Source organism: Mauremys reevesii, linkage group 7, assembly GCF_016161935.1.
Source record: "Mauremys reevesii isolate NIE-2019 linkage group 7, ASM1616193v1, whole genome shotgun sequence".
Lineage (NCBI taxonomy): Eukaryota > Metazoa > Chordata > Testudines > Geoemydidae > Mauremys > Mauremys reevesii.
Window position 1 is genome coordinate 38,043,095 of NC_052629.1, and position 288,358 is coordinate 38,331,452.

A 288,358-nucleotide genomic window follows, 5' to 3' on the forward strand; every position below is an offset into this window, starting at 1 on the left:
CTTAAAAATCACTTTTGTTTATTAATGAACCCAGAGTAAGTGATTAATACTTGGGGGAGCAAACAGCTCTGTATATCTCTCTATCAGTGTTATAGAGAGTGGACAATTTATGACTTTACCCTGTATAAGCTTTATACAGAGTAAAATGGATTTATTTGGGGTTTGGATCCCATTGGGAGCTGGGTGCTGGGGAGGTAACCTGCTGAGCTGTTTTTGGTTAAAGTCTGCAGCTTTGGGGGCATGGCCCAGACCCTGAGTCTTTGTTGCAGCAAGCTAATGTGTCTGGCTCAACAAGGCAGGGTTCTGGAGTCCCAAGCTGGCAGGGCTCAGAGGTAATTGGAGCACATCAAGTGACAGTCCCATTGGGGTCTCTGTGACCGAACCCATCCCAGGGGTTTCTCAGCAATCTCTCTCTCACCTTCCCTGCAATTGTCCAGAGAATTTCACCTCTCATTCTCACTTTGCAAATGTAACCTGTCCAGTAGATCATATCTCCTGCAATCTTTGAGTGGGAGCTCTATGCATGGGAGCAGTGATCCCAATTGCCTACTTATGCCTGACTCAGGAACAGCTAGTCTAGCTGTGAATCACTGTTGCATGTACAAGAAAAAACTGATTAATGACTCACTTATTTAGGCCTGGTTTATAGCAGATATAATTAGGTCTGAACCTGAACCAGAAGATCAGGGTCTATGCATTCTATGAACGGACCAAGACTCATTGGGCCAGTTAGAAGCTGAGTCTTGCTTTTTGTAACCTCTAAGTTTGGGGGGCAAAAGCATTTCCAAACAATAGGCCATTCTTGGTCTATCTTTATCAGAAGTTTAAAAAAGTCACCACACTTCAGGGCTGAGTTTTCTTGCATGTGTTTAAAATTCCCTCCCTCCCCGAAGAACACTTAACACTGAGGATATGTTAGAATTCAAACAGTTAAAATGGATGACATTATGTTAAATCAGTCATTTTACTTTGTTGATTTTCAGGAGAAGATTTCTTTCAAAGCATTAGGAGTTATGGTTTTCTAAATACATTTGCCATGCTCATGTAACCCAATGGTGATTGTGCATTACATGTTCTTCTCTGTGATGATCCACAGAGGATATGAATTATTTTTAGCTAGAGCTGGGAGAAACTTTTCAACTGATTATTGTTGTGGGTGAGTTTTTTGTTTTGTTTTTTGTGTTTGTTGTTTCTTTCCCCCCTTCAGATTTGTGTCAACCAAAACACTTCATGAATTTGTGTGGCTTTTGCAGTTATTTCAGTCATTAAAAAAACCTGGAAAAAGATTTCCAAGAGAACCTAAAAGTTTCATTTTTTATTCTAAATGATTTGTTTAAAAATTTACTTTATATTTTATTAAAAACTTAAAGCTTGAAATCTGAACATCTTTTGTTCAACTCAAAATGAATTTTTTTAAACTTTTCCATTAGCCACAAATTTAAAAAAAAAAATTGTTACAGATTGATCCAAAATGCTGACTCTGTTGAAATCAATGAGAGTTTTGCCATTGACTTCAATAGGACCAGGAGTTCACAGTCAGTGTTGGCCTAACTCCATTCTCATTGATGTCATTGAATGAGTTTGAAAATCCCATCAAAAAATGTCATCACCATTTTAAAAGTAAAGTCACTAAGTAGCTAGGACCCCGTTCTACCACACTTACACATACTGAGTGGTACCTTGCTCTGTAATTAGGGACAATGAAGAAAATGTGAGTACTTGTAGAGCATCTTTTAATCATCTACTTTTTCCACTGAATAATAAAATCCACTAGTCTTTTATATCTGTAAACCTGAAACAGGTCAATTAAAATGTACATATTGGGTATGCCATAGGGATCATATCACAAAACCACTATCATATTCGGCAATGCCTGATTGGAACGAGGGGACTGTCAGCCTGATAGACATTTGTTGGATTAGAATTGCAAGTATGTTACAGGTCAGGTCACTACCAGCCTGAATTAGATAAGGCTTTAGCAAATTCAATCAGTCTCCCACTTCTAAAAGAAATCTTATCTAGTTCTCTATGGAAGGCTGATAGGAAAAGATGGGCTAGTGTTTGAAAATGTTTTCTAAGATTATGGTATGGTAACAACAATTGTAGTTAGAAAAATATTTAAAATAAGCATGACTGACTATGTGACATAGATCGAGAAATTAGATGAATTGGACTCAGATGTTCATCCTCATTATTACTCTTCAGAGCCAACGCTTTAGGAACTCAAGGGGGGGGAAAAAGGCATTGCTTTACTGAGGCTCCACCCACGCTAGTGTTTTAATTTAAGTAAATTAATTATACATTTCTTTTTGAATATCTCACTGCACAAATGTTAAATAATTTAGATATTTGTTTTTAGTATTTGGTTCCAGGAAATGAACATCTCTTATGTGTTTGTTACAGGGATTTTTTCCCTTGTCTCTCATGTAAGCATACATAATATCTTATTCATGTCATGAGATTATATTCAGTTGATAATGGTTTATACTGTCACACACACATAACCCTTGTGAATCTTTACTGGGATTCTGAAATAGCATTAAGCAGAAATATTCTGTTCCTTAAGTTTTCTATTGAGGAAAATGTTGAGATACATACAATCAAATAATAGCTAGGTTATAGGATCTCCGGTTATTAAAGACCAAAAGGTACCAAGTTACTTCTAAATGAGCTTTAAAAATATTATGCATAATGCCAATATCCACTTGCTTGCAGGTCTGAATTCAGAATTATATCAAATAAAAATATCAAAGATATTAAAAACCAAGATTAGACAAAATAATACCGGGGGCTTGTATTAATGTTATTTTTCTAGGAAATGTAACTATTTGAATTGTTCATGTCCTGAAAATGTCTTAAAGAATTCTAAAGGTGACCTGCAAAAGAAAAGCAATTGAGCTTGTGTCCTGCGTTGCTACTTTATGATGTTCCCCCAGCCCATCAGCTTGTATTTTACATTAGAAATTCATGTCTTGCCTACTATAGAAAACACGAGGATTATGATATCACAGCCACCAATTAAATGAAACCTAACTAACTGAGAGGAGAAGTGATTTTTCATTCAGACTGTTTAGAACTCTCTTCTTTGTTGTTAACATTTATTTTATTTTTAAACTTTTAATTAAATAGAAAGCATTTTTCTTTGCTGTGAATTTAGTTAAACCCCTGTCTAGACCAGGGTTTCTTTCACCATGCTACACTGGTATAAATCCCCAGTGAAGATTTGTTGCACTGACATAAAGAATGGAAGATGGGGAGGATCAGCAAGGAAGGCTACCTCTTGGAGGTCAGAAAGCGTAGGGATAAAGTGAGAACTGCTAAAGGAAATTAAAACCAATAGTAAAAGGTTCTATAGACATATACATAAAAAGAAAACAAGGAAAGAACAAGTGGGACTGCTAAGCACTGAAGATAGGGTGGAGACTGAAGATAATCTAGTCATGGTCCAATACCTAAATAAATAGTTTACGTCATTTTTCAATAAGGGTAATGAAGAGTTTAGGGGTAGTGGCTGTGGCTAATGGAAACAAGGATATGAAAGTAGAATTGACCATGTCCGAGGTAGAAGTCAAACTCAAACATCTTAATGGGACTAAATATTAAAGGAACTGGCATATGAAATTGCAAGCCCAATAGTAAGGATTTTTAATGAATCTGTAAATTTGGGGGTCATACCCTCTGACTGGAGAATTGCTAATTAGTACCTATTTTTAAGAAAGGGAAAAAAGGTCATCTGGGACCTACCTGTTAGTTTGACTTTAATTGTATGTAAGGTCTTGGAACAAATTTTGAAAGAGAAAGTAATTAAGGACATAGAGGTAAACGATAATTGGGATAAAATGCAACATGGTTTTACAAAAGGCAGATCATGCCAGACCAACCTGATCTCCTTCTTTGAGAAGATGTCTAAAAAAATAAGTTAAAGGAAATGCAGAAGATCTAATTTACCTGGATTTCATTTTTAAATGTTTTTCTATCACCTTAAAATATCAGAACTAGGATGAGTAATGTTTTTACTGCTTTCATCTTTGGGTAGCTAGTTTTGTTCATGGCAATATTTAAAATGATGCAATTAGCGGCAGTTGTCCAATCTCAGATGTTCAGGTTTACAGTAACAAATTTAGGAAACCAAGATTGTTCTGAATATTTTTTCCACCTACTCTTTACTTCTATATTTATACATCATTTCTGTCTCATTGGTTGTGCATTGCTCCTCTGCTAGATATTTTGTAAGCAGGTAGTACATCTGCTTTATCATTTCATTTCATCTGGTCACTTAGCTTTGCACCATTTGATAACCTAGATGCCGTTGCACTGAGGTCCTTTATCATGTGCTAGGTATTCTTTGCTTGTCTTATATCCTTTTATTTATTTTGGTTTTATTAAATGTCATCTATTGCAATTGCGTCATTTACCCTTAGGTTTTTCAATTATTTATGAACATGAAAGATTTGCTGTGTTTCACAGTAGATGGTTTCCATTCACCATCTAAACAACTTTGTATTTGAACAGACTCATCCTGTTTAATTTTAATAGCACTTTCCTAGATCTCTCTTTTTACAGTGTATGATTTCTGCCTGTTTTCTTTTATTAATCACTTCATTGGAGTTTTTTTGTCTTTTATTAAGACAATTGTATTGAACAAAGTGTTATGGATTTGTAATGACCTCATCAATGTTTGAACTGCTAATTAAAATCTCATAAGAAATGTTAGATACTGAAATAGAGATGCTCTCCAATAGCTTCTAAATAGTATGAATTGTCTTCTAGACCAGTGGTTCCCAACCAGGTATCCGGTGCCCCCTGTGGGGCCCTGAGGAGGTTTCAGGGGGTACGCCATAATAATTCAGAGAGCAGGGCTGGTGTTAAACTTGTTTGGACCCAGGGCAGAAAGCTGAAGCCTGAGCTCTGACACCCAGGACTGAAGCCCAAGCCAAAGCGCTGCTGCCCAGGGTTGAAGCGGAAGCCTGAGCAACTTAGCTTCGCAGGGCTGCCTGTTGTGTCGGGCCCCAGGCTATTCTGCTTGCTACCCCTAATGCTGGCCCTGGCTTTTAACATACTGGATATGCACACTGGTGAGCTGGAGCCAGTTCGCACTGGTTCACACAAACCAGTTGTTAAATTTTGAAGCAGTTTTAGAACTGGTTGTTAAAAATTGTTACGAAAACAAATGTTATAAAATGATCTTAAAACCAAATAATCTTAATCTCATAAAATGGTGTAGAAAATAATATGGTGTACAAAATAAACTTCAAATGCAAAGGGACGTGAAATTCTAGCAGTTAAAGAGCCATTTCTACAACAGATAGGTCAAGATTTATGTTGCTATGTGCATGTGTGTCTAATGTCGTCGCAGACTGCGACTTGGTCGCATCCAAGTTCATCCTGACATGAGACAATCATCTAGTTTATTATTTTATTAACAGGGGTCACACTTGCCTCGTTCGTGCACTTGCTCAACTGTTTTCTATACAATTCAACACGACCAGTGAGTCATAGTCAGTCTGTTTCCAGTAAATTGTGTGTGATATTTCGGTGTGTAATACTAACTGGACTGTTATTCAAAGATTAAAGTTTTCTATTCAATATTATTTACCCTTCATAATGAAATGCCAGAAAAGCATTAGTGATTGGTTTTCCAATAAAATGACAAAATCATTAGTCAGTAGTTCTAGTAGTGAAAATAGTTATTTAAATATTGAAAATGCCGATGACAATAATTTTGGTGATGAAAATATCTTAAATGTTGAATCATCTGAAAACGTGTCTGCAATGGAAGAGGATTTACATGATTGTGAAAATTTAGTTGCCGATTGTTGGACTTCCGAGCAGGCACAATGTTTTTTAAAGAAATATAATGGCTTGATAATTGAAGGCAAAAAACTTGGCTGTTCCCACTGTGCAAATACGGCACATTAGGGGGTCCTTGGAGGAAAATCTTTACATATTTCTTCAGAATGGCAAAAGTGTACTATTAAAGTATCTGGAACTGATAACAAAATTCAGGAAGCTTCATTAAGAAAAAAATGAAGTAACATTTCGAATCAAGCTCTCATTTGAGAATTATTAATATTTTAAATGAATCTAAAAAAGAACCTCTCACTACAGTGATTGATGAACTTACTGAAAAAAAAATCGCAATAACCTATCAACATAGTTTACAGCTTAGTAAAAAAGAAACTGACCAATGTCAAATATGGAGGATGACATAGAGCTACAAATTAAAAATGAAATCAATTTAGGGAACTGCCTACATTCTTGATTTTCGGCCATCAGAATCATAGAGCATATTGCTGAATTAATAAGAAAACAAATTTTTAGTAAAATCATCTAAAACAATTCAAAGATTTGTATTATTATTGATGAAGCTTCTACAATTTCAAGTAAAACTGTGCTTGTAATTCTTATAAAATGTGAATTACAAGTTTCTTCAACAATTTTTCTCGATTTAGTGGAATTAGAATCAACAAAAGCAGAAAATATTTATAATGCTTTGAGAAATACGTTAACTGATACAGGATTTGACACAGAATATTTAAGGAAAAATTTAATCGGATTCTGTTCTGATGGCGCGAGCACAATACTTGGACATAAATCTGGAATTGCTACAAGACTGATTCAAGATTTTCCAAACATTATAATTTGGCATTGGTTGAATCATCGGCTACAACTGGCTTTAGATGATGCTATAAAATATATCAATGAAATAAGCCATTTTAAGATTTTTTTGGACAAGATTTATGCAATTTTTCATCAGTCAAATAAAAGTTAGTTTGAACTTAAACAAGTTACTGAAGAACTATATATTGAAACCATCAAAATAGGCCATGTTTTTGGTCCATGGTGGGCTTCTTATAGCCTTAGAGCTGTCAAAGAGGTCTGGAGAGCTTATCCAGCTCTTTATATTTATTTTTCCAAAATTAAGAAATTTTCTGGCATGGAAAAAAGATTGAAAAACAAAGAATTTTTAAAAGACTTGGCATTAATGATTGACATTTTGGATGAACTTGCATTATTATCAAATGCACTGCAAGCAAGACAATTGAGTTTAACAAAGGCAGATAAGCTAGTCAAACGAACGATTGATTTTTATATACAATTAAAAGGTAATTTTGGTATACACAAAAATAAAATAAATGAAATGATAGAAAGTGATGCTTTTAAATGCAAAGAGTTTGAAGATAATGTAAGGTTTAAATCACTGCCATGAGACAAAGTAATAGAGTGTATTATTGGAAAAATGAAGGCAAGATCATTAAACGAAAATCACATTAACTATAAAGAAGATAATTTAGGTCATTCTAGTAATACACGTAAAATAGTTGAATTATTCAATGTTACGGATCCCACTTTATGGAATATTGAATTAGTCAGGTTACCTTGGAAATCAGGAGAAGAAAAAGTGCATGAATTAAATAAATTCATAAAATGTGTAGTTGATTTAAATGATTTTTGTGACTATGTAGAGAATAACATTCAGTCAAAAAATCTTCCTGATCTGGAAACAATAAGGAAAGCAAAGCTAATTATGAACACAATTGCAATTAGTTCTGCGGAAGCAGAAAGAGCTTTTTCGTTGATTAATATTATTTGTAGTGATAAAAGGGCGAATTTAACAATTAAACATATCTCAAGCTTTATGACCATCAATTTGTTGGGAAAACCACTAAGTTCCTGGAACCCAATACCATATGTTAAATCATGGATGAGAAGTCGTCAATCCGCATTAGATACCAGAATTCGTGTATCTAACACCAAAGATTATGGAGAAGATCAAGAAGCCATTTAGAAATTACTACCTAATTAATAATAAATAATGTACTTAAATATTCTTTAAAATATTGTTTGTTGCATTGTATACTTCAACATGAATATATTACACTTTTTATTTTTAAAAACTTAAGTAGTTCACATGTAATATTTTAAAATACAAAAATACACATTTCATTTTTAAATATTATCATTTGCTTACTCATACATCTCTTCTTTATATTTTGTTCTTTTCAAATGTATTTTAAATTCATTTAATAAAGCAATACTTTGCTTCTATTGTAATAAACAGGTAAAAATGTTTTGCGTTTTTTTACTGTTAAGTATGACTCCCAATGACTCAATGCATTGCCACTTCTAATGGAGAAAGGTACAAAAAATACATACTGTGGGATATCCCTTAAATCAGAAATTTTTATAGGGAACCGGTTGTTAAGATTTTGGCAGCTCATCACTGGATATGCAGAAAAACAATTGTTGTCGCAAAGGTGGGCTATGGAATTTTTTAAGGCATGTTGGGAGGGCCTCAGAAAGAAAAAGGGTGAGAACCCCTGTTCTAGACCAAACCATCTGCTTGTAGATTTCTTGGTGATATTGTGGTAGATTTCAATTGTCACTCTCATATAAAGCTGTGAAATCATTCATTTAAGGCCAGGTTATGAACCTCTTACTTTCATTGGCATGCAACTGCTTACACAAGTATTCAAGGTGATTTCAATGGGACAATTCATAAAAGAGTGATTGCTCACAAATTTGAGAAAAGAACTCATAATCTGACCCTAAAAACCTGTCAACCACTGATTTGCTTTTACCAAAATTTCACTTAGCATGAAAGATGATATTCAATTACAGCTTTAAACCTCTTTCTCAAAATATATAAGTCAAATGGTCCTTTACATGTTGTAGGTACATTGTTCTGATTTAACTGCATCAAAACTAGAAAACACTACTTTTTCTACAGTTTCTGAGCCACAATGGTTGCATGCTGACTGTGCTGTTATATCAGGAAGAGTTCAAATCATATCCCCTTTTACCAGTGAGTAGTATCCCTTTTATTCTCCTCTTCCACAGGTCACACTCTAGGCTTTTGTTTATCTCTGATGTTTACAGTTTTACTAGCAGTAATTCCTAAAACATTCATTAGCAATAGTAAGTATTCTGTCTTCTTCAGGTTACAGTCGTTAAAGATATCATCGATCACACACACTCTATATTCCATCCAATAGAGGGCAGTAGTACAAACATGCATTGCCAGAGAAGAGGCAAACATGGCTTGTTATTACATAGATGCTTAGCCAAAGAATTGAACAATTCAGCAATCCTGACATTGCCTGTAACTCAGCCAAACATGCACCCAAACAAATCTTTCAGTATTAGAGCTGTGTGAATTATTTATTTATTTTTCAGAACTGCTAGGGGAAAAAATCAATAAACTGAAACAATTATTTTTCAGTCAATCCAAAACTGAAATATTTTGAAATGTTCAGTAAATCAAAAAATTCTGTTTCAGTTTAAACAAAATGTTTTTTTCAACCCAAACCATCTTGTTTCATTTCTGGGAACAAACGGCTATATTCATAAAACCCCAGAGGTAGAAGGAAATATTTAAATAGTCACTGGGTCAAAAAGTAAGTGACTGTATAGCCGGGTATTTAGGGCACTCATCTGGGAAAGGGAGACTAGGGTTCAAGTCCCAGCACCAGTGAATATTTAAGTGTTTCATATAAAGGTGGAATAGCTTTAACAGGAGAGACTGAAAGAGTCCATCTAGAATCCCTACTAGCCCAGTGGTTAGGGCACTCTCCTGTGAGGTGGGAGACCAAAGTCCCTCTTCTACATCAGGCACAGTGTGGACTTTTAACCATGCCTCCAGTACTGTAACTGAGTGCTCTAATCGCTGGTCTATTAGAACAGGAGTACTTGTGGTACCTTAGAGACTAACACATTTATTTGAACATAAGCTTTTGTGGGCCTCAGCCCACTTCATCGGATGCATAGAATGGAACATATAGTGAGGAGATATATATGCACATACACAGAACATAAAAAGGTGGGAGTTGCCCTACCAACTCTAAGAGGCTAATTAATTAAGATGAGCAATTATCAGCAGGAGAAAAAAACTTTTGTAGTGATAATCAAGTCTATTAGAGTGGCAGACCAACACCTTATGAATGACACTTATGTTCCTGTGTGAATACAAGCCAAAAAAAAAATCAACACTTCATTGCAGACACATCTAAATGATCCATTTTGACCTTTCCATTTTTTCCCTGAAACAATTTGCTGAAATGCACCTGAACTCAGAAATTATTTCAGTCAACCTGAATCTGCATTCATTATCTAGTCAGCACCTTAGGCTAGCCTAGCTGGGCTAAATCACCTAGAGCCTGATCCAGTTCTCTCTGAAGCCACTGGGAGCTTTCCAATTACTTTTATGGGAGTAGGATTGGACTCCTAGTATTTACTAGCTGGAATTGTTTAGGACTGTTTGATTACTATTAGATGAGGTGGGTTTACTGCAAGAGAGAGCAAAACAAAACGGTAAGTCACTTTAAATCTTTCCATCCCCTAACAATATTGCCGCAGAGTTTAGTTCTTTTAAAAACATAAACACATGTAGATATCCAACTCCATGTGTAGCAACCAGGTTTGACTCAGTGAAAAAACACACTGAGTGTTGTTTAACAATTCCCAATTTATCAGTCATTTCTTCTGAATTCCCTGCCTGTTTCTATAAATCATCCCAAAAGACAAACTGTACTGATGGTCTCATGTTTTAAACCTTCTCCTACTTACTCTCTAAATTTGAATTTCACTTCCTATTAGGAAAAAATAATTATTGGTGGCACTGCGGTACACATGAGCAGTTGTGATAAGATAGACTTAATAGTCTAGTTTATTCTGGTTACCATATATCCCCTAGAGACAGTTGCAGATTAGAATGACAAAAAAATACTACACACATGAACTGCTGGTATGGATGAATAAAAAGGTGGTTTGGGGATTATCTTTTCAACATGGTAAACACTTTAAATATTTGATAAATGATAGTAATATCCATATTCTCTGACTCTGAAGTGTTCCCTGAAAGAGTACTCTTTTTGAAAGGACCAAAATGAAAGGGAGTCTTCATTAGAGTTGGTCAAAACTCAGAATTTGCAGTTCGCAAGAAAATTTTGACATTTCAAAATTTGGTTTAATTCAGATTCAGACTCTTGAGTGGTAACCGTTAATTAGACCCCATTATTCTGTATGTATAGCTGGTATTATGTTTTCCAAAGTGCATTACTTTGCACTTATCAACATAGAATTTCATCTGCCATTTTGTTGTCCAGTCACAGAGTTTTGTGATATCGCTTTGTAACTCTTCAGTCAGTTTTGAAGATAGTCATTGTGAATTATTGTGCATCATCTGAAAATTTTGCCACCTCACTGTTCACCCCCTTTTCCAGATCATTTAGGCATATGTTAAATAGCATAGGTCTCAGCACAGAACCTTGGGAGCCTTTTAAAAAAAAAATTGATGTTACATTAGTTAGCCTCCAATCATCTGCTACAGAGGCTGATTTAAGCAATACATATGAAACTGCAGAACTATTTACTGTGGTTTGTAACCTGAGTTCCTTCAGAACTCTTGGGTGAATACCATCAGGTCCTGGTGACTTATTCCTGTTTAATTTAGCAATTTGTTCCAAAACCTCCTCGATTGACACCTAATTCTGGCACAGTTCCTCAGATTTATCACCTAAAAAGGATAGCTCAAGTGTGGGGACCTCCCCAATATCCTCTGCGGTGAAGACCTACTCAAAGAATTCATTTAGTTTCACCACAACTGCCTCATCTTTCTTGACTGTTCTTTTAGTACCTCCATCATCCAGTGACCCACTGACTGTTTGGCAGGGTTCCTGCTTCTGATGTACTTAAATATGGGGTGTTTTTTTCTTGTTTCTTTTTGTGTGCTTAGCTAGTTACTCTTCAAATTCTTTCTTGGACTGTCTTATACTTTCACACTCACCTTGCCAGAGTTTAAGCACCTTTCTATTTTCCTTAGTGTGATCTGACTTTCAATTTTTAAAGGATGCTTTTTTACCTCAAACCATATCTTTTACTCTACTGTTTAGGCATCTTTTTGGGTCCTCTAACTGGTTTTGTTTATTTTCTGTATACATTAATTTGAGCCTCTGTTGTGGTGTTTTTAAATAGACATCATGCATTTGACCCCTGAGACTGTTCCTTTTAATTTCCATTTAACTTGGTTCCTCATTTTTGTGTAGAACCCTTTTAGACATTAAATGCTACTGAGGTGGGTTTCTTTGGCATTTTCCCCCATACAAGAATATTACATTTAATAATATTATGGTTGCTATTACTGAACAGTTCAGCTATATTTACCTCTTAGACTAGACCCTGTGCTCCATTTAGGAATAAATCAAAAAACGCCTCTCCTATCGTCGGTTCCAAGTTAAGCTGCTTCAAGAAGCAGTCATTTATGGTGCCTAAAATTTTTTATCTCTGCATCTCTTCCTGAGGTACTTTGTACCCAGTCAGTGTGAACATAGTTGAAATCCCCCATTATTATTGTGTTTTCTGCTTTTGTAGTCTCTCTAATCTTCCTGACCATTTCACAGTCATCATCATCATCATCCTGGTTTGGTGGTCAGTAGCAGGGCTGCCCAGAGGATTCCAGGGGCCCGGGGTCTTCGGCGGCGGGGGGCCCTTCTGTTCTGGGACCCGCTGCCGAAGTGCCCCGAAGACCCGCGGCGGGGGCCCCCCCGCCACCGAAGCGCAGCCCGGTCTTCAGCGGTAATTCAGCGGCGGGGGGGCCCCCCACCGTGGGTCTTCGGGGCACTTCGGCGGCGGGTCCTAATAAACCTAATAATAAGGTTCCTAATAAACATAAAACCATCTTCCCTACACCATTGTCTTAGCCACACACTGAGACTCTGCAGTTCTGCATGTCTTTCTGGCCCTGCATTTAGAACTGGAACCTTTTCAGAGAGTGCTACCATGGAGGTCCTGGACTTTAATTTCTTACCTAGCTGCCTTAATTTTGCCTCCAGTACCTCTCTCCTACCTTTGCCTATATCATTGGTACCTACATGTACAATAAGCAGCAGCTCCTCCCCAGCAATGCACATAAGTCTGACCTATATGTCTAGTGAGATCTGCAGCCTTCACACCCAGCAGGCAATTTACCAGGTGGTTCTCCCAGTCATCACAAAGCAACTAGTTATATTTCTAATAATCAAATCATCCATTACTAGTACCTTACTCTTCCTCTTGGGTTCCCTCCCCAAGAAGGGTATCTTCAGTGCAAGAGGATACCATAGCATCATCTGGAAGGAAAGTCCCAACTATGGGACTGTTTCCCTCCACACCAGCTTGATGTTCTCCTTCCCTGAGACTTTTGTCCTTCTTAACAGCACAGAGGCTGTCAGACTGGGGGTGGGACCACTCTTCTGCATCCTTGAAAGTCTCCTCTATGGACTTCTTTTGTCTAAATAATAAGATGGGTGAACTAGAGTGCCTTGTGATAAAGGAGGATATTGATATAATAGGCATCACAGAAACCTGGTGGACTGAGAGCAATCAATGGGACACAATCATTCTGGGGTACAAAATATATCGGAAGGACAGAACAGGTCGTGCAGGGGGGGAGTGACACTATATGTGAAAGAAAATGTAGATTCAAATGAAGTAAAAATCTTAAGCGAATCCACATGTTCCACAGAATCTCTATGGATAGAAATTTCATGCTCTAATAAAAATATAACATTAGGGATCTATTATCGATTATTGACCACATGACAAAGACAGTAATAGTGATGATGAAATGCTAAGGAAAATTAGAGAGGCTATCAAAATTAAGAACCCAGTCATAATAGGGGATTTCAATTATCCCCATATTGACTGGGAACATTTCACTTCAGGACGAAATGCAGAGATAAAATTTCTCGATACTTTAAATGACTGCTTCATGGAGCAGCTGGTACGGGAACCCACAAGGGGAGAGGCAACTCTAGATTTAATCCTGAGTGGAGCACAGGAGCTGGTCCAAGAGGTAACTAGCAGGACCGCTTGGAAATAGTGACCGTAATACAATAGCATTCAACATCCCTGTGGTGGGAAGAACACCTCAACAGCCCAACACTGTGACATTTAATTTCAAAAGGGGGAACTATACAAAAATGAGGGGGTTAGTTAAACAGAAGTTAAAAGGTACAGTGACTAAAGTGAAATCCCTGCAAGGTGCATGGGTGCTTTTTAAAGACACCATAAAAGAGGCCCAACTTCAATGTATACCCCAAATTATAAATTATAACAACCATGTAAAAGAAGCAGTGAGAGATAAAAAGACTTCCTTTAAAAAGTGGAAGTCAAATCCTAGTGAGGCAAATAGAAAGGAGCATAAATACTGCCAAATTAAGTGCAAGAGTATAATAAGAAAAGCCAAAGAGGAGTTTGAAGAATGGCTAGCCAAAAACTCCAAAGGTAATAACAAAATGTTTTTTAAGTACATCAGAAGCAGGAAGCCTGCTAAACAACCAGTGGGGCCCCTTGATGATCGAGATACAAAAGGAGCGCTTAACGATGATAAAGTAATTGCAGAGAAACTAAATGGATTCTTTGCTTCAGTCTTCACGGCTGAGGATGTTAGGGAGATTCCCAAACCTGAGCTGACTTTTGTAGGTGACAAATCTGAGGAACTGTCACAGATTGAATTGTCATTAGAGGTGGTTTTGGAATTAATTGATAAACTCAACATTAACAAGTCACCAGGACCAGATGGCATTCACCCAAGAGTTCTGAAAGAACTCAAATGTGAAGTTGCAGAACTATTAACTAAGATTTGTAACCTGTCCTTTAAATCGGCTTCGGTACCCAATGACTGGAAGTTAGCTAATGTAACGCCAATATTTAAAAAGGGCTCTAGGGGTGATTCTGGCAATTACAGACCGGTAAGTCTAATGTCAGTACCGGGCAAATTAGTCGAAACAATAGTTAAGAATAAAATTGTCAGACACATAGAAAAACAAACTGTTGAGCAATAGTCAACATGGTTTCTGTAAAGGGAAATCGTGTCTTACTAATCTATTAGAGTTCTTTGAAGGGGTCAACAAACATGTGGACAAGGGGGATCCAGTGGACATAGTATACTTAGATTTCCAGAAAGCCTTTGACAAGGTCCGTCACCAAAGTCTGTTACGTAAATTAAGCTGTCATCAGATAAAAGGGAAGGTCCTTTCATGGATTGAGAACTGGTTAAAGGACAGGGAACAAAGGGTAGGAATTAATGGTAAATTCTCAGAATGGAGAGGGGTAACTAGTGGTGTTCCCCAAGGGTCAGTCCTAGGACCAATCCTATTCAATTTATTCATAAATGATCTGGAGAAAAGGGTAAACAGTGAGGTGGCAAAGTTTGCAGATGATACTAAACTGCTCAAGATAGTTAAGACCAAAGCAGACTGTGAAGAACTTCAAAAAGATCTCACAAAACTAAGTGATTGGGCAACAAAATGGCAAATGAAATTTAATGTGGATAAATGTAAAGTAATGCACATTGGAAAAAATAACCCCAACTATACATACAATATGATGGGGGCTAATTTAGCTACAACAAGTCAGGACAAAGATCTTGGAGTCATCGTGGACAGTTCTCTGAAGATATCCACGCAGTGTGCAGAGGCAGACAAAAAAGCAAACAGGATGTTAGGAATCATTAAAAAGGGTATAGAGAATAAGACTGAGAATATATTATTGCCCTTATATAAATCCATGGTACGCCCACATCTCAAATACTGTGTACAGATGTGGTCTCCTCACCTCAAAAAAGATATACTGGCACTAGAAAAGGTTCAGAAAAGGGCAACTAAAATGATTAGAGGTTTGGAGAGGGTCCTATATGAGAAAAGATTAAAGAGGCTAGGACTCTTCAGCTTGGAAAAGAGGAGACTAAGGGGGGATATGATAGAGGTATATAAAATCATGAGTGATGTGGAAAAAGTGGATAAGGAAAATTTATTTACTTATTCCCATCATACAAGAACTAGGGGTCATCAAATGAAATTAATAGGCAGCAGGTTTAAAACAAATAAAAGGAAGTTCTTCTTCATGCAGCGCACAGTCAACTTGTGGAACTCCTTACTTGAGGAGGTAGTGAAGGCTGGACTATAACAGTGTTTAAAAGAGAACTGGATAAATTCATGGTGGTTAAGTCCATAAATGGCTATTAGCCAGGATGGGTAAGGAATGGTGTCCCTAGCCTCTGTTTGTCAGAGGATGGAGATGGATGGCAGGAGAGTGATCACTTGATCATTGCCTGTTAGGTTCACTCCCTCTGGGGAACCTGGCATTGGCCACTGTTGGTAGACAGATACTGGGCTAGATCGACCTTTGGTCTGACCCGGTACGGCCGTTCTTATGTTTTTATGCTCTTAGTTCTTCCAGTTCAGACACTGTAGCCTCAAGAGCCTGTACTCTCTTTCTCTAAGGGCATCTTGCATGCCACATCTTGCCCAGGATCAGGGATCTAGACTCTTGTATAGAATTGGGAATATTAAAGCAGGTAAATACCATTTTTTTCTACAAAGCTATGAATGGAGACACGGTAACATGGAGATGTAGCTCAGTCTGTAAAATAATCAGAATTAAAAGGTGATTTGACAACAGATTTCACTAGGACTAATCATAGTAATAACTTTCAGCACACGTGTGTTTGCAGAATCAGGGCTTTAGTTAGCTAATTGAGTAATCCCAGGGTATTACTTCTGTTCCCTAATTGTATGATTTATGCCACTAAACAATCACAGCATGAATTTCAAATTGTATGTTTAAGTGTAGAATATGCTATGTGCATTGGGTAAATATGGTACGTATTAGCTATGCAGTTCATAAAATAACATAAACTCTGTTAAAACACGTGCCACTATTCTTTTGAATATTTTACAAACGTATGTATGTTTGTTTTTAACAGAGTTCAGACTCCACTGTGTAGTAACTGCTGAGACGTGATGACCTTTTTTTCATTATGAGCACTGTGATACATGTTACAAAATAAACGTTCTATGTATGTATTAATAGTTTGCACATATCATTTTTAAAAAAAATCAATTATAGAGATTAAACATACTCAAATGTATCTGAGGCTTTGTGCCATCTAGATAAAAAATCTAGAATACTGCAATTTTCTTGGGTATGTACCTCAATCAATTTTTTGCAATGGAATTTTAAATGGATAAGGAAGGGGAGGAACTATGAAATATCAGGCATTCATGTCTGCAGAGGACTGGAGGAGATGGTTAAAGCCGACTGGGGGGAAATAAATAACAAGATTAATTCTATTAGAAGCTATTGAATCTGCCTGATCTGGGAAAAGGGACTATAATAAAGATGAAATCCACTACAGAATTTTATTGCATTTTATAACTGCAACCTTTGGTTAGAAACAGTTTAGCAAAACTGGATATATTTTATCTTTCCTTGGAGTGGGAACAAAATACACCCATTGACGACAATATTATGCTTCTGAAGGAAGTGAGGTTTAAAACATCCCAATTTTATCAACTTTTACTGACATTGGCCCCATGGTTGGAAATAAAGAAAACTTATCCCAACACAGTTCTCAGTGGAGACTTTCTGCTTAAGTCTACACAGAGCATTGTGGCAGGATAGGCTAGACTTCCAGGAAAAACATTGTTTCCCTTTAGTCCACTTGACTCTTGGGGCAAAGGCTCATGGGGGAAACTCTCATGGTTTTAGGTCCCTTCTTTGTTTTAGGGCTTGTCTTCTTACCTTCCTTATCTATCAAGCTTCTGTTGGTTATGGAGATCATTAGCCAGTTTTCAATCTCTCAACTTTAATATAAGCATCCTGTGACCGAAAGCATCTCTGTACTTACATTCTACACATTATTGTAATCCTTTTACAAAATAAGCCTTGTGAGTTATTTGAAAACTAATAACTCACTGGTCAACAATATCATGGTGACGTGTATGTAACATATTATGTGTAAAATTATGAAATCCTCCTGTATGATGTTAGCACATGTTAAAAGCACACAGCCCTACCCAGGCAGAAGCATCCTGTCTCATACCTCAATTTACATATAAGTAGTAAACAGGGTCCTCAAGACAGCAGGGAGAAGAAATGGCAGATGGAGCAAATTTGCATTTCAGCAAACTCAGGTGAGAAGAGAGAATGGAGTCTCCTTCACCACCACATTCCATGTCACTTCCTTTACTGTTTGAACACACAGTAACCCTCAGAAGAATCCACTTCAAAGGTTAACTAGACTATAAAAGAAAGAGGCAGAAAACCTCAAGCTCTCTCTCTCTCCTCTACATCAGAAGACAAAGGAGCCAGCCTTTGACTTTGCGAGGAGGTCCTGACTTGAGAATTTGGTCAACCATGTTGCTGGGAACATCTGGCATGAGTTTTACCTTGAACCAAGTCTAGCTTGTTTATCTTCTAAAAAGCTTTTTCTTTCTCTTGTAACCATTTCTGACTGTAATACCTGATACCTGAATTCATTTAAAAGCCTCTCTTATTTTGTTAATAAACTTGTTTTACTTTTTAATCTAAACCAATTCAGTACTGTGGTTAAACTGAACTCCAGTTAAAGTAGCAAACTGTTGAATATTGACCTTTACAGGGGCAATGGACCTTTAATGTCTGAACTGTCCAGGAAAGGGCTGGATGGTGCAGAACACGCATTTTGGGGAAAATTTAGGACTGGAGGTGTGTTGGGGCCACCCTGCAAGGAACCAAGGCTGGTGAAAGCCAGAGTATGACTGGAGTGTTGCTGACAGGCTACTGGGGTCAGAGCTTCTGGACCAGGGCCGTAGCTATACACAGACACTGAAGGTGTGACCTGCATGCTTGTAAGCTATTTGAGAGTGGCCCAGGTCGAGAGCTACAGCAGCAAAGCATTATAAGGGACCCTGGGTTACGGGGCAGGCAGTGACAACCACTCACTGATTGGGATTGCACCCCAGAATATGACACATCCATTTAAAATGTAGTTTAAAAAACACAAATAGTAAGGATGCTGCTCCCACATCATTGAAGTAAATGGAAGTTGTTCTAAAATTCAGTAAAAGGGGTTGTGGGAAGGAGACGACTCTAAGTATTTCACCTATAGGTTACATAATTCCTTTAATCTGTGCACAGAAATGCCATTGTTTAAAACAGTAGTAGATACAGAACAAGTATAATACCAAAAATGACCCAGTGATATTTAGCTTCCTCACACTGCTGCTAGACCGTCATTTTTAGCAAGATAGTGGACTCGAGCAAGTGACTCAAATTCTATATTAAATTAAATTCTTATGTTTAAATAAATATTCACAATTTAAACGAGGTACAAAATTGTTCAACTGTCTGAGCTACATTCTCAGGATTATTTGCATAGCAAAGTGGCTTTTCAGAAACCAAAGTGTTTGAGGGTTATAAAAATGGCTTTAATATTACACTTAAAATCATGTTGAACTAAACTAGCAGTAGACTTTCTTGTCCTGGTACATCACCAGACTGCGTCCCCTGCATCCTCAAGGCAGGGCGAATTTGGTTAGACTGGTTGGAAAATAGGGCAGTGACTTTTTTACAGTCCCACCCACTTTGGGAATTGGGGAAGGAGTGGGCAAGATGGGTGATTCAGGTAAGTCATTGGTCCCTGCACACCTAAAAGAGAGTATGTACACCCTGCTTCTCCAACTTGTACTCATTCCATAGGGTGTCCAGTTCCCTGATAAACCAGAATTGGGAAGTGGATTTAAGAGAAGGCATCTTGTAAAATAAGCCCCTGAAAAATGGGGTTGGAGTGCTTATTGTCTGGCACAGTGAAGAGATAATGCCTTTTCCCTAACCTCTTAACTCTCAGACAAGGGAAAGGTGGTGGAGTCGAGCAATGGGTTAGGACCAGGTGTGGAGGACTGCCATCCAGGAAATGATTAAGAATGGAACCATGATCCACACTATAAAAATAATTTCTGGTTAATTTCCAGGAGCATTAAGTAATAAAATTGAGGCCTAATTAAACCACATCCCTTCCATCTTGTTTTCCTTTCCACATATTCAGGCAAAGATAAAAATCACCAGTTTACTAGCTGTAAATACCTTCCATAAGAGTTTCACACACCGATGATTTTGCTATTTCGATACCATTTCTAACACACATATGATCTGATGATCAACAGGACAACTGAAGAACAGATTATTGTTTGTACATACAATGACTAAGGCTGCAAATTTGTCACAGAGGTCACAGAAGTCACAGATTTCGTGACGTTCTGTGACCTTCATGACTTCTGCAGTGACTGGTGCACCTGGTCCAGGGCAGCTCCTGCACCAGTTGCATCAGCCACTGCTGGGGCAATCTCAGGCCTCCGTGCCCCATTCCCCCAGCAGCAGGAGTTGGGGGAGGCAGGAGGTTGGGGCACAGGACAGGGTGAGGTGGGCTCTGGGCAGCGCTTACCTCAGGGGGCTCCCGGGAAGTGGCGACATCCCCCTCGCTCAGCTCCTAGGCGGAGGCCTGGCCAGGCAGCTCTGCACACAGCCTCCACCTGCAGGCTCCCATTGGCCATGGTTCCTGGCCAATGGGAACTGCAAAGCCAGCACTCCGGGCAGAGGCAGCGTGCAGAGCTGCCTGGCCAAGCCTCCACCTAGGAGCTGAGCGAGGGGGATGCCCCCACTTTCAGGGAGGTGTGGAGACAGGTAGGGAGCCTGCTGGCCATGCCAACCCCCTCCCCCTGCACCAGCAGACATCCTGGCTGGACCGTGCGCCACCTCCTGCCCCCCTCACCAGCACCAGCGGGGGTCCCGGCCAGGCTGTGCACAGCCCCCCCACACACACGTTTCCCAGCTCCAGCGGGAATCCCGGGCCTCCCCCCTCCCCAAGATTAAGTCGGGGTATATAATAGAAGTCATGGATAGGACATAGGCTGTGAATTTTTGTTTACTGCCCATGAGCTGTCCATGACTTTTACTAAAAATACCCATGACTAAAATATAGCCTTAACAATGACTAACCAAGGCCTAATGTACAGAGCACAAAAAATTTCATTTAACAATACTATATTTGGTCAGGAATAACGATCTTTATGGAATGCAAATAGTGCCTACAGCTTTTTGTAATCCTATAAATTCAATATAGACTTTGCTCAGAAATTAAGTATTACAGTGGGGGACTAAAGGATTTCTCATTCTCCAGTGTTTCAAATTTTATTAATTTTACCAAGGTTCCCAGCAGTTCAGCTTCTTATCAAGCAACTGCAGAAATATGTGGCTTCACAGTTGTCTAATGCCTCCAAGTTTCATGCTGCATTCAAAGGTAAGTGTTTATTGCAACAAGGACCAGTATTCTAAATGTATTTTGAAAGCCAAGAATCGCATACTGAGGAGTTTTAAATAATTATCTCTTAAGCAAACAAGGAATTTCTCTGTGGGTTTGGAAGTTGAACATTTTGTTTTATATCAAAAGGTGAAGTAGTTTTAAAACTGTTCATACACGCACTTCCAGACATTTAAAATGAATTTGACTATACCTTGCAACTTAAAATAGTATTATTCAGAGGTCTTCTGCCTTCCTATACTATAGATGATAGTAAAAGCAATTAAAGAGTAAATTTGCTGTGAGATTTTAGCAATTAACTCAAGTTTATACATTTAGATGAAACGTTCACACCTCTTGAGCAAGTGTAAGCTTCCAAAAGACTGCAGAATATTGATTGAGCTCAAAAAACCTGGAATAGAAAAGCTTATTTTTCTCAATTCTCCTATTATGTCCCGATCCTGCAAAGATTTAGGCACACTTATAACTTCACACACTATAAACAATACTATTGATATTAATAAGGCTACTCACAGCGCAAAGTTACTCATGTGTAAGTGCTTCCAGGTTCAGGGCCTTAAAATGCTTTTCCCAGTGCATAAACCTCTCCCTACACAACTAATAAGTTGTCTTACGATGTAGCTAAGGAAGTTATATTAAACCAAAGGAATGGGCAAAAGATAGATTACATTGAGGGGGTCACAGGCAAATATTCATGAGGATGCAAACAACAGATGAAGGCATGGAACCTTTTAATAAAGCCTTTTCTCATATCTTTTAGAGGTAAAATTATGTTTCACAGAAAAAAAACCCTTAAAATCAGAAGTTTACGTATAACAGGAACATTTGTTTAGGCGGAGTAATTCTGGAACAAAATTTGTATCCAAACATTTGCTACAGGGGTTTTTAGATAACATTAGCTGGAAAAAAAAATTAGAGTAATCTTAAATGAGATTTACAGACATTTTCTTCCTCAGTTTTCTAATTTTCATTTGTCAGAGTCCCTCGGGAAAATGACGTTAAAAATTCTAATGTTAATTTCCCCCACTAACAGCAATTAAGGAGAAATATCAGGCTATAAAGCCAATATTTAGCTTTGAAAGCTATTCTTTCCTGAAATGAGATTCGTTCAGTTATTCAGGAGCCAGCTTTTGATATTTGCAACAGCTATGATGTGAATTATTCAGGTCTAGTGGAGATTATTTTCAAAAATAGTTCTTCCACTCTAAAATTTACATTGCACATCACAGGGTAATTCTTCCCTAGATTTACTAGTCACAGGTGTCTGGGTTTTGACCTGCTATCTAATTCCCTATTAGGATGGCATCCCTAAAACAATTTGCAGAGTTCAATTTCTGTGCAATTTTGATATGACCATCACAAGTAAATTGTATAGAAAGGGAAAATTTCCCTGAAAGTAAGTTCGTGTGAAAACCTGTAACTTTCTAATCTTGCTGCTAGTCTCTAGCATCTCCTTTTTATCATTTTCTCCTCTTTTTTAATATTTTAAGATTATTTATGTTTAAAACATATCATACATCCCTCTTTTTCTTAGAACTGTGATATCTCTTGCATCATTCAATAACTTATTTCTCAATCACTTGGAAGTAGCTGTGCTTAACATCATTTTTCACTAAATACTATTGGCTCGTTTTCATTTTGCTTGGAACTAGTCATCACAGCACTGAATATTTCTTTTTCTTGGAAAAAAAACCTCCATGTTTTTCTGTTTAATGCACTTTATTTAGACTTTGAGATAAAGACGTAATATGGTAGGTAATGCTGAAAAGCATTTGACTTGCCAACAGCCCATCAGTTGAGAACCCTCTGTATCTGAAAATGTTCTTAAGTCTAATTTCCTCCACTTAGGGGAGGACAGTCAACATTGCAAGAGCAACTCAGAAGAGCAACATGTTCTGAAATACTTATCTCTGATGCAGAGCTCATTCTTTCAAAATGGTTTCTTGAAAATCTAGGTTTTAAAATTAAAAAGATAAAGAATGACTAGTGACAGAATGCCTCCATTTTGTAGTATTCAGCTGCAAAACTTTAAAGGAATTTGATTGGTCAACAAATGGGAGCTCAGCATTTTCTGAAAAACAGGCCGCTTTGGCAAGTCTTGAGTTAAGCCCTCCTAACTGGAGGCATCCAGAATCCCTAGTTACTTATGGAAATCCTGGTCTAAGTGAATCTATCTATCCACTGAGCCAATATCACTACAAACTTCCTAATTATTAAAATAGCACCTGGCTTTTGTACTGCACTTTTCATGAGCAGATCTCAAACCACTTTATAAAACCAATGAATATCATGATCCCCGTTACCCAAGGTCACCCATGATGATGATTTTAGTGATCGGGATACCTATCCAGAAAGCGTCCACACTCACATTGGACAGGCTACCCAATAGCCATGAAATGGTAATGACTTTTGGTCACTCTTGCCCTCACTTTTTCACATCTTCCCGTTTCTTTTCTTTACGTATAATTTTAAAAATTAAGCAGTGGAAATCAATTTTCATTCTGAGATTAGTATCTTAAACTTACAAGAGGTCAAGTGGGTTTTGAGTTATAGTAGAAGAAAAGTTTAGCAAATACTCAAATCACTCTTCATTTCCTTGGTTTGTCAAAGAAATACCCGAACAAATTTCATTTTCCTGGGAAAATAAGAAATATTGAAAGAATACTTCCTATCAAAAACATTTACAACAGTTATGAGTTTTCTTTCAAATTCTGCTAGTTTAGGATGTAGCATATACTCAAAAACTAAGCTATGAAAGTTGGTTAAATAGAAAATTACAATAATGATTAAGAAATTGCTTAGAGCCATATCAGGCCTTCAATCTACTCAGGCCACTCCCACTGCTGTGTGTCATGTGCCAACCATAAGCCCGGAATTCAAAGAGGGATCAGGTAGGCACAAAGATTTGGGAGGAAGGAGACTGAAGAGGAAATGACACTAAGGTTTTGGGAGAATCTGTATGTTATGGAAGGCATCAGAGTTCCAGCACAGCTATAGTTAGGGCCCTATCAAATTCACGGCCATGAAAAACGTGTCACGGACCGTGAATTCTGGTTCCCCTCCATGAAATCTGGTCTTCTGTGTGCTTTTACCCTATACTGTACAGATTTCCTTGGGGAGACCAGTGTTTCTCAAATTGGGGGTCCTGATCCAAAAGGGAATTGCAGGGGGATCACAAGGTTATTTTAGGGTGATTTCAGTATTGCCACCCTTCGGCACTGCCTTCAGAGCTGGGTGGCCAGAAAGTGTCAGCTGCTGACTGAGGGCCCAGCTCTGAAGGCAGCAGCCCAGAAGTAAGGGTGGCAGTACCATACCAGGCCATCTTTACTTCTGCACTGCTGCTGGCAGTGGCGCTGCCTTGAGAGCTGGGATCCCGGATAGCAGCCGCCGCTCTCTAGCTGCTCAGCTCTGAAGGCAGTACCACCAGCAGCAGCAGTGCAGAAGCCAGGGTAGCAGTACCGCAACCTCTCCTACAATAAACTTGTGGAATCTCCCCTCCCCCCAACTCCTTTTTGGGTCAGGATCCCTACAATTACAACACTGTGAAATTTCAGATTTAAATAGCTGAAATCATGAAATGTATTATTTTTAATATCCTATGACCGTGAAATTGAGCAAAACGGACTGTGAATATGGCAGTGCCCTAGCTATAGTTATGTATAAAAAATAATTAAAGTTTAAACAGGGGGAATAGTGAAATCAAAGGGATTTATTTCAACAGAAAATATGTCACTGTTGTGGACAGATTTTTAATGGAGACAAAGTGAATTACAGTACCTTGGGATCAAATAGCAGCCCTTACTACTTAGATGGCTCTCATCAGCATAGTATAGGAGCTTATCAAGACAACAAGGCTTCCAGCAGAGGACAACTGCCTATTGGATTTTTCATTTTACTTTCACCAAGTTTTCCTTGCCTCTCTTATCTTAAAACTGGTACTTGATCAAAATAATTGTGCCTGTAGGAAGGAGAATTGTGCTGAATACATTTCAGGCAGGAGTCCATTACCATAGGTTACTCAGTAGGGACTGCTCTCAATAACTGTGTCAGACACAAAATCGTAATGGGATACTAAGCTTAATTAAGACTCTTCTGTATGTTTCTTCTCCGTATTGAATATCTGTATGGAGTACCTGTATGTTTGCACAGAGCCAAGTGCACAGGGAGCTGATCTGCCTTGTGTAGCATAGAGATGGACTGTTGCATATGTGCTGAACCTCCATTAAAGTCAAATACATACTTGAATGTTTTTCAGAATTGGGGCTACAAGTGTTGTCATGCACACAAATGAGTTTAAAATAGGAGAAGACAGAAGGTTAAAGGAGTAAATTCTGCTTGTAAAAATTGACCAATTACACATATCAACCTTCACTTTTTTGTTTTTCTAAAAAAATACTTGTATACATTGTTACCAGATTTGCCTGTTACTTTGGAGTATGCTCACTTATTAGGGTTACTCTTCTGGGAGCGGGGTTCTGTAATTTTATCAATGTACTGCTTGTGTCACTTGTGTTTTCATATGGAGCTCTACTTCTCCATTCTGCAAGTTCCCTCCCAATGGAGCTATCCTGCAGGACCTAGCTTCCCTAGGGCTGGGTTCCTCCAACCCCAGAATCAGATGAACACACACAAACAGAGCGCATCTGAGCGGACTGGGTCAATCAGCATTCCCAAGCTGACCACTTATATGACCCTGGACTCAGCAGACAGGGTCGAGCAGCACTTCCAAGCTTCCACCCTCTTATGCCACAGGTTCAGCACGTCCCTATCCCCACTTTCACATTACAATTGTTCTGGTAGTAACCCACTTGATGAGCAAACCCCACAGGACTTTTGGGTGCTACAGGGACCTTTAGGTTATATAAGAGGATCGTTGCTGCAGAGCAAATGGGGAAGCCAAAAACACAAGAGATTGAGAGAGAGCGAGAGAGAGAGAGAGAGGGGCAACCAGTTTAATCATAAAAGTTATTTATTGCCAGGTAATAACCATACAAGGAAAGCCAAACAAACAATATTAAATCTAGCTTAAATTTGATTACAAATGTCAGGTTTAGAAAACTATACCTGATCACACAAGTCAGGGTTAGAAAGCTATACCTAGAGCTGAAAGAGAGAGAGAGAGAGAGAGAGAGAGAGAGGGTGGGAGAGTTCGATTCTCACCACTCCGTGAAGCTTGAACCAGTCGGGGTTGCCAGGTGGTGGTGGTAGCTGAGGGTCCAGAGTTCTGGAGACAGACAGAGCCCCCAGCACAATCAGTCAGGAGAAGATGAAGTCCCAATGGAACTGATGCAGATTTTGGATCCAGGCATCAGAACACTTACTTGAACATAGGTAGGGCTTTTTGTAGGGAAACAACAATGCTTCAAGGGAGAACACTAGATTTGTTTATGGGTAAACTGATGGCTCAAGGGAGTATACCAAAGTTGTTTTGTTCAGGTTAGACAATAGGAACTGATCATTCCTGGCTCTGGGTGGTGTTCCTTTGAGGGAGCTCACAATGCATTTAGGCAGCTTCAATATTTTGGATACCAATAAAGGATTTATTACTAGAATTGGTCTGATAACTACTGAGCTGGGTGTGTGCAGGCGCGGGTTCATTAACATCTGAAACAGAGATTCCCCCATCATGCAGTGCTTCCCTGCTTCCCAGAGATCAGTGTGGTTCTTGCCTTGGAATCTCAGTTCTCCGTTCAGTATCCTAATGGAGATGCCTCCCTGTCCCATCATCAATGCAAATGAGGCTGGGAGACTTGCCGTAATCCTGTCACCCTTGTCTGGAGGGGTTTAATTGTGTGTCTCACTGTCTTTTCACTGTTTTTTGTATATTTTTATTCTGATCAGTTTTGGTTCAAGCAGAGGCTGGGGCGGGGGTCTCCTTTTTGAGTCAGACAGGCTGGATACTGTATCCTGGTTTCCCAAGAACACATAGCTGACAGGTAACAACATTTCATTCTCTTTTTGATTGGGGAAAATATTGAATGAGCATTTCCTAACAAATCATTTCTAAAGCTTCTTGTCATGTCTGAGATTGTGGATTTCATTACAGTATCAACCTACTAGATTAAAAGGTAAAACATCCCAATTAATATGACTAATTTAATAAATAGTTCTCTCTTATCATTAACATCCCCCATAAGACCTCCAGGGGAAAAAAAATCAGATCTGAAATGGTTAAATTTGGCATCTTTGTTCTCTGTCCAGAAACATTTTTTGGAAAATTTGGTTGGATCATTTTGGCTCATCTTCAAGAACAGAGGGTTGGTTGGGGGCTTAAATTGCAACTTTATATATGCAGTGTTGCTGTATCCATGTTGGTCCCAGGATAGTAGAGAGACATGGTGGGTGAGAGATCTTTTTATTGGACCAAACTTCTGATGGTGAAAGAGTCAAGCTTTGGAGCTTGCACAGAGCTGTTCTTCAGATCTGGCAAATGTACTCAGGCTGTCACAGCTAAATACAAGGTGAATGGTCCCTGGAGATGTGTTAACCACTTATGCGAAACAATCTGTTCCATCTTGTAAACAAATGATATTCTGAGTACATTTCCCAGACCTGAAAAAGAGTTCTGTGTAAGCTCCAAAGCTTGTCTTTCTCACCAACAGATATCTCACAACTTTATTATGAACAGCTGTAGCATGCCATTAGTAAAAAGTGATTGGGTATAGAGAGGAGCACAAACATAGCTTTCAATAGTTTGGTAGAATTTGGCTGCCATTTGTCAAATTTATAAAGTATTATTTTTAATATACTGTGTGCATGTCAACTAGGTTTTGTGAAGTAATCTAATATTTGCCATTTTCTATGTATTTTGCTTGTGTCTGCAACTCAGGTGGTCATTAACAGTGCTGTATTTTTTTTAAATTAATATCTATGTCAGGGATGAAGTAGTTCTTTAAGGGGATCCTCCTTCAGCCTACAATCTTCCTCCAATCCCCTTCTGCTTGATTTCCTGCTTCTGTGAAACAATATATATTCTCATACCTACATCATTTCTTGTACATATTATGTAGTACAGATTGTTCTGCTGCAGTCCAGCACACAATTAAAGATGAAACAATTACTTTGTTTATTCATTTGTCTCAATACAAAATGAAATCTCATACAACATTTTTTGAAAGAACATTAAGGTTGCTAAGTGAATCACTCCAAAGGCAAGAAATGACTTCAGCAGCCTCCTTTCTAAGGGTGAGGTTTTAGCCTAGAAGTCAGACCTGTAACTTCTTTAGAGATTAAAACTGTTGCCTTACAAGTGAATCAGAATTAACATTGTCAAAGATGAGTGGCAATGCAAAAATAAAAACAAACTAATTTTCTGGTCATACTACTTCTTTACGATGTTTAAAAGTTTGTTTGTTTGTTTGTTTTAATTCTGCTTGATTTGTTTTACATTAGTAATAGCAAGTCTTCACTTTACTGCAGGACACTGGAAACTATGGGGAACCTGAAGGCACATCACCCAAGGCTAAAACTGTTTAGAAATCAGAACCTTCTCCCTATGCAGCTGTGAAAGGAAGAGGTGCTGTTCAGGTTATATTACTATTCAAGTCCTCCAAATATGTTGTTGAGGTTCTACAGAAAAGAGTAAAGTGAGGACTTAATATTTCAAAAGTAAAACAATCAGGAAAACAAAACTGCTCAAATATTTAGGTTGTCTTTATACATCACAAAGGAGATGCATTTTTTGGTTCCAACATTGACCTTTAAAATAGCATCCCTTAGCAAAGTCTCGGGTTCAAATGGTTTCTTAGTTTTTTTTTTCTCCCTCAACTTTTCATTTTACTTGATGGCACATGTATTGAATTCAGTCAATATGCTAATGCAGCACATTCAGTTATGCACCAGAAATAGAAACTTCCTGAGAGCTAATATGGGCATAGGTTTTCAAATCTGCAAATTTTACTGACCTATTTTGTTCATAAATGTTGACATCAAAACTTTGGTATGCATGTTAAAGTGTCACTAAAAGATGTATTAATCTGCCTCAGAGTGTATATTACCGCAGCATTCTCTTTGTAACCTCATTAACTTGATTCAGTTAAGACTATAGCAAAAGCATCCCTCCTTCATCTCTAGTGATGCTGAGAATTCCATTTTACTGTATGAAAAGCTATTTCAATTTCTTATGTTAAAAGTTCTGAGGTTTGGCAATGTGCTTCAGAACTGCTTTATGTTTCCTTCCTGTGATCTAATGCACTCTCTATACTGCCTAAAGATCTATCCGACAGGGTGTCACAAGTGGAATAAGGACCTTTTTTTTAAATTTACTCTGACAGGCAAACTCCTGGAACAATGGCAAGTGGAAGCCATTACAAGATCATTTGTATATATTTTACACCTTCAAGTTCTCTGTACTTCCTACTACTCTACATTGAATCACTTGGATTATGATTTGGTGAGCTAGTGTATTTGGGAAAGTTGCTAGTCTATGGGATTCATTACACATTGGAGTACGCACCTACGTGTAAAACAGACAGCTCAGAACCTCCTATCATTTGCAGAAGTTGCACTTTATCATTTAATTCCACCAAGAGAACCTGATCTGCAAGCTATCAGGCAAAGACAATAACTGCAGCTAGTAACCCGATGCTGAGTCATAAAAAGTTTTCACAGAAATGTATCAGTTTTGATGAAAAAAACTTTCATCGGGAAGGTTTCACAGGTCCAGAATAGCCAATATTAGGTGGTTAGGTCACTCACAGGAAGAGCAGGAGCTGCAAGTTCAAGTCCCTGCAACACACAAAACAAGAAAAGACCAAAATCCAGACAATGATCTGGAACGAAGCATTTATTGACCGTACTTCTGACCTCATCTGCCTTTTTCCTTCGGGAGATTGGAGGTGCCAAACTGAACCTAAAGTTCTTTCTGATAAATTCAAGTCTGGCTGTAAATAACACTAGCACAACCTATGACCCAGTCACTGACAAGGCATTATACACATAACAAGTCACAGAGAGCTATACAAATGTTTAGTTAAGGTAAATAAATATCCCAGTTAAATGGTACTCTGTGGCGCTTAATCCTACTAGTTCAGGGATTGGCAACCTTTGGCACACAGCCCACCAGGGTAAGCACCCTGGCAGGCCGGGCCAGTTTATTTACCTGCCACGTCCACAGGTTTGGCCAATCTTGGCTCCCACTGGCCGCAGTTCACCGCTCCAGGCCAATGGGGGCAGCGGATAGCGGCGGCCAGCACATCCGTTGGCCTGCGCCGCTTCCCACAGCCCCCATTGGCCTGAAGTGGTGAACTGCGGCCAGTGGGAGCTGTGATTGGCCGAACCTGCGGATCTGGCAAGTAAACAAACCAGCCCGGCCCGCCAGGGTGCTTATGCTGGTGGGTAACGTGCCAAAGGTTGCCTATCCCTGTACTAGTGCAACAGAGTGATGCCCAACAAACAAAACAATATAAACACACCTCAGATAGGTATATCCCCAAGAAGTAAGGCATATGTCAAACAATCCATGCATGTATGTATTAAATATATATATACTTACACAGACAAGTGTGTTTGTGTTAGTCACAATTGTGACGCAAGGCCAGAAAGGGTTAAGCAGCTTGCAGGCTTATTGACCCAGATTCAACCTTTAGGGACATATTGGTAGATAATGTTTGTGGTTTTGTGTGTTTACATATATATGGTTAGAGGTTAACAATGTAATGGAGCAGTCCCTGTCTATGCTGTATTCTGTTAATTCAGAGATCAAAAGGAAATATTAACATTTAAATGAACTGTAAACATAGTGATATTGCTGTATTCATCTCTCTTTGAAATGTATAGCACAACACCTGTGAATGGTGGAAAACAGGCAATTGCCTTATGTTAATCCCTGTAGCTAATTACCAGTGATGCTTAGGAAATAGGTCTACTTTAAAACTCCATGATTGCCTATTGTTTGCCTAAGGACTCCAACCTGTCAGGAGAAGGCCTTGAACTGTATAAAAACCCCTTGGGTCCTGATTTTGTTTTTTAAATCGCAGATCTGCTTGATGCTTCATGCAGGGGAAGCTAAGTCGAAAGATTGACATCTCCGGTCCTATCCGGATCACCCTGAATATGAACCTATGGACTAATTCCGAAAGAACTCTTTGCAACTACAAAGTTCACCATCTCTACTATGAATCTAATCTCAGAACTGTACTCATGTCTGTGTGTGTACTGATCTTTTAACCAATACGCTCTCTTTTTTCTTTTTTAATAAATTTTAGTTTAGTTAAGAATTGGCTGTAAGTATGTATTTGGGTAACATCTGAAATATTCATTAACATGGGAGGTAATGTGTCCGATTCTTTGGGATTCGTAGAATTTTCTTACATGATGAATAAGATTTTCAGTAATGCTCATCATATTTGACTTGGGTGTCTGGGTGGAGGCCTAAGGCTGGGTTGCTCTATGGCAACTGAGTTGTTGGCTTTGGGGTAACCAGTGAGGTATTATAGAAGCTGGTTTGTGATGGCTTGGTAAATCTAAGTATTGGAACATCTACCAGCTTTGGGGATTGTCTGCCCCATTCTTTGCCGTTCACCCTTATTGAGTAACCTGAGCGTGGCTCCCTGGGATCCCGGTCACAACTATCTCAACATATATTCTCTATATTAATGATAACCAGTCCTAGATAAGACTGTCTGTGCAAAAATACTCCATCTGCAGGGGTATTTCTGAAGATTTTTTGTCAAGGGCTCACTTGAGCCCCCTCCTGTCCCAAAGAGCAGGCTCACCACGGGTTTACAGAAAACTCAAAATAGTTACCTGGGTGTTAAAATCCCTAACATAAACACTAGTCCTTCACAGAGATCAAAGTACTGGCATGGTTAGGCCCCCAAACTGCACCAGGGTTACTTGGCTTAGGGCAGGCAGAGCCTCCTCGCTTCACCCAGAACTGGCCAGCCGTTTTTATCTGGCCTGCTGGACACTGATCGGCCTCTGACTCCTCCTGGCCCTGCTAAATGATGGAGGACCAACTCCCATTTGAGCTGCCTGCAGCTGATCAGGGGAGACCCCACAGTTACTCTGTGGTAGTCTGAACTTGCTGCTCTTCCCTTCCAGCAGCAAGACACCTTCTTAGGGCAGGATACACAAAGGTGACAGGAAAAAGAACGAGAGTCACTAAGGTGCCACAAGTACTCAACAAATGTATTTCAGCATAAGCTTTCGTGGGCTAAAACCCACTTCATCGGATGTATGCAGTGGAAAATACAGTAGGAAGATATATATACACACAGAGAACATGAAAAAATGGGTGTTGCCATACTAACTATAACGAGAGTGATCAATTCAGGTGGGCTATTATCAGCAGGAGAAAAAATACTTTTGTAGTGATAATCAGGATGGCCCATTTCCAACAGTTGACAAGAAGGTGTGAACAACAGTAGGGGAAAAAATTAGCATGGGGAAATAGTTTTTAGTTTGCATAATGACCCATCTACTCTCAGTCTTATTCAAGCCTAATTTAATGGTGTCCAGTTTGCAAATTAATTCCAATTCTACAGTTTCTCATTGAAGTCTGTTTTTGAAGTTTTTTTGTAGGAGTATTGTGACTTTGAGGTCTGTAATTGAGTGACCAGGGAGGTTGAAGAGTTCTCTGACTGGTTTTTGAATGTTATAATTCTTGACGTCTGATTTGTGTCCATTTATTCTTTTGCGTAGAGACTGTCCAGTTTGGCCAATGTAAATGGCAGAGGGGCACTGTAGATGGCATTGGTAGATGTGCAGGTGAATGAGCCTCTGATAGTGTGGCTGATGTGATTAGGTCCTATGATGGTGTCTCCTGAATAGATATGTGGACAGAGCTGGCAGTGGGCTTTGTTGCAAGGATAGGTCCCTGGGTTAGTGTTTTTCTTGTGTTTTTGCTGGTGAGTATTTGCTTCAGGTTGGGGGACTGTCTGAAAGCGAGGACTGGCCTGTCTCTCAAAATCTGTGAGAGTGAGGGATCGTCGCTCAGGATAGGTTGTAGATCCTTGATGATGTGCTGGAGAGGATTTAGTTGGGGGCTGAAGGTGACAGCTATGGCATTCTGTTACTTTCTTTGTTGGGTCTGTCCTGTAGTAGGTGACTTCTGGGTACTCTTCTGGCTCTGTCAATCTGTTTCTTCACTTCAATAGGTGAGCATTGTAATTGTAAGAATGCTTGATAGAGATCTTGTAGGTGTTTGTCTAGGGGTTGGAGCAAATGCGGTTGTATCTTAGAGCTTGGCTGTAGACAATGGATCATGTGATGTGGTCTGGATGAAAGCTGGAGGCGTGTAGGTAAGTATAGCGGTCAGTAGGTTTCCAGTATAGGGTGGTGTTTATGTGACCATTGCTTATTAGCACTGTAGTGTCCAGGAAGTGGATCTCTTGTGTGGACTGGTCCAGGCTGAGGTTGATGGTGGGATGGAAATTGTTGAAATCATGGTGGAATTCCTCAAGGGCTTCTTTTCCATGGGTCCAGATGATGATGTCATCAATGTAGCGCAAGTAGAGTAGGGGCGTTAGGGGACGAGAGCTGAGGAAGCATTGTTCTAAGTCAGCCATAAAAACGTTGGCACACTGTGGGACCATAAGGGTACCCATAGCAATGACAGGAACTCTGACAGGGGGCAGCAAACACCTGGTAGACCCCATCACAATTTTGTTTTATCCCTCATAATTTTTACTTTTGTTTTAATTAAACTTAATTAAACTTTTAGTCTCCATTCAATTTCCTAAATATTCACACGCAGTCACTCTGCTAGATCATTCTTGTACAAAATTGTCTGTAGCCAAACAGCAGGAGTAAATACATCATTTCTACCTTCCTGTTTATCTTACTGAAGTTTTAACTTCAAAGTCTAGTTGGGGCAATTTAAATGCTAATATTTATCCAGTAAGTCAAACAAATTTAGGAGTAGGATAACCACCCATAACCATACGTCTCCTGACTGTTTCCAGTGTTTGGATATTCTCTGGTGCACCTTTGTTTTCTTTGTTGCTAACAGCTGTTGTAATTGAAGCACTCGTCTCTGAGCATTCACACATACCTTCACAATAGGCAATAACCAGCAGGAGAAATGAAGAGTGAAAGGAATAATATTGACTGTTTCTGCTTCTCCTGAAGAAGAGAACTCATAGTGAGTTGTAGATCTCTAAAATGGTTGCATGGAAATGTATAGTGTGCTTTCAACATGAGGAAGAATTGCTTGGTGAAAAGGCATCAACCATTGCAATGATGGCTTGTAATCAAAGTTTACCATCAGAACAGAGCTAAAATTAATTTCCTAGTCCATCATGAATACTACTGGATTTTGTGTGTGTATTTTAAGTTTAATTATCTTTGTATATTGATATTACACAAATAAAAGTTTAAAAGACAATCTAATACAACTATCTACACACCATGTGTGTCCACAGAAACCACTAAAAATATTAGTTGCATTACCACACCACTGTAAGCAGCAGCAAAAAAACAAAATAAAAACAAAGAACCCACGTGACGTAGTCTATTTGCTATTTTGTCTTGAATCCAAAAAAGTCTATGAAATTAGACAGTACAATAAATTAACAAAATAGATCACTGAATCTTATAAAACTGTAAGGTCAATTAAAATAATGCTCCCACTGAAGACGACTGACTTAAATAATTATGAGCAGCAGCATGTCAAATATACATTGAATAGAGTAATTATAGTCAAGACCCTGTTTAAATCTGTTTTCAATGGCTCACCAATTCTGAATTCTATAGCAAACTGGAAGTTCTGTGGCAGCTTAGAGAATAATTTAGGGAGAGAGGGGGAAGAGGCCAAGATTTGCAGAACTGGGTGCTTAAAGTCAGGCTCCTAAATATCTATCTATATATAAATGCTCTATTTTTCAAAAGTGTAGAGGACCCTGCATTTCTGGGCCTTCAAGTATGATGTACATGTCCTGGTCAGAAATTTGGCTGTCTAGGAAGCCTCTTACTGTTATCCACACAACAAATGCACCAAACTTTGGAATATGCCTGCTGAAAGTGGCTAGACCATCTGATTGTGGGGGTAAACATAAGCCAACAGAAGGGACAAAATGGCAGCTGATTAATCAAAATTAGTAAAATAGATTGTCTAGGAAGATTTGTAACAGCTGACTGAACTTGCAAATTCTGAGGCTGATTCTGTGATTACAAGACCCTGATTATAGCACAGAAGTATTTCCCTGCTGGTTTGAAAAGAGACTCCCTATGGGATATGAAAAGCTAACACATCCTTATTTTTCCCTGAGTTTGGCTTTTTAAACTGTTGGGGCAAGAGAGATATTTCACTCTCTAAAAATTCTAGCAAAAATAATATAAAAAGAGGAGAAATATATATCTTCCCTTCCCTGCTTGCCTAAACCCATCTTCTATCATTTCTACATTTTATTTGTGTTTAATAAATATAAAATAAATAATCTTTACAACTCTTCATCCCTCATTTCCTACTTCCCTAGCAGTATAGGCAGTTGCTGGGCTGCAGTATGGGACTTCTGTGTTTGGAGCCCCAGATATGTCCCAGGATTCTGCCCTTGGATGACACAATGAATCTAGAGCCAGTTACTGATGCCACCTGCTGACACAATTCATTTGGGAAAAACCAACATGCTTGTAAGGACGAATGATTCTTCTTTGGAAGATTTTTCTTTTCCTGACCGGCCCCAGACATCAATGAGAGACAGCTCCTAATTCCCTCAACATCCTCTCTGCTGCTGCATGCCAAAGTATCTGTTTGCAATTAATGTATTAATGGCAGAAGAACCAGAACGTCTAGTACAGGGGTCGGCAACCTTTCAGAAGTGGTGTGCTGAGTCTTCATTTATTCTCTCTAATTTAAGGTTTTGTGTGCCGGTAATACATTTTAACATTTTAGAAGGTCTCTTTCTAGAAGTCTATAATATATAACTAAACTATTGTTGTTTGTAAAATAAATAAGGTTTTAAAAATGTTTAAGAAGCTTCATTTAAAATTAAATTAAAATGCAGAGCCCTCCGGACCGGTGGCCAGGACCCTGGCAGTGTGAGCGCCACTGAAAATCAGCTCGTGTGCCGCGTTCAGCACGCATGCCATAGGTTGCCTTCTCCTTGTCTAGTACCAAGTAAAAGCCTTCTCCTTAAATGAGACAGTAGGAAGGAAGCATTGATCCATCATTCCCTCAAAGCTCTTTGCAGCAGGAGATTCTACACTCTCAGATGGGACCAAGGTGGATCCGTTAGACCAGAACAGTTCCAATTGTCATGATTTTTTGCACAGTCTATGGAGAAGAAAGATTTCTTAGCAAACTCTCATTGCTGTGATACAGGATTTTGAGAACCCAGCACTAGTCACTTAACATATGGGTGGGTCTCCTGGGCTATCTAACTGGCAAAACTACACTACTAAAAATAGAAAAATAAGAATAGTTGTAATATATAGTTTTTGTTTTCTAGGGTTCTAACAGGTCAGTGAGGTTTACAAGGATTGCAGTATAAATATCATACTGATGACTCACTATTAGCAAATCAGAACAGAAGAGTTCATGACATTGTATAATTATTTAGTAATATGTTAAACCATTTTTCATTCTTTTGCATGTATTGTGTTATCAGGATTTCTTCTGAGGAATGTAATTGGGTTTCCCATTACAGATAATTGGAATATGTTTTATCTCATTGCAAAGTCCAGTCAGATGAAACATGGAATGACATTAAAAAAAACAAAAACCAAAGCACCTAATAGTTTTTTCTATCAATGCTGGGGGACAATCTGCATTAACTTTTTTCTATTTTATCCAACCCTCTTTCCTTTTATATATACAATTTGAAAGAACTCAGGCAATCCTTATTTTTAGTTTTCACTAGCTACAGCATATCCCAGAGTGGCAGGACTTACAATAAAAATCAATCCTTGAATTAGACAGCAATTTCTTTAGAAAGTTGAGTGGCACATTTAATATTTCCCAAAACCACAATATGCTTTTTACCAGAGACATATTTTAGAAAGAATAAAATGATTACTGTCTGAAAACTGGAAATATTAATGCACTACTATTAGGGTTTCAGACTGGCAATTTTGGTACAAAAAAATCAACTGAATCCTAACAAAAACAAAAAATGCATTCTCTTATTCTTCATACTAAATATATTCCAATTATCCATTTTTACAGGAGCATGTCAGTGAGATAATCATAGACTCGTAGAATCATAGAAATCTAGGGCTGGAAGAGACTCAAAGAGGTCATCTAGTCCAGCCCCCTCCACTCAGGGTAGACCAAGTATATACTTAAACCATCCCTGACAGGTGTTGGTCTAACCTGTTCTTAAAAACCTCCTGTGAGAGATTCCACGGCCTACCTTGGAAGTCTATTACAGTACTTAACTATCCCTTTAGTTAGAGAGTTTTTGCTAATATCTAACCTAAGTCTCCTACCTTCAGTGTTCACAGAGAACAATTGATAACTGTCCTCTTTATAACAGCTCTTAGTATATTTGAAGACCATAATGAGGTCCCCCTTCAGTCTTCTTTTCTCACGACTAACATAACCACATTTTTTCACCTTTCTTCATAAGTCAGGTTCTCTAGATCTTTGATCATTTTTGTTCCTTTCTTCTGGACTCTCTCCAATTTGTCCCCATCTTCCTTAAAGAGTGGTGCCCTGAAATTGACACATTACCCCAGCTGAGGCCTTACTAGTGTCAAGTAGGAGGAGGACAATTACCTCCCATGTCTTACATACAACAATTCCATTAATGTAGCCCAGAATATTACCTCTTTTTCACAACTGAATCATATTGTTGACTCATATTCAATCTGTGATCCACTATAAGCCTCAGATTCTTTTCAGCATTATTACTGCCTCACCAGTAAGGCCCCATTTTGCGGCTACGCTTCTGATTTTTCCTTCCTAAGTGAAGTACTTTGCATTTGTCTTTACCAAATTTTATTTTGTTGATTTCAGACTAATTCTCCAATTTGTCAGGGTTGTTTGAATTCTAATCCTGTCCTCCAAAGTTTCACCTCTCCCCCCCCCCCGAGGTTGGTGTCATCTGCAAATTTATAAGCTTATTCTCCACTCCATTATCCAAGTCATTATCTCACTATAGTTCTGACCCTGCAAATACTTCAACACGTGAGTACCTTTCTCTACATGAGTAAAATTACACCAGTGCTGGAGCATTTGGAGCATCAGAGCCTATCTCAAACAGTTGTCTTTTGTCAACATGTGACTATAAAATTTTAGAACCAAAGATTCAGAAGCATTATTTTAGGCTATGGACCAGATCCTGAGCTGATGTAAACCAATGTAGCTCTACTATCTTTACAAAATTAAAAAGTTGAAAATAAATACCATGTACTTCCCAGATTTTAGTTGTCCCAAACCATAAAATGACACATTTCTCATAGTAAATGAAGTATTGGGATTACTATGAGAACTAAAGACTCCAGCAATAAGTGCTACATTTTACATTGTACAGTTTTGAAAAAGGATGACTGGCTAAATGACAGTTTTCCCTGGAGAGAAAGGGATAAAAGGTAAGATCTCTGTCTCTCTTCTTATACAGACTAGAGAGGAAAGAGCGGTATGTTATGTTCTCCCATCACCACTGCATAGCCACCTCTCCCAACTCAGTGGCTGTTATATTGGAGCTCAGCTCCATGCACACATGGGTAAATGTGGCCAGGAGAGGGGAAACAACTGTTTTAAGCAGAGTATTTTCCTTGAACTCCTTTGGAAACTTCACAGCATTAAACATTGTAAATAAGTCTCCCCCCACTGCTTGTAGAACAATTATGTTTTCTCACTGCATTAATCAAACACGTAACAAATACTGACCTCACTCCTGCATGTGAGTTCTGTACAATATATCCTGGTTCTATTGAGCTTATGATCCTAGTGCCAAATTGTCAGTGGACCTTCAATTTGGCAATCCACAAATGTAAAAAATCTGTGTGCATGTAAAAACATATAAGCTGTATATGCAAATTCATAGTTTTGTGCATGCAGTTTGGCACTCATTTGCATGTGAAAATGCAATATTTGGCCCAGTCCTGTAATGATATCCAAATGTTAATGAGGTACATTGTACTGTTAACTTTGTGTCTGAAAGATCCCTTTTCCTGTCATACCCTATGCAAACAGTTGTCAAATGTTGCTCACAGACATCTGACTTCTCTGGCATAAAGTTTTCCCTCCCACCATGACTTTATTTTCTGTCCAGCCCCAGCTGCCAGCAGATCTGTGAAGTAGACTGCACAGAGTGATACACAACTATATAGGATGATCATACAGAGAAATATAAAGAAAGAGGAGAGGCAGAAATCCCACTAATTTATAGTCTTCCTCAGTCACAGTACCTCAGCCACAGTACCCGTGCTTCTCATTTTCTATCCCATCACTCACCAGTCTTTGAATTGCTTTTAGATTTTCTACCTTCCTCCACAAGCAGGCATGAGCAGGTGGTGCCATAATACTGAATGCTTTTATACATACCACCTGCTGCAAGTTCTTTGGTTCTTGTTATTTCCACAGAAACCTTGTACTTTGAACAGTATATTTTCAGGTCAGAGAAGTGAAAAAAAGAGAGAGTGGTGCCTTGATGTTGTTGAATAGCATTTCTGTCTTCCCCACGCAGGGAACCAGCTGGACATGGTAGAGCTGGCACTGCTTGTAGATGGTGCCTGAGTTATTTCTATAGTTCACAATTTCTTGCAAAGTCACAACACTTTTGGACTATGGGGCATTTTGTAATCAAGTTTATCTCAAGCATACATTGTGCTGAGAATGCAACAGGGCATTGTAGCTTCATTGCTCTCTCTCTCAGACCCCTTCTGCATGAAGATGAGCATTCTTTTTACACACCATTTTCTTAATTCTTATTTAGTTTCTCACAAGATGAAATGACTGATTTACATTGGGGGGCTTCTCTTTATACATTTTTGAGTCACTAAACAGTGAAAATTCATTCTTATGCTCCCATTAATATTTTTTTTTACAATTAACTTATTAAAATTTTGTCAACTGATAGTGAAAAAAAATAGATTAATATTCACTATTTACTACTAGAAGATTGTCTAAATGTAAACATATATTTTTTAATTCAGCATGGATCCTCTGGCATTTCCCATAACAGGGCATTTATGTAAACAGTATAGACCAATATGTGGACTAATGCAATGTTATGAAATTAATGTGTGTCCTATCCTATACTAGGTTTTAATGCTCATTCTGACTTTGGATGCTCTCTGAGTTTTATACGATCCTCTTGGGTCTGCAAAACTGAAGTGGAAATGTCACAAGAACAGAAACTCATGAATTTTCTGTTACTGGTGCCTATGAAGCTGGAAACCCACTATGGAATCCAGAAGTACAAATGTTAAAAATAATATAGAAAATGGGTTTCTGAACTTATACTTAAAAATTAATCCAAAAGATCTGGATTTGAGAGGGAGGTTTGGGTTCTTCTTTGCCAGTGACCTCCACAGGTTAAATATCTATTGTATAAAAAGAGTACTTTTTATACAATAGATGGACTGGACAAACTCATTTGGTCTGTCCTGCAGACAGGGGCTGAAGCCAGCCCTGGCCTGCAACACTTACCAACAATGCCAAGCATGGAGAGAGGACCCTCCAGTTGCAGTGAATGAGAGGGAGAAGACCTTGGGGTACAGTATAGCAACAATGGCTGTGGCTGGCACCAAGCCTGTAAAAAATGCTGGGATAGGAGTATGTTGTGTTATTGTTCATTTGCATGTTAATAAATTCAAACCCTAGGAAGGGGGTGAGGTTTAACCCTTCATATGGTGTGTGATCTGTCTCTTAGTGCAGGCGGAAAAGTCACCTGCTTCATATTCTTTAACCAGTTTTTAATTTGTTGCTTTTTAATTTATTTGAGTTTCCCCCAATTCTTTTATTATCATCAGTAGCAAGATGTACAGTGATTGCTACTCTATAAATGTCTTAGACATATCATTATAATGGTATTTGGCTCTCAATTATCTTTGTGTGCTGAAAGACAGTCTAGAACAGCGTTTCTCAAACTGAGATTCAGAAAGGTACTCCAGGGGTCTGATCAACTCCTCTCCCTCCCTAACAGCTGTTCAGCGGCATGCAGGAGGCATTGGGAGGGACGGAGAAGAGTGGGGATGGGAGTGCGCTTGGGGGAGGGGGCGGAAAGAGGCAGGGAAGAGGCAGGGCAGGGGTGGGGCAGGGGTGGGATGGGGCCTTGGGGTAAAGGGTGGAGTGGGGGCGAGGCCTGGGCCTGAGCAGGGGCTTGCAGGTCCGCAAAAAAAATTAAATTAAAATGGGGGTCCTCAGGTTGCTAAAGGTATAATTCTTAGGGCCAACGTTAATATGCTGAAGGACATGGTGATGAGAGCCTGATTTTGGAGGGATTTTTTGTTTATTTTTAAGATTATATGAACTGTTTATTGAGTACCATTACCCAGACGTCTTGAAATTTGTATATGTCAGATCAAAAATAACTTTCTAAAGCAATGGAATATGAGGAGGCAGCATGTTAAAGAAAACACTTAGTATTTCTACTCGGTAGTGTCTTCCATCTGAGAATCTCAAAGAGCTCTGAAGACACTAATGAATTAAGCCTGTGAAGTATGTTAGTAAAATTTATCTACATTCTGCATGCTTATGCCTTGATCCTGTAATAGGGTGACCAAACAGCAAGTGTGAAAAATCGGGACGGGGGGGAGGGAGGAGTAATAGGTGCCTATATAAGAAAAAGCCCCAAAAATCAGGACAGTTCCTATAAAATCGGGACATCTGGTGACCCTATTCTGTAAACATATACACAAGTTTAACTTTACTACTGTGAGTAGTCCCAATGAAACTAGTCAGGCTACTCACAGTAAAAGTTAAGCATCAGCAGAAGCATTTGCAGAAACAGCAAATCAGGTAGGGATCCCTATTCAGGAAGGGTACTTAAGCACATGCTCTTCATGAACTGGGCTTTCAGAAAAGTTAAGGTAACTCAGTGAGTGAATGTTGGAGCTCAACTAGAACCCAAGTCTCCTAACTTCCCCTTTTAGGTGCTAACCAGTAGGCCAGTCTGCCTGCCTATCTAAAATTAAAAGTAATTTTATATCTGTCTTGATAATAAAACTTTGCTATTGCGTAGAGTCTGTCATTATGTTTAGTAACATCCAATAAACACCCTTGAACCAGGCTTAATTCAGTAAGTACCAGCAGAGCCAACTTTCAGAAATGCACAATGCTACCAATTTAATTCTTGTTATGAATCAGCTTTCTGAGTTATTATTAGCATAGGTATTATCTTCAACACTTTGAGTCAAAGAAAGACAAAATCAGGTTTCATTTATCTGCATGTTGCTGGAATGGGTCTATATATTATGGGTTGTTTTTTCTACAGGAACATTGCAATACAAATACTTATTACATTAAAAGCTCACCAGCTGCAAAACAGCATTAGAAATAGAATGTAATTTAGTGAGCAACACAATGGATATTTGGTTGTCAAGGAAGCTGGAAGTATTATTTTCTTCCAAATAATGATTTATAGAGCTCTAACGTTAGCATCTACAAGACTTCACTTGGTTGCTTGTAACCTTTCTGTTTCAGTCCAGAAATGATGCCCTCAGAACTCTGCAAGCTGTGACACATACAGATAAACCTTATCTGATTTCTACTAAACAAATACCTTAATATACAACAGGATTTGGTTGGAGAGGCATATAACTGCAGTATTACCAAGATCAGAAAATGGATTGACAATCACAACACATCACTATTTGCTCCCTAAAATATTTTCCAGCTTGTGATATTTCCCTTTCTTTGTAAATTATCAGTGTGTCAGTGTGATGGACACTGAATGCTGAAACTGTTGCCCCACAAATAGATGGAAAATTGGTTTAAAGGTGAATGATAAGAGGAAGGCATCCAGCATTGAAACACTAGAAATATTTCAAGTGGTAACTACAAGATCAGTATTGGGAGGTAATGTCCAGCATCATTCTTATTAGACTGACTAATGCCAAGCATGATCCTCCATATGTATCAAGTTTATCGTTTCATAGAATCTTAGTACTGAACTTGTTTGCTATTGGTCTGTCCTAAAATCTCTCTCAAACACATTTTGTTCATCTGTCTCTCCCATATGAGTGCATGTGCTCAGTTTTCTAGACCAAAATATGCCCTTGTAGTAGGGTTATTAAAGTATGGCTTCTGCTCCATCTAAATGCTTCATTTGAGGTTGCATCAAAGCTTTCTTAAGAATATTCATTCACCCTTCCTCCAACAAGATCTGAAATCACATAAGCAGCAGAAGGGGGATAAGAACATAGTAGATTATATTCCAACTCCATGTTTCTTAGAAAGGTGAGGTCCCTTAACCAACCAAGTCAGAATCTTACATTAGGTTTAGCTGAAATTTAATTATAGGGATCAGCGAAGATTAGCGACAGAGTGGTTTAATTTTTCTGAGCTGGTTTATGTTGGTCTACCTCGATCAAATGAAATATTCTGTTTAATATCAAGACGACAAGAAGAGGAATGGCTGGCTCAAGCCCATTCAGAAGGTTAAACATCATACCAAACAGAAGATTCCCTCTCTGCTTGAAAGAGAGACTTACAGATTCGTATGGTTTATCATCCACAACACAAGGAACATGGACAATTACCAAGAAGCCTATTAAAAGAGCCAACAGAGTAGAATAGAACATATATTCTCAGTGTGCAGGGAAACCTAGAGATTACTAAGAGAATAAAAACATTACAGTACAACAAAGCCATGGCATCACTCTTACAAGTAGAAAAATATTAACATTTGTAACTTATAATTCTTTAGCATCTTCCATATCAAAGTACTTTACAAACTATATACTGTAGCCTAATCACTTCACTCACAGCTAAAGGGCAGAAGCTTTTCTCTCCACCATACACAGTCACTACACAGCTTTGGAACAGGAAGTGAAAAAGAACCCTATCAACTTAAAATAAGAAGGTACGTTACTCCACCAAATGGGAGCCCTGACATTACTGACTTACCAAAGCACTTCAGGAGCTGAGAAGTGGGGAAACTGAGGCAAGCATGATCTGACATCAGAAGAGGTAAGCTAGTGTTACTGACATACTCAATAGCTGAGCGGGAGTGCTTCAAAGTACAGTTGATACTATAAGGAAATGGTGATTTAATAGGTGGCACTCTCAGAGACAGAAAAGAACCAATTGCCATGCAGTGACAGCATGTAGCTAGACATGCCAAACATTTTTTTTAAGAAAAAGGCCACCCTAAAAACCTCTGATGGCCCATTTTGCCAGAATAGGAATGATAATCCCAATATCCTGTATAATTCCATCTCTTAGTAAATTATTGCTTCTGAGGGATTAGAAAGTCCTCCCTGAGAAAACAAGAGTCCAACTAAACAAAATGGTCTCCTCAGCCAGGTCTTGCCTCACCGTCTTCTGAGAAAAAGGCCTCTCATATCTTGATTCCTCTCTCATCATGCAGTGCAGCCCAGCCCACAATTCCCAAGCATTCCTCCCAATATCCTTGGCCTTAAAGAAGTCAAGCTTAGGAACAGTGCTGGCTAGATCAAGGCTTGCCATTAAAGGGACCTACTGCCCTGTTACAAGACCCAAATAACATACATTGGTGTGGCTGTAGGCATGAGGTCAGTAGTCACTCTTGGGTTTAGAGATATTCAGAAAATTCTTTGCCTGGGTAACCATTATATTTATAATGAAAGCTCTGATTTTTTTTCCAAATAATTGGCTACAAGCAAAAGAATATAGTATTCTACCATTAAAAAAACACTTGCGTTTCTGGATTTTCAGAGTTACTCAGAGGAAAATCTTGGAAGCTAAACAGGAATATTTAAATTAAGTAGAGTAAATGTATCTGATTGAGCAAGTCACTCTGAATGTTCAGAGGTAAGTATCCAGGCAAGCTAGCCAGAATAAGGTACATCTACACAGGGTAGCTTTAATTTACACTTTTTGCCATTGACTTAATTTTGAAACTTCCTCTCATAAAGCCTGAGTCAAAGGGTCTGAGATCTCATTGTGGCCAGGACAATCTTTTAATTATGTCTATGTACGGTGCCTAGCACAACGAGACCTGAATCTCGATTGGTGGCCTTTAAGCAATACATAAATAATAATATCCATTCAGACCCATATTTGGAAATCACTGGGGTGTAAGATATACCCAAGAGAAGAATTTGTATTTCACTGAAAAGACTGGGGAGATTTCTACCACACCAGTTGCTTCACAAGTTTTGTTTTGCAGTCCTAAACACTGGGAACAACTGTGAACCAAACTTACATTTCTGCAGTGCTTACCAAAATATCACTTCACTTGGCTTATATTTTGGTTAACAAATGGAAACAGATTGATAAAAGATATACAAACACTAAAACATTCACTTGCTAATTCTAGTTAATATTTATATTTTGTACCAATTATTGGTGCCTTTGGGAAAGTAAATGTTAAGCAAGATGGCCTTGAAATTGAAACTGTGTCTCTCAGTAAAGACAACTCTCAAATGAAACACATGAAATTTTAAAAGAGAGGGCAAAATGATCAGCACATTCTTCATGAAATCCAGGAAATGTCCATGAATTAAAAGGGAAAACCGTCTTTAAAGAATCTTTTCACGCCCCTTAGCCTCTGTAGTCTTTTTTTTTAAAATGTGATATAGCCATTTAGTTCATTTTTATCATCCATTTATCATTGTGTTATATGGTGTTATGGTCAGTTCATATGCTATTTCATATATACGTATGCAAAATAGATTTAAGTTGTAGGATATAGAAGTATAAGAGAGACAAATATGTAGGAGTGATGAGTGTGTATTAGATATACAAGTAAAGCATGGCTGGAATGCAAGGCCTACAGGCTGACACCTGTAAGATTTTAGTTTAGCCAGACTAGGCCATAGGCTTAAGAACACCTGACATGAGTGGCTGACCTAGTTATAACCTTATATCAGTAAGGTCACAAGATTACTGTAAAAGATGTGCCAATAGGAAACATTACAGAAAACTAGATTGCAATAAACTGCCACATACTGTCCAAGCGCCCCAGACACCTGATTGCAACATCATGGACTGTCCTGTCTTGACCATATTGATGCTAATGAAAATAAGAGGAACTAAGAAACAACGTATGAAACCCCTCCCCTCGCAATATTCATGGGGTGTGGAAGTACAGATAAGGAAAAGAGGGTTGAAACCCTCTTGCATATGCATACAGTGTCAAAACAACAATATAAAAGAGGTTCTCTGGGTCAAAGTAGGAAGATCCCACAGGACAATCCCATCCTTCAATCAATGATCATCTGTTAAGAGATCCATCAGACCCACAGTAGTATAATACTAAATTATTAAATTCATTTTTAAATTAAACAAAGGCTACAGTGATATTTTTGCTCATGTTGAATAACACTAAATTTAATCACAGTATATCAAGCTACATCAGGTTGTATGCTTGAACAACAGCCTCTCAAACATTAGTGATGGAGGTCATATAAGTAGCTAAAGCAATAGATCAGATAGGTACAAATGACTTAAAATGATGTTGCATCTCACACACACACACACACACACCCCTACCTTCCCTTCCCCCCACCAAAGAAACACATACAGCAAATTCCCACAACTCTTCAATCGGTAAATCAATTAATGCTGCTATTCTGTATTATAAAACAAGTTCAGTAGTACAGTATATTATCCACTGAGTGATTAAAATTTTGACTAAAAAAAATGAAAAATCCAACTTCCTAACAGACAGACTTAAATAGGTGAAAATTAGCAGGCTTCTTCTAAGTCATTAACAATTACAGAGAAATAGGTGTTTCTGATTTTCTGTAGTAGAGCTCACCCAATTTTTTCAAGGAAATAATTATATAAGATTTTTCAAATTCAAGAACTTTGAAAGGGAAGAGATTCCTGGTGGGGGGGGATTTTCTTCCAGGATATAGTGATTTATTTTTGTCTTCTATTCTGAGCATTCATCACATTTTTATACAAATAATCCATGAAGCCCCAGGACAACATAACCCTGTTCAGAATTCAGAAAATGTATGTACTGCAAAAGTTTTGACAGACTTGGTGAGCTAAATATAGTACTTTCAGTCAATTTTTAAAAATTATTTCATAACTTCTAAAGAAAAATGACACTGAATCGGAGTGCAGTGCACAAGATATCACAGGTTGTGGTGATGGATGGATATTTTCTATTATCCATTATGTGTATACTGAATACATTCAACTAATTATTCCAGTGACATTATTTATTTACAAATGAAAAAAATATGAGAGCATGTAGGCAGATAATTTTTAGAACAGATGCTGTGCTGCTTGTTTTCTTGTCTAAAACATGTGATGCCAAACCAAGGATGAAAACGGGAGTTCATACTTTTCTATTGCAGCTAAAAAGAAAGAATAAACTTTATTTTAGAGATTTGAGACATTAAACCATAAGTAGTCCAGGAATTGTATTATATCGATCTATTACAGAGGCAGAAATTGCTACATTTTACTAGCACATATTTTGGTTAACTTTTTTTAAAACACTAAAACATACTGCTGTCAAAGAGCTTAACTATGGACATTCAAACCAGTGACTGACTTTTTAAAGTCATTTCTTGGAATAACCCGTCTGAAAGGCAGTAATCCTGGAAATGATGTTAGTGTTTTCAGATCAGCACTGTACATCACAGCATGTAATAATAAATACCATCAGACTTTTCATCCCAAATAGCTTTACAAAGAATTTATTCACCCAACACTGCAATGCATGGATCTTTGGAATGGAATACAACACAACACTGATAACAGATTACAGCAGCACCTTAGAAAGATTTAAGGCAAAAAAATGAAGAGTACAATATCAAATTGAAACTTTAAATGTATATTCAGGAAGGCATAATGTCTTGCATAAACTGTTGAATTAACCAGGATGCTAGGGCTACTAGCCCTTGTGACAGGGTGCTGGGCAAAGGATTGCTGATTCATCCCTCTGTCACACCAGCTTTCATGTAGGGGACTAAATTAGAGCTGGTTGGAGATAACCGGAACCTAATTGGGGAAGCAGAGACAGCCGCTACCTAATTAGCCTGGGGCTGTATAAAAGCCTCAGGGGAAGGAAGCAAGGGGGGAGCAGAAAGAAAGGGAAAAGGTAGGGAGTGGAAGTGGAAGCAGGGAGGTAGCGCTCCCCTCCTTCCTGTCCGCAGATGGTGAAGGGCCAACTGTACATGGTGAAACAGTGGTGGGAACGAGCCTATGAATAAACTGCACCAGTGGTTACTAACCCTGGAATCTCAGAATGACATTGTGGAGCTTGCAGGGGCAAGAGCCAAGGGGGCCCCGTCATGCTCTGCTACAGCCCTATTCTTGCAAACAGTATATATTGGATCTTTAATAACCACAAATGGTCAGTTCATCCTAAAACAACATATTCAGCAGCTTAGCTCTGTTCATGCATTGGTTCATTACTGACATCAAGGGATGAGAACCACCATATGAATCACCAGTCTTGTGCTACTTGCTGTTTCTTGTAGCACCCTGAATTTTATTCTTGGAAGTTCAGATTTGATTCCTGGATCTGACTGTTGTTTGTGAGATATCAAAAGATAGAACAGTGGAATGAAAGCTTGCAAGAAATGTTTTTCTAGAATAACAGTTACAAAGATGGAGGTACTCACTAGTTGGGTATTTGCTTAGATGTACAAAATATCCATTTACATTCATATTCTGCAGCTGTCCTGTTATTCAGTGATATAGTACTAGGGTAAAAACTTAGTTCCAAGGAAGTCAATAGCAAAGCTTCCATTGAACTTCAGTAGAGCCAGGACTTCACCCCTAAGCATGGAATAATGGTGAGGAAAGTAATGGCTGAAAAGATGAGGCAGCAACACCAAAGCAAGCTGTACTGTTCCTGACCATTATTTTAAAATACTGTAGTGTGAGATTAGCCTGTGCATATCATCTTTTTTGTTTCTCTGATTGATGTTTCCAAATGGTTTGTTTTTGCTGTTTACTTATATTTATGTTGATGTGATGAAAGACATTTTCATTCCGTGAGTGAAGCACTTTTGAAAGCGTTGCCACCCTCTTTTACAGTCAGCACAACATATAATTAAAATGTAATCTACTTATTTTCAATCTCAAAGGACATCCAGACACATCATTTTAATAATCCTTCTATGGAATCTCATTTTATTTGAGTCATAGAATCATAGGACTGGAAGGGACCTCAAGAGGTCATCTAGTCTAGTCCTCTGCACTCATGGCAGGACTCAGTATTATCTAGACCATTCCTGAGAGGTAGTTGTCTAACCTGCTCTTAAAACTCTCCAATGATGGAGATTCCACAACTTCCCTAGGCAATTTAACCACCCTGACAGTTAAGAAGTTTTCCTAATGTCCAGCCTAAACAGCCCTTGCTGTACTTTAAACCCATTGCTTCTTATCCTATCCTCAGAGGTTAAGGAGAATATTTTTTCACCCTCTCCCTTGTAACAACCTTTTATGTACTTAAACTGCTATGTTCCCTCTAGGTCCTCTCTTCTCCAGATTAAACAAACCCATTTTTTTTCCAATCTACTCTCACAGGTCATGTTTTTTAGACCTTTTATCAGTTTTGTTGCTCTTCTCTAGACTTTCTCCAATTTGTCCACATATTTCCTGAAATGTGGCACCCAGAACAGGACACAATATTCCAGTTAACAAGTGACCTTTATCCAATCTATTTTTTAAAATGTCATTGAGAGAAAGTTGTGGCAAGCAGTTAGTGCACATGCTGATTCTTTTAGCTATCTCAGCACTTGTTTATGCAACTGGTCACAAGCTATGTTGACTCATTTGTGGAACCTAACATGGGGCTCCCAACTGGCTTTGAGAGAAACCAGTAGCTTCGTGCAGTTGAGGCTTAATCAGTGTGGAGTAGAGTGGAAGAATTACTTCTCACATCTTACTTACAACTTTCCTGCTAATACATGTCCTTTTTTTGGCAACAGTGTTACACCATTGACTCATATTTAGCTTGTGATCCACTATGACTCCAAGATCCTTTTCTGCAGTACTCCTTCTTAGGCAGTCATTTCCCATTTTGTATGTGTGCAACTGATTGTTCCTTCCTAAGTGGAGTACTTTGCATTTGTCCTTATTGAATTTCATCCTATTTACTTCAGACCATTTCTCCAGTTTGTCCAGATCATTTTGATTTTTAATCTATCCTCCAAAGTACTTTCAACCCTTCCCAGCTTATCATCTGCAAACTTTATAAGTGTACTCTCTATGCCATTATCTAAATCATTGATGAAGATATTGAACAGAACTGGACCCAGAACTGATCCCTGCAGGACGCCACTCAATATGCCCTTCCAGCTTGACTGTGAACCACTGATAACTACATTCTTGGAATGATTTTCCAATCAGTTATGCACCCAATTTATAGCAGGTCCACCTAGGTTGCATTTCCCTAGGTTTATGAGAAGGTCATGCGAGACAGTTACAAAAGCCTTACTAAAGTCAAGATATACCACGTCTACTGCTTCCCCCTCAATCCATAAGGCTTGTTCACCTGTCAAAGAAAACTATTAGGTTGGTTTGACATGATTTATTCTTGACAAATCCATGCTGACTGTTACTTATCACCATATTATCCTTTAGGTGTTTGCAAACTGATTACTTAATTATTTGCTACATTATTTTTGCAGATACTGAAGTTAAAATGACTGATCTGTAATTCCCCAGATTGTTTTTATTTCCCTTTTTATAGATTGGCACTATATTTGCCCTTTTCCAGTCCTCTGGAATCTCTCCCATATTCCATGACTTTTTGAAGACAATCACTAATGGCTCAGATACCTCCTCAGTCTGCTCCTTAACTATTCTAGTTTGTATTTCATCTGGCCTTGGTGACTTGAAGACATCTAACTTGTCTAAGTAATTTTAACTTGTTCTTTCCCTATTTTAGCCTCTGCTCCTACCTCATTTTCACTGGCATTCACTATGCTACTAACCTTTTTGGTGAAAACAAACAAAAATTTCATTCAACACTTCTGCCATTTCCACAATTTTCTGTTATTGTTTTTCCTCCCTCATGAGTAACAGGCCTACCCCGTCCTTCCTCTTTCTTCTAATGTATTTATAGAATGTTTTCTTGTTACCCTTTAACTCTCTAGCTAGTTTAATCTCATTTTGTGCCTTGGCCTTTCTAATTTTGTCCTTACATGTTTGTGTTATTTGTTTATATTCACCCTTTGTAATTTGACCTAGTTTCCACTTTTTATAGGACTCCTTTTAAAGTTTCAGATCACTGAAGAACTTCTTAAACCAGGATCATCTCTTAAGCCAGGCCTTTCCCCAGTAGCTTTCCCACCTTCTGAACTAAATAATTGTCACCCATACATTCCAAGAACTTTTTGGATAATCTGCCTGCTGTATGTTTTAGATGATTTTGTTAGTCCTTTATGAAAAGCCTCATCCACCTCTTTGTCCTGGTTAGGTGGTCTGTAGTAGACCCCCTACCATGACATCACCCTTGTTTTTTGTCCCTTTTATCCTTACTCAGAGACTTTCAACAAGTCAGTCTCCTGTTTCCATCTTAATTTCAGTCCAAGTGTATAACATTTTTAATATGTAAGGCAACACCTCCTCACTTTTCTCCCTGGTCTGTCCTTCCTAAGCAAGCTGTACCCTTCTGTACCAGTATTCCAGTCATGCATATTATCCCACCAAGTCTCTGTGATTCCAACTATATCATAGTTGTGTTTATTAACTAGTATTTCAAGTTCTTCCTGCTTATTCCCCATACTTCTTGCATTAATATACAGACATCTATGATACTGATTTAATTTCTCCCCTACGTTCTCTCCTCTCTCCCTTATCCCTGCTATAATGGCCCATGCTCCCCCACACAGATTCTGACATTTCTCCCAGATCTCCATGTTTTGGGTTTACCTGTGGGCTTTTGTCACCTGCCCCCTGTCAAACCCAGTTTAAAGTCCTCCTCATTAGGTTAGCTAGTCTGTATCCAAATATGCTCTTCCACTTCCTCAATAGGTGGACTCCATCTCTGTTCAGCAGTTCTTCTTCCCAGAAAAGCATCCCATAATCAAGGAAGCTGCAGCCCTCCTGGTGACACCATCCTCGCAGCCAAGCATTCATCTCCAGGATGCATCTGTCTTTGCATGGGCCCCTTCCCTTGATCAGAAGGATCGAAGAGAACACCTCCTGTGTCCCCAACTCCATCCGTATTCCTAGAGCCCTGTAGTCACTTCTGATCTGCTCAGGGTCATAACATTAGTGCCCACATGGATGAGTAGCATGGGGTAGTAGTCAGAGGCTGGGTGATCCTCAACAATCCCTCCGTAATTTCTCAGATACAGGCCCCTGGTAGGCAGCATACCTCCCAAGATGCCGTGTCAGGCTAAAAGATGGGTGCCTTCATCCCCCTCAGAAGAGAGTCGCCAATCACCACTACCCTATGTTTCCTCCCAGGAGTGGTGGCTGTGATTTTCCCAGCCTTGGGGTACCTAGCTTCTCCTCCACCACCTTTGGGAGTGATTCCTCATTGCCAGGACAGCATAACGGTTCTTCTTCACTGTGGTGGGTGGGTTGGGAGCAGGAGTGGAACACTGCCTGCTTCCCGAAGTACCCAGCAGCCAGTGTCCTTCCTGTGAGCAAGCCATATATTCCTCCCCCAGTGGCATGACAGCAGTCCACTCTAGCTGGATAGCTTCCTCAGCCTTGGACTTCGCCATATGAATTCCCTCAATGAATTAACAGACACCTTTCATACTGGACGGTCCCCCAGCCTGGCTTTCTGAGGGTGGGAAATGCAGGCCACAGTCTCTGCAAACCCACACCAAGATCTGGGTAGAGGCATCCATTGTCAAGTTCTCTGTCTGAATACAGGCGCAGGTGGAGGAGACAGGAGCAGTGTTCCCACTGGCGATGTGGCCCTTCTTCTCCATAGTAATTATATTGCCACTCCCTCATACAAACTCCCATGTATCCTCTTGCTTTTAAAGCCTTCTCTCCTAGGTCAGTCCTACCCTTTTGTTAATCACACAGGAGACAGGTGATCACAAAGCTGACTGAGGCTGATCAAAGACGATCAAGGATGATCCAGGGAACAAAGGCTCAAACAGTTCCCAAACACACAATCCCAACTGACCCTGTAACTTTAAATAACCTGTAAGAGAAAGAAAAAAACACACATGGCCAAACAAACTCACTGACCCCAAGATTAGTACTTGTACCTTGTTCTTTCAGCAGGGAGATCTCCCCTCCCTCTCAAACTCTCCTGTATCCCTCCATAATGGTCTACTGTTACTGTTACTGTATAGCTATTTAAGTTTCTACCACAGCTATCTAAAAAATCATATGAAACAAAAGCATCCATAACATTCTAGTCTTGGCAACTGATTTATTTTAAAGTAAAGGTTTACAAAAAAGAAAGAAAGAAAAAGAAAAAAGAAAGAATGGTCTTGGTCCAAGATATTTTTTACAAGATATTTTTTTCAAATTATGAACTGTTTTATTAAGAGTCTAACTAGCTTCAACACTTTACCTCCAGTCTACATTATTTTGATGATCTTTCACACCAATTTAGGCTGACTACATTTTAAATGTAAAGTTAATCACCTTCCTGAATTCATGGTCTTTATTGTAATCCAAACTTGCCACATACAATACAAATTTTGTTTAGGTACATAGGTCTCGAACATGGGCTGATCCCATGACTAAACTCTTTGGCCAGAAATGGAAAGAATGTGCTTGCAACAAAATAGAATGGTGTGGCGTCGACTTGCATTCGTGGAGGGATGGATGAGGACAAGCCGGACAAAGGTGTGACATAAATCTTTCCTGGCCCAATTCTGCCCCTTTACAAACCTTTTGTAATATTTACTAATGAAGATTGTCCCACTGACTAACCTTCCCAGAAGCCTTATATACACATTGAACATGAGAGATAGCAATATTGGCCACTATGGAACCCTGTTGAAGAGAATCTTTGAGGCAGAGAAAAAACTGCACGAAGCTACTGGTTTCTCTCAAAGCCAGTTGGGAGCCCCATGTTAGGTTCCACAAATGAGTCAACATAGCTTGTGACCAGTTGCATAAACAAGTGCTGAGATAGCTAAAAGAATCAGCATGTGCACTAACTGCAATATTGCAAGAAGGCGATCATCAACTAACACTACTAGTGCAGTTTTCTTTTTACAATGAAGCCTATAGCCCGATAGAAGAGGGTCAAAACAGTCTGCACATGTAAAAACCTGTCAGTTACCTTGCCACAACTTTCTCTCAATGACATTTTAAAAAATAGATTGGATAAAGGTCACTTGTTAACTGGACTGTCAGCATTGAACTGGTACCTTGATTATTGTCTTCACAATAGTTTCTTTAAGAACCGCTACGTTTACCAAAAAAATATTTATATGGACTGCACTTTAGTATTGGGATGTCTGCAATGCATAAAGTTATTGGATATTGTCAAAAACAATTAGATCCCTTCTTTGTGATATATAGTAGAGGTTCTGATTCTGCACCTATCACTCCCCTAGAGTAGTACTTCCGCTCTCAAGTAGGCAGAATTTCTATTATCATTTCAAAGATGATGATTTCCTATGATACCCAAATTATTCATGTTTTGCTTACATTTTCTTGCTGTTACTAGTATTTGTCAATATAATTTGACACTTTATTTGAAATTAGAAGACTTATTTTACCTCTCTAAGGGTATGGCTACACTTACAAATCTGCAGCGCTGGTAGTTGCAGCGCTGGTCGTCCAGCTGTGCAGGGCCAGCGCTGGTGTATGGCCACACTCACAGCTACCAGCGGTGGTGTGTGGCCACATTTGCAGCATTTGCAGTGCTGTTGGGAGTGATGCATTATGGGCAGCCATCCCAGCGTTCAAGTGGCAGCAACGTACTTTTCAAAAGAGGGGGGTGGGGTGCGGCGTAGTGTGACAGGGAGCGGGCGAGAGAGAGAGAGTGGATTTTTGGAGCCAACACTGTGTGTTACCTTCCTGCCTTGAAAAATCAGAACATGTTCCCGATCCCTTACCCTTAACTCTTAACTGCAAACAGCCTGCAGCCAACGGACTCCCTCTCTCCCCTCTGCCCCGTTTCTGTCAAGCAAACACTCACTCCCTGCCTGCCTCATTATCTCATTTGAGTGTTCACAGATTGATCACAGCAAACAGGAGCTGTGTTTGTAGATAAGCAGCTCCGGGATCAACGTTGCTACGGAGCTCGAGTTCACAACAAAACAAAGAGAGGCTGCATAACAAAACAAAGAGAATAATTTATAAAAGCATTCTGGGATATCTGCTAATACCCTGGAGGCCAATAACAGCGCTGGTCTGTGGCCACACTTGATGACCAGCGCTGCAGCACCAGTGCTGCAATCTTTATTCCCCAGGCTGAGCCAGGTGTACGGCCAGCGTTGCAGCCAGGGAGTTGCAGCGCTGGATGTGCCCTGCAGGTGTGGACACTTACTAATTGCAGCGCTGGAAAGCCTCCACCAGCGCTGCAACTCGCAAGTGTAGCCATACCCTAATTAATGCAGTCTGTAATGCACAGATGTTAATAAACCAATTAATAAACCAATTAATAAACCAAAAAGCTAATTGTAAAGAGAAAATTTAAATTTTACTTTTCCCCATTTAGTAAATCTTTAGTACTTCACAGCAGAGTTGTACATTAGTTGATCATAACCTGATTCCTAGAAAAATTGCCTCACAGTTTCAAAGATCCAAGTTCTCAGCTATGGAGAGGGTCAATGATATTGGGTGATATGTACAGTATTTCCAGCTATTCTACATTTGCTGTCATTCCATCTAGCAAAACTGTCCATGAGAGAATTGCAGAATGGGACACTGGCAGGCAGACTTGCTTAGTTCTTCTGTCTAAAGTAATAGATAAGATGCAATGTTATTGCAATCACTGATGAGTCAAGGACATATATCCAACCCACATATCCCCTAAATGCCATTCTTTGCTTCAGCTGCCCAACACTGATAGAAGCTACCAATCATTCCAGAGAATACAACATTATTGAATATGCTGCACTCTGAATAGAAAGGAGGAATACGTAGGCAAAAAATCTCTTTCCCTAGTAAAAAGAACTTTATTGCCATAAGTCACAGTAACATCGCCTGTTGTTCCTTTAACATCTTTGGGCAGGCTTTCCTTTCTGAAGGACCTTGATTTGCCCACAACTCCTTTTGGATAGTGCTCCTATGCCTATGCTATAGTAATGTTTACCCAATAGTCAGTTATGTTGAAGTATCCTATTATTTCTCAAAATTTTCACTTGCCTCTGCATTTCCCTCCACTTTTCTTCATAGGCCAACTTTCCTGTCCCCATCCACTCACTTCTCACCCTTGATTTGTCAGATGAGAATCTGAATTCTGGACAGGCACTGATTTCAAAACACAGGTTTCTGAAGGTGATTGTTTCAGAAGCTTTATCTTTCTGAGGTGATACCAAGGTGCAGTCCTTTTTGAGGTTGCTGGCTCAGCTTGTTGTTCCAATACAAAGTACATATCTCCCACATTACAAATAAAACCAGGTTTAACTCAAACATACCAGGGTTTTAAAGACTAGAGAGCTGTGAAATATGTATGGTTGGTCAGTGGTTTACCAGTGAGACTTTTCTAACTTTCTAAGAAATCAAAATCAAGTGTCACTGACCTGCTCTCCTTTGTTGCCAATACCTTCAAGTTAGAAGTTATTTCTTACATCCTAGAAAAGCGATGGTTTCTGGATGAATGGGCAACCAAAAAATACATATCCATTTTTACCATCAATTTTCCTGACAAGAAAAAGTCCATGTATGTTATGGTGGAAAGATGATTGGAGTAGACTAATTGCTCAAGAGGAAAGGGGACCAGCAACATTGATTTGTGATACAATAAAAAAAAACTTAAAGATAATAGATTTTAGGAAAAATATTATTTTATGCACAACTAATGAATATTGGTGTGCGATTCATAAACAATTATAAAATGATAGATATTTAGTACCAAATGATCCTTTAAGTAATCCTCAGGGTTTCCTAGCAGAAATGGTTTTACTCAAATAAATGAAGAATTAATATCTGATCTATTAATAGCAATTAGGCTTTTTCATGGAACAAGGAAACAAAATTCCCCAAAACCAAAAGAATGATTTCATAAGGCATGGAAGATCACTGCTAAAGAATAGTTAGTACATCAAATATGTACATAGCAAAATAGACAGAAAACAAATAGATACTTAAATATTTGTGTCCTATTTTTCCAGTACTCAAAGTACATTTATCTGCAAGGAAATTATTGCATTTAACTGATTTTTTTTTACTATTAATAACTATAATAGACTTGCAGTGGCATGGCAATCAATAAAGACAGAATTGTTAAGTTGGAAAGGCAAGTCCCTGGCTGGTGTTAGAAGGTTCATCTTCTTACATGGCAGTACCTTGCCCAAAAAGAAAAACTTGATTATACCAGTGCATAATGTTTCTCAAATGAAAAAGTGCTGAGTCCATTTTTGTATTTGTTAATATTGCATTTTTGGTACTTCATGATAATGATTTTTAAAAATGATTTTTATGCTTCCTAAATAAACAATTATAAAACACAAATAAAGCATGTGCCTCAGAGATAACTGATTCATCAGCTCAGGCATGCTGGGAGGTGCATCATTCAGCAGCATTTGCTTTCTGGTCTTGTGTCAAGAGACTGGCTCACTTGGACAGGCCCCTTTAAAATCACTGACTCATCATGTTTAGCTGCCACAGTGATGTTAAGTCGCCTTTGTAAGCTCACTGGTTGAAAACCTTTAGCTTGCTTGCTTACTGTCAAGGACAGGCCTCTGTAAAGTCTGCCTTGCTGGGCTGGTTCTAGGCATCATGACTGTTTCAACACCTGTAGTTTGCTAAGACAGATGTGATAGCGAAGGCCTTTTTGAGGTTACTGGACCATCATATTAGCTTGCTGAGCTTATTTCAAGGCCTAGGCCTCTGTGAGTTCAGCTCTGCAATCTAGACATGCTGAACCAGTGGAGCCAAAGTTACTGACTCGGCAGAGACAACTAGGTAAAAAAGAAAAATGCATCATCACCCGAGCCAGATTTGTGTCATCAGGGATCTTATCCCTTATCATATCATGAATTACATGAAATGAAGAAATGGAACATTGTTCACCAACACTTTGTATTCCTAAGAATCACTACGGAATCAAGAGTAGATATCTCGTCCTCTGTTAATGCCTATTCCATCATTTAATGTGTGATATATTTTCCTTGACTCATCTCTTCCTACCCTCCCACATAAAAGGGACAATGCCCTCAAAATCACCAGCTTTCTTAATTCTCCATATTATCAGCAGCATCATTCTACCAGATGCTACACTGATATGGTATTTTGATTCGTATCTGCATTTTATATATATTTTAGACTATATATTTTCCATCTCGGCATTTTTTTCTTTCCCACCAGTAACATACTTACTAACAAACATTTCCAGTTTTATAACCCTCCAGAATCTCAGAGTCTTAAACTGTCATGAAAACAGTCTTTCAAACTTCACAAGCTCTAGTGCTGTTAATGATGTAAATGTATTCCTACCTTTAATCTGTAGCTCCATTGTTCTGTTAATGAACCTTCACAGCTTTTCTGACTTTACTTTCCATACAAAACATGCATCCCCAAATTTCAGTCTTATTTGTTGACAATACAAGCCTTTTCAAATGATGTAGAAATGTCTATTGTGTCTCTTCACTTTGTGCTGCTTTGATAGCGGAAAATGTGCAGTTCAAGGGGATGCACACTTTTTTCTCTTAAGGAAAGATAAGTGCTTTTCAGAAGAGATTTTTTTCATTTCCATTATCCTAACTTCTCTGCTGTCTGTCCTTTGATTAGTTATAATTTGACCAGTGCATCTGGAAAAACTAATTGTGCATGTAATACATAGAGCATAGTTTTGGTTTCTCAATTAACAATAAAGGTTCTGTAACACAAAATAAAACTTCAAATCTCCTTTCTCCCATCAGCTAGATTGTTCAATGTGTTTTATGCACAGAGTAACCAGCTGCCAGGAATAAATCAGTTTTGCAATAATCTTTTTGCTTATCATCTCACAAAGTAAATATATTCCAAAATATATACATTAATAAGCAAATAAACTATCACTGGCAATATGAGCATAACAGAAACGCTGTTTTTTTTAATTGGGCATAAAATAGGATGAGATGAAGGTCAAAAAGAGGATATACAAGAAAGCTGCAAGTGAAAGGCTGGACACCTTAAAATTAGAGTTGTATGTGATGTATAATATTCAATGTGACATTTCAAATGTTGAAAGGAATATAATTATTTTTAGATTTGATGGTCACCATCAATTTAAATAACTATTTGATCTGGAATTTACAACAGGATGAAACAAAGTGGATTTTTCTGCCACATCTTCTTGACATTCTTTTATGAGTGTTTTCCTTTGAGTCTTGATGATGCAGCTTCCCTACAAGAAGAGATACAGTAACAGCCTAAAGAATGGTATAGAATTGGGCTTTCTGTCTTTAATACCCAAGGTATCCCAAAGCACTTTACAAGATAATGAGTTAGTTGTCAGTAGTGTAGTGACCGTAGGTAAGCAAAAAAGCCATTTTATGCTTAGTAATAACTCACATATAGTAGAACAGAATCAACTAATAGAACAAAACTTATTTTCTATTTTAGGCACTTGAACTAGGTGACATATAGTCTCTATCACATGTTTGGAAGATTACTCTTCCACTAGATGCTTTGTATCATTACTTCACCGTTCAGTTGTATCTTTATATTTGCATTGTCCAGTAATTTGTATGCACTTATTTTGATTATCGATTCTAAGTCATGTTGGAGATTCTTCATTATTGTGCCCCAAAGACACAGATCATCTTTATTACTCATTCAGTTTTCATCAGATGTCGTCTACTGCATCTGAATATTTTAGCTTTTGGTGCATTGCTATGAGCATCACAGGAGTTGGCTTCCATGTGCCATCTAAATGGCTGTGTCTTTTTGGAAGCACTTTTGCTAATCTAGTGTTAATTTTATCTGTTTGCTCCTACTTGACCAGTAAATTCTAGAAGGGGTGCTGGACATCTTTTCATTTCAACCCTGTTCATCAACATTAAGGCTAGTAAGCCCCACTCTCCTGTAGAAGCATTTCTAATATATTCCAAGATACTGCTCTTTGGACCATTTCTTTTTTCTCCTGGGCCTTTGTATACTATATACTTTCTTCTATGCCAAAAACTTTGTTGATGAATTTCTTCATGACAGAATAGTATGTTCAAATCTTCACTCTTGTGCAAGCCTATGAGGTTCCTTACTGACAAATTGTAGCCTATTGCTGATAAAACTCTTTACGTGTACTGTACCCTCACTAATGTGTATTTTATAAGACTAATCACAAGGTTGTCCCCAGTATCCCAAAGCTGTGCAACTATATGTTAAACCTCTTCAATAGCAGTCTTCTATTAGCAAATACACATTTCAAGTCTACATGAACATGTTTGTTCTCTGTGTTTGCCTGGACAAGCTAATATTTCATGAATGAAGGATGTCTGGGGTTTGGCCTGCTCAAGAGTCAATTGGAGTCAACAGAAGTTTTGTTGTTGACTTCACTGGAAGCAGGACTGATCCTTAATTAAGACTTTTGATGCTAGGAATACATGTATTCCTCACACACAATTTCTCCTACAAAAATACTCTTGAAAAAGAACCTGACCATACCCTCACATGGATCCTCACTAATACAATAGGACACTGTGGGAGTAAAGGTCACTATGTGCTGAATTGTTTTTCAGGATCAATCCCCAAAACTTTACTTTTTGTTTCTTCCATTGAGGTGCACAAAATATACAGACTTAGGCCCTATGTCTTAGTTCCCAAATGTCCAGAATAAATTACATTTACCATTTCTTTTGTCAATGATTTAGGAATTATAATTTTACTTTTCAACATTTACTCAGTCTTCTGTTGTTTCTTGTGGAGCTTCAACTATTCTCCTATAAATGGAATATCACTTTTGTCAACCATTTTACATCAATTCATTTAATGTTGTCGGTCTCTTATGTTTGTTTTCGTCCACATCTCATTTCAGTTAGAGTAGTTTTTGTTTACTCACTGGCAGGTTGTTACTTAGCACATGTTTTGTTTTGTTTTCATTTTCTGTAACACTTAGCACACGGTTGACTAGTTTCAGATTTGTAGTTTTTCAGGCTTAGTATTTCTTCTGAATTTACCTGACATATAATACACATCACTGTGTTGGTTTGGATTCTGAATATAATGCTCTCTTGTTGGTTAGAAGAAGCCATACCATAACACCCCAACAAAAACCCCACTGAGAGTGACCAATGGCATTTATAGTCAAATTGTCAGTGTCTGGCAAACCAGGGTGTAAAGCTATAGCACACTGTCCACGTGGACCCTGCTACCATTCACTAATAGTTCACCAGTGTGCTTTGATCTATTCTTCTTTGCAACAGTAATAGAGACCTCCCCACACTCAAAGAAAACTAAAAACTACCATTTCACTTTTAACTCACCTTCTTCTGTCTAGTTACTGTTACTCGCTTTTAAGTCAGCCCTGGACACCATTTTAGTATTTTCAGATGTGCTCCATCTGTGTGCACAAGTCCCTGTGATGGTATCGCAGCTGGGGAAAAAACAGAGGACTCTTGTGTCATGTGAATTATCTTGGGAGTTAACCAGATAATACTTGAGTATTTAGTGTCATCTACTGTGCTAAAGAATTAACTGTTTTGCTTTAATGATGTGACATAGTAATTTCTGTTGCTGAATAGAAGTTCATAGTCTAAAGAAATTCAATTGTGTGGTGCATTTGTTTCGTTTTAATTATACTATTCTCAGGAGAAAACAAAAGATGGTCTCTTGAAAGAATATTAATTAGGAGTTTCTGCCCCTAACTTCAGAAGTTTGAGATTTGTCTTTGCTCTTTAAAATCTTTAGCTGCTGGTGACAGTTCCATTACAATGTTTGACTGTAGCTTAGCAAACGATATCAACCATTTCTGTGAAATGTAATGAGGAAAAAAATGTTTCTCTACACTTATTCCCCACCCTCCTGATAAACCTCCAGATCCATGCTTGTCCAGTTTATTACAAGCATCTTTAATCAACACTATTTCTGCAGTTTGACAAGTTGAAATCTCCAGTTAGTATTTTTACTATTTTGGATGAAACCTGGGTGGATGCTGACTAGAGATTTTATTTCACATTGGAAACGGTTCCTATTTGGGAAACTATCACAGTGATAAGTATGGTCTTAATGCCTAGAATAGAAAGGAAAAGAAATGGTTCTCTCCAGTAAGCAACAGTCCCCTTAATATGCAACAGAGCTTAGTGGTCACACAGCAGAAGGGAGGAACAACCAGCTGTGCTGAGAGGAAGGGGGATTTAGCTATTGTATAATGTACATGCCAATTTGCAGCATTTCATTTCTACAGAATTCTGACAGTCTATTATATTAATTGATTAACAAGGTTAATATTTCCAAAGACCAGAACTTTAACTTTTCTGTTTATCTTTTTACTTATTCACTGACACCTGTCCTTAACTGTAAAACTCTATGTTATCTTAATACATAGGGCTACACTCACAGGTTAGCTGGATTGAGCCTCGGATGTTGGAATAAATAATAAGCACTTCAATTTCTTAAAACTACCCTTTAAAAAACTCAAATGTCACATTGTTTAGAGGCACACCAGTGAAGGACTCAGTCTTTTCTCCAATGCCATAGAATCCTTCCTAATTCATACACAAGCTGCCCCACTTACATAGCCCACTCACATTTAACTTCGCCCTCTAACATTTGCAAAAATATAGGTAAAGGTCAAACAAAACTGGCAGAATATTAGAAATAAATCCCTTGGATACTTGCGTAGTAAAAAGCCTGCAAAATTTTCCAAACACAGGGTTTTCACCTGTTTCCCCTTCCCATTCCTGCTTCTCTTTCCTCTGCACTGGGTGTCAGCTTTTCTCAGAATCTGTCAGCCTGGAGCAAAAATAAAAGTGCAAGTGCAAACACATGGACATCATAGCAAGTGGACTGAAGGTAAAAAATCCATTGCAACTGACATACTACACTGACTATGGTGAGAGATTGTGCCACGCACTCTCAAATAAACTGAGGAACCACCTGATCAGGATCCTGTACAGGAAACAGGAGAAGATCAAGAATGAGCTCTCAAAACTGGAGACTCTCATACAAATCCAACTTTCCACACAAACTAGGGTGACCAGACAGCAAGTGTGAAAAATCGGGACAGGGGGTGCGGGGTAATAAGAGCCTATATAAGAAAAAGACCCAAAAATCGGGACATCTGGTCACCCTAACACAAACTTCCATGTGACTGGACTTTACAAAAATAAGACAAGCCATTTAGAATGCACACTTTACTTTTCTACAGAGGAAAAAGGACAGTAAACTATCTAAACTCCTACATGCCACAGGAGGCTACAACAGTGGTACCCTCAACTCACCTAACAATATTGTTAATCTATCCAACCACACACTTAGCCCAACAGAAGAGTCTGTCTTATCTCAGGGACTCTCTGCCCCACCGCCCCCACGCACATGATACAGTTCTGCAGTGATCTGGAAACTTACTTTCGCCATCTCCGACTCAAGGAATATTTTCAAACACACCACTGAACAGAGCACTGACCTACAGGAACCCTCCTACCAACACTACAAAAAGAAGAATTCTGCGTAGACCCCTCCTAATGGTTGAAATGACAGACTGGGCTTCTACATAGGGTGCTTCCGCAGATGTGCACAAGCTGAAACTGTGAACAAACGGCATCACTTGCCCCATAACCTCAGCTGTACAGAACGCAACACCATCCACAGGCTCAGAAAGAACTCTGACTTATAATCAAAGAGGCTCACAAAGGAGGTGCTGTAGTCATCATGAACCGGAGGCTGCCAGGCAACTCTCCAACACCATATTCTACGGGCTACTATCCTCCAATCCCACTGAAGAGTACCAAAAATACCTACACCATCTGCTCAAGAAACTCCCTGCTATAGCACAGGAAGAAATCTACACAGATGCACCCCTAGAGCCCCGACCAGGGGTATTCTATCTGCTACCCAAGATCCATAAACCTGGAAATCCTGGAGGCCCCATCATCTCAGGCATTGGCTCTCTTACAGCAGGATTATCTGGCTATTTGGACTCTCTCCTCAGACCATATGCTACCAGCACTCCTAGCTATCTTCAAGACACCACTGACTTCCTGATGAAACTACAATGCATTGGTGATCTTCCTGAAAACTACATCCTGGCCACTATGGATGTAGAAGCTCTTTACACCAATATTCCACATAAGAATGGACTACAAGCTGTCAGGAACAGTATCACTGATGAGGCTATGGCACATTTTGTGGCTGAGCTTTGTGTCTTTGTCCTCACCCACAACCATTTCAGATTTGGGGACAACTTATACCTTCAAGTCAGCGGCACTGCTATGGATACCCACATGGCCCCACAGTATGCCAACATTTTTATGGCTGACTTAGAACAATGCTTCCTCAGCTTTTGTCCTCTAGTGCTCCTCCTCCACTTGTGCTACATTGATTACATCTTCATCATATGGACTCACAGGAAGGAGGCCCTTGAAGAAATCCACCTGGATTTCAACAATTTCCACCCCACCATCAACCTCAGCCTGGACCAGTCCACACAAGAGATCCACTTCTTGGACACTACAGTGCAAATAAGCGATAGTCACAAATACCACCCTATGCTGGAAACCTACTGACTGCTATACTTACCTACATGCCTCCAGCTTCCATCCAGGACACATCACACAATCCATTGTCTACAGACAAGCCTTAAGATGCAACCAAATTTTCTCCAATCTCTCAGACAGAGACAAACACCTACAAGATCTTTATCAAGCATTCTTAAAACTACAATACCCACCTGGGTAAGTGAGGAAACAGACTGACGGAGCGAGACAGAAGTCATCTACTACAGGACAACCGCAACAAGGAAAACAACAGAACACCACTGGCCATCACAGCCCCAGCTAAAACTTCTCCAGCACATCATCAACAATCTACAACCTATCCTGGAAAACGATCCCTCACTCTCACAGACCTTGGGAGGCAGGCCAGTCCTTTCTTACACACAGCCCCCCAACCTGAAGCAAATACTCACCAGCAACTACACACAACACCACAGAAACACTTAACCCAGGAACCACTCTCTGTAACAAACCCTGTTGTCTACTCTGTCCCCATATCTACCCTAGCGACACCATCAGAGGACCCAACAACATCAGCCACACCATCAGGGGTTCATTCATCTGCACATCTACTAATGTGATATATGTCATCATATGCCAACAATGCCCCTCTGCCATATACACTGGCCAAACTGGACAGTCTCTATGTAAAAGAATAAATGGACACAAATCAGACATCAGGAATGGTAACATACAAAAGCCAGTAGGAGAACACTTCAATCTCCCTGGACGTTCAATAATAAAAGTAGCCATCCTAAAACAAAAACAAACAAACAAACAAACAGACTTCAAAGAGAAACTGCAGAGCTACAATTCATTTGCAAATTTAACACCATTAATTTGTGCCTTGAATAGGGACTGGCTCACTACAAAAGCAACTTTCCCTCTCTTGATATTGACACCTCCTCAATTATTGGGAGTGGACCACATCCACCCTGACTGAATTGGCCTTGTCAACACTGGTTCTCCACTTGTAAGGTAACTCCCTTCTCTTCATGTGCCAGTATATTTATGCTTTTGTCTGTAATTTTCACTCCATGCATCTGAAGAAGTGGAGTTTTTTTACCCACAAAAGCTTATGCCCAAATAAGTCTGTTACTCTTTAAGGTGCAACTGGACTCCTCATTGTTTTTGTGGATACAGACTAACGCGGTGTCATAAATATAAAGGGAAGGGTAACCACCTTGCTATATACAGTATATAAAATCCCTCCTGGCCAGAGGCACAAAATCCTCTTACCTGTAAAGGGTTAAGAAGATCAAGTAACCTGGCTGGCACCTGACCAAAAGGACCAATAAGGGGACAAGATGCTTTCAAATCTGGGGGGAGGGGGCTTTGTTCTGTCTGTTCCGTGTGGCTTTTGCCGGAGAAGATCAAAGAAGCAAGCAATCCAACTCCTATAGAGTTAGTAGGTATTTAGCAAGGAAATGCATTAGATTATCTTTTGTTTTGGCTTGTTAATTTCTCTGTGCTGGGGGGAATGTGTATCCCTGTTTTTTTCTTTTTGTAACTTTAAAGGTTTTGCCTAGAGGGAAACCCTCTGTGTTTTGAATCTGATTGCCTGTGAGATTATCTTCCATTCTAATCTTACAGAGTTAGTCCTTTCACCATTTTTCTTTCTAATAAAGTTCTGTTTTGTTAAGAATCTGATTGGGTTTTTTAGTATCCTAAAAACCCAAGGCTGGTCTGTGCTCATCTTGTTTATTCTCAAGCCTCCCCAGGAAAGGGGGTGTAGGGCTTGGGGGGATATTTTGGGGAAATAGGACTCAAAGTGGTCCTTTCCCTGATTCTTTGTTTGAATCACTTGGTGGTGGCAGCATTTACCTAATCCAAGGTACATGGGAGAATTTGTGCCTTGGGGAAGTTTTAACCTAAACTGACAGAAATAAACTTAGGGGTCTTTCATGTGGGTCCCCACATCTGTACCCTAAAGTTCAGAGTGGGGGAGGGAACCCTGACACACGGCTATCCCTCTGATACTAAGAATATTTCTGTGGGCCTAGTTGGCTTCCAGAAGCACAACCAAAATTTATCCTTTCATGTCATTCATGGGCTGGGAGATCAGTATTTTCCATTTTTTTTTCTTGTAACATTCCAGATTTTGAGATCACTATAGATGAAAATGAAGAATTTCAATCTCCATAAATTTTTAAGTGAAGTCTCTTATGAGAATCCAGAAATGATCAATTATTTGACATTCTTTATAAAATATGTATTTAAGTCTACATGCTCTTGACATTGCAATAAAATGCCATTAAATTAATGAGTAGTCAAGGTGTACAGGTGGATTCAAGAGGACAAAAATTGTGCTGTAGTAATACTGACAGACCCTGGTTGTTTGCCAGTGGGATCAAACCTGGGGCATATGGAGCTTAGTGCGTGAGCCTCTACTACATGAGCTAAAAGCCACATGACCCTTAGCTAAGGCTGTAGCAAACTCATTAATCTCTAAGTGGTCTTGGTGCCACTAGATGGGACAGAACACCACACCCAGAAGGTGTGTGGGTTACATACTTCTCTTAACTGAGGAAGCAAGTCCTGAGCTTCAGAGACTTCCCAGTTGAAATCCCAGATAAGCCCCCACTTGTCACGCTGACAGACCCCAGATGTTGGCAGGCGGGATTGAAACTGGGACCTCCGGAGCTTAGTGCATGAGCCTCTACTGCATGAGCTAAAAGCCACACGGCCCTTAACTAAGGCTGTAGCAGTCTCATTAATCTCTAAGTGGGCTTGGTGCCACTAGATGGGACACAGCACCACACCCAGAAGGAATGTGGGTTACACTATAACCATTCAACAGCTCTAATGAGAGGAAAATTGTCCAGTATATCTCTTGCATGCAGATAAAATATGGTTGCAATGTCACCCCCAAAACTAGATGATGTACACAAGGTAACTAGATAATTTACATGAGATTGGAATGACCTAGCATGCCTCCCTGATTGCCCACAAAAGTATCCGATATGCTTGGATCAAAGGAGATTCCCCACAGCACACTGCTGCATGGTGGGCAAGAAGTCTGTAACTACTGCATGGACTTCTGGAATCCTGACCTCCCCCCCCCACATACGCCCCCGCCCCCACAGAGAAACTCCACTGGTTCCACTGCCTGCAGGCCTCAAAGTGGGGCAGACACTATTTTTTTGTAATGGAACACTGACTTTCACCTGTTGAATTTCAAAACATTGTGCACTTGCAAATGAATAATCTTGTATGTGATTCTTCTCTTCAGGGTTTAAAGCCAAAAGAAGATTGTACAAGTTCTTTTATGTTATGACACGCAGACATTGCTGCTTTGATTTTCAAAGGCTTCCTTTCTTTTGTTTCATTTATGATCTTGTAATGTGCAACTTTTATGTTTTGTGATAATGAATTTCTTTTAAGGGCATCTGTTGCATCGTTCTTTGATCCCCAATGGAGAACTGTAGCTCATCCATGCTGAAAAATGTATGCTACCTGTGATTTGTATGGGATGGAGGTGTTAACATAAACACAGATAGAAGAACCACCTCACTTGTATTTTTTATAAACTATGCCTTCTCTGTCTGTTTTGAAGGAAACTGAGGGACTCAGAAGGAGTCAAATTTTCTTCCTCTCATGTCTACAGAGATTAAGTCTCTAATGCACCTGCTTAGATCTTGAAAGGAGCATCTAGGGTGGGAGGACACAGAGGTGATGAAAACAGATCACCAGCATCCTCTACCCTTCATCCAATTCCATAAAAGGGACCCATCGCCCCCTCCCCCTTTATGAGTTAAGGACACTGTGGAGGTGTCGTACAACAATTAGTAGAGGATTGGACCATGAGCAGCCTTCTGTGGCCTCAAGCCAATGGGTATAAAGAACAGCAATGAGACACTGTCAGCATTTCCTTATGCTGCTTTCATCTCGGTATAGTGAATATTCCCTTCTTATTTTGAGAGGAGATTTGGGACAGCAGTCACAAGAAAGCCATTTCAGTACAATTTGTGTGGGGAACATGTGAACATTGAGGAAGTGATATATTCAGGAGTCATGACAAGCAATTAGCCTAGACAGGTGTCAGTACATCTGTAGGTTTGGCTGGCCAAACCCTGCTCACTCTGAGAGGGGGACAACACCCTCTCTTGACTGGGCAACTGAAAGGAGACTCAATGAACTGAAATGTGCTGAGTTCAGATGATGACCCATTCAGGGGATGATATGTCTCAATATCATCATCGTGGATATGATATGGGATTATTTTCTCATCCCAGGCATCACAATGAAGTAAAACTCCTCCAACTCCTTCAGAATATTGTCTGTAATATAAGTTAGGCATGGCAGTATTCAATTTGTTTTATTATTATTTTGAAGGTAAGATCAATGTTTATTTTTAAGTCATTTATTGATTTACATTTTCATATTTATGGGGTTTAAGCTTTTTTCTATTTTATCTACTGAAATTTTCACAATTGTGGGAAATTATGGGGGAAATCAGACAGTTATTTAACAACAATAGAGGTTAAGATTCAAAACCTTTATCACCATTAACACACAAATTAACATCACAGGTTAAAAAAATTTACAAAGTAAGTATCCTTCAATCAAACTGAAAAAATTATCAAAGCAGCAAATTTCTTACTTTACCTAGCAACAAATTGTGTCCATTGTCAATTTTTCCCATCAGTTTGTGTGTATGGGGTGAAATCAATGTTTGCCTACCTTTTCTGATAAACATCTAACCCTTCCAAGCCTAATTACAATATTGTTCATGTTCATATTTTGGTCAATCTATAATTTATGTTCAATAAATGATGTGTATTATACACAGCATGAAACCCACAGATACAGAAAATTGATTTTAAAAAAACAAAAAACATAATATACAGTACTATAAATGTAAAAATAGAGAAAAACAGCTGCCTGTGACTACAAAAAAAAAAAAACACCACACAACCAGGGAAGCCTAAAAGCAAATAAAGCTACGACCAAATGCAGCATTGGCCAACACTATCACATTAGATACATTTTATACACATTACTTCACCTCCCCTTCACTTTCTAAAAATCTACAACACAATCTTTACAGTCCTATATAACCTAAAACTGCCACAATAGCGCTTGGAGTGGTGAGGGAGGATTGTCTGCTTGAAAAGATTATTGTGCAGTTCCCAAACAGACTGTTGTGGGTTGACTTAAAGTGGGGTGTAACCACCTCTTCATTTATTGTAGTTGTAAGTAACTAGTAAGTTCCCTTATGGAAGCAGGTAGCTGAAATGATAGCATCTTCCAGTCAAAACCCAAGCACATGGTACCACCCAAAACAAAGGCACAGGTGAGACCAGTCAGGAAATTCAAAAATGTATGTTGAGGGGCTCATTTTTGTTTTAGTAGAGGAGCATCAGAGAGAGAAGAAGAGGAGAGAAACAAACACAGGGAAAGAGCAGAAACTTTGGACTACGCGCTGACTGGAAAAGAGGCTTGGAATTAGGACCAATGACACACTCGCTCTCTCTCATTTGATTACTGCTTTGTTCAGGGAATCAGTAGTTTGTACATTCTTTGATACAATCCTGTTTTATTTACAAAGATATCTCCATTCATCAGTTTCTCCTTTTAATAGAAACAGCCTGCAGGGCACTACATTTTCAGCTAACTGTTCAGCTCAAAATGGGTAGCTAGCTACACTATATTTTATCCAAATTAATGTATACAACTGCTAGAGTTCACTAGAATTAGGTCCCCATATGTAATGCATATAAATTGCTGCCTAATTGCTGATTATTTCTAGTGTGACACAAAATTTCATTCAAGACTCTAACCTTTCATATTTAAATTTATTTTTAATTAAAGGCAGTTTAAACCAATGACAGCTGGGGATTCCCTTAACCTAGTGGAACCTGCAGGTGTAGGAAAGATGATATACCAGCTCCCTGGCACTAACTTTGTTTCTAGCCTTGGTGGTGTGTCAAAGTAGGCCAGGAGTGAAAGGGAGCATAGTAGGTCAGACCACCTCAGGCAATCCATAGCCAATAGAATTGTTTGCAGTAGACCACTCCAGCCAGGATAGCTTTTTGGACTATACTGGCACCCAATACATGTATTAATGTAAAGACAGCAGAGGCCACTTCTTTGAGCTGTTTCAACCTCCCCACATTGGCAATTTTTCTGCCTCACCATATTTTGTTTTGATTAAAGCTGAGGTAAACCCTGGTAGAGTTTGGCTCACTATCTGTTTGGTTGTGCTGTATATTAAGTTATGAAAACACTCATTTGCATCTTTTCTTTACTGTAGCTTAAAAAATATGGGCTCTTTTTGTCCTCTAACATCTAAGCAGCATTCAAAATCTCAAAGAGCTTGGCTTCTTTCTCTTCTCCTGTTGTAGAATATAATTTCAGTAGGCAGCACTTCTTCGGTATGCTGGACATGACTAACACGCGGCTTCTCTATACACATAGCAGAGATTTACACAATAGAGTGCAAGGATATTTAGTTTGCTAAGGTCACATATGGAGCCAATATTTTTCCCTCCTTTACCATGCACACAGACAATAAGATGAGGAAAGGAATGAATTTGCAGCATGAATGCACATATACATGATAGATTGGAATTTGATAGTGTCAAAGGTCATGATGAAAGTCTCCGAGTATATGAAGAAATTAAAAACTAAGGAGGAAGACGGGTTTAGGGTTGTTGCTTCTCCGGTGATTATTAGTGTAGGTCCATGTTTCTCACTGCTATGACTCTCTGATATTCCAAAATCAACTCATGTGCTAATATTTAACAGTGTATAGGAGGAAAAAAATCAAAGATTGGTAGATCTTAAGGCCAGAAGGGATCATCTAGTCTGACCTCTTGCATAAAACAGGCCACAGAATTTCATTCAGTAATTTCTGCATCAAGCAAAGTAGTTGAAGTAGGGTATATCTTTTAGAAAGACATCCAATCTTTATTTACATGGTTCAAGTGATACAGAGTCCACTACATCCATTGGTAGCTGTTACAATTGTTAATTATACTGTTAAAACTATGCACCTTATTTCCAATTTCAATTTGTCTAGCCTCAGTTTCTAGCCAGTGGATCTTGTTAATCCTTTGTTGGCTAAGGGCTAAAGCGCCACTTAACTTTAGTAACTTTTATACCTTTAAACATTTTTAATTACTCCTCCCTCCCTCCTAGGCAGAGAGTTATAGTATCGTATCGGGGCTATATTCGGTATAGTCAGATCGGATTAGCTGATATTGGATTGGTATCGGGATCACTGGTACCCACCACATCCCCAGCCTGGACAGTGACCGCTCTGGCTCTCCAATCTCAGCTACAGTGCAAGTCAAACGCGAAAAAATTAGGATATTTTTGGCATTGGTCAGGTTGCCCTCCGCGAAGCAATGCGTCAATGGCAGTCAAAAAAAAAAAAAAAAAATCAAAAAAATGCGGATGCATGCGATGGGCGGATGTGATAAAATCTCATCCCAGGCGTCAGCGCTCCTTCTATTCTATCAGAAAAAATCTCAATCTTTTCGCAAAAGCTCAGACAGGGACTCAGCAGCAAGCGACTGCAGGCGAACAAGCAAGAAGGGAAAGCCAAAGAAATCAATGCATGGCGCATGGGACTGAAGCTATCAAGCAGTTCCTGCAGCCTATTTCCTAAATTTATATTCATTCAATGCTTCTAGGCTTCTTCTATGCTCCCAGGGTCAACACAGTGCAGGCAAGGCAGCCCAGCACTACTCACCCCCCCACACCCACCCACCCCCACAAAACCTGACTAAAACCATCCTCTGACCTCTTTACTGAATCGCCTAGATCTGCAGTAATGTGCAGCCTATCTTTACTGAATGCAGCATCCACCACACCCCGTCATCGTCATCCCCCATGGTAATCAAAAGATGAAATCCATCCTCATCATCCTCATAAGCTGATCAAAATCAATGATGAATCAGCAAAAAAATGATGGAATCAGTCTCCAAAAGGACAAAGGATCTCCAACTGGGTCCCTAATTCAGCCTATTGTTTTTGCTTATTGGATGGGTGGATATGGCTGATTATGGCTGGTAACCATCACTTAACCTCCATCAGCTAAGCTCCATCAGCCCCACCCTTCATGTGTTCAGAAAGAAAGATTCAGTTGCCCTGTACTAGCAGGATGCTGCTGGTCTTCCCTGGATGCTCCTGTCTGTCCTGTCTGGTGCTCATAGGGCTCCTGTGCCTTCTATCACTCATTTCACACTCATTTCACCATCTTGTCTTATTCATGCATTCTTTTATTTCATTACACAAGTGTCACAAGATGGGCTGGGGGCCAAAGAAATCACAGGGAAAGACAAGGTCAACAGGGGGGAGTTGCAGGAGCACCCTGAAACATACAGATACAGATAATGGACTGATGACACACAGCAGCTCTGACACAGAGCAGGTGGTTCTTATATTAGGCAGCACATTCTCTATTTTAGATCAAAAGAGGAGATGATGAGGGAGGGATTGACTGGATTTTTCATTTTTGCTTTTGCATCGGCTCCTGGGCTCTCGGGACAGGCAAAACAGGTACAGCAGTACAAAACGATGGATGGTACAAGGTACTAGTAACCACTTTTCTTTTGCTGGCTGATTGACCAGGGGCAGCAAAGCAAACAAAAAAAAAATGGTAGGGCCATCATGATCATCCATCATCAGTTGGAAGGTTTGGATATGGTGCATATGGTGCTAGTATATAACCTGCTGTCATGCAAAAAAGCAAAAGCATGCTGCTGCTGAGCGCTGCTGAATCGCCTCTGGCGGGCATCTAGCACACAGGTGAGAGAGCAAAGCGGCAAAAAAAGCTCCATGATTGCCATGCATTGGCATCTGCCAGCGCAATCCAGAAAAAGGAAAAAAAAAAATTGTCGAAATGCTTGTCTGCAGACGGAGGATTGACGAAGATGTATTACCCACCACCCCCGAACCAATGATGATTTTTGCCCCATGCCAGGCTCGGGATCAACACGAAGTTCCAAGGGGCGGGGAGGGGGGGAACTATGGGACTAGGGAATAGCTACCCACAGTGCAACAACACTCAGAAATCGACGCTAGCTCGACCATGGACCGACACACCGATTTTTAATGTGTTTGTTAGTGTGTACACACTGATTTTTTATAAAATCTGTTTTACAAAACCGGTTTATGCAAATTCGGAATAGTCCCGTAGTGTAGACGTACCCTAAGTTAAGAAACCCTATACTGTTAGCTATCTTCTCCCCTTGTAGGCACTTACAGATCACGATCAGGTCACTTCTTAAACTTCTCTTTGAAAAGTTAAATAGATATCCTGCCACAAAGCATGTTTTCCAGTCCTGGAATCATTGTGGCTGTTCTCTGAATCCTCAAAAATTTTTCAGTGTCCTTTTTAAGGAATGGATAACCGAACTGAACACAGTATTACGGCTTGTCTACATGGGGGCATGCAGTAGGCATGTGAAGTTAAATTTCATTAAACACCTATTTGAACACTCTCATCAGGCACATTCAATCACCAACGAACTGCAAAGAAAAAATAGAAACATCACTTCAGTCCATCATTGCAAATTGATTGTATTATAGATCAAGGATCATAAAAAGAAAGTAGTGGGAAAGTCCACAATATTTTTGTGAAAGTCCAAAATAATTTAAATTCATTTTTATAAATGAACAGCCTACAAAGCAATAATGTATGCAAAATTATAATGCATCTAGAAAAAAAAATCTATAACTAAAGTTCATATATAGTATTTCTCGCTATCTTATTTTTCTTATTTTTTGCTGGGCAACTTAAAGGAGGAAGATAAGCACTCCGTTGATCATCATAGGAGAAAGGAAAATGGCCCTAATGACAAAGACATAGAAAGCACAATTATATTCCATAACATATGTGAGTATCATATGATATTATATAAATCCTTTCTATATTATGCTATAAATCGGAAATTAAACAAAAACATAAATCTCCTGTTCACTTTCATAAATACATTTCTTGTCACAAGTTTTATGTTAAGAAGAACTGTTGACAAGGTGACAAAGTAGAACTTTCTTGAGTAATTAGGCAAGGGAACTTTTTTTTTTTTTTAGAACCCAGCTGAACAATGATCGTATTCTCCTCCTTACCATTGAACTGAGCTAAAAAGATGCTCATTACTCCAATACATGCACTTTTCAGGAACAAATATCAGTGCAGCAGAAATCCTCTTAATTTGAAACCTTGCAATGTTCATTATCTTCCAAATCTGTTTGTGTAAATAAGTACAGAATTGTAGGATACAGCTTCTTCTACAAGAAGCTCTTCCCATTTAAAAAACTTATGGATAGAATGTAAAATCAATGCGAGTGAAATGGGCATCTGCAGGCCAACAAACATTTGTGGAGCATGGAGCATTTGTAAGTCATCTATACTGTCACTATCTCTTCGCCATAGCTGCTTGCACTAGTATCCTACAGTGCGCCATATCATTGTTCCCAGCCAGTACAGTGTCTCACATGACTTCTCAGGTCACTCATTCTACTATCTACTTCAGCACGGATATTCTCACTTTTTATGGCTATCATCCTTTTTGGCCTTATGTCAAGTAGTACACTGCTAGATTGAATTAAGAGGCTCTAATAGCATATAGAGAATATGTTTATCAAACTCTTATGCAGGTATAAAATACATGAAAAGCAGGAAAGAACAAGCCAAAGGGAGGATCAGCAAAAAGGACTTTTCATCTCATGTGCCACAGAGCAGAGCTCAACAACAATATACAGGCCAGGTTTGGAGAAAAGATGAGGATTGAAAGAGCAATGGCAGGGATATGGCCAGAGACACTGACCACAATTAATGTATTTTGTAAATCACGCTGCTCAGAGTAGGGGATAGGGGTAGTAGAAGTAAAAGCTATTAACAGCTCATGTGCTTTAGTAACAGCTGTAGGGCAGATGTGACTATTTCATGCATGGCTGCCTTGAGTCTTTCCCATCAAGTGCCCACGGAAGTTTTGGGCAGAGAACCTGTTTCTTTGGGCTTTGACACAGGGGATCAGGATTTGGGAAACCATTGCTGATTCAGACAGTTCAAATCAAACTTGATTTTAAGTACTCTGTAGACTGAATCAAATAGTTTGCACAGCTCCAGTGGTGAGAATAGATCCTTTTCATTCTTTTGGAACAAGCAAAATATGGGAATGTTCTCTCCTTTTATTGATTCAATGAGACTAAAAGGTATTATTTTGGTAGCACTTCTATCTAACACCTCCAAAATAGTGAGGGACAAGCAGCACAGTTTGTAAGTAACCATCAAGGAGATAAAGAGCCAAAATACATCACAGAGAGAGAAAACCCAAATGATCAGTTGTTAATTTTTACTAATATTGACAAGCAAACTTTGCTTGGTTTAAGCATAATCTCTGCACAGCTACCTATGGATCCAAAAGGCATACAGGCACAGATCACTTGAAAACTTTTTTACCTTCTTGAAAAGCCTCAAGCCTTTGTCACATCTTCTTGGTATTTCAATCAAGTTTTGCTGATTATTTATAACCTAGCCTCTGTACCTGCAGCAATGAACAAATTGCAACACTGATGTTAATATTATTTCACTTTGAAAACTATTCAAACCAGTTGCTGTTTGTGTCATCTTCATTCTCTTTGCCACATTAAAAAATGGCTTATTGCTTTTGTTCTTGTCTCTTCATTTTATTTATACACAAATACTTGCAAAGGACAAATTTGCAGCTAACATAGCAGTGAATCAATTGGCAGAAATCTGACAGGACAACAGTGTAAGATGTTTCATTGTATCCTGCTACTAACAGACATGGCAGAAGGCATCTTTGATCTTGTTTTCCACTTCCATGTATCTATGAAGATGTGTGATTCATATCAACTTCTGAAGCCTCTTTAATGAAAAAATGAACTCTGTGAACAATAAAGAAGTGCCTGTGGAATACAGCTGAGACTTCAATGAGAAGAGAAAACAATGTCAGAGAACACCAGCTGTTTCTTGACTTCGAAATATTTTCATCAGAAAGGCTGAGGTTTGCTGGTCAAGAATTTGAGACAGTCAGTTTCAAGTCTGAAGTTTCTGAAGAAATGTTCCATCTTGGAAGATGGTTTGTCAATATATTACGTACACGACAACATGCCAAGGAGGTTGAGCACCAAAGAAGAGTTATGGGTTTATGCCATAGCTGCATTTTATAAGTTTAACAAGGTTTCCATGGGGCACCAATTCCCAAGTTTCCATGCTGTATTTACTTGACTGAAGTCATTACTGAAATGCAGTCAATTTCACTGCACAGTAGTTTTGGTTTAGCAGAACTTACAAAGATTCAATAACAACTTAAGCAACTGGAAAAGCATAAATCAATCAAACCAAGTTCACAGTCTTCAGAGAAAGGATATCATCAATCACTCCACTATTTTTTTTTTTTTGGAAAGACAATGTTGTATTTGTTGTAAAGATTCTAAAACATGTCAAACTTTGTTTATTTTCTTAGAAAATGATTAAAAGGAAAGTTTAATTAGTGAAGAGAATTTAGATGACCAAAACAATAAACCATATAAAAACCACATGCTGAAGAAATCAGTTATATTCTTTATGATTTATCTGGTATTTATACAAATATGTAAAACATTGTGTAGTTAGCATCTCTGCAGTGTTGTGTCAGAAACATATTTCTCATGACAGTAGAAGCATTCTGAGCTATCTTATAAGTCTATGAGTAATCTTGGCTGCACTGAAGCCTGTGGCCAAACTTCCAGGGACTTTAGTGTGTCCAGGATGTCAATCATATATGTATTTTCTGTCATAGAGATTCATGGAACTCAGCTACCTTGTTTTCAACACTTTAGAAAATAGTTGTTGCATAGGGTGATCACATGTGGACTTTCAACCCTTCATGAGACTCTGAACAAAATATATGCTGAATATGGTCTTAAGGGAGTTGTGAGCAGTTTTTATATAGATATAGATAGATTGATTTCATTTTAGGTGACTAATTATACTACCATTTACCATGTATTCATAATGATTCTTGTTTACTTATATACTGTAACATACAGATATTCACAGTAACGTGAACAGAGTTTTGAACCTTACTGAAATGGTGTAACAAGCATGTTTAACTAAATAAATCTCTTGCTTTTTAAAAGATACTTATCAGCAACATTGTAATAGGAACATTAACATGTATGGTCCTGAGCCCACCTGTTCTCCCACAGGTTACATTCAGTGAGAAAAACCGTATAAGTATGTTGTAGTCATGTTTCAGTGTGTTTCATTCAGAAGCATGTTACAGTACAAACTTATCTTTCATATTACTTCAGAAAAAGAATATTTCCATGTCTGAGCACAACTCAAACATCTAGGTTAGGAGGCTAGGAGGCCACTTATTAGATACCCTCAGTTCACTGAGAAAATTTGGAGAGAAAAAGAGGCTGAAGAAACTAATCTGCACTGTTGTAATATCAGATCAAAGGGGGGAAAGACCTGTAAACTGACTCAAGTTCTCAGGGAAGAGGTTATTCTTGGTATTTAATAGCTTAATGTAGCAGACAAAGAAACTTGGTGGAAGGCATATTGCCCACACTTATATTTTAACACCAACTGCTTGAAGGGCGAGATACTTAGCTCCCTGGTGCATTAATGATGATGTAGTGTGGGTGAAAAGGCCTCCCTGTATTATCAATCATAATATTAAATGTCTCATATGCAAACCCACAGGGCATGCAATTCAGCATTTTAAATTAAAGTTCTGCCTTGAAGATTCAGGGAATCACAGCCGGCTCTTCCTCACAGCTTTTGATGTTTTTCCACAGTTGATGAGGGCTGTGGGTTATAAAGTCCAAAAAATCAACTGTGACTGACTCTCAGAGTCAGTCTAGGGAGATAGTGCTTTATGTTCTTGTCTTGTTATAGTTATGTTAATGCCTTTCTCATCTTTTTAATGCTGTTCATTCCATGCTGACTTTTTTCATCATTCTCTTAGTGTACATTGGTTTCATTAGGGGTTGAAAGGGGAGGGAAGGGAAGGGCTTGTTTTTTCAACTCTCTTTTTAAGTTGAAATGGGGTGGCAAACAATCAAATGGAATTGAATCAAATTGAGAAAAATAATTTTGAATTGACTCAGAGAAAATTTCAAACAAAATTATAATTCTAACAAATATAAGATATGACCAGCTCTAATAAAAACCTAGAGTGAGAGAGAGGGTCATTGTGGATACTGTGTGCCTGTGTAAACCTTTAGAGGGCGTGATCCTGAAATACCACACTGAGCCTCCAGGGGACTCGTTCCTGAACTACAGCAGTAATGGCTGCAAAGGCTCAGGACTCCCTTTCCCAGATTGCCTAGGGTTCAGGGCAGCGATGAAACTGGCTTGCAACATCGCCAGAACTCAGACCAAGGGTTTGGTTTTGGCTTTGGTTGGAGTGTAGCAGGGAAAGAAGCATCAGAACCAGGGAGGATCCTTCTACCCTCCACATTCCTACCCAAGAGGAAGACTTTGAGCCCTTCTGGGATTTCTGTGAAACTGGACAGTGTCATGTCAGCAGAGAGCAGAAAACCAAGAGGCCGAGGAAATGTGTCACGCTCAGGCTATCTGCACATTGAATCCAGACTCAATAGAGCACCAAAGATGAGCTCCTTGATGTGGATACTTGGTAAGAATATCCCTGTTTATTTATTTTGATACTGTGTATTAAGCCAGCCACCGATTTCAGCACTGCACCACCCATCTATATGCCTACACAGCTGCTTGGAGGAAGCAGGGTGGTTTGTACTGGATGTACATATTGGGAGGGATAAAGTTTATGTATTGTTGTTTTTGTCTTTTAGTATCCTGATCCCTCTTTCCATTGTCCCTTATCCTAAGATTCCCATACTTAATAGAGCACTTGTTGCTGTTTTATTACTCCAGGAATAGGGATAGCTATTTTAATTTTGTGTGTTCTGAGTGACACTCTTCGATATGAGATTGGATGTTGAACATTTTCCCAAGGGACAGGCCGTCTGTTTTCTCTGCATAAAGAAGAGGTTTCTTTGGCTGGATGCACCAGGTGAGCCCCGAAATGCACACCACTGAGGAGAAAAGAGAAAAGGGTGCAGCCGTTCATCAGGGCTGGGTTATACCTGTAATTTAGGTCACTTGAATGACAAAGTCTTCAATTTGTAGATGCATTCCAGGGGCTCTGACTTCTACATGATGTAAACTGCAGGTTCCGTTTGCCTGCAGTTTGCACCTGCAAAAATGAAGGTTCGCTTAAAATGAGATTAAAAAGTTGGACCTTTGACTGAACAAATCTTCTCATTTTACCAATTCTTCCTCCTGCTTAATCTAAAATCACATTTCCTACTTTGTCTCTTAATTTCTCTCTTTCTGCTGTTATGCATTATTCATCTCTGTAACTATATTATTTAGTTCTGTGTTCTATTATTAATCCTGTAAAGTACCTAGAGTTACATTTCTATGAAAGACCCTATATAAAATAAAGTTGTAACATTATATTAATCCTGCAATGAATTCATAGGTATAGTTGGATTACAGAAACTATGTTGTGGCAGGGGCAGTGCAGAGCTGCCTAACTGTGGGTTAAATGAAAGGAATGGGCTCAGCTTGCCAGAGGTGTTATTACTACCCTGTAACTGTACAATATGATTTGGGATTTGTGAGCATAGAGACCTGAGCTTGCTTAGTCACTATGGCAAACAGTAAAAAATTCTTGCTGAGTATAAAAGATTATTAAAAATAAAAGATATGAGATAGTGCAGGGTATTGGGAGGACAGGACTGAAGGAAGATAGTGGAGGATGTAAAACTTTGAGGGAAGGGCAACAAAGCAGGGCTCCTAAATCTTGTATTGCATTGATCTGGGATCCTTATTTTCCAGAAGTGATTGTGCAATGGCCTTAAAAGTGGGCTGAGGCATGAATGTCTCAAAGTATCAAGGTTCATAAACAAAAGCTATTGTGCCTCTGGGAAGAAGTAGCCCTCCAAGAATCTGCACTTGGCCCCACACACTCCCACAGCACCACCACCCTTCTCCGCAAATCCTCAATTTTTAAACGCCCCAAAAGACAGGGTGGACACCATACACCATCCACTGTTGTCATTTTAACCAGTAAAGCATCATTCCCAACATGCCCATTTAGGCCATTTTTTTCCTGGTTCCTGAATTCTCTTTCCATGCAAGTTACAACTTAAGCATAGACGTTAAGTCATATCAGTAGCCCCTATTGTTTATACTTAGTCTTCATGTCTTTCTTTCATGCTTTTTCTATCAACCTATGTCGTTGTAAGTTACTATGTCATTTATGGTAGCACCTTTCACTGACTAACTGAGCAAGGCTTAAGAAATCAGGTTAGGCCTCCTGCACCCCAATTGTCACAACATGCTGCAACAGGAGCCCTCAAAGGCATTTTCCCTTTTGACTTTGTCCAGTGGCACAGCAGAATCAGAGAGCTGGTGCTAATCTGACTGTCAAGAATGTGTGAAGCTACTGGGGCTAGTCAGCCCTAATGAAGAAAGTAAGTGAGAGGCAAGGCCATAGTCCTGTCCCCATCTCCACGCTGGTCAATGCTGTTGACTGGCATGCTGCACACTCCAAAAGTGTATGTACCTCCTGAATGCTGAGGAGCTCCCAGAGGCATTCTGTTCCCCATGGGAGAATGCCTACCAGAACTCTGCTTGAGATGAGTAAGGCACAGTCTAGTCCTGAATTCTTAATATCCTCTTCCTATGAAAACAGATTAACAGCAAAGACACAGAATTATGAGCAGGGAAAACAGTTCACCAAAAACAACAACCTAAGCAAACCAACATCTGTCCCCTGAACAGAATCAGGCTGATCCTGAACCTGAGCTCTGTTCAGATAGTGATCCCCAGTGCCTCCGCTGGACTCCCAACACAGCCATGGCTTCCTCCCTATTTCGTACCTTCATATTAGACCCCTGGTCCCACTTTCCTGCCCAAGACTCTACAAGAGTCCCCAGCTTCATCTAGAATACAGAGAACTTGAATTCAGTGTGGCTTGGTTCTAACACAGGATCTTAGAGAATGTGGAAGGGTCTATCAAAAGAACCTATTAGAGAGTTTGAAGTGGCATCCGTGAAACAAAGGATGAGAGACAGCATCAAAACTTATCTATAGCCAGTCCTTCAGACAAAAACCTATGAAATAAGTTAATGTTGGAAGGAACCATTATGAGACTCTAATGTAGTACTCCCCTAAAGTGTGGCTTAAGCCTCCCTTTTCTCTCCTAGCCGACTGATATCACCAGTATTTGGAGTGTCTTATCTCTCCTCATGCAGGTCAGGCACTGGTTTCTTTTTGTTCTTTTGGGTGATGGTGCCTGATGCCTCCACATAAAGTGACTCCTCTCTGTGCCAGATAGGTAGGGTTGCGCTGCCCCTAGAAAATCAGTGACACTACTACTAGGTAGCCAAGAGTGTAAAGCCAACTACACAGTGGACAATAAAGGGAAGAGGAGGGAAGAGCTTGTTTTTCAACCAAAGAACTACATGTCACTTTGTTACACTTCAGACGTATCCCCCTGTTGCAGAACCAACAAAAATATTAGGATTATGTGGGAGCAATAACTAGGCCTGAGTCAGCTAAATGTTAAAATGTGACTTAAGGTTTGCTAAGCTTGCTAAATATGTTTCAGGATGGGAAGTTTCTAAATTTCTGGTAGAGCAGTAAAATATATCCAAACTAAAAGTTTTGTAAGTTGCTTGCTAAATAACTAACTGATGGCAGTGTGAGTAAGAGAGAAAACCATCCAGGTCAGAAACCACAAAAAAATTGAGGAAGTTAAATAAACAGGAAAGCACCATTAAGTAGGCAAACAGGAAAGCATAATAGAGAAAAACAATCACAGTCTGGGTGGCCAGTACATGGCGTGATTGCCGTATGTGGGTTAAGTATGATTAATAATAATTAACTAATGAAATGGCTAATAGTGTATGTGTTTTTTATATTAATTGGAAAATGTGTAATACAGTGTGCTGATTGAAAGACAGTTAATGAATATGTAACAAGAATATGTATGAATATGCTAGGAAGTAAGGGGTTAATTTGAGCATTGTAGACGCAATGCATCATGACCCACTTATGCTCCAGGAGAAGGTAACTGATCATTGTCCCTCTCTGTCTATCTGTCATTACTGACTGCTTTAATGGTATTTGTTAATTGCAAGGTTTTGGTTCAAATACAGTTTAAATAAATAAACCGGAGTATCTCATCCCAAGTATGTTAAACCTCACTCACCAGTTCAGCGATGAAAAGTTCAGATAAGGGTCTAATTTAACTGAAATCTGTTTGTACTGTGTTTGTGTCTTTGGATGATACCAGAATACAAATAATCAAGTAATTGTGCTACAAAAGTGGTGGTTGGACAGTTGTCCATAATAAATCCTTATTCTCCTCATTGCATAGTTCCATTACAACTGAAATAAAGATCCGCTGGACATTCATTTCAACAGTATACATCATCAGCCAGCATACATTATCAGTTTCAGTGCTTGATAGAGTACTGTACACAGTCAGCATTTTGACTGGTAGCTTTTCTGCATTTTTAATAGTGCTGTTATATGAACAGCACATATAATAGCTTGATTTTATATGAGGCATCCATCTTCCCTTGTTAGAAGATACAGCTGCTTGTGTATTATGGCATCATTCCTTAACTCAAAAATAAAACTAATCAGTTACATACCCTGCATTTACACCATAACAACAACAACAGATAAAAAGCAGCAATATGTTATATTTTCCTCAAACTGTAGTGACAGCATCCAAACAGCAGAGTTCCAACTCTGAAGTCCACACACAGTTTTTATCCGGGCAATTCCCACGGACTTCTATGGGGATTTTCTTCAAGTAAAGACTGTGTGGAAAATGGAGCAAGAATCATCCTTTCCATTCATGAATCTCTCATTTCCAGCATAGAAGGAGTGGGATCAGCCAGTTCCATTACACAGAGTCGCTTCTGTCCCCCATGACCTTCTCAAGGCCCTCCACTTATGAAAGAATCCTCCTGGGGATAGGAGAGTTAGAAGTGTTCCAGTTGCACATGACGCATTAAACAATGCATCAGCAGAATATTTTTGGCATTTGAGCACAATGGCCTTGATTCAGCCAGGTACTTAAGCACATGCCTAACTATGCTGTTTTCTTGCTGGTGCAACTTCTATAATGAAGATGCAGTAGTAAAAACAAAACATTCCATTCATTTCTCAGTGACCAGGATTTTCTAGGATTAGTGGAAATATATAAATAAGTCAGTCTTACTCACTGTAGTTCATCTATCCCATTAGGCTCAGAGTAAAAGTAGGCACTGTGAGTTGCTGAGAACTATTATCTAAATTCCGAAGGTTGGACAGTAAACTGGAGAAAGTAGTAGTAGTAAAAGAGCGATTCTCTTTTGGGAGAGACAAAGTAGTAGAACAATCAAACAAATCATTGGGTGCTAACCTTGACCTGAGTGAGACTGCTCACCTAAGCAGTGACGTTAAATGGAGACAGAAGATGGAGGTTTAATAACAGGTGAGCAATATTGCTACATTACAAACATCTGTGAATTTTAAAACATACAAGCCATTGCATCTACAATCATATAAGACAACACTGCCCCTTGCCAAAGGGGAACCTATCAAGGTGCTACAGGGTGCTGAGGGAGAATTCCTCCAGTGCAGATGCAGCATAGGGAGGCTGTAATCAGAGCTATTCTGTCCCCCTCACAAGCCCTGACATAGGTATATGCTGAGGACAAGGTTGGGGCGGATTGGAGATGTGTTTCTGAGTTGCACCAGAGCTCACAGGCAGCCTGGGACAGGTGACCACATATTAGAACAGGTGGATGCTGCTGTAATTTATGGCTGGTTTTGGTTCCCAGGGCCACCCATAAACTGGAAAGTATAATGGTGACATATGCCCCTGTATTGGGCCTCCTGGAGACACACCGGACAGAACTGGATCCAGAAAACACAGCTCAGATATATATCATGTAATGTGATTGATTAAAAACAATGCACTGCAGGTATCTTAGATATATAACTGATGAAAGATTTCATGACACAATGACATTTAGATAGGGTTTGAAGGATGAGAGGGATAATGCAGGCTATTTCATTGTATGAAAAGTTAAAATGTCATCAAAACAAAAGCAATACTTATGGCATTGTTTTTAGTAAAAAGTCCTCATCCTGCAATTCCTCCTCATGCAAAACTCCCATTGACATAAAACTTTGCATATGAACTTCAGTGAGAATTTAAAAACTCAACTTCTGAAAAACACACAAAAGAACTTAGCCAAAGCTCCAGACCAGGAAAAACAGCTGTGTCTTAGTTTTTATTTAAGGTAAGTTTTTGTGTTTGAAGACCATATTAAAGTAAACAATGGGTGGGAAGGGGAATTGGGAGAAAGAGCCCAAAACACACATAAGAACGGCCATACTGGATCAGACCAAAGGTCCGTCTAGCCCAGTAGCCTGTCTTCTGACAGTGGCCAGAGGGAATGAACAGAACAGGTACAGAACACCTTTTAAATTAGATATTACAATATATATGGAATGTATGTGATATTTTGATATTACTGTAAGGAGAAGACCAGTCAAGGAGTCAAACTTAGTTTGTAATAAATTTAAAATTAATATATGTTGGAGCCTTTTTAAAAAAAAAAAAATTTCCGCTACCTGAAATTTTAGTTTGGTTGTCTTTTATTAGTAAATTCCTTGATTCACTCAATCCTATTGGCAATCTTACCTGGTACGCACAGTAACCTTCTGAAATATTTATGTCAAAGGAAAGCTCTATAAATAATCTGACAGTTATGTTTTCTATATTTACTTGTTAATTTTTAGTGGTTTGGTAATATAAGTACTGTTAACAACCCACTTTCAATTTCTGGCTTTTTGTCTCCATTGATTCATTATGTGATTTTATGGTTTCCATTAATGAATGAAAATGAAATGTAAGCATTACTATAAATGTTGCAAACCACCATCTGCTTTGCCTTAATTACCCCAAAAAAGTGCACACACCTCTTTCTGAATACCAATATTCACATTTCTTTGTACAGACAAGCTGCTGTGATACAACAGCTCAGAGTATGGAAACTCTATCCAGCACTGAGGGGTATGCCTGATTTTGCAACCTTGTTTTTATGCAGTAGTCCCAATGAATCTAATGGGACAACACATACAAACATAGGTGACAGGTAGACTTGATGGCCCCAATCCTGCAAATGCTTACACATATTCAGAACTTGACACACTTTTCCAGTCTCATTGATCTCACTGGGACTACTGAATGATGTAACATTATCCATGTCTCTTTGCAGGAAGAGGGCCTAGTTTGTAAGGTGGCCCAAAGAATGTGCACACATTTTATTGTTTGCTACAGAGATCTACGTGCAGAACTCTGGCACACTGTTTTGACAGTTTTCTCCTTAATAGGTGTGTATTACCTCATAAAGAGTAAAAAATGTTGTCAAGTTGCTATAAGCTCATTTTTCTAATGACTAACTGAGCCAAAAAAGTAGTTAAGAGAACAGCTATTAAAATATTCAATCTTTTAAAAAGCAATGAATTAAAATAAAAAAATGTCATGTGCTAGTTTTTGGTAAAACTAGTGGTGTTGGAAAAACAAAGAAAAAACGTCTACTGGAGCATTATAAATAGACAAGGAAAAATCGTGATTACTATGTGTTGCTAATCCCACTTCACACTTTCAGAAGTTATTCCCAGACATTTCAGAACAGATATCTGTAATGGGGTCTACAAACCCCATATTGAGCAGAGACAGACTGGGGATGGGAGTCTACTCTCAGATGCAACCAATAAGGGAAACAAGGCCTGCTATAAAAAGAGAGAGCTTGAGAAAGAGGGAAGGCAAAAAGACCTGAGACAGCAGAGAGGCACCATCCTTGCATCAAGCTGCTTCTAGAAACAAGGCCCAAAAGACCAAAGCATACCCCTGAGCTTAATTAGAGGCCAGGAGCCAAAAAATGCCCTCATCAGGGGCTAACCAAAGAAAACCAGATAGGAAGCAGTAGGTACTCCCTGCAAGGCTACATCAGGGACCGCTGACAAGTATACATATTCAGATAACATACATTGCAGAGGACAGAGCAATTTAATGCATTTCAGGTTAATGTTCGTCACCCTTCCAGCATAGTCAGCTAATGGGCTGCATATCTCCAATCAGTCTTCTCCAGGTGAACTGATTGGTGCCTAAGTGATCAGAGTGCTGGCTCACCTGTTAGCTTCCAGCACTCTGTCACAGCATTATAAGTGGGGAGGCAATCTGAACTTCGCATGCAATAAAAACCAAGACCATGGATTAGATGTGATAGTAAACAGCGACCAGTAGAAGGTTTTCAAAAACAGAGTGATGGGCTCTTAGAAGCTAATCACTCTCGAAGGAGATGCTCCCACATGGTATACAAGTTGGTAATTATGTGGCTTGAATATCTGTCCAAGGAAAATAAAATAGTAGCCTAGTCTTTCAGATTTCAACATGTAGATCATAATAGTTGGGTCCCAGGCTGATGATGATGGTGCAGTCCAGGGATTAAAAGAGTTTTCCTCTTTTTTATAGCTACCTGATCATTAAATAGCAATGATGTACATAATAGGACCCAACAACTTAACTCTATCTTGGTGATCAGAGGACCGATACCCTTAAAGGATGGAAAGATCAGTGTTCTGTCCCAAGATGCCTCAAAGTCTTTCCTCTTCCTTTGAGCATCACTTCTATTTTATCTGTCATTCAAGTAATTACCTCTTGGTAATATTATGACTCCTTAAGCTATCTCACAGCATCATTTCAACAAACTACTAATATTTTAAAGGGTACTATACAGAGGAGAAAACTGTTTGAGAGATTACATACAGTTACACTCACTACATACTGTATTTTTAAAGAATTAGGAATATTCTCTGTTTATTTCCACGATCTACAGAGCCCAAACAATTGTTGCTCAAACCATGAGTCCTGAACTAGAAGTTTTATGCTTTACCAACTGAGCTAGATGACATGCCAAACAATGCACTAGCCCGCCTCGTATATTGTAGCCAGAGCTCCTCTCTTTTATTTGAAGATTGTTAGTTCAAGTTCCAGCAGAAACAGATGGTTACCCTGATGCCCAGTTTGTGATGTGAACCCTACTACTGAGAGTGGTTTTACGGGTCTCAGTAGATAGCCAAAGGAATGTTATGTAATGGTTGCCTAGAATATTCTGTCTCAGAAGGAATAAGTATTTGAATTAAACAAAAGTCTAATGTAGGAACAAGTATTTGATGATCCAATGCTTTAGCACCTAGATGCTTTCGATGCTAGATGCTTCGTACTAAGAAAACATTTTCAGAGTTCACAAACTTAAAATAAAACAAATCTATTGATGGTGGTGTTGGGTTTTATTTAACTACACTTCCTAGCAACCAAATAAATTTGTCCTCAAGGACTCACTTTTCCCTTCCAAAATTCTTCTTTCTAAGCCTACAGTGAATTCATATTGGTGAATTTGCAATAATATATCAATAGCATCTATGACAGCTGTTTGGGATGTTAAAACAGGCATGTGACATCATGACAGAATCAATCATAAGGTGAAGTTGGGAGGAATCAGTGCTTATGCAGGTATAAATATGTAGAAAAATAAAAGGAAATGTAATATGATAAATCTGAACAATTAAATTGTTTTTTAAATAAATGTTCTCTTCATTCAGGGTTCGGGAATTACAAAGCTTTGGATAGATAAAATAATGTAGATACCTCAGTGAGACAGATGACTGAGTAACATACATTAGATAAGCAAGATGAGATAAGACCGACAAACTTAGTGACAAAACATTTGAGGATTCCCACATCACAACCAAAATACATGTATGGGCTTTCCAATTACAATTTTAAAGCAAGATATTGGAAAATGAGATCTTTTGCACTTCCACCAAAAATCACAATCTCAATTCTCAAGGCCTATTGGATAAGTGAATAAGGAAATGACTTTCAGTTATTGGGTTTTATAATGAAAGCCTATTTAACATTTTCTTTGTCTCTTTGCTCTGAGTTTGCCCCATGCCTATTGAAATCAATTCAGGTAACTTAATGCATTATGAATCTTAAGTGGGAATTATGTTGGATTTTCATATATATATATATATATATATATATATATATATATATATATATAACCGTATATGAATATATATATATTCATATATATATATATGAAAATCCAACATAATTCCCACTTAAGATTCATAATGCATTAAGTATACATATATATATATGTATATATGTACACACACACACACCCTATTAAGGTAAGCATTAAATGAGAGACTACTGTAGTTAAAGTATATTATCACACAGAGAGCTACAATAGCAAGAAAATACATAAAAATACTACGACAACTGACAATCATATGTTTTGAATATGGAACCAGTTCAATATTCTTTACCTTAGTAGCATATATTGTATGAAACTCTTGACCTGCAAGTTCATTTATATCTCCATGTGGGCAAAGAAATAAATTGATCTGAAGATGTACTGAGTGGGATTTTCAAAGCTGCTTATTGGATTTAGATGCCTAATTCCCATTAGAAAACACTGATAATTGGTGAAGATCCTTTAGGAAGTTTTGAAAATCTCACCCATTATTTCCATTCCTCTCAAGAGATTCTTGTGCTCTTCTTCTTAAGATGATATTGGCTTTTTTGCCTTTCCTGGGTCTTTCCCCCTCTTTCCTATTCCCAGTGCAGCCATAGATCAGCAATACCTGTGTCATAGGTTTATTCCCCACTTTGAACTTTAGCGTTCACAAGATGGGGACCTGCATGGACTCCTCTAAACTAAAATCCTCGTTTAGATCTGGTTCTCGCTGCCACCAGTCAAGTTTTAAGTGTCTGACACTTTTCCTGGGGAACACAGATCCAAACACCTTGAATCTCAGCACAAAGGGAAATAATCCATTTCCTCCACCTTCTCCCCCCTCCCCTTGTCCTTGGGAGAGATACCTTGATTCAAACTCCTTGAATCAAACAAAGAGGGATTCACTTTTCCCCCCTCCCCTTCCCCTGAAAACCCAAACAAGGGAAGAAATCAAGCAAGTTCTAAAAAAGAAAAGATTTTATTAAAGAAAGAAAGAAAGAAAGAAAGAAAGAAAGAAAGAAAGAACACTATCTCTGCAATACCAGGATGGAAAATATCACAGGGTCTGACTTATAAACCTGGAGAGACTTCCCCCTCCCTCCTCCTCAGAATAATCAAAGTAACAGCAAACAGGAATAAAGAATTTATCCAGCAAACACACAATTGCAAATACAGAAAGTAACTCAAAAGACTAATCCGCCTTTTTAACTAATACTCACTATATTGAATAGAAGAGGCTATTTCAGGAAACTTGGAGAACTTGAAGGATATGACTGGCCTCTCTTAAATCCAAAAAGAGACTAACTCCAAACAAAGAAACACAGACAAAGACTTCCCTCCACAGAGATTTGAAATTATCTTGTTCCTTGATTGGTCCTCTGGTCAGGTGTTCATCAGGTTACTGAGCTTGTTAACCCTTTACAGGTAAAAGAGACTTTAACCCTTAACTATCTGTTCATGACAACCTGCCTGGAAGGAGGGAACCTCCTGCAAGTTACATACAGACTTGGAAACACAAGAGAGAACCCTGAGCAGCATGCAATTAGCAGAGAAACTGGGAGAAAGAGCCTTAAACAAGAAGCATGCAGGGAGAAAAGAGCTCAAAGCAACCTAAATAGGACTGAAGACATAAACAAAACCGCAATAATACCAGATAATCTGCCGGTAAATTAACACTAATCCCATTTCTAGTTAAGTTAAGGATCTATAGAAAGTGTCTGACCAACTGCACCTGTATTCCCCTGGCACGGTCCTTCAAGAGCACCCATTCTAGGCTCCTGACTCCCAGCTGTTGCCTCTCTTGCCTTCCTCCTGACCAGGAACTTCCAAGCTGCACAGTCCCCTGCCTACACTGAGTTTCCCAGAAGCTAGACTGCCTGAACAGGCCTGTGCATGAATTTTGCTTTCTCCTCAGAGGCTATGAACAGTTGCAATTGCCTACAGTTGTAAGTTACCACACCGACATCCCTAAGCAAGCACATTTATACTTAAGGTGAAAGCATTACACAGAAAATATTAAAAACGATAAAAGAACCTACACACATGCTAATAAGCTTACCAGAGATCATCCCAAGAACAAGAACACCATGACTTGTTCATTATTTCCTTTATACCATTTGGGGTTTTTCATCTGTTCTCATGTAACAGGTGATCAACAGTCAAAGGTCCTTTCCTCAGGGTGTAGGTCAAAGGCAGAGTTTTTGCATACCCATAGAGGAGTACATTTGCATTCAGATACCCCTAGCAATTTCCTGAGACATGCACTTAATTTGTTCGTCCCTGCAGCAGGGGCTGACCACTAATCACCAACCCTGTCTGCTGCTCTGGGCCTTCTGCTCTTGCAGCAGCAGCCCCTGCTCCTGGTCTGGCAGCCCCAGGCCATGGCTCCAGCAGTGGGGGCTGACTGCCAGCTGCTGCACCGGCCTGGAGCTGCTACCCCTGCACCACTGCTGCTCTTGGGTGCTGACAGCTGCTCCAGCCCCACACTGTGACAGGCTGAAGCAGTAGTAGTCACAGAGATCCACTGAAGTCATGGAATCTATGACCTCCATGACAGAATCAGATTCTTAATAATAATTAGGGCCCTACCAAATTCACAGTACATTTTGGTCAATTTCACAGTCATAGGATATTAAAAATAATACATTTCATGATTTCAGCTATTTAAATCTGAAATTTCACAGTGTTGTAATTGTAGGGGTCCTGACTCAAAAAGGAGTTGGTGTGTGTGTGTGTGTGTGGGAGGGGGGTCACAAGGTTATTGTAGGAGGGGGTTGTGGTACTGCTATCCTTACTTCTGTGCTGCTGCTGGCGGCAGTGCTGCCTTCAGAGCTGAGCAGCTGGAAAGCGGTGGCTGCTGGCCAGGAGCCCAGCTCTGAAGGCAGAGCCATCACCAGCAGTAGAGCAGAAGTAAGGGTGGCCTGGTATGGTATTGCCACCCTTACTTCTGCAATGCTGCTGGCAGGGCACTGCCTTCAGAGTTGGGCACCCAACCAACAGCCTCCACTTTCCAACTGCCCAGCTCTGAAGACAGTGCAGAAATAAGGGTGTCAATATCACGACCCCTCTAAAATAACCATGCGACCCCCTCCCCACACACACACACACCCCACAGTGTTTCGGTCAGGATCCCCAGTTTGAGAAACTCTGGTCTCCCCCGTGAAATCTGTATAGTATAGGGTAAAAACACACAAAAGACCAGATTTCACGGTCCATTATGCATTTTTCATGGCTGTGAATTTGGTAGGGTCCTAACAATAATACATAAATGTTGCATTTTTGATGCACTGGACATTGAAGCTACTTAAAACTTAATTCAGTAAGGTTTTTCAAGGCGGTTTCAGGAAATTGCCATATCTGTCTCAGAAAGTACTCTAAAAATCTATAAAATTTAATATAATTGTAGTAGTAAATTTTTAGGATTGAGGTAGCATCCAAAGGCCTTAGTCAGGATTGGAGTCCCATTGTGCTGGGTGCTATACAAACACGTTAAAGAGACAGATTATAAAACCTTCAGAGTAGAAATTAACAGAAGAAAAGGGGAGGGGTTGAGGATACAACAATCAGGCAAATAAATATGGTAAAGAACTAGCACTGATTTGTTAGATATATGTATTGTATTTTTTTAAAAACTGAAGAAGAAAGTAGGAAAAGTCATGGCTGGCTGCTTGGGCATCATGGCAGAAGTGAATCTTAAAGTGGGGTAAAATGAGGATTAGGTAATGGCGCTTCAGATTTTATCTGGGAATTTTTCCTATGCAGGAGAGGCAGCATAGGAAAAAGTACAGAGGTGTGTAAGGGAGAAAGATGACTGATGGGCAGTGAGGGCTGGGGTCAATGTCATGAAGGGCATTAAGGTAGAGATCAGAGACTTGTATTCAAGGTGGAAGTGAAGGGGAACTAGTGAAAGGACTCAAAGAGGAAAATGATGTGGTCAAAGCAATGAGCCAAGATAAGTTTAGCAGCAGCATTCTGAATACACTGAAGGAGATCATGGGTCGAGCAGTCAAGACTAGACAAGAGAAGGGTAGCCGTGTAAGTCTGTAACCACAAAAACAATGCGGAGTCTGGGGGTGCCTTAAAGACTAACAGATTTATTTGGATAAAAATAAATCTGTTAGTCTTCAAGGTGCCACCAGACTCCTCATTGCTTTTTTTAGGCAAGAGAAGATTGCAGTAATCAAAATGTGACATAAGGGGAGCTTGGATGAAAGTTTTGGCTGCATGGACAAAGAGAAAAGGCTGATTTTAAGATGTGTAAGAAAAAGCAGCAAAATATAGAAGTGCCCTGAATGTGAGATTCCAGTGATATATATGAGTCAAGATGGTTGTAAAAGTCCGAGTGATCTGGAGGATAGTGTTGTCCGTGGTGACCAAGAATGTAGAAAGAGGGAAGGTTTGTGGGGAAAGTTTTCACCACAATGAATTTAAGATGATGACTGGACATCCACGATGACATGTAAAAAAGACAGGCCAAGATATTAGATTGGCTGGAGATAGCTCATCAGTAGAGAGGTAGATTTGTGAATCAGCAGGGGGTATGAGCACCTAGAGATATGATGTAGATGTAGAAGAAGAGAGAGCCAACACCACAGTCATCAAGAACATCCATAGAAAAGGAGAGAGTGGAATTACATCCTTTAAAAAAAAAATTCATCCTCTAGCATGATATAATTCTCAATGACATTTTAGAGGTTGAGTTAAAAAAAAAAGCTATAGGAAGGTTGTTTCCCATAGAACCTTTCTATAAGGGAAAGTGTGTAGTATCAAACACTAAAATGTATCCTTTCCTAAAATATGGTAAACCCACAAACTCCAAACACTATGACATAATGAGGTTTTACTCTAATATACTGGTTAGCCAACTAGCATGTAATATTAGCAATATATGCATTCACATTTACAGGAGATTTTCAGAACACAATCATTGTACATACTGGGCTTTCCTTTTCATCACATCAGCCTTCTGCGGTGTCTTTTTAACCTTTAACTTAAATATTTATTTTATTTAGCTTTTTCCCCCCTGCATATCACCACTAATCTTGAAGGGCAAGAAAGCCTATTTAAATGCATTGAAGTGCATTACCATGAAAAAATAATGAGCCCTTCCAGCATTCTAATTTAGGTAGGTGCATTTAAATTAGTTATAGCATCTGCTGTCAAAAAGTTCTGCCCAGACAGGATTCTGTTCAGACAAGGATCTGATTTCTACATTTCTAGCCATACTGCCCCAATGGGCCTCTCCTGGCTTTAGTGCTATGGGGCCTAAGTAGGAATCAGAAGCCAAAAAAATTCTGTGCCTTGCTCCTGTGGAGCTCATTGTGCTTGCTGTGCTTTCCTCCCTTCCATCCCTTCTGACTAACAAGGAGTTATTCTTTTCTCTCAGGCCCTCACATAAATATCGGCTCACTGATGTTGCAAAAACCATCCAGCAGACTACAGTCAGAAAAACAGATGTTGGTGACGCACAGGGACAGCTCTCAGAGGAACATTCACTGAACAGCTCTCTAGCCAGTTAAGCATATGGGACACATGTTAAATATTTGGTATGCTTTAGGCCTTTTTTAAACAGTTACATTAAATCAGCTGAAATGCTGATTGATTTAATAGTGAAAACTCGTCACCTCACACAATTAGGCCCTGCCTACATGGGAAAGGGATTTTTGGAATATGTCCACTATTTTTATATATTCCAGTGCCAGAAGGGAATGCCATTGTAATCATCTAGTCCTCAAAATAATTCCTATAGCAGATCTTTTAGAAAAACATCCAATCTTGATTTTAAAATGTTCAGTGATGGAGAATCCACCACCTTTGTAAATTGTTCCAAGGGCTAATTACTCTGACTTAAAAATGTAAGACTTTTTTCCAGTCTATATTTGTCTAGCTTCAACTTCCAGCCATTGGATTGTGTTAAGATCTTTCTTTGCTAGATTGAAGAGCCCATTATTAAAGATTTGCAAAGAAGTTACCCCTTACCCTTCTCTTCGTTAAATTAAATAGATTGAGCTCCTTGAGTCTCCACTATAAGGCATGTTTTCTAATCCTTTGATCATTCTGTAACTAATGCAGAATAACTATAGCGAAAGAGTGCATCTACCTTCTTTGCTTATGCCAGCTTACACTACTTTCCTTGTGAGTCAGTGCATTCTCACAGCTCTTTTGTTATGTTTTTTAAATAACCACACAGCATTCTAGGAAGCTGTTCCATGGTTCAGTGTACTGCCACTAGGCTCTATGAACTGGGATCTGTCTCATGGCATTGTAGGATGCCTACTAGAACCTACTGAAATTCTGGGAATTGGGGTTTAACTAAAGAACTCCCATGATTCTTTTCTTGACTTTCCATAATTTATCTCTTTTTGGTTTGGATTTTTTGTTTTGTAAACCAGCAACATTTTTTCAGCATGGAGGAAACATTGCTGAGTTATTTCATAAAACCTTTCCTGGATAGACAATGCCTTACTGCACCAGAGAATAGGGAGAGAAGGCAGTGGTAGGAGAAGGAGTGGTTAAGCTTCACACTGAAGTAAACCAGAGATAAGCAGAATAGATAAGGCTGTGTTGGGAGAAGACATAACCCAGCAGGGAGCTGAGAGCGAAGGTAGGAAAGGTGAGGGAGAGTTATTAAAATCATTGCTGCTATTCCTAAAAGAAGAGAAAAACAGAAACAAAGATAAAAACTAAGAAAACAATGATAGGAACGAGACAGGCACAGGGGACCCACAGCTTCCAGAGTTATAGACTAATAGTGTGACCAGAGCCTAGCCATAAAAGCATCATTGATACAAGTAAGACCACACTAAAGAGATTAGTTTTTATTTATTCTGCACTCTGCTTAATACCCTTTAGAAGTTTAGCAAATAAAATCCCTTGGTTCTTTTTCTGTGTTGTGCTTACTTTGCTGGATTTCTGGCTGTGCAGCAACAGAACACAAAATATTACCCACTCAGTTCAATGCTGTTTATGGGATTTTGCCACATGATAAGCATTTTCTTTCTAGTATATACTGTATAAATCCTCATGTGTACAAGCTGTGTTGTATTTAAGCAGCATTCCCCTGTGGGAGGAGCAAAGGTGGAGTTCATTGTTGCTACTTGCACTGAGTTAATGCTGTTATTTGGATCACCACAGGAAAAGATGTCTGACGCAATCTTTCTTGTACAAAAACAAAACTATCACAAAACTGCTAAAGTCATTTTAATATTTGACCTAGAGTCTCTCACACTTCCTTTTAGTGTCAGTGGAAACCTAACAGCTAAAATTATGCTCCATATGTTGAGCAATATCTATAAACAGCAGGTCCCAAATAAACAGTGTTCTCTATCGGTAAACATCTATGACAGAACCACAACTCTTTTCTCACAGTCCTGCATATGAAAGTCAGCAAGTATCTCATCATGAACATTTATCTACCTCACTATGAGATTGCATATGCACCATCCTGCTGAGGCATGACAAATGTGTCTGCCCTCAGCCATCACCCTCCTTCCCATATCTGATGGGCAGTCACTCCATTGTTACCTTAATCTCCTTTTCCTTGAGAAGAGCTAGACGTTGTACTACTTACAATTTCTTGAAGTTCTTTTTCCTTTTTAAATTCTACACAGTGATAGACTCAGAGGAAAATTGCATATTAAATCACAGAGGAAGAACCCAATAATAAACTGAAGCTACACTTCCTCCTTGCCAAAAGGATTATTTTGCCGGTGCAGTATCATTTATTTGGCCTTTCTGGGAAAGTTGTTTTTAGCTAAGCCTTTTATTGTTAGTGCTTTGCTGCTTGTCATTATTCTAATATTGATTTTCAGTTTCCATTTCTTTCACCTCACACTGAAGGATATTTACTGTAGAGTTGGGGGGGGGGTCTTTTTAGCATGTTCAGTACTTACGTGATATACTCCAGCAGCTTCCAGAGCACTTTATTAATAGAAGCTCACATCAGCTTTGAGTGCAGCACCTGCACTAAGAGACTTGGTTGAGTTCTCCGGGACCAGGTGTCTGGCTTGGCTCAAGTTGTTCTTGGTTGCCTTCCAGAACCATTCCATAAATCCTTAATTATAAATTATCTGGGGGTATGGACTATCTTATTAATTGCTTGAACAGTGCCTAAAACAGTGGCACCTAGATCTGTTATTGGGGTTCCCTTGTGCTGCCATGATATAAATAAGTCCAACTTGATGGTGTTAGGAAGTTTATTATTGTTGTAAGAATTTATAGAAGCTGCTCTGAATATCTTGGAAACTTGTTTGTAAAGAAGAGTCTGTGTAATTTACCACGTGTGTCAGGAACAAAAAGGGCTAAGCAATGGCTCTTCTATAAGTCTCTCTCTTGATTCACAGCCAACAAGTTATATATAGTATTCCAAGGTAGATACATCATCATATGGCTAAGAGGGATTCCTAAATTAGATTTTGTTTTTAAACATTTTAAAAGGCTTGGATTTTTGTTTGGTTTATTATTTATTTATTTGTTTGTTTGTTTGGGGTTTTTTTTATTTTGCTTTAGAAAAATATTTAGAATCTATAATTGCAGCAGAACCTTTAGGGCCAGCAATTTTTATCACTGCATCCCCAGGCCCTCCCAAATGAAACAGCTATGAGTTCTTTTTCAATCAGATGTTATTTCTTTAGAATACAGCAAATAAAGCAGATTGGATCATTGAATTATACAAAAGGATGAATAGTCGTGGAAAGGAAATAAACTAAGGAAACTAGAGGACTTGAGCTGCTAAATCTCTCAGGAATCATTTATACCAGATGGTAAATTACACAGACTCTTCTTTACAAACAAGTTTCCAAGACATTCAGAGCAGCTTCTATAAATTCTTACAACAATAATAAACTACAGGCTATTTCTGCAGTGAGCACAAAGTACTTGATCCACACAATGTACTTTCTTAAATTTAAAACTTTGTTCTGCTTACCCAATCTATCTATCCTACAGCAAACTACAGTTTAGCACATCTAAGTACCGGTACATTCATTAGAAGGCTATGGAATAAAGCCAACCTGTGAAATTTTATGTGCTTCATAATTAATTCATTTCTCTTTTGCCTGCAGGCACACAACCTCAAATTGTGATCTCCTCACATCTCAGAAGATAAAGCTGCATTAGGTCATGGCTTTGATTAGAGACCTGTATGTAAAATTTAAGTGCTATAAAAAGTGGAACTGATAATTCTGTAAGTGGTACTATCTCTCTTATTTCTGAATCAGGGGTAAGTTACTGCCCCCAGCATATTGTCAGCATTGTACCAGGGGGCATCTCCAGAGGAAAATTTGAACCCCATACCCTGATCGCTTGTAGTTACTAGAGATCTTATAGCACGTGTCAAACCTCAACCTCATCGTCCTATCCAAATGCCATCTAAAGCGATTACATTCTGACCCTGGAAATTTCAGTTGACTATGTGTTATACTTCATTTCCTCCTCTATTGAACTACACACAAGACTGGAAGCCAGGAGACCTGGATTCAAATCCTGGTTCTGACACTTATTTACTTTGCAATGTTGTTGTAGCCATGCTGGTCTCAGAATATTAGAGAGACAATGTGGGTGAGGTAATATCTTTTAGTGGACCAACATCTGCTGGTGAGAGAGAGAAGCTTTCAAGTTACACAGAACTCTTCTTCAGATGATTATTGACAAGTGGCTTAATCACTTTGTAAATTGGGGGAAAATATACTTAGTTCAAATGAGACAGAAGAGTTTACAATTACTTTTTGCACAATGCTTTCAAATTCTAAAGTGCTATATCATCATTATGAGGAGCTCTTTAAGTTTGAAGTAGAGGCTAATGCTGCACTGGGAAAAACAGTCATAGCTCCACTCATGACAACTCTTGTCCTCCATGATGGGTCTGAGATTCTCATGATACATATATTAAGCAGGAATGAGATGTGTGACTTGGCAGAAGCATTTTCTGCAGAGAGAAAAGATAAATAAAGTAGCAGTGGAGCTTTTAGGGTCAATTGGAGAGGATGTTTTAATTGTCTAAAGAATAAGGTTTCAAATATATATTCTCCCTAGAGCTGTAAATTCAAATTGAAGGCAGAGATGACTCAACTTTTCTCCAAAAGGCAGAGAAACTGAATTTCATGCAGTTTACCATGTGGAGTTTTCAGACAAGATGATAAAAACTGTTCTGCTCTCTGCAGACATTAAAGAGATTCAGTGTCATTCCTATTAGAACATGTCCTCATCTCATTTAGCACCTCTGTTGAGAAAAGTCTAAGTAGAAATACAAAGAATTGCACGGACAAGGAAAGTGAATGAGGGAGTACATGGAACAATGAGACAACATTGATCAGTATGACTGGAAATGTATCTGTACACAAGCAGCCTATCAGTTAATTTTTTGTAAGCATCACAGCAAAGGAGAGTTTTGAGGAAGTTTCTGTAGGAGGAGTTAGTTAATTTTGCAGATGTTTATGGAGATCTTGTTAGAAAATGTGAAGTGAGCGCAAAATATATTTTGGTGTTAATTCCTGTGTTCTAAATCTATCATGGATTTTTTCCCAGCATGCTGTCAGATTCCAATATTAATCAGACTTAGAAGGCATTGATAGACAAAAGAATATTGCTTTAATTGACAAACAGAAATCAAGTAGCTCTTAAAAAACATTGTTTGGTTCCTTTGGAATTCTGCTAGTAATGGAAATAATTTCACTGTACTTCAGGCAGATGCATTTCAGATTTACCTGGGTGGCAACATTAAGAGAGCCATATAAGAGTCTTGGTGTAGAAAATTTAAAACTTTTTTTTAAACCATATCATATATACCATGAGATGACGTAAACTATCTTTTGAAAGTGTGAACCTACTCTAATCAACAGTCAGACAAAACAAATTACATGGTTCATATGGACGAGATAAATGGTCCAGTGACAAACTAGCATGTTTAGTCTAATTCCCTGTTCTTGAAGCTAAATCAATTGAATTAGTGGAAATGGCAGAATAAAATACAAAACATCTGACAACTTCTCCTCCAACAAACCAAACCATGAAGTGTACTAAAAGCAGAACGTCTCTCACAAAAATCACAGATGTTTTTTGACCTTAAGCATTTCTAACTCTTTGTCTTGCTATATTCGCACACAGAAACCAGTGCTAAATTGTAACTATGGTTGCTACTTGCAATTCCAAACTAGTCATACTATTCTATTCACCACTAAAAGCAAACATTGAAGTTATGGAAATCCTCAGTGAAGACTGAGTATATACCCAGACTAGTAGTCTCTTGCTCTCTCTGCAATATTTAAACAAGCCTAATTCCGCCATGAGAAACTCCATACAAACTTAGCCATCCATAAGAATCAGTGGAGGTTTCGGGGGAGCTTTTGGAAGTTGGCAAGAAGCAGGAGGGTTTTGAGGCATCATGGACAAGATTAGCAGGATGTGTCAGAGGTGTCAAGGATAGGAAGACACAGGGAGAGTGTCAACATCTCTATTTCAGGCCTCAGGGAGGGGAACAGAGTAAGGATCATTCCTTCAAGCCAGTTGGGAAGCTGGAAACTTGATCACTCACCATGCCAGCCAAGGGAAGCATGGCACCTCAGGTACAATGAGGAGTGGGAGATCTGATCTGGGTGCTTTTTGCTCTGAGACTGGAGCAAGTAAGAGCCTAGATAAGAGCTCCTGCTGCTCTGCAACTGCACCAGCCTTGTAGTCCCTGCTGAGTGGCATTTGATGAGTACAGTGCCGTCTCAAAATGTCCAGACTCCTTGTCTCTCCATAAGGGACTCTGACAAAGGAATACACATAGATTCAAAAGTTACTAATTTCAGAAATAAATGTCATGCATGTTAGATCAGACTACTGCTTAGAAGAGCCAATATAAAAGTCTCCTAATATTTCAGTTAGGAGACAGTGATACCGTTCCATTAGGTGGCTACAGGGAGATAAAGAAATACTAGATAACTAAAAACATTCTAAATCAAGCCATTGTTCTCAATTCTCCAGATACTGTCAGAATTCATAGCACATGATCCTTTCTGTAAGCCCTTAAAATAAAGAGGCAAGGTCATGGCCTCAATCTCAGTGGACCTGCTAGCAACTGGCTCGGAAAAAGAAAGCAGACACAGCAAGAGGAAATGGCAGAATAAATAATACCATTGAATGATGTCTGCTCTCTGCAAGCACATTAGCAATACATGTATTCAGTGGGAGACTGATACATTTGGTCAAGAAAAGTAAGCAATTCAGAACCTCACTGAAACCTGACATGCAAAATGACAGATGGATGGTGAAAGGGGAGAGAGAAAGAGAAACCGTCAGGCAGAGCCATTCTTTGCAGACATTCAAAACCCAGGGCTAAGCCCCCCTTTCCCCATTCCCACATACACCCCTAAATTGGGAAACCTAGAAATGTGAAGGAAATTTCCCAGTGTTTGATTTAAAAATTAAATTGTGGTCCCTTTCCTTTGTGAAGATAGCTTTGAAAATGTAACCAATGTAAACAGATCACAAAATGCATTGAAAGCTTGTCACTGATACCTTCTGAAAGATCATTCCCATTCGCGTTCCAGACATGCAGAGCTGGCCTTTGGGGTCTGGAGAAATTGTAGCTATAGGCCCCAATTAAGAGCTCAGCTACAGGGAGCAGTTCCACCTAGACAAGGGTCTCTGCATGTTCTTTATTAGCCAGCTGCCTACAGACGAGCCAGCTCCTTTGGGCCCTGATTCATTAAGGCAACCCCTTCCAGAAAAGAACTTTAACTTTAACCACATGCTTAATTGCTTTCCTGAGCTGGAGCCTTAAAGAGTAGCTAGCAAGTCCTATGGCCACAAGGAGGGACCGCTCAATAGCATCAGAAGCAGCACAATCTAGTGGGCTAAGCAAGGAACTAACCCCATCTCTGATACTGACTCCCTCTGTCGTCGTGGGTCAAATCACATAGGCAATGTTTTTAAACTTAGGTGCCTAATTTTAGGCATCTAAATCCAGAGCAGGTGAGCACCAGAGCAGCTGCCATTCACTTTTGTTTTTGACAAACAATTTTTCTTCCCTCAGACAAGATTTTGAACTAGCTGCATTATTTGAAAAATTTCAGAGAATATATTTAATACAGTAAAGCAATAGAAATGACTATTTAAACAATGAGTTTGGTTATGATTACATTAAGAAAGTCAATAAAAACACAACACTGAAAAAAAATTCAAAAAAGTCATGAGTTAAAGATACAACACGAACCCTAGCTTTTATAAAATCAATAAGCTATTTGGAGGTAAACAGAGAAGGAAGTATGGAAACGTGAGACAAAAACAATATCAATAACAAAAGATGTTACAGAGAAACATACTCTTTTAGAATGAAAAGCCTCAGTAATCTTAAAAACAAAGTAACAAATAAAGTTCTGAATCTGGCCATTATTTTGATTCTCTTATTCATAAGAGATTCAAATTTGAGTTTTCAATTAAATGACATTTAACAAAACTGTCTCTCTATGCAGTCTTCCAGTTCTCTGTACTGAAACTTTTTAATATTTGTTAATCACATACGCCATATTTAACCATGCTGAAAATGAGGTTTATAAGACCTTTCAAATTCATAATAGATTAATCACCAGTATTAATCAAAGCCATCTATTACGCATTCCACCACCCAGACAAATACATAACAAGGGAAGAAATATGAATAATGAGTTCATAAGCATTTGGATTAACTTTTTCTACTTGTGCTCAGAAAAGAATAATCACTGGACATTGGAACTTCAGTAGTTCCATTACCTCCAGTGAGCCTATGCATGTGCTTAGATTAGGGGATGTGCTTAAATACATTGCTGAATAAAATTGCATTGCCATCCCCCAAGTGTTCAAAAGTCATGAGGCAGGCCCAGAAAATCATGAGATGCTTACAATCAGTAAATATTGGGTTATTTTTATTTGCCTTCTGGTGCCAAGCCCTTCAGAATATTACTCAGGTCACATTTTCTAACTTTCCCCCACAACCATGAGAGCTAAAAAATTACTTTAAAAAAAGAAAGCTATATTTCTCATGTATTCACTGGACTCTATAGGCTGTGTATTTAAGAAAAATATCAAATATTGCAAGACTTCTAAAAAAAAATAATAATAATCACACAAAGCTTTAGCACTGGAGTTAGAAAAGGGAAAAACTAGTGGGAGGAAGAACAGCTGAAGGAAGAGGAAGAGTCCATTTATTCTAGCCTGGTAGATGCCTGCACATACACTGAATTTTCTAGGTAGCCTAATTACACCTAAATTTTTCTTTGAAATTCCACACAGTAGGTTGCAATAAAATGTATTATTTTCTAAATGTTGATTTCATTGACATCCCTTCTACCCCCAAAAAAACATGAAACAAATCAACCTAAAAATACAATACACACCTTAAAACCAATAAAATATAATTGTTATTCAGTTTTCCCAGTTATGGAAACTAAAACCTTGGCAACACCATTTTCTAGAAAATAAAATTGGTTATACAACTTTCATTATAGGCTTTGCAAAAGCCATGAAAAATGGCATTAATACTTATCTTTAGGCAAAAATCTTTTCTATATGTATCTGTATAATGGTTAGTATAGTGAGATAAACTCTTCTTTGGTCAGGCCATGTGAGCAGCACAATGCACATGTTGCACAGGACCAACTGCTACCGGTATTCTTGAAGGCTTGGTTCTAAGGAGCTTGAGCCTCTCAGGGGACCTCTTACTCTGCTCTGGTTAGGTAGCCACTCTCTCCTAGGGCCCAGAGTCCCTTCATACTTATCCAACTGATTTTTTTAGTCTTCATGAGAGGCCAGTGCCTACCTCCTCCTTCCTGGTATTCAGGGATGTTTCTGAGCAACATTGAAGCTATTGCACATGAAAGAATTGCCATGAAATCTGTGATAATACATGAGACCCTAAATCCCTGTGCAAGGATACAGGCTCAAGAGCAGGTGTCTTAGAACCAGATATCTCAGCTTTATGCCACACTCAGATTCCCCTATGAAAGGGGAATCCCTAGCTGGCTGTTTAAGCTAACTCTCCATTACGTTGATGCTACTACAGCAGCACAAATGGAACACTGTAGCAACCATGATCTGGCCTAGGATGTGGACACAGTTTCTCCAGAGGAAGGCTACACACATTCTAAAATCATGCAATAATCTCATCCTCCAAAATGCTGCTGAGGTAAAACTTTCTTAAAACAAAACCAACATGGTTTCCTATTTTAATGGAAAAAGTAAATTTATTCCTGTTGCTTGGATTTGCAACTGGAAAGTCTGCACCACATACTCAGCTTAAGTTCTAAGAACATTAAAATGAATCGACTTGTTTGAGTGAAGCATATATTTTCTGTCTGCACTGGGGAAAAGATGAACATAAATATGCTGTTGTCAAACTACTGAATGAAAAGAGCTATACAAAGTAGTTAATCATAGTTACTGCCGTTGGTAGAGAGACTTGGTCAATTAAGTCTCTTGTAGTAGTCACAATGATGGGTCTGTAGTTCAAAAGTAAGTATAAACCTGCAGAGTTAATTATGGAATGTTAAAAACCTCTGTATATCTCCCAAATGGCACTTAACTATGCAAAACTGCAATAATTCAAGGCAGGTAATAGGTATGACTATCTCATTCATATTCTTTTCTGACCTATCCAATATTCCCAAACTGGGGTCCACCTAGGGAGATACCATTCATGTGTTTGTGTAGTTCCCTTGGCTTCAGTGGATTACATCCCAGGTAACAGAACACTTATTACATAATTTAATGCAACTTACGGTGGGCAAATTACAGCCCGCAGGCCACATCCGGCCCACAGGACTGTCCTGCCCGGTGCCTGAGCTCCTGGCCGGGGAAGCTAGCCCCCGGCCCCTCCCCTGCTGTCCCCCATCCCCCGCAGCCTCAGCGCGCCGCCAGCACTCTGGTCCGCTGCTCCTGCCAGGCAGCGCGGGCAATGTGGCTGGCTCCAGCTGGGCAGCAGGGCTGCGAGCTCCTGCAGCATGGTAAGGGGGCGAGGAGCAGGGGGCGGCAATCAGAGGACAGGGAGCAGGGGGCAGTTGGATAGGTGTGGGAGTCCCAGGAGGCCTATCGGGGGCGGGGGTATGGATAGGGGTCAGGGCAGTCAGGAAGGGGGAATGGGGGTTAGATGGGGGGGATCCTGAGAGTGGGGGTCCCTGGGGGTGTGATCAGGGGACAAGGAGTGGGGATGGTTGGATGGGTTGGGGGTTCTGAGGGGGGCAGTTAGGGGGCAGGAATTGGGAGGGGGTGGATAGGGGGCGGGGGCCAGGCTGTTTGGGGAGGCACAGCCTTCCCTACCTGGCCCTCCATATAGTTTTGCAACCCTGATGTGGCCCTTAGGCCAAAAAGTTTGCCCACCCCTGCAATAGGATATGCTATACAAAAGTGGTGAATGGTTCGGAGTTCAACAAGTTATTTTTTCATATTCTTAATCTGTTATTGTGATAAAGGATACTCTGCTGAAAAATCAAATTGTTGATTATGTAGATATTACAGTTGCTTCTTAAACATGATTCCTCAAGCTTTCACATGTTTGAGGTGAGAGAAAAAGGGGCCTGTGTCTGCTATCATTATACACCAGAATGAATTGGAAAAAAAATATAGACATTATTGTGTACCATGTGTTGCGATGAATGGGTAACAGTTAATAACTGAAGTATATTTTATATCTGCAAGGCGGGGGGGAGACAAGATCTGAAGTATCTTTACAAGTATCTTGTTCAATGTCATTACAAAGTTAAATATCTTAGTTTTATATACAGCATTTATATGGCCCTTTTCATTCGGTAACAAAGTGCTTTGCAAAGAACTATAAATATCATTTCAGAGATACAGAAACTGATGCACAGAGGGGTTAAAAATCAATGAGGATATTTACATGAGTAAGGATTCTGGGGGTGGGCCTGTAAGAATGGATGATCTGGAATACATACATACTTTCAAAAACAATGAGGAGTCGTTGTGGCACCTTAGAGACTAACAAATTTATTTGGGCATAAGCTTTCGTGGGCTAAAACCCACTTCATCAGATGCATGGAGTGAAAAATACAGGAGCTGACATCAGGAATCATAGCATTCAAAAACCAGTAGGAGAACACTTCAGTCTCTCTGGTCACTCAATAACAGACCTAAAAGTGGCAATTCTTCAACCAAAAAAACCTTCAAAAAGAGACTCCAACATGAAGCTGCAGAACTGAAATTAATTTGCAAACTTGATACCATCAGATTAGGCCTGAATAAAGACTGGGAGTGGTTGGGTCATTACAAAACCTAAACTTAATTTTCCCAATACTAATTTATCCCTGCTGTTACTCACACCTTCTTGTCAACTGTCTGTAATGGGCCACGCTCTTACCACTTATTTTTCCTCCCTTGGTATCCTGATGTTAATTGATTTATCTCGTTAGACTGACCTCAGACTTGATAAAGCAACCCCCATCCTTTCATGTATTTATACCTGCTCCTATATTTTTCACTCCATGCATCTGATGAAGTGGGTTCTAGTCCACGAAAGCTTATGCCCAAATAAATTTGTTAGTCTCTAAAGTGCCACAATGACTCCTTGTTGTTTTTGCTGATACAGACTAACACAGCTACCTCTCTGAAACCTGTCTACGTACTTTCAGTGAGTGTTGGTGACATAGGCCATTTGATATGGGCACTGTCTCAAGATCTTAGGTTATTTATTTAGCCGGGTTAGCAGCATATTAAAAGTTTGCTTTAGAAACAGGTTGTAGCTGGATATTTTTGTTTAACAATATTTCCAATAAATGAGAATAAAACATCCAAGAGTTTTAAAAAATAAAATAGCTATGAATAGTTTTGTTGGATTTAAAATTAATTGTTCCAGAATGTATATTGTAACTAGGTTATATTGTCAAGATAAAGTTAAAATCAATGATTAATTTGACCTGCAATTTCTCCAATTCATAAAGCACCTCATATGTGATTGTATATGAAGGTGCTTTTTTTAGAACTCAGTTATTTGTATATGATCTGTGTAGTCACATTATTACACTTTAGCTTATCACAGTGCAGCTACATATAATGAGCCTTTGTTCCATGTATATTATTTACTAAAGGAAGATTTTTCTTTCTTGTAGAATAGTTTTCACTGAGGAGACGGACTTGGCAAGAGCAGAGCTATCCATTCAATAATGAATATTTGTTATGATTTTGTCAGTTCTGTAGATGACTCCTACGAACTGACATTATGGACCAATTCAGTATCCTGCATTAGAAGACAGCATAAAAAAATCAACAAGAAATTACTACTTAGCTTCCCCATCAACATGTTTAAAAAAATAAATATTCTTCCACAATCTACCATGCTTTCCACCAATTTTTTCCCCCAAAGAGAATAACTCCATGTATCTTTTAGGGGTTAGCAATGTAATATAGGCCTCCACTTCAAAAAACACCTAAATCAATGGGGTTACTCACATGCTTAAAATTAGGCATATATTTAGATTCCCTGCTGAAGTAGGGACTTTACTAGTAATTTAAGGAAAGAATGATCTCATAAATTTGACAAATTCAGCTCTAAACTATAGTGTTTAGCTGTTTAACCTACATCTACATGAACCATTACATTTCTGTTCATTTCTATATTTTATTAAAAAATAATCAGTTACTGAAATATTTATCTACATATCAAAGGAAAGCTTGCAAGTCAAATTGATTTGTCTTGCTTGCAAAGTACCTGAGACGATAACATGCCATATTTTCAAAACAGGGAGGCTTTTCATGATCTTATCTGGAGGTTTAAATCTTTGAACTGTTTAATAATGTAATTATGATTTTTGAACTTGCTAAGCTACTACAATATTTTAAAATTTAGCAAACATAGGTTTTCAGTTCTACAGACACATGTGAAAACATTTGCTATCCCCAAGACAGAGAAATTGAAGAAACAGTTGAATCCTGCAAATAGAGAGACTATTTTTTTTTAATTTATGCCATCCATGTACAATTTATGGTAAAATTCTTTTTTTCACTAATATTCTTTAATGAGGACATTGAATAAGACTGATGCAGCTGGTGGTCAGATGCATGTACCAGAAATATAGTTAGAGTCTTTCTAGAAGGTACCTCTTTGCCTTTGATAAATTAGGCATAAATGTCTGGTGCTCTTCAAAGATCCCCAACATTCAATTAACTATCTGTATTCTAAAAGAGCTGTATGCCTATTTAACCCCTTCCAGACTAATGTTTTTCCCATTAGAAAATTCTGAAGACCACTTATATCAGTGCATTCATCCAACCACTTATATTATATGTTTGGTGGGGTTGCGGGGGAGAGTAAGGGGGTTCAAAAGGTATGTATTCTCACTTTTGAACCTATCATTCCACAAAAAGTCCCTGTTGCATACTTCCTGTTTCTGCCACCTATAATTTATTTTCATTTGAATTCATTTGAACTATAAATGAAAGCTTTGGGGACACTTTCAAAACAAGGAAATGATAATAGTATGGGGGAAAGAATGCTGCTGAAGTATCTTTGGCATATCAACAGCATTATTGCCTCCTATGCTATTATCCTTTCCTTGTTTTGAAAGTTTTACTATTAAAAAGCTTTACTATTAAATTACATTTAATTACTAATGTATGCTCCCAGGCTGACACCACTAACCAGTCAGTATTTTTCATCATATTAGCAAAAATATATTGATCTCTTCCTTTCTGCCAACTGCCTATCTCATCTTTATGCTGAACAAATTTTCTTGCCTTAACAGCAGAATTTATTTACAAGCCTTTCATCAAGCAGCTCAGTGGAGGAGAAACTCTGACTTTAAGGGACAAGGCTCAACATTACTATCATTTGGAAAACAGGACATTTCCCAATGTTATTGAACATGAAACATGTGTGGTCCATTTATTTTCACAAAACTAAAGGGAAAAACAGTCTTGCTGGCAAACTTCCCATCTACTTAAAAGAGAAACAAGACCAAATCCAAAGAGAAGGATGACAAATATAATCATATTAAAATACGTACAACACAATCATCAATAGTAATAATGATGTAGGGTACATAATGCCCCTCTTATTTATGTATTCGAAGCAGAACTCCCCATTGATTTCAGGAAAATCAGGTAATGCATATCATCCTTCCTATTATCCTGATCTGAAACCAAGTGAAGTCAACAGGAGTGGTCCTAATAGAATATCATTGGCTATGTTACAGTACATGTGAAAGCATGTTTGCATTATATATAGAATCAATTAATATAACCTAATTGTGGCATATTCATTGATCTGAGTTTGCTTTCACATGTATTTGCACTGCAGTGTTTCTATAGGTATGGGAGGATCATCCTACTCTCAAGACAAATAAAAGGCAACATTAAAAAAAAGACAAAATATGTAAACAAGAACAAAAAAGAATTTCAAACCTAATAATGCTATTAGTCCCCGGAAGTTTTCATAATTTCATCAGTTATTTCTGCCTTCCCTGCAAAAAAATTCACAATTCTAGATATTTTAAAGATCTTGAGCTTGTATATTGGTTGTATTTCTGAGATGTTGAGGTTGTGTCTGGGGCCAAATCTGGTTAAGGGATTATGTACCAGATGGAGTCAGGAGACTGGGGTTCTATTGTTGACTCTGCCATAGATTTATTGACGTACTTTGCTCCCATCTTCTGTTTCTGAGAGCCCTGTGACTTCACTGAAAACACTGGAGACATTACTGCTTATTAACATGGTCAGTCCTGGGCCAAAAAGTAGTATATTGACTCTCATATATAATGGTCGTAGTGTTGGGGTAACTACATCTTTGACCCTCTTCATGGTCTGCTCAAGGAATGCCCTTTCAGGTCTCAGGCCTCTAGCCATCGCCTGTTTCTAGGCAGGGATCTGAACCTTTCTCCTTCCTGACCAGGGGTTTAAATTTACAACCCTATTTTACTTCACTGAATTTATCCCAGCAGGTCTAGCCAAGACTCCAGCCCATGCTATGCATTCTCTCCAAGAGGTATGACCAATGTATGCCAGTGGTTACCAGTAAACCAAACACTCACTCTTCCAGAGCAGAGCACATGTATTTAATGACTAAAGCATATAGAGAAAACATAAAACAAAAAGCTGTAAATTCATATTTAAGCTTATCAAAGGTCCCCCCCGAACTGTTCTCCTGGGAGTCCCTAATAGGTTCCAGCGTCTTCTAAGCCAGTCTCTAAGGGCTTCCCTCTCTTGGTTAGCAGGTCATGTTAATCTGTAGCCCACAAAGCCCTTTCTGTCAGTTCAAACTCAGCCATTGTACCCCAAAATCCAGGCTTTGTTCCCAGGCCTCCTGAAACTGATAAAGCCAGTTGCTGCTGTGATGGGTTGGATCAACTGATGGGAACTGCCAACTGATGTGCCAAGACTACTACTTCCCCTGCTTTCCCTGCCAGCTTGGGACTCCAGCGCCCTGTCTTGTTGAGTCAGACATGCCAGTCTGCTCCAACACAGACCCAGGGTCTGAACCACATGCCCCAAAGTTGCAGACTTAACTGAAAGCAACTTACAGAAGTGTTCCTGTCTTTAATACTCAGATGCTCAACTCTCAGTGGGGTCCAAACCCCTAAATAAATCCGTTTTACCTTGTATAAAGCTTACACAGGGTAAACTCAAATTTTTCACCCCCTATAACACTGATAGAGAGATATGCACAGCTGTTCTCCCCCCCCCCCAGGCATTAATACATACTCTGGGTTAATTAATAAGTAAAAGTGATTTTATTAAATACAGAAAGTAGAATTTAAGTGGTTCCAAATAGTAACAGACAGAACAAAGTGAATTACCAAGTAAAATAAAATAAAACATGCAAATCTAAGTCTAATACAGTAATAAAACTGAATACAGATAAAATCTCACCCTCAGAGATATTTCAATAAGTTTCTTTCACAGACTGGACGCCTTCCTAGTCTGGGCACAATCCTTTCCCCTGGTACAGCCCTTGTTCCAGCTCAGGTGGTTGCTACGGGATTTCTCCCGCATAAGGCGGGAATCCTTTGTCCCTCTGGGTTCCCTCCTTTCCCTCTTCTGAGTGGAAAAGCACCAGGTTAAAGATGGATTCCAGTTCAGGTGACATGATCACATGTCATTGTAAGACTTCATTACCCACTTGCCAACACACACATATACAGGAAGACTCATAAGTAAAACAGAGCCATCTACAGACAATTGTCCTGGTTAATGGGAGCCATCAAGATTCCAAACCATCATTAATGGCCCACACTTTGCATAATTACAATAGGCCCTCAGATATTTTATATTTCTAGTTTCAGATGTAAGAGTGATACATTTATACAAATAGGATGACCACACTCAGTAGAATATAAGCTTGTAATGATACCTTACAAGAGACCTTTTGCATGAAGCATATTCCAGTTACATTATATTTATACTCATCAGCAAACTTTAATAAAAGAATATAGAGTGCAATGTCACAGCTGCCCCAGGGAGTAAGGCTTCACTTGCTAGGCAACTACAAAACCACTCTGCAAACATGAGGGATAGAAACAAACTTTTTCCCCACTATTTAAATGAAAGCTGAGTTTTTTACATAACTCAAACGCTCTCAAGAGGCAGCCGTACATGAAAAACACCAAATAAGAGATAAAATTGTGAGATTTGACCACACACATTGCAAAGCTGAGTGTCTGGAAGCAAATGGGAGAGACAGATATATTCACAGTGGAGAAATGATGAGAACGTTTTGGCAGGACAGCAGCAGGAGCTAGAGAAAGGTAAGGGGGAGATTTTCAAGGTAACCTAATTTAATTTTAAGAAGCTAAATTATTCATCGTAGGGATGATATGAGCATCAAAGAGGAGGAGAGGCCTTTGAAAGGAGAGGAAATACTAGGCTTCACAGGGCAGGAAGGGAAGGAATGGTCACTTGAGGAGACCATGCTGGTTATAGGCATATGAAAGGTGATTTTGTAGGGTAACACCAAATCAGAGCATGGGTATTTGTTGACTGACCACACGGGTACTGATAAACAGCCAGACAGTCTGTATACAAATCTTTGTGTGATGGCTAAAGGTCATTAGTGAACAGACTAATCATATAATATGGAAAATCCCTACACCAAATACCCACACAGTAGTGGATCAGTAACTACAGCATTCCTGTGCTCTAGCTGGCTGAGCACACTACATTTCAATATAATATTATTTGTATCTGTAGCTAAAGAATAGTTAGGATTGTAGACCTTCAACATTCACTTCTGTAATCTGGTCAGAATGTTGTTATAGTTCTAGTGAATATAGCAATCAGTCAAATAAAACTAAAGTCTACTCTTTGATATTTTAGTCATCCTGGCATGTCTTCATTTTCTTTCTGCAAGGCTGCAAAGGGCATTGCCTTTTCTTCAAATACATAATAGCACTTGGTTGATGGACATTCGGTGCATCAACCATTTAAGTGCTTACATGATTGATGGGAATCTCTTTATTTGTCCATAACCACCTACGGCTGAATACTTTATGTAAAAAATACTTTACACACCAAAGGTTGTCATTCTAGGAATTTTGAACACGTCAAGAGATCATGACCACCCTTCCCTTCTCAATTTGTTGAATGGGAGAGACATCCCAGAAAGTCCTGGTATGGAAAAGACTGTGAACCACTGCTTTACACAGCACTTTCTGAAACTGAAATAATATCCACCAGTTTATAAGACCCCACTCCCAAATATTGTCATAGTATAGAGCTTCACATTAAGATTGTATGAATACATGATAACCTTCTGTGCAATCAAGCTTAACCAGGGTTTGTTGGAGCAGGGCAGTGGGTGAGGTGTTGATAAATTCATCAAGCTTGAGTTTAGTTGGGCTTTCATAAAATGTTTATGCTGGTGGAGAGTACAAGGTTAAAGAAGCCTGGAACAGTCATGAGAAAAATAGGACAGCTAAAGATAGATCAAAATTACTATGGAAAAGATCAAAATAGCTTAACATATATTAGTAATGGTCCTGTATAGCTGACAGCAGCAGGAGATGGAGGGTCAACAGAGGTATATGGAGAGGGAATAATAAAGTGAGATGAGAAGGAAAAATGCATAGGGGAGAGTACAGAACTAAGGGGAATTAAAATTAAAAAAGTTTAGAAAGGTCCAGGGAGGGAAGGAGATGAAAAAGTTGTCAGAATGTCTGTCAGAAAATTAATGAAACCAAGGTAGAAGTAAAAGAAGTTCAACAGTGGACTTGGAGAGGTCATTTATGCCCTAGTTTATTCAGTCCAAAAGGTGAGCATGCTTTGAGGGACTTCATTATTCCAGCTTCTCAAAGGGGCTCATGGTTTGCTGAATACAGCTGCAGAACTGTACATACAGACCCATGAACCTAATAAAATCATTTGTGGTGCTTATAAAGCTTTTGCTTCACATTCTGTGCTACTCACTAGAATAAACACACATTAAATCTTAATCTCCAAAAGGCAGTGTTACGGGAAAAAGTCACTGAATATTGCAGAGTGGTATGAAGGGAAAGTACTCTCCAATAAACATGTGTGCATGAGTTTGGTGCAAAGTCCTGTAGTGCATAAACATGATGTCACAAAGACCTTCAGTACTATATAGAGAGACTGAGGTTTTCCATTGAGAAATATCTTTAACAAAATACTTCTTTAGGAAGGCTGCCTGGTGTGGAGAAATCATGTGTGGGCCTAATTCATTGGAGAGATTGCTTAGAAGTAATTCAACCTTGCCACTATATTGCCCCTCAGTGTAGATAAGGTCAGCAAGAGCCCAAGTAATCCACCAGAAAAGAACAGATGAGCCTTTGTAAACCTGGCAGCAGCTTGATTTTGTTCTTCTCTTGAGAGTGTGAGAGATGTGTTAGGATTTAACATGCAGCCTGTTTTATTAGTTCCTGGAAGGAACGCCAACAGTGCTTTAACTCCCTTGTAAAAATGTTTTAAATGCTTAGTGATTCTGAATTACTTTGTTAGTCACTTTATCCCTGAGGTAACAGGGGAATAGCCCTCCTGTTTACAGAAAGATAGTAGAATAGCATTTGTTTTTCAACTACTCAAGGTTACAACCTCTCCGTAACCTAATGAACATTTTTGTCATTTGAATTTCTCTTTTAACTTCCAATACATTAACCTTTGCCATTAAGTATTGCTGTATGCCATTCCTTTAGCAAATTTTCTCCAAGAAAAAGCTTACGAAATGTGAAATGTGGTTAAGTCAGCAGAAGTCTGAACAAAACATAATAGTCCCAACAGAAGATATGTAGGGCAGGCCCTGAGTAGCTGCGCACACCCAATGCTATTCATGCACATATACACAGCCTTAAACAGGAACACTGAGTTCAGGAACCAAAAACAGAAGCTGGAAAAAGGAAGGCAGCACAAGCACATGCACATGTCCCCTTTACAATTTCCTTCCCTTCTCCCCACAAGTTCATTGGTACCTGGCCAGTGACACCAGGTGATCTCAAGGAACTCAAGAGATGGATGCTCTTGCTGTGGATCAACTTTCCCAGTTGGCCACATATCATCATATGCAGAAAGAGTGCTCTCTTCCCTATCTGTTCCCCTTTCAGTAGGCAGTATATCTTGCTGATTAACAATACATTCTCCTTGTGGTAAATGCACCCACTATGCTCCATATCCTGCAGCCCACAAGAGCACACCACAAGCTTTGAAAAGGCCTCCAGACCCTCAGCTAATGTATACTGTTTGTCCAGGATTGAACATTTGGAATCTTGCATGGATACTCTGGTTGAAACTCATGTATTTATAGACACATCAGTCAGCTTCAAGAACACCAAAAAGGAGTTGGATGAAGTTTTTCTCATCAGCTTAGTCCTCACAGGTCAACTGAAGAGCTGATAGAATGAGGTTTCTCCAATACTTTCATGTGTACTCCAAATATCATATAAAGCAGGGGTCGGCAACCTACGGCACGCATGCCAAAGGTGGCATGCGAGCCAATTTTTTATGGCATGCAGCGGCAGGCTGAGCGGCTCAGCCCACCGCTGCTCTGGGAACCCCAGACTGGCAGTGGGCTGAGCAGGCTGGCAGCCGAGACCCTGGCTGGCAGGAGCCGGCAGCCAGAACTCCAGAGTGGCAGCGGGCTGAGCTGCTCAGACCGCTGCCAGCCTGGGGTTCCATTCACTCAGCTGGCAGCTGGCTGAACGGGGCAGGCAGTGGGCCGAGTCGCTCAGTCCACTGCCAGTCTGGGGTGCCGACAGCACTCAGCAGGGTGCCGGCCCCTCTCAGCCTCCTGCCAGCCTTGGTGAGCAGAACCCCAGGCTGGTAGCGGGCTGAGGGGGACCGGCGGCCGGGATCCCAGCTGGCAGGAGCTGGCGGACAGAACCGCAGACCGGCAGCGGGCTGAGCGGCTCAACACACTGCCAGTTTGGGGTTCCAGCCACCAGCCCTGCTCAGCCCACTGCCGATCTGGGGTCCAGCTGCTGGCCCTGCTCAGCCCGCTGCCGGTCTGGGGTTCCATTCACTGAGCTGGCAGCGGGCTGAGCGGGGCCGATGGCCGGGGCCTCAGACCAGCAGCGGGCTGAGTGCCGCAGTCTGCTGCTGGTCTGGGGTCCCGGACGCTGGCACCACTCAGCCCGCTGCCAGCCTGAGGTTCTATTCACCCAGACTGGCAGCAGGCTGAGCAGGGCAGGTGGCTGGAACCCCAGGCAAGGATCCCAGGCAAGGATCACACTAAATTGATAAGATCTGCATTTTAATTTTATTTTAAATGAAGCTTCTTAAATGTTTTAAAAACCTTATTTATTTTAAATACAATGATAGTTTATTTATATAACAGGGGTCGGCAACCTTTCAGAAGTGGTGTGCCGAGTCTTCATTTATTCACTCTAATTTAAGGTTTTGCCAAAAATACATGTTAATGTTTTACAAGGTCTCTTTCTATACGTCTATAATATATAACTAAACTATTGTTGTATGTAAAATAAATACGTTTTTTAAAATGTTTAAGAAGCTTCATTTAAAATTAAATTAAAATGCAGAGCCCGCCAGACCGGTGCCACTGAAAATTCAGCACACGTGCCATAAGTTGCCTACCCCTTTTATATAATATAGATGTAGAGAGAGACCTTCTACAAACATTAAAATGTATTACTGGCACACAAAACCTTCAATTACAGTGAAATTGGCACACCACTTCTGAAAGGTTGCCGACCCTGATATAAAGCATGACAATGCAGTATGGAAGAGTATATCTTGATGTTCCTCCAGTGTGCAAGCTACAAGCTTCTTCAGAGTCCCATAAAGTTTCTTCATGATCCCATTTCCTTGGGGATGGTACACAGCATCAATACTCATCAGAAAGCCTTCAAACATTCTTAATACAAAAGATGTCCCATTATCTGAAACAAGGATCTCTGGTAGGCCACACAACAAATAAAGGAGTTAGACAATAATGAGCTCCTTTGAGGTGCCGTGTGAAATTATGAATGCAAAAGTGTAAGTGTCTAATAATCAATGGTGTGTAGCCACATAGTGCAATTGAGGGGCCACTAATATCCACTACAATTTTCTGCCATGGTACGTCTATGACTACTGATTTCAAAAGGAACTAAATGAACAGTAGTTCTATGCATTGTGCAGACTGAGCAAGCCTTCAGGCAATGTTCAGTGTCAGAGTGCAGCCTTGGCCACCAACTGCAACTATGCAGAAGTTTCTTCATCTTCACTACTCCCAAATGTCCTTCATGAGCCACATCCAGGACTGCTTGTGACAGTGCTATTGGAATGATCAGAAAGGCTCTGCTGCATAAGATATGTCAAATAGTACATCTTCACCATGAGCTCAGAATGATTTTTGTAGAATGTAGACAGTTTTCTAAATGACTAGGTACATCCAACCCACTGGGATAGCACATATCCCGATGCACACTTCAGCATTTTAAAGAGTGTCAGCAGTGGTGTCAGGAGCTGGGAGATCACCCTCTGAAATACCTCAGGAGCACAAACTAAGCCAAAAGGGAGTTGCTGGTAGCAGTTCCTACAAAGTGGCAGGCAGAAAGTCAGCAACAGCTGTGAATTTTCAGTCACAGGTATTTGCCAATAACTGGATTGGTTGTCCAACACAGAGAAAATCCACGATCCGCTTACCCAGCAAGTCATCCACGATCCGCTTACCCAGCAAGTCATCCACGATCAGCAAGTCATCTCATATATATATATATATATATATATATATATATATATATATATATATATATATATATATATATATATATATATATATATATATATATATACACACACACACACACACACACACACACACACACAAATTGATCTTCACAGGTAACAGGAGAATATCCCTCCTGTTTACAGAAAGACCGCAGAATACTATGTCTTTTTCAGCTAGTCAAGGTAACAACCTCTGTATAACCCAATGAAGTACATTTTTGTCAATTATCATTTGAATTTTTCTCTTACATACATATTTAACCTTTGCCATTAAATATCGATGTAATAAAAGGTTCTATATGTGTTCCTTTACCAATTTCTCTCCAAGAAGAAGAAAACTTACATAATATGAAAGCACAGATGGGGTGGGGGGAGAGATATTTGTTTTAGGTTTTAGCCCAATTCTCACTTTAAGTTCCACAAGGAATATTTTGCAGATGTTACAGTATATGTAAGTGCACATATTTATAAAGGTACATCTGTGTGTGTATATATATATATATATATATATATATTTTAATTATAAACATTTATCCCTCTTTGAAGAAGTAATACATGAAATAAAATGAGATTATTCAACACAAAGAAGTGCCAAGAAATACTACACATTAGAAATGAGATTAAATTTCTAAATAGAAAATTGCAAATAAAGACACTTCATTTACTCTTACAATACCACTTTTGGTAAAATAAAACATGTTTTGGCTATGAAGAGAACCAATTTGAATATTCCATAAAAGACAAGGGGCATATTTTCAGTTTACTGCATAGAGGATTACATGCACCGATTCTATTAATGTTAATGGGAGTTTCATGGCAAGTCCTCTACTACCAGGTTGAAAATTTGTTCCTAATTACAGAATAAGAATACTAGACAATTTTGCAAGCTTCTTCAGAGGTGCAAAATTATCTTGGCCTGAAACAATTAAGAAGTTCTGCAAATTAGATAAGAGTGTTTAAATATATACTTAATATACAATGTTCTAAATGTCTTGGGGGCTTTCCAGTTGTGGAATGTTCTCTTATAATTCCTCAACAGTTCTATCAAAAGGTATTTTTCTGTAATAATCGGAGCCTGACTTATTACTTATGACCTTTTTAAACAAAATTCTCAATGACATGTTTTTAAACAGTGCTAGGGGAATGCTTTGTAAATTCATTTTAGTACATGCATAAAAAATGAAACATCTAAATGCAGCATAATGTATTTCAGCAAGTTTGAGAGTATTAGATGCACACAATTCAAATATGCTAAATAGTCTTTTCACCTATGAAAAGGATTTGGAAGCTACTGTAAGGTTTTCAATGTAGGGGGAGAATTGATCAAATACAACCATTAAACAATGTGATTAAACAAATTTTGGACCAACAGATGTCTGTGGGATTAAGGAATGTAGTTATTATACAGAAAAATATTATTGTAAACCAAATGGATATTTTGGGATTGAAAGAAAAGCAAGTACAAGGCGCTAAATCATGTTCTGGCACCAAACCAACAGAGCCAGGATGAGTACCGACACCAGCAAGAGAGTTCTCTCTACAAATGATTTGCTGGCAAAGGGTGCAATTCTACACAGCAGGTCATTGTGAAAATCTCAGAGATGAATTTTTCTTCTCCTTTGCACAGAAGTATACAGTGACCAGCTGCTGACAGCACACCCTAGTCAGCTGGTAGGGGGCTAATCTACCTTGAAGACTATAGAGATGATGCTTGCTTATGTTTATATAGAAATTTGTTGAAATGTAAGTAGGCCCGAAAATCTATTTTCTAAAAGTAAGCTTGACAATAGTCAAGCGAGGCCTAGTAAAATATGAGTAAAGTGAGACAATTCAGAGGTAAGTTAGAGATAAATAAAGCATAACCCCAAGTCATGTTGTAAACATGTTTGGTCCTTACTGTTTTTTACAAAGTGTTTTAGATAAAGTGTTAATGTTTTGGAAAATGCTATCTATACTGATATTTATTGGTATGGCATTTACACAGATAAGACAATGTTTACTATTAACTAGCCAACGAGAAAGTACAATCTAGTTATGGTAGAGCAAATATAGATATGGTAAAAGATGGATTTAAATATGAATTAAGGGGATTATAATTAGATTAGACAAAGGGTAGCATGCTAATTTTGGATTAGGTGCCCATCCACCATAAAGATACCATTAGTAAAAGGATTATACCCATTCTCCTGATTTAGGGACTGATCACCCATAAATGGATCATTTCATCTTAGAATGTGAGCATCAGTGCAATGTATGGTTATATTGTAATGCCGGTTTGCTTAACTATTTTATACCAAATAAAGGCTAATTTTCATAATTCATTGAGTCATCTAGTCCTCCACTAAATTAAATTATCTGCAACAGCTCTGCAGCGTTGAAGCTTAAAAAATTCAGTTTGGTTTATTCTTTTATTTTTAAAATTACTAATTAGGAACACAAACAAAATGTTACAACCTCCTCTCAGAGAGGCCCATGTCCCCTCACTTATTTACATCTGTATTAGTGCCATAAATTGCTTTTAGGAAAACCTCTCTATTCACCTGTACATAGCAGTCCAATGTTGAAATGCCAGTAAAAACCACATCCTATGCTATTTTATCCTTTTGACACTCATGACCCTAATTCATTTCTGATACAATGCCACTGACTTCAGTGGAGTTATAACAGAGATGAATTTGATCCAGTTGCTTTATCCCACTCTCCACATTAGAAAACACTAGTCATGCTACTCTGTATATCTCTTGTTATCTGGATGCCCTACAGCTTGAGAAGGCAGATAATAAGGCACTGCTAACATTAATGTTGGTGTATAATTCTAACTCAAGAGGGTACAGCAAAACAAGCGTTGGGCACTGCTCCTGGATAAAAATTATAGCTGCTCATCTTGCTATATAGTCATAGCATAAGGGCGGGAACTACTGCAAATTCTGCTGATGCAATTGTTTGAGAGAGACTTATTTTCAGCCAGGCACTTGTCTCTGCCAACTGATTTTTTTCTTCTAGAAGAGTCCTTATTAAAGTGCAGGCCCTGAGATTGGAATCATGCAAGACCCCACTCTCATTTGATTTCTTTAGACAACATTGTTGTAAACAATCCTTTACACTCATTTGTGCCTCAAACAGAAAGGATGCTGCTGCAAGTTGCAGGCTCTTTCTGTTGCAGTGACTTTTGCTTAATTTTGTGTCTCCACTTCTCTATTAGTCAGAGAAATTGGGGCATGAATTGTACCTTTCCCCTTTTCTTTGAGTTGTCTTAAATGAATTATTTTCCCCATTGCATCATGTGGTGGTTGAGGGGTGTCTGGCAAAGTGCTGAAAGTCAGATAATTTTTAAATGGGGGGGGAAAAAATCAAAACTATGTTCATGATGCTTGACAGTCTACCTCAGTGGATTAATAATAACCTTTTGATGTTTTTAGTGTTCTAAATATTTGATTGAATACTATTGTGGATTTTCACTGTTTGTTCAAGCTTATACACATTGCCATTATTCTACTCCTTTAAACAAAGTTAATATAAATTTATCTTTAATTTTTATCTTGTATTCTAGACTATCATACTTGATTAAGATGTTGCTTTAAAAAACATTTTAATTTTTAAATTGCCAGGCTGCTTGCACTTTGAAAGACACCCTTTCCCCCTCCACAATCACCTCCTGTAAGTAAATGGGGTTCCCATGCTGCATCACACAGACTCTACACACATTAGGCCATCATGCTATGACAGAATGAATGATCACAAGGATCATGGTAGTCACTAGTAACACATCCCCTCTCTGTACAGTCAGTGTGGTACAGACATTTGAAAGAGCCCACATCTTCACACATATTCCCTACAAGAAAAGGTTAGATTTATTTTTCAAGACACATCCTAAAAGATGTGTGCACCCTAAACTCCTACTTCAGACCACTGAAAGTTGAGAATGCAGCAGAATTGAGGAGAGTACATAAAAAGAGATGTCTGCTTACTGTAATGGGATGTTTTTCAACACTTAAACATTAAAGGCTCAATTGGGTATACGATGCCATAGGCCAGCAAGCCACAGTGGCTCAGTGATAGCTCAGGTAAACTTTCTGCCTGACTCTGCTACAAAGCCTCATGGAGCCTCAGGGATTGCTGGGAGAAATCAGGCTGCGGAACATTCCTTTCCAAGAGTGCAGCGTTTGCTACCTTTGAACTGGTGACACCCTGGGTTGCAGAGTGGGATATGCAGGCCTGTGGCCATGTTCCAATCCCTGCCTCTTCAGAAGCCAGATCCAAGGTCACTCTGAGCCCACCCCATACCACGCATAAAGACTGAGAGTATCCAGCTCCTGTACAGAATAACAAAGGGAAAACGAGACAAGGGTCATCAGCTTTCTTCCACTCCCTTGCTTAAAATCTTTATTGGCCTTACCTTGCAATTTAGGTGAAATGTGTACATTTAACTACTGCATGTGCCAGGAGTATTGGATCACAGAGAGTGGACTGGGCAATCAACTGCAAAATCATATGGAAAACTATATGAAATGGGGTAAATGGAGATGTTGCAAATCCCTTTCAATAGACACCCTTCAACTTTGCAATCAATTTTGTGTTTAAACATCTCTCTCAAAAATTTTAAGTATAGCAAAGTAGCTCCCCTGAGGTAATAGAGAAACATATATAGCATATAAGGTTTATTGAAAATCAATGCACTCTTTGTGCAGCATTTATAATGCTCTTCAGATATATAGGAGGTGGACAAAATGGCTTAACAATCAGTGACAACTCCAAATAGAGTTCATTTGTTGCTCATTGCATTAATATATACTAGCAATTTTTTATTAAAAATGTAAATCCACCAGTGGAGATAAGCCCAGGTAGAGGCATGAGAGTATTTTGCTATTATTTGACCCTTCCTAACAAATTAAAACAACAATATTTTAAGAAGCAGGGCTCAAGGGAAATGGTTCCTCCAGAAATAATGTTGCAAAAATCAGAAAGCAGTGATTGGCACCCTATGACCTTTTGCAGTTGCGTCACCCCTGCTCTGCAACCTTGGGTGCCTTACAATGCCTTGTAGTTTCCATCTGGGCTGCTCACAAGCAGCCTTTTTGAGCATGCAAGTCACACCCTGAATGTCTGTGTATAGCTGAAGCTCGCCAGCACATACGGCTTCCACTAACCTTGGTTACCACATGTAGGGCAACACCCCCTGCCCCTGGCAAAACACACTCCAATTTCCAGATTTATCCTCCAAAAATGTGTATTCTGTACTGCACTGGCCAGCCTTCTCCTGAACAGTTCAGATAACAAATGTCTATTGCCCCAGAAGGGAACAATATACAACAACTTGCCACCTTAAATGGAGTTACCTGCACAGTTTGCAACACTGAATTAATTTTGATTAAAGAACAGAAAAAGTTTATTCAATTCCAAGGATTAATGCATTAAAGTCAGAAATGGTTACAAAAAAAGCAAAGATAAAACACTTCTTAATATTAAAACTTTACCAACTAGGCTTGGTTTAAAGTAAAATTCTTACCACATTCTTCCAACTGCAATACTGACTAATCTTCAGGTCAGTAATCCTCCCAAAGTCAAAGAGCTTGATTTCTTTGCCTTCTTAGGTTGAAGAGAGAGATGGACAGGAAGAGATAATTTGGGGTGTTTTGCCCCTCACTTTTATACTTCAGTCACCTTTAGTAATGCATTTCCCTGAGAGTGACCCATTCAGACTTGGTAATACTGAGAACTTTTTTGTATCCTATCATTGAATCAGACTCTGCTGCAGTTATCTAAGAAGCTATGGAGCTCTAACAACAGATGCTTATTTCAAAGTGAACATTCTCAGAAAAGAGGAAGCATCTTTCTGTAGAATGATTTTACATTATGGCAGGTTGACATAAGCAAAGATACCGCAATCTTTTTGTTTGTTTTTGTTTTGTTGGAGGGGACCATCTTATTGCCTTTCCAAAAACAATAGACTGTTTACAAAAGATACAATTCTTAAATTCAGCAAAAACACAATTGTATTTCTGCCAGATAAGTAGCTCCAAGCTACTTATGCCCCTCTCTGAGCATGAATGCTTCTGTGACTATCTGAGGAATTTGTCTGTGTACAGCTTGCAAATTCTGGTTGTTATGAATTGATGTATCATGGACTATACCTCCATGAAACTGCAGGGCTGTTAGCATGTCCCTCCTAGACCAGGTACAATAGTGGGTCGTTAGACCCTAATGGCCACCTATTCAGATGGATAAACTTTGGGATAATGGGTTGGCTGAGGATAGACTATCCGGTTTTCTCTGAGCTTTACAGAGGAGAGAGGAAAACAGGGGTATGCTTTCATAGCATGTTTAACTGTGGGACCGGCCAAAGTAGGGTTACCATATTTCAGGTTCTTAAAAAACAAACAAACAAACAAACAAACAAATAAAAAAAACAAGACTACCAGGCAGGAGGGGGACTGGAAGAGAAGGGAAGGAAAGGAGATACAGTTGGGGGAGGCAGAGAGGGTGCGTGCAGCAGGGGTACTCACTGGGGGAGGAGGGGCACTGTCACTCCCTGTCACGGTGACAAAGCAGCTGACGCAAGCCCAGGATGAGACAGCCATCAGTCAGCACCTCCCTGCAGGGCTCCCTCCCCAGAACTGGGAGGGGGGCCTGAGTGGGCAGGATCCCGCAGCTGCGGCTGCAGGGGAATGGACCAATCAGCTATGGATGCAGGGGAGGGACCAATCAGGGCTCTTTCTGAGCTGCAATATCTGCTTGGTAAAACTCCCAGACATTTCCTGTTATTTGAAAAAAATCCGGTCGGACAGAGGAGGGAGCCTCAAAAAAGCAGCAATGTCTGGGAAAACCCGGATGTATGGTAACCCTAAGCCAAAGGAAGTAAGCTTATTTGGAGCAAAGGTGTGTGTGTCTGTCGAGAGACTCCATAATTCAGAAGAAAAGCCAGGTGCAGAAAAGGGGAAACTTGGTTTCCTCAGAGGACTCTACCCTAAGCCCAAAGAACTCTCCGGTGTGGCAAGGAAATTGAGGTGGCATGGCAGGGCCAAACACAGCTACCTGGTTTGTCTCCATCAGATGGAGCTTTACCAGGGCTCCATGTGAGACAGTTTTTAAGGCTCCCTACCATCACAATGGTTAATTTTCAGTCTGACTGGTCATTCATTGGGTACGTGCACTCTAGGTTACTAATATATCTCTGCTCCTGATCTGGCCAATCTAAGTGGCTCCGGGCTTGAGGAACTCAATAACTGTAGTTCTAGGTTTTAAAAGTTTTTGGTTTTTATTATTATTGAAAGAGGATTGATTAAGTCAAGTTTACCTCATAAAAGACAAACAGCTGCTCTGCTATCTCTGCAAGCATTTATTCTAAAGTATGTTGGATGTTACAGAGTTCATAAATACATCAGAAGAATACAGTCTAACGTAATTAGATTGCATTTTCCTAAAACAGTTCTATTAAGTTTCACAGCTATGAGCATAAAGAACTTAACTTGGAAATGGGGCAGCAAACTCAGTAGCCATAAAATACCAAGAAATAAATCATTAGCATAATGGAATTTACAGCTCATTTTTTTTTCTATTGCTAAGGTTAAAATTATTTTTGATAGACCATATTGTGCTTATTCAGTTATGAACACATTATAATGATGAACTGGAAAAAAGTAAAAGCTACATCTGATCATATTGGTCCAGCATCCTCTTCGTATTATGAATCACTGGAGCTAAAAAATTCTACCCGAGTTGTATCTTTGTTCATCAATGCTGGGATTTTCAAAGGAATTTAAAGGACTCTGTTTGCCAGAAGCTGGGAATTAGCGACAGGAAATGGATCACTTGACAATTACCTGTTCTGTCCATTCCCTCTAGGACACCTGGCATTGGCCACTGTCAGAAGACAGGATACTGAGCTAGATGGACCTTTGGTCTGACCCAGTATGGCCATTCTTATGTTCCTATCATATAGGCACCCAACTCCCACTGAGTTTCAATGGGATTTAGGCATCTAGCTGGGTTCTTTGAAAATACCAACCCAAATCTACTTGAACTGCTTAAATCGGACAATACATAAATTGTGAGCTAGAAATGACTGTGCAACAAAGGGTCTGTCTACAACGCAATGTAAGCCCAGGGTTAGTAGAACTTGAATTAGCAGCTTTGGGTTTGTTAACCTAGGGCTTGAGCCACTACATTCATTTGTAACCTCAGGTTAGGAACTGTTGAATCCTGGGTCCCAACTTGGGACTCCAGTGTCTACATTTCATTATGTGGGTCCAAATCCAACCACCCAGACCGTCTACCTCCCTCCCAAAATGTGGCCACTCTAGCCATTTGTTCATGGTGAAGTGTGGGACAACTTGATTGTCCACCACACTTGACTGTTCAGAGAACAAAGAAAGGTGGCTCAGAGGATTGTGGGATACTTTTTGGCAGACTCTCAGAGCATGAGTCCAGTGGGGCTGCATCTATGATGCAAAACAATTGGGTTTCAACCCTGGGACTCTGCTTGGCTCCAGGCTCAGACCCTTCCCTCCCGTGGGGTCCTGGGTCCAAGCCCTGGATTAGTGCAATTTATGTGTAGGGGAAAGAGAGGTTAGGTTTGAGCCTGAGATTAAGTCCTGGGCTTATATTGCTATACAGACATACCCAAACTGGCTCACCAATGGTTTTACTTACATAATACACCCTCAGGAACAGAAAGACAATCAAAGTTATTATCTGTGCCTTTTCCCTCTAACTTCACACATTAACTTTGAATGCAGTGATGCATTATCATTAAAAAAAAAATTCTGTGTATGCATACTAAATCAAGTGGTATTCATCCTGTTGACCTCTACCCTCATACATCTGTTAGTGAAAGAACACTTATAACTGCAAAACGGCATTGAGAGGCAGGAGGCTATACTCCATTTACTAAATCTCCCTTCAGAGGCAATCATTGGTACTAGCATTGAGCAAATAATTCATACGTTTATTCAGTTAATGTTTTTCTTTTTTCCCCTGTCCATGAACTGACCATTTATAGAGTCCCAAATTCTATTATTCAAACTCACTTGCAAATTTCTGCATCATTGGACTTCATTTGCAAATCACTGGATCATTTGCAAATACTTGAAATGTGTATTGCAGTGGTTAGTTGCACAAGTCACATGGTGTAGTTTCAAAGCCCTGATTCACTGACTAATGCAATCAAGCAATAGTATATGTAGTATATGAATCAAATATGAAATTCGAATACACTTTCAGTCAACATTCAAGCATTTGAACTTAAAATCCAATTTTCAGGATTAGTCACTCTAGTAAAGCTTGAGTGCTTGAATGTTTGCAGAAAGCAAGCACAAAAGGCCTGCAAACACGGTTGAATTGAAATTTTCTTTAATAGTCAAATTAATAATAGCAGATAATTTTCCCCTTTATTTGCTCTTTTTTATTATAAAATGATTGTACAGTGAGGGTTTTAAAATGATGTTTTAAAAAGAGAAAGCTTTTTAAAACTTTTCAAAACTTACTGGATGAGTGCATACAACACAAACGAGTTCATAAAGAATGAAAGATGTTTTATTTTAAAGGTGATCTAATAAAAGGAAAAATAGGTTTTTATCTTTTTGGCTTCTTTATGATGGACAAAAGCAATCTGCTCTCTTTTTCTACTTGATTCTTACTTTAGAAATATCAGGACTATCAATTCTTGTCTTCCCTGTTTTACTGAAGGTCTCCACTGAAATATCCAGAGAAGATGATTAGGAGATCTCTCTGCCTAAATCTTACACAAAAGAGCTTTGCACCCAACTGTTTCTGGTTGGGGGGGGTTGGGTTTGTTTGGTTTGGGGGCTTTTTGTGTGTGTGTGGGGGGGGAGGGGATTGTTGTTAACTACAAAACAAAACCTAATACCTAACAAAAAGCTTTACACAGTTTGAATAAAGTTTACTTGCCCTCTCAAATAATCAGCTTTCACTTGCTATGGTAAACATACTAGCTCATTTCCAGAGAGATGTAAAGATGCCACTATTACAGAAACTCATACACATTCTGTGTACCTAACTGTGTAAGACATTAGACCTTGAAGGACTAGCTATTGCTGGTTATGGTACAATTCTTTTTAAAAGCCATACATTTTATCAGTAAGTTTGGCTCTCTCTGTCTGAAACAATTTGACTTCAATTATTTTTTTAAGGTGCAAAGCTGAGGCCTATAAAATATAACGGCACAAACAAAGAACTCATTACATGGCATCTAAACACTGGAGGAGGCTTCCAGGAAAAACAGGTAGACCAGACCCAAACATCTAATGTAAAAAAAAAAAAAATTACCCCCCCTAAACATTCAAACCTTCTTCCTAAATTAGAAGGGGGAAAAGCTCATTAATCTTTTATTTGCACTTGCAGATCACCTCAAAACTTTGTTCACTGAGACTGATGAGACCTCTCAATTTCAGAAATGTTTCAGTATAATCTTATCCCAATGTACTTCATGTGACAGGATGCAGACCATTACTTCAAATATAGAAAGCCATGTCTTAATTTCCTAGCTACTTTATCCTGAATTCCAACACTAGAGTGTCTGAAAACCTTGACTAGGCTAATCAGAGCTCTTAATTAGAGGATAAGGAGCCTGAAGCCTTGTTTCAATGAAGACCCAGCTGGTCATAAGGTTGCTTGAAAATGAGATATGCTGTTAGGCACAGGGAGAGACAGCAAGAAGGTGCACTGAGGTAACAGCAGAACAAGCTAGCCAGGAGTTTCAGGGAGACTCTCTAGGAAAGAATTATAGAGCTCTGTGTAATTTGACAGGTCTTCATTATTTATATAGAACCTTTTCAACATGGAATTTGTAAGATTAAATCATTTGTACAGTACCCAAGATACATTTTATCTATCTAAGTACTTATACCATATTCATCATGTAATATCTGGAACATAAAAGTATATGGCTTAATAAAGAATCTCTGTTGGACAGCATGATAATAATACTGAATTTTATTTATTCTGAATAAAGCTGCAATACAAAAAAATAAAACCACCAGCTAAAAGAGCATATTGCATTTTCATTATCCTTGCCTCAACTTTTTTGAAAAAGACACTTGTTGCACATTTGTATGCTTTTATGATGCAATGACCAAACAAAAATCTAGGTTAGTGGAGAAGATTACAAAAGTTTTCTGCAATACTGATGAATTAACACTTATGAACATGAACATACACAAAGCTTTGTGATTCAGCCCAAGGGCAGAATATTGCAAAGCTTTTGTATTTTGTATTGAATATGACAGTCTGGCAGAAAGAACAAAATGTCATTCTGGATTGAGCTGGCAACTACCAATTGACATTTCAATTTCAAATGCAAATGTTCATAGAAGAGAAAAGTAGTGGGTTTGAAGAGCTGTAATTTTGAAAGACATCATCATCCATAGTTCTGCTAACCCGCTGCAATGTTCATAACTCAGAGTAGCTTCAACACTCAAATAAACAGAGAAGGACTATTAATGAACTATCTCCCACATGTTCACTGAGGACAGAGGCTGCCTGGTTCTTACGCAGATGCATAATGAAGGATAGAGCCTTCACAGGACCCATGTAATGGACAACAACAATTGTAATTCATGCCTGGTGTTCTGGTCCACAATAAATACCTGCCAGGAATATGGTGAATTGTCCGAACTCAGCTTATCTAAAATATAATAGGAATTTGAGTATGTGGCTACTGTGATACTGGGTATCCTAAACCTGATGCTTCATTTGATAAATGCAGAAGGTCGGTTTAAAAACCATTGTTCAGGAATATCCTTCAGTAAACCAAAACTGTGAGTTAATTGAAGGTAGGCTTTATCCCCTGGGATTGCAGGAATCTGCTCCTCAGCTCAGCAAGGCTGAAGCTCCAGGTAACACAACAAAAGATGATCCAAAAGTAGTGCATCTCCCAAGACATTCAGATAGTCAGAGTTTACCCATATCATTTCATCCCAGATATTGTGTTTGTTTTTACCATAAAATAAATTAAGACTGGGTTTTCAAAGGGGCATAAGAGAGTTAAGTGTCCAACTTCTTTTCAAATTCAGTGGTCATTGGACATCTAACCCCTTTGAAAATCCCAGCCTAAAATAATACTTATACATGCACATTCTTAATTATTTACATCACACATTGAATAATCCATCTGTGGCATATGTTCAGGGGACAGTAATGCATTAGGATGGAAAAATGTATCTCCTTATTTGCCCATATTTCCCTTTCAATACTCCTAGAATTCCAGTGTACACCCTCTCAAAGTTATCTGAAACCCTCCACCACATAGTGCAGTACACACTTGGGACCTGCCAAGAGCTTACTTTCTAATTATTCTGTGCTTAGAGTGCTTAGTTGATTATGGAAGGTCTATATTCACCAGCTGTTAATCATGTTTAGTGTACTATAATGGCATTTAATTTTTTCCATGGGATATTAGGTGGCCTGTATAAACACTATGGTAATTATCTTTAATTTAAGTAGTTTGTTGTTATTTTTTTCCTCTTATAATCTCAGTTATGTTTCATCTCTGTGGAAAATTATTTACATTTAGTTTGTACTCCAGCTACCTTCTGTTTGGTGCCACATTGAAATCTATGGTCCTGAACTTCACTGAGTAAGTCATTAGTGGGGACAGAGTTACTTAGGAGTGTTAATGATCAGTAATGATGATGTTACAAATGGCAGTTGTTTGATTTTAAGACAGTGGAGAGAGCCAACACATACTTCAACAAAACAGGTAATACACCTACCTTTTGGGAAGAAGCCCCAGTGTTTCACATTAATTGCTGTTTGTGGCAAAAGCGCCTCAGCAGCCAGTGCATTTGCTTTGTGGTTAGGAGCAGCCTCTCTTTTCTGTGATCCCACCAACCAGGATCCACTTGTGATCCACTTTTGTCTTGAGACTCGGCCCTTCAGCTGAGGCACCTTTGATCTCCCCTCTTTCAGGGTAAACCAGAGAATTCACCCAATGGTCCCATGACCTCATACCAACTGAGAGCCCTGGTCCAGGCCCACTAGTCCTTCTGGTCCCTTGCATTTGGGGGTCTTCCCACTAGTCTTCACAGTAAGGCTGAAAGGGAATCCAGTTCCTTCCTCTACCCTGGGTTCCCAGGGACCCTTGTAGCAAGTGGTTAAGGTCTGCCTGATCAGACCTCTTACTTCTTCCCTGGGCTATTTCTTACACCAGCCCCCCTTCTCATCAGGGGACTCATTCTCAGAAGAGTGTGGGAAAGGGGTCTGCCATGGGGTCAAGCCCTAGTCCCAGTTCTTAAGCCAACAAATGAAAAAAACAAACAAAAAAAAACAGAAATAAAGAGGCATCAGCTTCTCTGTCCTACCAAGATCTTCTAGCTAGCTCTCCTACATCTCTATGCTCACAGACAACTGAAGGATCCTGTGCTGTGCTCCTCTCTGGGAGCTGAGGATGAAAGGTCTGTTCACCACCCTCTCATCCCCCACAGGCAAAGCCCTTCTGAACTGCCTGAGCCCAAAGCTGCCTGGTGCAGGGGGTTGTACACCCCAGCACACTTTATAGTAAAGGTTAAGTGGAAGGTTCCTCTGTCATATGAACCACTAATCATGGAAAAAGGCTGGTTGAGAATTTTCAAATCAAAACTTTTTTCCCCCCAAATGAAAATTGGATTTTTGACTATACCAAAATTCACAAAAGAAAGGATTCCACTGATAAGATTGTGAGGGTTGTATATTTCTGCAACGGATTGGATTGTAACTCACAGATGTTACTTTTTGTTCCAATGAGATTTTTCCCCTTCTCCCCAAGATGGTGGTCAAGATTTGGGTTCATATATGTCAGTTACTTCTCAGTAGTGAAAATATTTCTATTTGTAATGGGCATATTTTTAAACAAACATACAATGTTAGCGTCAGGTTTTCTTCAAAAGTAATATTTTACTAGAAGATTACTGTATCAGATCCAAAATCTATTTTGCAGTTTTCTATTATGGTTTTGCCCTCAAACTATTTAACTTTGCTCAAATAAGAGCTGGAAACAATTATTTTTAACAAGTCTTCACCTTATAGGCTACCAATAACTCTGCAATTATGAAGCAAATACTGATGCATCATTTATAGATACGTCGCTATTTCTGTCCAAACTGAGATGTCAATGAGATCTGAACACTTCAAGTTAGCATATCACAATTCATCTTTTAGTGAGTTAATAAGTATAATAATCTAAAATATACAGGACAACTAAGAGTGTAACCTACACCTACATATGATGGAAAAGTGAATGGTAGTTTTTATAGAAATCTGTCCTATATATAAGTTTAGAGAAATGTAATAACTCTCTGTATTATATACGGCATTAGTGTTGTAATAGCCCCAGAACAGGAAATTTGTTTTTCAAAATTATGAAAGCTTAAGTGTAATACTAAATTTTATTACAGATATTTTCTTTTTAGTAGGAATTTTTAATCTATCATTTATAGCACTATCAGCATTTGAATATCTGCCTCTAAATTCAAGTAACGTAAAGGTAATCTCTTAATATTGTATAGTATCTGAATGTGATTGTGATATCTTGTTCTGGTTCATCCATTTTCTTCAAGTAGTAATTTATAACACAAATCTATGTTAACATGAAAAATAAATAGTCTTTCTTACATATTTTATCATAAGACAACTGAGGTAATTTAAACACAAAATTGAAATTACTTATAGAGTAGGTTATTATAGGATCAGATTCAGAGACAGTGTTACAAATTTTCCACAGTCTCAGTCCCATTACCACTGACTTCCTCTTTTTATCTGTCCTTTTCCAGATGTAACCTGTCTTGATATAACTAACAAATGCCTTATTGTTCTGTTAGATCTAGTTTTCTCTGAGGCTCCTAAAGTATAAGAAATCTTGAAAAAGTCCAACAGGAACCCCATCAACATGAGTAACACCAATTGCCAACCTTCACTTGTTATTTACATTAGCATTTTTCTCTTTTTCTCCCCTTTCATGTAGTATTACAGATTTTTTTTTAATTCATGCAAATGTGTAAAGAAATATTTTTGAAGTTTGGTAAGTCAAAGGTCATAGTGGTACAGACACTATGAAATAGTTTTTATGTACTCCTTTCATCTTGCCAATATTTTCCAGAACATTAAGGCAAAGGGAGAAGTCCCAGTTCCTTTCCAGCCTGTTCAGAACTACACCCATTTATCCTAATATGAAATCCAGATTTATTTTGCATAAATGATCTGGAGAAAGGGGTAAACAGTGAGGTGGCAAAGTTTGCAGATGATACTAAACTACTCAAGATAGTTAAGACCAAAGCAGATTGTGAAGAACTTCAAAAAGATCTCACAAAACTAAGTGATTGGGCAACAAAATGGCAAATGAAATTTAATGTGGATAAATGTAAAGTAATGCACATTGGAAAAAATAACCCCAACTATACATACAACATGATGATCTTGGAGTTATCGTGGATAGTTCTCTGAAGAGCAAACAGGATGTTAGGAATCATTAAAAGGGGATAGAGAATAAGACTGAGAATATATTATTGCCCTTATATAAATCCATACATCTCGAATACTGTGTACAGATGTGATCTCCTCACCTCAAAAAAGATATTCTAGCACTAGAAAGGTTCAGAAAGAGCAACTAAAATGATTAGGGGTTTAGAGAAGGTCCCATATGAGGAAAGATTAAAGAGGCTAGGACTCTTCAGTTTGGAAAAGAGAAGACTAAGGGGGGACATGATAGAGGTATATAAAATCATGAGTGATGTTGAGAAAGTGGATAAGGAAAAGTTATTTACTTATTCACATAATACAAGAACTAGGGTCACCAAATGAAATTAATAGGCAGCAGGTTTAAAACAAATAAAGGAAGTTCTTCTTTTACCTGAGGAGGTTGTGAAGGCTAGGACTATAACAATGTTTAAAGGGGACTGGATAAATTCATGGTGGCTAAGTCCATAAATGGCTATTAGCCAGGATGGGTAAGAATGGTGTCCCAGAGGATGGAGATGGATGGCAGGAGAGAGATCATTTGATCATTGCCTGTTAGGTCACCTGGCATTGGCCACTGTCCTTTCTTATGTTCTTATGTTCTTATGTAATGCAATCAAAAAAGGCTTATTTTGTAGTGCTTAAAACAGCTCCTGCATTCTAAGTCTGATTGTAATGTTTAACTCTGTATAGAAGAGCACCCTCCCACTGTACAAGTATTAACACAGCACTTTGAAATGGTGCATGCTGTAAACCTTCACATTTAAAAGTATCTATTTGATTTCTTTACTACCATAATTTCTCCCTCTTTAACTATATTTTAAATCAATTATCTTCACAACTCTCCTTAAAAAGGAATCACCCTTACATTAGCCACTGGCTGAAAGCTTTTTCCTATATATTTATTTTCCACACCAAACACCCCTAAAACATGCAAGCATTGTCACTATCATGTAAAATTTGCAGCTGCTACTAATTATGACTCACCCAGGCCCATATCATAAATCCTTCTGAAGAAGGCATGATCATGAATTGTCAAGCACTGGAAAATATCAGATGTGGACAATTGACCTGAGAGAGAGACAAAATCTCATTAATTTCCCTCCTTTTCTTCCTTAGTCTCTCATTTTTATAACAGTCTCAAATATTTACTAGGGATGGGCCTGTATGGTAGATTTTAGAACTTTGCTGATCTAGGGCTTTGGATTTGACCTGAATGCTATCAGTTGCCACATCTTACAAGTGGTTTGATTCTTTCTGCTTATAATTGAATTTCAGAATAGGCTACGTGGTGGTTAGATAGGTAAGTGAAAGACAGGGGAATATTGCCAAGGCTTTGCCTTGTCTGAACTCCTGGTAGTGTCCATGATTACCATGCAATAGTAAATAATAATTAGAGCTGCTAAGATAATATTTTCCAGCACTTTTCAGTCAAGCTAACTCAATCTCTGATCACTTGTGGTGCTTGTCCATCAGCAATCCTTGTCTGCCTCTCAGCAATAATCACATCAGTACTCCGTGCCAACATAACTGCCCCTATAGGGCTGGGCAAAACTGTGAACAGCCTTAAGTGGGATTTAAGTGGTATACTGGCTATGAGCTGGCCCTCTTTACAGGGGGTAATGTCACCTTCAGCTCCTTGTACCTACCACCCAGAAATTGATTGGTGAACTTCTGTATGCATCCCAGCACATGCACTGTTAAGTGTAAGCAGAATGGTTCTAGTGTTATATTGTAAATACGGACTAGCCACTAGTGCTAGATGTCAGAGTTTTCTTGGCTCAAAAAGGGACACCATCAAAGCAAACATTGCCCAACAGTTAGTTTTAGAAAACACATGAAATTCTATTTAATGGCAAAGGGCTAAGTGATGAACAGGCCCGATGATGGCTCTTTATAGACAGCAATTTCAGCCCTAGAAAGAATCATATATTGACTTGCACTTCAGTATCTAATTGAACCTAACATGGCAACATCTCTCTCCAAAGCTGACCTCTGCAAATATTTGGTTCCATTGGCCTCTGTAGCCAACACATTTGATGTTCCCATATCAACACAGACCTCTGGACTCAAATCTGCCCTGTGCTCATCCACCCCACGCACACTAGATGATTTGCACTGTGCTTTATAAGCAGAGTTTTCTGTTTACATAGCTGAAATTTATACTTGCTTTCTCACTGAGCACACAACTGGTCTGTGTTTGCCTGAAAACATAGTGTAGCTGTGCTACTCTGTATGCTGCTTCCTCTCTAGCCATCCATTTTAGATTCCTAGGGCCATTTCTTGTACCTGAGCAACTTTCAAAGCTCTAAATTAAACTCAGCTTCATGATTTATCAGCTCATGGACTTTTGGAGTCTTAGCCCAACACTGTCCTTTCCCAAGTAATTTTTTCCATAATCAGCAATTCTAATGCTGTTACAAACTGCTTGATGAGTTCACTTGGGCCTTAACCTTCATTACAAAGTCTGTAGCACAGAAACTTTGGGAAGACATTCATTTAACCTACTGTAATATGCCCTCAGCTGTTGTCTCTCTTTGGTTGATCTCTCTCGCCAAATATAATAAACCACTATCTAGCCTTAAGTAAGGGCTACATAGTAGCATTGAGCTAGAGCTCTGCATTAGAAGGGATGTGTACATAGGGGCATTAGTCCCTTCACTCCACCTGCTTCCAGCCCCTCCCTGTGCAGCTGTCCCAAAAAGCTGCACAAAACACATTCTGCCACAGATACAGTTCCAGTAATGTATGTATATTTCATACAGGAGGCATATGGATCCCTGATCATTTTCTAGGGAGATTAGTTAAGAGCTTTCCATCCAGCTAGTGTCCAGTCTCAAGCAGAGACATAACACAGAAACCAGTTTATTCTCTGCTTTCACAAATGCCCTCATTAGCACTTATTTTCATGCACCTTACTAGATGGTTGTATGTCCCTTGGACATGTATTAAAGATCTTGCTTAGTGGTAAGCTGCCACTTTTCCTTCAATTACTTAAATTGAAGCCACATTTACTCAGTGCAACAGCAGCCACAAGGATTCAATAGTCATCTTTAACTTTTGACTTGGGTCTCAAGTGATCTCTCGCTGATGCTGTCAGTGTAATGAGAGATGTTGCCCTTTCTAAGTTGGCTGGATGTATTATAACATGCACTCCTGCCTTTAGCCACTATCAGAGGCTTGCTTGGAAAAAGTGTACAAATCAACTGCTGTTGCCCATTAGGCATCAGATGACAAGCAAATCTACAAGTTGCCAATATTTATGTATTAGAGGGAGTCACATTTTTATCTGATAACATGACCAGAGACAGAACAAAAGCAGCAGATTTAATGCCTTGATTTTCTCTCTCTCTCTCTCTCTCTCACACACACACACACCCACTCTCTCTCTCTCTTCCCCCCTCCTTCTCCCTGGAGTTTTCTGCTTTGATTTAAATAAAATTTTCCCTAAACTCACAAGATTTAACTACTTTTGTTTGATTTTTCACAAAAAGGCATTTTCTATCCCTGTTTTAAAATATGCAGTTTCCATTCACTCTGCATCAAGAATGTCTTTGTGCATGAGTGAGTGAGTAGTTCAACAGTTGCTGTTTCATTACCCAGAGCAGGATGTGTTTTTCACTGTTTCTCTGACTCTTGCCACTACACAGAAACAAATGACAAAATAGAGTAGTAAAAATTAATTGAGTTAATCAGCTCTGTTTAACAGACAAGGCTTTTGCTTGAGAGCTTTACTACTTCTGAATACAGGTCTCAAGAGAATGTGGCAGGGTATTATTGCTCTTCTCATCTCCACCTCACTCTCCAGAAGGGATAACATTAAGGGACCTATTCAGCTTCTATTGATTTCATTGGTAAAGCTTCCACTTGCTTCAGTGGTGCAAAACTGGGCCCTATGGGTGCCCTGCTTGGATGCACTGACAAGTAGTAGAAGTCCCAGGGAGCCTCAGTGGAGCTGTAGTCTCTTGTAATCCCTGCCTGCAATAGTATCTCCTTGTGCTGCTAATAGCAGTGTAAAACCTAAAGCAGGCACGTCTGGGCAACAGGACCTTGTTCTCCATATCCTTTGAACACCAACTATCTCCAGAAGAACAGCAATGGTGTGAGTACAGGTATAGCACGGGACACTGTGAAGAGTGCTTCATCCAGCTCCCATGACTCATGCACGCAAAATGTCTCTTGGCAGCATTATTCTGCTTTACTCCCAGTGCTCTGCACACTGTAGGAGCCATTATTTAGCCATCTTAATCAACTTTCTTTTTTCCACTGCACAGGCATAGCAACTAACTTATCACTATGCAGTCATAATAACGCTAATATAATATAGCTGAACTCTTGCTTATGGTTCAAAAATGATCGAGCTCAAAACCCACTCCAAAGCTCAGTATAAGCTTATTGTATTTCAGTGTAGTACTGGAGGTAGATGATTGCTCCGTTAGAAATGCGGTCCATCACGTGGGACACTAAACTCTTCTACTCATTCCTAATAACTCTCAAGGTGGAACTTGGAAGTTAAAATCTCAATGCCCCTTTTCTCATTATATTTTGTTTATTTTTTGGTCAGCCTCTGCTATCTTCCCCAGAGTCTCCTATCCCATCCTGAGCTCATACACAGAAATGCCTTGTACATATGTCTCTTAAAAAACCTATTTCTGCTGTGCCACCTGCAGAGCACGTATATATGTTTTATTTAAATAAATCCTCTTTTGTTACTCTTCTTCTCTAATATCGGCCTGCCTTTAGACTGCGAGATCCTGGTGGCTGTGACCCTCTTCTTGGAAAGTGTCCAGTACATATCATCCTCATTTATATGATGGGCACAACCACAAACAAAAAATAAATGATTAGATGACAATAGCAACAATCTCCTTTAGAAACTTGCATTTCAGTGGGTTTTTCCTCCTGACTTTTCCTCCAGTGGGATTTAAAAAACAATGCAAAATAACTGGAAAGTAATCAATACAGATGCTCCCCGGGTTATGCAAGACCCGACTTACGCAAATTTGCACTTACGGAAAAAGTTCCAGAAGCCAGAAATAGGATTTTCGAGTTGCAGAAATTTTTGCGTAACATATGGGTATACGATTCCGACTTACGCAAAATTTGAGTTATGCAAGGCTTTCCAGAATAATTGCGTAAATCAGGAGGCGTCTGTACTTCAAACATTATTTATGCATGAGAACCTGTAATTTCAGAGTGAAATGAAATCTTGAATAATTCAATATTTGGGTCTTTGTTGAACTATGTTAAATATTATTTTTAATTAGTTAGCAAATATTACAAATATTAAACATCATTTATTCAAGTGATAATTCTGTCATCAGACAATCAGGGGATTAGATGGGAATAAAATCTTACAGAGATTCATTATTTACAATCCAGCATTTAAACTAATACTAAAGAGAATTTCTCATGTTTATGGTTCAGGTTTTGCTTGTGAGGCATATTCTTGTGTTGAGAACAGTAGGGGTCCACACTGCACCATTACAGTACAGAGGGCATCACACCTGCTGCTACATCCCTTTTTGGAATACAGCCTGCTCCCTGTTGCATGCTGGTTCTACTCTGCAGGCTGGTGAATGAAGCCATGGCCCTGCCTCCTCCTCTTTCTGTCCCTTTCGCGCACTGTGCACACATGGGGGAACATGGGGATAGAAGTTCCACAATTGCATCTGATTTTTGTTCACAGGTCACAAGAGGGGTGTGGTTAAGAGGTGGGCACAGAAATGCCATTAGCATTTCCCCACACTATGCACACACTATGCAGGCCAGGCACAGTCTGGCCCCTAATATACATAATGGAGTTAGTGTTGCATCAGTTGTCTATTTTCTTTATTGTATTCATATTGTAATTGTGGGTGTACATGGGCCTTAAATACTGCATAAATAATGGTGTCAACTATGTCCTTACGTTAGTATAAAAGCTGGTCACATTAAAAAAAAAACATTTGCAAATATAGTCGCAAATAAAGTACCTACATTTATATTTGCTGCCAATCATTGTATCTTTATTTCATAATTATTCAAATAACTATTTTGACATTCAAGAAAATATTTGTAAATCCTAAAAGTTTTGTGAACTTGTACTGGAAGAATCCACTACTTCCTTATCATCATTTGTTATTCTTCTGTTCATGTTGTAATCATCCAGCCAGGAAGCAGTAACCAATTACACATAGGAAAGGCTAATCACTAATAGTTCATTCAGTGTAGTCAGAAGCTTGTGCATCACCAGTAGTTTGAAATTATTTGTTCAACCCATTTGGTGAACAAATAGAAATAATGAATTGCAGAAACTAGGAATGGTTTGTGAATAATCCTCAAAAATAAAAGGTGCTAAATTCATCCTATTTCATTGTTCAATAAACACTGTTTGAACAGCCATAGTAATAACTGCAAGACAAGAATAGTAAAGGTAAACTATTGAAATTTTCCCTTTAATAAGCCTATATGAGTAGCTGCTTTCCTAGCTGCATGTGCGATGCTCATTGCACTCTGATCCTTGACCTAGAGTTGGTAACCCAACAGTTAAGTGAATTCTACTATTCACTGCATTAGAGAGTCACATATTCTGAAGTGAAATACATAGTTCACTGGACTATAGTCACTAATGGCTTCTTTTCAAAATGAATACAAATGAAATGCATTGTTGTTCTGGAGTCCTTGGAATACCTTATTGGTTACTCATATCTCTCTCACCATCTTTAATTAAAGTCCACCTATTTTATTCCAATAAAGAGTATTTCTGGATTCATGCATTAAAAAAAGCAGCTCTTGTGTTCTTGGCAATTGGTGCCCTAGATATGGGATGACTAGCCATAAAGTGTATGTCCTTGCTGCAATTAAACACCAGGGCTGGCCCACATCAGCTGACTCAGGCTTGTGTGGCTTAGGCTAAGGGGCTCTTTAATTGCAGTATAGACGTTCAGGCTCAGGCTGGAGCCCAAGCTCTGGGACCCTGTGATGGGGTCTCAGAGCCTGGGCTTTAACCCCGAAGTCTACTCCACAGTTAAACAGACCCATAGCCAGAGCCCTACAAGCCTGAGTCAGCTGACACAGGCCCACCCCACTGCAGTGTGGACATACCCAAAGGGAAAGTAGTCTTTCAGTTTCAATAATGATCATTATTTGCTGTAGAAATGCCTTGAATGAGAACTAGGGTGACCAGAAAGCAAGTGTGAAAAATTGGGACGGGGATGAGGGGGTAATAGGCACCCATAGAAGACAAAGCCTCAAATATCAGGACTGCCCTATAAAATCAGGACATCTGGTCACCCTAATGAGAACAGACATCACAGGTTAGATAGAAAATAAAGGCCATCACACGAGTGAATATATTGATAGGAGTCATGTAGTCCAAAAGGATATGATAATCCCCTTAGAAGATCACTTTCAGCATTAGGTCCTGAACCTTTGGTAATGCAAGTGTCTTAAAGTCACTGAACCCCAATCAAGTCCATTCTTGTACAGGACATTGGGCCATCATTCTGTTAAACTCATTATCTGTGTGCAATGGTCAAGGGTGTCTTCTGCGAGAAACATTTCTGTCTTCCTGAGCTTCCAAGGCCTAAATTACACAAGTGCCTTTTCAGTCTTCCCATTAAATCCCTGAAGAACTGGTAACTGAAAAGTGTATTGAAATGAAAAGCTGTGAATCACAATAAATGGGAATTAGATAAATTAAATAAATTGTTTAAAAAGCCAGACATCCATTTTCTGTGTCCACATCTGCTCGTATATGGGTTGAAGAAGAGTTTTACAAGTTGCAGGTGATCAGAGGAAACAATTTTTCTCAAAATTGTAGATGAAAGTGCCAGAATGAAATCCTATGTTCATCCACAGAAGAGGTATGCAAACTTTCCTACACCCGTGAGCCTCAAAAGAGCGACAATGTGTAGGGTGAGAGAGCGGTCCATTTTCCATGCTGCCACTACCAAGACTGACAGTTAGAGCTGGTTTTGTTACCTAACTTTTTAAGCCACTGAACAGCTACCAGATAGTAATACCATTCAGTCCTCAACCACCTAGGGTCCAACTACTTAGAATCGCAGACGCCAATCTCTATTACTAGTTTTTTGAACCATCTAGTCTCATCTTCTCTCTTTGCTATCTGTTAGCAGATACCAAGATAGTACCAAGAAAAATATTGCTTCTGTTATGCTCACTGGCACAGATGCTCAGCCCTCTGGGAATTTCCTCAGAACAGCTATAGCTGTTAGTAAAACATTCTACTAAAATACATACTTCTGAAAAAATGCTTTCACTAGTTCAATCAATCTTAAAATGAAACTGATCCCTCTTTCTGTTTCATTTACTATTATTTCCTCTGCAACATAAATAGGTACTGCAGGAAAACAAAGCAAACAAACAAAGCTGGACAGACATCTCTGAGGAGATGCACCACATATATTCATTTTTACTGACAATACAGAAAGAAAAAAGAAAACATATTAAATATTTTCCCATTAGCTATGACATTTTCTATATAGTAAAACATGAATGACTTGCCAAGTTTTTCATTTTTTAAACATCAGACATAAGGGGATTTAAAATATAAAAACTCTAGCATTTTAAAAGGTTTTATAGCATTATGGTTTTGTTAAAAAAAAGTTTTCTTACCAAAAAAAAAATAGCACTTAGTTATTTTCTTTGACCATGAATATTTTAAATTTAACAGATAATTGAACATGTAGGTCAGATTTTAGAAGTACCAGGGGCTTCAAGGCTGAGGGGATTCCAGAATTAAAAGAGCTTCTTTTCTATTTCAGAAAAGTCATTTCTCTAATAGAATGTTCCTACAAATGTACCTGTTCAAGATGGTTTATGAACTGATCAGTAACACTGAGCATGACAACATTACGGAGTGACAATATTTCCAAGATTACCTGGAGCAATTCTTGAATCAGTGGTCAGCAATACCGATTGTAAGAAAAGGTCAAGCCACAGATTTCAATATAGGAATATTCATAGAACCATGTCCTTCACTTTGGTTCTGTGCAGCCAAGCCAGTTAAAAATGATATAAAAAATAGGACCTGAACAGACTCCCTCACCCTCCAGAATTCCATTACATCTGCACAACAAGGAAGACTCCTCTTCCGTTCCATACTCTGAAAACATTGGCAATGGAATGTGATACAGTTAATCTAAAAATTAACCTGAAGTTTTGGTTTCTCATATTAGAGACAAAAAATTAAGAGCCAGAACATGAGATCACTGCAAATTCAGAATATTTTGGATCTAGTGTTTTAGTTCAGACCTTTTTCTACAACAGTTTACAAAATACACAACTTCCTTGAACTGTGACTATATATATTTCAATGACCTGCCAAGAAGGCAAGGTAAAAAATGGTTACTTACCTTTGTAACTGTTGTTCTTCGAGATGTGTTGCTCATATCCATTCCAGTTAGGTGTGCGCGCGCCGCGTGCACGTTCGTCGGAAGATTTTTAGCCTAGCAACCCCAGTGGGTCGGCTGAGCGCCCCCTGGAGTGGCGCCATAACGGCACCGCATATATACCTCAGCCGACCCACCCGACCCTCAGTTCCTTCTTGCCAGCTACTCCGACAGTGGGGAAGGAGGGTGGGTGTGGAATGGATATGAGCAACACATCTCGAAGAACAACAGTTACAAAGGTAAGTAACCATTTTTTCTTCTTCGAGTGATTGCTCATATCCATTCCAGTTAGGTGATTCCCAAGCCTTACCTAGGCAGTGGGGTCGGAGTGAGACGTGGCGGAATGCAGGACCGCAGAGCCAAAGGCTGCGTCATCTCTTGACTGTTGGACCAGAGCATAGTGAGAGGCGAAAGTATGAACTGACGACCAGGTTGCCGCTCGGCATATTTCGTGTATCGGTACGTGTGCCAGAAAGGCAGCGGAGGACGCCTGGGCCCTGGTAGAGTGGGCTGTCAGATGGCCCAAAGGGACATTAGCCAAGTTATAACAGGCGCGTATGCACTCTGTGAGCCATGAGGAGATTCGCTGCGACGAGACAGGAAGACCTCGCATTCGGTCAGCAATTGCCACAAACAGTTGAGAGGATTTGCGGAACGGTCTTGTCCAGTCAACATAGAAAGCCAACGCCCTACGAACATCAAGGGAGTGAAGTCGTTGTTCTTGCGAGGATGCGTGAGGTTTTGGAAAGAAGACCGGAAGGAAGATGTCCTGGTTGTTGTGGAACGCGGACACTACCTTTGGGAGGAATGCTGGATGTGGACGTAGCTGCACCTTGTCCTTATGAAAGACGGTGTACGGTGGGTCCGCCATGAGCGCTCTGAGTTCAGAGACCCGTCTGGCTGATGTGATAGCTACCAGAAAAAACGTCTTCCATGACAGGTACAGCAAGGAACAGGTGGCTAACGGCTCAACGGGTGGGGACATGAGCCTGTTGAGGACCAGATTGAGGTCCCAGGTGGGAGTCGGATGGCGCACCTGGGGGTAGAGACGGTCAAGGCCCTTTCTGAAACGGGTAGTCAGCGGATGACAGAACAGCGTGTATCCTCCCTCACCGGGGTGGAAAGCGGAGATGGTCGCTAAGTGCACCTTTATAGAGGACAGTGCAAGGCCTTGCTGTTTTAGCGACCAGAGATAGTCAAGGACCACCGGAAGCGGAAGCTCTGAAGGAATAGCATCGCGCGCTTGAGCCCAGCAAGCGAAGCGCTTCCACTTGGCCAGGTAGGTAGATCGAGTGGAAGGCTTTCTGCTGCTCAATAAAACATGCTGCACGGGAGCAGAGCAGCGCAATTCCAACTGGTCTAGCCACTCAGGAGCCACGCCGTGAGGTGGAGGGCCGTCAGGTCTGGGTGACGGAGAGTGCCGTGATCTTGCGTGATAAGTTCCGGGTGAAGCAGCAGAGGAATTGGGCTGGCTACCGACAGACGGAGCAGTGTGGTGAACCAGTGTTGCCTGGGCCACGCTGGCGCGACTAAGATGAGACGTGCTTTGTCCCGTCGGAGCTTCAGCAGGACTCTGTGTATGAGGGGGAACGGGGGAAAGGCGTAGAACAGATGACGAGTCCATGGAAGGAGAAACGCGTCTGACAGAGAGCCCGGTGACAGGCCTTGAAAGGAGCAAAACTCGTGGCATTTGCGGTTTGATCGGGATGCAAACAGGTCCACCTGGGGAAATCCCCACCATTGGAAAATGGCATGAGCGATGTCCGCTCTCAGCGACCACTCGTGGCAGAGAAAGGACCTGCTCAGGCGATCCGCGACGGTGTTCTTGACGCCGGGAAGGAAGGACGCCACCAGATGTATCGAGCGGGCTATGCAGAATTCCCACAGTAGCATCGCCTCGTGGCAGAGGGGGGAAGAGCGGGTCCCGCCTTGCTTGTTGATATAGTACATGGCCGTTGTGTTGTCCGTAAAGACTGAGACACAACGGCTGTGGAGGCGAGTTTGGAACGTCTGGCATGCCAGGCGCACTGCCTGGAGCTCCCTGACGTTGATGTGCATATTCAATTCCTGCACCGACCAAAGACCTTGAATACGAAGATCGCCAAGATGGGCTCCCCATCCGAGGGACGAGGCGTCCGTCGTCAGGGAAAGGGAAGGTTGAGGAGCATGGAATGGGACCCCCGCACATACGTGGGATGGGGTCAGCCGCCAGTCGAGGGATTGAAGGACACCTGTTGGAATGGTGAGCAGGGTATCCAGAGGGTCCCTGTGCGGACGGTATCGCGAGTCGAGCCACAGCTGGAGGGGGCGGAGGCGGAGCCTGGCAAACGGAGTGACGTGCATGCAAGCCGCCATGTGACCGAGGAGGCAGAGACAAGCACGGGCCGAGGCCATACGGGAGGCCTGGAGGCCTGGAGGGCGCGAATCAGCTGTGTAAGGGCCTGGAATCGTAGCTCTGGCTAGAGATGAGTCCAGGGTTGCGCCAATAAAGTCTAACCTCTGAGTTGGTACTAAGGTGGACTTTTCTACGTTGAGAACCAGGCCCAGGCGCGTGAACAAGTTGATCACTGTCACATGTTGCTGGACTGTGGCCTGCGAGTCCCCCCTGATGAGCCAGTTGTCTAGGTAGGGAAAAACGCAGATGCCGCACCGACGGAGGTGGGCAGCGACAACGGCCATGCACTTCGTGAACACCCTTGGGGCTGTGGATAGGCCGAAGGGGAGGACCGCAAACTGGAAGTGAAGGTGAGTGATTGTAAATCGGAGGAAACGTCTGTGTGGTGGAAAGATGGCGATATGAAAATAAGCATCCTTCATATCGAGGGCGGCATACCAGTCTCCCGGATCCAACGTAGGGATAATGGTCCCCAGGGATACCATGCGGAACTTCAACTTCAGCATGTATTTGTTCAGTTCTCGCAGGTCGAGGATGGGTCGGAGGCCCCCTTTGGACTTGGGGATCAAAAAATAACGGGAACAAAACCCCTTGCCCCTCTCCCTCTCCGGAACCTTCTCCACCTCTCCGATGGCGAGGAGCGAGTGCACCTCTTGTAAGAGGAGTTGCTCATGAGAGGGGTCCCTGAAGAGGGACCGGGAAGGAGGGTGGGAAGGTGGGGGTGAAACGAATTGCAGTTGGTAACCACGTTCCACAGTGCGTAGCACCAAGGCATCGGTGGTCACTCGGGCCCACGCCGGGAGGAAATGGGAAAGACGGTTGGAAAAAGGCAGGGAGGGATCTGGAGAAAGATCTGGTATGCCATCCCCGGGCGCATCTTCAAAAGGACGGCTTAGGCCCCGCTGGTTTGGAAGGGGCCCGCCCTTGGGACGGTTGGTGGCCAGGTTGCCGTCTACGTCCCCCACGACCCCGTCGCCGACCAGAGTCCTGCCTGTAGCGAGGCATATAGTAAGGCCGGTTAAGCTGGGGGCGGAATGGACGCCTCTGGGTCACAGGGGTATGCATCCCCAAAGTACGGATAATGACTCTATTGTCCTTTAAGTTCTGGAGCCTAGAGTCTGTCTTTTTTGGAGAACAGAGCCTTGGAGTCAAAAGGAAGGTCCTGAATGGTGTACTGTACTTCAGGGGGAAGCGTCGAACTCTGGAGCCAAGAGATCCGGTGCATGGTAACGCCCGAGGCTATAGTACGTGCCCCCAAGTCAGCTGCATCCAAGGAGGCTTGTAACGAAGTGCGCGCTACCTTTTTACCTTCCTCTACGAAGGCTGCGAACTCCTGTCGTGAGTCCTGAGGTAGGAGCTCTTTGTACTTCTCTACCTCAGCCCAAGTGTCATGTCCGTAACGGCTCAGCAAGGCCTGCTGGTTAGCCACTCGGATCTGCAGGGCACCAGCAGAGTAGACCTTGCGACCAAGCAAGTCCATTCGCCTGGCTTCCTTTGATTTAGGAGCCAGGCCTTGCTGGCCGTGTTGCTCTTTATCGTTGACAGATTGGACCACCAACAACGAGGGGATAAGGTGCACATACAAATACTCATATCCCTTGGAAGGGACCATGTACTTGCGTTCCACCCCCCTGGCTGCGGGCGCAATAGAGGACGGAGTCTGCCATAAGCTATCAGCAGTCGCCTGGATAGTCTTAATGAAGGGGAGGGCTATGCGGGTTGGGGCGTCCGCTGACAAAATGGTCACTATCGGATCGTCCACCTCCGATACCTCCTCAGCCTGTAGGTCCATTCGCAAGGCCACCCGGCGAAGAAGCTCCTGGTGTGCCCGTAAGTCAATTGGAGGGGGACCTGCAGACGACGACCCCGCCACCGCCTCATCCGGGGAGGAGGCAGAAGAAGAAAGACCGGGAATGATGGTATCCCGCTCAGCGTCTGGGACCTGGGAAGGTTCCTGCTCCAGAGATTCCTGGGCAGGCTGATTACCTTCCTCCACGAGCGATGGTACCGCACTGTCAACTGGGGGGCAGCTTACTGTGGCCTCCGGGATGCGTGGCTCGTGAGGTACGGTGCGCGTGGTAGGCACAGGAGCGCCTTGGGCTTGGTGGTAGGCCCAAGGGGTCCAATAACCCCAGTGATGAGGGTCCTGGTCCGCGTAGTGGGACTGCTGGAAGACCCCCGAAGGGACCTGGGGATCGTGTTCGTCGATTTAGTAGCCGTCGGCATGTGAAGAGGCCGAGGCGTGCCTGGAGGGCCAGGGAAGAGCGGATAACCCCTGCGCTGAAGTGCCAACCGATCGCATTGCCCGCCTCTGCGGCGACTGGTGCCGGGAGGCATCCCAACATCGAGAGCGGGAGCGAGAACGGGACCTGCGACCGGTGCGGTGCCGGGAGGTCGACCAGGATCTCCATGCCTCGTGCCGGGAGCGGCTGCGTGAGTAGCGGCGGCCGTAGTGGTACCAGGATCCAGAATGGTCCCGGGAACGACGAGTCGGAGAGCGGGAGAATGACCAGTGCCGCGTGTCTGACCAGTGCCGTGTAGTCGAGCGGTGCCGGGACTGCGAGCGGCGTTGCGATCGGCACCCGGAGTGAGATTGGCATCGAGAGCGTGAGCGCTGGCGAGAGCGGGATCGGTGCCGGTCGGAGTCGGTGCCAGCAGGCGGCTTAAGCATTGACGGCTTGCCCATGGAACGGGGCGCCCGCATCGGCGGCGCCGGGGGCGGAGGCACAGCCGGGTCTGTCAACGCAATAAGGTCCCCGCCGCCTCGAAGGTCTCCGGAGTCGACGGCAGTGGCATCTCTACCGCGGCCGGAGCCGGGGAGGTCACAGGTGCCGGACTCGATGGCCTCTGAGGAGCCGGAGTCGACGGTGCCGGCAGAAGCGTCTGCGGCGGAGGAACCAGTGCCGCGGCAGGTTTCGGTGCCGGGCGATCCGGTCGGGGCGCGCTCTGGTGCTTCGGAGCTGGCGGTGCCAAAGAGGCAGCGGCTTTGCCTTTCTTCGCCTTTGGCGAGAGAGAGCGGCACTGGGCAGATTTCGGTGCCGACGGCACTCTTGATTGCGAAGAGTGGCCCGGTGCCGCGGCGGCACTGTGAGAGTCTAGAGGGCCAGCGGGTGGTGCCGCAGATGGAGGGGTTAAGGCTGCCTCCATTAGGAGTTGTTTAAGCCTAATGTCTCTTTCCCTCTTAGTGCGAGGCTTGAAAGCCTTGCAAATTGGGCACTTAGAAGACAAGTGCAACTCTCCCAGGCACTTCAAACAGGAGGTATGAGGATCCCCTGTAGGCATAGGCCTGCGGCAGGCCGAACACGGCTTGAAACCCAGGGAGCTGGGCATGCGCTCCGGTCCCCGGTGCGGGTGGGGGCTAATCCCCGAACCCGCTAACTAACACTAAAAAGACTGAAAACTATCAAAAACAAGAAAACTTACAACTAAGATATCAACTATATACAAATTTAGAGAAAGAACTATGAGGAAGCTAGGGAAGCGGAGGTCAGGCAAGCTGCACTCCACTGTTCCAACGACCGACACGGGCGGTAAGAAGGAACTGAGGGTCGGGTGGGTCGGCTGAGGTATATATGCGGTGCCGTTATGGCGCCACTCCAGGGGGCGCTCAGCCGACCCACTGGGGTTGCTAGGCTAAAAATCTTCCGACGAACGTGCACGCGGCGCGCGCACACCTAACTGGAATGGATATGAGCAATCACTCGAAGAAGAACTGACGAACTCTCACCACAGAAGTCAAACCCTTTATCAAAAAAGTTCAAATGTAGCATATATCAAACTGAACTAGGCAAAAATCATCTTCACAACCATGTTAATCCTGACCCTCTACATCTTATTACACTGATCCTGAATTGTTTTAAGACTTGATCTCATGTCTCCGAAGATCGAGGCTTGTGCCCTAACCTTCGGACCATCCTTCCCGCCTGAAAGTGTGGGCATATATTCCTATATTTACCTGCTGGTTTAGCCCATAAGAACTTAATCACCAGATTACTTGGGAACTTCGACTAAAATAGTTCTGTAGCCAACCCTGTGAAACCCTTTCCATCCTACAACTAACAAGGATATACCATTTTAAAGCAAACTGACCATATTCATCCTGGCATAGCTTGAACACAGCTTGTGAATGTGATTAGGAAACGTGTTTTAAAAGCTGTAATAGGGACAAACTGGGCTAACCACTTTTGAAATTTGGACAGGACCTAGGTGATTAATGTTCAGGGATGTTAAGAAGTGAAAAGGCCTTTTTTCCTACAAGAAAAGCAGGAAAGCTACTGAAAGAGAAAAGAAAATAGGGCTACATAATAATCAAAAAACTATTATTGCTGAAGGAAAAGGACTGTGCATTTGATTCACAACTTGAAACCGCTATTTGTGTTCTAACATATGATAAATTGTGAGGGTATGCACCAGCATGAAAACTACAGTATGCCAATATTTAGCAGAACTTTGGAGACAAAGAGGAACTGCAGCTATTTGTCCACCATCAGGACAGCAAAAAAAAAATAAAGGAATTAATGCTGAAGCCTGCTTAGGTGAAAACCCTGCCCAGAGTCCATTGCAAATGGGGATGCAGAGTCCATGAAACAAATGCTGTATTGACAGTTGGAGGGGAATATTCTTGTGCTGGAAATTTACTCAAAAGAAAAATCACAATACAGGACCATTTCTTGTCCTGTACAAGATCCAGCTAGCTGTTCAACCCTATCCAGTGGATTGCAGAGACGAGATTATCTGAAATCCTTTAAATTTATCTATTTGTCTCCACAGTATGCTAGGTGCTTTCCAAAAAGCAGATGAAGACATGGTCCACGTATTTGAAGTTGCCTGGAAACACTTGTGACACCTTTACTACAATGTAGAGTCCCTTGTCAAGCCAAATTTCCAGTACAGTATGATACTCCTGACAAGATCAAGGATGAAAAGTAGCACCTAGCTACTCAAAATGCACACACAGGGTAGAATTGTTTGCAGACACATGAGAAAAAGGAGTTTTAATAATGGGTGTATTATTAAAAAAAAAACAAAAAAAACTTGGCATCAGCCCACAATTCAGTCCACACAGAATTCTACAGTATCCTGAAAGCAAAGATGTAATTCAGTGCCTTTCCTGCCATAGGAATCCTGCCATCTATAGGCAGGGGTCTACTGCTATTCCAAGTAGAAATGTAGTACACTCTATCTGATGCCCACCAGATTCTCCGTTAACTTGCAGAGAGTCCATACAATCTTGAAGATGTAGTGCAGGAATACTTTCCTTTATTTTGAATGGATGCTGCCTTGATGCTCTTGTTGGGGAAGGGGAAGAATCGGTTTCCTACTTTAGCACATCAGTGCAACAAGAGTAAAAGAGCTTTATGGAAGGGAAGCGTCATACGGACCCAGTCTTTCAAAAGAGATCATGCTGGATATTGAGCTCTTTTGAGAATCTGGCCCTTATTTATGTGCTTAAATGAGAGATAAGTTGTTTTGGAAATCTTGTCCCAATTGTGAGTGTTGAGGGCTTGAAATTCTGGCCCACAGGGAAGCATGTAATGGAAGGGGCTGGCATTGGCCTTTTCTATGTTAAAAAGAAAAAAAAGTGTTAGCAAGTGTGTTACCAATTCACGGAAAGCGAAACAAACTGGTTACAGTCAATTGGTTTGGTTAAAGAGTGTGCCAGCAGCATGAAACATTGTTCTTAGTTTCCCCCCTCAGAAACAGAGAATAAAGTAAAAGCAGACAGAAATTATATAAACAACCATAGTCATATGAGTACTGTGTAGGTTCAAGACAAGGAAAAAAAACACAGTATAATGATAATGAAGAGCAGACAAAATACAGCCAACGGCTGCCTCCTGCTGTATACTGTGTAGAAAGGTCCCCCTAGGCTTTCTCCCTCTACTGTCATTTTAGTCTCTCTCAAAATTGTATTGAGTCTCCAGAATTTTATTAGCAGACACCCCTTTTTTACATGTACTCCCAAACACTACACTAAATATACATCACAGCATATTACGGCTTCACTTAATGTGTTTTTCTGTTTTGTAGCTGCAAGACCCCACAGTGGAAAATCCAATCAAGTTTCAGTACAGCAATCAAGCTTTATTGCGGTTGTGATTTTAGTTTGTTCCCAGGTGCACAGTCATTACTGTATCCTCTTTCTAACATATTTTCAAAACCTAACATTTTGTAGCAAGATGTTTCTGTTAATCATAAAAAGTAGTGCAAATGTGCTTATTTCTTTGTTAGTACAGTACAGCACATAAAACAAAAGGAAGCTGCTGTTTCTCTATTATGTATCTTAGAAAAGCCACACATCAACAGCCATCTAGGTTACCCAATAGTTCATTCTTTCTAACCTCCCAAAACTTCACCTGATTTATTCAGGTTTACTAATTTTAATTACTTGACTTGGTTCTTGCAGCTTGTTAAAACTACTAGTACCAAATGGACAACCATAAATATCAAACCAATTCCCAGTTAATATTGGAAGCACAACTGGCCTCTAAAAAGAAATTGTAAACTACTATCTAAGGGCTTTTCTACACTACAGGACTATTTCGAATCTACTTAAGTCGAATTTGTGGATTCGACCTTATGAAGTCGAATTTGTGTATCCATACTAAATACACAAATTCGAACTTCTGAGTCCACATTCACGGGGCCAGCTTCGACTTTGGAAGCGGTGCACTGTGGGAAGCTATCCCACAGTTCCCGCACTCCCCGCTGCCCATTGGAATTGTGGGATTTCCCCCCAATGCATGCTGGGGGGAAAAATGTGTCGAGGGTGGTTTTGGGTAACTGTCGTCATTGAACCGTCAATCACGCCCTCCCTGTCTTCCTTGAAAGCGCCGGCGGGAAATCTGTTCGCGCCCTTGTCTGGTCGGTTACAGCGCGGACGCCACAGCACTGCGAGCATGGAGCCCGCTGCGATCATCGCTGCACTTATGGCCGTTGTCAACTCCTCGCACCTTATTGTCCACCTCTTCCACAGTCAGCTGCTGAGAAACCGGGCGAGGAGGCTCCGGCAGCGTGGTGAGGAGAGTGGCACAGACCTCTCAGAAACCAGGGTACGCCGGGCAGTGGAGATCATGGTGGCAATGGGTCACGTTCATGGTGTGGAACGGCGATTCTGGGCCCGGGAAACAAGCACAGACTGGTGGGACCGCATAGTGCTGCAGGTCTGGGATGACACAGAGTGGCTGCAAAACTTCAGGATGCGTAAGGGCACTTTCCTTGAACTCTGTGACTTGCTGGCCCCTGCCCTGAAGCGCCAGGACACAAGGATGCGAGCAGCCCTGAGTGTGCAGAAGCGAGTGGCCATAGCCCTCTGGAAACTTGCCACGCCAGACAGCTACCAGTCAGTAGCGAACCACTTTGGCGTGGGCAAATCTACCGTGGGGATTGCTGTCATTCAAGTAGCCCACGCAATCGTTGAGCAACTGCTCTCAAAGGTAGTGACTCTCAGAAATGTCCAGGTCATCATAGATGGCTTCGCCGCGATGGGATTCCCAAACTGCGGTGGGGCTATAGATGGGACTCACATCCCTATCCTGGCACCAGCCCACCAGGCCAGCGAGTACATTAACTGAAAGGGCTACTTTTCAATGGTGCTGCAAGCTGTGGTGGACCATAGGGGACGTTTTACCAACATCAACGTCGGGTGGGCAGGCAAGGTTCATGACGCGCGTGTGTTCAGGAACTCTGGTCTGTTTAGACGCCTCCAGGCAGGCACTTTCTTCCCGGACCACAAAATAACGGTTGGGGATATGCAGATACCTACAGTGATCCTCGGGGACCCGGCCTACCCGCTAATGCCCTGGCTCATGAAGCCCTATACAGGTGCCTTGGACAGTGAAAAGGAACTCTTCAACTACCGGCTGAGCAAGTGCAGAATGGTGGTGGAGTGTGCTTTCGGACGTCTCAAGGGGAGATGGCGGACCTTACTGACTCGCTTGGACATCAGCGAAAAGAATATCCCCGTAGTTATTGCTGCTTGCTGTGTGCTCCACAATCTCTGTGAGAGCAAGGGCGAGACCTTTTTGGCCGCTTGGGAGGTTGAGGCAAATCACCTGGCTGCTGTTTACGATCAGCCAGACACCCGTGCTGAGAGAATATCCCAGCGGGAAGCGATATGCATCAGGGAGGCTTTGAAAGCGAGTTTCCTCGCAGAGCAGGGTAACCTGTGACTGTCCACTTGATTTTAAGAGAGCCTGATCATAAACCAAGTTTCCCCCACTTCCGAAGGACGTTTTAAAACTAAGGACATGTTTTAGTAATTACTAATAAATCTTTCGTTGACTTTGCATTTCTGTTTCTTGGTTGAAACATGGAAGCATTCTGTGCTGGGTAAGGTGTGCACTGATGGGTGGGTTTGCAGGAAGGGGCGAGGGGTGCCGTCTTTGGATAGGGGTTAACATGACGGCTGTGGGTTTGGGCGTTGGAAGGGGTGAGGGGTGTGGGGGAAGGGTGAGTATCTGCCCCTGGATGAGGGCTCTTTTTGGGGCTCAGGGCACCGGGGAGGATCGTGACTACGGTCCAAGTGCATGTGAAGGGAAGCCTGCCTTTACATTTGGGGATGGCAGGCACCAGGACCCTGCACAAGCATACACATCAAGGAAAGACCCGGGGCAGCATACACCACACAGACTGTCCCTGGTGCCTAGTGACTGCAGTCTGTGTGTGCCCTGCAGTTGACCCTGCAGCCAAGTCTGTAGCATGGCACTGTGGGCTATGCACTGAAATTACAATCCCCCCCCCCACAGAACAACAGAAAGTCTTCTGACACCAGAAACGTGACGGAAACAGTCAGTAACACCAAACCGCTTTTAATAATGTAGTACACAGTGGGGGGTTTGAACTTGGAGTTGGGACTGGTTGATGCTGTAAGGAAAGAGCTTGTACAAATTTACAGCGCGAGAGTTGTCTCGAACATTATCGGTGTGCTGCGGTGCAGGGACAGTTCTCACGGCCCCTACCGCCCCTCCTTCTTGTAACTTTGGGTGAGGGGGGGACAGGACTTCTTGGCGTTGGAGGGCGGTTGCAGATGCACTGCAGGGGGGCTCTCTCCTCCTGCCTGCGGTCTTGCAGAACATCTACAAGGCGCCGGAGCGTGTCCGTTTGCTCCCTCATTAGACCAAGCAGCTTTGAGTCGCCTGCTGGTCTTCCTGCCGCCACCTATCCTCCCGTTCCAGGTGTGTGCGATGCTGCTGACACAGGCTCTCCCTCGACTGTCTCTGCTCTGCCGCCTCCGCTCTGGAGCTGGCCATCAGTTCCTGGAACATGTCGTCCCTAGTCTTTTTCTTTCGGCGTCTAATCTGAGCCAGCCTCTGCGAGGGGGATGCCGGGGCAGTCCAGGAAGGAGCCGAAGCTGTGTGATGCGAAAAAGTAGGTGATTTCCTTGAACAAATACATGTTTGCCAACAGTAAACACAGTCTAGTCAGTTTCAGTTAAGAAGACCAAACAGGGAACCAAGTCTCAGGAGATCTCAGAACTAGTCCGAGATTTCGGAATACGCTCTCATTGGTGGCGCCATTGCACTGGATAGCGCACAAGCGAGGAGAGACAGCTGCATCCCTCTTGCACAAAGTCCTGGTAAGCCTTACAGTACAGAGTGCTTATCAGTTAGTGCTTAGCTGTGCTCTCCTGCTGGAGGCAATGTGCAAAGCAGAAAAGATGACCGTTTTGCGGCACCTCCCGCCAGTGAACGGGAAAGATCACTGTATGCTTTTCCTCTGTTGCCTCTAACACGTGGCTGTTAAGCGAGGGTCATTCTTATGCAAAGTAAAAGTCTGTTAAGCGAGGGTCATTCTTATGCAAAGTAAAACTCTGTTAAGTGAGGGTCATTCTTATGCAAAGTAAAAGTCTACCATTCACAATAGTAACAGTACACTAATTCCACTAATTAGATGCAGCACTTCAACAACAACATCACCCTGAGGCGTGTCAGGAGGACTCAGAGAGAGCGGATGCTCACAGAAGCCCTGCACAGACCAGGACCATACGCTGCCATGCTCGTCGAGGCGATGGTCCCCCTTTACCTGAGGATGGCCTGGCGCGGAAGAGTGTGCTTCAACGGAGCACCCAACAAGGCACCTCTACCAAGGAACCTCCTGCTGAGGCTTTTCCAGCTGCTCTCTGAGAGCTTTTTTGAACTGTCCCCAGAGGACTATTGCTCCATTGCTATATGTGTAGACCTGCTGTTTGTATAGTTTCATATTTAAAAAAATTTATATAGTATTTCTATTTTTTATATATATCCCTGTTTCTTAAAAAAATAAATGTTTCCCTGTTTGTAGCACTTACCGCCTGATCCTTCCCCTGATTCCGAGTCTGGGTTAACGGGCGGGGACGGTTGGTAGGGGATCTCTGTGAGGGTGATGAAGAGATCCTGGCTGTCAGGGAAAGCGGGAGTGGGTTCGATGTCGCCTGCGCCATCCTCAAAAGACCCTTCCTCATCTTCCCCATCGGCGAACAGGGAGGAGGAACTGTCCCGGTACACTATTCCGTCCTCGGAGTCCACCGTCACTGGTGGGGCACTGGTGGCAGACCCACCTAGAATGGCATGCAGTGCCTCGTAGAAGCGGCATGTCTGGGGCTTGGCTCCGGAGCGTCCGTTTGCCGCTCTGACTTTTTGATACCCTTGTCTTAGGTCCTTCACTTTCATGCGGCACTGCATCGCATCCCGGCTGTATCCTTTCTCTTTCATGGCTTTAGAGACCTTCTCGAAGGTCTTCACGTTCCGCTTGTTGGAGCGCAGCTCCGAGAGCACAGACTCCTCGCCCCACACAGCGATCAGATCCTGGACTTCCCGGTCAGTCCATGCTGGGGACCTCTTTCTAGTCTGGGATTGCCCAGACTCCTCTGCTGGAGAGCTCTGCATCGTTGCAGGTGCCGCGGAGCTCGCCCCGATGTGCAACCAGAACGTCAGATTCAAACCGCCCAGACAGGAAAATGAATTCAAATTTTCGCGGGTCATTTCCTGTGTGGCTGGCCAGAGAATCCAAGCTCGGACTGCTGTCCAGAGCGTCAACAGCGTGGTGCACTGTGGGATAGCTCCTGGAGCTGCTAAGTTCGATTAGCATCCACACCAAGCCTAATTCGAGCTAGCAAGTGCGAATTTAGCGTTACTCCACCTGCCGGGGTGGAGTACCAAATTCGAACTAAAGAGCCCTCTAGTTCGAATTAAATGGCTTCCTGGTGTGGACGGTTGAGCGGTTAGTTCGAATTAACGCTGATAAATTCGAATTAAAGTCCTAGTGTAGACCAGGCCTAAGAATATATTTCAGATTAATTTTCTGTCACAAATAGGTCATTCTCAGATACACTGAAGGCATTGTATGTACTATCAATCTGCAAAGGGTTAAGACATAAGAGCTTGTGCTGTTAGCTGCATTCATATTTCACAAGAGTTCACAATGACTTCTCCCGGCAATTTTTTTTCTTTATTTTTAATTCCTCAGAACTAAGCAAAATAAAATCCCATTATTTTAGGAGAAGATGAATTCTCTATTAGCTGCCTCAAGAAGGGCTTTACAAGGTAGATGTAAGGTTATACTAGAATGCTCCTTTTATAACCCAGAGAAGGAGAGCACTGGGTTTGTACCTGAGGCCCCAATCCTGCAAGCTGATTAACAGACACAGATGACCATACAAAGCCCCATTGGCTTCACTGGGGCTTCATGAGATTGCAGGGGTCCATCCACATACATCTTACTGCAAGATCAGGGTCATAAGGTGATAACAATTGTAAGGACTGAGTCTACTGAAAGCTTAAAATAAAAAGTGCCCAATAACTGCATGAACTTCATGAACAGAAAGTATGACCTGTTTCATGTAAATACGTTGGCATATATGGAAGACAATTGCCAACCTTGGGCAGACTTTTGTGCTTGTCCATCCTGATAAATGGCTCATTTATTTTTAATAAATCAAACCAATCAAATTGGCCACTTCCAACACTGCACTATAATACCAGCATTGGCATGAGTCTGAGTGTTGGTGTGTCAATCAGAGAGGTAAGAGTCTTATCAAAGGAGCCATTTTCAACTATTTTAATAAACTGCACTGGACTTTGTTTACCTGGAAATATCTAAGCAACACTGCAAACATTTTAACTTTAAAATATGTTTTACTTTTTGTTCTTTCTGATAATTATTGTAAAGTGAACAAAGTGGATTTTAATTATATTGTAAAGTTACGGATGTTGAGATTTTTCAAGTGAATACTTTCTCTCTTCACTGTTCTATAAAATGCTAATTTACTCTATTATCTTTCCTCTTGAAATTGACAAATTGTTTGTAATTCAAAGAAAGCTCACTGATTTCAATGCCACTTTAAACGAATGTGGGAATGTTTTAAAGTCTGTACCATCATTATTATTTATTTACTTACAATAAAGTAGTTTATGTGCCCCACTCAAGATCAAGGCCTCATTGTGCTAAGTAAAAACTCGAGTAAAAGCCTGTCTGCCCCACAGCTTGTAATTTCATATTTTGTTCCTTTTATACTCGCCTACACAGCTTCTTTACTATTTAGCAGCTCCCATTAAACTTCCATTCTCTTTACTAATGTTTCCGCCTAGTTTAGAAAAGGTATGAAATCATTAGGAAAGAATTTTGCTGTTTAAGTAACTGACATTATTACTTTTTTTGTGGCAGCATAATCAAAGACCTGTAGACTGTGTGGTGCTGAAAACTGGAGGTAAATTGTGATAACAATGCTTTTTAATGGCATAAAGAAGGGAAGACAAAGTGAGAATTGCTACCTACTGCAAGCCAAAAGCTGCTATTTGAAGGTGCTACATTATCCACTTACAGTCCTATTTCCAAGGGTTTATAAAATGATTAAGAAAATGCTCCATGATTAAACTTATTACATAAGGCTTTATCCTGAAGCAAACTTAAATCTGGTTGAAATCAGTTTACTTCTTTATAAGTTATATTTTTGCAATTTCAGATGCTCTTTTTTGTGCTCTGATTTATAGTCAATGCCTTCAGCTGAAGCCATCATATTTTACACAGTTATTAGCCCATGATGTAGACTAAAGCTTCTAAGCGTTTCAAACAGAAATAAAACAGCAGCAACTCTATACTGTGTGTTTGGAATGCTAAATTCATGTTCAGAAACCTAGGTTTGGATAGAAAGATTCAGGACTATGCATATGGGTGCTGATTCACAGGATCTGTAGCAGTCAGCTCCCCACAGAGGTAGGTTGGTGAAGTAGCCCTATCTGTGGTACTCAGGCAGTCTTCACTGAGGCCAGTAAAACAGTGCCAGGTTTCTGCATGTATTATTTAAAACCTAGTTAAAATAAGCTACCAACTAAAGCTTAACACCAACCAACCCAACAAGCCAACTCTATTGTGTTGGTGTGCATTGAGTTTTTCAGTCTTTCCTGCCTACCCCACCCCATTCCCCCTACTCAAGCCTCAGCATCCTGCCAGACAACTAAAAAGCTCAACAAACCTCTATTTCTCTGAAATCCTCTTCATATTGGATGAGTCACATAGACCTCAAAAAATATTCCAACATTATAGCATGTGAACATTCCCACCTAAAAAAAAAAAAGTCTTGTTTGTTGAAATGTTACTCTGAGGCCTGGAAAGGCTTGCAAGATCAGTGTTTCCACTAGCTTGGTAATAAAATCATAGCCATAGAAATTTAGGGCAAGAAGGGACGTTGAGAGGTCATCTAGCCCAGACCCCTGCACTGAGACAGGACCAAGTACACCTAGACTACCTCTGACAGGCGTTTCTCTCACCTGTTCTTAAAAACCTCCAAAGATGGGGATTCCACAACTCCCTCCCCTTAGAAGCCTATTCTAGAGCTTAAGTATCCTTACAGCTAGAAAATTTTCCTAATATCTAAACCTAAATCTATCTTACTGTGGATTATTCTCTAGGCTCACTTGCTTAATCAGTCACTGTCCTCTTGTAACATCCCTTAACATATTTGAAAAGTGTTGACAGGTCCCCTCTCAGTCTTCTTTTCTCAAAACTAAACATGCCCAGTTTTTTACCCTTTCCTCATAGATCAGGTCCCATGTTCTGATGTAGATTTTTTCAGGCATTCAGACAAATACTGCAAGGATATTGATGATATTTATAAAAGTTCAGAAAAATAAATTTGATTTGGCTGTTCTTACTACTGCATGCACAAGTATCTATTCTTCATTTAAATCTTTAATATTAATATAGTGTTTATTGCAGGCAGTGAATATAGTGGTCAAATTCATCTCTTTCTTACCACCACTGGAGTTGCAATAAATGGAATATTTTGCACTGTACAGTATTTTTAAAATAATATTCAGGCCAACTTGCATAACAGTGTTAATGTTGCTCTCTGTTTTCTTGATATTGCTAACCCTACTGGATGTAGTGAGCAATGGGAATGTTACAGGAAATGCTTTTTTCTGATGAGATTTACAGCCTAATTTTGCAGTCTCTGCAAGGTTGGATATGGCGAGGATAAACATCTTGTTGGTTTCTTATCAAAACTAAACTTCTGAGGACTCCCCATCACTAGCTTGAGCATGAACTCCTACAAAAGGACCTGATCCAAAGTCCATTTGAAGTCAATCGGAGTCTGTACATTAATTTAAACGGTCTTTGAGTCAGGCCATTGTTTTCCAAATTACTATTATGGAGGAAGAATATTATAATAAGTTATTGGGGTCTTTCTTGTTCTTTTATTCATACACAGTAGTTATAATTCATTCAAAAAATGTTTATAGTGGCAGTAATTCTTTGTCTGGATTCCCCCCAGACCTTGATATAACTCATTTTCTTAATTGTGCAGCATCAGTGGCTGAATCAACAGCTGTGCTATGCTGATATGGGATCAAGTGACAAATTGTGATAATTGTTGCTGCTTCAGCCTTGGCTAACTAAAATATACATGCTTGTGGGTGAATTTGACCCTGTTAAACCTTGACCACTCACCATAATGCTTCGTACAGTACTGCTCCTGGAGTTTGTAAAGAGGTTATTTTGTCTGAATTGTCTCCTATTAAATTCTTATATATGCTGCAAAAATAAAAAAAAGTCCATGATCATTATGGTATTAATATTTTTAGTAAGAGCCAGTAAATATTAACTGCTATAAAATGGCACAGCTAGGTTCATTTTGATCACTGAAGTATATATGCAGTACATCCATTTACAGAATCCTAATAGAATTCCAAGATGGAAAAAAAATGCTATCAAATACACACTGGAGATTATTCTGCCCTCAGAAGTGGAGATTTCTAGATTACAATTGTATGAAATTAATAATTAATAAATGATTCAGTCAGGAATCAATTTGGAGTGGGTAAATCTACTGAGGGGGGCTGCTGTGATCCAAGTAGCCAATGTAATCACTGAGCTGCTGCTATCAAGGGTAGTGACTCTGTGAAATGTGCAGGTCATAGTGGATGGCTTTGCTGCAATGGGTTTCCCTAACTGTGGTGGGGTGATAGACAGAACGCATATCCCTACCTTGGACCAGACCACCTTGGTAGCCAGTATGTAAACCACAAGGGGTACTTTTCAATGGTGCTACAAGCACTGGTGGATCACAAGGAACATTTCCCCAACATCAACGTGGGATGGCCGGGAAAGGTGCATGACACTCGCATCTTCAGGAACTCTGGTCTGTTTGAACAGTTGCAGGAAGGGACTTACTTCCCAGACCAGAAAATTACCATTGGGGATGTTGAAATGCCTATAGTTATCCTGGGGGACCCAGCCTACTCCTTAATGCCATGGCTCATGAAGCCATACACAGGCACCCTGACAGTAGTAAGGAGCAGTCCAACTATAGGCTGAGCAAGTGCAGAATTGTGGTAGAATGTGCATTTGATTGTTTAAAAGCTGGATGGCGCAGTTTACTGACTAGGTTAGACCTCAGCAAAATCAATATTCCCATTGTTATTGCTGCTTGCTGTGTGCTCCATAATATCTGGGAGAGTAAGGGGAAGATGTTTACGGTGGGGTGGGAGGTTGAGGCAAATCGCCTGGCAGCCAGTTACACACAGCCAGACACCAGGGTGATTAGAAGAGCACAGCTGGGTGCCCTGCGCATCAGAGAAGCTTTGAAAACCAGTTTCGTTACTGGCCAGTCTACAGTGTGACAGTTCTCTTTGTTTCTCCTTGATGAAAACCCGCCCCCTTGCTTGACTCTACTTCCCCGTAAACCAGCCGACCTCCCCCCTTCGACCACCGCTTTCAGAGCCAATAAAGTCATTGTTTCAAAATCATGCATTCTTTAGTAATTCATCACACAAATAGGGGGAAAACTCGCAAGGTAGCCTGGGATGGGTGGATGAGGAGGGAAGCACTGGGTGAGGTGGTGGATGAGGGGAAGAGGGAAGGACAAAGCCACACTACAGTTCAAAACTTATTGAATGCCAGCCTTCTGTTGCTTGGGCAATCCTCTGGGGTGCCCGTAGCCTCCCCATCTCCGCCTGTGTTCTTGGGCATCTGGGTGAGAAGGATATGGAACTTAGGGAGGAGGGCAGGCAGTTATACAGGGGCTGCAGCAGTGGTCTGTGATGCTGCTGCCTTTCCTGCAGCTCCACCAGATGCCTGAGCATGTCAGTTTTCTCCCCCATTAGCCTCATCATTGCATCCTGCCTCCTCTCAGTGTGTGCCTCCCTCCTCTCATTGCATTCAACACTTTCCTGGACTCTTCCATTGTTTGCCTCCATGCATTCTGCTGAGCTCTTTCAGTGTGGGAGGACTTCATGAGCTATGAGAACATCTCGTCGTGAGTGCATTTTTTTTACCTTCTAATCTGCGCTAGCCTCTGGGACGGAGATGACAGGGGGAGCGTAGAAACATTTGCAGCTGTGGGAGGGGAAAAAAGGGAGAGTAGTATTTAAAGAGATATATTTTAGAGAACAAAGGGAAGACTATTTCACACTGAATCAAGCGATTCACATTACATAGCACATGTGCTTTTGCTACCAGGTTGCATTTTGCCTCTTATATTAAGTGCCTGCCAGTTTGGTGAGAGAGACATGCTTGGCTGGGCAACAGAATTCTGCTTGCAGGTAGCCATGGTAAGGCAAAGGGTTTCGGCTTCTTCAACCTTCAAAACATGTGGGAACGGTTTCAAACAGCAGCGCCCTCCTTTCCCATACCAAGCAAAGCCCGTTGGGTTGGCCATTTGAAAGGAGGGGCCGTGGTTTTAGGGTGAATGTGCAGCACAATCCAACCCCCCCACACCCAATTCTCTGGGATAATCACTTCACACCCCATCCCCTCACCTCCTGTGTGGCTAGTATCAGGGAAGATCCCAGTCAGCCATGAACGGGCTCCCCACACTGCGTGGCTAACAGCCAAAGCCTGGGCCCATTCGCTGCAAGATTTTGTTCTGCAATGATTCCATACTACTTGCTACTGGCTTGGTGTGGTAAATTAATCATTAAACACGCTTTCTTTTAACCTCTATATTATATTTACAAAGGTACACTCACCAGAGGTTCCTTCTCTGGCTTCATGATCCAGGAGCCTGCCTTGGGAGGGTATTGGCTCCAGGGTGATGAAGAGTTCCTGGCTGCCAGAGAGAAGAGATTCTCCACCTGCCTGCTGTGCGCTACCCTCAACCTCCTCCTCCTCCTCCTCCTCTTCCTCTTCAAACTCCTCATCCCTGTTGCATGAGACTCCCCCCTTGCAGGTGTCTACGGACAGTGGTGGGGTAGTGGTAGGGGCCACCCCCAGAATTGCATGCAGCTCATCATAGAACCGGCATGTATGAGGCTCTGACCCGGAGCGACTGTTTGCATCCTTTGTTTTTTGGTAAGCTTGACTCAGCTCCTTGACATAGCACTGCTATGTGTCCCTGTTGTAGCCTCTGTCCATCATGCCCTTGGAGATTTTGGCAAATATATTGGCATTTAGTCTTCTGGAAGTGAGTTCTGCCTGTATGGAGTCTTCTCCCCATACAGCGATCAAATCCAGTACCTCCCGTTCAGTCCATGCTGGAGCTCTTTTGCGATTCTGGGACTTCATGGTCACCTTTGCTGATCAGCTCACCACGCGGGCCAAACAGGAAATGAAATTCAGACGTTCCCAGGGATTTTCCTGTCTACCTGGCCAGTGCATCTGAGTTGAGAGTGCTGTCCAGAGCAGTCACAATGGAGCACTCTGGGATAGCTCCCGGAGGCCAATACCGTCGAATTGCATCCGCACTAGCTCAAATTTGACCCAGCAAGGTCAATTTTAGTGCTAAACCCCTCGCTGGGGAGGAGTACAGAAATCGTTTTTAAGAGCCCTTTAAGTCAACAAAACAGGCTTGGTCATGTGGATGGGTGCAAGGTTAAATCGACCTAACACTGCTAAATTCGACCTAAACGTGTAATGTAGACCAGGGCTAACTTCTGTCATCTGTTAGTGGGCCCCAGAGACCTGTTATGTCACCTGGGGATGATCAGAGCACAGCACCACTCTGACCATGCCTCAATATATTCCCTACATGGGACAGGCTGGAAAGGGGTGGTTTAGATCCGGCTAAGAGTGGTTCCATGACAGTTCTCCCAGACCAAAGGAATTCACAGCTGCTTAATCTCAGCAACTATTTGCCCCCCTTAGTGGTACTAGAGCAGCACAAAGAGACCCCTAAAAAACCTAGGAGCAGATACCATCCCCATCCACAGACAGAGCACAATAGATACAGATCTTCTGTGCACAGAGGACGACACCAGCCAAAAACTGTGTTCTATGGGGGCTATGTAAGCCTTCCTCCAGCCAAGCCTGCTGGGTGTTTTATTGATGAGTATATTTATGGCCTTATAGGTCCACAGGTCATTTCCCATACATAAGTCTCAGGGGCGAGATGAAAATGTCAGGAGCTGCAGGGGCTACTGTAACTCTACAAGCAGTAGTAGCAACCCCTGAGCAGCTCTGCCAGTAGTCTATGACTGGAGGAAAGGGATATCTTCTTCACTTGGCATCCTCAGAAGCTGTCTCTACGCTAAGTAATTTTACCCAACAATTCTTAGTGGTGCAATTACAGGTTCAGCTGAATTGGTGAGCTCCAATGGAGGTGAGACTCCTACAGCTTCCAGCATTTTACCAACATGACTGAAATCTGATGTGTGTGTTGAAATTCCCCATTATAGACAAGGCAAGAGTTTCCCTAGCTACTTCACTGGATTAGGATTTCAGCCGATTGCAGAGAAGGAGGTGAAGTAATTTCCTTCAATTAATTTGCAATATGGCATCCAGTGACTTCATCTTCTCTTGCCCATGACCCAATCCTTACCCTCCCAGTTGTATGTATTCGTCAAGGCAGTAAAATCCACTTACAGAATCAATACCAGCCACTTTGTTAGGGTGACTTCCAATGAATTAATTTACCCTAAGAGTCAATACTGACTGGCAATGACTTCTGCTTAACTTTGGAACATAATTAGCATAAATTCTGTGTAATGGGGACACACACAGACTTTGCCAAACGGGGTTAGCTGGTGATTAAGTGTTCAATATGTGTGAAATTTACAGTTTGAGAATTTAATGCAGGGGTTACTGAACAAAGTTTTAAAAGATATGAAGATAAACTGAATAATGACTCACTGCATTTCAAGTCTTCCCAGGTGGCTTTATTAATCTGGTTTCTTCCCACAATCAGAATAGCTACTTAAGTGGAACAATAGGGCATTCACTCATAGATTAACAGATTATAAATCCAGAAGGGACTGATGTGATCATCTAATTTGACTTCCAGCATAACATAGGCCATAGGATTTACCCCAAATATCAGCTTTTGAATTAAAACATACCTTTTAGAAAAAACATCCAACAATTATTTAAGAATTGCCAGTGACAGAGAATCCAGCACAACTCATGCTAAATTGGTCCAGTAGTTAATTACCCTCGCTTTTTTTTTTAAAAAAAAAGCAACATAATTTCCAGTCTGAATTTGTCTAGCTTCAACTTCCAGCCATGGGATCTTGTTATACCTTTGTCTGCTAGACTGAAGCAGCGTCTCCTCAAATTTCTGTTCCCCATGCAAGTTCTCGTAGACTGTGATAAAGTCACCCCTTAACCTTCTCTTGGATAAGCTAAGGCTATGGCTACAACTGCGCAGCTTATAGCAGCACAGCTGTGCAGCCACACCAGTGTCGCTGTACGTATGCAGTGTATTCAATGTAGCCACTCTTTGTCAGCAGGAGAAAGCTCTCCTGCCGACAACATAAAACCACTCCCAATGAGGGACGGAAGCATTGTCAGCAGGAGAGCATCTCCCACCGACAAAGCGCTGTCCACAACGGTGCTTTTCATCGGTAAAAATTTGATGGTCAGGGGGATATTTTTTTCACACCCCCAACCGACAAAAGTTTTACTGACGAAAGTGCAGTGTGTGTAGACATAGCCAAAATAGACTGATCTCCTTCAGTCTTTCTGTCTCAAAGGTATGTTTTCCAATTCTTTAATGATTCTTTTGGCTCTTCTCTGAACCCTCTCCAATTTATCTATTTCATAGCTGTCTCAGTTGAGAGCAGTCCTATTGCACTCTAACAGACAGTGTTATGCTGGGGCTTGGCTTGAGCCTCATGATTGTACCCTTCATTCAAGATAAATGTAAGAAACAATCAAGCTCCTTAACAAGACAGATAAGCTAAAACAACAGGAGCCATTAGCTAAAACAGGTCGATGCAGGGCCAGTCAGCAACTTAGTACATGGAAAGGTTTCACTGGGTATGGTTTGTTGGAGAGGTGTGTGTGTGGTGGGGAATGTAGATGCAGGCAAAGAAACATCACAGAAGGAGGGTGAAGGCAGCAAGGAAGCACCAGACACAGAAGCACTGGTATTGTGATCCTGAGAAAAAGCTAAGACCACTCTGGGTCAAGGTGCAAGTTGGAAAGGGGCTTGGAAATTTAATAAAATGGAACTAGGCTCCTGTGGTTTGATTCCTTCTGCATTCAGGGTGTTTGCATACATTCTTTGTAAAGAAACAAGATTGCAATAAACATATTTGATTCCATCAATTTCTGTCCCTGAAGGAATATACCTATAAGCTCCCAATTTTAAGCACTCAGGACAATAGGAGTAACGTAACATCTATGCATTTTATGATCCAATCTCTTTGCATTAATGTGTCTGAACTCAATTTTTCAGTCATTCCTCCCTCCCACCCCCACAGAGTATATGCATCATTCTCTTAGCTCTCTTCTGAAGGACATTTCTATAAGTATTACGTCTCTTTCCAACCTCAATACTTACATGAATGTGAGTAACCCTTCTGCCAGGTGGATCCAGTAGCAACAAGGGCCGGATTCTTTTTCAACAATTTCAACACAAAACCAGCTTGAGCCCCCACCCAGTGACCTGGGACAATTACACATCACCTCCCTGGGTGCCTCTGAGAGGCAATACTTCCCCTCTTGGTAGCACAGAGTCTGAGTGTGGCAAAACTTTTAATAACTCAGCATTAATTTTGGAAAACACCGCAACTAGGGTTCATAAACACAAACCATGAGCAAAAGACCCACCCTCAAGCAAATTGGGCAGTGTCCTTTTTCCCTCAGGGTCTTAAGTCCCTTTAACATGCCCGTCTCTCCTCTGTACCCCACTCACAGTTGCTGTCCTTGGCCAGTGCAGCCCCAGAGTTCAGAGGTTCAAATGCAGAGTTCACCTCCCACCCTTTGTGGAAGGCGGGGCAGAGGAAGATAAGGAGGCATCTTACATGCCACCCTGCTGGCCACATGCCAAGATGTCTTCAGGGCCCTCAGCCACACTTAACACAGCTCTCAGTGATTTCAGCTGTTAGTCAGGGAGCCTTGCTTCTGGTGCCCACTGGGTAGTCTCTTGCAATAGAGACATTGTCCCAAATGAGGTCTAATACCTGCTAGGTATCAGTGATTTCATCTCTGCAGTATGTAACAAGACTCTCAATTGAATCTAAATTAGCTCTTTTATTATACCATGGAAAGAGAAAGGGTCAAATGGTGTCTAGGACCCTTAAACAGGGCCCACACCACCAGGTACAAGTACCTATCCCAACCCTCAACTTATTGGGCTTTGGAACCCAAATCCCTTGCCTAGCGAGTGCCATTCAGTTGAGGGTGAGTCCCTCCATTTGAGCATGCCAGGTACAGTTCTGCTGCTCTCAGTTCACACAACAAGGATAACAACCCTTTATTACTCCTGCCCCAATAACAAGGAGACTGGAGATTTAACACCAACCACAAGTGATCAATCCCATCATGCTGAGCACATAGGCAGGGTGAGTGTGTCCATGCAAATGAGATCAGTTTCTGAAGCCTTCTTCCACAGCTCACCACTAGATGTCAGGAGAGAGCTCATTCAGACTTTGCTTACATGTGTATACATTAACGTTCCTCATCACACAGGGCACGGTTTGGTGTTTCAACACCACAAGTCTTCAACATGCAACTTTCCTTGATTATCTGCACACCATTCCCTGAGTTAGGTTATAAAGGTTTATTTGAAGTGATATAGATGATGACATTTTAGGAGAGATTTTAATTCTGCCTCAGCCCAGTAAAGAAATCTAAAATATTTATTAAAGCTGTAATTTCAGCATGAAATGTTTTATATATTTTGCCTTTGGCACATGTCCAAAAAGCATTTATCAAGCAGCTCAGCAATGCATTACATTAGCTTTGCTTTTTATTGTACATAAACAAATGACCAGTTATTGCAATGTATTTATTAATTCAATAATCTTTACACATGCACCAAAGTTCTACCAAATAAGCTTCCAAAATCTCACTTAACATTGTGCATACAAAGCTTTGTAATCAGGGTCACAACAACAGAACACTAGACAACATTTTGACCCTTTGCTTAAAATATTTTTAAAGGTAGAAAATGAAAAACAAAATGGAGGAGATTCCACTAACATATCAATGCAGAGTATATTACCACAGTATGGATTACATCCATTTCATCATCTTCCTAATGGTCTACAGAAGGGGTCTTCAGACTTTTTCATATTGTATATCACATCTTAATAGAGACTGTACCATAAACGTCCACACCCTTCCACAATCACACAGTCCACTTAACCCTTTCACACTAGGATCAACAGCTGCTAGTGTACTGTCAAGCAAAAACTGTCTTTCCCTTTAAAGAGACAAGGTGGATGAGAACCAACTTCTATTGGTGAGAGACATAAGCTTGTTCAGAGAGTGGAGCCAACAAGTAGACTCTCTGTAGCATGTTTCCCTTAAGACTCTACACATTTCCAAACAAACACATAGGGGCGTTATTTCCTGAAGAGTCCCCCATGGTTTCTCCAGCACAGCAAAGGTTTTGGTGGAAAGAAAGGAAAATACCCAGTGGTACCATGGCTGGGGTAATCTATGCTGCCACAAGGAGAGAGCTATTGTAAAATATACTTGACTGAAGTAGTACCCAAGGGGACCGTCAACAGCCAAAAATAGACAGTGTGCAGTACCACTCAAGCACACCCCAGACAGGCCCCGTATGCTACGGTCATGAAGGTGGGGTGTTATGGAAGAGTTTAGCAGCTTTTTGCCAACTTGGTAACATCCTTACAATTGGGGTTAATGCCTGGGAGATCCCACCTGTTTGAAGGTTCCAGAGACTGTACCATAAACGTCTGGGCCCAACAAAGTTATATACACTAAATAAATCTGGTTTTAGACCCACTTCTAATAACACAAATCCCATAAACCCTTATGTGAAGCTCTATTTCCTCAAGTACTACTCTGAGCTAATAAAAATGCTCTCTCAAGTTTGACAAGTTACTTTTGGCACTCATGTCAGAAAACTTGAGGCCAGGAACTAATTGGCTAGAGAAGTCAGAAGTACATTTCACAGAAGCTATGGGTACAGTTTGTGATATGTTATAGTCATTTTGAATTAGCGTTGCTTAAACCCTCAAAGCCAACAAAAAAGCTTTTAGAAGTGAAAAAATTCCAAACACAGCAATGCAGGAAGATGAGATAAACTCATGGCTGTTCAGGGGAAAAAACAATAAAACTGAAATGTCCAAAAAGATTATTTATTTAAAAAAACAAATAAAGTCTTCCACCCTCCCCAGCAACCCCAGATTCAAAGATATAAAGCCTAGTTCAATGCATCTGTGATGCGGTATACAAACCGCACACTGAGCAACAAGAAGCTTTTCTGGACTTAGCCAGCCCCATTCTGCCACACCTACGAGAGATGCAAAGGCTGGAGGAAGGATTAAAAAGGAGCAGCAGAACAGCTCAATCAGCAGACCTGCACCTCAAAGGGAAGGCAGAATCTCTCCCTACAACTGCCTAAAGGTCCCTCTCTGAAGGAAGGGAGGACTAGCTTCAGGTACACCCAGAGAGGGAGACATTCCCCACCCTCCATATGGACTCAGTTTATTTGTGTTAATTCCCCCTTTTTCATTTGTGGATCACCCCTGAAAGGGAGAGACTCAGAACTGACCCAGCCAGAGGTCTAAGGTGCGAGAGGACGCAGCTGCCGTTCCAAAAGGGAGATAGTTGCCATGCTATGCTTGGCCACGAAGAGGCACCATGTGGTGAGCTGACCCCCTTCATGCTTTCCTGTACAGACTGTGAACTGTGGACAATCGAGGGATGGTAAGAAATGGCCCAGAAAGGGTAGCCTTAAGGTGTCCCTGGGTGTCAGACCCTTTTGTTGCCCTCACAGGGCCCTGTGGAGTGGGAGGGCCTGGGTTACTCTATCAAAATTCCTTCTGCAGGTCAAAGATCCTAAGCCCTGCCCACTAGTCAATGCTCCCCCCAAGCAAAGACCGTCACAGTATCACAAATGTATCCAGACCTTGATGTTTCTTATGGCTTTACTTGAATTGCTGAAAAAAGCATATAAGTCAAAACATACCTTTTCACCGCTTAATTTTATGTTTTTGCATAGACTTCTTGCACTTTGTACATGTGTCAAATCCTCCCAGGTATGCAAAGAAGTGAAAACTAGCAGAATATATTAACTCTAGCAACAATAACGCTATTTTTGTTCTTGCCACCAAAGGGACTGTTCAAGGTTGAGTTGAAGGGAAATAGCAACAGTGCTTCCTGAAGTAAAAAAGTATGCCTATTGAGTAAGCAATTATTCATCCCTACATGATTTGTCACTAAACCTTTCATCCTGCTATTGACTCTGTTAACTTCCTAAATGAATATTCCTTATAGAAATAAACACACATTGGAGGCCCAGCTGCATTGGTGAACAGACCCATTCTTGAAAACCATTGTCAACAACAGGCCCCAATGCTGAAAACTGGTTACACATCTCTGGGGACAGGACAAAACTTTCTTCAGCAACGTTGAGCAACTGTTCTTTAGACTTGGTGGAAACAAGTGCAGGTGAGCCATGGTGGAAAGACATGGAATCCTGCCAATTCTGTGAGCACTCCCACCAAGGGAGTCCCACGCAAAGCTCCAGGGCACTATATGAGCTATTGTACATCTTGTGATATGTTCCAGCATCACATTCATAATCCAGGCTATTTCAATTATTTCCTTAAAGGGATGCTGTCAACTTGAAAAAAAAGTCATATTTCCATCTGAAAGTTATGCACTTTTTATTGTTACAAGCCCCTCTAAACAGCACTAATTGAGAGACCAAATAAAAGTAACTCTCTCGTCAGTGTTTACTTTGTGCATTTGTCAGCACTTTGGCCCAGATCCACAAAGGTACTTAGGCATTTAAACCCGAATTTAGGCAATAGTCCCAGTTTTAAACCCCACTTAACAGCCCCCAAGCCTGTAGGCATCTAAATTCACTCAGCACCTACATTTTCTGCTGTAAAAGTTCCATAGGTGCCTAAGTTTCTGCTTTGAGCATGAACACGCTGCATACCTCTAGGCAGCCAGACATAGGTGCTGGAAATAGGGGTGCAGGGGGTGCTGCAGCACCCCCTGGCTTGAAGTGGTTTCCATTACATACAGGGCTTACAGTTTGGTTCAATGGCTCTCAGCACCCCCACTATACAAATTGTTCCGTCCTACAGACACCTAGCTTTTGTTACACCCTAGTGCAATTTACAAACTGGGGGGGCGGGGAAGATAGGTGGTGAAGAGCACATCCCTCCTCGGGGGCCCAGGCTGGAAGGCAGGCTGGATATCCTACCCACTGGATCAGGTCCCATTCAAGATCTCTCTGGAGGAGATGGTGGAGCCCCACCAGAGCCAACCTTGTAACTTTAAGCCCAGTAGTTAGACCACACATCCCCGAGGATGAGACACACCCAGGTTCACACCGCCCCCCACCGGAGAGGGAGAAAGAATGTGAACAGGGGGTCTCTTCTTCCCCCTCAATCCTTTTGGGCGTAATCAATTTCATTACATCATTGCTGGTGCCAGAGCCGGCCCACAACATTTTGGCACCTGAGGTGGGGAGCTCAAATGACGCCCCCATGCTTTCTCGCTTGGGTCAAAACTTTGAAAGGTCTCAATTCTGCCTTTTTCCTGTTCTACTCCTCTCATGGTACTGCTCTGCTACTTACCCCAATAAACGAGAACTAACTCCACAAAATGCCTCGATCAAAAATTTTAAGGAACATGTAACTTTCAAATGCCTGAACAGCAAATGTAACTTTTCTTGTCTGCATAGTGTAAACTGGCATTGTTATCTGTTTGAATAATCAAAGTGGTGCTTTCCGTGCCTTCTTCGTTGCAAAGATTTGAACTGCTTTCTGAAGGTCCACAGTTTGGGCCAGCTCATGCTCTATTGAGATGCTTGCAAGGCTGACCAGACTCTCCTGTGTCATTGTGGAGCATAGATGTGTTTTTATTAACTTCAGCTTGGTGAAGCTACATTCTCCACTGGCAACTGTTACAGGAAGTGTTAGAAGTATGCGCAGAGCAACAAAAGCATTTGGAAAGAGGGTGGTCATCTTATTTGTGCACATATATTCCAGAACAGCCTTTGGAGTTGATCCTGCTGAAATGTATCTTGAAAGGGCTTTCAGTTCATCGCCTAAATCACTCACATCAATATCGCATATGTCATCATGTGTCAACACTGTCTCTAGTGTCCCGCGTTGCTGGGGTAGGTCTTCTTCAGGTATAGTGAGGAGTTTTGGAATATCACCCAACATCCCAAATATACTGCTGTGTTCCTTGAGCTGCAAGACACATTCTTCAACTGACTGTATTGCATGATTGGTTAAAGAATTCAACTTTGAATTGTTGTTTGGAGTCTCTTATGGGATTATCCTGTGCCTCATAATCAAAATGTCATCTTCTTCGGTGGCTCTTGTATTCTTGAATGGGTGGGAAAATAGCTTCAGTGTGAAGTTCCTCTGCCAACTTCTCTGCACTCTACAGAATGTTTTGAAATCTCGCATCTGACTGGTAAGACTGTAGGTATGACTTAGCTTTGTCCAGTTGTTTCATTGCTCCAGATATATCAAGGTCAACACCTCGGAGTCTCTTGCTTACAACAATTATTTCAAAACGGTATGTCATGCCACAACACTAAGCCACACAGAAATTTGAAGTTATGTATGTTTCTGGTGATTCCATTTCCTTCTGCCATTGTTCTCCCATGAACAGTTCCTACCATAGCATTATCCTCCATAATGGCAACTATGGCATCAGCTATCTTCCCAAATTGGTGTTTGATAGGCTTTATTGCCTCCACTCAACTTTCCCATCGTGTGGCAGTCAGTGGTTTCAGTGTCAGAGAGGATGTTCCCAGATGTTGCTTCAAAATTTGCCATCAATGCAGAGAAAAATACACAGATGCTTTGAATTACATTAAAAAATTCAGCAGCATCACTAGAAGCTGATGCTTCATCACTGACCACCAAGTTCAATGAATGAGAACTGCATCGGACAAAAAAAAAAGTTTGAGGGTTTAACTCTCAGATCTGTGTCTGCACTCCTCTATTCTTTCCTCTCATGTTGGCACCATTATCATAGCCCTGACCTCCCAGGTCAGCTATCACAATTCCCGTATCTTCCAGCTTTTTAAGAAGCACATTTGTCATACCAGTTCCTGTAGTATCATCAATGTCAATAAATTGTAGAAAATGCTCTCTGACAGTCACCATTGCAGGGACATTTTCACTAGGTTCTGTTGTTGTTACAAAATGCACCATTAAATTCATTTGTTCCATATAGCTGATGTCAGGTGTGCAGTCCAGAATAACAGAGTAATATCTTGCTGACTTCAGATCTGCCACAATCTTCTGTTTGACTTTTGTTGCCAGTAACTGTATGATCTCATTTTGAATTGTTTTTCCAAGGTAGTTTTTCTTGGGTGGTGACTCTTCTTAGATACACCTGGAGTACAGCATCAAACTCAGCCATCAGCTCCACAATTTTAAGGAAGTTTCCATTGTTTGGCACATACAGCGGATCTGAAGTGCCACGCAGTGCTAGGTTTTGGGTAGCAAGCCTTCTCACAATGGCAATGAGCCTTTTCAGAACATTTTGCCAGTAAAGAGACTCTGATGCAATCTTCTCTTGATTCTGATAATCTATGGTGGCCTTTAACTTTAGTCTCATCTCAAGCTCTTTCCACCTATGGAATGCTCTCTGGTGATTTGCTGCCTTCTCATGGCATGCCAGATTTCTAGCCAGATTTTCCAGTTCTTTGTTCCTGTAGAACCCAATGTGGCTGGAACATTAGACTGGAAGAGTCTGCAACAAAAACAGTATGCAGCATTCTGGGGTTTTGAGTACATAAGCTATGGCCTCTCCATTTTGTCACCATTGGCGATTTCACGCCAGTAATGTGTTGAATGGAAACTTCTATATTCATTGTCTTTGGGGAACATGAAGTTTTTCACTTGCTGTGGCCCATGCAGAACAAGGAAGTGCCTCAGGCTACTGCTCAAGTGTGTCCACAGTCCTGGATCACCTAGACTTAAGGAACTAAACTCAGCAGCAGCTGTTTCTTGCACCTCCATCACTCTTTTCTCTGATCTACACTTTTCTTCAGGAATGTGCATGGTTACATTCATTGGAGATGGAGATATGGATGCTGCAGTAGCTGCCAGGTCACCTGCACTCTGACTAACTGGAAGATCAGGCATCTCCTCACCACTCACATCTTCACTGGGGCCAGAAGGCTCACCACGAACATTTGTGTCTATGTATCTCAGGAGAGCTTCTTCCTGTTTAGATAAAGCAAAGGAAGCTTTTCTCTTTCTTCTTCTGAATGCTGCCCCAGAGGGGCGTTTTCTTCTTTCACTCATGACTGCTGTTCTGTGCCAGCTATAGTGGCTCTCACTCATTTGAAGGGGAAAAATAAGCAGGCTGGTAGCAGGGCCTGAGTGTGGGAAGATATCAGCATCTTAAGGGCCTAACTGGCTCCTACTACTTCAGGTTGACTGCCTGAACTCCTCAAGTGGGTTCAGGGAAGCAGCAGGAAACAGGAAGCTCCCTGAGAAGCTGGTGTTAATCAGTCCAGGCTCCTGGTGATGCTAGAGAGGTACATAAGAGGCTCCTCCTTCTCTCTCTCCCTGCAATTCCTGCTGCTTTCTGTTATTCCCTCTCACCCTTTCTCCTGCCTGCGTATGTCATGTCTCTTGTGCCCTCCTTCCTCCAGCACAGCACTCCACCATCTCTGTGCATCTAAAGCAGAGAGAATACATATGCACCAGCAGCAGACACAATTTTCTACACTCTAGGTCCTAGTGGTGCCCTCCACAGTCTGGCACCTGAGGCAGCCGCCTCAGCTCGCTTCATGGTAAGGCCAGCCCTGGCTGATGCACACTCTTTCCCAAGCCCTACAAAAGGGTGCCCTTTGGTAGCAGCAGAGCTGAAGCTGCATGTGTACATAGCATGGGTGTATGTAGTTGAAGATGACATATAGCTATAGATTCATAGATTCTAGGACTGGAAGTGACCTCGAGAGGTCATCGAGTCCAGTCCCCTGCCCTCATGGCAGGACATAAAGAGTTACTATAGAGAGTCTAGTAACATCATATGGTCTCCAGGACTGAATATGGGGCTTGATGCCAAGAACTTGTGCAATTACCTCCTGTAATTCTAGGAACTTCTTCTACTCTGCACAGAGACCATCAGTCTATCATAATTACATTAAAAAGAAGCATCTACAAAACTTGTCTTGATTTTTCCCCAGTGCATCCTGATTTCTCCTAGTCTGTCTTTTAGGCTGTAAGCCACTGTAGGGGCTGAAAAAGTAACTCTCAGTTTCCAATTGCAGTGTTGTTAGTGATTTGCAGGGTGGCCAAGAGGGAAGTCATTTCCTTTCTGCCTTAGTTTTCCCAAACTCATACCTCAGGTGAGTTTGTGAGGATTAGTATGTTGGTAATGAAATTTAAAAATATAAAGTGATATACCCCATTAATATGTTGTTTCCCCTTCGTTGAGCAATACTAGACATCAGGAGCTTAAAGGTCAGCTTCCCAGTGGAGGAGAAATCAATGGCTTTAAAAATGGGTATATTTTTAGTGCAACTTGCTTATTTTACATTATATGTAGAAGTTCTCGAAAAGAGGTGGTGACAAACATCACACAAGCAATCTCTTCTTTCAGGGATTTTAGCCTGAAACACCTAGGCCCAGATCCTAGGGAACTACTCAGTTATAGCAGTTCATGCTAGTTAGAAACATTGTTATAAACTCTTGGAATATTAAGAGAGTCTCACATATTTGGAGTTTTACTTAAAACCACAGTTCCTGGAGTCAGACTGGTGGAGAATCTCAGCTTTTTTTTTTAAATGTTTTTATCTCTCATTGTTGCAAAGAAAAGCTTGAAAATGTGACCTGAGTATCTAAATGCTCAAAAACCACAAGACAAGTAAAAAGAACTAAAATTATCGTTTTTTAAATAAAAATACACTTTTTAGGTTTTGATTAATGATTTTTGAATACTTGGGGTGGGCAGTTCTAGATTAAGACAGAGAACAAACTCCTGCTGTTTGCAACAGCTCCCCAAAGAATCAACAGAATAATCAAATACCACAGCATTGCTTTCAAGACTGAAACATTGGTCGCACGTTACAAAAAAAGAACTTTTAAGATGTGTAACAGTGTCAACTGGTGACCCCTGCAACAATATATTTTACATCACACACACACACACACACACACCCCTTTTAGACTTAAGTATACCTTTCAGAAAAAGTGCTTCTTCATCTCCCCTCAGATATAGAAATTTCTACCAAAATAAATAAATAAAAATCAGCCTGCTCTTGGGCAATACGGCTGGACCAGCACCAGCTCTTTTACACACTAAAAATTTCTCAGTTTGAAAATCCATTTTCTCACATCCATGCAGTGCTAATAATGACATCTTTATACCATGAGATGGGAATATTACTGGGAAGACTAACCAACTTCTTGCCCTCAAAAAGGTGCAGATATAGCCATTTTAATTAGTGACTTTTTGCTTTTAGAAACACATCAGAAACAGGATAAAAAAGTATTAGTTCAATTGATTGACAATATTTATACATCAATGTTAAGGCAAGGCAGGCATAATTTTATGCACATTGAAGGTTTAAAATCATCAGAAAAAAAAAGTCTGACAAAAATGATGCAAGATATTGGCATTGTATGGTATAAGAAAAAATTGAGGCAACAGCTGTTGGCTTCGTTTTATTGCCTGTTAAGTGTAACAGTGTTCATTTATCAGCCCAAGCTTTTGAAATGCTACAAAATGTAGACCAGAACTGTCAGTGCAAATATTAAATATGTATTTTTTTTGCAAGCAATTAGATTGGAACATCTCTTCCTCATTATTAAGAGCTAGAAGAAACAGATATTGTTCATAAGTCATAAATGAAAGAAGACAAAATGTAGTATCCCAGCAGTGTTACAGCTTTCAAATTTTCTAATGAGTTTCAAAAAGTTTCCCCCTAAAAAATGCCTGTGATTGTAGCACTAAGGGATAATTGAATCAGAGAAGATGAGCCAAGGGGATCTTAAAATTCTGGTTCAACACACATGCATGTTGCATACATAGTAATAGTTTTTTTTTATTTATTTATAATGGATTTTATCCCAGGAATACAAATGCATTTTACAAAGAGGAATCATTTCATCTGTGCATCAAAACAGCACTTCTTGGATAGAATGCATGGCTATTTGAAACACAATGCAACTGAACACTGTAGAACAGGGAGTGGAGAATATTGTTTCCATGTTGCAGAATATTTAATTATATTACTGGTTTTTAAAGTGTGCAAGAATGGCCATTTCTGTGAGCTCTTGCATTTCAGGACTCTGAAAATTCCCCATCAGCCCATGCAACTATCAAACACCACATGGAGGGGATCTAAAATGTTTATCAGGATTCAACACTACAAATCTGGCAGTTTGGTCTGTGTGTGTGTCTGTCGCACTGTTCAACAGACAGCAATCCCTTCCAAACATGCAATAAGAGGGCTTTTATGATCTGTTCATCATTCTGGATGGAGACAGCTTGCAACATAAATTCTAATTTATCATTTGTAAAGGTTCAAATAGGGGATGAGGAGATGAGACCTGGAAAGGTGTTTGGGGCAGCGGGAATTATATTTTACTCATGCTTTGGCGTAAAATGTTTTGCTATTTCTATTTTATTCATTTTAAGTTGTCTGTCTTACACACACACACACACACACACACACACACACACACACAGTTGTGTATATTTATACACACTTGTCTAAATTAAATCCTGTCCAGCTAGGATGACCAGATGTCCTGATTTTATAGGGACAGTCCCCATATTTGGAGCTCTCTTTTATATAGTCCCCCACTCGCGTCCCAATTTTTCACTTGCTGGTCACCCTATGTCCAGCACAGCCATTCATGAAATCTAGAGTTTAGACAAAATAAGAGAATAAATCACAGAATTAAAGATCTTGAAAATATTTACTTAATTCAATTGATACTGTGCTCCTGCTCATTTTTCAACCTGACATTTCATAATAAATAATATAATAATTGGAGATATACCAATCTCTTAGAACTGGAAGGGACCTTGAAAGGTCATTGAGTCCAGTCCCCTGCCTTCACTAGCAGGGGACTGCCCTGATCCCTAAATGGCCCCCTCAAGGATTGAACTCACAACTGTGGGTTTAGGAGGCCAATGCTCAAACCACTGAGCTATCCCTCCCCTGCTAATTTCCACTGATGGATAATTTCCTCTTCCCTTCTAGACAGCCAATTCTATCTTCCTTGTAGCCTCTTAACATAATCAACTTTCACACAAGGGGTGTCTGTCATTTTATACAATCATTATATTTGTGAGCATGAAATGGCAGCAGCCTCCTACGCCCTTTTTGCCACCATCTTCCTACTTGGCAGCATTATTGATTAGTACTCTATCTAGGTCTGCACCTTATATGTTCTGTTTGGATTTATTTCCTTGTCTTTTGAAACTTCCACACATCTACAGTCACTTTTCCTCAGCATGGTAAAGTCAAATTTACATTTAAAATGGAATTCATTTTGCATACAAAAAATATGCAACTTAATGTTGGCTGTGAATTTAAAGCAATCTAATTGCGTCAACAATATAAATGGAGGCATTTAAATTAAATGCCATAACTTCTTGGATCATACTATCCATATGCTACTGGAGCAACTTTATATCTAATTCATGATTTAACAAAGTAAACCAAAATTAGTTTTTGGAAATGATTCAATGCTACCACTCTGAACACCACATTTTGCCAAAAGAACTTATATTTTATACAATGCATAGAAGATGCTAAATTGTGGGGTTTACAGAGCACAATAAATCTTTTGGCTATTACTGATGCAAATTTACTTATAATTTCAATTCTGTGTTCAAATTAAACATTTGGAAACAATAAAGCTCCTTGATGCAGTTATAATTAGCCCATTTCTAATTCTGTACTCAAATAATTTTTTTTTTGACACAATAAGGTTTCTTTTAATTGGCATAAAAATAGGGCGAGGACAGAGACAACATATCAAGATAAAGTTTTCTACTTAAGTATTTATTGTTTAAAAGTTGTCATGATAGTGTAAGTATTCTGAACACACAGCAATAAATCAACTTTATAAAATCAAAAATGAAAAAAGTACTGAGCTAAGTTGTCCTGCAGTGTTGACAATTAACAAAAATATCCATTTATGTATTTATACCATCAAGAAATCTTGAACATACAAATGCATATATGCATGTGACTGAAGCTGCTGTAATATATGGTGCAAAGTGATGATCCCAAAGGTTTCTGTAAAAGCGTCAGTCTGGAATTCAGACACTGATATTGAACCTTGAGTGGCGAAAGTCACTTCTCCTTAACACAAACCAAGATAAGATGCAACAGTCCTTTTATGTCCCTAAGCAATGTTCAGATAAAACTGATATGTCATAATCTATAACTAAAAAACCCATCAGTACTGAACCTGAACCTGTTCCTGCTGTTTTCTCATCCACTGGAACCCAACCAATGATGACCTCAGTGATCCCATGATTAAGGACAGAATTAATATGAACTAAAGAGACATTTTGCACAATTTCAAGCAGACTCAATAAGTAGTATATTCATTCCTCTTTCCTTCCCCCCCCTTCTTTCTATTTATTTTTATTACTCATTAAGATTCAATCATACCAAGTGGGAACAACTTCCACATCTCTGTTTAAAACGGCAAATAAATGAAAAGAGTAAGGGATTCTCTATGCACTGAAAAGAAAAAAAAACCAATATGTAGTACTCAATGTGTTACCTACTACGATTAGGAGAGAAGTACACAGTCCCCTTATTCCAGATATGCTCGACCAATAACAAAGACTACACTCTGAACAATCACAGCACTATCTAGATAATCATCCAGTTAATTCCTAAGGCAATTCATGCCATCAAAGTTTATTTGGCAGATCTGGTTGGGTAGATTTGTTTTGGGTTGGTGTTTCCATGTCCTTTCTGAGGGCAAATGTGATCGCCATTTAGCCCATATTTTGCCCAGCTACGGGTATCTAATTATATCCAATAGTAACGCCAGATTAGTTTTCCCTGGTCTCATGCTGGGTGCCTTTTCTGGAAGGGCCTTCCTATCCAATGTTATATTTTAAATATAGATATTAATTACTATTATGGTATGTGTAATAGATCATTAAATTTTAAGCGTTAGGAATTTTAAACATGGCAAAACAATGTTTTTCCTCAACCTTGTTCTCAGACCAGGTTGAAACGTATTTACTGAAACTTTCCAAAGAAAATTCAGCTTGAAACACAGCATGGAAATTTCAGCCCAAAGGATAAAAGTTATGGTTAGAGTTCTGCACAGCTGAAAAGTACATCTTATAATGGAAAGTATTAGACAACTTTAAGCATAGGTGTTGCTACTCACTCTGCCTATAATACAGCAATATTATATAATTAACAATATATAGCCTAGGATTTGTAATGAAGACTAACATTCTGTGGCATTGGTATGTCTATTAGTAAACATGAAGGTTTACATGAAGTAAACACCTCTACCTCGATATAACATTGTCCTTGGGAGCCAAAAAATCTTACTGCGTTATAGGTGAAACCGTGTTATATTGAACTTGCTTTGATCCACCGGAGTGCGCAGCCCCCCCCCCCTCCCACAGAGCACTGCTTTACCATGTTATATCCAAATTTGTGTTATATCGGGTGGCGTTATATCGAGGTAGCAGTGTACTTTGCAAACTGGCTTTTTGGCTGTGGCATGCATCGTTTTAAAACAAAATAAAATAATCTGACACGTCTTTCACTTCTGAGAGCCATGTCCCATTTCACAAAACACTTCAGGGCATATTGGATGGGAAGTACAATAAAGTGCAGGACTCTCTGTAATTTGAGAATGACAAAAGCCTTGAGAAATAGAGAAAATATTTATTATATAAAAATAGGGATGAGAAATAAGACATGTTCCTGTTAGGCAGTTTAATCACACAATACTTCATCCCCTTCTCTCACGTCATGTAAACAACTTATATTGAGTTGTTTTTCCCTCCCACACACACAAAATAATTAAATTAAACATTTCTAACTTATTGGCAATACAATGATCTTTTGACTAGCTGTTAAATACTACCAACATTAGATCTGTCAGATGTGAAAATCCTACATACAGATGTATGAAGCATTTATGGACCTAAAGTCCTTCAGAATCATGCAAATTCACTTTTCTCCAAGTACTGGATTTTGCATTTGCATCTCTGACTTAGCTGAAAAAGTCATAAGATGTCATGTAGCCAGACAGCTGCCTATTGATTACACATCAGAGAAATCTCACATGCACTGTTTATTCCTGTAAAGACAATGAATATTTTGAGTCCATGAAGTATGCTGCTGATGCACTTGTGTAAAATAGGAGTATGCAAATAGCTGGTGCACAGGGCATACACCATCTTCCATCAAGCTATGGTGTTTCCACTAGTGCAGTGTTTCCCAAACTTGGGACGCCACTTGTTTAGGGAAAGCCCCTGGCAGGCCAGGCCAGTTTGTTTACCTGCCGCGTCCGCAGGTTCGGCCGATCGCGACTCCCACTGGCCGCTGTTCGCTGCTCCAGGCCAATGGGAGCTACTGGAAGTAGCGGCCAGTACGTCCCTCGGCCACTTCCAGCAGCTCCCATTGGCCTGGAGCAGCGAACTGTAGCCAGTGGGAGCCACGACTGGCCGGACCTGTGGACGTGGCAGGTAAACAAACTGGCCCGGCCCACCGGGGCTTTACCTAAACAATCAGTGTCCCAAGTTTGGGAAACACTGCACTAGTGCTTCGACCCATGTATCCAAAGTTGGTACAAAGGAGAGGGAGCAGTACCATGAGCCCCTACAGAATTAGTTGAAGGGAGGCAGGGTGAAATCACACACCCTTAAATCCTTGGGTTAATGTGGGATGGTTACCGTATTGTGGAACCAGCACCAGCAGGCTGTTCCTATCCCATTGTTGCCAATGTGGGTCCAGACCTAGCAAAGCATTTAAGCATACAACTAGTGACATTAACAGTCACAAGGGTGAAATGCCTGAAAACTGCATGGAGACTATTTAAAAACACCATAATTGAGCTCAAACTAAATGTATATCCCAAATTAAAAAAAACAAAAGAGGATCAAAAAAATGCCACCATGGCTAAAGAGCAAAGTAAAAAAGAGGCAGTTAGAGGCAAAAGGACATCCTTTAAAAATTGGAAGTTAAATCACGCTAAGGAAAATAAAAAGGCACATAAACTCTGGCAAGTCAAGTGTAAAAGTATAATAAAGCAGCAGAAAAGGGGTAGGAATAAAGAGTCAATTTTCACAATGGAGAGAAGTAAATCAGTGGTTCCCCAAAGATCTGTACTGGGACCTGTACTGCTCAACACGTTCATTCTCTTTTCCAGATCATGAATTAACAGTGAGGTGTCAAAATTTGCAGACAATACAAAATTACTCAAGATCGTTAAGTAGAAAAGCTGATTGCAAAAGGCTACAAAGGGATCTCACAAAACTGGGTGACAAAATGGTGGATAAAATACACTGTTGATAAGTGCAAAGTAATCCCAACTATACATACAACATCATGGGGTCTAAATTAACTTTTACCACTCAAGACAGATCTTGGAGTCATTGTGAATAGGTCTGTGAAAACACATGCTCAATGTGCAGCAGCAGTCAAAAAAGCTAACAGTGTTAGGAACCATTATGAAAGGAATGGATAATAAAACAGAAAATATAATAATGCCTCTACCTATATTAATTGTATGCCCACATCTTGAATACTGCATGCAGTTCTGATCACCCTATCACAACAGTTATTAGAATTGTGAAAGGTGCAAAGAAGGGCAACAAAAACTATTAGGAGGATTGAACCCTAGCCCTTCCATATGAGGAGAGATTAAAAAGAGATGACTAAGGGTCAATATGATAAAAGTCTATAAAATCAAAGACATGGAGAAAAAAAAGTGTTATTTACACAAAAGCTAGGGGTCACCCAATGAAATTAATAGATAGCAGGTTTAAAAAAACCCAAACAAAAGGAAGTAATTCTTCACACACTGCACAATAAACCTGGAGAACTCCTTGTGAAGTCCAAGAGTATAACCAGGTTCAAAAGAGAATTAGATATTTCCATGGAGGATAGGCCCATTAAAGGCTACTAGCCAAGATCATCAGGGATGCAACCCCATGCTTTGGGTGTCCCTAAACCTCCACTTGCCAGAAACTTGGACTGGATGGCAGAGAATGAATCACTCAAAATTGTCTTGTTATTTTTATTCCTTTGGAAGTATCTGTCACTGGCCACTGACTGAGACAGGATATTGGGCTAGATGGACCACTAGTCTGACCCAGTATGGCCATTCTTATGTTCCTATGTCAATGAGACTATTCACATGCTTTAAAAAGTTAAACGTGTGCTCAAGTGCTTTGCTGCTTCAGAGACTTGGGAAGGATGGTGGCCTCCATTAAAACAATATTTCAAGAGTAGCAAAAGACTACTATGTACTCCTCTGCCTCTAATGGAAATAGGCCATCTGCACTGAGTGAACTTGGAGAGGGACAAGTAATCTCACGCCCACCCCATAAAAATGGCCTCAGTTGCTTTACAGAAGCTAAAGGGAAGGCTGACAAAGGGATGTAGGCAAGGAAAGTTATGGCCATTTCCCCTGCTCCACGGGTTTCAGTTTCCCCTGCTCCACACAGGACCACCTGATGTTAGTAACTTCAGTGTCTTGTCTTTTATCAATGTGTTTTTTGTACAATCAGGTATTTCTCCACAATGTTTCATTTAAAATTACAAGTATAGAGAAACAAGATGGGTGAAGTAATATCTTTTATTAGACCAACTTCTGTTTTTGAGCGAGAGAGGCAAGCTTTCAGAGTGCTCTTCTTCGGATCTGCGTAACTAACTCAAAGGCTACATCTACACTACAGCACTTGCAGCTGTGCCACTGTAGCACATGTAGTGGAAACACTAAGCAGATGGGAGAGTGTTCTCCCATCTGCTTAATAACTTCTACTTCTGTGAGAGGCGGTAGCTATATCTGTGGCAGAAGCTCTCCCATCAACATAGTGTTGTCTACACCAGCACTCAGTCAGTATAATTTACATCACTCAGGGGGTGTGGATTATTCACACCACTGAGTGACCTAAATTATGCCTAAATAAATTCTAGTGTAGACAATGTCAAAGTGTCACTGTTAAACACAAGGTTTGAATGGATTATTTAGCTTAAGTAGTTAACACATATTTCAAGGGACCATTCTGGGTGAAGTGGCCCATTAAACACCCCTCCAGTCACAGGGAGGAAAGGAAGGGGAGAGAAGGCAAAGCAGCTGGAGGTGGGGCTTCTTAGTTGGATACAGATTGTTGTAATAAGCCATAAATCCAGTGTCTCTATGCAGTCCATCTTTTTGTGTCTAGCAAAGTTATGAATTTAAGCTCCCAAGCATATCTTTTGAAAGCGTTGTGCAGGTTTCCTTTGAGGATGATGACTGATAGCTCAGATACAGAGAGATCACTTTGTGGAAAAATGTTTTTCACCCACAGGTGATGTGGTGTTTTTCCATCTTTTATCATTTTCCTGTGAGAGTTCATTCGAGAGCGTAGCAATTGTCTGGTTTCACCCACATAGTTGCTATTGGGGCATTTTCTGCATTGGATGAGGTACGCCACATGGTGAGATAGGCATGTGTACAACCCATGGATCTTGAAAGATTTGTTGTGGGGATTGTTGATCATTGTAGCAGCATCCATTGCTCTCACAAGGTCTAGTGTCACTTGAGTTGGTGTGTCCTGGTCTGTGGGGAGCCTGGAAGCTTAAAATTCATAACTTTGCTAGACAGACATTAAAAATCATGGACTGGATTTATGGCTTATTACAATTTGTAACCTACTAACAATTCCCACCCCCACCTGCTTCCCCCCCACACACGCACACACACACTTCCTTCCTCCCTATGATTGGAGGGGTGTTAATTGGCCACCTCACCTTGAATGGTCCCTTGAAAAAGACGGTTACTCACCGTAGTAACTGTTGTTCTTCGAGATGTGTTGCTCCTATCCATTCCAGTTAGGTGTGCGCGCCGCGCGTGCACGGCATCTCGGAACTTTTTTACCCTAGCAACACCGGCGGGCCGGCTGGCGCCCCCTGGAGTGGCGCCGCTATGGCGCGTGTTATATACCCCAGCCGGCCCATCCGCTCCTCAGTTCCTTCTTGCCGGCTACTCCGACAGTGGGGAAGGAGGGCGGGTCTGGAATGGATAGGAGCAACACATCTCGAAGAACAACAGTTACTACGGTGAGTAACCGTCTTTTCTTCTTCGAGTGATTGCTCCTATGCATTCCAGTTAGGTGATTCCCAAGCCTTACCTAGGCGGTGGGGTCGGAGTGAGACGTGGCGGAGTGTAATACCGCGGAGCCGAAGGCTGCGTCGTCTCGAGACTGTTGCACCAACGCGTAGTGAGAGGCGAAGGTGTGGACCGAAGACCAGGTGGCCGCTCGACAGATGTCCTGGATCGGAACATTGGCCAGGAAGGCGGCAGACGAGGCGTGCGCCCTCGTCGAGTGTGCAGTGAGGCGGCGTGGCGGCTCGCGAGCAAGCTCATAGCAGGTCCGGATACACGCAGTGACCCAGGAGGAAATCCGCTGGGAGGATATCGGCTCGCCTTTCATGCGGTCAGCAACCGCTACGAACAGCTGGGGCGAACGCCGGAAGGGCTTAGTCCGCTCGATGTAGAAAGCGAGCGCCCTGCGGACGTCGAGGGTATGCAGCTGTTGCTCCCGAGGCGAGGCATGTGGCTTCGGGAAGAACACCGGGAGGAAGATCTCCTGGTTGAGATGGAAAGCTGACACTACCTTCGGGAGGAAGGCCGGATGAGGGCGAAGCTGCACCTTGTCCCCATGGAAGACGGTGTATGGCGGGCTAACCGTCAGAGCGCGGAGCTCAGAAACTCGTCTCGCTGATGTAATGGCGACGAGGAAGGCCGTCTTCCAGGAGAGGTAGAGCAGGGAGCACGTGGCTAAGGGCTCGAACGGAGGACCCATCAGCTTGGCCAGCACGAGGTTCAAATCCCATGTTGGGGTAGGACGCCGCACCGGCGGGTACAAGCGGTCCAGGCCTTTGAGGAAGCGGGAAACCATCTGGTTCGAGAAGATGGACCGACCTTCCACGGACGGACGAAAGGCGGACACTGCTGCCAGGTGAACTCTCAAGGAGGAGACCGCAAGACCTTGCTCCTTAAGGTACCAGAGGTAGTCCAGGATGGTAGGGACCAGGACCACAAATGGATTGAGACCTCGATGATCACACCAGAGTGCAAATCTCTTCCACTTCGCTAGGTAAGTGGAGCGAGTGGAAGGCTTTCTGCTCTCAAGCAGGACTTGCTGAACCGCTGTCGAACAGCCCCTCTCCGCGTGGGTCAACCACTCAGGTACCAAGCTGTAAGATGGAGGGACTGCAGGTTCGGATGGTGGAGTCTGCCGAAGTCCTGGGTGATAAGGTCCGGCCACAACGGAAGGAGGATGGGTTCCCGAACGGAGAGCTCGAGCAGCAGGGTGTACCAGTGCTGCCTCGGCCAGGCCGGCGCTACGAGTATGATATGGGCTCTGTCCCTCCGAAGCTTCAGGAGCACTCGGTGCACGAGCGGGAACGGAGGGAAGGCGTAGAGGAGGCGATCCGTCCAGGGGTAAAGGAAGGCGTCCGACAGGGAGCCTGGCGAGCGACCCTGGTATGAGCAAAACCGGTGGCACTTCCTGTTTTCCCTGGAGGCAAATAGGTCTATTTGGGGAAACCCCCACCTCCGGAAGATTGTGTGGACGACATCTGGATGGAGGGACCACTCGTGGGAAAGGAACGACCTGCTGAGATGGTCGGCCAGCGTGTTCTGCACTCCCGGAAGAAAGGACGCTTCCAGGTGAATTGAGTGGGTTACGCAGAAGTCCCACAGGAGCATCGCTTCCTTGCAGAGCGGGGAGGAGCGGGCTCCGCCCTGCTTGTTCACGTAGAACATTGCGGTGGTGTTGTCCGTGAATACTGTCACACAGCGGCGTTGCAGGTGGGTGCAGAAGGTGCGACAGGCCAGGCGGATCGCGCGCAGCTCGCGGACATTGATGTGCAGGGCGAGCTCCTGGGGCGACCACAGGCCTTGGGTGTGAAGGTCGCCCAGGTGAGCTCCCCAACCGAGTGCTGAGGCATCCGTGGTCAGAGTGGCCGACGGACGAGGAGGGCGGAATGGGACTCCGGCACACACGACCTCCGGGTCGAGCCACCAGTTGAGGGACTCGAGGGTCGGCCTGGTGACCGTGACCACCATGTCGATGGGATCTCGATGCGGTCGGTACACTGACGCAAGCCAAGACTGGAACAGACGGAGGCGGAGCCGCGCGTACGCGGTGACATACGTGCATGAAGCCATGTGGCCTAGGAGACAGAGGCAGGAGCGCACCATCGTGGTCGGAAAGGTGACGAGGTCCCGGATGATGGAGACCATCGTCTGGTGTCGAGCGCGAGGGAGACAGGCCCTGGCCACCGTGGAGTCGAGAACCGCTCCGATGAACTCCACTCGCTGTGACGGAATCAAAGTGGACTTCTCGGCGTTGATGAGAAGACCGAGCCGTTGAAAGAGAGACAGGATTTCTGTCATCTGGCCCATCACGAGTTGTCGAGACTGTCCCCGAACCAGCCAGTCGTCGAGATACGGGTAGACGTGTATCTGACGACGCCGGAGGGCTGCGGCAACCACCGCCATGCATTTGGTAAACACCCTTGGGGCGGTGGCGAGCCCGAACGGCAACACGGCGAACTGGTAGTGGGTGTTGTTGACCACAAACCGGAGATAACGACGATGGGGAGGGTAGATCGCGACATGGAAGTAGGCGTCCTTCATGTCGAGGGCGGCAAACCAATCTCCCGGATCCAGAGAGGGAATGATGGTCCCCAAGGTGACCATGCGAAACTTGGGCTTGAGCAGGTACTTGTTCAGCTCGCGAAGGTCCAGGATAGGACGTAGCCCCCCTTTCGCTTTGGGGATGAGAAAATAACGGGAATAGAATCCCCTGCCCCGCCTGTCTTGAGGCACTGCTTCTATGGCACCCACGCTCAACAGAGTCTGAGCCTCTCGTAAGAGGACTTGCTCGTGAGAGGGGTCCCTGAAGAGGGACAGGGAGGGTGGGTGGGAAGGTGGGGGCGAAACAAATTGCAGGCGGTATCCCGACTGGACTGTTTGAAGTACCCAGTTGTCTGTTGTTAATTGGGACCACGCCGAAAAGAAATGGGAAAGGCGGTTGTAAAATAACGGGGAAGGATCCGGTAGGGAGAGTGATGGGCCGTCCTCGAGCGTCCCATCAAAAGGCCTGCTTGGCCCCCTGAGGGGCCTTGGAAGCGGCCTGGCCCTGGTTACGGCGGTTGCCGGAAGGACGACGGTGATTTTGGGCCGGTCGCCGGCTATTGTATGGCCGATATCGTTGTTGATAGAAGGGCCGGGAGGGCTGCTGCCGGAAGGACCTGCGCTGCGTCGCCGGCGTGTGCATGCCGAGAGTACGGATTGCAATATGGCCGTCCTTCAGGGTCTGGATCCGAGAATCCGTCTTTTCGGAAAAGAGACCCTGTGTGTCAAAAGGCAGATCCTGCAGAGTATATTGCACCTCCGGCGGCAGGGTAGAGGACTGCAGCCAGGCGATGCGCCGCATTGACACGCCGGAGGCCAAGGTCCGAGCTTCGGAGTCCGCAGCGTCGAGGGCGGCCGTGATGGAGGACCTAGATGACCTTCTGCCCTCCTCCAACAGCGCCGTGAACTCCTGGCGGGAGGCTGAAGGCAGGAGCTCTGTGAACTTCGCCAGGGACGTCAAGATGTCGTAGACGTACCTGGTGAGGAGGACCATCTGGTTAGCAATTCGCATCTGCAAACCGCCTGCCGAGTAGACCTTGCGGCCTAGCAGGTCCATGCGCCGAGTATCCTTGGATTTAGGCGCAGGGGCAGGTTGACCGTGTCTCTCACGGTCGTTAACCGACTGCACCACCAGCGAGTCCGGGGTCGGGTGGGTATAAAAGGTACTCGTATCCCGTCGGGGGAACCGAGTATTTACGCTCAACCCCGCAGGCCGTAGGAGGAATGGATACAGGAGTTTGCCAGAGCGTAGTGGCGTTCTTTTGGATTGTTCTGACGAAGGGTAACGCCACGCGCACAGGAGCGTCCGTGCCCACCACATTGGTGATGGGGTCCTCGTCCTCCTGGACCTCCGCCACTGGGAGATCCATGGCCGTCGCCACCCAGCGAAGCAGGTCCTGATGGGCCTTCAGGTCAATAGGCGGCAGATCTTTGGCTGAAGCGCCGGCCACCGCCTCATCCGGGGAGGATGAAGAGGACAAGCCCTGCACTACGGCCTCCGCCGCAGGGGCTGTTGACTGTGCCTCGGTTGGATCGCGCAGCGTGGAGGACTTTTGGTCCGGTGGAACGGGGGACTCACGTCGAGGAGAAGGAGCCGGTCGGCTAACCGTCGCCTCGGGGACCCTGCGCTCGGCGGCCAAGTCTCTCAGGGGAAACGGTACCCCCTGCGCCTCATGCTGGGCCCATGGAACCCAGAAGCCCCACTGTTGAGACCCCTGAGGATCGCCATGTGGGGTCGGTGGCAGATGCGCGGCGCTGTCCACGCCGGAGGCCACCGATGCCGGGCGGGATGGCCAAGGAGGCGCTGACAGATTGCACCGCTGAAGGCGGTAGCCTCTCCGCAGACGGTACCGAGGGATGGCGTGAGTACCTCCGGTACCGGGACGGTGATCGAGACCGTCGGCCACCGCGGTGCCGGGAGCTCGACCGGGAGCGGGATCTGCGGTGCCGGGAGAGGCTGCAGGAATCGCGATGCCGGGAACGGCGCCGGGATGGAGACCTCCGGTGGTGCCGACACGACGGCGATCGGGACCTGGATCTGTGCCGGGAGTGCGACCGGTACCGAGATGACGAACGGTACCGGGACTCCGACCGGCGGCGGGATGGCGACCGGTACCGGGACGGCGAACGGTGCCGAGATAGAGAAGGCGACCTCCGTCGGGACCGGGAGCGTGATCGGGACCGGGAGTGTCGCTTGTGCCGGCGGTCCGCGGAGGGCGGTCGGATCATCATCGCCAGCTTCCCGACGGACGCGACAGCCCGCACCGGCGGTGCCGGGGGCTCGGTGCCTCTACGAGCTGTATCAGCTCTCGCGCCGCCGAGAATGTCTCCAGCGTCGACGGCAGTCTTGGCTCAACCGCGGACGGTGCCGGGGAGCGTGGCGGTGCCGGACTCGACGGGCCTTGCGGTGCCAGAGTCAACGGCCCGGTGCCTGCTTGGCGCACGGCCACCGCGGGAGGCGCCGATGGCGCAATAGTCATGGCTGAGTCCTGTGCGCGGGACTTAGCGATAGCCTTTGCCAGTCTGCGCTTTCTGGCAGGCGAAAGAGAGCGGTGCCGGGTCTTCTCAGTCCCTGACTGAGGCTGCGGTGCCGCGGTGCCGGAGCGGCTCGGAGCCGCTGGTGCGCTCTGCACCGATGAGGCTCTCGGTGCCGGCGCGGCCGGTGCCGGGGGCTGTAGCGACGCCTCCATAAGGAGCTGCTTTAGTCTATTGTCCCGCTCCTTACGCGTTCTCGGCTTGAAGGCGGAACAAATTTGGCACTTGTCCGTGCGATGACCCTCGCCGAGGCAGCGAAGACAGGCGTCGTGCGGGTCCCCGATCGGCATAGGCCTCTGGCAAATTGCGCAGGGCTTAAAGCCCGGTGCCTTGGGCATGAGCCCGCACCGGGGAAGGAAAGGGAGGGAAACCCCCCTAACCCTAACACTAAACTTAACAAACTAACTATAACTATAACTATAACAACTAACTGTAAGTACTAAGATAACTATATACCAAAAAACCTTTAGCGAGAGCTAGGGCAGTGGAGGACAGAGAGCACTCCACAGTTCCAACTGGCCGTCACGGGCGGTAAGAAGGAACTGAGGAGCGGACGGGCCGGCTGGGGTATATAACACGCGCCATAGCGGCGCCACTCCAGGGGGCGCCAGCCGGCCCGCCGGTGTTGCTAGGGTAAAAAAGTTCCGAGATGCCGTGCACGCGCGGCGCGCACACCTAACTGGAATGCATAGGAGCAATCACTCAAAGAAGAATGGGTTAACTACTTGCGCTAAACAATCTGTTCCACCTTGTGTTTAGCAGTGACATGTGGAGTACATTTTCCACACCTGAAGAAGAGCTCTGTGTAGCTTGAAAGCTTGTCTCTTTCACCAACAGAACTTGGTCCAATAAAATATATTACCTCACCTTTTCTCTCTGATATTTGGGACCAACAGGGCTATAACAAAACTGCAAACAAGTATACATAGTCAGCCATCCTTACTCCTTTCCTACTATGCAATTTGAATTCATTTATATAAGGAAAGGCTATAAAATCAATAATCTTGGTTTCAGTTGTTTTATATTAGACTATAATTTGTTTTAAATGTTGCCAAAGCTGAGCCAGCATAACCCCATAATGTAAATGAAGCCTACACCTATGGAAGAGATTTTTTCTGATAGTTTTACTTCCCTGAATGACGGTAACTAAGTTGATGGAAGCATTCTTCTGTCAACATCGGTGCAGCTACACCAAAGCTTAGATCCACATAGCTATGTCAGTCATGGATGTGAATTTTTCACTCCCCTGACTGATGTAGCTATATCAACCTAAATTTTAACTGTAGACTAGGATTAAACAGTTAATTTTAGTAATCATTTCCAGAATCTTTGTAGTTTTGTGGCTATTTCTCATTTTGAGAGTCTCTCTTTGCACAACTTGTCAAGGCAAAGAGTATGGGGCGAGGGGAGTTCCTACAATTTTTTTTTGCATCGTTCCAGACAATAAATCGGAATGCACATGCATTAGTAAAATAACAAATGTATTCAATATCATGCATATCCAACTTACTATTAAAATATTTTAGCCCAAATCCTCAAAGGTATTAGGCACCTAATTCTCATTGAATTTAATGGTAATTTGGCACTTAAATTCCTTTGCTGATCTGGGCCTTTGTGTATGCAAATTTGTAATTGCTTCAATGAGCAATACTAAACTTGGAAAATTTGGTACACCCATCATTTATTTAAATATTTATATTATAGAGCACCCAGACAATCCAATCGATATTGTACTGAAAGTCAATTTATCTAACGTTTTCAGTGTTGTAGCCCTGTTTTGTCCAAAGATATTAGAGCGACAAGGTGGGTAAGGTAATAGCTTTCATTGGACCACCTTCTGTTGGTGAAAGATATTTTATAGGCAGTTTTAGAGTATTCTTGAAATCATTACCCAAAAAGTATTACAGACGATGAAATATCCAGAGATCTGAAAATGTCTTATACTTCACCTCTTAGGAGTGTATGGACTGCACAGGAATTTACACACACATGCTGTGAACAGCAGACAGTCTAACTGTATACTAGTACATCATAGTTCTTCCAATGAAACTTCCTACCATAGGATGCACCGTAAGTGAATAGGTGCAGAACACACTGAAGCATATAATAAAGACTGCCACAGCCATTTAGCCTTCACATTTGTGCTTCTGTGTTGCCACATGTGGGGGTCTAAACAAATGGGGCAGGGCAGAAAAAAGAAGCTGTATTTCCGCACACATACACCCATTAAGGCAAAACCATTCTACTTTGAAAGGAAAAGACTGACAGAGTTGTCAGAAATATTTCTCCTCCATAACAAGGTAATTGAAAGTTGCCATTTTGGTCTTACACGCATCTTAGAACTCTTGAGCAATATGCAAACAGCTTTCACGGCATACTTCACAGAGCAGGGATGAGACCGTTCCAAAACAGGAGAGTCAAAATGCATTATTTGTTGGAATTAGACTAGACAGGGAAGGAAAGAAAGACTTTTACAACTGTCTAGTGATGCAAACAGGAAAGTTAATTTTCTACAAGTCTCTTTCCCATGGTTGCGGTTCCAAATAATGAAGGATTATCTTTCCATTGCTGACTGTGCATTACAGAAAATCATGTCATTTGCAATGACAAATGCTTTTGTGACTGAATGCAACTTCCCAGCATAAAATGCATTGAAACCAAACGATATGAAAAGCCAGAAGGTGGAAAATGGTGTTTGAGTTGCAGTCTCAGGGACTCAGCCATGATCTGACTTGTTGCTTAGCCAGTGCCAGACACAGAAATCACATTAGCATTATAAATTAATCTCATTACTTTACTTACTCTAGAGAAATACTTGTAGACAATGCAAGATCAAGAAAATACTGGTATTAACTTTACTAAAAGTTTTCACTTTCAAACCAATCAATATTTCCTGAGTTCCAGCTGTAACTAATCATAATGAAAATGTACAGGTTTAATCAACCTAAAATCAATACAGTCAAGTAAAAACAGAATTAATACTGCTCCCGCTCTCCTCCTGCATCGACTCAATTCTGCAGCTATCAAAATAGCAGCTATAATATGGTTTAATGTTAAATCATCTAAAGAAGAAACTTAAGGAACACAGATACAGTTAGATGCATATCCATTTCAAATTTGGGCAGGGAAAGAGACTGTCTCGATTAAAATATAAGTGACTTAGGTGCCTACATCCAATTTTCAAAAGGGATTTAGGCACTTAGGAATATAACGTCTCGCTGAAAATCAATGGGATTTGATTACCTATGTCACTTTTGAAAATGTTACTCAATTTCTTATTTATGCTCAGTTTGTTTTACCTCAGTCTACTTATTCTCTAGCCCCTGCCCACAGCCACTCCACACTAAGGAATCTTAAAAAAAAAAAAAAAAAAAAAGATCACTAATGCTAGCATTGAATAGGTGATATCACCTGTGGAAGCCCTATTGTAGGCAAGGCATCTGCAGCTTCCATCGTGTTTACCACTGTAATAGGGTGAAACTGGTAGGAATTTCTATGAATTTTTTCCTCTGTTGTTCTTTTTGACACCCTTGTTATAGCAGGTCCAAGCACACAGCCAGTGGGCTGAATATGACCCATGGAACAGTTTCATCTGGCCTGTGGACTTCCCATGAATCTTTGGACTTTTCTAATGTGTTGCTCTCTAACTCCCCCATGTAGATCCTACTAGTGTGCATTGATGAAGACCTGTTTCAAACAGGACTACCATCAATGCGCACTAAGGAATATTCAGTGTGCACCAGCTGGGTCCACACATAGGCTTTAAGGTCAGAAGGGACCATTATGATCATCTAGTCTGAACTTCTGCACAATGCAGGCCACAGAATCTCACCCACCCATTCCTGTAACAAACCCCTAACCTATGTCTGAGTTACTGAAGTCCTCAAATCGTGGTTTAAAGACCTCAAGGTGCAGGGAATCCTCCAGCAAGTGACCCGTGCCCCACGCTGCAGAGGAAGGCAAAAAACCTCCAGGGCCTCTGCCAATCTGCCCTGGAGGAAAATTCCTTCCCAACCCCAAATATGGCGATCAGTTAAACCCTGAGCATGTGGGCAAGACTCACCAGCCAGCACCCAGGAAAGAATTCTCTGTAGTAACTCAGATCACATCCCATCTAACATCCCATCTCAGACCAGTGGGCATATTTACCTGCTAATAATCAAAGATCAATTAATTGCCAAAATTAGGCTATCCCATCATACCATCCCCTCCATAAACTTATCAAGTTTAGTCTTGAAGCCAGATATGTCTTTTGCCCCCACTACTACCCTTGGAAGGCTGTTCCAGAACTTCACTCCTCTAATGGTTAGAAACCTTCATCTAATTTCAAGTCTAAACTTCCTAATGTCCAGTTTATATCCATTTGTTCTTGTGTCCACATTAGTACTAAGCTTAAATAATTCCTCTCCCTCCCTGATATTTATCCCTCTGATATATTTACAAAGAGCAATCATATCTCCCCTCAGCCTTCTTTTGGTTAGGCTAAACAAGCCAAGCTCTTTCAGTCTCCTTTCATAAGACAGGTTTTCCATTCCTCGAATCATCCTAGTAGCCTCTCTCTGTACCTGTTCCAGTTTTAATTCATCCTTCTTAAACATAGGAGACCAGAACTGCACACAATGTTCTAGATGAGGTCTCACCAGTGCCTTGTATAATGGTACTAACACCTCCTTATCTTTACTGGAAATACCTCACCTGATGCATCCCAAGACCGCATTAGCTTTTTTAATGGCCATATCACATTGCCGGCTCATAGTCATCCTGTGATCAACAATACTCCAAGGTCCTTCTCCTCCTCTGTTATTTCCAACTGATGTCTCCCCAATTTATAACCAAAATTCTTGTTATTTATCCCTAAATGCATGACCTTGCACTTTTCACTATTAAATTTCATCCTATTACTATTACAAGGTCATCCAGATCTTCCTGTATGATATCCCGGTTCTTCTCTGTATTAACAATACCTCTCAGCTTTGTGTCATCCGCAAACTTTATTAGTACATTCCCACTTTTTGTGCCAAGGTCAGTAATAAAAAGATTAAATAAGATTGGTTCCAAAACCGATCCCTGAGGAACTCCACTAGTAACCTTCTTCCAGCCTGACAGTTTACCTTTCAGTATGACCCGTTGTAGTCTCCCCTTTAACCAGTTCCTTATCCACCTTTCAATTTTCATATTGATCCCCATCTTTTCCAATTTAGCTAATCATTCCCCATGTGGAAACATATCAAATGCCTTACTGAAATTGAGGCAAATTAGATCCACTGTGTTTTCTTTGTCTAAAAAAATCTGTTACCTTCTCAAAGAAGGAGATCAGGTTGGTTTGCCATGATCTACCTTTTGTAAAACCATGTTGTATTTTGTCACAATTACCATTGACCTCAATGTCCTTAACTACTTTCTCCTTCAAAAATTTTTCCAAGATCTTGCATACTACAGATGTCAAACTAACAGGCCAATAGTTACTCAGTTCCTTTTTTTAAGAAAGGGAAAAAAAGTGATCCAGGTTAGCAATTCTCCAGTCATGCGGTACAACCCCTGAGTTCACTGATTCATTAAAAATTCTTGCTAATGGGCTTGCAATTTCATGTGCCAATTCCTTTAATATTCTTGGATGAAGATTATCTGGGCCCCCGATTTAGTTCCATTAAGCTGTTTGAGTTTGGCTTCTACCTCGGATGTGGTAATATCTATCTCTACAGTGGAGTTAGAGCACAACATACTGGTGTGCTCTACAACATCACACCCCTATAGTCCAGACTCTAGCACAGCAATCCAGCAAAACCTGATGTACAGACATAGGCCTGGTCTACACTGCCGTGTGTGTGTGTGTGTGTCAGTCAATCTAAGTTACACAATTTCAGCTACATGAATAATGTAGCTGAAGTCGACGTACTTATATCTACTTATTGCGGTGTCTTCACTGCGGTAGGTTGACTACTGACACTTCCCCGTTGACTCCACCTATGCTTCTTGCTCCGGTGGAGTACCGGAGTCTACAGGAGAGTGCTTGGCGGTCAATTTATTGCGTCTTCACTAGACACAATAAATTGACCGCCGCTGGATCGATCGCTCTGAAGGCAAGTGTAGACATGCCCCTAGAACCACTTGGTCATGTTTAAGAGATGCTGGGAGAGGCCTAAATCTGATGGAAGCTGGTACGTGTCCTGGCGAAGGGAAAGGTTATTGAAGAATGCTTACCTGCCTGCTGGAAAGTAGAAATCCCAACCAGGCATTGCAAAGAAAAGAAAACTTCAAAGAAGTCAAAGGGTGAATGCCTATTAAAGCCAGTAAAACAGATTCCCCTTTAAGTTGGAAAAAAAAATTGGGGAGATACCTTTTCTTCTACACTTCCCTTCCTTGATTTATTCAGCTTGTGACAAATGGCCATCATATCTTTATCCAAGAGAACGATATGTCAAGCATGTTCTGCATTTCAAGAGAAATAGAGCCGTGTTAGTTTGTATCTACAAAAACATGTGCTTGCATCTGAAGTGGGTTTTTTACCCATGAAAGCTTATGCCCAAATAAATCTGTTAGTCTTTAAGGTGCCACCAGACTCCTTGTTTTTTTGTTGTTGTTTTTTTTTTAGAGAAATAGAGAATTTTGTATTTCTTTGTGGACATGAATGGAAAGCGCACAAGTTTGACTGGTAAAGAATAGAAAGTTGTGGTAAAAGAATACAACATTCAAAGAGACTTAGGGTAGGTCTATACTCACCGTCTGGGTCGACGCGGTGAGTTCGACTTCTCGGAGTTCGAACTATCGCGTCTAATCAAGATGCGATAGTTCGAACTCCCCGCGCGCTCCGGAACTCCACCACCGCGAACGGCGGTGGCGGAGTCGACCTTGGAGCCGCGGAGTTCGACCCCGCTGCGTCTGGACGGGTAAGTCAGTCGAACTAGGGTACTTCGAGTTCAGCTACGCTATTCGTGTAGCTGAACTTGCGTACCCTAGTTCGACCCCCTCCCCTTAGTGTAGACCAGGCCTAAGAAGCAAACCATGATGAAAATATGACAAGTACACAAGAAAGTTACATGAAGACAAATACTCTGAACTACCAAAGCCAGTCATTGAAAAAGCATGTTTACTGATGTTCAACAAGTAAGTGATGCTGCTGTTAAGGCAAGCTACGTGATTACCTATTAAATAGTGATGCCATCGAAACCATTTTCTGAGGAAGAATTTTTGAGGAACTGCAGGCTAAAATTTACAAACTAGTTTGTCCAGGTAAGCAGCAAACTTTTGCAAATATCAGCCTCTCAAGAAACACAATTGCTGAGAGAAACAATGATTTAGCTGAGGATTTGAAGAGTCAACTCCAAGACAAAGCAAAGTCTTTTTTTTTCCAGCTGCATTTGATGAAAGCCCAGGTGTAGATGTCTCTCAACTAGCAGCGTTCATTCATGGAGCTGATGAGAAAATGTGTATAGCAAAGGAGCTTGTAGAATTGGTACAGATGAGAGATGCAACAACAGCAAATGTCCTCTTCAGCAACTTGGTGGAAACTCTGAACAAACTGGATCTGGACTGGACAAGAGCTGGGAGTCTAGCCACAGACAGGGTACCCTCAATGGTATGCAAGAAAGCTGGACTTGTGACAAAATTAAAAGGCCAAATTGAAAATTATCAACCATAACCAACAGTTCAGCAGTTTTCACTGCATTTTACATCAAGAAGCTTTGAAGTACAACTTCAGAAAATGAATCATGTGATGGATGTGGGTTGCTAAAACTGTAAATTTTATCAAGCTAGAGTCACAACCACCAGCACTTCAGAAGGCTGCTGAAATAATGTGACATTCGTTGTGGACTGCAGTATCACACTGAGCTGTGTAGAAGTTCTTTTATGAACTGTGTGGTGAAAGCCAACTTTCCATGGATTAGAAAAGGAAAACTGTCACTGAATTACAGGACAATTAATGGCTTTAAGTCCTTGCTTTCATAATAGATACTTGAACTTACTCAACAGAAGAATACAGGGGACACAACCAAACAGTGACAGCATACGATGACAACTTTCACACTTTTAAAATTAAGTTACAGTTGTGGGAGAAGCAACTTTCCCCACATAAGTTGGCACATTTTCCTGTCTTGAAATCACTATGTGACACTGTTAGGACTTAATGTGATGACACCATAGAAAGGTATATGGGCAAAATTGCTGATCTGATAAAGGATTTTCAAGAACATGAAGTAGAGTTGGCAGTTTTCAGCATACTATTTTCTGCCAGTGTGCATGATGTACCAGAGCAGTTTCAAATGGAACTTAGTTAACTGCAGCATGACACACACCGTTGAAGGGCAAGTTTTCCACTATTGGTTTTCCCAAGTTTTCAATATCTGGGATCAAATAATCCCAAACTGAAGCCCTTTGCATCAAGAATTCTATAATTGGAGGCACATACCTCTGTGAACAAGTGTTCTCCATCATAAATATCAACACATCTAAACTACATTCTCAACAAAGTGACACACACCTGAACACAATACTCAAGATAGCCTCAGACCAGCCATTTGCTCCAAAAGTTGATGCATATGTTCAAGCTAAGAGATGCCAGGTGTCAGGGAACAGCAGCAGCTGTCGCTAAAAATCTAAAATTACCAATATGGTTTATTTCATTGAGTGACACCAATTTAGATAGCACAGTTATGAATTCTGTAGTTTATAAACTGTAGCACTGAGAACTATAGCTGAAGTCAAATCACCATTGTGTGAACTCTGTTTAACCAAAACTATTTCCTAAGGGACTTATAACATGTTCCAAGATTTGACTGAAGCTTGGGACCTAGGCTGCTAAATTCTGGAAGATTGTGCCAGATCATAATGTTTGAACCTAATTGCCTGGTACAATTTACAAGATACCCTAACTCAATGAACAGCTAACACCTACCTGTTGCATGCATTATATTGATTTTTAAGTCTCATGCAGCTTCTCTAGTGGACCTTGTCATCTCTCGTGGAGCTAACCAGCACTCCCTGCTCAATGGGCAGCTGATACCTCCTCCTTATGCAGTTATTCAGCTTGACAGTTCAAACAAGCTTCCCCAGAACAGCTTGTCAGTTATTTGCTCCAGAAGTCATGGGATTTTGGATTTCACAATGGTGCTCTTTAATCTAGAGCTAAGTAGCTTTCTGGACTTGCTAACCTAGCTCCAAAGCCTCTCAGGATACATCTACAGAGCCATAGGTGCCAACTCCATGGGTGCTCCGGGGCTGGAGAACACACTGGGGGGAAAATGGTGGGTGCTGAGAACCCACTGGTAGCCCCCACCCCCCATCAGCTCCTCCCCTGGCCCCCAGAGCAGGGAGGGAGGGCGAGGAGGGAGGGTGCAGCAAACTGTGGGGAGGAACAGAACGGGGCATGAAGAGGTGTGGGGGGCATGGCATGGCAGAAGGGATGGAGTGGTGGCAGGGCCTGGGGCCGAGCCAGGGGTCAAGCACTCCCCAGCACATCAGAAAGTCAGTTCCTGTGTACACAGCCACAAAAAACTTGCAGGGCTGAGTCTCAGAGCCCAGGTCACAGGACTCAGGCTGTGGGGCTAAATTTAGCAGATCTTCACCAGATTTCAGAGCCCTTGTTCCCACGTGGGCTGATGTATCTACACTGCTATTTTTAGCCCTGCAAGCCTGAGTCAATGGACCTGGGCTCCATGTCTTGGCACCACAGATTTTAATTTGCAGTGTACATACACTGATTATACATACACTAAAATGTATAATCCAGCTTTAGTGCCTCAATATGTAGGTTCTTGTGATCAAATATGCACACAACTAACTACCTGCACAGGCATGCATAACACTCATCTTCTAGAGGAAATACTCTGTCCAATGTACAGTCCAAGCAGCCAAATGAATTGGGAATCACTCCAGTGGTTACTTCGGCCCAACAACTTGAACTTGCCAAGGACACTTGCCAAGGACACCTCCTGCACTCCCCACACAGTGAATAATGCACACATTATTTTATATTACACACACAATTGTGTGTGAGCCAGACAAAGGTAAAAAAGCTAAATGGTGTTGGCCTCTGTATCAGCAGCATTCTAATTGATAAGACCTCAAAGGAGCCCAATACAAAAAGAGCAGCTGTCCAGCATGCATGCAGGATCCTCTGTAGCACCACCAGAGGCTGTCCTAGGCATGGCTGGTCTTGGTGCAGCAATCCACACCACACCTGTGTGACACTGGCAGGCCAGATGCCAGTTCTTGCCCAGGCTGCAGGAATTAGCCAAAAACCAACAAACTTATAGCTGGAGACCAGACAAGCTCACCTGTATGCTAGTTTTGCTCAAAATAGGTATTACTCTTATAAGAATGTATTTAGTGATCAGAATCTATGAAATGCTTGATGCATTAATCTCACTTGTAATGTCGGTGTTCCATGTTATAAGAAACATGTAAGTTTTGCTTTATAAAATGTTTGCTCTGAACCTGTGAACCCAGGCACAGGAATCGTCCCCCACCTCTGCCCATCCAGGAGGACTATCAAAATCAGTTGGGCCCTCAAGGAACATCGCAATACAAAGGATTTGCTAATGACCCTATCACATCTTGGAAATGTTATCTGCAAGGAAGTTTGTCCTGTCGACTTGGAAGCTGAAGGAAATAGAAGCCACAGGAAAATTACACACACACACTTGCTGGCTTTAACCTGTAAATAACTCATTGCTTTTTTCCTAGTTAATAAACCTTTATTACAGAATTGGCTACAGGCCTTCTCTTTGGTATAAGATCTACGGTACCAACTGACCTGGGATAAGCGACTGGTCTCTTGGGCCAGAAGCAATCTGAACATGGTGTAATTTTTGGTGTAAGACAAATGACCATTTATCACTAATCCAGTTTGTTTGGGTGGTAAAACAGACTGGAGAGTCTAAGGGGACTGTCTGACACTCCACAATAAGACTGTTACAGTGATCGAAGAGTTCACATTTGTTCCTGGCTTGGGGAAATCTAAATATAAACACACCACCCATTTGCCATCCTGAGGGCAACACTCACAGTCATGAGTCACTCCAGACAGCATGACAACCTGAGCTTGTCAAGCTGGTTCCAGAGGCAGCATGTATACAATGAAGGAAGCAGACCCCCCCAAAAAAAAAAAAAAGGGTGAAATAGGGGATAAGTGGAGGTGGTGGAGGAAAATAAGGTAACCTGTCTGGATTGCCTGTTGTATTCCTGATTGGAATATAGGATCCTAAGCTACTTGATTTAAAGTCATAGCATTGTTCTTTAGATGAACACAAGTTGTTATAGTAGCATGATATATAGACATGAATTTAATAACCATTTTGAACTGAAAAGCTGAATTACTGTCATATCAACAGTTTAGCAATAGCATGTTGTCAGCACCTGCATCTTATACTATAAGACAATATTATTTTTTGCAGATATAACTAAGCTACAGAATAAACGCTTGTATGAAACTTGCTCTGCAGAGCCAGATTTGATGAGTGGTTTGCATGTCACTATTCAGAAAGCATCTGTTTTCCATACTTTCAAGTAGTCAGCTCAAAATTGCTCATTTCTAACCATTTTACTTGCTGTTTGCTCCCATGAATATATATCCAGATGTACCATGTTAACCTAGTTTACGGTTTTATAGTGCTGTCCATCATCATAGTATCTGTGCACTAATATGTTAGCATGTACCTACACACAAACAAAAAAAATAAAGTAACTTTTTTGCAATGCTCCTGTTATAACTATTTTTTTCATAATGTGCTCTAATTAAAAACATCTAATACTATGCCACAGTAAAATGGCTCTATGAATATATACAATTGTTATTGTCAGAGGGTGCACCTGTCCTGTAGCATTCTCTGGCATTGGAGGTGCTCTCTGCCTCAGTTCCCCCTAGAGTCATCAGTAAGTTCAACAAGGTCTTATAAAGAGAAGAATGCCCCTTCTGAGGGGTATCATGTATTAACCAAAGGCCCAATGAAAACACTAACAAACCTTCACCCCAGCATTTTAGCTGGGAGACAGAACTGGTCTTAATTTATACATTCCCACCTGGGTCCACCACTTGCTGGAGGGCAGGTTCTGTCACCTAAGGACCCTTCCCTGAAGTCAGACCTTTTGCCATTATGTGCGGAGAATCATTCCCCAGAGTCAGGGGTCTGTGGCAACCAGTGAACTGCAGATCTGCTCTGGAGTAGCGTGTAGTTTCTGACAGGCTGGTTATCTTGCTACTGTCTGGGAGTTTCTTGTCCCTGAGAGTATACCTTCCAGGTCCCTTGCTCTGATGAGCTCTTCTGGCAGCTCCTCTTCTCAGGAGCTTCCAGTCTCTGGGAAACACCCAGCTGAGCCCTGGTAAACCTTTAGCAGGCTCATTAGCAGCCAACTAGTCACCAAGGGATTTAATTACTTCCAAGTAGGTCTGAGTTGGCTCATTCTCCCTTACAAGGAGCTGACAGAGAATTTCTTAACCAAATGTTTCATGAAAACATACGTTTTGAGAAAGTTTCATCAGATCCTGGATGGAATTTCTAGTCAAATGAGAGAGAGAGAGGGCGGGCAGTGGGAGGAACAGCTAACAGTTCAGTCAGGACTCTTCTAGGAAATCCAGGTTCAAGTCCTGCCTGATTTGGAGCAAGACTTGAATCTTGGTCTCCGAGAACTCAGGTGAATGCCCAGCCACCAGGCTATGAAGATACATACATACATACACACACACACCCTTTCCTAATGAATATTTAGGAATTTCTACAAAGTGAAACAGCTCCAATAGGAGAGTGGCTGACTCTATAGCTCCCTCTGAATCAGGCAGGGACTTGAACCTTGATCTGCCATATCACAGGTAAGTGCCCTAACATTTACATTGACTATTTTTGGGTGGCGCTCTCTCAAAAAATTCAAGGAGTCTACTTTTCATTCCACTACAGAACAAACAAAATGTCAGCATTTAATGTGAAATGGAATTCTTGTTTTCCAGTCAACCCTACATGACGTTAATTTCTGCCTCTGCTTGAGCTGCCAAAATACCTCATGGAAGCTGTAGTTCCAGGTCACCCTTAATCACCTCTTTTCCCCCTATGGGACCAGCTTTGTGGCTGGACTACATCTTCCATGATGCACTGCACTATCTCCCTGTTGCTGAGCCACTCTAATGAATTGTTTCCTTTAGATTTTCCTAATGAAAAATCCCACAAAAATTGAGTCTCCGGAAAATGTTGGGATTAAACCCATTTTCTGATGAGAAAAAGCTTCAAAACACGTCAAATGATCAGCTCTAATTAAAACATAGGCAACCTCAATGAAGTCTAACTGATATTGTGGAACACCTTACTAGAATATATATTAAAACAGCTGTATCAGTACAGCTGTGCAGCTCCAGCACTGTACGTATAGACATGGCCTAAACCACTATTATTTAGAAGACGGTGGCACTATATTGTAAATCTAGCAAGATTTAAAATACCTACAAATGAGATTAATATACAGTAAAATATATTTTGCTTTATTTTTATTTACCTCCCCGTCCCAATCTGGTAGTGGTCCAAAGGTCGAGCCAAAAGGCCGAGTGTGATTTGAGATGTGAACATGAAGCCAGGCTGAGTTGCCATATGACAAAAAAGATTAACATTAGATTTGTATGGAAAAAAATTGCATCAGAACCATACATGAATTTTATTACTCACTCTGCAATTAATCTGCTGGCATTTCACAGCCAAATGATTAAATTTCTGTTTCAATCCCCTCACAACCATCTAGCCTTTAAGATCAACTAAGTAACTAAAACCTTCAGGCCTCAGGGAAAATGTTTAAGACTTCTTCCTTCGTCAATATTCAATGCTACACATATAGAACTGAATGAATTCTGAAAACCACATTTTCTAGGAATACTTGTTTGAATTTTTAAATAGATTTGCTTCAGCTGAATTCACATCCCTGGGTTCACTTCCTGCAACTAACCAAGCAAATGAGTGGACAGAAATGTTCACAAGAACAGCATGTTTTAAGCAATTACAGCAGAATATTCACAGACAGCCAATTTCAAATTCATCTGTTTGAGTATTCAAACCAAAAACTTTATTGTAAGAATTAGGTGTGATTTAAGAGTATAAATTTTGCTGTAATTTCATTAGTTTGTGTACATGAAATAAACTTTAAAATTCTGTTTTAACACTTTTTGAATATGGAAAAAGGGAGAAAAAAATCCATTCATATATATATATATACATACACATACATACATACATACACACACACACACACACACACACTCGTACTGTGTATACAATCAGTAGAATAGCTTAGGATCTCTCAAATCGAACAAAGTATAGTTTAAGATGCTATTAAATATAATACAGTAAAATACATTTCAAGTCCCTTTCATGAACCAAACAAGACAGATCAGCTGTTTCAAAGGACAGATTATATTTAACATGGTCAAAGATGAGATATCAGCAATATCAGAAGTCTGAAACATTGGCTCTTGTCTCAGACACACAATAAATGATATATGTTCACTTGATTTTTCTCTTGAAGATATTCTTGCTGGTGAAATTAATTGGTTGTGCTTGGAGTTTGTTTTGCCTATTGACATAGTAACAGATACTAATGGACTCATTATACTAGAGCATTGAGGATTAAAGTAATTCCTTAAATTGATTTAAATTGTAGTGACTTTTGAACTCTGCTGGGAGCAATGCCAAGAATAGTATATGTTTCTAAAAATTAAGTGTCAAAGATAACGTATGCTTTTTTTTTTCTTTTCAGAATTTGTATACACAAAGATTTAGAATTTCATTTGGTACTGTCAACTGGTACTGCCTTCCTGATGCTCTCATGGTGTTATATTTAAAAGGACTAAATTGACAAATCATTGACAAATTGACAGATCATAGTGGAAGTTACACATCAGGTCTGATTTTTAATTCCATTGAATCTGTATGGTATGGAACTGTTGTTAGAGAAGAAGATGGCTTTACATGGCCTGTGTGCCATTCCATAGTCTTGGGACTGTTCGTAGCATAAGTGAGAGTAGCCTCAAGGATACTCTAATTTACATTTGGCTAGCACAGTCAGAAAGGACTGTTCTAGCTGCTGAAAATAGCTGGGAGTGCAAGGGTGTTCCAGCTACATCTCCTTTCATCCTGGCCACACTGGCATACCCCCTTATCCTGGGTGCAGTAAGGATAATGATGTAAAAGGAGCAATAAGACAAGGGGAAGTTGTGCTGATCAGATCTAGGTTGGTGAGAAAATGGGTGGCAAAGAAGCCTAAGTCACGCTAATTTGGAATTCTGCAGTTGTGTAAAACGACCAATCCTGTTTACAGTTAACAGCCCCCTGCTGGTACAGAAGGTTGGACCAGAGGGGTAATTCATTCTGCACTGCTGCCCTCCTGCGAGTACTTTTTGAAGTGCAGAGGAAACTCCATTAGTCTCCCACTGGGAAGCTGACCATGGACCTTCTGAATTGTCACAGAGAAGGCAAAAAATAGTGTGAACGGTGGAGGCATGGGAGGAAAGACCACAAACTAGCTACTTTTTCTGTATTTCAAAAAGGAAAATGCTTCAAACTATTTCCTTTGAAAGGGAGATGAGAAAATGGAAAGGAAAGAAGGATGGAGAAAATAGGGAAAATGGCAATTGAACTTCCCTCCTTTATTGTCCCCTGTGATCCTAGCTGCAGTTTGTGGAAATGACTACATTTAGCTCACTTCATATGGATAATGCTAACCAAATTCAATTTTCTCAATGGAAAGTTAGACTTGAAAATGGTTATTGGACCACAAACTGCTGGTGAAAGGAGGAGGTAGGGACTAGTATTATATTAGGAACATTTTAATGTTATTGTGTACAGAGAGAGAGAGAGAGAGAGACTGAAAATTTAATTTTTCTTATCCTTCTACTAGAGGAAAGATGCACTGCATGACTCTCCTCCCCAATACTCTAATAATAGTAAGCCATGTAAGAGTGTGTGCATTTATAAGCTATTGATGTATTTCTCAGCTGGTTGGCATGCACTGCCTGTTGTAGCTTTTTGATATATTGAATTGTGATGGATATGAATGAGATCCCTAAAGTGGGTTAACACTTCTGAAACAGCTCAATTTGTCAATTTGTCAGATTCTATTAAGACTTCCCCATCCCCCCTCCCGTAGTGGGGAGGCTTCACTTCAATATAGCAAATGTAATCATCCTAAAATGTCTAATAGGGTTTACAAAATAATATCAATTTATCTCCCTACTCAGTAATTTTGATGAGTTCAACTTTCTGCACTTGTATATTTTAACAAAAACACAAATCATGTGCCTGTTACATATAATCTCCTCAACAGCAGTTAATTTGAGGTTTTCATACATGAAATTTCCTGGAATATAAAAATATCAAACATCCATGATTTATTTTCAATTTGTTGCACTAGTTTACTGTACAGTTTAAAAAGAGCAAACATTATCCATTTTATAGATCTTTTAAAAGATTTGTCTTAATAACAGTAGAGTGAATAATCTGCAGGAGAAAAAAGGTTATCCTAGAGCACCCTTAAAATGTGTTTTTCCATAAATATTCCCACCAGTAAACTTGCTAGCTAGAATATCTGCTAGAAAACTATGGAAAATTAAGAGAATATTTACTGAAAAATAAAATCAGATGTTGACATTAAAATGTCATTAGTGGTAGATGATGATAGAGAAGGACACCCAAGTGTCAACTACAATGAAAGGGAAGGTCATCCAATAAGGCCAACTACATTTACTTGGAAAAGGCTGTGCCTTTGTCCACTCTCCATCCATCCTTAAAAAGAAGTTAGGGCTGGCAGCGTCACTCTACTGAAATAGTCTTGAACTCAGGGGAATTCATGGCTCTTTCTGTACCCTGCTTCTTTGCAGGTGTACAAAGAAGAGCTCACTGAGCATTCTCTCCCATCTTGTGCCCCCCCAGTTACCAGACAATCCACCCCCAAAAAAGACAGCACACACACAGTAACAGTGAATTAAGTTTTTCATTAAGCACCAAGATTCATATAAAGTCAGTTCTTGGTTTTCCAAAACCAATCATCTTTGTTAGTAACAGCTTTAAATGAGAAATCAGACCAATGAACTATTGTCAGTTTGTCCCCATCACCAATCTCCTAAACCATCTAGTCCCCACCAGCAGAAACCTATATGACAGGTTTCAATTTTAATTTTGGAAGATACCAAGATACAGATCTTAGAGTGATCTTGAAAAACTTAATACTATTACCACCTACCATAATAGCCGAATGAAGAAAGGAGGTCACAAAAGCAGGAAGACGTCTGAATGACAGCTCTTATGCAGCTTTATCTTACTGTGAACTGAAGGCATCTTTCATGCCAAAGCCAATGCTTCAGAAATTATCCAAGCTAGTGCTGATTTTGCAGATAATACATAAAGAACACAATTCTACAAGCACAGATGGTAAACCCATAACTTAAAAATAGGTTTTGTTTTGTTTTATTACCCAAGGTTTAAATTAAGGCAATAATGTCCAAAAGGAATTCCAGACTTATTAAACTCCCCTACTGTTTCACAGCCACACCACTTCCACAGACAGTCACAGATACAAAACATGAAAACTCTGATGTAAGAGTGATGTAAGAGGATCTTAAAATACAAGCTGTAGATCACATAGTCAGCTAATCAGCTACTGACCAAAATCATTCTTAACTGAAGCAAAATTACTAATATAAATCCAAGCTACTGCCGTGACTAATTAGAATGTAAAAAGGTTACACAATATTATCGGATCACAAAATATATAGCAGCAAACAGACATCCTTTTGCTAGTGTAATGATATTTCTCAGCCATTCTTAGAGAGGAAATTAAAGATCAAAATGCAGTCATCATAAAGCAACACTTATATACTACAACAAAAAGAAAAGGTTTTGTGATATCACACTTTTTAAATATAAAGCACTTGGTGTATTTTGAAATTCATAAGAAAGTAAAATTAGGTGGGGGATATTGTTTTAGAAAAAATGTCATTTTGGCTTGGACTCCCCAGAACAATTTTTCAATCGGTGCCATTACAGTCAATTCCTTCCATTTTTCTGAATAAAGGTGACAGAAACCACAACTTAAAATATGTCACCAAGTTTAGGGGAAAGAACAGTTCAACCCTACAGCCTGTTATTGGCCCTCATTCCGCACCATTTAAGTCAATAGGAACATTGCTGTGGATTTAGGATCTGGCCTATACCTAGCAGTGTATAATACACTGAACACAAAGTCTTTGTACATTCTAAGCATAGCTGATATGACAGCAAAAATCAGAATATTTACAATGAATGATGAGAAGAGGAGGTAGGATCATTGTACCTGGAACCCATCATGAAACAGGTGAGTGAGTTTTTTTGAAAGCAGAAAATGTGGACAAGATGACAGGAATAAGCCAAGGAGAAATTGATGGTTGTATGGAACAGGGAACAAAAGGAGAAATACAGATGGAGAGGAGGCATGGTAGAGGTAGAGAGAGCTTTGGAGATTCAGAAAAGAGCTGTTTCTTTTGTGGGAGATGGGAAACTACCAAAGTGGGAAACAGTTGTATGACACTGTGATTGCATAAGCCTGGAAATGCCTTACTTACAACCAGGGGGCCACCCATCACAAAATGTAAGAAGGCCTTTCAAGAGAAAGTGCTGGATGGCCTTTTCTCCAGCCAGAAGCACTGACAAATCTTGGATTCATAGGAAGAATGAGATCAGACTAGGAGAGGACACATCTCAGGATTTTAATTTCAATAATGTGCAACTCTCAAGTACTTTTAAGAGTAAATTGCCTGTGGTTAACAAATTCCTTTGCTGAGCCTATATTCCTTCCTTGCCTGCCACTTTAACCTCAAACAGGATCAGGTAGAAGCCGAGTTGCCATTGTCTAGGGCACACGTGTGTAAGCAACCAGAGGTTTTGGAAAGCTCAAGCACTGATTTCAGGTTTCAGGGTGCCTTGGCATTGGCATTCCATATCCCAAAGGAAGGACATCAGATAAATGACCTGAGTCTGGGAGTGTGTCCTATGTACCCAGAGGTAGAAAGAGTAACTAGCTTATACCCACACTCAGTTGATGTGGAAGCTTGTGAGACCCAGGAACTGGGTCCACTTTGTTGTGTACTTAAAGTTAACAATGTTCTGAGATTGTCAAATAGCAGGCTCAAATGGAATTATTTAATCAAAGATTAACCATGTGAGATTAGTACAGCATTATCCAGAATACAGAATAGCTATATTACCACTCATGATGGAAGGAAAAGAGCTAGCCTGCGTGTCTTTCTCCTCTATAGCTGGTGGGATGGTGACAATTCGCAATCCCTACATAATTCCCAAAAGCTCTGTCTCTTTATAGGTTTTTTTATGAAACAAAGAAACCCCTTTTTGGGGGGAAAAATACTTGCCCATGGCTAAAAATGTACCTTGTATTTAATTTTTCTAATAACCGATTGAATTTCTTCAGTTTACCCAATTGATGAGGAATCTCTAATCCTGTCATCATTCCTGACAGCTGTGATAACCAGCAATTTTTATGGAGTTAAAAGCATTGCAGAAAACATTTGCAACAATAAGTACCTCTTATCAATCACCCAGTCTGGTTTATACTATACTTCTGTAAATGCTTTATCAGTCTGAGGGGTCTTTTTCCTACATATCTATTTTCCTCAGAAGATAATTATATACAGCCCAGCACTCAATCATATGAAATTCCTGAATACTCACTCACAGCCTTAGAATTCAAACAAACTCTCTACTAATACCATAAAGATTTGAGGAGAACAGGTAATATATGAATTAATTTAATATTAAGCAGGACTAAAAGGTTAATCTTTACTAACAGGTACTAACAACTTGAAACAGACAAGTGACCATGTGGTGGTACTGGGCCAAAAATTGTAATAATGATCAGGAAATGGGATGCTTGCCTAGGTCACAAAATCACTATACCATTTGGCAAAACTCTGAGTAATTAGTAGTTGCCCATAAAAGACTGACTGGTGTTTCAGGTAAGGATTTCAGTGCATTGGCAGAGATGTGTAAGAGGAGCTTGCATAGCTCATTCTTGCACTCTGGTTTGAGCTAGTACTGATAGCGTCTCCCATCCATCAACAGTAAATTCATATTTTCTTTTATACAATGCTGAGCCTACTTCTACCTGTTTGCTGCATTCTAAATGGTTTATTTAGTTTATACAGACGCAGTACAAAATAAAATGTGAACACGTTCATTCTGTCTGGTCTCTATCGCCCCCTGCACAAACAGAATGACTGCACAAAGAGGAGAGTTTGCCCATGTAGAAATCTAGGAGAAGATTAATCAAATCACAAAGAATATCCAAGACAAGAAGTATTCATTCACCTAAGCAATGAAGTAGAGCAACAAATTTTTCACACGACCACAAGGTGATTCAATTAAGACAGCTGCCTACTATGATAGATAAAGACTTAAATATCTCCATGGTCCCATATTCAAGCGGAGGAGCTGCCAAAGAAATTTGAGAGGGGCTTAGGAAATGGATTTAAAGCAGCAGCAAGGTGACTTGCAATTTTACCACCTGAAATCTGATTGATTCATACTGAGGATTTCTTGCTGTACAACTTAAAAAAATAGAAAAAAAAATGAGAAATATCACAGGCCTTATATAAGATCATCTAATATACATCAGTGCATTATAACTTAATCTTTATATTTCAAGAATTTATTGTAATATGAAACTTTGAAATTAAAATTCCTGAGAAATAACCTGAAAACAATGCTTTAGCATGTGGACTACAATTTAATAAAGACTTGTCTCCTTTACAAAACTTGTACCACTGTTTTCACAGGAAGTTCATAATTATGGCTTACTTTTAAAATAATCTGTGTAGAACGATATTGTTCTGGAAGCCTGATGTGAATAATGAAATAAGCATATGATCGAGATCTTCCTCTCTCTTGCAGACAGCTTATAGCTTCATGTTTAGGTGCTTATCATTATCCCTTCAGCTTCCACATCATCCAATGGGCTTTTGTTCTAGTATGTTCAGCAGAATAGATGAAGTAGAAATTCATCTAGATAGAGTCTTCGATGTTTCCCGGTGTGATATTTCTCCTTCACCATTTTAGCCAAAATATTCAGGGCCTTTATGTAGAGCATTCAGTAGTGAAATGCTCCTCTATTTGTGAGGCTTCATTTAAAGTAGCCTTACTTCTGTGAAAGTACTTGATATTTACATATAGACTAATAATTGATGTCCCCAGAGAAAATAATCAAGCTATATTTCTCTTGAGTTTTCTGCTGACTTCATAAATCATGTGAACACGTTGAGTGGTTTATTACTGGCAAACCACCAAGAAATTTAGATTTGTATAGTATTTATTCAAGAGTCATCTGCTCTTTTTTTTTTCAAAAAAGGACTATTAAAAGGGAACTTAGAAATACAAGAGAGGACCACAGACCATAGTTGGGTGTGTGCACACATGTGGGATAGTCAACAAATGAAATCAACTCATCTATTTGCCTATTTTTACAACAGGCTACATAAAAAGCACTAGCAAAATCAGTACAAATTAAATTTTCGTTCAGATGACTTATTTATACTGCTCTATTTACTATCCTCTAAAATGCAAGTACAATATTTATATTTCAATTGATTTTATAATTATATGGTAAAAATGAGAAAGTAACTAATTGTTTAGTAAGTGTGTGCCGTAACACTATTTTTATGTATTTTATTGTATTTTTATGTCTGATTTTGTAAGCAAGTAGTTTTTAAGCGAGGTGAAACTTAGGTATGCAAGACAAATCAAACTCCTGAAGAGGGTACAGTAGTCTGGAAAGGTTGAGAGCCACTGCACTAATGTACTACACCATACACCCACAACCCATACGCCCCATGGTCCTGGCTGTCTGGATTCCTTCAGACCAGTGGTCCCCAACACAGTGCCCGTGGGTGCCATGGGGCATTTATGTGCACCCACCTAGTGCCCAGCAGGGGAGAGAAGCCGTGGCCCCGCACCTGCCAGGGACAGAGAACTCCTGGGCTGCAGTCTGCGGGCGCTGGCATTCTGTGTCCCTGGCAGGCGCGGGGCTGCGGCTTCTCTCTGGCTTCTCCGGGGCTGCAGACTGCGGGCGTCGGCGCGGGGCCACGGCTTAAGCCGGAGAGAAGTCACGGCCCCGCGCCTGCTTGCTCCACTGGTGCCTGGAGCCGGCCCTGTATGTGAGTAATTGTTGGCGCCCGCCACACTCTTCTGAAAACATGAATGTGCTACTGGCCACAAAAAGGTCGGGGACTACTGCTTCAGACAAAGATGCAAGTGCAATAACAGCATCCTTCTCTTTCATTGCACCAACGAGGATAGTATTTGGCTTATAGGATGCAGAAAGATGATAATCTAGTAACCTGTATCTACAGTTTACAAATGGCACCTGCAATTCTCCTATAATCACTTGTGGTGGGATCAACTGCAGGTAAATATGATAAATTTTAAGCTCTCTCGCTTTAAGTTTAAGCCACATGCCAAAAAAGACGGTTACTCACCGTTGTAACTGTTGTTCTTCGAGATGTGTTGCTCCTATCCATTCCAGTTAGGTGTGCGCGCCGCGCATGCACGGCTCTTCGGAAGATTTTTACCCTAGCAACTCCGGCGGGTCGGCCAGGCGCCCCCTGGAGTGGCGCCGCTATAGCGCTAGATATATACCCCAGCCGACCCGTCCGCTCCTCAGTTCCTTCTTGCCGGCTATTCTGACAGTGGGGAAGGAGGGCGGGTCTGGAATGGATAGGAGCAACACATCTCGAAGAACAACAGTTACAACGGTGAGTAACCGTCTTTTCTTCTTCGAGTGATTGCTCCTATGCATTCCAGTTAGGTGATTCCCAAGCCTTACCTAGGCGGTGGGGTCGGAGTGAGACGTGGCAGAGTGCAAGACTGCTGAGCCGAAGGCTGCATCGTCTCTAGATTGTTGCACCAATGCGTAGTGAGAAGCGAAGGTGTGGACAGAAGACCAGGTGGCCGCTCTACAGATGTCCTGGATGGGGACATGAGCTAGGAAGGCGGCAGACAAGGCTTGCACCCTCGTAGAATGAGCAGTGAGGCAGCTAGCTGGCACATGAGCAAGCTCGTAACATGTCCGGATACATGATGTTACCCAGGAGGAAATCCTCTGAGAGGAAATCGGATTGCCTTTCATGCGATCAGCAACTGCTACGAATAGCTGGGGCGAACGCCGGAAGGGTTTCGTTCACTCTATGTAAAATGCGAGGGCCCTGAGGACGTCAAGGGTGTGAAGCTGTTGTGCACGACTTGAGGCGTGCGGCTTCGGGAAAAAGACCGGGAGGAAAATGTCCTGGTTCAAATGGAAGGCCAACACCACCTTAGGGAGGAAGGCTGGGTGTGGCCGAAGCTGTACCTTGTCCGCATGGAAGATGTTATACGGCGGACCAGCCGTTAGGGAGTGCAGCTCGGAAACTCATCTTGCTGATGTTATAGCAATGAGAAAGGCCATTTTCCATGATAAATAAAGAAGGGAACATGTGGCCAAGGGCTCAAATGGGGCTCCCATAAGCTTAGCGAGAACTAAGTTCAAATCCCAAGAGGGTGCAGGTCGCCGTATCGGCGGGTACAAGCGATCTAGTCCCTTAAGGAAGCGGGAAACCATCTGGTTGAAAAAGATGGACCGTTCTCCTACGCCAGGTCGGAAGGCAGAGATTGCCGCCAGGTGCACCTTCAAGGAGGAGACCGCGAGGCCTTGCTCCTTGAGAGACCAGAGGTAGTCCAGGATCGTAGGAATAGAGACTGTGAAAGGATTGAGACCCTTCTGGTCGCACCAGAGTGCGAAACGCTTCCACTTCACAAAGTAGGTCGCTCGAGTTGAAGGCTTCCTGCTTTCCATCAGGACTTGTTGCACCGCCACAGAGCAGTCACGTTCCGCTCGGGTCAGCCACGTAGGAACCAAGCTGTAAGATGTAGGGACTGCAGGTCCAGGTGGCGAAGCCTGCCGAAGTCCTGTGTTATCAGGTCCGGCCATAAGGGGAGAGGGATGGGATCTCGTACCGAGAGCTCGAGCAGCTGGGTGTACCAGTGCTGTCTCGGCCAGGCCAGAGCGACGAGTATGAGGCGGGCCCTGTCCCTCCGAAGCTTGAGTAGCACCCGGTGTACGAGGGGGAACGGAGGGAAGGCATACAGCAGGTGATCCGTCCAGGAGCGGAAAAATGCATCCGATAGGGAGCCCTGGGAGCGACCCTGGTAAGAGCAGAACTGGTGGCATTTCCTGTTCTCTTTGGAGGCAAACAGGTCTATTTGGGGAAACCCCCACCTTTGGAAAATTGTGTGCACCACAACGGGACAAAGGGACCACTCGTGGGAGAGGAATGACCTGCTGAGATGGTCGGCCAGCGTGTTCTGCACTCCCGGAAGAAACGACGCTACCGGGTGAATAGAGTGGGTTATGCAGAAGTCCCAAAGGAGCATTGCTTCCATGCAAAGCAGGGAGGAGCGAGCCCCGCCCTGTCTGTTGACATAAAACATCGCCGTCGTGTTGTCCGTGAAAACAGCAACACATCGCCCTTGGAGACGGGCGTGGAAGGTTTGACACGCCAAGCGGATCGCCCGCAGCTCCCTGACATTGATATGGAGGGAGAGCTCTCGGGGCGACCAGAGACCCTGGGTGTGTAGGTCGCCGAGGTGTGCCCCCCACCCCAATGCCGAGGCATCCGTTGTCAGGGTGATCGACGGGCGAGGAGGGCAGAATGGGACTCCAGCACACACGACCTCTGGGTCCAGCCACCAGTTGAGCGAATCGAGGGTCGGTTTCATGACTGTGACTACCATGTCTATGGAGTCGCAGTGCGGGTGGTACACCAATGCAAGCCAAGTTTGAAATGTGTGAAGACGCAGCCTTGCGTACCTGGTCACAAACGTGCATGACGCCATGTGGCCCAGGAGTCGGAGGCAGGACCGCACCGTTGTCATGGGAAAGGATTGTAGGTCCCGGACGAAGGAAACCATAGTCTGGTGCCGAGGTCGAGGGAGGCAGGCCCTGGCCAAATTGGAATCCAGGACCGCTCCGATGAACTCCACCCTCTGTGATGGAGTCAAAGTGGACTTCTCGGCATTTATCATGAGTCCTAGGTGCTGAAACAGGGCTAGGATCTCGGCCAATTGACGTGCTACCAGTTGGCGGGATGGTCCGCGGACCAGCCAGTCGTCGAGATACAGGTACACATGTATGCAACGACGTCGGAGGGCTGCTGCAACCACTGCCATGCACTTGGTGAAGACCCTCGGTGCTTTGGAGAGGCCGAAGGGTAGCACCGTAAACTGGTAGTGCATGTCGTTGACGACGAAACGCAGGTAGCGTCAATGAGGAGGGTAAATCGTGATATGGAAATATGCGTCCTTCATGTCGAGGGCGGCAAACCAGTCTCCCGGATCCAGGGAAGGAATTTCGCATGGTCCCCAGGGTTACCATGCGAAACTTGAGCTTGAGTAGGTATCTGTTGAGCTCTCGGAGGTCTAGTATAGGTCGTAGACCTCCCTTCGCCTTGGGGATTAGGAAATATCGGGAATTAAATCCCCTGCCTCGCATGTCGTTCAGCACCTCCTCTATGGCACCCAATCTCAACAGAGTCTCGACCTCTTGCAGGAGGAATTGCTCGTGAGAGGGGTCCCTGAAGAGGGACGGGGAGGGGGCGAAACAAACTGAAGGCGGTAACCATACTCCACCGTGCGAAGTACCCAGTTGTCCGTTGTTATCTGGGACCACGCCAGGAGGAAGTGGGAAAGACGGTCGAAAAATAACGGGGAAGGATCTGGTGAATACACTGATGGGCCGTCCTCGGGCGTCCCATCAAAAGGCTTGCTTAGGCCCCTGAGGGGGCTTGGAGGGGGCTTGGGACTGATTACCCCGGTTGCCCGACGGTCTACGGCGGTTCACCCTGCCTCTGCGCCTATTATCAGGTCGTGGCCTGACCTGATTAAACTGGTGATACGGCTGCTGCCGGAAGGACCTCCGCTGGGTAGCTGGCGTGTGCATGCCCAGGGTACGTATGGCGATTTGGCCATCTTTGAGAGTCTGAATCCTCGAGTCCGTTTTTTCAGAGAAGAGGCTCTTGGTGTCGAAAGGAAGGTCCTGAAGAGTGTACTGGACCTCGGGCAGCAAGGTGGAGGATTGCAGCCAGGAGATTCTCCTCATGGTCACTCCCGCGGCCAAAGTTCTGGCTCCTGAGTCTGCCGAGTCCAGAGCGGCCTGGAGGAATGACCGGGAGGCTTTCTTGCCCTCTTCAATAAGGGCTGAGAATTCGGGTCGGGAGCCTGTTGGTACCAGCTCTGCAAATTTTGAGAGTGACACCAAGGTATCGTACGTGTAGCAACCGAGGAGAGCCAGTTGATTGGCGATCCTTAGCTGGAGGCCACCGGCCAAATAGACCTTCTGGCCCAGCAGATCCATCCTCCGCGCTTCTTTTGATTTCAGCGCTGGAGCTGGCTGCCCATGCCGCTCCCGGTTGTTGACGGACTGCACTACTAAGGAGTCCGGGGCTGGGTGCGTGTATAAATACTCATACCCGTTGGGTGGAACTGAGTATTTCCTTTCCACCCCTCGAGCAGTGGGAGGGATGGAAGCCGGTGACTGCCACACCGTATTGGCATTTCTTTGTATGGTCCAAATGAAGGGCAAGGCCACCCGCAGCGGGGCCTCAGCTCCAATTATGGTGGTCACCGGGTCATCGTCCTCAGCAACCTCTTCGACCGGAAGGTTAATGCTCTGGGCCACCTGTCGAAGCAGTTCCTGGTGGGCCCGCAGGTCAATCAGTGGAGGGCCCGATGTCGACGCCCCTGCCACCGCCTCATCTGGTGAGGAAGACGATGACAGGCCCTGGGTCAGGGCTTCCGGCGGGGGCTCGTCTATACGCTGCGAGGCCTCTGCGTCTGTGGGATGCTCTCCCACTACAGGTGGCGGCGCTCCTCCACCAATGGTGATGGAGGAGGTCCGCTGACCATGGCTTCCGGCGCCCTGTGGTCGGAAGTCCTGGGCCGCTGAGTGAAGGGGACCCCTTGAGCCTCGTGGTAGGCCCAGGGGGTCCAGAAGCCCCATTGTTGGGGGCCGTGGTCCTGCCCTTGGGGGTCGGCGCGTTGATCGCCCACACTGCCCGCTTGGGAGGAGACTGACGGCTGGTGGGAAGGCCACAGGGGGACAGAGGCACTGTGGGACTGTGCCGTCGATGTCGCCTGTCTGTCCCTGGACGGTGCCGGGGAACGGTGCCGGTCGTCGCGGTGCCGGGAGCGAGAACGGGACCATTGACCGTGCCGGTGCCGGGAGGTCGACCAAGATCTCGACTGACGTTGGTGGGAGCGGCTGCGAGATGACCGGTACCGCGAGCGGTACCGGGATCCAGACCTTCTTCGGTACCGACGGTCAGGTGACTGGGACCGGGATCGTCTCCAGGAGTGCGACCGGTACCGCGATGTGGAGCAGTACTGGGACTGCGACCGGTGCCGAGATGGAGAACGGTACCGGGATTGCGACCGGTGCCAGGATCTCGATCGGCGAGAAGGCGAACGTCTCTGGGATCGGGACCGGGACCTGGAATGCCTTCTATCCCGTCTGTCAGGGGAAGGAGGCCTCATGATGGCCGGTTTGCCCACTGACCTCACAGCACGCACCGGCGGTGCCGGGGGCTGGAGACACGGCGGCTCTGTGAGCTCTATCAGCTCTCTCGCCATCGAGAAAGTCTCGGGCGTCGACGGGAGAGGCAGCTCAACCACGGCTTGCACCGGGGAGCAGGGCGGTACCGGACTCAATGGCTCTTGCTGTGCCGGAGTCGACGGTACTGTGCACGGTTTGTGCACCACCACAGTCGGTGCCGGGGGTGCCGGCGGTGCTGGGTGAGCGGTCCTGATGCAGGAGGTTTGGAGGCCGTCTGTGCTGGCTTACGCTTCCTCGCAGGAGAGAGGGAGCGGTGCCGGGACGCCGGTGCCGGCTGTTGTTTTTTCAAAGTCTCGGTACCGGACCGGCTCGGGACCGCTGGTGCGCTCTGCACCGACGAGGACTGCTGAGCTGCTGGAGACGGCACCGTAGGGCTAAGTGCCGACTCCATCAAGAGCTGCTTTAATCGAAAGTCTCTCTCTTTCTTTGTCCTCGGTTTGAACGACTTGCAAATAGGGCACTCATCTGCACGATGGGACTCTCCTAAGCAGCGCAGGCAGGAGTCGTGAGGGTCTCCAATCCGCATGGGCCGCTGGCAAGCCGAACAGGGCTTCAACCCCGGAGCCTTGGGCATGAGCCCGCACCGGTTCAGGAAAAAGAGGGGCTAAGCCCCCCCCGATTCCCCTAAATCCACTAATCAACTAACTGAACTAACTATTTTAACCAACTATATACACTAAATACAACAAGAACCAGAGATAAGCTAGGGATGTGGAGGTCAAAGGAGCACTCCACTGTTCCAACAGCCGTCACGGGCGGTAAGAAGGAACTGAGGAGCGGACGGGTCGGCTGGGGTATATATCTAGCGCTATAGCGGCACCACTCCAGGGAGCGCCTGGCCGACCCGCCGGAGTTGCTAGGGTAAAAATCTTCCAAAGAGCCGTGCACGCACGGCGCGCATACCTAACTGGAATGCATAGGAGCAATCACTCGAAGAAGAATGCATAATTCTATGCAGTGTCTGTTCTTGCCTACTCACTTAGCCTCGTTAGTAAGACAAGAATATAAAAGTAAGTTTTACCATTGAAACATTAGATCCTAATTAAGCAAGATTTTTCTTTCTTAAGGGGAGATCAAAGGAGAAAATGGAAAGGAGAGAGAGAAAGAGAGAGAGAGAGACACCTCACTTATACATTGTGTCCAGTGTCCATTAAATCTTGACTGTGGCACAGATTCTAATACTGTATAACCAATAATCTTTTCTGTTCACAATATTTAATGCTTCTAACAATTCCATATGGTCAGTTCCTACAAATTTAGTAAAACTACAAGTTTATACTATATAATGGTACAATATTGCTAGTGCTTATACAAACAATACCACTGTTGGTACACTGTTATTAATATCCCTTTTATGTTTAACTAAGCTATAGTAGCTAATCAAATAAAACAACACTAGCATGACTAACTGTCCTAGTTTCTTAGATGCTTGCAGTGTTGTTGCAGCTGTGTTGGTCCCAGAATATTAGAGAGACAAAGTGGGTGAGATATTAATATCTTTTGTTGGACCAACTTCTGTTGGTGAAAGAGACATGTATTTGAGCTACACAGATCTGAAGAAGAGCTCTGAATAGCTCGAAAGCTTGTCCCTTTCACCAACAGAACATGGTCCAATAAAAAAAATATTACTTCATGCACTTTCTGTCTCTCTAGTTTCCTAGACACTACCCAAATTCCCCCTTAATCTCCCCCAAATCTACCAAACCCTCCCAACGCCATCTAAATTCTACAAATTGGGTGGAGGGAGCGGGGTGAAACCTTCCCCAGCACAATGCTGCATATTTTATTTTTTGTGTACCACCTGTCTTCAGTATCTACCAAGTCATTCTGCCACCAACAGTGGGAGCCAGAGAGAAATGAGAACTGGAAAATGTTTTAATACTCAGCCAAAGTGAGAGGATTGAGCCAAATCACCAAGCTAACGACTCTAGCCCAGGAGTTAAAGGCAGCACTTCGATAACTTGACAGATGTTAGGATTTTCTGAAGTCTGAATTATGTTCACACAGAATAAATCATTCCTACATGACATGCCTTCTATTCAGCCATGTCACAGAATGAAGGAGTCATTGCAGGGCACGCACTGCTGCTGAAATATACAGTTCAGCTTCAGAGAATAACTGAAGGAAAAGCAACTGAAAAGAAGGTAAGCAGCAAAAGAAAAAAAGGCTAACTCAAGGAAGAAGACTGAGGTGGGGGGGGGACGACCTTCAAAATAACTGAAAATATTTGGATGCATACATGCCAAAAATGCACATCTGATTTTCACACTCAGTTACCTTGACTAGTGCAGAAAATGGCATTTGCCTTCACAAATGGCAATATAATTGCCTAACAGTCAGGCCGCATGTGAAAATGCTCAATTCACATGTGCCATTATATTAATCACAGGCAAATTAGAAATGGTCTTGCATCCACAGCTGCATATATGCCATTTTGAAAACCAATTTTCCTCAGATTCAGCTATTCAGTAAAGAAAGGACATGATCAAAAAAAGGAAAGAAAATAGCATAAGATAATGGTAGAGCTGAATCCACCCATCTTGGGTCTCTCCTATCCTGGTACCAACACCGCAAATAACATAGCAGTTAGTCACAGAAGTACCTATTACGTTATCCCAACAGTTTGTTGCTCACCTGCCACTTTGTTCATCTTATTCTACCAATTTAGCCATCCTGCATGCCTGTGAATCCCAGCTGCTACTGCTCACTTAAATTAAAAATGATTTTTGCTGAATTTTTTTAATAATTCTTTTATTCTATTTGTGCTCCTTAACTAAGATTTCTGTAGAATATCCAAAATAATGGCCCATTTCTGCCAAGAAGGCACTAGGAGGAAATAAATATTTCTCTTTGCAATTTTTAGTTGAATATACATAGGAAAATAGTGCAGTTCTGCCCCCTGAAGCGATCACAGATGCTTTGAACTTTTTACACAAACATATAAAAAAATCATTCAGTTATAAAAACTGAAGTGTTCATCCCATGTCTCCAAAAAGAGGAGGAGATAAAAACTTCACAGTTCTGGGATTCACTTTCTGCTTGCCTCTGTCATAGTTCCTAGGCTGCTGACAAGTGCCTCCTACTGGATGGACATTGAAAAAATCCATCTGCCCAAGCAGAGGTCTCTGTGACACAACTAGTGTTTAGCAGTCCTATTGTATTGATGGGGCTCTTGGCTCTCACTCCCTTAGGCCCTTTTGTACATTCTCAGATTCCCTAACCCAGAAAGGGGTAAAGAGTAATGGTACCAGCTACCTAATTGGTTCTCCTCAAGGCCTGCCGAACCTATCTTACCAAGCATAGGAGGAGTTAGTCAATGGCCTTCCTGAGGGCAGTTCCCCTGACAGCTTCCAGGAGTCTCCTTCGGGAACTGTAAGCTCACCACCTGACAGAACAAGGAGTAATGGTCTCAAGTTGCAGTGTGGGAGGTTTAGGTTGGATATTAGGAAAAACTTTTTCACTAGGAGGGTGGTGAAGCACTGGAACGGGTTACCTAGGGAGATGGTGGAATCTCCTTCCTTAGAGGTTTTTAAGGTCAGGCTTGACAAAGCCCTGGCTGGGATGATTTAGTTGGGAATTGGTCCTGCTTTGAGGAGGAGGTTGGACTAGATGACCTCATGAGGTCCCTTCCAACCCTGATATTCTATGATTCTATGACCACCTGCTCTATCCCAGCTGCCCAGCAACTGCTGCAAACATCCTGCTTTTAAGCCCTTATTCCATTTTTAACATGATTGCCAGCCTTGTCCACAACAGCTCTTTAAACCCTGCACCAGTGATGAAGGGGTTATACACGCCATCACAGCCTTATGTTGTATTTACTGCTAGTCTACGAATTAATAATAGTTCTGATGATAATCATTCACTCTGCCTTCTGAACTGGAGGTGGCACAGGCTGGGAAGGGTGGGTACCCCAGTCCATGAAGAGGAGCAAGTTTGCCTTGCTATTAACCATCCTGAAGACTAATGATGTTGGGAATAGGGTTAGTTGCATGCCTAAGACTTCCAGACACTAACCTCAGAAGACCTCAGAGGCCCCCAGAGAAAGGGGAGCAGATTTCTTGGAGAAAGAGACTCTTGGTTTATTATTTCATGTTGAAACCATGTGAAGCTAAGCTGGGTTTAATTCTATAAATCCTACATGCCATCAGGCAGCAGTTTTGTCTTTAGGGTTTTCAAGTTTTATCAATTAATGCCCATGAACTGAACCAATAAATATTAGCCATAGCCCAGAAATCCAAACCACTAGGTTCTGTGCACAGAGTATCACATATCAACATTTCATAATTTCTACAAAGGTTCTTTAGCATTCATCTTGGTGTTAATTACATCCAAAAAAAATGTATAACTATCCTCAGACTTTTACCTAAAAATTATTCAACCACTGATTCAAAACACAGATTTTCAGGTAGGGTGGCTTAGTTTGACTTTATTTGAAAATATAACTCTAAAATGACATTTTAAAAAAGAGTAGAATTTATAGTTCTTTGCACTTAAAAGCACATTTATCAAGGATCTCAGAATAATTCACAGTTCTTAGCATGGATTATTGATAAGCATTTATATAGAAACATAAGATCTACATGATGTTTTACAAATAGACAACATATCAGTAAAATGCTAGTCACTGGCCCAAGGTAAACAAACATTGTAACATCCTTTGTACGCCTCTTAGACACATGGCTAAATGGAGACACAAAGGCTTATGTGACTTGCCCAGGGTGAGTGAGAGGCAGGCAGGACACATAACCTAGGAGTCCGGACAACTAGTCCCCTCTTCTAACCATCAGAAAAATCTCTCAACATTATATGGATGTCTATAACAAAATTATAGTAATATCTCCAGGGGCTGCAACCAAGTACATCACACAAAAAATGCAATGCCATATGGCCAGAAAACTGTAACTAATTTACAAATCATGATTTTGTAAAATAATTATTTCAGCTATATTGTTGCATTGTTATTCCTTTATTCCCTGACATCCCTGGTTTTCATCTGATCAGGTTAAACAAAGCAAGACAGAGTACTCCAGAGACCTAGGCTATTTATCATCAGTATTTTAACAGTCTGAACACTATTATCTGCATTAGCTTAGCCAAAATGTAATTAAAAAAAAACACTTAACAAAAACAGTTTTAAAAGCTTCCCTTAAAGATACTGAGCAAAACCAGAAATTGTTAAAGGATTCAGTACATCAGTTCTTCTTCTAAAAGCATTCCCAATAATAGCAAAATTAACCTCCTTTCAATACATTTCCTCTTCTGAGTCTTTACAAAATATTAACTGCATTATGGTGAAAGAAAGCCTTTTTATCTTTGGCAAGGTAGCAAAGTACCTTCAAAATTAATTATACTCTGTTGCTAAATTTAACATACATCTACAGCATTTGTATTTATTTTACAACCTTATTTTTTCCCACACTGCCATTTAAAGAGAGCAGAATTGAGGGGCAACTTTAGGAAATACACAGGAGATATTCTTCAGGGAAGAGAATGCACCTGGTTTCCCAAGGTTGAGGGTATTGGAATCTAGCTTAATTTGTACCATCAGTACCAACTGATTGCCTAAGCTTTAATGATATGCCTCCTAGAGAAGTACTATCCTGCTCTAAATGATGAGGGCCCTGGATACATGTCAGGGGGGCAGGGAAGGTAATGAAATAGAATAATAGTGTATGTAATGAAGTCAGTAATGTTTTACATAAAAGGAAAGTCTGAAAGGGCTGGAATCCAGAATAGGTGGAATTGTTAAGTATTTATACAAGGAGCTCAACTTAATTTGGTTTAAAACTAGAGATATGCAAGGGCAAATACTCCCATAGCAAATAAAAACATTTGAGACCAGGGATCTCAGACTTGACAGCCCACCTTACAAGCACTCCTTCAGCTTCAGCGTTCCCAACTTCCAAGCACTTCATTGCTACAGTTCCTAGACAAATTTCAATTGCATACAAAGTGTCCCTGGCTCTCTAGAGAATGCCACCATCAAAGTCAGGGTCCAAAAACAGAGCAACATCATCTCAGACCTAGGTGCAAACAGAGTATATTGTTCTCTGAGAGCAAGGGATTCTCTCTCTGGTATAAAGCCTTCCTGTTAAAAAGATGGGTTTCTTAATGAGACCTCAGTAGTCAGTCCCTCCCAGGGCTTACAGTCTGTAAAACCACTTCAGGGTACTAAAGGTATTTTCCTTCCCCTTTCTATTAAGCATATTAACTCCTCCTCCACTTACCAGGTAAGGGTATAAACACCCCCGTCATATAAAGGAATAATGGAAACTCTAAATGCAGCCTGAAGTCAAGTTTAGGCAAATGAGTTAATGGGGAGAATGATCTTCAAATGTACTATTTAAATGTATTCATCTGAATTTTTAAAGTCTGCCTCTATCAGATCTGGTCCCAATAGGGTCCTGGTGCCTATATGCATGAGTAAGGGTCAGCAGCATCAGGACTTCTTTTTTTAAAAAGCATTTCAGTTCTTTATATACCAAAAACCAACAGGGCTGATTCTGGTCACTAAAGAAGAACAATGTGATACTGAAAGAGCAGTATTTAGGCATAATTCCTATTGATATCAAAACCACAGAAGATGGGATTACACAAAGATTTACAGAAAAATTAAAAGGCATCATCTTCATCAGAACTAGAATTAGAAACTTGAGAAAGTTGTCACCATCATTATCAGACAGAGCTATTAAACCTTAACTTTGTTTACACAAATATTTTGGAATGAAGGAAGGTCTGTTTACCTTGTGAATTCTAGAACTGCTGGGGAACTGGAAGGATTGCTGATAGACTAAGTGGGAGCCCCAGCTGGGTTTGTGGTATTAACTAGATTTAACTAAAGCTTTTAACTGAATTTCTTTACTCTTCTTCTGGGCTGTCTTACTGCTCACTCCTCTTATCAGACTCTGCTGTATCCAGCTTCCATGAGCCATAAGAAACACTCTCATCATAAGCCTAAACAAAGCCTGGGGACACAGCCCTGCTGTGAGTAGGATATAAATTTGTGTTTTGAGGAAGCTCAGATAAGTGACATTTTGATAATTGTGCTTGCACTATAGACTGACTAAATGAAAGGTGTGGCTCGACCAGTTGTCAGTAGTTACTACTATAGGAAGGGTACAACAAATTGTCCATTGTAATTTTTTCTCACATACACTCATTCAGTTTGGGGTGGAAATTTCCATATTTGGTCCCTGTTCAAAGATGAAATTTTGAGCAAAATCCTTTGCAATAATTTGAGTTACAAGAGTAACAAAAATAAGTTTTCCTAACAAAAATACTTTCTTTTTTGGAGTGTTTGCATATGAAAGTGAGGGAATGTGAGCAAGTAGCATATCCAAACCATGTTCCAAAATGACAGATGTGTACATTCAAAACTCACCCTTTTCTTGAGACCCAGCTTTAATGAGCTACCACACAGTCATAACAGAACAGCCATCAAACCTCTTTTGCAAATTTAACTGTTCCCCCCTGAGATTAGCATAGACTAAAGTCATCTGGTTAGAGGCCTATTCCTATAGTCAGTGTGAGTTAACAAGCTGCACCTGCCACAGTGAGTCAGCAAAACTCAGCTCCCTCCAGGGTTCCAGCTCCTGCTAACCCACTTTATCAGTGTACCCAGGCATTCCATTAGAGAATAATTCAAGGGAATAAGTTAAACAACTGGACTTTTAAATAAGACCCTTGATATATAATAGATTATAATGATTAAAAACAGGCTTTGGCAGATATGAAAAAATTAGGCTGTGAAACAAAGATTATGAAGATTTGAAAATACACCCATCAAGAGAGGAGATCAGAACAGAACTAGGAGTTTGGGGCTCCCATCCCATTAGACCACCTCAAACACAATATCTAGGCAGTTCCAAAGATAAATCATATAAAGTTAACTCCAGCTCAAACTAGGCAGCACCTCAAATTCCACCTCATTCCATTATTAAAGTTATGAATGTTTAAACTAATGAACTAATTTTCTTCAAAGATAGCTTGTTTAGCAGAATACATTCAGATTTAAAAGTCAAGACAAGTCTGAACACAATAATTCTGAGCAGTTTTAAGGCAATTTTGCACTTTCCATATGAATTTGACCCCCTTTATAAGGGGCCTCAAGAGATTCTCTGAACATATTCCCAATAGGCTACTGCACCAGCCCAGAATAGCCAGAGAAAACAGAGTGCTCTAATCACACCTCTTTTTTCTTCCCCTTCCTGAGCATGTCCCTGTTCTCGGGGGGTGCATAAGGGTGATTCCTCCAGGCCTGAGCCGTCTGGAGAAGATATACATCCCTATACTGGGGAAATTCCAAGGGTGAGTTAAGTAGGCTGTAGAGTTATTATACATTGACTAAGCCAACACAGAGAGTCAACCACAAAGCCTGAACTTGGGGCCCATAGGTATTGTACCATAATTTACTGTATTGTAAATCTACATGAGAAATTCCATTTTGTATTATAATGTATTTCTTGACAAACCATTTACAGTGTTATAAAGCACAGATTCTAACAGCTAATTTTTGGTGGCCTCAGAATGACTGACACTTCTTCTGAAAATTATTTATTTTTCCTAAAGTTAGTAAAATAATATGCACATATATACATCCAAATCGTAATTTATTTATGTAAGGTTTGGGAGTTTGGGGGATTTTTTTTGCAGACTCAATAATAAAAATAATGCACAGTTATCTCTATTCTTTATTGGACCTAACGGAATAGAAACACAAATAAGGTGCTTTGCACATGCTTGTCTTTTTTATTATTATTTATTTTGCTTTTTTGGTAAAAGTGGTTGTCTGTATAACAATTCTGAAGTAAATTTAAAAATACTATGACATAGTAAAAGTCCAAATAATAATGAAAAACATATCTGGGTGGCTTGGGTCTGGGGAGGGGTGGAGAAGGGAGGCACAGCTGTAGCTGGCCCGGGGCTCCTTCAGGCAGGTGTGGGGCGGCGCTCAGGGCTTCTCTGGGTGGTGGGCTTTTGTCACCAGCCGCAGGGAGTCTCAGGGCTCTGGCTGTCAGGGGGTGGGGTGCGGGCGGGTGGAGTCTGCAGCTAACCTCCCCAAAGGGGGACTCCATCCACTACCCTTGCACCCGCCGCTCACCACCTAACCCCCACCCCACCCACCACTCACCTCCTGCATCCCTCCTCAGTGCCCCTCCTGCAGCTCACCTTCTGACTCCCCTGCCACAGACACATCCCCCCCACCCACTGTGAGAACCCTGTCTTATTGGTGGCCCACCACTCACCTCCTCACTCCCCCGCTCGCAGACAGACCTCTCTCCCTGTCCACCTCCTCACCCTGCTGCTGGCTCACTACTTGTCTCCTTACTTCTCCACCAGGCTACCCACCCCACTCACCTCACTGCTCAACTCCTCATGCCCCACCCTCCACTGGCATCCTCACTTCCCCCAATCACAGTCAGCCCCCCGTCCTCCATGGGAATGTGATACCCAAGTTCAGAATAAAATTAAATCCTGTGGATATCTGGTGATCATGGAGGAAATCACTCTTTTTGATGTGATGTGATGATCATTTATAGCCTCAGCAAAAAGAAATTTTCACTATGGAATCTGTTTTCCACTAAACAGCATTAAGCTTGTGCTTTCATAGGAGAGGACTGATGCAAATAGGCAAAATGTAATTTCTGCTGCCATCACATACCTTCACTAGATGAAAACTCCTATATACCCAAATATAACATTCAGAATCACATGAGAGAAAAGAAGTAGGAATGTCCTAAGGCTAGACTGTGGAGACAAGGAAGCCCACAGAATCTTCCTGTGATTCTTAGATGATTGTAGACTGCAAATATCCCACTTTTTTTTCACCAACATACTGATTTTGTTCATGCTCAGAGTTCTCACAGAAACTGGTAAAACTAATAAAACATTTATTTAAAATCTGCTGTCTAAGTGATGTACAGCTTCAGAGCACTGAAAACGAAGTTTTTGTCTGTAAGAAGAGAAACAAAGACCAAGGTATGACTTTCTTCACAGGGAAATTCTAGGAGGAGCAGGAGGGTAGACTAGATAATCATGATTGTCCTTTCCAGCCTTCATGTCTATGAGTCTACTAACAAGCCTGCCTCAAAAGCTGATGCAGTAGCCAACAGTGCCTACTTAACATGATGCCATATCAAATTTACTGCTGGAAAAAAGTTACTATATGAAATATCTGCAGGGTAAAATGTTTGAAAAAAAGTGTGTGAAAATGTTTGAGAAATTAAGGGAAAGACAAAGATATACATGCAATATCCTGACATCACACTACAGGGCCTGATCCATTGCCAGTTTAAAATCACTGGAAAGCCTACTATTGACTTAAGTAGTTTGCATGAGGCCCATAGTTACGACAGAAAAATAAACATTGATTGAAATTAATCCTGTGTGTTACTTCACTAACATTAATGGGAGCACTCACATTCATAAAGTCAAGCACATGCATAAGTGTTTGCAAGATTGGGGCCACAAGCACTTGGGGCCAGAACCTTGGCTGTATTCAGCTTAACTAGCCCCCCTGAAGATTCTTTGTGTTGGGGAATCCTTGTGTGATGTTGACCCATCATTGCAGGTTATTATGGTTACATGGCAGCACCTCTGCCTCCCTTCTGTCTCTCTGAAAGGAAACACCTCAGGTCTTGGGCCTCCTGTCCTTACCTGTTTCTGGGTGGAATTTTGTGATTCTTCCACTGTTAGACTGGGACTCAGGTGGCTTAAATCTGCCTTTGCACCCAGACCTTCCTCTAATCTTGCACCAGCACAGCTCACGTGAACCTGCGCATCTCTATCTTTAAATTTAAAAAAAGAAGAAAAAAATATAAGTTGGAAGAGTTATTACCTTTAGATGGAACTAGTTAAATAATGCCCCTCAAATACAATGCCCCATGGATGGATGGGTTCACTGATGATTTTTTAAATTAAATATTGATATATTTGTTGTACTCCATTAGATACTTTGAATCATGCTATGATGAAAGGACAACTCCTGGATCTATGGGGGAAATCCCAGCCCCACTGTAGACAATGACAAAACTCCCATTGATTTCATGGGATCGCGACTTCGTAGGGTGAAGTCTGCCCCACATATTTCCTGAATGGCCGGCTCAGTTACTCAAATTGGGTGTTAAAACTGAATTTTACCTGAAGAACCCAATCCTGTGAGATGCTGAGCGCACACAACTTCTGTTGACTTCAATGGGACTAGAAAGTGTTCAGCACATTACAGGAAACATGCAACACCTCACAAGAGCAGACCCTCAGAGAATGTGTCTTTATTTGAAATGAACCAAAATGCAAAAAGTATAAGATCTTGGGACATGACCCAGCCATCCTCTCCCCTGTACTAACTGTTTATATTAGGTGGTTGTTTTAATCCCAGTCTACATTGGGGGATCACTATACAATATGGCAATGCCCCAACTTTGTATCCTGTAGAGACTGTTTCTGACATCATAACACTATAAAATTAGGGGTAACTCCACTGTCATAAAGGGAGATATACCTATGTAAAACTGGCATATCCCCAATCTGTAAAACCAGTATGCCCTGAGTTCCATAAAATGGTAACAGCATGGCTGGTCCCATCCTCAGAGGTGGCAGCAGTTTATGGACCTGAACTATAAGACCACTGATTTGTGTGAGTAAAGTTTTAGGATCAGGCTCCATGTTACACCAGGCCATGGAAAGTACAGTGGTCTAATACTGTGCCCTGACACAGTTAAATTTGCACAGATAGGAACCTTAGAGCGAATTAGAAAAAGTATAAAATAAATTAAGTGTATAAAATGTCATGATCTCCCACATCCAATTATTTTATGAATATTTCCCCCTCTATAAACACAATAAAACAAAAGAAGAATAGTACATTGTGTATAAAAATCATCAATCCATGCTACTGCTGTAGAAGATTGGTTAATTTTGCCTTTGCAATAAATCTTGATTTCACCATTTTTAGGGATACAGATAAACCATCAGGAAATTTATCATATTCATCAATTTTCTATTTACCAAGAATATCTCCTTAGTGTAATGTATTTAATTTGAATATTTGGATCTGGTTTCTAGCACTTTTTTTTAAAAAATCATGGAAGAAACAGTCACTATAAAATAGTTCATTTGAAAAACAACATGTATCTTTTAATTAACTTGTGTATCAGAAAGTGAAAGGTTTATCACTTTGTAAAGTTCAAAACATACTCCTACAGAGCGATATATTCTTTGGGTATTAGAGATAACTGCTTCCAAAAATGTTATGTTTCTAGAACACGTTAGAATTGTCTCCGTTGCACATTTTCTATGGAAATCCTTATTGATATCCCAGAACTCAAACTGCTGAACTGTTTCATGTCCTCAGGTGTAATGGGCACAGTACCGAGTTCTTAATCACGTCTTCAGTGATTCATGTGCTGGTAGGAAATAACTGCAGTATGTATCAGTGCAAGCATTTTTATATGTTCCTGAAGCCGGCAAAAATATTTTATCATGAAAATAAACACTTCAGCAGTATCTAGGACTTTTTTCCCTCTTACAGGCAGCAAAGAAGCTTGTTAGGTGAATCCCAGGTGTGTACTGCCAAAAGAAAAACATTTGAAAGTAAAGCAGACCTTATTGTAAAAGCTATTGGACAAACTTGCATTCAGTTGAAGCTGCAGCAATTAGTTAGAAAAGGAATTGTCAGAGTAGTTTCTCTGAGGTACAGTATGTACTGATTAACTACAATAGGATTCATCTATGAAATATTACATGAAAAAGAAGACTAAGTTGTAGATGGTTTATCGTCTATACCATATTGAATAGAGTGGGTTAGTTGTACTTAATTTGCTGTGCTTTATCTTCAGCAATCAACCCTGTAACCGTACAAGACCTTTGCATTGACTACTTTGTGCAACTCCGGCAAATAAAAGCAGCTATTATTTATTTATTTAGTATTTGAATATTCACCGAGCCAAGCAATAGTGTTCTTAGTGGCCAAGTGGAGCTCTCAGAGCCCACTGCTGAATTTGATTAGTGGGCACTTTGCCTCACTCTAGCAGCACAAAGCAGCCATTAAACTCAGCCTAACCATTTATGGCTGCTCTGTGCTGCTTGAGTGAGGCAAAGCAGTTGGAGTTTACTAATGTATCTGGTTCTTTTGGTGGGGAAACATAGTGTGTGTTCAAGTAGTTGATGTAGACAACTGGGAGTCAAAACTCATTTGTCTGTTCCCTTCTGCATCTCAGCTTCCCTATTGGAAAAGATGGGCAATATTTAGCTTATGGACTATTGCAAGGCTTTTCAATTTATAACTAATTTCTGGGAGATGATTGGAGGAAAGTGACACAGAATAGGGCTCTGTCTGTACCAAACTGAACTCCATTTTGTCTTGTGAATACCACTTTTGATTGTAACCTTCATTGCAACCTTCACTTTGCATTGCAATCTCAATGTACAATTAAGATATCCATTTTGTGTTGAAAACCACCTGGCCCTGACAAGGCCAGTCTATTCTAGACACTGTCCGGCTCAAGCTGGGGGGTGGGATACCTCAGAAAGGGCTAACCCCTGAGAGAACCCCATTAATGTCTATCAATGGGTTATCTCCCCTACTGAAACAGTGATTTTCTAGCAGTAGTGCTATTGATTTCCAGTGATTCCTAAAAGCTTGACTGAGGAGAGGATGGGGAGGCCTAACCAGCAGAAGCAGATGGGGAAACAGAGGCTCGGACAGATTTAAAAGGTGGGTGTTTCTCTGAGCAAGCGATCACCAGGTTAAGGGGAGAGAAGGCAGAAAAGCCTGCCTACCCTAAGGGTATTGACCAATCCCAGGAGTCATAGGAGGGGTGAGATCAGGGTAAGGATCTACAGTTGGGAGTATGTTATTTTTCAAAGATCTGTAAATACGAGGCATGCTCTATTAAGAATAAGGTGTCTATGGTTGAGAAATTCCTTTGCTAAGCCTGTGTTCCTCGCTTTCTTAGCATATTGTCCCTGAAGGGTTTAATTAGAAAATAGAGATCTCACAGCTAGGTGGACTCTTTGGAAATGGGTTTAAGGAACAGGGGGTTGAAGAGGACTGAAGTGCTGGTTTGGCGGTTTAAGGTAGCCAGACTACAGGGTCCCACTAACCAAGGAGGGTATCAGACATTGGTTCTATACCTGAGAGTGTCTCTGAGATACCCACAGCTAGGAATATGACCAGTCATTACCCAGACCAAAGAGGGCTTCAAAACATATGGGACCCAGGATCTGAGTCCATGTAAAAGAGGTGGGTTACTGTCTAAACAAGAGGATTAGGCCATACAAGAAAACTGTTATATAAATGTGGAAAGTATTACTACTATTCTGTTGTGTGTGCACCCTTCACTCCCAGATCTGCTACCATTCAAAACCTACAACTAAAGATATCTGGGGAGAGCAACAGACACACATGTATGTTAAATGCATTTAAATATATTGGACTGCAATAGCTTTTGGGAAGACAGAGTAGAAAAAGTGTAAGTTGGTTGCCAAGTCTAAAGAGGACAGTTGGCACAAGAGCTGTGTGAAAGTCACTATTTTTCTTTTGTAGATTTGTGTATTAAATTCATTGTGTTTCATGTAAATTTGCTATAAACAAAATTTTCTATGAAATGTTGATAATTTCCCGTGAGAAAAAGCATATTCCCACTGTTTTTATATAAGCCATGTTTGCTCATTAGAAATTCAGGAACCTCAGAAAAAAATTCCAAATGAATGAGCATATTTTTCAGTTTGTGACCAAAAAAAACACCTTAATTTTATTAGGAATATTCTACACAGTTGTCAGCACCCGCATGTATGAATTCAATGAAGTCTTTTGCCCATTGGTAAAAGGAGCTGCAAAATATAGCCACAATGTTAACATCAATGTAGCAGAACTCTTAGAAATAGATTATTTATAAGCAGGAATATTTCAATATGGCTCTACAAAATGATCATACATTAGAACATTTAGGAACCTGGAGCTTTTGTCAGTTCCTTAGCAAAACTTGACTAAAGGAATTGATTAGGTGAGTAAACTTACTTAAAGTATTTGGACAGTATGTGGTGAATTATGTTCTTTGTTTTCTTACATCCTTTTAAAATGCGGCAGATAAAAATTCTGGTTGTTAGTTTCTCTGGATACCAGATAGGAATCTGGGCAATAAAATATCACTTTGTAATAAAAAAATCATATTTATTCCAGAATTTTATGGGGAAGGAGGAAAAACAATAAACTACACAAGGCAGCATCTTTCATAGCTAAAAATGTGAAAAACTTTTCAGATATGCAGCACACTGAAAGGTACAATATACACTAAGCCAGATTCAACCCTGGCACCAAGCAACATAAACCAGAGCACAATAGCAGAAATTCTACCAGGGAGGCATCACAACATGATTGAAAGCTTCCTTACACTGAGACAGCCATTGAAGACCAGTGGGGCCCATAATGAAGGCAGGGCTGGTGGTGGAGAAGAATGTGACCACAGTAGTTAGGAAAGGTACTGATGCAGCACATCCCTACAGGAGCTTCAACTATCAGAAGCTCTGATGAAGCCACCAGGTGCAAATTACAATTGCTCTGCTCCCAACTTCATGCAACCCAGAAGATAGAGTACACAGCAGAAATCCCAGTTACCTTCTTTCCAGGAGTGACTCTGAGCATGGTGCACAAACCACCCCTACTGTCTCAAGGAGGTGCAATATGAATATCTTTTGCACCTCCTTGATAGTTGACTATCTTTAACCTTTTAATCATAATAGATATTCAAAGATGGATGACAGTATTAGGGTGTTTACTGAACGCTATATGAAGCTGTTAATCCAATAATGTGTACTTTTATAGACTAATAAAAATGGCAATTTAAAATGTATTCAAAGCTGAATATGAGCAAATCCCAGTTGAAAGATATTAGCCCTTCTGCATTGTTGTAGAGCAATTGGCATTTATCATTCCGCATAGCTGAAGAGTCAGAGTACACAGTTGGGTGTAACTCCAAGAAAACACTGCAACAAGAGTCAGATTTAGAAGAATGATTGCCTTCTGTTTCCATTAGTTTACAGAGTAAGCCAGGAGGAACACAGTGGTCACTGACAGATATGGTGTAACAGAGACTGAGGGTCTGTTAAAGTTTTTTCCCAGAAGCTCCACACTATGTGGACTCTATTTCTCAGTGGCTGAACAGTTGCTCATTCTTCAGCTTTAATTTTTTTTCTCCAGTTGTGCTTTTCTCTGCATATGTCTTCAGTCAGTTTCTATGTGGAAATTTTCTTCAGTGCTCATTGCATCAGAATTGAAAGGATAAATCATAAGAGGTTAAAAATATAGATAACTGTACAGCCTTGCTTTGATTCAACATGGCAGAAAGGGTCTGATATAAATTTAAAAACTCTTCATTAGGTGGATTAAGTCCCCTCATCTGTTGCTTCCCCATTTAAAGGAACTGCCAGTCCTTGAACAGTCAGACTCACCATAGAGATGCTGATGTCTCAGAGCTTATTCTGCAGGTTAATTCCTTGGCAAACTTGAGTACTTGAGTCACAGTCTTTATTAGGATGAAATGACATTAAGATCCTTGGAGCAAGAGGCACTGAAAGCCTATTGTATTTTCCAACACACATTTAATCATATTGTAAGTGAAATGCCAACATGTGACAACATCTAGAATCAGCTTGGGACCAACCAGGCCTGAATTATTTTCCTGCAGCTTAGAGACAATGGTGAATGAATATTTGAAATAGCTGACAAACAAGTTTGCCTTGGAGGATTGTTCTAGTAATGTCTCCTTGCTGCTTATCTGCAGCGTGAATAATGCAAATCATACCAAGCTGTACGCATTACGTTCACTGACAGCTTTTATGATGTTAGCTGCATTATCTCAGAACACCACCTGGACAATACCATTAGCAAGCTGCCATTTATCAAACATGTTCAGAAATGCCTCTTAAGTGTTTCCATATGTTTGCTATCAAAAGCTTCACAATGTAGCTCAACTGTTTCTTTGGTGAATTCCTTTTCTATCAAGTGTGTTAGCCCTAGAAAGAATTGTGAGATGTTGCTCTGTGTCCATATATCTACAACAAACAATAGGATTTCACGGTTTTCATTGGCATCACCATTTGTTGCCAGATTATTCATATATAACATGCTGAATGGTATAAGGAAATACCTTGTGCAAAGAAAGCTCCTGGGGCTCAGCGGTTTACATTGACTGGTTATCATCAGCTCATCAAGGACAATGTGAATTCTCTTTGCAACTCAAGAATTCATTTCCCAAGGTCTCTTTGGGATACCCAGTCATCCACAATCCTGTGTGTGCTCATTTGAGATTGGGCTTCTATTCTGAAGCCTCATTTTTACTTTCTGGTAACCCTTTCTAGGATATTATATTAAGCCTTATTTCCACATGCCTTGTGGAATAGCCTACAAGTGCATTTCCAGGAGAGACTGTAATTTTGCATAATCTGCATCATCTTTTCATGGATTAGTCTCACTATGAATTTGACATGAGAATAAGTGATGTTTGTACACAAACCAGGAAATAGAAGGGCAGGGATAACAATGATATTGTATGATTGTTCTGTAAGGAACAGAGACATCTTGAGGGTTCCATTTACTTTTTTTGCATTTTGCTTTTCCACCCCTTCGTTTCTTCTACTGGAAGAGATAATTTTTTGGGGGAAGTGTCTTAGCAACCAGACTTGCCAGAGTGTGTTCCATTCACAGGGAGCAGTACAAAGGAAGGCATAGTGGTGGGAGTGAGAGAAAGGAACAAAGGGGACATTGAAAATAACATCACTTGTAGACCTAAAGGTATGGCGAGTGTGAAAATGAGACCAAGTCAGAGAGACAGGATGAGTCTTAAAAATGTAGGTCCTTGAATGCAAGAACATGAGTTTGAACAGTGCAATGGGGAACCAGTGAACTGAGTCAACAGGTGAAGGAAGGTTCATGTGGTCTAAAGGAAAGGTGAGCATTTTGGATGGACTGAATTTGGCAAGGTTAATAAAAAAGCAGGGAAAAAGAAAGTTGAGGTAGCTAGGATGAGAAATGCTTTGAGTGTGGCTCAGCACCTGGATCATTGGAATGGAAAGGATGGAGTAGCTTTCGAAATTTTATGGAGGAAAACATACAGGTGGTTTGTGACTCAATCCTGTCAATGAGTAGAGTAGAAGGGAAGAGAAGGGTTGAAGATTATTTTAATCATGTGACCAGGTGGCAGGGAAGATAATGGTGCTATCAAACATAACAGATACTGGACATGGTAAAGAAGACTTGACAGGAAAGATTATGAGCTCAGTTTTGGCAAAGTGAGCTACCATCCAAGATAGTAAACTATCCTGGACAAAGACTTTCCTAATCTTTATTTTACAGCATCCGGCACAATAGGGCCTTAAATCTAATTATGCCCTTTGGGTGTTATTTTAATATAAAGGATTCATAATAATAAAATGAGATGTCTTAATCTCACATAGCTATTAGGTATCTTATTTTCTTCAACACTATTTGAACAATTCCAAATAACTTCATCAATAGACTAGTACAGAGACTAAATTTAGATCAGGGACTCCTCACATCTCTAGTATATCCATGTATATTTTCAGAGATAAAAGAAAATCATGGACACAAAACTGTAAATTCTGCAATTTTATCATCTTTCTGTATTTATTCATCATTTCCTTCAGACTAAGCTTTGACATGAGAAAGTTTTCTGTTTATAGCTTTTTCCACTACAAAGACTCTTCACTGAATAGACTGTTGTATTGTAAACTGTGGTCTACAGAGTATAAACTTAGATCAATGTACGCTGCCTTGCATCAATCTAGTTGTGCATGTATCTACACTTAAATTTGTCTCCCAGTGATGTAAACTTTCTGTTATACCAACAGTAACACCACATCCCTGAGCAGTGTTGAGCAATGGTTGATGTATTGAGATTGACACAGCGCAAATGTAGACATTTCATTACCTATGCAATGCCGACCACCTCAGCCATCATTGGCAGAGATCAAACCTGGGACCTCTTGAGCTAAATGCATGAGCCTCTGCTGCATAAGCTAAAAGACACATTTCTCTTAGCCAACGCTGTAGCAGGCTCATCAGTCTCTAGCAGGCCTAGCCACTACTAGAGGGTAAAAGAGTGCTACACTGAGCAGGCCCTAACAGTCCTCCAGCAACTGTCCCACAATGCCAGACACTGAATGCTCTGGTCACAACTGTGAACTTTGCTTCCTAGGGGTCATGGAGACTGAAAGAACCCCCCACCCTTTAAAGCCCTGTGGATTTTTGAAATGCCTTTTCCTGATTGTGCAGTTTGGCGAGCACACCTAGCTGATCTCCACTGTTGTGCACCACTTCCCAGCTGACCGTGCTGGCTACATGCTACAGCTTACAGCAGACCAGAGATATTGGATCTCCTGGGCCAGTGGGGAGAAGAGGCTGTGCCCGCTGTAGAAAAGTGGACATCTATGAGCAGATTGCACAGGGGGTGCAGGAGAAGCGGTATGACAGGGATAAGTAGCTGTGCTGTGTGTAAGCAAAGGAACTGCACCAGGCATGCCAGAAGGCCAATAGTCAATCCGGTGACAAGCAGCAGGTCTGATGCTTTTACAAAGAGCTGCATGCCACAGTTGGTAGAGCCTTATCACCACCTCGCACACCACCGTGGATATCTCCCAGAAGCTCAAGTCACAGGCCTCTGGCATGAACAGTGAGGACAACGATGACTGAGACATGTGACCATGGGGTGGGAGGGAGTGGAGCACCTGCACCAGATAAAGAGAAGAAAGAAGAGGACTCAGGATAACATGTTCAGTGAGATCCTGAAAGCCAGTGCTGCATCAGACCATGAACATAAGGCCTGGAGGGTGAATGTTGCAAACTGTATGGAGGGGGAAAGAACAGACAGGAGAAAGGCCTAGGAGTCAGAGATGGAGATGCACCAGGCAATAATGGGGCTTCTCAAGGAGCAAACCTAGATGCTGCAAACTCTGGTGGACCTATAGGTCCAACAACCTGCGCTCACCTCCCTTTGCAGTCCATAGAGAACTCCAGTATAGCACCATCCTACACCTTCCTACCCCCAACATTCTATATGGCATCAGGGATTGCATTCCTACCCCTATCACTCCACACTGGGGAACATCAAGGACAACCAGAGTTTCACATATGTCAACTGTGGCTCTCAGAGGACAGTATATGTCTAGCTAAAGTGGACATTAATGTTCCTTCCCCTTCTTTAAGCTCTGATCCATACATGTACTAGGATTTTAATGTATTTGATTTTAATTTTCACGGAATTTTTTTTGAAGTATTTTTTGTTACTCAGTAAAACTCTATTGTTTGGGAAATAATTCATTTTTACTAGTTCCCAACATATGCTGCGAAATGGCTGGCAGTATTGAAAGCACCCACTCACTTCTGATTGTACACTTTTACACACCTCATAGGATCAGTGAGACACACAGTGCAATCCTAAATATACAGCAAGTACCACAAAAGTAATAGTTGTTATATTCATAGGTGTGCGTCAAGCACCACAACATTCCTAACAGGCCCCCAAACTGCAGAGCCAGGCAGAGCACAGTACAACCTACGACAGTACTGTGGCTCGCTGTTAACATTCTCTTGCAAAGCCTCGATGAGCCATCTAGCTCCACATGGAGCTCTTCTGATATCATTAAACACAACATTAAAGTAAGATATATATTGTTTCTGTTAAGAAGGCTTTTAAAAACGATTGACACATTACTCAGCTTGCCAGTGGGTTATTTTAATCAACTTGGTTAACTTTTATTGCAACAAGGTTCACGCTCCACCTATAAAATATGATTGTGTTCAACTTTCCTTTCTCCAAAGTAATTGGTTCAGTTTCTGAATGTAGTTAAGATATAGCCAAGTTTTTTGTGCTATATTATTAAGAGCAGGGTTTCCATACATTTCACATGATAACACCAGAAAGATATCGCAGAGCACTTTGTTTGCTACAGTAAGTATATCTTTGTGAAGGAAACTGCTCAAATAAAATTGCCTGCAATACCAAAACAGAATGCCTTTGAAGTCACCAAGTTTATTTTGATTATGTGGCAATTACATTTTTATTGTATTTATTAACCATTTAATTGCCTAATCAAGAATCTGCATCATGGAAAAAAATACCCATCTATATCACTACAGAGGTGTAGTACAATGTGCACCACAGCTGCATTACCACATAGTAAAAATTATGATTACAACAGAATGAAGGATTCTGGCTATACACACTAAGGGCTTTAGCCAGCTCCTAGTTAAGCCAATGGGAGTCTCTTCATTTACTTCAATGGGCTCTTACACAATAACCCTACATTTGACTTTACCAACAACAACAACAACAACTATATGTTTTTAGAAAGAGAGAGAGAGAGAATTCCCAACAAAAGAACTAAGGAAGACACCCACAGGCCCCCAAATCTGTAATAAGACATGCTCTGTCCCCATCTTCTGATGCCTCAGGAACCTCTCAGACTCTGTATAGTAAGGGGCAACTTCATGTGATTTATTAACATTCTCATCACCAACAGTCTCATGCAGCAAATTATTTACAGTGCTTCTCTACCTTTAGCTCTTTCCCACAGGGCCAGAAAGGACCACAAATCTTCCTCCTTGAGATCACTGAAAGCTCTGAACTCAGCAAACTCAAATCCACCCTCCTCATTTACTGTCTTCCTGTGTTCTTCTTATATACCCCTCAGCTGATGGGGTATTTGTCTCATTCAGCCTCCCAGCCTGATCAGCCAATTAGCTTGCACATTCTCAGTCAGCCTTCTCCAAAGTAGCTGACTGATGCTTAAGTGATCAAAATGCTGGCTCACCTGCTAGCTGCCACCACTCTATCACAGACCTCCTTACCACCCCTCACATAAGAGGCATGCTGGGGGTTGGGCTAGAGGTGGGAAGTGTGCGTCAGGGGCAGGGCTATGTGCCGCAGAGATGCCTTCCAGCTCTATGGCCCTGGGAAAGCCTGGGGAGGCTACTATAACTTTGCATCCCAACGTTGCTAAAGTTACATTGGGGGACATTTTGACCCCTGGTATAGGCCATAATCAGAATAGTACACGAATGGTATAAAGCAGTGCTTAAATTTGTGCCAGAGCTGAGCTCTGGCACCTCTAGGCTTGGCAGTTTATAGCTCTGGCACCTCTGGGCTTGCTGGGTCAGTTGTGAAAATAAAAAAACCTTGCTAGAGCCCTGGCACCCAATTGCTTGAGCCCTGGCATCTCTTTCCTTACAAATTAAGCACTGGCATAAAGCCACCTTAGCTCTACCCCCTTCCCCCTACCCCCCACCATCGCTAAGAGGTACAGCATGGAATCTCACTCAATTTATATACACACTTTACTAGAAATTTTTTTACTGTGATAGAAGGAAACAGAATATGAATGTTACACAATGAGACAGTCCCTTGAATGCCTTTAGCTCAGGCAAGGAGGCACTGAATCAGCACATGCCACAGCTCCCTTGACCATAAACTCTTTCCAGCCACCGTGTCCAACATTTGGGTACAGTGGCATCTTCTTGCTACTTTAATGCAAGAAAGGCTGCAGCCACTTCCATCCTTGCAACCTGTCCCTATTGGATGTTCAGACTTGGGAGAAGCTATCAGAAACTATCATAGACCCAGGAATGGCTATAATCCCAAATCTGTAAAGCACTATGGAGATGAAAAGTGATCAATGAAAGCTAAGTATTATTAATAAATATTAAGATAAAATGGTATCTATATTCACTTTCATTAGGATGAGGTTTCTATCCTGAAATTAAGCTTTTGACCATGGTAAGGATATTATATGTAATACAACTTCTTCAGAGTACTGTACAAAACAATTTCCTAATAATAAAGATAAAAATTTAATGCACAGTTAACCAGCATGTCCATGAATAAATCTTGATTGATTAGCATTCCATGTAATTAATTAGCAAAATATGACCAGAGCCCAGTGAGCACCATATATGAGATACAATAAAGCAGGACAAATTATTTCCCTTCTAAAAGGAAAAGCAGTCAGGGATAATGAATGATGTAGACAGTGATCGCGGTCCTACAGCAAGCTCTATAAAGGAGAGTGTTATTTTCCATGTTCTGGAGGTTATCACTATTACAAAACCCTACATTTCTTTTTACAAAATTATATAATTGGAATCATATCTTTGTATTATAGACACCATTTCACTTACACAATATAATCAAGCAAAATTGCTGTGTATTGATCTGTCCACAGACCTTTAATAAAAAGTAATAATTTATACAATGTAATTTCTCTGGTGATTGTTTTATGGTACATTATTATTTGTATGTCTTTGAGATTACATCAAACTAGTACTGTTATTAACACTATCTTTACTGATATACTGGACTGAAATCCAGTGGCTAGACTTTTATATTGCAGATTTTTTTTTAGTTTTACTAGTTTCACCATAACTGATAACATGCCTCTTATCTAATTGTGCCCCAAACCACTAGCCCAGGAAACAGATCTTTCCAAGAATCTGTATTTACGCAATTGTTTTTTAAAATGAATACAAAAGAATTCTCACATTTTTCATGTAGGGCCTCATTCCCATGTACACTATGACCACTTGACATCTTCCTGGCAAGGTAAAAGAGCTTTAAAATGAGTGTAAAATTACCATGAGTCATAGCGGTACGAAGTGGCCTGAGTATAAATGAGAATTAGGCCCATTGTCTTCTACCCCAGTGGAAGGGGGATTGTGAAGAGGGTCAAATGGTGACCTCCAGTGAACAATGTAAAGAGAAGCAAAGGAGCCTGCTAAAGGATGGAAAGTCCTTCCCCATATAGATTACGGAGCAGCAGCACCTATGGGCTGTGCTCCTCCTAAGCCTCCAGAAACCCTTCTGCACAAACACTGCAGCTGCTTTGTGGCTTTTGGGAGAGGAGGGATGAGAGTGGTGAGCTACAGATCTAGTAGAGGATGCCATTTTGTTTTACAATGCCTATGCAGAGGCCAGACAGAATCATCCTGCAGGCCAGATCCAGCCCACAGGCCTCCCGTTAGACTACATTTTTTGTAAATTCTGGGGCATGCATATGTTGCATACATAGATGGCATGCTACTGAACTCAACTATGTGCTAATAAAGTTTGCGGATGACACAAAGATGGGAGGTATTGCTAACACAGAGAAGGACCAGGATATCGTACAGGAAGATCTGGATGACCTTGTAAACTGGAGTAATAGTAATACGATGAAATTTAATAGTGAAAAGTGCAAGGTCATGCATTTAGGGATTCATAACAAGAATTTTGGTTATAAATTGAGGGCACATCAATTGGAAGTAACAGAGAAGGAGAAGGACGTTGGAGTATTGGTTGATCACAGGATGACTATGAGCCGCCAATGTGATATGGCCGTTAAAAAAGCTAATGCGGTTTTAGGATGCATTAGGCGAGGTATTTCCAGTAAAGATAAGGAGGTGTTAGTACCATTATACAAGGCACTGGTGAGACCTCATCTGGAATAGTGTGTGCAGTTCTGGTCTCCCATGTTTAAGAAGGATGAATTCAAACTGGAACAGGTACAGAGAAGGGCTACTAGGATGATCCGAGGAATGGAAAACCTGTCTTATGAAAGGAGACTGAAAGAGCTTGGCTTGTTTAGCCTAACCAAAAGAAGGTTGAGGGGAGATAGGATTGCTCTTTATAAATATATCAGAGGGATTAATATCAGGGAGGGAGAGGAATTATTTAAACTTAGTACCAATGTGGACACAAGAACAAATGGATAAAAACTGGACACTAGGAAGTTTAGACTTGAAATTAGATGAAGGTTTCTAACCATTAGAGGAGTGAAGTTCTGGAACAGCCTTCCAAGGGGAGTAGTGGGGGAAAAGGACATATCTGGCTTCAAGACTAAGCTTGATAAGTTTATGGAGGGGATGGTATAATAGGATAGCCTAATTTTGGCAATTAATTGATCTTTGATTATTAGCAGGTAAATATGCCCACTGGTCTGTGATGGGATGTTAGATGGGGTGGGATCTGAGTTACTACAGAGAATTCTTTCCTGGGTGCTGGCTGGTGAGTCTTGCCCACATGCTCAGGGTTTAACTGATTGCCATATCTGAGGTCGGGAAGGAATTTTCCTCCAGGGCAGATTGGCAGAGGCCCTGGAGGTTTTTCGCCTTCCTCTGCAGCATGGGGCACGGGTCACTTGCTGGAGGATTCCCTGCACCTTGAGGTCTTTAAACCACGATTTGAGGACTTCAATAACTCAGACATAGGTTAGGGGTTTGTTACAGGAGTGGGTGGGTGAGATTCTGTGGCCTGCATTGTATAGGAGGTCAGACTAGATGATCATAATGGTCCCTTCTGACTTTAAGTCTATGAAAACTCAGCACACCCTTCTCAAAATGGTTGGATTTCAAAACTGAAATTAATGCTGTTCTTTGCTGCATTTATGTCCCGTTTTCAGTTTCTCACCATGTAAGAGACAAATACAGTGGGGGGGGAGGAGCCAGTGGCATCATGGCATTTGAGTGAGTTATACAGCATCAAGAGCAGTTTGTGTGTGTAGCACATCTTGAATATGTCCAGGATTCATAGGTCTGGGACCTCATCTCCCTGTGGATACTCAGACTCCACAATGTTTTAAGGACACACTGCTCCTCCCTACACACAGCTACAAACCTCTCCCTGTCGGTGGAAAAACATGATAGAAATCAGACAAATAATAGACTTAAGAAAACTCTGCACACTTGTTCCCTTCCTGTAGGTTTTTCCATGGTAGAGGGAGTATATGAATCAGTATAACTAAGGCTATGTTTTAGTCAGGCTCGTACTCCAGCGCCGCAAGAGGCGCAGGCAGAGTCAATGGGGGAGCAGCAGCAGTCACCTCACCACGGCGAAGACACCACGGTAAGTCATTATTCATGTAGCTGAAGTTGCATAACTTACATTGATCCCACCCCCTAGTGTAGACCAGGGCTCAGAGATGATCTTTCTCTGGGGCTGCTACTGAGAATGGCTCACAAATAAAAATGGCAAACCCCACAACACATTTTCTAATATACCCACAATTCCCAGAACTAATTCAGCATATCAAAAAATCTGACTGTTGTAAATTGACATTATTTTTCACTCATTTCCTGTGAAAAATTCATGGGTTGGTTGGAGTATGGCATTATGGTACAGTAGTTTCCACCTCCTCCTCTATTCCCTCTCAATTTCTCATTCTCACTCTTCTCAGATGCCTCACCACAGCCTCTAACACAGATAAGCTCAGAGCCAGCCTTATAGTTAGTGGGGACACAAGCAATTAGGCTACAGGGAAGACTCAACTGCCAATGGTAAACTTGCATCCCTTTTTCATCTCACTATTAGAGCGAGACGCAGGTATAATTCTACAATGCCCCCATTGCCAGAGAGCAAGCCAGTCTATTAATTTTTAATTTGCTTACTTTACACTAAGGATTCTCTGAAGGTCACCCAAAAGTATCAGGCCTCAAGCGGTCTTTCACAATCCTAAAGCCACAGTGTGTTTTGATTCTGTCAGGAACACAACAGTTCTGGAGTGGAAGCTTGCCTTAAAAGGAACATGCACCCTGTCACAAACTTTTCCATGTTTTTACTCCATTACAACCACTACAGTGCTGGAGAACACTTTATGTCTCTATATATTCCTCTGAGGACACAATCACTTTAAATTCAAGAGATCCCCTATTTAGCTGACCTCTGAAATCGCCCTCATCAACATTTTTATGGTATCACGATTAATAAATCTTTATGCTTTCCTGTTGAAAGTCAAACCCATCCAGACACAAGATGCCTACTGCCCTTTAACTCTACACATTAATGTGTATATTTTTCATATTACCTTGTCATGCTTTTACTTCAGATTATGATATCTCAGCAATTAGAGATAAACTGCCATGCAAATTGCTAGTAAGCAAGTTCCCTTTAGTTTCCTAATGTATGGTATGGTAAAAATTCTACTTCGAGGAATTATGTCACAAGCAATGATGAGGAGCAATATCTAATGCACTGAGTAATGGATCTGAAGCTTGACCCAATGTTCTGGTTTTGCAATATAGCAACATTCTCATAATTTGAAACTACATCATTCCCAGAAATCCACCCTTACTGTTAAAATATGCTCTGGTGATTTCTCATCCTCGCTACTGAAAACTCCTTTTTTTTGTAGGCTCTCTGCTCCCATCTATTTCACCAATAGTCCATCCAAAGCACTGATGCCACAATCATATTCTGTTCTCACTACATTGATTGTGTCTTTCCATCTCATGAAACACTCTATCATCTCTTTATCTTCTGCATAATATTCAAGCTTCTCTTCATCTTCAGATATCTCCAGAGCACTGCCTTTGCCTACAACTGTGTCCTCTCACCTCCTCCTGGAAGCCTCTCCACTCTGAACTTTGCCTATGCTTTTCTTTTGATCTTTCCCTTTGTTTCCTTTGACCCTCCAGACTTTGGGTTATCTTTCACGGTTCTCCATAGGTTTGTGTAATGAACAATGGCTGAACACACAAAGATACCATGGCTGCCTGTCAGGATTGGACCCACAACTTTCAGCACCCAAAGCACAAACCTCTAGCGCTTGAGCTAAATTGTCTAGCAGACTGAATAATCACTAGAACCAGCCACTAAAGGGAATCACATTCACTATGTTGTACTTATAATAGGCTCCTAAGGATGACAGAGTACTGGTGTCAACGATTTATTATTTCGGTTTTAAATTTCTGGCTATTGTACATTTTAAATTGTTGTAGATCTCTATTGTCCAAAAGGGTCACAATGCACTCAGTGCCACTATACATTGGCTGAATCTGCACTAGTAGAAATGGGAATAATTTTGATGCAAGCATTCCTTGCTGAACATTTCCATATAAGTTATCACAAGAAGGATTTTTTCTTATAAAATTAAAAGAAATAACTGTTGAAGTATAGGGACTTTTACATTTAAATGTATTTGAGCAAGAGCCTCGTGAGTTTTCATAGACTGATTAAAATAGATACAACAAATACAAGTCTGTGTCAATCAGGAGATGTCTTTGTTAGGAATAAAGAATTTATGCAGTCAATAGAATGTAGCCTCAAGGGTTTGAGGTTTTTTTAAATGCAAGTTCAATTTTATACCAGTGGCCTGCCCACTCCTTACACAGAGCAAGAATTCCTGAAGAAACTAATACCTTCTGGAACTAGCCATCAGGGCCGGCTCCAGACCCCAGCGCGCCAAGCGCGCGCTTGGGGCGGCATTTTGCCGGGAGGGCGGCAGGCGGCTCCGGCGGACCTCCCGCAGATGTGCCTGCGGAGGGGCCGCTGGTCCCACGGCTTCGGTGGAGCATCCGCAGGCATGCCTGCGGGAGGTCCACCAGAGCCGCGGGACCAGCGGACCCTCTGCAGGCACGTCTGCAAGAGGTCCCCCGGAGCCGCGGGACCGGCGACCGCCAGAGCACCCCGCATGGCGCGCTGCCCTGCTTGGGGCGGCGGAATTCCTAGAGCCGCCCCTGCTAGCCATGTTACGAAGATTGTGACTATCTATTTTTTGTGGGAAACAACATATTCTCCCCTCATACTCAGTGAGACAATAAAAAACCTGTTTAAGACTATTTAATTAGAAGTAACAATAATGACAATCTAAAAACAGCAACCATTTTGATATATTGCATATAGAGAAGTGTACATTTTTGAGTCACTTCCTCCTTTTCCTGTATAGATAACACCAAGTTTTTCCTTTGACTTTGTTTTTAAGAGACTTTGTAGTATTTAAGGCTGAAAGCACTGCCTACCTTTGCATCTCATATAGCAGAAGAATGTGTTGTAGATAGGAGGACAGAGATGAGCAAAGTCATGGGTAGGAAAGCCTTTCATTGTGTGCAGACAGTGAGCCTGCAATGAGTGCCAGAAATTCATACACTGACATCTTAACAATGGCCACCTGAGGAACTTCATGGGTTTTAGCCCTCATAAGGAGTAGCCACTATATACAATATGAGAAGGAAGAAACCATTCTGCTCCCATTTTGAAACAGCCAATGTACTTCTGTACATTTAAAAACATTCATTAAGATGGGCAAATAAACCATAATTCTGATTACAGTGTAAATGTTAAAGATTTTCAGTTAACATTATTTGCATTAGCAGAAATCAATAACTTCCATGGGGCATGTCTTTCTGGCTGCTATGCCTGGCATTGTGCTGGTGGGTGCCTAGCATTGTGCTAGGGAGATGGTTGCCTACCAGAGGGACAGTTCATCTGGAGGTAGGAAAGCTTACTGGGATAAAAACAACAAGGAGTCCAGCGACACCTTAAAGACTAACAGATTTATTTGAGCATAAGCTTTCGTGGGTTAAAAAAAAAATTTCACATGCCTGGAATGAAAAATTACAGATACAGGCATAAATATACTGAAGAGAAGGGAATTACCTTATAAGTGGAGAACCAGTGATGACAAGGCCAATTCAATCAGGGTGGATGTGGTCCACTCCCAATAATTGATGAGGAGGTGTCAATACCAAAAGAGGGATTGTGATTTTCCACCCATTATTGTTTCATTTCAGTGCTACTTTTAAAAAAGGCAAGCTAGTTTGGAATTGTCGTGGTGCAAGTGGGTAGGGTTAGTGTTGGTGAGCTTTCCGGGCAACATCTTTCAGTTAGTGATGCAAACTCAAGAGCTCAACAAATAAATAAAGTACATTGGATCTACACAAGCACTGTTTAAACAGATATTCTCCATGGGCCCAATCCTGCAGCCCTTATTCTCACGAGTAGTCTCATTCTCATGCATGCAAATACTCACTGACTGCTCATGTAAGGGTTCCAAGATTGGGCTCCGTGGGCTAGATCCTTCAAACTTCTGAGCATCTTCAATTCCCATTATAGTCAATCAGAGTTGTGTACACTCAATACCTTGTAAGGGTGCTTAAGCTCCTTGCAGGATTGGATTTTTCTTTCCACACAGATACAAAAAACCCTCCTCTCCAAATCTTTCTAGTATTTGCTAGCTAGCAAGTACAAAATCCTGATTGCTTGCCTGCAATATATTAGTATCCTGTTGTTAGTTAATCTATACAAGACACCATACCATATATTAATTAGTAAGAGGGGAAGGAGATCCAGCAGAGAGAAAGTCCATAGCATAATTAAGGAACATGTTTTAATCACAGGTCTACTATTTTCTGTCATCCTCAGGGGTTTTATCCTCCCCTTTATCCCATGGCAGAGATAATGAATACTTATGAGGAAATACTGCAATCAGCTAAGCAATTCATTTTTGAGTGATTTTAGTTTTGTTCCAAACAACTAACCCAAATTTTAGCAGGGTCAATTAACCTTAAAGACCCAAAATTGTTTTTTAACCATAGATAGACTCAGGCAGATCCTTTCTAAGGTATTTATTTACTTTTTTTAAAATCGCTTTACAATTCACAGTCTTTTGCCACTTCTTGATTGGATTTGTTTTTATCAACTACTCTCACCCATCCTCATTTCTTATTTTGTGAAGTCTGACTCAAACACATTTCCAAGAATCAACTATGTTTAATATAGCTGAACAGAATACAAAGAACAAAAATGGGACAATGAACAAACCCAAATATTAAACTTTGCTCTCCTTTGTTATTTTATCTTTGCCATCTCTCAGTATACAGAAATAATTGAAGAGACCAAGTATTAGACTTCAGGCAGTAATTAACCTGTGATTTTCCTATTAAACTGAATAGAAAGCAGCGGGGGTTTGCCACAACATGACCCACTTTATTGCAAAATAATCAGCCACTGCCATTATAGCTTTCTAAAGAAGATTGAACTATGCCGAGTAGCAGAAATAAAGAGTTAAGGTATAAGCCAAGTTTTTATTAATATTATATACACCTTTATTTTTCAGGAAACAGAACAGTGCACTTTGTGAATATTCAACAAGAATGGCCAAATTTGGTATGCACAATATGCAAGCAAATTAGATTCAGAGAGCTACCAGTTGCAAATATTCCTTTTTAGTCATAAATTAGTGATTATTCTTAGCGAAGGAGATAAACTTTATCAGGACCAGCAATAATCTTGTTTCTCTGTTATCTTCAGAGACACACACGATTGGATTCAGTAAGCATGAAGCACACTGAACAGAGAAGAAGAAAATAATAAAGCTAAACTTATAAAAACAGAAAATCTGGAACTCCAGACCAGTAAATCTGATAGTCCTTCAATTTAGGATAACTCGATGGAATTAGGACAGTTGAGAATTACACTATCCTCAAACATGTCAGTTATCCCTATATAGAGGACCAACCTTTATTTTTTCAACAGACTGATGATAATCCTGTCTACAAAATGTTATTCTATTCTAATATGTCTCAGTGATGCTCTTCCTAAAATGGCTCACATCCTAGTAAAATCACCCTGTAGCCAATCTGGACCAAAAAAGCATAATTAATCTACCTAAAAAACATCCTACAAATATAAGGGCTTGATCCAAAGCCCACTGAACTCAAGGGATATGTCTACACTGCAATCATGTTGTGTGACTACAGCTCATGGAGGCATAACTGCACTAGCTTTAATCTAACTTGGATAACAATAGCCATGAAGCAGCAGCATCTCAAGCTTCAGCGTGGGCTAGCCAAGTAATTATCCAGGGTTCCGGGCAAGCTTATACCGGTGCTGCCACAGCTCCATTCCTCCAGGCTAGCTCAAGCTGCAGTCACACATGGTGACTGTAATGTAGACATAGCCAATTAAAAGACTCCCAGTGTCTTCTATGGGCTTTGAATTGGCCCCATAATGCATTTATCTACACGACAATCCTACAAAATAGCAGCATTATTGAAACTGAAGTTCCAGACAATGATACTGGTGAAAGTTTCATGAAAAGTATGTGATTGTTTAGTTATTTCTAAGCTCTTTCATTGTTTCCACAAATAAAATATTTGATTACACAGATTTCTTTCATTTTCAAATCATTCAGACAAAAATTGAAATAAAATACATACACACTTTTCTTAAAATTCACCTTGGTTTAGTCTGAGTCACTGAGCAGCAAGAAAAACAAATTTATTTTTAACTTTACCTACCATAATTCTTAATCAAGAAGCTTAAATGACAAAGTTTTGTTGGCATCTTATGTATATTGTTTTTAAATGCACATATTTGCACATGCACATAAATGCACAGTTAAGGACCTTTTCCTGAAAGTTGCTAGGTACTCATCTTAATGGAAATTGAGGGCATTGGTCACCTGTGAAGATCGATCCCCTTAATCTTTAATGGATACTAATTTCTGTCTTTTTACACAAATAAGAAAATAATTTTGTCTCAACAATCTCATGGCACTTTCAGTGTAAGAACAGCTATACCATTATGGTGTCATTATTACGCTGACAACATGTGTGATTACAATAGCAAAATTAATTCAGTGCTAACCTACGGAGAGCCCAAGATGGCTCCATTATTATGGCATATTAAAATAGGAAATTGCTTTGAAAGTAAGTTCATGGAAAAGTCATGGCAATGCCATTAAGAAGCCTCTACGGAGAGTAGAGTGATGATTTGATAAAAAACAGTTTAAATGCCTGTTGCATGGAGATCCTCATTACAAAGCTTTTATGATGTGAGATTACCGTAGCAAAATAATTTCCATACATGTCTACAGAAATTCTATGTGGTTAACAACTCAGGACCAATTCTACCTTCATATGCAGTGTGCAGCTACCATTGAAGTGTGAAATGGTGTAAACATTATTTTAACCAAGTATATGTAATTATACCCTAGTTCCAATGTCAAATTGAAATGAATCAGTATCAGTAGTAGTTCTATTACGCAGCTGCTGGAGAGGGAACTTTAATACACAAAATAGGACAATATTCTAAGCTAAACTCACATATCACTGACCTCAATGGAAGAGTCACTGACTTCAGTGGGACCAGGAGTGGGTCCATAGCAGTGCAGGACCAGAAGCAGATCAGGAGCCATCTGTGGTTGGATAATTTTCTGACATCTCTTGCCTTCATAAATTTTCTAAACTTTCAAAAATTTTAAAGGTTTGCATTTCATTTGTAATTTTTTCATAACTATTTAGCTTTTTGTTTGTGTGTGTTTTTAAAAACCTGTTGTGCCAGAGGAGAAAAAAAAATACTCCCATGCTAGCATCCCCATAACCAGTAAGCATTAAAAAAACATGATCAGTCTATCGAAAACCCTCTCCTGACCCCCACACAACAGGGGTCAGCTACTATCAAGTACAAAACTGATTCATTCCCTTTAACTTAAACACCATCGCCCCTTTCAGTTTTTGTTTTGATTTGTCCCGACTGCAGCTTCTCACCAGAAGTCCTCTCCCCCTACCAGCTTGTTTTCTGCAAAATAATATTTCCTTAAATTCTCCCTATGTGTTTCCTTGTCATTTGTCCCCTACATTTGTTAATAATCTTCAAATACACCTTAAGACTTCATTTTACAAAAAACACCCTGAGAAAGTTTAACTATTCAGTTGAATTATGCTCAGAACTAAATAAATCCAATTGTGCAGTCTTTTCCTGTATGTAAACCCCATTTGTCATCTTCGTAGCCATACTTTATCATTTTTGCAATTTATCTATATCTTTCTTCAAACTGGATGATCAAAAATTGACCCTATGCTCCAAATACAATCTAGAAAGTGCTTCATAAAGTGGTAGTACAATATACTTTGGCTCCCCTCTTTACTATTCCCCTCTTGACACAAACCAATATCCTATTAAACCTCCTTTACTGCCATTGCTGTACACTGCCATAAGGATTTAAATGAGAGATACAGCCTTACAGATAGGTCTTTTTATGCTACCAGCTAATTCATTGAAATTTAAGCTTAGCATGGGCTTTATTGCTACACAGCTTAGTGCCTCCTCATGGCCAGGCATTGCAGGGCAGTCTCTCTTTCAGGGACAGCAGCTGCCCCCTCCTGTGCCTTGGCTCTGCAGCCAAGTCACTTCCAAGTCTCCCCCTATCCAGAATAATCCACAAACAAAACAAGGGGAATTAACACAAACTAAGCTAGTTTAAGGGCATGTCTACATTTGCCATTTAAAGTGGAAAAAGTCCCTTTTTTGCACAAAAACCATGGAAGCGTCTACTTGCCAATGACTTTTTGCAGTGAAATTCAGAAGTTTCACCGCAAAAAGACAATCACCTCCATGAGAGGTGTACAGCTCTTACCGGTGATGCTTTTGCAGTGATGTGCAAGTGAAGACACATTCTTCCAGTTTACAGCTTTTAGCCTCTGGAGGATATCCCACAGTGCCTAGGTGACCACTCTAGCCAGCAGCTCTTCTGCTCTGCTGCCAAGTAACCAGACATCCACCTCTCCCCCAGGAAAGCCCCGGGAACTTTGAAACTCCCCTCCCTGTTTTCTTGGGAAGTGCTCACTTATCTGGCGAGGTGACAATGTCTGCTCCACACAGAAAACAATCCTCTGCTTGGAGCAATGCTGAGCTGCTGGAGCTTATCAGTGTTTGGGGAGAGGAGGCCGTGCAGGGACCCAGGATGCCCCATGATCATACACACACACACACACGACCCATCATCAACCTGGAGAGAGCTGCACTGTAGGAGAGCTGCCCTAAAGCGCTGCTCTCATCAGCAATGGAACTGCTGCTAATGTAAACACTCTGACACCTGAGGAATTAAGTGAGAACACAAACTTTAATTTCACAGGTTCCCTATCACCGGTGAAACTTACAGTGCAAAAACTCTGCAAGTGTAGACATACTCTGAGAAAGGTGGGAATGCCTCTCTCTCAGGTCCTGACCTTCAGGCAGATATTGTTGGGAAAGCTCCTGCCTTCCCTCAGCCCTTTCCTCAGGCGCTGCAAGTTAAAGACCTGCTCTCTTCCCTGGCCTGCCCCCAAGTCAGCTGTTCTACTTCCTTTTAACTCTTCCAGTCTATTCATCTCTTGCAGGTATGGCAGGGCGGGGCTGGCTGGGCCCAGAGGAGCTCCTTAACCCCTTGTTGCCCAATGCGGGGTTTAATATCCCATCATATGGTGTCATCTACAAAGTTAATGATCTTACATGTTGTACTTTTGTGTAATTTACTTTGTCAGAGTTCTGAATGACAGCTGCTTTCGGATGCCAACATCAGAAAATGTTACATACTCTTAGGAAAATATTTATTTACAAATAGAGTGTGCATGTGGATGAGTATAAATATTTTATGCTATCATTAAAGACATGCTCAATGTACATAGTATTCCATACCAAAAAATGTTAAGAAGATATTAAAGTTGAACAGTTAAGCACTCAAGTCAGGAAATACCAAATTTAAGGCTGGATTTTCAACTTTCACTCTGCTCCCTTATGTCTATGAATTATTATAAAGTCAACCAGATAGTATTTCTCAAATTCTATATTGTAATGTAATATCAAACTTTATTTCTACACTTACATACACAGGTAGCATCGTGTAGTACTACTGCTCTATGTATGCTGGACGGAGTCTATGAAGGTCAATGATATGTAAAGCACATAGTAACACAACATATATAATGGACTCCAGTGAAAATGTGCTGATTTTATATAACCTGTGGAGTTTTCAGCTGAGTGTAGTTACTTGCCTTCTCTGAATTCCCCCTAGGATGGTCTGTGCTATGCACACTTGTGTAGGAAAATTAGCTTCCTAAATAATTGCCTCTTTGCTTGAATTTCATTTAAGGAAGTTTCTGCAACTTATTGGGAAAAATGAATCAAATATGACTGTTGACTAAATTATTAAAATGCATACCTTAGAAAGAACTTATAAAAGAAGCTTCAGATGTGGATCCATGTATATGTAAGGGATTCTTTATCTTTTCTCCTCCTCTCTTTGTCATTGCTGACAGTACCGCCAATTCTCCACATCACACAGGTCCATAACTTGGGTATTGTCTTTGAGCTAGTATTTTTTTATGGCTATGTGACACAGTGCTGGGCAACAGCACCTATTGAGAATCCAGGGATAGGCGAGCACAAGCCTGCCATCATCTAAAGGTCACTCCCCTCAATGTAAGGGGAGGAGCTACTACACCCAGATCTGAAGTGATTCCGAGGGACAACTAATGAAAAACAGAGATGGAGAGAGGGTCACAGTGTCAAAAGCAGGGAGCCAGAAGAAGACAACGAGCAGAGAACCCCAGACAATGCCCACTTCTCCTCAAAGGTGTCCAGGGACCAAGTGGATGCAGTCCAAAGGAACTCCGCGCAGAGACATGACTCTAGTCACTGCAGCTCTAATTAAATTACTCCAGGGCAGGCCTCATTAAGAAGACTGTGCCCAACTGATAGGCTGAGGAGAACTGAGATGTTAATGAAACCATTAAGCAGGTGATACAAAAGGCACAGGAAGGAAGCAGAAAGAGAGAGGTAGAGAGAGCTTACTCTTTGCTGCTTGCCTCAGGAGCTGGGGGGATCCCTAGAACTGTAGGCATAAGGCAATATAGAGTATAAGGGTCATGACAACTAATATTGTGAATAAACTACATGGGGCATTTTATCAGCAAAAAAGATCTGAGGTGTTTGTGGACTTGAACAAAGGCAGAAGCAAATGGCCCTGCTACAGGGTAATGTAGATAAAGTCACAGACACCTACTTCATCCCTCCAGTCCACTCAAATACAGCTACTATATTCAACTTCCTTGCCAGTCTACCTCAGCATGTTACCTACCTCTGTGAATCCCTCCTCTGGCTTCCTCACTTTTAATACATCAGCTTCAATCAATCTGCTTCAGGCCTTTTACAATTGTGCCCCGTGCAATTTAGCGGTGTTTGTCTCATCACATAGGCCCCTGCTGCCTCCTCTCTAACAATAATACCAGCCTTGACCGTCCATTTGTCCACTTCTCCCACAACTATCCTCATGTTTCCTTCCATGTGTCCCTTGTTCTTGGAATGTCCTTTCTGAGCTCACCCATACAACCATGACTCTGTTCTTCAAATACTTCTTCTCTGATGCCTACGAGGAAACAGCCAGTTTATAATGAGTAGGTTGAGTGGCAGTCAAATATAACCTGTGCTGTCTAGTTTGACTGTAAGCTCTTCACAGCCACTATGCAGTTTTTTAAGTATGACCTGAATAAAAATATTAAATATAAAAAACTATGTTAAGGCTAAAGTTTCAGAATTGAAGTTAAATTAAAGCTCTTGACCGCTCACCAAATAGTGACATTTGAGAGTATTATGAGTGATACAGCCTTGATTTTTCATCTGCTCTGAAAGATTAAACATTCAGATCAAACTTAAATATTTCCACTAAAAATATTCAGTATGTAGAGAGGAGAAATTACAGTACACACTTGTTTTCTCAAAAATTGACAATGTATGATCTCATTTATGGACAAAACACAGTGCTTCCTTGGTCATATATCACATTAACATAATCATTTCTTCTTTCAATTTTTCCTCATTCCTGAAACTTCACCTGCTACAAAGCAGAGATCTTCTTAATTTAGGAGATTCCAGGACAAGCTTTTGAGGGATTTCTGTGTATCACTGTCAGTTCTCTCTTTCATGATTTCATTTTCTGAATAATCTCATAGTTCATTACCTTGTTTCTCTCATAATTTTTCAATGTTTCCAATCTAAAGTGAAGTATTTCATTATTCTTGATTTATTAGGGTTTTATCTGTGTTTAATTATGATTAATTTCTAACACCTGTTTTTATGCTTTCACAAACTATTGACTAGCACACACATTTTTCATCATACTTTTCTTGGATTCACACCCTGCATTAATTCATGAATGACTTCTATTAGAGGTAGGTAATAATAGGATAAATCCATACTGTCATTCATGCACTATCCTTATATTTTCCAACTCTCAACTTTGTGCAGGCTGGTACTGTGCATATGGCAGTATAAACAAAGTATGATTTTTATGATGTATGAAGATTAAAGTAGAAAACACAAGTCAGTCACATGCAAAGGCCCCAAGTGGACCATTTGCCATTTTACTATAAAATATGGCCAAGAACCTATACTCAGATCTATTTAAAATGATGAAATTCCTCCCATTTACACCATACATGAATTCAACCCTATGACTGCATTATTATTATTAATTTGATTTCTAAATACCTGATTATATGTTTACATTTGATAAACCATCAGGGACCATTCCTGCATAATTTGCACAAACAACACAAAAATCACATCTGGAGAAATAAGATTGTATATATTTTTAAATCTATGGACCTCTTTAGTGACATTCTAAAACACATTTGAACAGAATAACTTATTTTTGACCTTTGGAAACGATCAACATGACCCTGATCTTGCAAACACTTAAACTTATCTGTTAACATTAAACAAGCTTGAAGTCAACAGAAATGCTGATGTGCTTAAAGTTAAACGTGTGTAAGTGATTGAAGGATCAGGGCCTATATGTTTTATATAGATGGTCCTTTGTGTTAAGTCCTTTATTTTATAGCATTTCAGTTGATCAAACAAAGCTACTTTGTTACCAGTAAAAGGAGCTTTTGTATTAACATAATAGAACATTGCTTTTCGCAACTTATTACAGAATGGTCATACTTGATTAAGGAAGAGTAGCAGAGCACTGAATATGACATTTTCTTATAAATCTCAATAATTGATATCTATGCAGCCTAGAGTTAATTTTTCCTTGTGGCCTTACCTGTCAGGAGAGAGGTCTGCATTTTTGTTGTATTTTTTAACCTTATCAAACCATGTACTTCAAAATTTATGCCAAGGATTCCTAATGAGATGTTGCGCTTTTTACTTTTACATTGCTGCGATATTATTGGATGTCACCAAGTGGTGTAATTACAAATAAGGAGAATTTGTAAGCAGAGGTGAAAGTAAGCTGGTACTTCCCAGTATGGCGTATCGGCAAGAGCCGGTGCACCATACCAGGGTGGCCCGGCTTCCCCAGGCGGCAATTAAAAGGGCCAGGGGCTCCCAGCAGCAGCTGGAGCCCCAGGCCCTTTAAATTGCTGCCAGAGCCCCACTGCTGGAGCCCTGGGGTAGTGGCAGCGGGGCTCTGGGGGTTATTTAAAGGGCTGGGGCTCCCGCTGATTCTACTGCCCTGGGCCCTTTAAATAGCCCCTGGAGCCCCACCACCACTACCCCAGGGCTCCAGGGGCTATTTAAAGGGCCAGGGCGGTAGAAGCAGGGGAGTCCTGGGCCCTTTAAATAGTCCCTGGAGCCCTGCTGCCAGAGGCCTGGGGTAGCAGCGGCAGCCGGGGGCTCTGGCAGTGCTTTAAAGGGCCCGGGACAGTAGCAGCGGCTGAGCCCTGGGTCCTTTAAATTGCTGCCAGAGCCCCCGGCTGCTGCTGCTACCCCGGCGGGGGAGAGAGAGGGCACTTACCGGTACATGGCGGGCTGGCTCTGACCCCCCCACATCCCCGCGCCAGAGTCGGCCCCAACCCAGCCCCGTACCGGTAAGTCCCTAGTTCTACTTTCACCCGTTTGTAAGACTGACTAAATACAGAGGTAGTTAGATCTTGAACAAATGCTTGCAGTTAGTTGTGTTTCGGCTCTTTTTAGAAAGCTGAATATATTCTTTCTGCTTGAGGTTCTCTTGCAGGACTTGCATTTTAGATGCAGAGCTCTTACCTACTGGTTAAATCTATGCAAAACAAATATAAAACATTACACAAGGTCAAAGATACACAGTTACAATTTCCACTTTGGTTCAGGTCAATAATGAAAGCTGCTATTCTCTAACTGTTCAGTGGTCTATGTCAAATAAACTGCAGCCTCAACATAGCTCCTATGAGAAGAGTGCTTACATCACAAAACACACCATCAGAATTGACTTTACATGACATTTTTGCTAGAATTTGCCGTAGAAAACCTAAGATTGGTGATTAACTCAAACTACCTTCATACTGCTATGTGTGTGAGGTCTCTAAATCAGGTTTGAGGTACACCTGCAAGATGTTATGTGGAAACTTGAACTTATACTTGAAAGTGCTGTATCCATTCTATGGATAAAAAAGGACTTTGCACTCCAAAGTTTCAGCCAATTTCTCAAGTACCAAGTTCATTTAAAAAACAAAAAAGAGTAGTGAAAAAAAGACTGCTTATGTTTTTTCCTCCTGAGATTATTACTCAACTCAAGCCATTCTCTGTGTGTGTGTGAGAGAGAGAGAGAGAGAGAGAATTGCACTACTATTGATAGGGTTTCATCGTAATAAAGGAGCACAATGTATGGGAACACACAGTTTTTCCAAGCTCTATCAATCTGCATTTCACAGATCCTAGCGAACACCCAGTCCTGGTCACACATTAGGACTACTGTGAGAGGGAAACACATCACAGTCTTTAGTGTGTAGAGGTTTGTTTGTTTGTTTGTTTTTTAAATAGACATTGGATATACTGAATAATTTTTAAGTTCTTCCCTTAAATGACTCTTTGGTTTGCTTTGTTAAGTTGTCTGTGCTCTGTTTCCCCTGGGGTGTGTGAAGTTTCTGGAGTATCAGCAGGGTGCAGCATTGGTTCCTCTCCTGGCATTTCTTCCCATTTCTTGGGCACTAACTCTCAGTTGAAATGGGGCTTCTCAGCCCACCGGCACTAGGCTCTAGTATCAGCCTGACACCTCAGTTATTTAAACACACCCCTTTCCCAGCACTATAGCACAAAGGTAAGACATTTCTGGTTTACAACTTAACCCTCACGGGGCACACAGTACTTGTAAAACAATATACACACACATTCTTTGCACACTTTATGCTCTTTTATACTTAGTCATGTAAAGCACAGGAGAGTTCAGCTCCTACAAGACACTAAACACTTGTCCCTCATCCACTTTCCTCAGCTCTCCAGGGCACACTTGGGCTGGTGTCTGGGTCCTTTGGGTTGTCCAGGTCCTTGCAGCCATTTGGGCTCAGGAAAGCAGGTATGGCCCCTACCCCATGAGGCTGCTACCTGCTGGGTGACCTCTCCCTCCTGGAGACCCTTAACCAGCTTCTGTGACTTTGCTCTTTCCTGCCCCATGCTTCCTCTACCAGTCTCTCCCCGTTCCATTATTATGCCCCTCCGAGTCACTTGGTCTCTTTTGTTTTACTCCTTATAAAATTTCCACAGTTCCTACTTTCCAGTTTCCCCCTCCCTTTAAGCTAAAACTAGATTTTCGCGGTTTGAGTTGCTTCTTAGAATAACCTTTGTGAGATCTAAGTATAATTGTTACCCTTAAGTATTTCCCCTTGATCCTGCCTGGTGTGTATCTGCTACATGCCCTGTCAGCAATTCACATACATATAGGCACTCATAATACAGTTGTTTTTCATAATACAACTTAACAATATCAGTCAGAACTTACAAGATGCACAGATGTAGTCCCAACTCATTGCAACACACACCACCCTCATCACTGCCAGTATCTGAGTGCTTATAATGAAGCCCACCCCTATAATTCCTCCTACCACCATTTGGAGGTCCCTGTTACAATTAGACATTCACAAATGTACATCACACTGAGATTAATTAAAGCTGCTCAGAGAGCTGTTAATCATTAATTTGTTTTCTGTAGTTGCTTACCCTGTAATTGCAGTACAGACCATGTGGTATTTTGACTTTGCCCTGACCCATCCCATCATTTTTTGGCATTTGCAGATCTTTTGTTGAGCTTCAGGGAACCTGTTTTATTATAAGTTAGAACGTTCGTCAAGCAGAATATTTTAGGATGTGTAGAGCTGTTCTGACTAGCTACAAGAACTCCTTTGACTGAGATCAGCTGATCCATTTGAACAAATAGGCCATTCTTAGTACAGAGTTCGGTTCTGGAACTTCTTTTTCCTGCCAGTCCCACAGAGTCTTTGATTACCTTCAGGGCAGAGCAAGGCTCATTTCTTTCCTCAGGCACTTGCATGAGGGGCTTGGGAAAGGGTTGTTTGTTTTTTAGAGAAAGCCTTTTTCCCATTTGATGTGAAGGGGCTAAAGTTGTAAATTTTGTAGATGTGATCTAGTCATGGTCAGGAATATTTTTATAAATCTATAAATAAATACATACATTGGGAGACTTTCTTTGTAGTGTGGTACCAATCTTTTTGGCATGCAAGCAATGATAACACATAGCCCTAAATTTTCCCTTTGTGTGGGTTCTTCCTAAGGAGAGTGTGATTGTGACCTAGAATTTTAATAAAGTGAGAACAAGGTCACAATTTCCTCACATAATAATAGCTGAGTTCACTATGGCTTTGCTCTCCATGGTTAAATCTAGCTTAATAGTATTTGTTGGTCATCAAGTTCCATTCTAAAAACTTAGCACTAGACACCCGGAGGTACTCTTATCTCTTCAAATTTATCCAAAATTCAGCTATATTAGAATCAGAGTTAGAAGGGACGGCACATTAAATGTTTCTTTATAGAATTCAGAAAGTCTATTGGCACAAAATTGAATTAACTTTGGCTAAACATAAGAAAGTAAAATACTATATGGCATACTCTATGAGCAGGGGGATACAACGTTATTTAATAAATCTTTTAGCAGCACTTTTGATTTTTAAAAAAGTGCTGTACCCTAGAGGATTTTTCATTTTATGTTTCAAAAGGAGGTCAATTTATTAAACTTTACCGTATACAGATTAAGTAAGGACTTTCTAAAAATTCTCAAACTTATCTACTCAGCTGAATACATTATCAGACTCTGTACTTGGGGTAATTGCAGTAGTGTTTTAGATCCCTGGGTAGATGGATGTAATAGTCCTATAAATCCCAGATATTCAGCATCTTCAAAGACTATAAAATATTTATGAGAGGTTATAGTTTTAGAGAAATCTTGTGGTTATATAATCCTAAATAAAGAAATCAACAGTGCAGATATAAAACATAAGTTCTATTTTTCAAACAAAGTATCTTATAAAGAGAAAAAAGTGATTAGTTTGTGCAGTGTCTGTATGAAGACTGAGGCAGATAATTTGCCATGAAAGGTGATGAGGAACAGGGCAGCTTTGCTCTCATTAAAACAGAAAAAAACATCCTTAAAGAGAAATAACTGTATGTTTCTTTCAACAGTGTTTAAACACATCACAGTCTTAGTGTGTAGAGGTTTGTTTGTTTGTTTGTTTGTTTTTTAAATAGACATTGGATATACTGAATAATTTTTAAGTTCTTCCCTTAAATGACTCTTTGGTTTGCTTTGTTAAGTTGTATTTTGTTCCTGTTTCTTGGCTATACTCTTTCTTCCTCTATTTAAAAAAAAGAAAAGAAAAGAAAAGAAAAGAAAGAACAAAAAAAAAGTTCATTAATACCCTTATATGCTAAACTCTTCTACTTTGCCAACTCAGAACAATTCAGAAACAGAAAAAAAAATCTTAAAGTGCATATAGATGAAAATACAGGAAAAGAAAAATAGAAGCACTTAGAGGCAAAGTGAAAGATCCAAATAGTCTTTCTTTCCATAATAACTTATTTTAATGAAAAACACAGAAATTTTAAAAGGAGCATTATTTAACTTTATGGCCTTAAGACTTTTTGTACTTAGTGATACATCCTTACAGATTTTCTATTAGGATATAAAATGTAGAATCACTAATTTGGAGATATCAGACCAAGTTCTGCTCTCATTTATATGGACTTAAATCCAGAGAAACTCCACTGAAGTCAGTCACTTAGAATTTAAACCAGAGTAACAGAGCAGAATATGGTTCATCTACTATACCTGATATAATAAGGCTGTGATTGTATTGGAGAAAAAATACTATAATATAGATTTAAAGACCTGTAAAACAAAGGGGGGAAAATGGGAATTGATAGCTTCCGGGCATGCCTAAAATTGAGTCAGGATGACTGATTTTTTAATCCCCAACACCTAGATACTTAACATGCTGGGCCTCCTTTTATTTAACTCCTTCTCTCTGATTTTGTCTTATCTAGTCAATTGGCAATTTTCAAGTATATGTTAATTGCTCCTTTTTCACTAATTCTAAACCAAAATGGTTGTCACTGAAAGACAGCTTCGCCCTTGACTCAGATTCTTCACATGCTCTTCTTTTTCTGACTATTTGTAAATATTGCAATAATTTTCTGTCAAAGAAGAAGTGGCATGATTGTGATTTACATGACCAATGAAACATGAACCAGTTTTTGACTGGAAGGAGAAGGCAAAGGTATCCTGTAATCATATGCCACTATTGGAATCCCTCTTCTTTATCAAAAATGAAGAATATTAAGAATAGGTTTGTTTTGTTTTTAATCTTTCATTTGTAATTTGAGAAATAATTTTGATACAGTCAAGATATTTCAGTTTGAAAATTACCTGTTGATTACTGGAACTAGCATCCCCTCTACTCCGATGACATTTCATACCCCAAAACAGAATCCTGTGAAATGCATAGGGCAGAGCAACAGACCCTGCACACTTTCATAAAGGATGTGTCCATCTCAAATATTAAATTATGTATCCTTGTAGTAGCATCACTACAGTTGTCCCGGCCATGCAAGAAGACAGAAAAGATGCAAGAAAAATGGTTTAATTAGCCTGCAACTTATTACCTCATCTGGGAAATATCCAGCAGTAAGTCATACAGAGTAGATCACCCTTCTTCCTCACTAGTTTCCACCTATTTGAGGGCTGCCATCAGCCTCAGGACCCCCTATGGAAGTAATACCTGTACTGGACACCTGTCACATGGAGCCACCAGCTATTTGGTTGCCTCCCCTAACACAAGTCAGGTTCCCAGATAATGAACAATTCTCTCCCTAACATTGGCCAAAAATATATCTACTTCCTAGTCAGAGAGGTGTACCCCATCATCCCTGAATAATTCAGGCACCCAGTATGATTATTTTTTTAAATGACATGTGCCCATTCCAAATGTCAGACTATGTATCCTCATAATAGCAATACTGCAGTTCTGACTGAAAAGGCTCTTTCACTTTATAAATCTGAACTTACACATTTTCAATGAAGTTAGCCTACATACTAATATTTCCCAATCTTGTTTTCAGCCAAGATGTGATTGGAAACATCTACTGAATCATTGTTTTAGTTAGCCGAGCATGAAAAGGCAGAGATTTTCAGACATTAAGAAAGGTATTTCTCACATATTTTTGCACTCCAATCATTCAGATGGAGTTTTGTCTTCAAACTTCAAACTTGGACTGTAATTACAGGCAAGAAGCTACGTTAATATAACATTATGTTTGAGATTATACATGCACCTAATTTAGGCAATTTAAAATTATAATTGCTGAGGACACTATAAGCTACATATCTGTTAAATCATGAAAGTTAACATCATTTGCAGAATTACACAGTATTATTTGCAAGATGGTGTTAATGCAGCATTACATGAGAGATCTATATGTACCTAAGTCCAGAAATTCAAAGTTATGGCCAACAAATGAGATTTTCAAAAGTACCTAAGGGAGTTAGGAGCACAAGTCCCATCTCAAACATAATATGGTTATCATACCATTTCATCAACACCATTTTTTGCATTTACTGCAATTTGTTTGGGGGCAAGTTGATGTAAATTCCCAAATAACTGAGTTTATCTAGGTCCCTTCCACCACTGGAAAAGGAACAATACATTCTGTGTCCCCAGGGGACCCATCCCCCATTTGAGAACCTCTGATGTGGAGAACGAGCTTCCCTGCCATAGAAGCACTGCTCCTTCTGGAGCCATGCTCCCATTAACTTCCACCTTACTTACCAAAAGGGGTGCTAGCTCAGAGCAGGAGTTAATGCTGCTCTGCGTAGTGTTAAGAATATATATACATAGCTATGGGTTCAATGGGAAAGAAGCCACAAAGTGTAGCTGCTTCCCTTACTATGAGTGCTCCTGACCTCAGAGCTGCAACCCCATGAATTTGTGGAAGCAAGTATTTGAGTGGAAGGAAATAATATCGTGTTTCTTCCTCTCCTTTCTATCCTCCCATGCCAGAGATGCAAATAGTTTTTCCCCCAAAAAACCCCGACCCTAAACATTAAGATGTACCCCATAGAGCTGCCTGTGTCTCCCTTCCTACTGCCACTGCAGGAGAACAGGAACTAGCACTTAAGCAAGAAAATAGAAATTTCAGTATAGCTAATTTAACCGTGGAGCACAGAGTTCACCATTCAGAAATGTGCTTATACTTAAGTGCTCTTGCTGTTTCCCGGAGGGATATTGAAAAACACCTGTCTGCAGTGATGGATCTCTGCAGACAGCTGTTAGGACAGAACCAGCAGCAGAGCTATCTCCCAACCAGGCACCCCCATCACAGCTAATAATTCTATGCCTGCATACACAGGAGAGAGTTGAGACTCTTGACTCGGCTTTTGTAGAAAACCTGAACATTGTGGAGAGATCACAGTCTTATTTACTTTGTACATTTACTTCTGTTCATTAAAGTTCTATGCTACAAAATAAACAGTTCCTTAAAACTGGGTAAAAAAGGATATTTGATATTTATCAAAGCTATTGACATTATTAATCTTTTGAAAAATAAACTACTTTTCATACACAGGATAACTGGCAAGCTGATATTTGGCTCCTTCTAGTTACATAAAAACTTGCTAAATTAATTTTGTCTTACGTTTCAAGCAGTAATAGAATTGGCTTTTTATATTAACACTCAAGTGCACCTCACCTAAATCATTAGTTAAATTATCATCATTTGTCAAATAAATCCTTGCCTCCACTTCCAGGGATAATCCACAGTTAATAACAGTTTGTGCAATATAGACGCCTGCTGGGGAAATCTTAAGAACTTTAGATGGCCTGTATTAAAATGTATTACTAGATCATCTGTATCAAGGCATCTGAATCTCATTTGCAGAAGGCCAGAAGTTATTTTAGTATCACTGCTGATTTTTTGTGCTTCATTATGTTGTAATTCATGTTTCTGAAGATTTGGAATTGTAGTCAAAAGGCATTTCTTTAGGGAACAGCTATTATCTGCATTGTCTGAAAAACAATCCAAAGAAGTGATAGGATTGTAAAAGAAACAATATTTTACATCATATGAAGTTAGAATTATTCTCTGAGGCTCTATGCAGATTAATGACCTTCTTTAATGTGTAAACCAAAGCATGATGCATTCTGGGTTCACGTGTTCTGGGATCAGGCCATTTTGGGAATAAGCAAGCGGTCTAGCTCTGGTATGGGCGTAAAGCTGAAGAGACAAAATGTTACTTCTTTCTTTCAACAGCTAAAGGATGATATTTATAGGGCTAGGAAATAGGGAACTGTCAATATATCAGATAGTCACTAGCCAAGGCTAATAATAACCACTAATAATAACCCTAATCAAGCACCAGCAGGGAGTTCTAATTAAAAATGGATGGGCTAATATGACCCTGTGATTATTACAGGACAAACTGCACCTCAGCCCTCTTTCTTAACTCTCTGGGTATGTCTACACAGCAAAGAAAATACTTCAGCTGGCTCATGCCAACCGGCTTGGGCTGTGGGGCTGTTTCATTGCTGTGTAGACTTCCAGGCTTTGGCTGCAGCTCAAGCTCTAGGACCCTGCGAGGTGGGAGGGTCCCAGAGCTCAGGCTCCAGCTTGAGCTTGGAAGTCTGCACAGCAATGAAACTTCCCCACAGCCCAAGTCAGCTGGCCCAGGCTAGCCACGGGGGTCTAGTTGCTGTGTAGACATACTCTCTGAGTGCTCCCACCTGAAGTGTTCAGCCTCTGGCCTTTACCTGTCCCACGGTGGAATCTCATGATTCCTCCACTTAGACTGGAACTCACGTACACTACCCTGTGTATACCAAATGCTTATCACCCTACAGATCCAACTAGGTTTGGAGTACCTGTGATTCCTCCCTTTGGGACCTGTGAGCAACGATTACTCCTTAAAACAGAGTAATTTTATATAGCAGTTGGAAGAAAGCATTAACGAAATATGGATTATATGCATATTAAAGCCATGTCTACACTACAGGTGCTAAAGCAGCATAGCTACAGTGCCATAGGTATGCTGCTGTAAGCCCATAGTATACACTCAGACTACACTGATGGAAAGTCCACTTCTCTGCACAATGGTTGCTAAGTCAACACATGTTCTTCCATTTACCTAGCTGTCATTACACAGGGGATGAGGTCAGCATAGCTATGGCACTCAGGGTGTGTGTATTTTTCACATCCCTGAGCACCACAGCAATCTCGAAGTAAATTTTAAGTATAGACAGGGCCTTAGTCTTCTCTAATCATATGCTATAGGAATGGAAATGAACCAGTTTACTGCTGGCAAACCCAGATGATACTGTGGGTCTCTGGTCTCTCAAGCTTTGTTTTCACAGCTAAAAAGGTGGAATTTTTTATAGCAAGGTAACTAACGTAATAGTTATCTCACTGTAAAATCCTAGTGGAAACCAGCTCCCTGACATCTTTATCACGAGATAGCTAGGCAAGATCAACACTCTCTCTCTCCACCACCACCCATGAAGTTGTTTTTCCCTAGTTTGCCCTATGGTAAAAGTATATTGCCCAGTCTCCAATAGGATTTTACAGCAGCATAGCTAGGTGTGTGAGTATCCCATGGTAAAAACACCCTTTTTTGGTAGCAAAGACAAAGCTTTACTCTGATTATTTCTGACCCACACTGTTCAAACTGGTTTCAGTGCTCCTCAGAAGAGACAGTAGATCCATTATGGCTACATGCTCTAGCATTGTCCCTTAATGACCTTTAAGTATAAGCTATTAGAAAGTGCCACTTCCTTCTTGCTGTTGCTCTGCTATAGACAGACTGACCCTTGGAGAAAATATCTACTTCCATATATGGGACAATCACAGCATGCTAGTGACAGATCCAGATACAATATCATTACAAAGCATGCACAAGTTTGTCATGGGCTCTATAGGTTTTTGCTCCCAGGACTTAATGACACCTGCAATGTCACAGACTCCTTTTAGTAATTGCTTTCGATGCTATGGGTCTGGAAAGAAACCAGTACAATACAGTCTTAAGAAAGGCACTTGGGTATTAAATCTGTGTCCTTGGAGACATCAGCTAGATTAATTCTAAATAACAGAACTATAATTTGTAATGAAACAATGAATTAACAAGATTCAGACATATATGGCAATCATTATGGGGAGAATCTGGCTTTCTATTTCTCTGTAAGATGATTTGAAAGGGGACAATTGTTTGTCAGTTCTGTGGCCCACATCTTCTGCTACAGAGCAGCCATTTTCTTCTTCCACTGAGGGAAATTTTGATCCACACCTGTGCCCTCCATCACACACTTACTGCTGGTGTAGCCGGCAATGCCATACCTGCGTAACCCTCTCCTCCTGAGCTGTGCTGTGTGGTCCTTGACTCTAGGTACACTTGTTGCTTAGTCATGCTTTAAAATGTCTTACTCGATTAATTATTCCTTCAGGACAGAAATGCCTCATTGACTCATTCTCTCTTCAAGAAAGAAAGCAACAGTTTTAATAACAACCTTGGGTTTATCTCATACTGGCTGCCAGTAAGAGCCATAACTTACACTGATTTTCCAGGCATAAATTAGGGCAGTTTATCAGGGATATGATTTGAAAGGAAAATTATCCAAAGTCAGATTCTCTCTCTCTCTCTCTCTCTCACACACACACACACACACACACACACACACACACACACACACACACACACACACACACACATAAAATTATACAACAAGCAACAGAGATACCTCATCTTTTAGATCAGATGAGAATATCAATCTCTTTATGCTGGAGATTTAGATGAGGCATTGGTGTTAGACTCTTCAGGTCAGGAAGCAGAAACCCTTCTTGAAAGAGCCCAATCAAACCAGGCAAGTGTGATGATTCTGGCACTGATAGCTGCCCAGTTCTTACCCGCTGTCAAGCTGTCTGAAGTGGTTCACAAATATGAGTACTGACCTCAGGGCAGACTGTGAAGAAGCAGGGCACAAGCCCCAAATGGGTTGCCAGTTCTACCATTAGAAGTTCACCAACCAAGTATCAAGTGTGAACTTCTCAAATGCTATTAACATGGAGTCAGACAGTCCCCTTGGGTACTCTGGTCTACCTTGCCACCTAGGCAAACTTGCCTTTGTGATAAATGGTCCCTTAAACCAAAAATTACAATAATATTCAGGTTACTCCCAGTCCCAAAGGACCAGTCACCGTCATCAAAGAGAACGATTTCTCATCAAAGAGAATGTTTGTAGCCAATCCTATAATGAACTATCTAAGGATTTATTAACTAAGAAAAGAAATAAAAGTTATTTACAAGGTTAAAGCAGGTAAATATACACACAAATGAGTTGCAGTCTTAGGTTACAAAAGGTAATAGAAGGTGCTGTAATATGCAAGCTCTATAAGTCCTCTACGGCTAACTCAGGCCAAACAGTTGGAGATCCCTTGCTTATACTTAGAAACCTTGCCTCTCAGAGTTCAAGCAGTTTCTTATTGTCAGGGATTTTTATTCCCTTCCCCCAGAGTTCAAGCTGATGGGACAAATCTACCTGCACATCTCCTCTTCATGGGTGTGAAGGAGGAATCAACAGTCTTTTCTTCTCTGATGTTCCACAGTGGTTTTTCTGGTGTCAGTGGGCCTTCCTTTGCTGGGCAGGAGATGACACCTCTTATGGAAACCTATTATTCACACTTGGTAATGCTTCTCTCCTGACTCTGATGGTTCACAGTTTCAGAGCAAACACTTAAATACTACATTATAAGACAGGATACACTATTATATGTGAGATTAATGCATGCAGCAACTCAAAATCATTTCATCGAGTCTAAACACTAAACACATGTTTATGGCTAATACCTATTTTAACAATACAGTAACTCCCCACTTAACATCCTCTTGCTTAATGTTGTTTTGATGTTATATAACTGTTCCATTACAGAACGTGCTCCTTTAAAGTTGTGCAGTGCTCCGCTATAACATCATTTGGTTGCCTTCTTTGTCCACAGCTGGCAGCACCTCTATCAGCTCCCTTACGCCTCTCCCCCCAGCACCTCCCGCCGGCTGGTGGACCCCGCGGATCAGTGCCTTCCCCCTGCTCCTCCCCGCCTCTTGCCCACAGCAATCAGCTGTCTTGTGGTGTTCAGGAGGGAGTGGGAGGAACAAGGATGCAGTGCAGACCAGCTGATTGCTGCTAGCAGGAGGCGGGGGGAACAGGGGGAAGGCGCTGATCTGCCGGCAAGGTGCTGGGGGGGAGGGCATAGAGGAGCTGGCAGGAGGGCTGCCAGCCTGTTTAATACCTGTATTAAATTGCTTGTTTAAAATTGTTTAAAATGTATATAATGCCTTTGTCTGGCAAAAAAAAAATTTCCCTGGAACCTAACCCCACTCGTTACATTAATTCTTATGGGGAAATTGGATTTCCTTAACATCGTTTCACTTAAAGTCACTTTTTTCAGGAACATAACTACAAACATTAAGTGAGGAGTTACTGTACTAACACACAAGTGAGCCAGACTGGTTTCCAGCTATGCATTTGTCAGTGTTCAGTGAAGGCTAGGGGCCATGGCATGAGCTGGCACCTGGTCAGCCAATATCATACCCACCACACTGTGAAACAAGTAAACAAATAGAAGAGACTGAACTTTTTATAAGCTCACAAAGATGGCCTCCTGTTCTTGCTTTCCAGGTGCTCCTCTTTCACAAGCTAGTTCAGAACCGAAAGTTTCCACAGTTGTCATAGCTACCATGACCAGATAGCATAACCTAATTTCCTGCTGACAGGTACAAGATGGGAGCCTGAGTCTATTACTGACGTTCACTGCATAGTTTTAAAAGTTGTATTAGAATACTAAGTTATCAAATTTGGCATGACGTTTTGTAAAATCCTGCCGTGTTTGCATTATACATGGGCTATTGTGAGTCATTCCTTCCTGCTTATTGCAAAATTTGATGCAGCATCTCCTGTAGAGAATTTGTTTCTTTTAATTATTTCTGACTGAATAATTCCTTTTAGTGAATGATTTCTATGCTGATTAAATTGGAAGGATTAAAATTAAGTCAAACTATACCTTTGAACATGAATCTAAAACAATTACTATGCAAACTCACAAGTGACACACTACTGTAGAGGATTTAGGACACATGTTATGCTCTGTCATTCAAAGAAGATTTAGGGACTCTGAGATAATTTATTTTAAATTGGGAAGGTATTTGGCAAAGATGTTGCTACTGATTACATGTGTAACCATGCTGAGTTTAAAGAAGCACTGTGAAAAACATTCACCTAAAAACTTTAAACCATTTTAAACTCATCTAGCTTTCAAGTCTCATTACAAACTCAAAACTTAGATCAGGTTTATCAAAATGCTTATTAACAGTCAGAAAACCTTTGAGTGAACTCAGTTTCCAGCAAACAAATATGTACTACTGTTATGGCACTATATTAATTATAGGCCATATGTTTATGGCCTTATTCAATTTTTATTCAATCCTTATGCAGGCAAGCTAATATTGTTAACAGTGAGAGTTCTCTTGAATAGAGAATTGGCAAACAATAATGCTTTGATCCAGAGTCCATTGAAGTCAATGGAAAAAGATGGACTTTCAATGATCTTTGGATCAAACTTTAAGGAAGAACCACAGAGTTTAACCCTATATGATTAATGAATTGCCTCTTAAATTAGTGAGTAATGTACACAGAAGAATTATTTTGTCTACATAGATTGGCATGTAACACTTCCTACAGCATATATCTTCATTAAAGATGGGAATTTTTCTTAAGGAAATAAGTGGGTACACCCATCAATAGGGAAAGGTGAATCTAAAAGTTTGGAGGTTACATTCAGATAAGTGCCAAAGCTTATTCAAAACTTAAAAAAATACCTAAATCTCTTGGGTCTACAAAACTGAACTGGAAATCTCAGAAATGTTCTCTCACTGGATTTCTAGTGCTTCCAGCCACACTGGAAGAATAAATTGAAGAACTTTTTGTTATTTAATTTTGGAATTTCTGCTTCTGTTTTGAAATTGAAGCCAGGGACCAAACTGAGTTCTCAGTTACACTCATGCAATGTCAAATGATGCTAGGGCAAAATATGGCCCCAGGAATGGTGAGGTGCATAAAAAGAAAAAATAATAAAAGTTATCCAAACTTATTGTTTTGGGATAGAGTGCCTACTGGTTGGTGGTCTCATTCGACTGCATTGCTATCCATCGATTTCCCTTATTTTTTAAGTCATGTAGTTAAACTTCATCCATCAGCAGTCAGTGTTCTGCTGGGTCTTACTTTAGAATTCTAGATTAAAGTTGGCAAAAGCATAACAATCCTTGAAATTCATCTAATGATAAAATTAATCTTAATACTTGCTTTTCTCCATTGCTATCCATTTATCAATTTTATTTCTATTTGTGTTTGCTCTTTTTTTGTTTTCTTACAGTTTACTCTCCACTATGTTTCCATTGACTTCTTGTAGTCTGGAGGGTTTTAAAAAGAAATTATTGGGAAAATGACAGCAAATTATTTTTGCAAATGTAACACATAAGAGGAGAGATTACAAAGTTGTCCTTCCTCATGTATCATTTCTGCTTTATGGTATATGAACTTAGATATTGTTTTCATGGAGGCTGCATGTCTATGGTTTTTAAATAAGATGCAAATGCAGAAGTTAAGTATATGACCTGAGTTATCTTTTCACTGATATTGATTTTTCCCAAGCTATCAATAGACATGTAATACACAAAGCAGAAAGAAGAAAGGATAAATGTATCTTTAATAACTGTTTTGCCATGGTTTGTCAACAGGGGGAAAATGAGGCAAGAACATGTTGCCCCATGCCCTCCACCCATCAGCAGGGGACCATGTTATTCACATTCCTACCAACTCACATTTCTTTGGTCTTTCAGCTTCTCACCTGCATTTGTCTGATGCAGCCCTCTTCAAACACTTTTGTCTGTGCCCCGTCTGACCAAGACCACAAGTGGCGGATTAGATACATCAGTACTTCCCTCTAAAGTTTGAGGGAGTCTTGTCTCTTTTGGATTAGTCTGCATGAAATTCAGTAGTAGGTTTCTTAAAAGTCAGATTAAGAACAGAGTATCAGAGGGGTAGCCATGTTAGTCTGGATCTGTAAAAGCAGCAAAGAGTCCTGTGGCACCTTATAGACTAACAGACTTATTGGAGCATGAGCTTTCGTGGGTGAATACAAAAGCTCATGCTCCAATACATCTGAGATGACCTGAATATTTTGTAAAATCCAGTAGAGTAGGTTCGTTCCCATTAGGTTTGTTGTAGAGAAAAGCAAAGAAAATCTTACCTCCTCTGAGATCAAGTCTCTTTCTGACCATCCCCTGTTCAGCCTGACAACTTCTCCATATGGTCCAGTAGAGCTGGTCTAAACTTGGAATTTCTGTTTTGTGGGAAATTTTGACATTTCAGAATTGGCTTTCATTCCAAATCTGAACAAAACCAAATATTTTTTAAATTTTCTGTGAAAACGGAAATTCTGGCAAAAACCAATTTCAAAAGCTTTTTGCTTCAGATTTTTAAATTTCATTACAGAATTCCAAAAAAGGTATTTTATGGTTTTATTCATTTTTATATTTTTATTTATCTTTATATTATTTCATAACATGTCAATAGTAGAGCATACCATGCACTACTATTACTGACATGTCATGACATGACGATATAATAGTCAACATTTTATTTTTAAATTCATTCATGGCTGATGCTACTTAGTACTGATTGAGTCTTCTAATCTTTCCTATTTCATAGTGCCTCCTGTTTATGATGTGTCAAAATGTTTCATTACATGACAAACATGAGACACTTAGATCTACAAAAGGAGCTTTTACTGGTGTAACTTATTCCATACCTGAGCAAAACAAGCTATACTGATAAAAACTCAGTTTTCCAATGTAACTATGTCAATACCGGGGGCTTTTGAGGCCTGCATAGCTATGTTGGCCAGGGATCACATCTTTCACACCCCCGACTGACATAATTATGTTGGCAGAAGTCTATAGCATAGGCATGGTCCCAGTCTACATTGTCTGCTGCCCCCAGCATATAAAATACAGGGATTTAAAAATCAACAATTCCTTTACACTCACACCCACTTACCCATGTGTAATTTACCTTATTCCTTCCCTGTCCACTGATCCTTACATATCACCTCTGAATCTGGCCCTCTGAATCTGAGAGTCTCAACTGGTGTAATTTACAAGCCACAGAGTTATAAGAGGATGGAAACTGAAGTATGGGGTGACTCCATTAATTTACATCCAATTACATCTGTGGATAGAAGTCCTCTCTTCTAGCTTCTTGACATATAAATTACACAGGTTTAGGCTTGCTGAGTGGGCCAAATTCAGAGGCTATTTGCACAGGAGGTATAAAATTACATTTGGTAAATGAGTGTGAATAAGATTGTAGTTTACATATTAAGGGTGCTAGAAGCAGATGCGTGATACACCAACTCAGACTCACTTCTGATTTTGTGATCATGAAGGTAGAGTCAAGGATAACACTGTTCACTTAAGCGGGATTTTTGTTCTCAGTTTGCATGTGCTGAATAAATTTCAGTCATTTAGTGGAATATGAGAGGTTTTACTATATCAATAACTTCAATCCTAGTACTAACACAGAGCTAGTGTGAAGGGAATGATACATTGTCATTACTCTTTGTTCCACTAGCAAGGTTCAGAATACAAGTATATAGTTTCAACTGCAGTGTTCATAAACTCCTAGCAGCCCCTTAACAAGAAAGGTTAATGTATTAAAATACCATGCATTTTGCTTTAGGTTTCCCCACCATTTAAATGGTGGGAAATTTTAAATGCAGTGTCTTTAAAATCAACAAACTTAACTTGATACGCTCTCCAATGTGGATATGTCCCCAGCAATGGCTGTACACAAGAATTTCCCATGCTCTTTCTGCCATTGATAATGTCCACGTTCTGCTATTTTATTTTGGAGGAAAACTGCCCTTCAACTTGCCTGAAGACACTAAGTAAATGGAAAAGAAGCTGCAATATTATGTTCTGACAATTCTTTGAGGACGTTTTTTTCGTATTTACTTACTCTTTATTTAAAGAATTACAGAGCCATAAAAACATCTGTTCATTTTCCCTTCTTTTGAGGAAGGTGTCAATTGTAGACAACAAGAAGTCTCATTCACTGTGACCTTTAGATAGCAAGTTCTGAATCTAAATTAGCCACCTCTTGCTATGAGAATGACAATGCTACAAATAAGATTATGAAAAAGGATATGTAGGAACAGCAGAAAACTAAGAAAAGGGTTATAAAGGAAAGTACCAACTCTGTGCACAAATATCTAAGAATAATAAATTTAGGAAAACAAATGAGTGTCAAATTACTCTCTATTTAAATGTTATGCTCAGATACCTACAAAAATGTATGTCATGTGTTCATAATATCATCATAGATGGCCAAAGAAAAAAGTACAGAATAGACTTTTTATGCATCATACATGAAATACACATCCTTTTTGCTCAGATTCTCTGACTAAAATTTACCCATGGGTTATCATAAGGGTTATGCACCATTAAAGTCCTGTGTAAGGGCAGGATCTACTCCAATGCACAAAGTATGCAGAAAGTATATGTTACATACCTATTATCTGACAGGGGCAGCCGCCATTCCAAAATAACTAAGTACACATAGGTGTGCCCAGACTACCTTATGTAGCAGGAAAAAACATTGGGGAAATGTGCCCAATTAAACATTATTTCTGTAAGACAGTGTTGTTTCATATCATTTATCATCAGCAGGTAGACCACAATCAGTTGTGACTCTGTCAGATCTTAAAAGACAAAAGTCAAGGTGCTACAATAAATGGTGATGAAGTTTTAGTAAATGATATTCTTCCCTCTGAATTGATATTGATTCAGTATCTGAACATGGTGTTATGGGATTCTGTTCTGCAGGAGGTCCTGTCTTCTGAACAAAGTCCTGAGCACTTGAGTTTATTGGAGTTCTCAGAACACTTTTTCTAAGAGCAGGGGCCTTAGCATTAGTGTTCTGGCCAAATTCCAGTCTGGGTAATTTAATTCTACTTCCTAGGGGATAAGGGATGCATCTACTCGAGAGACCACTTTTAGCACCCACACTTCAACCCTGACATGTTATCACAGTGATTAAAATGTTCTGGGTCACTTTTGTTTTCTGGAATTTTCCCAAACTAGCAGCAGGGCATTGTCAACAGAGAAACTTTGTCTGTGGAACCTCCTCAGTCTGCCAAAGGCAACATTCATCTGGTTACTCAGGCACCTAATGCATTGCTACTATGCCAAGGTGTAAGTACTTTGTACGGTGGAATGGATGGTTTTTCAAATATGTTGTGAGGAACACTGCTGCCATGGAAGAAGGTACCATCAAATGCTTAAATAAATACAGAAGCATAGTTTGTACATTTTACAAAGGCCTTTGTAGTCCTTCGGATGAAAGGAGTTACATAAGAGAGTTATTTATTAGTAGCATATTAAAGCTCACTTTAGGAAGTATATACCCTATTTTGATCAGCCCAGCAGTTTAAGTCAGGAGTCTGTAAGACGTTCTCAGCGTGTTACTATGAAATATATTTGAATGTAATTTTTAATGCAATTATCTTGAAAATATTTTCAAATCCATTCCACAGTTTATTCATCCTAAGAAGTGTTTTTATATTTTAATACTGTCAGGATGATAGGCTGTTGTCCTTTACTGTCTAATAGTATATCCTTTGTATAGCACTTTGAGATATATGGATGGAAAGCATTATATAAAACTAGGTATTCATTATTATTCTTATTGAACTGTTTCAGAGCAAGATGTGAAAAAGGACACAACAAATTTAAAATAAAAGAGGAATAACCTTCACAATGATCTAATAAGAGATTACAGAGTCCATGTCAGTATGGACCAGAAGTCAATACAATCAGAGTTGATGGGTAGGGCTACGATTTAGTCATGTATTTTTAGTAAAAGTCATGGACAGGTCATGGGCAATAAACAAAAATTCACACCTGTGACCTGTCCATGACTTTTACTATATACCCCTGACTAAATCGTATCTGGGAGGGACGCTGCTCTGGAGGGCCGGAGGAGCCCCTTCTCTGGGGCGGGAAGGCCAACGGCACCAGCTACCGGAGGCCACCGAGCAGTGCGTTGCTCCTGCCGATCCCAGGACCACTGCTTGGGCAGTCCCGGGGCCAACCACACCAGCTGCTGCTCAGTCGGTCCCAGGGCCAGCCGCACCAGCCGCTGCGCGGGCGGTCCCTGGGGCCAGCTGTCTGGGGCCACTCCAGTGACCCCATGGTTGCCCAACCAACTGGCCCTGCCGCTGCAGAAATCACGGAGGTTGTGGAAGTCACTGAATCCATGACTTCCACGATCTCCATGACAGACATGGAGCCCTATTGATGGGCAGCCTATAAGAGAATAGGATGGTCTTGTGATTTAAAAAATGATCATTTCTAAAAACAATACATATCATATGTGAAGTTAGTGGGCCATATCACAGAAACTACCATCACTGTTTGTGTGAACTGATCATTTGGTTTAGTTTTGACACAGAGATCAAAGGCTTAATAAGCATGGAGACTGAAGAACCCTCTCAAATCTGGAGGTAGTCCCTATACATTTGTGAAGTATTGGTTTGTGACAGATTTTCATTACCAACCTTCCTGGGCCACAGTTAATCAGGCTGGGCCACAGGAACTTTTCAGGGAGGAGATGACGAAGCATACCAAGGGTCTAAGTTTTAAAGCTTTATTAATAAAATAACAGTGGAGAGTGCTGCAAATGCTTCCATGTCACACAAAGGAAGAAAGAAAAGCGTTAGTGCCCCAAGCCCTAACCCACTCTCATACTCACATACGTCTGACCCAAAGCTGGCCAGGCCTGTGTGTAACGTGAGAAGAAGAAGGGGGAAGGGTGGATGGGAGTGCTATCCTGGGCCCAGGCCGTCCAAGAATCTGCTGTGCTCTCCGAATTGGTCCAGCTCTCAGGAGGGTTTTAAGTCCTGGCTCCTCGGCGGCGTGGGGGTGCTCTGTTTGGGGACCTCTGGTCCTGGTGCTCTCTGTGCCAGTCTAAACCAGCCCTCCATGGTTTCTTCAGCTTTCCCAAAAGACACTGGCTAGACTCTGTTGTTCTCTTTGTTTTCCTCTGTGCTGGCCTTCGCTTGCCTCACTTTTTATGGGCTGGCTCGGCAGGTCTGTGTCTGTTCAGCTGAATCTTTCTTTCTCACGGCTGGTCTGTGGATTCCAGGCCCCCCTCTTTCTTAGCCGGCAGCCGAGAGTCAGATGTGTGCTGTGGCCTTGAGCTGGCTGGAGTTAGCGTCTTATCTTCAGGCTGAGCTTGCTAGCTGCAGTGTTGAGTTAACCCGTTCTCTGCTTTCTTCTTTCTTCCCCCCCTCTCTCAGCATCTAGTACCCCGTAAAGGAAACTTCCACTCCCCACTCGCACACTTTTGACCCCCCCCCAAAATGCTTTGCGATGCTTGCAACACAGTTAGCAATATACAGCGCTGATCTGCCTTCCCAGGGGACTTCCTAAGGGGAGGGGGCCATTGGGTTGTGACATTCCCCCCCTTGACCCCAAATCAACATTTTGTTGGTAGGGGTCACCACTTAGGTTTCCATCCTCCTCCGGTATGGTGGAAAGGATTACTGTTGGCCTTTTACATAAACGGCAATATAGCATACATAAAATTATTAGGACAGCAACAATTACATACACTAGCCAATAATAACTTCTGGCTTCATTAGTCACATAGCATAACACATCCCCCTGTTGGCACAGATGCCCCATTCAAATGGCGGTGGCAAAGGCAGCTTTCTCCAGGTTAAATGTGTGTTTTAGCACCATGGAGGAGGCGGCGGCATCTGTCTGGTGAGCTCAACTCATATAACACAATGGCCTAATCTTTACTTAATGGATAATTGATTAGCAATGTATAGTAGATGCATAAGTAATGTATAGCCAATATACATGCAGGTTTTGTATGTCTGTGTAATCAAGCGTGGTTATGAGCTCTGTATAATCTTTCAGAGATGGAAAAGTACAGACAAAAGTTTCTAGCAATGATATCATCATCTGAAAATCCTGTTACTGAGTTTGTGGAGTGCTGAGGCAAAACAAAGCAAGTTTCTTTCAGATAAATAGGACAGATTCACTCTTGGATCCTTAGTTTTGTTATTGCTAAAAAGTGAAAGTCTACAACCCAGGGCTGTGGGGACTCTAAATCACTGACACTCTTTCAGCATCATCAAGGGAGATGGATGAAGCAGCTTCTCACTAAACCTGGAAGGTCAGACCCTACTGGAAGTCCTATGGGAGTACCTAAGCCCTGCTGCCACCTGATTGGTTCACACCATTATTTAAGCCAGGAAGTGAGCCAGATGCATTGTCTTAGCAACTGTGCAGACTTCTGGCTGCTGCCACATTGAGCCATGCTCTTGCCTGCCTTCTACAATCCTAATCCAACCCTTTCCTGATTCCTGACCTGCTCCTCACTCCTAGCTGCCACCTTGCTCCTGCTCTGTGCCTGATTCTTGCCTTTCTCCAGTTCCTACACTTTCACCTTGCTCCTGATCCATAGCTCAGACTTCTGGCTCTGGCTCAGCCCTGGCATTTGGTATCTGACCCCAGCTCCAATCCTCATATTTGATTCCTGGTCCTAACTCTGGCTCTACCCCTGGCTCTAGTATTGGCATTTGATTCCGGCTCTGACTCCCACATCTGTTCCCTGATCTGGACAGCTGCTCTGCCCACTAGGTGTTGTCAGAGTGGTACCGGTGTGGTGCTCTGCTTTCTCCAATGTTGATATCACTCGACTGCGTGCATGTGTTCCCTCTGTGTGCTGCCCCAGCTCTGCACAGATAGCTGACACAGCAGACCCGACGACAACCCCCAATAACCACAAAGTCCAGTAAGATGCAAAGCCACGTCGGCTAGGTTTATTGCGACCTCAGACACAATTGCAGTTCCCTGTAGGTTTCTTAGCCTAATTCAGGGCATACTACTAGAAAGTGCCTCTTGGCAATTGACCCGGCTCAGTCAGTGGCGGGACTTTCCACTGCCCCCTCGGCCGGACAAAGACACTGCCCCAGGGATGCATTTTTATACACAGATACAAACAAGTTACACATCACACCTGACGTATTGAGGTGCAACCCCTCTACGCAGCAAGGTTCAACCTCTCTATGTATTAAGGTACCGCCTCTTACCTTGTACACAGTGGTGAGCTCCAGCCGGTTCACAGCGGTTCGCCCGAACCGGTTGTTAAATTTAGAAGCCTTTTTAGAACCGGTTGTTCCAGGACAACCGATTCTAAAAAGCTTTTAAATTTAACAAAGGCTTGGGCAGCTGTCTGCCTGGCCCCGGCCCCGGCCCCAGCTCACCTCCCCCTCTCCCCTGAACGTTCCGCCCTCCTTCTCCTCCCCTTCCCCTGCTTCCCATGAATCAAATGTTCGCGGGAAGCCTGAAAAAAGGAGCAGGCAGGTAAGCCGGGCGTGTGGGGGAGGGGGCGGGACGGCTCCTCCTGGCCCTGGCCGAGCGCCCCAGCCCAGTTCCAGCCAAGCACCCCCGGCTCGGGCTGGTCTGGTCCCGCCTGCGCGGCTCGGACCCGGCCCAGCTGGGGCCCCGGGGCTGCGGCTCCGGCTCTGGCTCTGGCCCGGCCCGGGGAGTCAGGCCCCGCAGCTGCAGCGCCGGCCCGGCCTGGGGAGTCGGGCCCTGCGGCTGCAGCTGCGGCGCCGGTCCCGGTGCCGGCCCGGCCCGGGGAGTCAGGCCCCGCGGTTGCGGCTGCAGCTCCGGTCCCGGTGCCGGCCCGGCCCGGGGAGTCGGGCCCCGCGGTTGCAGCTCCGGCTCCAGTCCCGGTGCCGGCCCGGCCCGGGGAGTCGGCTCCCGCGGGTGCGACTGCGGCTCTGGCCCCGGTGCCGGCCCGGGCGGGCAGAGCGGCCCCGGTTCCAGCCCCGGGCAGTGTGGTAAGGGGGCTGGGGGCAGGGAGGGGGTGTTCGGTGGGTTGTGGAGGGGTGGATAGGGGTTAGGCAGTCAGAGGGCAGGGAACAGGTGATTGAATGGGTGCAAGGATCCTGGGGGGCAATTAGGAAGGGGCAGGGGTTGGATGAGGTGGTGGGGGCACTCAGGGGCAGAGAGAAGGGGTGGTTGGATGGGGCAGGAGTCCCAGAGGGCCATCAAGAATGAGAGGAGGGGTTGGATGGGGCTGCAAAGGGCAGTCAGGGGACAGGGAAGGGGGTGGGTGGGTCAGGGGTCCAGGGGGGGTGTCAAAAACATGGGGGGTTGGATGGGGCACGACCCCTGGGGGGGTACGACCCCATCGTGAGGTGAGGAGGAGGGAACTGGTTGTTAATATTTTGGCAGCTCATCACTGCTTGTACATGTTGGTTCGATCAACACAACTCTATCCATCATTTTACCGTTTTGCCCCTGTCATTGGGATGGGCCAGCCTGTTCTTTGTTATCTGTGTGGAATGTGCAAGTATGTGAATGTTCTGATATCTAGTGTTCAGTACCTTTTAGGTACGTATCTTCTTGCAGCATCAGCCCTTTCCTTGCCAGCTTTTGTGAGCAGGACCTGCCTCTGGCTCACAGCTTAACTTTGTTTTATGTTAGCAAAGTCTTGACCATTACTTTAGTTCAGGCCTCAGACCTCATACCAGGCCTCTGATACCAAGGTTTATATTTTAGGGCCTCCTCTTACTACACTAGGCAAGACTGCCTACATCCTGGTTCCTAATGAAAAACAGAAAAACATGTAATTGTGTAATCTGGAATAGCATATGTGTTAATAAATATTGCCAAATAGGGAAGGATAGATGGGTATAGTGAATGAGAAGAAAGGATATTCATAAAAGATAATATGTAATATTGTGTATAAAAGTCCCTAAAGTCTATCTCTCTGTGAAAATAGCTAGTTCACTAGCCTGCTACATCACTAAGGTATAACATTCTTCACCTATGCCAATAAAGCCTGGATAATGGATCCAAGAACCATGTGTTAGCAGTAGACTGTGCTTTCTTTGGGTTAGCAAGGAAACATGTGACTTACTAGACGGGGTCCTAAAATAGCCTTACAGTTTCTCCTGAACAAAAAACTGTAGCATATTTGTGGAGAAGTGTGAGAGTTTGCAATGAGAGTCTGTGCTGCATTTGTTTTGTGGATAAATAAGAACATTTAGCACCTTTCACATGAATACTTAAATTCAATGCAAAATAGAATACAAAGAATATAAGTAAAAAATGTTACAGTATATACTGATGAATTATATTGTATTGCTAGGCCCATATACATTTAACATTTTGTGATCATAACTGTCCTGAATAAGATACGAGAACAGGGTAAATATTATATTATAAAGGCAATAATCTATGTTATTGTAAACTTATGGCTGATGATTTATTGCACAAGTCAGGAAATTCTAAATTATGACACCAATAGCAAGCATAATTCATCCCTCTTGTATTTTGTATTACTGTACTGCATGGTGTTCACTTTAATGCCTTAATATATCTGCAATGTTACTGAGTTATAGTGATTTGGGGCAGTATATTTAAATTCCCTGAGCCAGATTCTGGTCTCAATTATATCAGTATAAATCTGGAGTAATTCAAATGCCTTTGTATGTTTTATTGTAGATTTTACTGATAGTAACTCTGGACCCCCGGCTTCAGTTGGTTTTAAAAATCAGTGTCTTAATTTTGAATAACACCTTTTGAATTAATATAATTTTGATTTATTACATTTTAAATAAGGCAAAAGACTAAGAAAAAAATAAAACTGATCCATTTCAAATAAATGCACTCAATTTTATTATTGTCTAGGTATCATTCAGTAGACTGATGCTTATGATATCAAGTCAATGGCAAAGTTCCTGTTGATGTAACTGGGAACAAAATTGGATGCCATGTGTGCATTTATTTGAATTTGTAATCTGAGATTCAAATACATGCTTGAATGTAATTGTTAGAACTCTATGAATTGTATATTATAATTATTTGGGGATTTATTTATTTTTAAATGCATATTTGTTTCAGTGTGCTGTGACCCAGATATATATGCACACTCAATACCATGTTTTGGTCCTTTTGACGTTTTTGTGGCAAAATTCTCACCAACTTCAAGGAGAGCAAAATTTGGCATAGAGTTCATTGTTTGAAAAAAAGGTAGTGGGAAATAATACAGTATAATGTGTTCATTTCATGTAGATTTACTATTTGTAAACCCAGTTTCTTCAAAACACATCAAAGGACACGAGTTCTCACTGCATATTAAATCTATATTTGAAGATCACCAGAAAAGCATTTCTCAATTGTCCAGGCACAAAAAAAATCTGAAAAAAATTATAAATGCTGAAAAGTACTTCCCACTCCTTGCCCACCTACCACAAATGATGATTAGTAACAAACAGTTTAAATTTGCTTACTTTTTTCAATTCAAACGGAGATTAGAACAAATCTGTTGGATTACTCATGTGCTTTGCAGTTAAGAATGTGCTCAGATGTCTTGCTTGATTAGGTCAGAAAGCTCCGCATGTTGCAGAATCAAGCTCTATTTGCATTACAAGGATAGCAGATGCTTGTGTCAGTACAGACTCTTCTTCCATAATATAATTGTTGCGGGTCAGGCACGCCCCATCCCTTCCCAGGGTAGGGCACAAGTCTTGATAGGCCCGTGGTTGCGCTTGCCCACCCCCAGCTCAGGGCTGTGTGGCCTAGTGACCAGAGTCACTAGCTGCCCACCCCGGCTCGGAGCTGAGCAGCAGAGTGGCCAGAGTCACTAGCTGCCCCCCACCCAGCTCGGGGCTGTACGGCCCTAGCGGCCAGAGTCTGTCGCTGTCACGATGGGCCGCCACCCCAGGATGGGTGGTGGCCAGGATAGGGGGACTGGGCCTCCCTCTCCACTGGGTCCCAACTCAGGGCCCTGTCAGTGGCGGGGTTGCCTTCCACAGCTCGGTGAGGATCCGACTGAAAGACACCAAGCTAGCTTGAAGTTGTCCAAGCAACTCCCCGCAAAGACTCCTTGGGTTCCTTCCTACCCGCTTCTCTGCAACTTGTGGCTTCCTAGTTTCCCCCGTTCCTTCTCTCTTGGTAGCGTCCAGAGCCTGGGGGTTGAGGGTTGCTGTCAGCTGGCTGGCCTCCACATCGTGAAGTGCCCATGGCCCTTCAGCAGGAGCCAGTGGCACACCTCCTTCCCCTATGGCAGTCAGTCCAGACTGTGCCAGGCTGTTCCCTGTTATACTGGTGTTGCACTTCAAGCATGCCCAGTAGGGTTGTGGGGGTGTGGCCTCCTCAGCCCACAGTGAGGGGTTAACCCTCGCAGCCCCAATGCGGGGCATGCACGCCCCATCTCACTAATCTTTAGGAATGTGAGAATGATGGCGTAGTGTACAGAATCTAGGAGAATGGGCTGGCAATTGAGTGCATTTCCTACTCCATATCTATATAAGGTTTTTGAAATATAATTCTCTATACATCTGGTCCAGAGCCCATTGAAATCAATAGGAGATTTTCCCTTGACTTTTATAGACTGGATCAGGTCCTATTTGCAACCAAGTATCAATGAAAGAAGTCTCTTGATTTTCTTCTATACTTATCTTAGAAATTAACAAATCTACAGATGAGACTGAAATAGCGAAGGGTGGAAGTGCAGTACTTTCTTCTTTCTCTGTCCAGGAAGCTATTCACCAAGCAAAACTTAAAATACCTTTAATGAGAGCTAATGTACTCAACATCATGCAGTACAAGAACAGTCTCATTACACTTATAACTGCAAGACAAATTTGTCTCAAGCTGGCAGTCAAAAAAATGAAGCGTCACTCAAACACTAAGCATCTACACTAAAATGTAGCTCCCACCAATGTAACTCACCTACTACTCCATCTTAATGACTCCACCTCCACGAGAGGCACAGCACTTAAATCAATTAGTTAGGTCGCCACAGTGGCAGGGTAGACACTGCGATGCTTACACTGACTGTTGGTGCCTTTCAGAAACCATCCAACAAGCCCCACACTGGCAGTTAATCAGTGCAAGCACTCCTGGTGAGGACATGTACCACCGACATGAGGGGCGTAGAATGGACATGTAAAACTGATTCAATTACTGCGGTGGCTGTATATCAACATAAACTCAGGTGGACTTAATTTTGTAGTCAAGACTTGGCCTTATATACCTGGCCTCAACATCACCATATCAATTCCTGGCTTGTGGATTGACTCCAGCCTAGCAGAGGAATGACTCATCAATGCATGTGGCTTAATCAGGCTCTAGTTCAGGGATGACTCACAGTACATAAAGTGCCAATCATTGCATACTATTCACCCAGTGTTCTGGAAGAGACCATCGTTTTACATATAAATTACCAGAACAGCAATAATCATTGTTTCAAAAGTAAAAGTCCTTTTCTAATGCCCATATTACATATTGTATATTCCTTTCTATCTCTAAGTAAACATCTCTTTACTGTGAATCATCATTTTTCTTCTAAGGAAGATAGAAATGAATTGCCATACCAGATCAAAACATTCGTCCATCTACTCTGTTATACTATTTTTGTCCTGGACTCATAAGTGAATACTTCAAAAGGAAGGTGAAAACCTGCTTTAATGCTGCCTAGTCCATTGTGCAATGCCATATCTATGTGTGCATGCGGGGGAGAGGGAGAGAAGGAAAGGAATTATTTCCTGTTTCCTGCAGCCAACCAGTTTATATCATAAATATATGAGTATCACCTTATTTTTGTCTTTGAACTGGATATACAAAGTGCCCCTTTGGCCAGATGCTCAGCTGATGTAAATCAGCATTCAAATTAATGGAGAAATATTGATTTACACCAACTGAGGATTTTTTTCCTTGATTTATGCACAAGTGAAAAGAGTAAAGTTCACATACATCTTGCAGAAATACTATCCTGAGACCTAATCCTGCTATTTTTACTCAGGTAAAATTCACATTAAAGTCAAGATTTCTTTTTTATTTTATAAATACTTGTATGCTTTTTAATGTACTCAGAAAAAAATAATGTTTTAAATATTTCGGCCATATATACTGAAGCAATCTAGTGTACTTGTATCTCTGCTAGAAGGAAATAGCTGTATTACTATGATTGAAAAACTTTTGATTGAAAAATCTCTGAACACCAACACTGAATGTAGTGTATTAAATCAAAAACAAGACTTCAAACTGTGATTTGCTGTATATAATAAAAGAAATCAACATGCAAAATATAGTTTCATGTTTTTGCACAGTGGCACATACAAGCATACAGAGAATCCCTCCAAATTCATATCTGCTGGAGCCCTTATGTCTGTCAGTAAGTCAGTCCCAACTCCCCAAATTTATCAAAAGGAATTCATTAAAAAGTGCTGTCATTTGAGTGCCATTCATTTAGAAAATGACAATGAATTTGATTTACATATCCTCTTTAAAAATTTTATCACCCATTTCCCTGAAGTAACAAGCACTTAATATCATAAAACTCCAAAGAGAGAAATTCACATTTGCATTATACATACTACATTAACATTTTTCTCACTTTCTTAGATAACTTCTTGTGGAGAAATCCAATAGTCTTCCAGTTATTATTAAGGCTGAAAGCACTAATAGATTTTGTGATTAATTGCTCCATGTGTTTAATTTGGTTTCTTTATTGCAAAAATGAATGTTGAATATACAGCAAGGGCTAATGCCACTACAGAAATAACTATATTTTAAAGGGTTATTTAAGTTTTCTTGAGGTCTAACACTTCATTCTGTACATCACTTAAGAAAGAATCTCTTCCCATATCCTACACAGAATATTCTCTCTCCTTCGTCCCATTTTGTAAAACTTGTTTTCTTGGCTTAAAACTTTGGAATCTTTAAAAAGGTTATAAACACGATATTTCCCAAAATGAATTAAATCATGGGATTCTGGTTCAAGTTAAGTGATAAACTACAAGGTCTTAAGTAAGTATCTAAAGGCCTTCAAATATTGTACGTAAAGCAGTAATTAAATGTATTGTTTTGTGTATGTATGTATTCATGTAAATAAGGTAAAGTGCAAAGCTATTACAAACTTGGAGCATGGAAATGTTTACTTATCAGTTGTTTTCTCTCTTTTTAGCAGATACTCATATACAGCTGTAATCATCAAGAAAGACATGCAGAAAACAAGCTGCTGAAAATCACAAATTTGACTTTCACAGAGAACTGTCCTTATTAATCCTAGCTGGTGCAGACTGAACACGGGACACTACTTAAATACAACATATTAATCTCTTACCAAAAAGGGAAAAAAAACGAATTTCTGTCATTTATTTGGCCATTTTGATTTGTCTTGTTTGTGTGTTTGATTTTGGCACACCTAACAGCCCTCTAATCATTTTGACAATTGTGCCAAATGTAAACATGGTATAAATAGTGAAAGTTAGATTCCGAGGGCAAAACTGTGCTATAACACTGGCACAACTCCCACTGATTTCAATAAGGCTGTGCCAGTGTAACCAAGACCACAAATTTGCCTACTTACACTAATTTAGTTTTCCTTATATTCAGACTACCTAGACCTACTTACACTTACTAATCAGTATGTTAGACAGACCGAATAGGTAAGATAATATCTCACTGACAACTCTCTGATATCCTCTACTATAAAGAACTCAAGGAAGATCCCTCACACACACCACAATTTACTCAGGAATTTAAGAATAACATCAAATCCTTTCCCAAACAATTCCAAGAGAGAAGCTACAAAAACTCATTCAGCCCCTTCCCCTCCCCCCCCCACACACGCATACACCCCACTCCCATGAAACTCCGCCTCCCCTCAGAACATTCTACATGCTACCCAAGATACACAAACAAGGGAACCCAGACAGACCCATCATAGCTGGCTATGGCACTCTTACTGAAGGAATATCAGGACTTAGAAAACCACCCTCAAAACCACTCACCACACAAATGGTCAGCTTCCTCCAGGACAGACTTCCTCCACAAACTCCACAGTATTAACTCCCCTCAGAACATCATCCCACACAATGACAGCATAGTTGCCTGCCTCAAATATTTACAAGACCATGGACAATACTCAGATATCCACCCCAAAATCATCTCCAAACTCAGCCATTTCATCCTCACCCATAATAATTTCACATTCAAACACTTTGTCCAAACTATGGGAACAACCATGTGTACCAGTATGGTTCCTGAATATGTCAACCACTTCACAGGCCACCCTGAAGAAGAATTTCTGGACTAATATACCATGAAACCAATGATATACATAAGACACAATCAATATTTTCATCATCTGGACAGACAGCTTAAACTCCCTTGTAGATTTCCACCACAACTTCAACAACCATTACCCATCCTTTAAACTCTCTCAGGAACACTCCCACATTCACATCTACTTCCTGGACACCTCAATCAGCTTCTACAATAGAACCCAACAGACAAAAATATACCAGAAAACCACAGATCACCACACATATCTTCATAGATCTAGTAACTATCCCAGCACAGCAAGAAATCTGTTATTTGTAGCCAGGCATTCGGATACCAAATAATATGCTCAAAAAAACCCACAAAGGATATACAGCTTACCATGTTCAAAACTGCCTTTGCCAAACAAGGACACTCCATCAAAAAGGTAGATCACATCATGGAATAAGGCACCCAAATACACCAAGAGACCCGGCTTCAATACAGAAAAAAAAACCTCTGACCACACACCCCTAGTTGTCAACTACCATCCCACACTAGAACTCATGCAAGGTCTCATTAAACAATTACAATCCATACTTGATGGGTACCACATCCTGAAAGAAATCTTTTCTGAATCCTCTCTTCTCACCTTCAAACAACCCCTCAAGCTCTCCAAGCTCATAGTCAGAAGCAAGCTCCGCACAAACCATGGCACACCAACTCAAAGTGGCACCAAACCCTGCCAGAACATATGCAAAACCTGCAGACATATCTCCACTGCTACAATGATGAACCACTCCCAAACACACCTTTCAAGATCCATGGATCCTATATATGCTTATCACAATATGTGGTGTACCTCATCCAGTGCACTAAATGTCCCCAAAACAACTATGTGGGTGAAACCAGATGATCACTTTACTCTCAAATGAACTCACACAGGAAAGTGATAAAAGACAAAAACACCATAACCTCTGTGGATGAACTTGTTTTCACAAAGTGATCACTCTATATCTGATCTATCAGTCCTCATCCTCTAAGAACACCTCCACAAAACTTACAAAGGACAAGCCTGGGAGCTTGCTAGACACTAAAAATCATTGTCTTAATAAGGGCATTGGACTTATGGCTTATAACAATCTGTAACCCATTACCCCTCCCCCCCCTTTTTTTAGTTTCTTTCAGCTTGCTGGAAAGATCTATGCTTGTGGCATGAAGGTCCGCCATTGGTCAAGCATTTTCCACTGTCTATGTACTCTCTCTGAGAAGTTTTCTGGGATGGCTGTTGGGAAAGTGGATTTGCTTAATGGCCATCAGCACATCTGGCTTTTCCATTGTACCTGAAAGGCTGATTGTGGGTTTCCCAACTTCACAACATATTTCAATAACACATACATAGCAAAATATTGTAACTTCACATGAAATGATAGCACATACAATTCAACAGGACATTAGTTTTCAACAGATCAAGACTTTTAAAATAATTCCTCACAAGGCATACCTTGTACAAAACTAATCATAATTATATGATAGTGGTGAATATGGGGGTTCCAGGGTGCTGCTTTGAGGTACAGAATGCCACACTCACCCACCTTGTCTCTCTGACTGACATAGCTACAACAACACTGCACACATATGCAGTGTGTGACAGTGAAGAAGTCTAAATTGATAGTTACATGAATTAACTCCTTTTAGATGTTAGTATACTCACTTCTGAATTTAGCACCTAGCTTCCACATAGGAGCTAAATCGCCCTGATTTTTACCACCTTTAACACTGAAAAAAGCTCCTTTTCACATAAAATTTGTCATATTAAACCTTTGCTGATGAAGTTGGGCTTTGACTGAATCTCCTGGAAAATTTGAAATAAACAGGACAAATTGCTTTTCAGTTATAAAACTTAGTAATAAATATTTTGAAAAAATGAGTACTTTTTTACTTTGACCTCTGTTCTGTTTTCTCTTCTTATAACTAAAAAATAATGATGCAAAAGTGTGTGTGTAAATATATATATATATATATATATATATATATATATATATATTCACAACTATGAAGTTTTTGTACACACACTCTAATCTTTAATGAGAACCAACACACAAAAGCCTATTATTACTAAGTTTGTTCTTTGAGC

General features: G+C 41.2%; 3 long non-coding RNA genes and 1 pseudogene across 5 annotated transcripts; 1 reads left to right on the forward strand and 3 right to left on the reverse strand.

The window, feature by feature from the left end:
* The first annotated feature begins 5,646 nt into the window (after window positions 1-5,646).
* On the forward strand, window positions 5,647-7,789 carry LOC120409488 (annotated as a pseudogene).
* Window positions 7,790-28,252: 20,463 nt separating this feature from the next.
* LOC120369392 lies at window positions 28,253-224,664 on the reverse strand. 3 transcript variants are annotated; one of them, XR_005583140.1, is made up of 4 exons: window positions 224,585-224,664; window positions 79,937-80,046; window positions 76,275-76,359; window positions 74,025-74,338 (listed from the first exon to the last, which is right to left on the reverse strand). It is a non-coding gene; the product is annotated as an uncharacterized LOC120369392 (long non-coding RNA). The 3 variants fall into 3 exon arrangements; XR_005583141.1 differs by lacking the exon at window positions 74,025-74,338 and adding an exon at window positions 74,571-74,660; XR_005583142.1 differs by lacking the exons at window positions 74,025-74,338; window positions 76,275-76,359 and adding an exon at window positions 28,253-29,845.
* A 27,710-nt stretch (window positions 224,665-252,374) lies between these two features.
* On the reverse strand, window positions 252,375-261,520 carry LOC120369394. The gene is made up of 3 exons (XR_005583144.1): window positions 261,418-261,520; window positions 258,699-258,797; window positions 252,375-254,151 (listed from the first exon to the last, which is right to left on the reverse strand). It is a non-coding gene; the product is annotated as an uncharacterized LOC120369394 (long non-coding RNA).
* Window positions 261,521-263,625: 2,105 nt separating this feature from the next.
* On the reverse strand, window positions 263,626-267,764 carry LOC120369393. The gene is made up of 3 exons (XR_005583143.1): window positions 267,569-267,764; window positions 266,370-266,505; window positions 263,626-264,052 (listed from the first exon to the last, which is right to left on the reverse strand). It is a non-coding gene; the product is annotated as an uncharacterized LOC120369393 (long non-coding RNA).
* Between the last annotated feature and the right edge of the window lie 20,594 nt (window positions 267,765-288,358).